Below are 288,358 nucleotides of genomic sequence, written 5' to 3' on the forward strand. Positions count from 1 at the left end.
AAAAAGATGTAATGATCCTAAATGTTTACATACCATAAACAGAACAGGAAAATATGTAAAGCAAAAACTGAAAGAAGAAAAGGAGAAATAGATAAATCCATAACTATCATAGTTGGAGACTTCAACATCCCTCTCACAACAGCTGATAGAGCAATTAGACAGAAAACCAGCAAGATATAGTTTAAAGTGCACCATTAACAAACAGGATCTAATAAAGATTTATCAAACACTTCGTTCAACAACGGCAGAATACTCATTCTTTTCAAGTACTCATGGAACATATACCAAAATGGATCACGGGCCATAAAAATAACCTCAACAAGATTTCTAAAAATGAAATTATGTGGAGTATCTTCAACCACAATTAATCAAGCTAGAATTCATTAATGAAAAGATAATAGGTAAATCTTCTAACACTTGGAAACTAATAAATACACCACTGAATAATTCATAGCTTAAAGAGGAAGTCTCAAGGGATATCAGGAAATACATCAAATTGAATGAAAATCAAAAACTATGATACATCAAAATTTGGGGACATAGTTAAAGCAGTGCTGAGAGAAAAAATTATAATACTAAAAAGATAGTAGAAAAGAGGTAAAGTCAAAATCATCTATGCTCAAGAATCTAGAAAAAGAAGAGCAAAATAAATGCAAAGAAAATAAAAAGAAAGAATTAATAAAAATAAGAGTAGACACTGGAACACCTGACTGGCTCTGTTCATAGAGCACGTGACTCTTGCTCTCTAGGGTCATGGGTTCAAGCTCCATGTTGGGCATAGAGGTTATTTTAAAAAAGTAAGAGTATACATCACTGAAATTAAAAACAAAAAAGATAGAGAAAAATCGGTGAAACAAATTCTTCAAAAACATTAATAAAATTGGTAAATTCCCAGCAAGACTGAGAAATGAGAAAACACACAAATTAACCATATCAGGAATGAAACAGGAGGTATCACTCAGACCCTATAAACATCAATAGGATAATAAGGGCATCCTATGAACAAATCTTGATTATATCTTGACTCTATTAATGTCAATATCCTGATAATGATTTGTGTTGTAGTTTTGTGTTATGTTACGATTGAGGCAAACTGTATACACAGGATCACTCTGTATTATTTCCTACAATGGCTTATATATATATCCAAAATTATCTCAATCTAAGAATTCTATTTTTAAAAACAGGCAGGTATGGGGCGGAGCAAGATGGCGGAGGAGTAGGAGACCTGGATTTCGTCTCCTCTCAGGAATTCAGCTGGATAGGGATCAAACCATTCTGAACACCTACAAACTCAACAGGAGATCGAAGAAAAGAAGAGCAACAACTGTCTGAACAGAAAAGCGACCACTTTCTGGAAGGTAGGACGTGCGGAGAAGGGAATCCGAGGCGATATTCGGGAGGATAGACGGCGGGGGAGGGGGCCTCCTTCGGCCGCTTCTGGCAAGTGATAGAGCCGCAGAGCACAAAATCGGAACTTTTAAAAGTCTGCTCCGCTGAGGGACGTCACTCCGGTGGCTAAGCGGGGGGTGGAACCCTCGCGGGACAGTGTGGTCTCAGGACCCTCGGGGTCACAGAAAGACCGGGGGTGCCTGAGGGCGGCAGAGCTCCCAGGCAACGGAGCAGGGAAGCCGGCTGCAGAGGCGGAGCCCAGGCGCGGGCTCTCAGCTCGGGGTGGCCATAAACCGTGATCCGCGGCCCAGTCGGGCCCCTGCTCCTCCAGCAGGGACCCAACAAGCGGCAGATCCGGGGAGACTCACCTTCCTCCCCCAGGAGGAGCCACGCGGGAGCGCACTGCGGGGATCTGCTGGGTTTGGAGACTCCACCCGGGGTCGGGTGCCAGAGATAGAAGCGCGAGGTCACAGGCCGGGCGAGCACGGAGTGCGGCTGGAGACCGGGGAGACGGGAGTGACTGACGGCTTTTCTCTGGGGGCTCACTGAGGAGCGGGGCCCCGAGTTCTCGGCTCCTCCGAGGCGGAGATTGGGAGGCCGCCATTTTCACTCTCCGCCTCCAAAGCTGTACGGAAAGCTCACAGAGAACAAAAGCTCCGGAGAGCAAACCTGAGCAGATTACTTAGCCGGGAGGGGGCAAGGGCGGGGCAATTCCGCCTCCGGCAGAGACATTTGGAAACCACGGCAACAGGCCCCTCCCCAGAAGATCAGCGAGAACAGCCAGCCAAGACCAAGTTTACCATCAATGAGAACGGCAGAACTCCAGCACTAGGGGAATACTGCACATAGAATTCACAGCTTTTTTACCATGATTCTTTAGTCTTTTAAAGTTATTTTTTTTTAACTGTCTTTTTGTCTTATTATTTCTTTTTGAATTTTTCTTTTTCCCTTTTTCAACCAACATCTTATCAATCCCTTTTTTTAAAAAAAAAAAAACATTTTTATTTTTCATTTTTAGAGTCATATTCTATCCCTTCATAGTAGTTACCCATATTTTTGGCTTATATATATAAGTTGTTCTCTCTTTAAAATTTTGAGATAGTTTCTTCTAACAGATTAAAATATACCCTAAATCTCTAGTATATGGTGCTTTCTATTCCCCTGCCTGATCACATCCTCTCCCCCTTTTTTTTTCTCTTTTTCTTTTTTCTTTTTTTAAATCCTCTTCTTTCTTTTTTCAAACAACTTCTTATCAATTCCTTTTATAACATTTTTTATAATTTCCATTTTTACAGTCATATTCCATCCCTTCATCATATCAACCCTTATTTTTGTACATATATAAGTTTTTCTTTCTTTAAAATTTTGGGAGGCACTTTCTTCTAAAAGACCAAAATACACCCCAAATCTAGTGTGTGGCACTGATCTATATACCATATAGATCATATTTGATCACATTCTGGTTTTCCTTTTGTTTTGTTGTTTTGTTTTGTTTGTTTTTGTTTTTATCTTTATCTTTTTCTTTTTTTTTCTTTTTCTTTTTTCTCTCTTTCCCTTTCTTATCCCACTGCTTCAGGTCTTTTCTGATTTGTTTAGAGTATATTTTCTGGGGACGTGGTTACTCTGCTAGCATTTTGTTCTCTCATTAATCTATTCTCCTCTGCACAAAATGACAAGACGGAAAAAATCACCTCAACAAAAAGAACAAGAGGTAGTACCGACTGCCAGGGACCTACTCAATACGGACATTAGTACGATGTCAGATCTAGAGTTCAGAATCATCACTTTAAAGATACTAGCTGGGCTTGAAAAAAATATGGAAGTTATTAGAGAAACCCTTTCTGGAGAAGTAAAAGAGCTAAAATCCAACCAAGTAGAAATCAAAAAGGCTATTAATGAGGTGCAATCAAAAATGGGGGCGCTAACTGCTAGAATAAATGAGGCAGAAGAGAGAATCAGTAATATAGAAGATGAAATGATGGAAAATAAAGAAGCTGAGAAAAAGAGAGATAAACAACTACTGGATCACGAGGGCAGAATTCGAGAGATAAGTGATACCATAAGACGAAACAACATTAGAAAAATTGGGATCCCAGAAGAAGAAGAAAGAGAGAGAGGGGCAGAAGGTATAATGGAGCAAATTATAGCAGAGAACTTCCCTAATTTGGGGAAAGAAACAGGCATGAAAATCCAGGAAGCACAGAGAACCCCTCTCAAAATCAATAGAAATAGGTCAACTCCCCGACATCTAATAGTAAAACTTACGAGTCTCATAGACAAAGAGAAAATCCTGAAAGCAGCTCGGGAGAAGAGATATGTAACCTACAATGGTAGAAACATTAGATTGGCAACAGACCTATCCACAGAGACCTGGCAGGTCAGAAAGGACTGGCAGGATATATTCAGAGCACTAAATGAGAAAAATATGCAGCCAAGAATACTCTATCCAGCTAGGCTGTCATTGAAAATTGAAGGAGAGATAAAAAGCTTCCTGGACAAACAAAAATTAAAGGAATTTGCAAACACAAAACCAGACCTACAGGAAATCTTGAAAGGGGTCCTTTAAGCAAAGAGAGAACCTAAAAGCAACATAGACCAGAAAGGAACACAGACAATATACGGTAACAGTCACCTTACAGGCAATACAATGGCACTAAATTCCTATCTTTCAATAGTTACCCTGAATGTAAATGGGCTAAATGCCCCAATCAAAAGACACAGGCTAACAGACTGGATTAAAAAACAAGCCCCATCGATATGCTGTCTGCAAGAGACTCATTTTAGAACCAAAGACATCCCCAGATTGAAAGTGAGGGGGTGGAAAACCATTTACCATGCTAATGGACACCAAGAGAAAGCTGGGGTGGCAATCCTTATATCAGACAAAGTAGATTTTAAACCAAAGACTGTAATAAGAGATGAGGAAGGACACTATATCATACTTAAAGGATCTATCCAACAAGAAGATCTAACAATTGTAAATATCTATGCCCCTAACATGGGAGCAGCCAATTATATAAGGCAATTAATAACAAAAGCAAAGAAACACATCGACAACAATACAATAATAGTGGGGGACTTTAACATCCCCCTCACTGAAATGGACAGATCGTCTAAGCAAAAGATCAACAAGGAAATAAAGACTTTAAATGACACACTGGACCAAATGGACTTCACAGACATATTCAGAACATTCCACCCCAAAGCAACGGAATACACATTCTTCTCTAGTGCCCATGGAACATTCTCCAGAATAGATCACATCCTAGGTCATAAATCAGGTCTCAACCAGTACCAAAAGACTGGGATCATTCCCTGCCTATTTTCAGACCACAATGCTTTGAAACTAGAACTCAATCACAAGAGGAAAGTCAGAAAGAACTCAAATACATGGAGGCTAAAGAGCATCCTACTGAAGAATGAATGGGTCAACCAGGAAATTAAAGAAGAATTAAAAAAATACATGGAAACCAATGAAAATGAAAACACAACTGTTCAAAATCTTTGGGATGCAGCAAAGGCAGTCCTAAGAGGAAAGTATATAGCAATACAAGCCTTTCTCAAGAAACAAGAAAGGTCTCAAGTACACAACCTAACCCTACACCTAAAGGAGCTGGAGAAAGAACAGCAAATAAAGCCTAAACCCAGCAGGAGAAGAGAAATCATAAAGATCAGAGCAGAAATCAATGAAATAGAAACTAAAAGAACAATAGAACAGATCAACGAAACTAGGAGCTGGTTCTTTGAAAGAATTAACAAGATTGATAAACCCCTGGCCAGACTTATCAAAAAGAGAAGAGAAAGGACCCAAATCAACAAACTCATGAATGAAAGAGGAGAGATCACAACCAACACCAAAGAAATACAAACAATTATAAGAACATATTATGAGCAACTCTATGCCAGCAAATTAGATAACCTGGAAGAGATGGATGCATTCCTAGAGATGTATCAACCACCAAAACTGAACCAGGATGAAATAGAAAACCTGAACAGACCTATAACCACTAAGGAAATTGAAGCAGTCATCAAAAATCTCCCAAAACACAAAAGCCCAGGGCCAGATGGCTTCCCAGGGGAATTCTACCAAACCTTTCAAGAAGAATTAATACCTATTCTTCTGAAACTGTTCCAAAAAATAGAAACGGAAGGAAAACTTCCAAACTCATTTTATGAGGCCAGCATTACCTTGATCCCAAAACCAGACAAAGACCCCATCAAAAAGGAGAATTACAGACCAATATCCCTGATGAACATGGATGCAAAAATTCTCACCAAAATACTAGCCAATAGGATCCAACAGTATATTAAAAGGATTATTCACTATGACCAAGTGGGATTTATCCCTGGGCTGCAAGGTTGGTTCAACATCCGCAAATCAATCAATGTGATACAATACATTAACAAAAGAAAGAACAAGAATCATATGATCCTCTCAATAGATGCAGAAAAAGCTTTTGACAAAGTACAGCATCCTTTCTTGATCAAAACTCTTCAGAGTATAGGGATAGAGGGTACATACCTCAATATCATAAAAGCCATCTATGAAAAACCTACAGCAAATATTATTCTCAATGGGGAAAAACTGAGAGCTTTCCCCCTAAGGTCAGGAACGTGGCAGGGATGTCCACTATCACCACTGCTATTCAACATAGTATTGGAAGTCCTAGCCACAGCAATCAGACAACAAAAAGAAATCAAAGGCATCCAAATCGGCAAAGAAGAAGTCAAACTCTCACTCTTTGCAGATGATATGATACTTTATGTGGAAAACCCAAAAGACTCCACCCCAAAACTGCTAGAACTCATACAGGAATTCAGTAAAGTGGCAGGATATAAAATCAATGCACAGAAGTCAGTGGCTTTCCTATACACCAACAACAAGACAGAAGAAAGAGAAATTAAGGAGTCCATCCCATTTACAATTGCACCCAAAACCATAAGATACCTAGGAATAAATCTAACCAAAGAGACAAAGGATCTATACTCAGAAAACTATAAAATAATCATGAAAGAAATTGAGGAAGACACAAAGAAATGGAAAAACGTTCCATGCTCATGGATTGGAAGAACAAGTATTGTGAAGATGTCAATGCTACCTAGAGCAATCTACACATTCAATGCAATCCCCATCAAAATACCATCCACTTTTTTCAAAGAAATGGAACAAATAATCCTAAAATTTGTATGGAACCAGAAAAGACCCTGCATAGCCAGAGGAATATTGAAAAAGAAAAGCAAAGCCAGCGGCATCACAATTCCGGACTTCAAGCTCTATTACAAAGCTGTCATCATCAAGACGGCATGGTACTGGCACAAAAACAGACACATAGATCAGTGGAACAGAATAGAGAGCCCAGAAATGGACCCTCAACTCATCTTTGACAAAGCAGGAAAGAATGTCCAATGGAACAAAGACAGTCTCTTCAACAAATGGTGTTGGGAAAATTGGATAGCCACATGCAGAAGAATGAAACTGGACCATTTCCTTACACCACACACAAAAATAGACTCCAAATGGTTGAAAGACCTCAATGTGAGACAGGAGTCCATCAAAATCCTAAAGGAGAACACAGGCAGCAACCTCTTTGACCTCAGTCGAAGCAACTTCTTCCTAGAAACATCGCCAAAGGCAAGGGAAGCAAGGGCAAAAATGAACTATTGGGACTTCATCAAGATAAAAAGCTTTTGCACAGCCAAGGAAACAGTCAACAAAACCAAAAGACAACCGACAGAATGGGAGAAGATATTTGCAAATGACATATCAGATAAAGGGCTAGTATCCAAAATCTATAAAGAACTCATCAAACTCAACACCCAAAGAACAAAGAATCCAATCAAGAAATGGGCAGAAGACATGAACAGACATTTTTCCAAAGAAGACATCCAAATGGCCAACAGACACATGAAAAAGTGCTCAATATCGCTCAGCATCAGGGAAATCCAAATCAAAACCTCAATGAGATACCACCTCACACCAGTCAGAATGGCTAAAATTAACAAGTCAGGAAATGACAGATGTTGGCGGGGATGCGGAGAAAGGGGAACCCTCCTACACTGTTGGTGGGAATGCAAGCTGATGCAGCCACTCTGGAAAACTGTATGGAGGTTCCTCAAAAAGTTGAAAATAGAGCTACCATATGATCCAGCAATTGCACTACTGGGTATTTACCCCAAAGATACAAAAGTAGGGATCCGAAGGGGTACGTGCACCCCGATGTTTATAGCAGCCATGTCCACAATAGCCAAACTATGGAAAGAGCCAAGATGTCCATCGACAGATGAATGGATAAAGAAGAAGTGGTATATATATACAATGGAATATTATGCAGCCATCAAAAGGAATGAGATCTTGCCATTTGCAATGATGTGGATGGAACTGGAGGGTATTATGTTGAGTGAAATAAGTCAAACAGAGAAAGACATGTATCATAGGATCTCACTGATATGAGGAATTCTTAATCGCAGGAATCAAACTGAGGGTTGTTGGAGTGGGGGGTGGGGTGGGAGGGATGGGGTGACTGGGTGATAGACACTGGGGAGGGTATGTGCTCTGGTAAGCGCTGTGAATTGTGCAAGACTGTTGAATCTCAGATCTGTACCTCTGAAACAAATAATGCAATATATGTTAAGAAAAAAAAAAAAAAGAAGAAGAAGAAGAAGGTAGCGGGAGGGGAAGAATGAAGCGGGGGAAATCGGAGGGGTAGACGAACCATGAGAGACGATGGACTCTGAAAAACAAACAGGGTTCTAGAGGGGAGGGGGGTGGGAGGATGGGTTAGCCTGGTGGTGGGTATTGAGGAGGGCACATTCTGCATGGAGCACTGGGTGTTGTGCACAAACAATGAATCATGGAACACTTCATCTAAAACTAATGATGTAATGTATGGGGATTAACATAAGAATAAAAAATTAAAAAAAAAATTACTCATTGAACAAAAAAAATAAAATAAAAAAAAATAAAAGCAGGCAGGTATATGCAATGCCTTTAATAATTTTAAGAAAATTAAATTTGTGAGGATCTAATATTAAAAATATTTATCACAAAATTTAAAAAAATATAAAAAATAAAAACAAGCAGGTGCTGACATGCTACTGCACCCTCATGGAAACTTTGTATCTATGGGTTATCAAGTGACTCTGGGACTGTAATTGCTCATCATCCCTTCTTAAACTAAGGAAGAGAAGATATGTATATATACTTTTAGATATGATTTTATTATGTTATTGATATAGAAATACAATTTTATTGGAATATAATTTATTATTATATATAAATAATATAAAATTCTTCTATTTAAAGTATACAAATGAGTTGTTTTTAATATATTCAGAGTTGTATAACTATCATCACAATCAATTTTAGAGTATTTTCATCACTCCAAAAAGAAACTTTTTACCCATTAGTAGTCACTCCCCTAGCCTCACCCCTCTACCCTCGACCCCAATGTAAGCAACTACTAATATACCTTCCCTTTCTAAAGAATTGCCTATTCTGGATATTTCATAGAAATGGAAACATACAATATGTGGTTCTTTGTCACTGGCTTCTTTCAATCATCATGATGTTTTCAAAGAGCATCCCCTGGGAAGCCATTATTCTGTCCCCAAAGATGTTCACAGCAAACCCTGAAACTGTAAATATGTCAGATTACACAGCAAAGGGGATTAAAGTTGCAGATGGAATTAAGGTTACTAATGAGCTACCTTAAAGTAGAGGAATTATCCTGGATTGTGGAGTGAGCCTAATATAATCACAGAAGTCCTTAAAAATGGAAGATGGAGGCAGAAGAAGAGGTCAGAGTGATGGGATGTGAAAAGGACTAGATCCACCGTTGCTGGTTTGAAAGATGAAGAAACAGGGTCATGCGCCATGGAATGTGGCTCCTTCAGTGGCTGGAAAAGGAAAGAAAAAGAAATTCTCTCCTACAGAGAATTCAAGGTGACACTTGATTTCAGCTGGGTGAGACTTCCAACCTACAGAACTGTATTTGTGTTGATTTAATTCACTCAATTTGCATTAAGTTGTTAACAGTAGCAATAGAAAACTACATATATTTTTAATATAAGGCCTTACTGTTATAGAATTCCCCCTAAGTAATGTGTAGCTCCATTCCATAGATTTAGTATGTTTTCTCTTCATTTTAATTCATCTCAAAGTATTTTCTAATTTCCTCTCTGATATCTCCTTTGCTCTATTGTTTTTTAGGATTGTGTTTTTTAATTTTCACATATTTGTGAATTTTCAAAATTTATTTCTATTATCTCTTTCTAGTTTTATTTCATTGTGATTAGAGAACATACTTTGTATGATTTCAATCCTTTTGAATGTATTTATTGAGGCTGTTTTTGGCTATGGTGTATCGTGGAAAATGCCCTAAGTACACTTGAAAAAGTGTGTATCTGCTGTTGTTAGGTGGATGTAATGCTCTTTAAATCCAGGGAAAAATCAGAGTGAACATCATTAGGCAAAGAAATGAAAAGTTGTGAGGTGTACATAAATATCAGAGACTATTTACGTTTGACTCTACTTTTTAGGATCAGTGTGACTATGAACGTAAGTTGTAGATAGACCATGGGGAATCTTTAACAGGGTACAGAATATGGAAATATTTTTTCTAAGTTTTAAACAAGTAGTGGGTGGGGGCACCTGGGGTAAGCATCTGCCTTCCGCTCGGGTCATGATCTCGGGGTCCTGGGATGAACCCCATGTCGTTGGGCTCCCTGCTCAGTGGGGAGCCTGCTTCTCCTTCTCCCTCTAGCCCCCACCTCCACCCCCAGCTCGTGCTCTCTCTCTCAAATAAATAAATACAATCTTTTAAAAAACATAGTGAGTGATTTTTAAACTGGAGAACAAATGTTCATTTCCTTATTTCTGGATAGAAAACGCTTGACAATAAAGTGGAAAAAATTCCAAACTATGGTAGTGAGATTCACAATTTAAGTGTTCCTAAAAGAAAACATATCCCTTATATATGGGCTTTAAAATTAAATTCAATTTGTCAGTGTTGGAAAAATGTCCACTGCTGGTTTCCATCTCTGGCTCCTACCCGTTGGCAACCCATTCTGTGAGAAACTACATCTCACAGAATACATCTGATTTCTTTAACCCAGCCTCCTAGAAATCAGTTTGGTTGCATGGAAATATAGAGAATTTAGTTTGATATATCTAAGTTATAAATAGTAGCGGAAGTTAAGCTGCTAGAGATTGTGAAGTTTACGTATTTGTTACTAATCTTTAATATTGAATAGTTTTATATTTCTTCTATAAACTGAAAGTATAGTTTTACAGCTAAGTTCTGAGATAACATTGGTGTTCCAAAAAGTTAATCTTCCCAAGAATCTTTATTTATATGCTTTCTCCATATGTTATCATTTCCAAAAAAATTTTCTAGTACAGTATGACATTTTTTTTTTTAAACCAGAAGCATTAACGTGGAAGGATATTTTAAAGATGCATTAAAAAATCTCATTGGATTCATTTCAGACTTAGAAGATCTATTTAATGATGTTTTAAAGTTGAAATACAATTTCTTATGTTATTTCTTGGGCATTAAAACTCATTAGCTGGAAGTTGAGGATTGAGTTATTACAATAACAACAGGCACATTGCTGTTCCACTACAATTGCACTCTGAATACAGATGAACTAAATTCTGTGGAACAGCTTTGCAGCCCTGCTGTTCAATGCTGTTATGACTTGGGTTCTGTTCTTGTCATCTCTCTGAACCTTCAGGAAATCACATTGATCTAGGAATACATTTACATAAGTAACCATCATTTTGACATCTATTTATGAATTTTCTAGGCTGATGACAGCTGTGCCTATATGATGCCACTATTTGCAAGTAAAATATATTTTTATCCCACATTCTGATTTTAGTCCTATAATCAACACTACCAGGACACAAACCAATTGCAAGAAATGGAGATTTATATGGTGTGCACCTCCATGGAATCAGTAATATGCACCTGGAGAATTTGGCTTTACAGAGGTCTGTAGAGAGTAAATGCTACTGTTTCCAAGAGAAGTTAATCTGCCCATTATAATCGATCCACCTACAAAGGTAAATAGATGGTTAAGTCAAAGAAAAAAGATACCTCTGCTAAGTCATAATTAGGTCAATCGGGATTAGATAAAAGAAAAAAGTAGTGGTAAGTCTAAAACACATTGGTGGTCATAAAATCACAAAATAGAAAGAATGTTCAGTGCAGATTATGGGCATCATTCTTACCAGAATCTGAAAATAATTTTGGAATTGATACGCCCCTTTGTGATTTAAAATGGCAATCAAATGTAGGCATTTTTTTTATAACTTAAATAGCATCACAGGGAAAAGAAACAGAGCTAAAAAGATTTTTTGCAGCCCTAAGCACTTTGAAGATTATGGTTTCCTGCTTCGGCTTAAAATCAAAAAAGAAAACAAACCTAAATTATAAAGTAATCGTAAGAAATTGTAAAATGTTCTGATTTTCACCATGAAAGCTACTTCACAATTTTTGAAATATCAAAAATCAAGTTATTTCAAAAACATTGGTGATGCCCCACCTTGTTGCATGCTGTTGGTCTCCCTGTGGGTAAGACGAATGGCTGTGCCAGGAGATGTTCTGCCAACTGGGTCTGATGATCTTTAAAGTCCCAACATCATACTGTTCATTTTGTTGGGAGGATGGGCACATGTGGTTATGAGAGTAGTATGAATGGGGCAGCGAAGAGAAAAATAACAACCTTCTAACCTTCCCTTTGCAGCTGCATTATACTTCTAATGAGAACCACTAGCCTTTGCCAGTCCAGATGAAAATGAGCCATGCCTCACTTTAATCACACATTAAGTTGACACACCTCGTTTTACAGCTCTCTACAACGTAAAATGCTAGAAATCTGTAAAAGATGTCAATTTTCTGTTTTCAATTTTTTTTTCAAACATGTTCATGAGCATGGGTATATAATTTAATAACATATGGCAATCAGATTTTAAAATCCAAATTGATTTGTTCTCTACATATATCAATCAAGTCTAGAACATGCTCTTTTCTTACGAGTTTTTAGTCTTAAATTTCTCTTTTCTGACAAATGAGACACTATTCAAATCTTACTAATGAACCTAATATTTTCCCATTGAATTGGACAGATTAGTTCATTGTATTTTAAAATGAAAATCATTTTGGGCGCCTGGTGGCTCAGTTGGTTAAGCGACTGCCTTCGGCTCAGGTCATGATCCCAGAGTCCTGGGATCGAGTCCCACATTGGGCTCCCGGCTCGGTGGAGAGCCTGCTTCTCCCTCTGACCCTATCCCCTCTCATGCTGTTTCTCTCTCTCTCTCTCTCAAATAAATAAATAAATAAAATCTAAAATAATAATAATAATAATAATAATTTTCCATGGGAAAATGTGTGAGATTTTAAACCTCCATAGTGTATATTCATGTACTTTCAAAACCCAATTCCTTTTGGCTTACAATGTGAAAATTAGCTATTTTTGTTACATAATTTGCCTGGGCAGGAATGCACACTGAGTGATAGCTGTTATGTAGTTGATGGCATCCAGGACCTGGGTCAGAAGATCTGAATTCCTGTCTTTTTCTGGCATGTTCAGCTGTATTTATTTGCATGGTAACAGCCACTTCACTCAATTTCCTTCTCGGTAAAAGATTAGTAAGTGCTAAAGTAACAGTAGCATGATAATGATTTAAAAGGGCATAGTACAATTCACTCTGAAAAACTTGAGCATCCTAAAGTCTGGGGCAGAGGGGGTTAAGGAAAAATAGATCTTGACGGTGGGAATAATGGGCTAAAATTAAGGGAAAATATTGCTGTATGTCGGACTCTGCTTTAGTACAGAATAGTGAGTCTTCAATTACCTGATTATATGAAAAATACCTAGGGTTTTAGTTAACCTGCTTGCCTATAAGTGAACGGTGTGATTTAATTGCTTAAAAAATCATGAAAGCTCTTATTGTATTGATGGCCATATTGAAAACAACGGAGGCCATTATCTCAAGAACTGGGATGTTGCCAGAATCACTGCAGCAAACTTCTAAGTGGTTAAATGTTTCCCTGCCTTTATTAGTGCCTGCCTTCCAATTTATTTTACACAAGCACAAAAGGGTATGTTGAAATTTTAACATGAAACTTTCTAGCTTAAAATCAGTCCGTGGCTATCGCTTTAGGCAAAAGTGTTCAAATTCATCAGCATGACATACACATTACCCAGGGGTAAGACTCCTGTTAATCTCCTGGCCTCATCTGTACCCATCCCCTCTGCCCCCTCATGCTGGACACCAGTCATGACAAACTGTCCTGTCACACCAGGTTGTCTCGGTTCTTCACCTCTTTACCCGTAGTGCACCTTCTGCCAGGATTTCTCCTTATCCCGTTCCAATCCTTACTCTTGATTCAGTATCCTTGGAGTAATCCTTATTATTTTTTAAGATGCAATTTAATCATCATGTGCTTTAAGAACTACTCTGGATTAAGTGATCACTCCTATCTTTTTTTTTAAAGATGAGACTTTATTTATATTTATTTTCTGTGGTAAGAACACTTAACATGAGATTTAACCCTCTTAACAAATTTTGAAGTGCACAATACCACATTGCTAAGGATAAGCACTCTATTGTACAGTAGATCTCTAGAACTTGTTCATCTAGAATGACTGAAAGTTTACACCCACTGAACAGCAACTCCTCGCTTCCCACACCCTTCAAATCCCTGGCAACCACTATTGTATTTCTGCTTCTGTGAGTCTGACTATTTTAGATACCTCATATATGTGGATCATACTGCATTTGTCCTTCTGTTATACCCTGTCCTAGTGTTTATAATACTTATAGATCTTTTTCTGGCTATTATTTTGCAAGCCATTATAGATGTCATGTCTGTCTTGTTTCTCATAACCCTAGAATCGAGCTCATTCCCAAGCACACTCATGGTGCTAAATAAAGGTGTGTGTGTGTATGTGTTTTACGATAAATGATGAATATGTATATATATGAATATATATGGATATGGATATATACGTATATATGTGAATGTGTGTATGTGTGTGTGTATCTCCTATTGAGCAAGAATGGGCAGAACCAAAGAGTGTAAGTTGAACAGAGTAAATTGTGCTGTAAATTTTCAAAAATAAAAAGTAAAAAGATTGGATAATCATCTAGAAGTTAAATTGTAGAAGAGATTGCTTTATTGGATGAAGGATTGGAAAGAATAATATCTAAACAATAATGACAAAAATGCTGTAATGATTTTATTCATATATTGCCTCCCACAACAACTGATGAGTGCTTGTTATGTGCCAGACTCTGCTAAGCGTTTTGCATAGCTTTTCTTATTTACCAGCCAAAATATGAAAGCAAGTTCAGATATATGAATCGATTTGCCCTTGTTGTAACATGATTAAATGAATGAAAAGAAATTCAAACTTAGTTTATCGGAGTTCTAAGCTTTTGCTTTCCTACTTACTTTACTCCATATTCTTCTCTGCTTCCTGCATTCCCGGGGCAGCTGAGAGGCAGGACCCTGAGACCTCGGTATGTTGCCCAATGACTTTGCAATACAAGAAACATGAGGGCCAAGGCCTAGGCCAGTATCAAGGGAACAGGAAAATCAAAAGGGCACCATGAAAGTAAGATAGATTCCTAGAACCCAAAGATTATGGGGAAGGGGGACAGGAGCCGAGGTTCATCTCTTTTCACCCTCTTTAAAAACAACAATGATAATAATAACAACAAAACCTTAAGTTATTTTACTTACAGATTCAGCAACAAAGAGCTTTCCTTGATTCTTTCATCCCTTTGGTACCATACCCAACTCCACTCATTTTACATATACTCTCTTATCTAAAAATTTTTGACTAGCAATAAAGCTTTTCAGTTTATATAACATATAAAAGTTGGAGAGTTATGCCTTGGTCCCAGAGTGACCCCCAAATTTATTACATTGTTAATATCCAAAATGCTTTTTTGTGGAAAGTAAGACGATTGTTAGACTATACCTCATCATTTCCTGGATATGTATATAATATATTTGCTTTCCTACCTCTAGTTTTAGTCTGGAGCATAAACTGGGGTCAAACTTCGGAAATTGTAAGGAGAGTCCATTAAAATCCTCATTCTTAGACCATTAGACTTAATGAAAATGGATATTCCAGATGTCATCATTGCCACTCCGACAGTGGCAAGGAATAATATGCCTTGCAGATTGCAGAGAAAGGCTATATAATTCAGCAATACACACTCAGTCCTAGATCTGATTACACAACCCTCCTCTAGGAGTTCTGTTCTTCCCTTCCCCATCGGACACTCTTTGCCATTCCCATCGCTCCCTTAAATTACACCAATGCTTACCTTCATAATAAATTTTACCAGAGCAGGGCTGTTTCTGTCTTTTTTTTTTTTTTAAGATTTTATTTTTAAGTAATCTCCATTCCCAATATAGGGCTCAAACTCACAACCCTGAGATCAAGAGTTGCGTGCCCTACTGACTGAGCCACTCAGGCATACCCCTACCAGAACAAGGTTATAATATAAATTTGTTCTTAGTATACTCCTCAATGTTTAAAAACCTTCTTCATTTTTTATACTCCAAGTTATATTGACTTCAGTTCAAACTAAATTCTGACCCATTCTGAGGTGAATGAGAAAAGGAAAACGTGTCTTCTACTTCTCAATACTTTATAAATCTTATCATGGGTAATATTTCATTTTCTGTCAAAGAACGTTTTCATTAACAAAGTGTGACTCGCCAAATATCAAAATGCTTTTCTTAAAGCATTTATAACAGATTTACTTACAAAATTCTGTTTAATGTTTTCTCATTATGAGACCCTGGTGTCAGAAATGTTATTTAATTCTTTTGGTGGTGGGGTGCCTGGGTGGCTCAGTTGGTTAAGTGCCCAGCTCTTGATTTCTGCTCAGGTCATGATCTCAAGGTCATGAGATGGAGCCCCATGTTGGGCTCCATGCTGGGCGTTGAGCCTGCTCACAATTCTCTCTCTCCCTCTGCCCCCCTAGCTGTGCACTTGCAAGGGCACTCCCTCTCTCTCTCTCTCAAAAAAAATTCTTTTGGTGGTGTGTGTGTTTATGAATATGTATATTATATAAATATATAATCACATAATATACAACTAAATTATAGTTATGTAAATATATAGTACTATAATACAGACATATCCATTCTATCTCATACTTCTCAAAATGATACTTCACATCCACAGATCAGTCTTCTGATAAGCATCATCTTTCTTATTCATTGACATAATATTTGAAAATATATATATTTTATATACTTATATAACATATATGATATTATAGAGAGAAAAATTTTAAAAACATATAAGAATTACAATCCTGCTTTAGCAGCTATGGATGAAATGCAACAACTAATATAAAGGATTTCAATTTGATCTTACTGATACTGTGATCTTTGTGTCATATAATAATGTTCTGAATTCAGTCCAAAAGTCAACATCTCACATGATTGTTTTTGTTTTCATGGGCCACAGTTCTAGCTAAGAACCTCCAAAGATCATCTATAGATGCAAATGGAGCTAAATAGGGAAACTCTGGTTTATTAGGGGAATCTGTACCTGACAGCAAAAAAGTATTCTTTTTCCTAACAATCTAATATCTGTCTCAGTCAAACCTGCAATCTGATCAATTAACCTACAATAAAGGAGGACAGAGAGCCTCATTTTACCACGAAGTATCTGGGTGTAGCCTTCCAGTGTACACTGTTATGGAAAACAAAATGTATATTTCTGGATTAGAAATGTGATGTGCTCTCTTTTAGGTTCTGACCAAAAAAGCAGACATGAAAATAGGGCCAATTCTGGGGAGCTTCACTTTTGTTGGGATTAAAATCATCAGAGAATAAAAGTCAGATGTAAAAATATTCTTTGACACCTTAGGGTAACACTAGAGATTACTGAAGATAGAAATGTATATGCTCCAGAAGACCCATAATTCTGTCCCCCAAAGAATTTGGAACTTTTTTTTATATGGTAGGTTTTAGTGCAGAATAATAGAAGCAAACAAATCTCTTTTCTAATCTTTTAAAGATAGTTCTTAAAAGTGTATGTTATTGAAACCTGTGATTATTCAATATATTAAATGTAAATATATACCTAAGAATTTATATTATTTGCATTAATTATCAAATTATAGTAATTCAAAGATCTTTTTGAATATTTTATAATACTTTAAAGGTTCTGCGTACCTCAAACATTAAGATTTTTCCTCGAATTATTTCACTTAATAAACTTATGTAAGTATCCATTAGACATAAGGCATTCTAGGCTGCCAGGAAAATAGATATATGATCACCCTCAATGAACATACAGCCTACTCAAATCAGTTATATGAAACTGTCTTAAAATAATTACTCATTTAAACTAGATCTAGAGAGATAACATAGTATTTCATCCTTTGTTCTTAATGGATAAACCTTCATAGAGTTTAGTGGCTGATTGTTGCTCTTTCTTAAAGGCCAAAGGTTCATGTTTCTAATCTTTCCCGTCTCCCAAGTATGTTTATACACGAACAGTTAAAAGATATGGAAATGAATTTCAAAAATGTTGAATCCTTTAATTATACCCTTGAAGACAGTCCAGACTGTTCACCCTTAGATGACTAAACACATGCCTGGAATAGAGGCTGACATAAACCAGCCCTCATTTTTCTCCTCAGCAGCAGCATCATCTGTACCAAGTCTACCTCAAATGGGCAACAGCCCATCTTCTCTTTTTGGTCACCCTCTTTCTTCCATCCTCCAGATCCTCTCTGATTACAATAATTTGCTTTTGAAACTACTGGAAGGATGTAATTTATAGACATACTTTAAAGATATTTAGATATTTTAATTTTATTTTCTCAACATCCTGAAATAATTTGCTAACCTGTTTTTTTTGTTTGTTTATTTGTTTTTCTTAGGTAATCCAAATGTCTCCAAATCCTGTGTCTTTCATCTAATGTAACTGTATGAAGTGCAGAACCCTCTGCCATAATTCAGAAGACGACCAGAACACAGATCTTTTTCTTGGTCACTCTTGTCTCCTGTTCTGAACCTCTGGCTTCTTGAATCACCACTGCCTCATTGCTCACTGTTCACAATGGCTGCTTCCTTGCCCTGCTCATGATGGCTGCTGTCCTTGCCCTGCTCATGCTGGCTGCTTCCTTGCCCTGCTCGTGCTGGCTGCTTCCTTGCCCTGCTCGTGCTGGCTGCTTTCTTGCCCTGCTCGTGATGGCTGCTGTCCTTGCCCTGCTCATGATGGCCACTGTCTTTGCCCTGCTCATGCTGGCCACTGTCCTTGCCCTGCTCATGCTGGCTGCTTCCTTGCCCTGCTCATGATGGCTGCTTTCTTGCCCTGCTCGTGATGGCTGCTTCCTTGCCCTGCTCTGTTGGCTGCTTCCTTGCCCTGCTCATGATGGCTGCTTTCTTGCCCTGCTCATGATGGCTGCTTCCTTGCCCTGTGGACATCAGTCACTGTGTAAGGCCCCATGAACACGGCCAGTGTGTGTGTTAGACTTTGGAGATGATGGAGGAGAATCACAACACAGGACATAAAATAATTTAAAATAATAGAGATGTCATATTTCTTACATTTTTCAGCCATTCTCATAAAAGAACTCTCTTTTGTGCTTGCCCCTCTCCTTAGGCACAGACATCTTCTGTCTCCAGGGCCACAGAATTTGAAAGAGGCTCACTGCTTACCATCTCTCCTTCCCATCCCACTAACCAACAACTTATAAAATAAATCCCCATGCAACAAATCAAACAAAAACAAACCATTTTCTCTCTAAGATTAACGCCAGTTACTTCACTACACAGGGAATGTGTGTATTTTCTTAACCTCTCCCTATAGATTCTTCACTTCCTATAACTGAGAAGCCTGCTTAAGAGCTTTCCCAGAAGTGAATTTTGTCACTACATAAGATGTAAGGAATTATACAGGTGGTGCATGGAGATTTATTAAACAACATTTTTTTTTCCTCCTCCTTTCACATGACGTTGCACTTCTCTATTCGCAAAACCTCTGTCTTACTTTCTACCCAGGAGAGATATACCTCCAAATAATATTTCTAAGAAATAATAATCCTGTGTTCTCTGGGAAGGGAAAGTAGCAAGCAAACCATCTGAAATAAAGGTTGGAAGAGGCATTTGGAAGAGGCAACCTGGCCTGGCTGGGAGAAAGTACTCAAACATGATGCAAGGGAAACTCAAGCTTCATATTGGGTTGAGAGCTTTGAGTTCTTGTATTTTTTTAAACTAAGCTAACAAATATATGAATATATCTACAGGCTTATTAATCTTTTGTCTTTGAGCCAACTGTTGAAAATAAGTCCTTGGCAATGATCTATCTGCTTCAGTCTCTGTGTGCCAACTTCACCTCCCAGCATTTCCAAGCCAAGATCATCACCAGACCGAAGGCAATACCTCCTATCCAGGTCAAAGAGCCAGAATCACTAGAAGTTACTCTAGGCTCCAGAATCCTCTCTTCTATACCCATTTATCTACACATTCTCCCAGTATGTGGGACACTCCTTCTTGTCTCTTTCCATTTCTCCCATGAAAACCATCCCTCCTCTGTTTCCTAATGCATACTCTTATGTTGGGGGAGGAAGCATGTGGGTAAAGGAGGATAAGAGGGAAGGCTGCAATGCTCATTGTCCCTTTTTTCCTAAGATGGAGATTTTTACTGTACTTTACAACATTTTCCTGGCACTAGTAGGTTTATTATTTTCATGACAACTTTGTAAAATTGCATTTCTAAGGCAGTTTATCACTGTTTTTTATTTTATGTTCTTGAAACTTTCCATAACTCTTAACCAAGGAGACTTCAGTAAATGGAGTTAGCATTTGGGCCCTACAAAGAGTCAGAGACAAAAATAGCGGTACTTACTTGGTTTGGTCAACAATATTTATACAATACTTAACCGTCTGGGTCCACAAGATAAAGGACAGACATTTAACTGTTCATAATAGGGTCAGGAAAACTAGGCTTGTAACAGGCTTTTTGGTCCTTGCCACTTGCAGGAACACACAGTTCTCAAAGGAGAACTCCGTATTGAATTAAACTTATTGACACACAAAGTATGCATCATGTAAATATTTAATTTCATAACTACATAGTCCTCATAGTGAACCTTGGTCCCCATTCTTCACAAGGCCACATTAGAAAAGGCAGAATTACAAGCTCTTTTTTTTTTAAGAAAGAAATTAGTAAAGTAATAAAAGTGAACTGAAGAAGCCTGACTTATAGTTTGGAGATCATTGCAGAGATAACTCAATTTTTTTGAACTTTTAGAATGTAGGATTTATGCCTTTTTACTTTTCTGAAATTTATGAACTGATTTTTGTTTTCCCAGGGAGCTACGTGGCATATCTTCATCCACGGATTCACTTTTGCCTTTGGACTCTTTCTCACCCTTCCCTTCCTTAGGGAGAGAAGAAAGAGAAAAAAAAAGTACTGTTTTAGCCAACTGGCTTTATTAAAGCTTTCTCATCTATGAGGCATGAGAATATGTTTGCAAATCTGCTTCTTTTCTGATTGGCAGTGAGAAGTACAATTGCTCTTTAATTAGAACCCTCTGAGTCCCATCATATGGTTTAATCCAGGTGTTTAACCCATCTCAAGTCAAGTGCCAGTTGAGGACATGGGTCAACTGACAAATTTTTTAATTATCAGACAATGCAGGATTTACACCACAGTTATTTTCTTTGTTGATATTAGAGCAGAGGATGGGGAAGTAATGGAGGGGGTATACTGGAAATCACAGCAGACTTGTTCATGAAATTGAATGGTTAACCTTAATTCTGACAAAATTTATCTGTATGCATCTGAATATATCCTTTAAGATTACAGGAACTCGACTGTGTTATCTGTAAAAATTAGGATACTATTTCTCAAATACTTCACTGAGTAACTTCTAAGATTCTCCCAAGGTCTCAAATACTACAATTCTAATCAACACATAGACAGAGATACACACTTATGTTACCAATAGGTTGGTTATTGCAAGATTTTATGGTTTTGAAAAACCCTTATTTACTTAACATTTTATCAGTAACGTTTTGTTTTCATGACATTTTAACAAAATGTTTGCTAACATTGTCAAGGGATTTCCTAGCTAAGATATAGTCAAGAGATAATCTCTGAAGACTATTTCTTTTCTTGTCCTAGTTCCATCTCTTTGATCTTCTACAAGTAACCAAAAATATCAATGCCATTGACAAATAGAAAAAAATAGTTATATAGTTAATCATACCTCATTGAAAATCACACCACTGCCTTCCTTCCCTAATGATTGTCTATAAACAAAATCCAAGAACAGCGTCTCTTTTTTTCTTTGCGTTAGTTCCTGTCCGTGTACAGAGAACATCAGGCTGTGACTCACATACTGACACATCTCCAGCACAGCTGGATAGGCACAGAACGCATTTCACAACAAGGACAAAGAAAGAAAGGGAGAAAAGTCCGTTCATTTAAAGAATCTATATAGCTTACTGCTGCAAAAGCAAGATGCAAACTTTTCCAAGAAAACCAGTTCAAGGAAAAGCAAATTGTTTTGTGCTAATTAAAAATTGCTTGAATAATTTTTAATATGTAATAAATTCCTTCAAGATAGCTATTCACTCTGGAAACCTCACTCTCACTGAGAAGAAGCAACAATTTATGAATATCGGGAGTGAAGCTCTGGTGACAATTTAGAGGGATGAACAATAAAAGAAAAGTACTCCGTGATAATCTTGGAATTCTTTCGAGAGAAAAATAGCTATAGGGATAGGTTTCTATGCAGGCAAAAGAAAGAATGGTGTTGCATAAACTCTCCAGAGATTTGATAAATGAACTCAGAAATATCTGCACTCTAGCTTTGAAAGGGCTGAGTTGGTTGATACAGAACAATGTCAAAGATGGCATATTTTCACAGAACTGTCCATGGGTAACATTTCCCTCCCTGTGCAAGTAAGTATAAATGATATTGTCACTCATTGTGTCTTTTCTCTGTGCTGTGTAGAATGTTGAATTAAATTGTTGGCTGGATATAAAAAAATTTAAAAATAATTAAATAAATAAAATAAAATAAATTGTTGGCTGGATAGTTAAATGAAAAGTAAAGTTGTTAAGCAAGTTTACAACAGGTCTATTATCACTAGTAATGGAAGGTCTCATAACTGTAAGAGGAAATAGCACTTCTTCAGAGTGTGCTAACAGAAAAGGCTTCTCTGGGTTAATTTATGATTAAGAAATAGGTGCCTTGGCAAACCCACCATCTGGACAGATCTTGGGTGAGCTTCTCATTCTGACAATGAGAAACCATGCTAGAGTGCCCAGTCCAGCCATATTTACCTTCTGTTCAGAAAGTCAGTAAATAGTGTTGCATGTGGAATGAGGGGTAAGATATATTATCTTAACAATTACTGCAGAATTTCTATTAATTAGAAATATTGTTGGAAGAAAATATCTAGGAAGGTATTTAGAAATGGAAAGTGAGAGCAAGTTGAGGGCAAGAGAAAGTCTGCCATGATCAGAGATAAAGTGTAAAATGGTCCTTTCTGTCTCCTGACTACATCATTGGACCAAAGGAGTTCAAACAGTCAGTCTGCAATCCATTCTTTTCTTTTGCTGGAAGTGGAATAATGCTTTTGAGAGTAAAAAGAAGACAAGTTACCCAGTGTATTGCCTTGTACACTGGACCTCTGGTAGGGTTGCTGCAGTTGTTCATAGATTATCACACTATTTTAGAAGCTTAACTTCCATCCCTAGCTCCTGTCAAGTGGATAGCCTCAACACTAATATTCTTTCTGTATCCTAGCAGAAGGTTTTGGGCCACCTTGGACACGTATCCTACGTTCAGTCAGAGCTTGGCACAACTTAATTGTCCTAAAACGTATTCTCATTTGAAAGGATAGTTAGATTGGACTTTATCAGAGTAGTTATGAGAATATATGTATAATTTCATGTATCACTAATTTTATACATGTTATATATTCCTATTTTTATTTATTTATTTATTTAATTTTTTTAAAGATTTTTTTTTTTTTTACTTGAGACAGAGAGAATGAGAGAGAGAGAGCACATGAGAGGGGGGAGGGTCAGAGGGAGAAGCAGGTTCCTTGCTGAGCAGGGAGCCCGATGCGGGACTCGATCCAGGGACTCCAGGATCATGACCTGAGCCGAAGGCAGTCGCTTAACCAACTGAGCCACCCAGGCGCCCCATATATATTCCTATTTTTTAAAAAAGATTTTATTTACTTATTTATTTGAAAGAGAGAGAGAGAGAAGTGAGAGGAGCAGAGGGAGAGGGAGAGAGAGAATCTTACTGAGTGTGGAGCCTGATATGGGCTAGAACTCACAACGCTGAGATCATGACCCGAGACAAAATCAGGAGTTGGATGCTTAATCGACTCAGCCACCCAGGCGCCCCTATATTTCTATGTTTTTTAAAGATTTTATTTATTGATTTGAGAGAGAGAAGGAGAGAGCAAGTGAGAGAGCACAAGCAGGGGTAGTGGCAGAGGGAGAAGCAGGCTCCCCCAGAGCAGTGAGCCTGACACAGGGCTTGATCCCAGGACCCTGAGATCATGATCCGAGCCAAAGGCAGACGCTTAACTAACCTAGCCACCCAGGTACCCCCCTATATTTCTATTTTTAAATGCTCTTAGATAATGACTAAAGCCCAGTGGACTAGCAATAGATAGATACATACATAGATACATAGATGATAGAGAGATGGGGCTAGTTCAATGACCACAAGAATAATTATCTTGGCTTTATAAAAAGACTAAAAACTAATCTAATGTGTTCCACGTTCTTCACTGATTATTTATGATTTAATATAATTCAAGAATATTCTATCTTTGCATAATCTTCCTTTCTAGCCCATGTTAAGGAGAAGTGAGAAGGGGAGCCAATAAATAAAGGGGGATATCTAAAAATGGAGATGAGAAAGTTAATTTGCTTCATCTTCCCCAGAGTTCTCTACAATAATTTAATTAATTTTTTAGTGTCTCTGGGGAAGTAAAATTTTCATACACATGTTTAATTATAATTATCTTGAATATGCCATTTGATAAATGCTCATAGTCATGCATCTTCATTTTTGGGGTGTCGCTAACACTTAAGTTTTAATTGTATAAAATGACAAAAAATAAAACAAAATAATCTAGCACATTATTTAAATCCAACTGCCATATTTTAAGACAAAAATTTTGCACTTCCTTACCATGTTCTCCTTAGCTTTAATACTCTGTGCTAGGTGAGAGTTCACTGGTATTCCCAGTTAATTTCTTTCAAAAGATAGGAAGAAATTTAGTGTTAACAGGATCTTAGAAAGTCATCCACTAGCCTACTTCTTGTTTCAATTTCCTCTATATCACTCACAATTTAGGAGGAAACTTTATTACATTTTGGCATTCTAATCTCTCTCCTGCCATCTATGTAATTCTCGTCTGGCCCATTCACATTGTTTACTACTGTACGGTGTTCCTGAACATTTTGAAGAAATGTTTTTCACCAGGTAGTTATTGTGGTTTTTTTTTTTATTTTTATTTTTTTATTTCTTTTTAGTTATTGTGGTTTTAAATTCACCAAATTAATAATAGCAGTTTATACTCTCCCACTAAGAAATTCACATAATTATATTGGTGTTTTAATAAAAGTTTATATAAGATTTTTATTTGTTGATTAAAAATCACCAAGAATCTCATTCCCTCAATTTTATAAGAAACAATCTTGAAATGTCACTTAAACATGATAATTTAAAAAAGAAACTAACTGGAGTAATGAACGGGGGGCTGATAATAACAGTTTTTAATTAATGAGTTCTCTTCTTTAATTCATCCATTCAACAAAAGTTTATTCAATACAAAGTAGGCAATTCATTATATGACTGGGCTGGCTAGAGAGATTCTAGCTCTCTTTCACATAAAATATCGTCCCACATCTACTACCCAAAGGATAACATCATGCTCACACCTCGTTATAAGAACATACTTGATTGGAAATTATTTCCTCATAGAGGAAAACTTATGTTTAGTTCCAACAAATGAATATAATATCTGCAGCATTTCTACCAAAGGAAAGGGTGAGCATAAGCATTAATCTGTCCATATGGTTAATACATATGGACAATTAAACCCAGTGTGTGTGTATTTAAAAAAAAAAAAAAAAGTGCTTCCTAGATGAATGAGAACATGTGCTGTCAGTCAGTGTAACACAAGTTCATGTGGGTCCCTATGAAATTTTTCCTAGCACATTAATTTATATGCCATCACTGAATCACAGCTGAATGCAAAGGGCACTAGAATAGTTAAATGCACGAGACCACAGAGAGATACGGTGCTGTCCATGAAGCCCATTCATTCCTCGGTGTTTCTCTTGGCTCAGGTTCATCGTGTGATCAGGTTGTGAACTGCTTTTTGTGCAGCTCTTTCTGATTATTTGTATTTTACACTTCTTTTTTAAAAATTTTATTTATTTGAGAGAGAGAGTGAGAGAGCGAGCACAAGAGAGGGTAGGGTCGGAGGGAGAAGCAGACTCCTCGCTGAGCCGGGAGCCCGATGTGGGACTCGATCTCGGGACTCCGGGATCATGACCTGAGCCAAAGGCAGTTGCTTAACCAACTAAGCCACCCAGGAGCTCTGTATTTTACACTTTTTTTCACACCTCAGCAGGCTAAGCCCTTCTTATACCATCTTTTATCCATCCACCATCATCTTTTTAAAAAGGTAAAACTTTATATTTACAATAATTTTTCTTTCCTTATTAGTAATTTAAAATCTTTTAAAACTGTGTTAGGATTTTAAATAGAAAAGCTCAATGTTAATGTTGTTAATGATATGGATACAAATTTTAATATGTTTTAAGTGTTTCGTGCAACTCTATTTTTCTCCTAAACCCACTTATATATAATGTTTAATATTGTGCAATGCAAGATTTTTCAGAATTACATATACCGTGTTAGATCTGAAATATCTCTGCTGTATAATATTGTAAAAAGCTATTATTAAATAAAATATAAAAATTTCTAGAATAACTGGATGTCAGTAATGGCAGAAACATTAGCCAAGTTATATTGTCTGTTTGGATGCTATACAACTTCTGGATAAAACACTATTCCCATGAAATAAATGAAAAAATAAAGGTCTTTGAAAAGAGATTTATATCAAAGTGAGGGAAAAAATTAATGGGAAACTTTGTATGATCTGCTTCTAGATAAGTGAAAAATGGCTGGCTACTCATCACATAATTGGGAATAAAACTACAGGTTGTCAAAAATAAGAATAAAATACTACTTTCACTATAGCTAAACATGTGTTTATTGAAACTTGAATGGTCTCAAGCATGATATATGCAAAATTATAAGGATGCCGGGCATATGGTAGGTGCTCAATTAATATTTTTGAATAAACAAAAAGGCCAATATGTATCTCTCCAGTTGATTTCTTTTTTTGGAAAACTCTACCAGATTATAAGTCCAAGAGGACAAGCCTAACATCTGACCACCCCAGCTCTGTGCCCAGCACATAGCTGATGCTAAATAAATGTATGTTGAATAAATGAGTTAAGACATTCCCTACCAGATCGATCCTGAGAAAGATGATTTTTAACTCTTTAAATCATTTCCTGTGCTTCCCTAGGAGATTCCTACACATTGCCTCAGTTCCTTGACTAAAAAGACATACACTATTTCAGTTAATATCCTATTCCTTCCTTGGAGTAAGTTTATCCAACAAACTGATAAAACAGGTTGTGTCCTTGTACATCTAAGAAATACCACTGTCCAATTTCAATAATCTTTCAAATATGCTCTTGAAGATAGTTGTCGTATAATGACTAATGATACTGGTTGTGGAATCACTTTCTGGCTTTGACTCCTGGCTCTATCCTTTGGTAACTGGGCAAAATGCTCAAGTCTTTGGAACTCAGTTCTCTTATCTATAGAACTGGAATAAAGTCACACCTATCCCAGGGGATTTTATGTGATAAATGAGTTTATACACAAGAAGTACTTAGCACTAAGCATAACACATAGGAAGTAATCAATAAATATGAGATATAACTGTTATCTTTCCTAACAACACATCTATCTTTGCTCCTGATGCCATTTCCCCATTTCTTGCCGACCAGGAAAGCTTCCTAGGTATCTCTTCCACATCAACTTCTCACTACAGACACCTGTACACTTAATTCCTGAAAGCTGTTGATGAAAAACAAACATATTACCTAATAATAACTTAATCTGTGATTGGTCTTAGGGTATTTTCAATTTAAAAGTTAACGCCTAAAGATGTAATCCTCTAGTACCACCATGTTCACTCATAATGAAGAATAAATAAAGAAGATATCGGTATGTAATTCCCAAAACATTGCTAATTTTCTTCAACTATTTCAATCTAGAGCACCTACCACTTTTAGTTATATTTAGAAATATTTGCTCTTCTCCCACACATTTTATTTAAATGATGTATCTCTCTGTAATTATAATATCTCTTTATGCATGTGCTGATTTATATCTGGCACTGACAATGAATTATTAATACGCAGTAAGTCAGGATATAAGCAGCTCCTTGGTTAGTTGTTTCATCCATGTGTTTGCAGTGTGCTAGGTCAACATCATTTGCAGGATATTTGTATATTCATTGGGGAGCCATGAATGCTGGAACTGTTGGAAATATCTGGCTTTGTGTTGTACTATAGAAAATGGAAAATTCTGAGGACAGCTGTGTAATATAAACAACAGCTGGAGCAACTATGTCCTGGAAAATGGGAGCCTTGGGCATCTGTTATCAACCAGCTAAAATAAATGCAATGCCCTTTCCCAAATTGTATATTTAAAGTATATTTTCATAAGATTTAGAATAAATTTCACAGTACAGTTGACATAAACACAATATATATTTCTACTTATTTTATAATTTTTCCATACCCAACCTACTTAATGCTAAAATATATACTAAAAGCTAATGTTAAAAAATGCAAAGGGATACTTCCAGATTGTGCTCTCTAAATACTATTTTCTGCTAAAACAATAGGGCTACCATACGATCCAGCAATTGCTCTACTGGGTATTTACCCCAAAGATATAAATGTAGGGATCCGAAGGGGTATGTGCACCCCGATGTTTATAGCAGCAATGTCCACAATAGGCAAACTGTAGAAAGAGCCAAGATGTCCATTGACAGATGAATAGATAAAGAAGATGTGGTATATATATATATGGAATATTATGCAGCTATCAAAAGGAGTGAAATCTTGCCATTTGCAACGACATGGATGGAACTGGAGAGTGTTATGCTGAGCAAAATAAGTCAATCAGAGAAAGACATGTATCATATGACCTCACTGATATGAGGAATTCTTAATCTCAGTAAACAAACTGAGGGTTGCTGGAGTGGTGGGGGGTGGGAGGAATGGGGTGGCTGGGTGATAGACATTGGAGAGGGTATGTGCTATGGTGAGTGCTGTGAATTGTCTAAGACTGTTGAATCACAGATCTGTACCTCTGAAACAAACAATACATTACATGTTAAAAAAAAAAGAAGAAGAAGAAGATAGCAGGAGGGGAAGGATGAAGGGGGGGATATCAGAGGGGGAGATGAACCATGAGAGACTATGGACTCTGAAAAACAAACTGAGGGTTTTAGAGGGGAGGGTGTTGGGGGGAGGGTTAGCCTGGTGATGGGTATTAAAGAGGGCACATCCTGCATGGAGCACTGGGTGCTATACACAATGAATCATGGAACACTACATCAAAAACTAATGATGTAATGTATGGTGATTAACATAACATAATAATTAAAAAATACTATTTTCTACTAAAACAAAGCAGGATTCTTTGAGGAAAATGTTTACAAACCTGGGACAGAAAACATTGACTAAAGTGTCAGGCCAATTTAAGCCTGGAATATCTCTTTATCGAATACAAGAAAACTGTCAAATATTAGTGGAGTCATGTCTGAATTAAATGGGTGCCAACTTGAAGGACTCTTACTGTCCAAATATGGAACAATTTAGTATTAGAAATAATAGTGATTGAAATAATTGAGGCATATCAAATACATAAAAATCTATTAATGTTTAAAATTTTGGACATTTCTAGAGTTTGCTCCAACAATGGCCCCAATTCATTGTTTTGAATAATGATCTATAAAAGAAAAGACTCAAGTGTCTATTCTTTCTTTTTTGGGCTGTTTTTTCGGTGAACCAAATAGTTAATGGGGGAAAGTATTCTAGAGGGTCATAATTATTGAAAGCAGAAAAAAAATATAGAATTAAAAAGTTATCAATTTAAAACACCAAAGGAAAGGGATCTATACACCAATAATCAGTGGCTGCTAAAACTATTAGGGGACAAGTTGATGGAAAACTTTATAAAGAGTTAGGCTGACTACACTTGAAACGACTGATAAATCCTAACATCACTAAAAGCGAATATCTAGATAGTGCTTCCCAATGTAAAACAACATGAAATAAACAGCATTCCATGTGAAGTATTCTTGTTAAAAATTTGTACTTGAATATAATCAGGCCTCTGATAGCAGTTTATAAGAACTTCAGGGGAGAGAGGATCATATTAAATGACTGCATAAAGATACAATCATCCAATTTAGGAATCAGAGGCATTTTTAGAAATCGATATCCCACTTTTGACACATAAAAAGCACAAAAATTTAAGAGAGGGCTGTTATAAAATTAAAAAGACCTAAGACACAAATCATTCAAAGCAAATGTGTCTATTCTAAGGATGGGAAAACCTGAACTATATCTGACAAATATGTTTGCAATATAACTATTATTTTAAACTACATATGTACATATGTAGGTATGTATATACATACATACATATATGTTCATAACAAAGCAAGTAAGTAGATTATGATAAAGTCTTTAGGAACAAAGATTTTCATAGTAAGAATAAAGAGATGGTAATACAAAATCAAAATAATTAAGTACTATTACAGTCTGAATGCCCCCCCCCCCAATTCATATGTTGAAGTCTTAATGATCAATGTGATGGTATTAGTAGGTGAAGCATTCAGGAGGTGATTAGGTCATGAGGGCAGAGTGAGTAAAGGAGGGGGTTAATGTCCTTATTAAAGAGATTCGAGAGAGTTCCTTTGTCCCTTCTACTACATGAAGACATTGTGAGAAGTTGGCAGTTTGTAACCCAAAAGAGGATTTTCACCAGAATCCAACCATGCTGGCACCCTGATTCTTGGAATTCCAGTTTCCAAAACTGTGAGAAATAAATTTCTGTTGTTTATAGGCCACCCATTTTGTTGTCATTTTGTTATAGCATTCCTAACAGATTAAAACAGTGACCACCATTAATAAAATATATTTTTCCTTTTCAAAGAAATGTATTTCCTAGCGCAGTCCACTAAAAAGTCCTAAAACAATGACCAACTCAGAAGCAGTGATACCACAAATACCCAGGTTGTGGACAAATCCTAAAAGAAACCTCAGTGAATCACGCCCTTGTATAACCTCACCTTGAGTGCATGCAGAACCCTTAACTTGCTTCTAGCCAACAGAACAGACAATGATGATGGGATCTCACTCTCATGATTACCCTGCATTTATGAAACTCCATGTCTGGAGACACTAGTGATAGAGATTCTCCTGTGACCTTGAAGAAGCAAGCTGCTGTGATGTGAACTACCTATGGAGAGGGCCATGTGTCAGAGAATGCAGGTGGCATCTAGGACTGGAATAAGAAGCTGGGCCCTTAGTTACACAGTCATGAGAAAATGAATTCTGCCAGCAACCTAAATGAGTTTGAAAGCAAATTCTTCCCTACTTAAGCCTCCAGATAAGAATGCAGCTTTGCTAAGTCCTTGAGTTCATCCTTGTGATACCCCGAACAGAAGAGTCAAGTAAGTCATACCCAAGTTTCTGACCTACTATAGGATTTTGTATATGTGCATTTTAATATATATGTAATAAAATACAATTTATAATTTTATTGATATATTATATATTTTAATATATTATTTGTGTATATACAAACAGCTTGTATATAGATATAATATATATAAGGTGTGTGTATATATATATATATACACACACATACATATATATGTATGCATGTGTGTGTGTGTTTTAAGTCACTAGTTTGAGGTAATTTGTCTAACAAATTACCTCAATTCTCTAATTCCCCACCTGTTCCTCACTTTTCCCATGCTACCAGCTTCTAACCACAATAGTGACTCTGTGCTTGTCTGTTTAGTTCTGTGTATAGGTAGAATGTTGCGGAGATGACTCCACTTTGCATCACCTGGTTCCCCTCCCCTTTTCCTTGGTCGTGGCCACTTATGGTAGTAGGACCAGTAAGGTGCCTTCCATTATAAAAGACCACACAGATGATGATGATAATAATAATAATAAAAGTACATAAGAATCCATTTGAAGGAGCTCCCACTGGCTAGATATGAAAAAATTTTATATAAAGAAAAATAATGGTAGCAATGCAATTAATATAATACATTAAATATATTATATTCTAGGAGTTTAACATGATAACTAAAAAGGCCTTCTTGGCCTTTGCAAGTTATTGTGACAAACATCTCATTTTCCTGAAAACTATTAAAGAGAGAGAAAGAAAGCATTTATGTTCTCTTTACTAAATGTATTGTGAGCTAGCCAAATAGTGGATAAGTGAAAACTCTTTGCAGGAGCATTCTAGCTTAGTAATGCGAAGGAATGATGAAATTAGAATACAAATATTTTGTAATCCTTAATGAAATAATGAATCTAGGCCATCATCATCAACAGCTGCTAAAAAAAACAGGTGAAAAGCTGATGGCGGGCGCCTGGGTGGCTCAGTTGGTTAAGCGACTGCCTTCGGCTCAGGTCATGATCCTGGAGTCCCGGGATCGAGTCCCGCATCGGGCTCCCTGCTCGGCAGGGAGTCTGCTTCTCCCTCTGACCCTCTCCCCTCTCATGTGCTCTCTCTCATTCTCTCTCAAATAAATAAATAAAATCTTAAAAAAAAAAAAGCTGATGGCATCTTTCAAACAATAGGATAAGGCTGATCACCTAAACCCACTTACCAGTCCTAACATCACTTTAATAGACAGACAGCCAGACACAATGTCCTTGCTGACGTGTTGCAGTAGGAAACTCAAAGCACTACCTATGAGATGCTCTTACCAAATTGTTGAACATGAATTTAATCAAGTCCCAAATCTGTCATGTTTTTTCACTTTTATTTTGTTATAGCAGAAGACTTTCAGAAAAGTTGCAAGAATAGTACAAAGAATTTCCATAAACTTTTCATCCAGTTTCCACAAATATGAACATTTTGCCACATTTGTTTCATCTTCCTCTTTCTTTTCCTCCTTTTCCTCTTCCTTGTTTCTCTCTCTGTATGTGTGATTATATGTATAATATATATGTAGATATATTCACACATATATGTATTTTTCTAAACAATTTGAGAAATAAGTTACACACGTGACACTTTACACCTAAACACTTCAGTTTTCTCTAAAAACAAGGACATTCTCTTACTTATAATGATCAAAATCAGGAGATAATGATAACATAATGGTATGAACTATTTATAGACCTTATCAGATTTTGTCAATTGTCCCAAATATTGTCATTTACAGCACAATAAAATCTCTCAGTATGCATAGCTTCTGGTTTTCATGTTCTTTAGCATTCTTTAATCTGTAACAGTTCCTCAGTCTTTTGTGATATTAGCATTTTTGAAAAGCATAGTTGAGATGTATATTGTTTTTGTAGACTATCTCTGAATTCAGGTACCTTCCATTATATGGGAAATACAGGAGACAGAAAAACATGTTTTAAAACACTGCAGGGGGCAATTCAGAATATGAGAAATTCCACAAGACAAAAGATCCAGTTTCTTCCACAAATAAATGACAACAGAATAGAAGGAGTGGTTATTACAGATGAAGAAAAAAAAGCAGAAAATATATCCTATTGCAATATGTACAATTGATTTGGATTCTATTTCAACAAACTAACTTTTAAAATACATGTATATAGCAGAGGGAGAAATCTGAAACTATTAAATGATATAAAGAATTAATGGTAATTTTTAGGTGTGCTAATGGCATCATTATATTTTTTTAAATGTAGTTCTTATCTCTTAGAGATATTATTTATGGTTAAAATGATAACATGTCTGGTATTTGTTTTTAAAAGAATTCTAGTCAGGGGTGAAAATGGTAGGCATAGATAAACAAGAATGCCTGCATGTTGATAATTATTGAATAGCTTGAGATGGGAGGTATTTGGGGATTTGTTATACAATTCTTTTACTTTTATGTGTATTTAAGTCTCCAAAACTAAACGTTAGAAACGAAAAAAAACTGAATGCCTTACTATGAGACTATTAGGTGATCAAACTCCTTGAGCTCATGAAGTATGTGTTATCTGATTCATCTACCCATAAAGTCTGGTATGCCTATTAATGGAAGCTAACAGATGGAACTTAGTCCAAGAGAGTTCTGGAAGCACACATAATTTGCATGAGCTGGTGACTCACATTCCTAGTGGGCCTATTCTTATTTCGATTCCATCACTCTCTCCGTTTAAATCAATGTCACAAATGGCCTCCCAGAGAATTCTTACAACCAACTGACTAAAAAGAAAAATACTTTAGTCCACTTTAGGGTTCCATGCCATAAGTGTTTAGCAGTTGGAAGTGCAATTTTGTGGTAGAAGTGGGATATAAAGGATATAAAGGATAATGGAATCAGAAAACATGCCCTTTGGCAAAATTTTGAGTGTCGTATCTTTTATATTTTGCCTGAGATGAGCTGAAGGTAAGATTTGCATTAATTCCTTGACAATTGTTAATGATACGTGTGAATGGTCAGGAACAAAATTAAAGAATGAATAAGAAATTTATGAAAATGTATGGATCTTTCAAAATAGGCTTAGAATTTGAAAACATTTCATTTGTGGATGAGCTTTTTCATAACCAAATGGAAATGAAGAACTGCTATGTGGATGTTAATCCACACTTTTCCCCTCACTTCAGCCCTAGACCCATGGGCTCATGGTGGCAAGGATGGTTTGTTTTAACTATATGAGCTTAACTAGACATTTGCCGTTCTTTTTTCTTTTTCTTTTTAAAAAATTCTTAATATTCTAACCCCCCGTTATGTGGGAATTCCCCATCTTACAAGTCCTGTTGGCAAGTAGAATGTTCTATTGTAAAACCTGAGAATGCTGCTTGCTTTACAAGTCCCCTTGGAGGTAAGGTGCAAACACAAGACCTAGGTCCGCTAATAAGATATGCTCACCTCAGAGTTTGAATTAAGAGCTAGTGATGCAAAGACTGGAACATATCACCAGGAGGCCATGGATAACAGCAAGGTTTAATCCTTTGATCAGCAATGGTAGAGGGTCTGATGGTCGAATCCAAAGTCCAAAATATTCAGAATGGGTTTGTGTGCAAATTAAATGAACTTTTATGTATGATTGTGTTGCACAATGTCCTGACTGATTGTGATCCTAACAACTCATTTGTGCTACTGAGATATTGATACTGTATTAATAATAATACTTGTGGTTAATTTTTAGGCCACTCAAATCCTGTTCTGTTTCTCTGATTTTCTCTTGTTGCCTCATACTTGATTTCTTTGGTTCTGCCTTTTTCTGATTGGTGATCTGGTTGGAAGGAATGTCTAGACTTGGTCTTGCCCTTGAATCACATTTAATTCCATTTTTCATCATCTGAGGGAGTCTTTCTTGTTCCTTTTCTTTAGCCGTTCTCAAAATATATTAATCCAGCACAGATAAAAATTCTGGGTTCCCAATTGTCTATAAAAGGGAATCTAACATTGAAAGCAAAGTGCTATCAAAACATTCTGGTAGATGTATTTTCTCCATCTTAATTTTCATGTATTTACACCATCTCTTCCCAGGTATTTAAAACTCTCAAAGACATTTAAAGTTTGGTTCAGATAGCTTTCTATCTGTTATAGTTCAACTTCAATAATTTAAAAAGGTATGTTCGGGGCGCCTGGGTGGCTCAGTTGTTGGGCGTCTGCCTTCGGCTCAGGTCATGATCCCAGGGACCTGGGATCGAGCCCCACAACGGGCTCCCTGCTCGGTGGGGAACCTGCTTCTCCCTCTCCCACTCCCCCTACTTGTGTTCCCTCTCTCGCTGTGTCTCTCTCTGGCAAATAAATAAAATCTTTAAAAAAAAAAAAAAGTAAAAAGGTATGTTCTACTTATGGAAGAGTTATAAATTTTGCTACCAAAAGAAGAAAATTATAGCAGAGACAAAGATAAATTCTAGAATATCAAAAGGCAAATTTTATTTATGGTATATTAAAAGACAACAAAATACCAGTTAAACCAATGATTAATGTGATTTTAATCAAACATAATGCACCTTTTCTTTTTTCTTCTATTTTTCCCATTCATATTGAAACATAATCAATGAGACAATTTGTAATTATTCTAAATAACTGGTCTTAGATCCATTGGTATTAGATTGAGGTTGCAGCCCAATCTAAGAAAGAACCAGCACTTAGATGGAAAAAGAGACTATTACTGAGAATGAAAATAGTATAAGAAAAGACAAGTGACAGAGTATTGACACTGAAGACCTTTCTAACTACCCATCTCCTGTCCTATTTACCTTTACCTGGTCACAGACAAAGGGCAGCACATCAAGACCATTGTGTGGCCTTGTACTTTGGTGGGTTAGCAGAGTGTTGTTGAGCTGGGCAAAGCAGCTCAAATTTATTAGTGTTTTATAAACTGGTGATTTCATTAAATGACACACAGCAAAGCAAAAACAAGTAAGCAAAAGCTTTGCCTCCACCCACTTTAACTGAAATGTTACCCTTATTCTTTGCATTCCAAATTACTGAAATACACATATGCTAAATGGGGTAGTAATGGAGTCCTTTTGTCGTGAGCATGGTTTCTGCCACAGATACTTAAGGGATCCCTTTGCAGACCTTACCATGAGTTTGTAGAGAATTTGCCACAAGAGAAAAGCAGTGCTAACCCAAAATAAAGGTGAAATTTTCAGTTTCATCATTTCCTAACAAGCTGCAGTGAAGACCTACTGAATTAGAGGATATTTAGTGACTGATAGCTTCCTGTTGAGGGTCTCTGACTATGGAAAAAGGGGGCCTCTGTTTCCTTTCTTATAAATCAAATGCAATTATTCTAACGTTTTCCTCCTCACTGAGCACAGAAGGAGATCACAGGGATCAAATGGAGGTGAAGTACAATACTATTTATCTCTTTTTGCTCTGCAGTAGAAAACTATATTGATAAACCTTTAACTTGCTGTTTAACAAAGAAACGAGTGGGTGTGTATCTTTTTTTTTTGAGGCATTCTTCCTAGGAGTGTACTGAATTCTTACTAGTGCTATGTTGGCTATCTCTAATACTAGATTATATATCGTTATGAATGGAGTAAGTTATAAAAATCTTCTCATGTTGGGTTTCATGAAAACTATATGGATACAGAAATATAGCTGTTAGTGGACAGTTTTAAACCACATTGATCTGTCATAGGCAGGAAAATATTTTGATGACTAACTGTGGTTGTCTTGACTAAGCATCTCCTTATTCACTTTCTAACTAGTTTCTTTAAGGATATTAAATTAACTTTGAGATCTTCTTACCATGGCAAGTAAGGGGCTAACATGTGTTTTTCCAAAACTCTGTGGGGAGTTGTAATTTTCTGTGGAGGATTTTCCTAAATGTTGAAATGCCTTCCCTGGTTCCCAATGACTAAGTTCCAATTTGGCTTGAATGTTTATAGCAAGATTTTGAAAAACCATTTTTCCCAGAGAAGCATTTCATATTTAACTAATGTTTCTGCAGAACTACGTAAAACAAAGTTTGCCTGAAACTGAATGCTCCCAACATTTAGACCATATGTCTATGTGTGATTCAGGCCGAGGTGACAGATAACTTAGTTCTCACTCTTGGTAGTAAATTTCAGATGGATTGAACAAACTAGACACCTTCAGCTTTTCTAAGTCAGGGAGTCAGGCTAGGAATGCATCGGTGAGACGAGGCTTAGTCCTGACCAGAGTCTGGAAAGAGTCAGGGCAACACTGTGAGCTTCTGGGGTAGATCCAACGCTGACTTAAGACAGGAAATGTGTGCTCTGATGGCGCTCAGTCAGACCTAGTTGGGCCTAAGACGTGCAGAAATCACAAACATACTCGAGGCTTTATAGCTCCAACTGGTAAATTCAGCATTAAGCCTCTCTTTCCTGCTCTCTGACCTAATAGGAATTCTCCCCTTGGTTGTGTTTAAATACTACCTAGTGTATTTTGGCTTTTGGTAATTAGAAAAGCAGAAGTCTACAATGTGTGCCATGTCTCTGAATTTGAGACTGCAATGATATCATAAGTAAAGGGAGCACCATTAATCACATGAAGCAGGCTAGAAAAGTCAGGAAAAGAGACTTTTCTATAATAAAATCCAGACTAAAATTGAAATGGTGAGGGGAAAATGTTGAAAGAAAAAAAAACTAACTAGTACACTTTCAGACTTGAAAATATTTCAACTGAGCTATTTTAAATTGAATTATGTACATACGTATTATGTATTATATATAAGGGGAATATATACATCTACACAGCATACACATAATTAGTAGATATATAAACAACATAATTGCCATATTATTATGCTTTATTGCAAGTTAGTACTTAGCATATATATTTAAAGAAAAATGTAAGTAAATATTAAGTTTAGAGAAATGTAGTTTGCTTTAAGTAATACTTATTTTTAACAATCCATTTACCATCAAGGATACTATCTTTAAAATAGTCAACCCTACCCACTTTGCTGAGTTGCAGGTTGAAACAGAGACCACATCAAAGAAGTTACATAGAGGCAGTGATACTGATAAAAGTTGAAAGTAAAAGTGCTTTGATGGTAAATCCCAGACACCTTTCTCCCAAAGAAAACCTAATGTAAATCATGATGATTTGTTGTCTCTGTAATCTAAGAGAATTACTTACTAAGGATGTAATGAAGTAGGAAAATTTATTTATGAACATATACTTACCAGGAAAAATATGTTTTGTGAATGAGATAAAAAGCTTGAAACAACATGACTTTGTATGAAGTAAGTTATAAGAGTGAAATGAATTGAAAACTTAGATCACAGGCATAACCATCTATTTCTTCTTATATAAAGGGGTAATGCATTCAAACATGAAGTATTTGCTTTGTTTTCCATACAGCTTTGTTTATAAAAAAATAACATTCCAGGTCAGGCTTCCTTCAAAGTTCAGGTTTCCAAACCGATGAAGCAGTATTACTTCTATGAGCATTTAAAATGTTTCACAGAAATCATTATTATGATAATTAGATCTGACAAAGTTGATTCAGTATTTTCAATTGTCTCTGCAAATTCAGTAGTCAAGTCCAAAATATAGTTTAAAAAATCAACCATGCCGGGGTGCGTGGGTGGCTCAGTCGTTAAGCGTCTGCCTTCGGCTCAGGTCAAATAAATAAATAAATAAAATCTAAAAAAAAAAAGATCTTTGAGTTATCATGACAATTATCAAAAAATTAAATCAGTGTTTTATTTCTGTAATAAAACCCATCTAGCTATAAGGTGTTATCCTTCTAATATATCACTGTATTTTGATTGCTTTTATTTGGTTAGATTTTTCATGTTTGACCTTAATTTTCCCCTCTTGGAGTGTCTCTGTAAATTTTGATATCAAGATTATGCCGGTGTTTTAAAAAAGGCTGAGAAACATTTTTTTTTTAAAGATTTTATTTATTTATTTGTGAGAGAGAGAATGAGAGAGAGCACATGAGAGGGGGGAGGGTCAGAGGGAGAAGCGGACTCCCTGCCGAGCAGGGAGCCCGATGTGGGACTCGATCCAGGGACTCCAGGATCATGACCTGAGCCGAAGGCAGTCGCTTAACCAACTGAGCCACCCAGGCACCCGAGAAACATTTTTAATTACATACATTTTGGAAGAGTTTGTGTAAGAATAGTGCTATTTTTTTCTTCAGTTTTAAGGAAGAATTTACCAATGGGGTTTGGAAATTTCTTCTGAGGAAGATTTTTTTTAAATTATGGATTCAATTTCTTTAATAATTATAAAGCTATACAAATTTTCTATTTCTTTTTATACCTGTTTTTTTTTTTTCTTTCTAGAAATTTATACATTTCATCTAAACCTTCATAGTCCAATATAGGAGTAACTAGCTATTTAACTTTAAATTAATTAAATGAATATATTTTAAAAATTTTGCTTCTTTAATTATGCTAGTCACATTTCAAGTACTCATTAGCCACAGGTAGCCAGTGACTACTATACTGAAGAGTGCAGATTATAAAAAACTTATTCATTGCAGATATTTCTATTGGACAGCACTAATCTAAATGTTCAGATTCCAAAGCATACTTTTTTTTTTTTAGATTTATTTATTTATTTGAGAGAGAGAGAGAGAGCACGAGCAGGACGAGGGACAGAGAGAGAGTATCTCCTGAAATCCTGTATTTTGATATCACTTTAAGATTACATCTTGGGCGCCTGGGTGGCTCAGTTGGTTAAGCGACTGCCTTCGGCTCAGGTCATGATCCTGGAGTCCCGCATCGAGTCCCGCATCGGGCTCCCTGCTCGGCAGGGAGCCTGCTTCTCCCTCTGACCCTCCCCCCTCATGTGCTCTCTCTCTCTCTCATTCTCTCTGTCTCAAATAAATAAATAAAATCTTTAAAAAAAAAAAAAAGATTACATCTTGAGGGGCACGTAGGTGGCTCAGTCAGTTAAGTGCCTGACTTCAGCTCAGGATCCTGGGATTGAGCCCCTCTTGGGGTGCCTGGATCAGCAGGAGTCTGCTTGTCCTCTGCCCCTCCCCCTGCTTGTGTGTGCACACACATGCTCTCTCTCTCTCAAGTAAATAAATAAAATTTCTTTTTTAAAAAAAGACTACATTTTAAATCAAAATGTAACCCTACTGATGGAGATTTCAGATATAATTTTGTTAGTAAAGACGTGATTTTAGCGTAATAATAGCTAATAATTGTAGGAGGAGGAAATCTGATTATTTTTTATTGTTAAATACACTCCTCAGACCTATTCAGTGGTTGATATATTTGTTTACATATGCATTGTACAAACATACTTCAAGTAAGTGTTTGATAATAACAAAGTTTTGTAGTCTTTTTTTTTAAGATTTATTTATTTTTTTTCTTTTTTTAGTCTTATGTTAATCCCCATACATTACATCATTAGTTTTAGATGAAGTGTCCCATGATTCATTGTTTGTGCATAACACCCAGTGCTCCATGCAGAATGTGCCCTCCTCAATACCCACCACCAGGCTAACCCATCCTCCCACCCCCCTCCCCTCTAGAACCCTGTTTGTTTTTCAGAGTCCATCGTCTCTCATGGTTCGTCTACCCCTCCGATTTCCCCCGCTTCATTCTTCCCCTCCTGCTACCTTCTTCTTCTTCTTTTTTTTTTTCTTAACATATATTGCCTTATTTGTATCAGAGATACAGATCTGAGATTCAACAGTCTTGCACAATTCACAGCGAGATTTATTTATTTATTTTAGACTGAGGGAGAGAGAGAGAGAGAGACGGTGAGAGAGAATCCCAAGCAGACTCCATGCTGAGTGTGGAGCCTGACTCAGGGCTCGATCCCCATGACCCTGAGATCATGACCCGAACAGAAACCAAGAGTCGGACACTTACCCAACTGGGCCACCCAGGCACCCCAAGTCTTGTTTGTATTCTTATTAAAACCATACTGAATTTAATCAGATTTTATTACATCATAATTATTGATAATTCCAGGAATAAAGAAACACTAGACATTTCATTAAAAATACATGTTTTGTTTTGTTTTCTAAATTAGTTATAGAGTTTGGATTTGTATATTCTAGAGGAGAGTGTTTTTTCAATCCTAAGAGATTCTATAATCTGAGTTATCACAGATATTCCCATACTTGATCCCTGTCATCCCCAGACTTTTGAAATAATTTTCCAGATATTACCATTAAGCATTAGGGTTTTGCATAACTTTAGCTCTTCTAGATCCTCATTTGATGCCCCAAATACTTGTTACTTTATAATATTCAGAGATAAAATCAAGTCACTCTGTATAATTTTTAAGGCTATTTTGAGACTTCCATTGAAAGATTTGTACAGATGGGATTTCCATCACTATCTGACTTTATTGATTTCTCTGGAAAACAAGCCTCGAGGCCGATATGGTCTACTAACACTAGACTTACTGAAAATATGTTCTGTGGTATAAATTCATAAGAAGTTGATTCCATGACCGCTCCGTGGAGAAGGAAAATGGCTTTGGCTTTCATACAAAGCACATAGTGAACACAGCCAATCTCTTTCTTGCCTCCAAATGGATCCTCTCTAGAGGTAGTGACTCAGCTTGGACTGCTGGAGAAAGCTGGAATGCCTTAGGCATAAACATTTGCTGTCATTGTCTTGCTAATATAGATGCAAGGCCTAAAAGCATTTCATTCAAGCAGTCAGAAACTTGTCACATTCTTACTTCCTTTATAGCTTTAACCATAAAACTCATTCTGCCAATTGACCCTTAGAGATAAAATGCCAATTGCAACCAGTTTCATTCTTGTTATGATTTATACTGTGAAAATTCCCAAATGTTCTTAGAGAAGTGGAATATAAGATTTATACTCCAATTGAGAATTCATTACTGTAATAGTCATGCCATGTTCTGTGTACTTTCTCCAGTTGACTTGTGTCTATATGATATCAAATTATATACATGGGAAGAGAAAAATAAATTCAAGCATCCATATAACAGACCAAGATAAACTTATTTTGGTGGAGATTTATTATATAAACAAAGACTGAGTTTTGTCCATTCAATTTGGTCAATTTAATATACGGCCAGTAGTCTTAGATTCGGGGATGGGGAAAATGATATATGTCTACTTCTTTATTACAAACACTTCAATAAATTATTATATACAATACTTTTGGAAAGGGACGCTATATAGAAGAATGTCTTACAGAGAAATTTCACTGTATACTTTTGTACTAATTCTGTGTCTAGATCAATATTCCTTTACCTTTGTGCAAAAGCCTTTTGTTTTTAAGACTCAGAAAATATAGAAATACTATACCTTTCCTCATGTGTGCATCTTATGACCACTTGGACACTCCTAACTTTCACTAACCATTTTGGCACTGAGCTTGCTTTTTTCCTTTTCAAGTTCCTCCAATGTCTTGGGTGACTTTGACATTCACACATCTAGTGTTTTAGCTCTGGAACATTTCTAACTCCAATATGCCTCCCCTTCAGCAACCTGTTCTCATAACAATGTGCTGGATTTTGTCATTCCTTAGAACCAGTTGATTCTGAAATAGTAAAATCAACTAAAATCTTATATATACAGGGACGCCTGGGTGGCTCAGTCAGTTAAGCATCTGCCTTTGGCTCAGGTCATGATCCCAGGGTTCTGGGATGGAGTCTGCATCAAGCTCTTTGCTCAGCAGGGAGCCTGCTTCTCCCTCTGCCTGCCATTCCCCCCTGCTTGTGCTCTCATTCTCTCTCTCTCTCTCTGACAAGTAAATAAATAAAATCTTTTATGCCTGAATAGGATAGAACTATGGATAGCTATGAGATTAATATCATCAAATAATCATGGAATCAAAGTAGTGAGAATATAGGTATTCATTGTACAATTCTTGTAGCCTTTCTGAATATTTGAATGTTTTTATTATAAAACTTTGAAAAAACAAAAGATACATTGCTAAATTGCTCATCACATTATCTTACTCTTGTCCAAGTTTATTCCTTTCCTTTTATGATCTGGATTAGATACCTCCCTTCATTTTGGGGGACCTTATACTAGCAATTACTCTTGATTCACCTATATCTTCAAACTCTGTCTTTTTTATTACTATTTAAACATGCTCAAGCTTCTCCAATTTTAAAGGCAATATTAAAAAGAAATCTCACAGAGTTTGACTACTGTACCTACATCATTTTGTCACTACCAAACTTTTGGAAAGACCCACTGCCTCTATTTTATCCCCTTTCATAAATGATCTGCAATCTGGCCTCCATCTCTAGCACTCCACTGAAGGTAATCTTAAAGTAAAAAGAAATTCTATTGCTAAATCCAGGTGGCCATTCTCCTTCTTTAATTGACCCCTTGGCATCATTTGTCATGGTTAATGCCAGTTTGTAAAATGTATCAGTATCTGAATAATAAAAAGTGCTCACTAGGACCTGAGTCAGTCACTCCATTCAGATCACCCTCCTATCCTACTACTTATACAAACCTACCCATCTGTCAAGATCATTCTTAGATTTTTACCCACTCACAGCATTCTCCTTGAATTTGCCAGGGGAATCATTATCTTCTAAATTCATTCAATAGTACTTTTAAAATAACATTTACCAAGCAGTTCTTGGCTCTGACCTATGTGCATGGAATAGATCAGTGCACAAAAAAGGTGAAGACCTTTATACTTAGAGCTTTCCAAACAGGAGAAGACAGAAATATAGAACATTGTCTTCTTCAACCATTTAAAAATTAGCCATACTACCTTTTGCTTGTCCTTGTTAAAAAAGGATTTTATTATAAGCTGCCTGCCTTTTATATTCTTGTTAAGCATGAGTTTTAAAATATTGAATTTTAATTCTTTCATATAATTTTCTTTTACTATTTTAAACTCATTTCTTTTTATGATGAAATGCTTTGTATATCTTGTGTCTCTAGTAGATTTCATAATTATTTCATGAAAGAATCAAATATCGAAAGTCATATAAATTTTCATACATATAGTAAAGTACTATATAAATGACAGACACTCAAAATATAAATACAAATAATATTTAAGAGAATATATTTTGTATATTTAACTGTTTTGTTATATAACAGTTGGTGTGGGGCAGAATGGGAGGATCAAGGAATATCAAGTACTAAGTGCCTCTATGTATATCACTCTACATTAATCTCATTTAATCCTTATAATTATCCAGTTTGCAAAGGAGAATACTGAAGTTTAGTGGGATTAAGTTACCTGCCCAGGCTCACGCAAACAATAAGTATCAGAGTAAAGCTACAAAGACAACTTGTTTTCACTCTGTCACATTAACTTCCTTGATGGATTCATACATGATTATTATAAATAAATAGGTGAGGGATTCTCCCATTCTTTCTCTAAGCTCTTTTTCATCTTTCAGAAATAGGTATACATAGCTAGTAGGTACTTGTGGTAATAATTTTGATAGCAATGACTTACTATAATGATCTTTAACAAATTATATAAAATATGCCAACATGCTATAAGAGAAAAACACTGCCCTCAGAATAAGAAGTAAGAAACCTTGATATAGATATATTGGTTCTGGTTAATTAATAATTAATAACTAACTAGTGAGCATAGTACCTATACTTTCTTGAGTTTTATGTTTTGAAATTCATTTTCAAATTCATTTCAGTTTGACATGATATTAAATTGTTTCTTAATCAATCCTATTTATCAAAGCTAAAGAACATCAAACACTTCATGTATCTGTCTTCTCCATAATAGTAATGTAGAAAAACTTTTTGTTCATAAATAAGTTCTGAGCAAATATTTCTGTAATAGCACAGCTAGTTAGCAATGTTGGAAATCCCTAAATGACTGCCAAGTTATTTTGTGGCAGATAAATGAAGCTTAAGTCAATATTAAATATTTTAGGCAATGTAAGAAAAAAAACTAAAATAAACTTCCAACATTTGTTTTTAGAGACATGAAATAAAAGTTATTTGGGCTCTTGTTGAGTTAACATTGAACAGCTGTCAAATTATACATGTTTTAATTTTTCCATGTAACATAGTCTGAATGAATGTCAAGCCTTGGAGAAAGGGGCAGAGTTTATATCTTTCCTTATTTAGAAGGAAGTTAAGAATGTGGTTGCACCCATGTCAACACAATGCCATTCAGGTATTGGGAGCAGGGGGTGGTGTTTGTGGAGTTTCATAAGGGCGGAGCTGACTTAGTGATCCAGGATCCAATCCTTCCTTTTTTTCTTTTTTTATAATTTGAATCACCCCACATGTCCTCTATAAGAATACCCACAGCTCATGCTCTCTACATTACTAGAAGACACTAAATTCCACATACCTCAAGTTACCTGGAAGAGTAACATTGTTAATCTTACAGAGGAAAAGCGGTAGATAATGTGTAAAATCTAAAAATATTCTTCCAGAGTAGAAAGATAAGAGATAAATAACAAAATTCCAAAAAACTCCTGCTGCCTACTGCTGCAAGCCTATGAATGCAAAACTAGGGGAAGAAACTTACCGAAACTTACCGAAAAAGAGCCAAAGGGTACAGAGGACTTAGGAGAAGGACATACAAACATTTTCCCAGAATAAAAAAGGTGCCAATGTACTGAGCACAGTTTGGGACTTGAAAGTTTGGGGTAAGGGGCTTAAAAAGGAGTGGGACCACGGCTTGCAGCTTTGGAGAGGTATTACTTCTGGAAGATTCATATATAAGGAGAAGTGGTGATATCCTTTGGCAATGTGGCTATATGGAGAAAGAAAGAGAACAATTAGTTCTCTGGGAAAAAAACAAATGAGAAACAAAACATGCAACCTCTCTGCCCCCAAAATTACATTTTACGGAAATTGTGTAAAAGAGGGAAGAACTGACACATGAAGCTCCTCTCAAGACAGGAAAATTCTCCTCCCCACAAAATAAACATGAAACAGAAGAAAACCATCCCACTACATTCCACTATATTTCACAGCACAAGGGAGGCTTTGGGGATTAGGAGAAAATACCTTGAATCAGAAACACCAGGTAGCATCGTGTTTGAGCTCTGTGTGTTATTTTCCCTCCTTGATGATTATATGATTCCTTTTAGAGGGTATTTGGAGTAATACAAAATTAGGCCCACAAGTCTACTGCTTGTGTTTTGGTCTTTAAGTTTTGTATATTATCTATTATCTTTCTACTCTGGAAGATAATTTTTAAGTTTTAGACATTAGTTACTGGTTTTTCTTCTGTAAGATGAAGCTATAACACTTTATTATAAAAGTTCATCCTTGGGAGGAGATCCCTCAGGAAGGATGTAACTAATGTCAAATGTTAAAAACCATTCTAATACAATGACTCCACTATGTTGTAACTTTTTTATGTTAATACCTCCAAGATTGTCAGGAATTTAGTCTCCTTGGTTCTCAATTCCTCTCACGATAAATGGAGGAAGTTGACTTGCCAGTTGATGTGAATCAGGGGCATACAACAGAAATACTCATGTATATACTGCAGCCAAACACTTAGGATCCCATGTATTAAATGATGGGGTAAGCACAAGATGTGGGAGCACAAGAACGGCCATCTGACATATTCAAGCTGGGGTAGAAGGAAGAGGGGAAAGAATACTGAAAAAAGTCTCAGGGAAGAAGTATGAATGCTCATGGTAGCTCAAACAAAACCTGAATTCTTTGCTCAAGTTTTTAACTTTTTTTGGAATGTTCTTTCTCCTCATCTTAACCTGATCAACCCCATTCATACTTTGAGATTTAGGCTTAATAACATTTTCTCCATAAAGATTTCTTTAATCCTCCCATAAGCTAGAATTAAAAGGTCTAATTGGCAATTTTTAGCACATTGTACATATATATGATATATATACAATTATGCATTATAATATATATTATATATAATTATGCAATATATGTATAATTATGCATTACTTAACATAATCTGTCTGTTGATTCCAAACCATCTAAGATTTAATTCAGGCATCACTTACTTTATTGAGAATATGAAATATATGCTGGTAGCTTAAAGTCCCTAAATCCCATTGACAATAACTTTCTTGAAGATACAACTTCTGGAGATAAGAAAATTAGTATGCTCATAGGAACATGTATTAAACACTCTATAAATTTTCTAAATTTTATTATCATTTCTTCTTTTCTGTGAGTGACAGTGTTTCTTTTCATTTTGAATAGCCAATTTACTTTGCATCTTACTGATTAGAAGAGCTACTTTAAAAAAATGTAAACTCTGTTTTCATTGAAGTAAAATTCACATAATATAAAATTAACCATTTTAAAGTGAATAGTCCAGTGATATTTAGTCATTCACGATGTGCGCAATCACCACCTCTGTCCATTTCCAAAATATTTTAGTCACCTCAAAAGGAAAGCCTGTACCTATGAAACAGTTATTCCTATTTCCCCCACCCTCTACCTCTGGCAACTCCCAATCTGCATTTTGTCCCTATGGATTTACCTATTTTGGATATTTCATATAAATGAAAGCATATAATGTTACCTTTGGCATCTGGTTTCTTTCACTCTGCATAATATTTTTGAGGTATATGTATGTTGGGGCATATACCAATACTTCATTCCTTTTTATGGATGAATAACGTTCCATTGTATGTATATGCAACAATTTGTTTATCCATTTATCCCATTATGGACACAGGACTGTTTTCAGCTTCTGGCTATTGTGAATAGCGGTGCTATAAACATGTGTGTCATGTATTTGTTTGAGTGTCAGTGTTCAATTTTGGGAGGTTTATATAGAAGGACTACTTTTATGGTAAATGACATAAGAATTCTTGAATGAGTTTTCACAGATCTAAAATGAAAAATGACATAGTAAAAGAAATATTAAAGCAAAGATTTATCATACCAGACAAGTGTAAGTGAATAAATACAATGATGTTTCTTGCTTCCTATCTCTGGGTTCCTTTAGCTGTGCATGTTATCATTCCTTTCATTTCACCTCCCTCACCCTTCTACCCATCTCCATCACTATGTCACACCTTATCTCATCTAAGGAAATAAATGGGGGTAAAATAGTAATGATTTATGTCATTTGTCATTGGGGTAAATTTCAAATTTCTTCTAGACATTCAAGACACAGCATCTGTGATTTTATGGGACATGGTCTTGCTTATTTTGGCTAGACTACTCACAAACCCCTAGTAGAGTAACTTGTTAAATAAATGGAAATGTGGACGAATGCTTTTTAAATGTATTAAGGTGTTTGTGTTTTATGGCCACTCTGTAATAAGACTAGCTAACTTTTATCTAAATGAGATACAAAGCCATGGATCTCTCTTCCTTTAATGGGCTTATATGATAGAAATAATTGGAATATGGCATGGTTGATTTTTTTTTTTAAAGATTTTATTTATTTGACAGAGACACAGTGAGAGAGGGAACACAAGCAGGGGGAGTGGGAGAGGGAGAAGCAGGCTTCCCGCGGAGCAGGGATTCCAATGTGGGACTCGATCCCAGGACCCTGGGAATGACATGAGCCAAAGGCAGACACTTAACGACTGAGCCACCCAGGCACCCCTATGACTTAACGATTTAAAGGAAAAACCATATAATCATCTATGGTTATAGAAAATCATTTACAACTATTCAAATACCTAGCAAAAATCCAAAAAAAAAAAAAAAAGATGTGCAAAATTTTTACACAGAAAACCACAAATATTATTGAGACAAATTAAAGAAGACCAAAATAAATGGAGATTAGAACACCCAATAAATGTAAAGATGTGATGTCTTCTTAACTTTACTTATGGCTTCATTTCAATCCCATTTAAAATTCCAAAAGGATTAAAAAGAATCTAGGCCAGGGTTCTACAGACTCCAGTCTGTGGCCAAATTTACATGTTTTGTAAATGAATTGTTATTGGAACACGGTGGCACCCAGCCTTTTACATACTGTCTATGGTTGTTTTTGAGTTGTAACAGCAGAGTTGACTAGTTATGACAGATACTATGTGGCCCACAAAGTGGGAAATACTTACTATCTGTCCCTTTATAGAAAAACTTGGCCGGCTCTTGGTCTAGACAAACTTAAAGGAGAAGAACAAATTTGGAGGACTTATATTACTGAATATCAAGACATTATGAAATAGTTAAGTAGTTAACTACTCTTATAACATGAGGAGTTTAGCATTATGTGATAGACACAGACAAATAAACCAACATAACAGAAAATAGAGTTCAGAAACAGATACACAATTAAAAGGGCACATGATTTAAGATCAGAGTAGTTGGAACAGCACAATAGTTTGCAATGAAGGTGCCAAGTCAACTCTATAGCTTATGGAAGAAATTTAAACTTGACCTTATCTCATGCACAGGGGCATTGTAGACCTATATATGGAAAGTCAAACAATATAACTTAGAGATGAAATCATGCAAGAATATCTTCATAATTTTTAGCAGTATTAGATAAGGCACAAAAATACTGCCAACAAAGATTAATTGTATGACATTAAATCAGAAACTTCTTTTCATCCTGAACACTATTTAAAAAATCAAATGCATAGCCACAGTGAAAAAAAATTTTAATGTACAAAATAAACAAAGAAAACATATTAAAATATATAAAGAATCCCCAGACACACATTGGAGTTTGTCAACTCTGACATGTAAAGATCTTGTAAATGATCACTCATCCTTAAAAGAAAAAGTTGGACAATCTGACAAATCAACAACTTTTCTTTGATCCATCAGACAACCAAGGTTTCAGGAAAAACCATCATTTCACAATCTGGAGAGATAGGTAAACCCAGAAAGTCTAGGTCAAGATTTGATTACCTGAAGTAGAAGCCCAAGAGCCAGAAAGAAAGAGCACTTAAATGGTAAATTTGGTGAATTGCTGGAGGCTGAGTGTGACTAGCATGAGAGCAAGAGAGCCCTGTGTGCCTCCACCCTTTGGTAGAGGTACCTCCAGAAAGTCCACCAGGTTCTCCCTGTGAACATCTGAGAAAAATCCCCTCTTGGTTTGGGAAGAAAGAGGGGAAAAGTAATCATTACGAAATACTTTCAGTGCCTTCTCTACAACAAAAGCCTATTCTAAAGGGAAAAGTACCTTTCTGAGCCTCATCCTAGCTGGGGGAAGGGAATTCCTCTGAGTCCATGACTCCCTCTAGTTCTGCCTCTCCAAGCAGGGGTGAGACAACAAAACATAGTCAGGTATTAGGGCTTCTAGGAAATAGATTGAGAATCCTGCAGCCAGAGAAGGGAGTAAGGAATAGAAAGGAAAAATAAATATCACTGGAGAAAGAATTTGTGAAAGTCACAGCCCTGAGACACAAACACACAAAAAGAATTATTTAATTGGAAGATTATAGAACTTTCCATTCACTCACACCTCACCATTTATAGACTACTCTAACATATTTATAGAATACTCCATCCAGCAATAGCAGAATACACATTCTTCTCAAGCTCCTATAGAGCACTCACTTATATAAAACACACCTTAACACATTTAAAAGACTAGAAATCATACAAATTATGTTGTCTGAACACAATTTAATTAAACTAGAAATCAGTAACAAAAAAATAGTTGAAAAAGTCCTAAATATTTGGAAATTAAACAACATGCTTTTAAATAACCCATGGGTCAAAGGAGTCTCAAGAGAGATTAAAGAATGTTCATAAGGAAATAAAAAGCAGGGTGCCTGGGTGGCTCAGTTGGTTAAGCTAACAACTCTTGGTTTCAGTTCAGGTCATGTCTCAGGGTTCTGGGATCGAGCTCCCTGCTCCGCGGGGAGCCTGCTTCTCCCTCTCCCACTCCCACTCCCCCTGCTTGTGTTTCTTCTCTTGCTGTGTCTCTCTCCATCAAATAAATAAATAAAATCTTAAAAAAAATAAATGTTTTCCATATCATACTTCATTTCAATAAAAACGTTTATTTAAAAAACTTGAAGATAAAATACCAAATTTCATGGTGTAGAATACGGTCCTTATTGTTCGAACACTTAGGGCTCCATACCACCCAAGTACTCTTATTCTGTGCATCTAAGACATTAATATGATCTTAAAATATTTAAAGAGCTGTTTTAGCAGACTCCTACTTTTTAGTAGGAAAAAATAAACTTGTTCGTTTTGAAAGTTCAACTTACATTCCAAGAAGTGATGTCATTTCCTGTGTGATAGAGGAAAGTTTCCCATTTCAATAATAAATGACCGTTCTGTGTCCTCTACAGTATTAGAAAAACATCCTTCTGTAAAATTCTTTTTAGGTTTTCAGTTTCTTTTCACCGTTATTGATGTTCCATTCAGTGTCAGGGGAGGAAGCTGGAATTCCTGTCCGTGGAGTCCATGGTTGATTGTAAGCTCAGGGCCCAAGGCCTCACATTGCTAGCTTAACTGCCCTAATGTTTCTGCTTACAGGTGTTCCTCACTCACCTTGATGCACTAATAGAGCTTGACTATTCTTTATCCTCCTTGAGATGACATTCTTTTTTGTCCATGAAGCAATAAGTCAAATTACAATTTAATAAATGTAGCGGATCTTTGATGGGTTAACTATGGCAGAGGCGAGGGTACTAATTTATTTTAATTAAAGGATTTTTTTTTAGGTAGTCACAAACAATTGCATTCTTGCATTAATATATAATCACGTGAGTTCTAATTCAAATTGTGAATTCTTTTTTTTAAGGTTTATTTATTTATTTTAGAGAAAGAGAGAGTGAAGCGAGAGGGGAGGGGCAGAGGGAGAGAGAATCCTGAAGCAGACTCCCTGCTGAGCACAGAGCCCAAGGCGGGGCTCAGTCCCAGGACCCTGAGATCATGACCTGAGTGGAAATCAAGAATCGGCCGCTTAACCGACCGAGCCACCCAGGCACCCCCAAATTATGAATTTTAAAAAGAATATCTTTCGTTATTTTGGGGACAGAGTAATCCAGGCTTTTAAAAATTATTTTGTCTTATTTTCGGTTAACTAATAACTGCAAAGTCCTCTTTGAAATATTAAAAGGAAATAATATTTATATGCATTGAATGGATTGATTTATCAAGATATTTTATTCCTCTAGGAAAAAAAGAGTTAATAAAAAACAAACGATTGAGGGCGCCTGGGTGGCTCAGTTGGTTAAGCGACTGCTTTCGGCTCAGGTCATGATCCTGGAGTCCCTGGATCGAGTCCCGCATCGGGCTCCCTGCTCTGCAGGGAGTCTGCTTCTCCCTCTGACCCTCCCCCCTCTCATGTGCTCTCTCTCTCTCATTCTCTCTGTCTCAAATAAATAAATAAAATCTTTAAAATAAATAAATAAATAAACTATTGAGAAACATCAGTCTTTTTTTTAATAAAGATTTTATTTATTTATTTGATAGAGATAGAGAGAGGGAGAGCACAAGCAGGGGGAGTGGCAGGCAGAGGGAGAGGAAGAGGCAGGCTCCCCGCTGAGGAAGGAGCCCGATGTGGGGCTCGATCCCAGGACTCTGGGATCATGACCTGAGCCGAAGGCGGCTGCTTAACTGACTGAGCCACCCAGGCGCCCCAAACATCAGTCTTCTATCTTGTATTTGAAACTAAAATGAGAAGAGGGAACTGTGTTTTATGATTAAGGGATGTGGAAGGCTGACTATAAGAAATATCTCATACAATATAGTTTTGGGGCATCAGAATGGAAACGGCAATTTTTAGCAGAAGACGTGTTCTTTCAGGTTGCAAACTGTATACTGAAGTATTAATTGTATAGTCTGTGCCAGGTTTCTTCCATTCAATCAGCCCTAAGCATGAAATAATTTACATATTGGTGAGCCAAGCATGACTTCATTATATAATGGTCCACACCAGCTTTTGCTTTTATTTTTTCTTCTTGTGATGTTAAAGCCATTTCTCAAATATTTGTCTTCCCCTTTTCCTTTCAAATTAAAAATAAGCCTGGATGACTCCGGTAAGATGGAGAAAGAGGCAGTACTGAGTAATGGAAACGTGAATAAACTTGGAATTGGGAAGCTTGGCTTCCAGTCCTGGCATTACCCTTCAGCATTTATTCGGGCACATCAGTCTTTGTGAGTCTGTTTCCTCATTTGTAAAATGTGGGTAATGACTCTTGTTCCACTTACCTCACTGGTGGTTGTGAATGACTGAGGTAAATGTGAAAGTTCTGTGAAAACCTCTTACGTAAATGTAAGGTGTTATTATTACTACCACTGTTTTTACAGATTTATTGGGACTGGATTTCTAAGGTAATGTCCCTGTAGTGGACTCAGTCACTTGACTTACATTGAATTTACTTTTTGTTGGACCTGGAAACTTCTAGAATCTATCCAATATTCTAATCTGTAGAGAATACTTAAAACTTTAGAAACTAAGGAAAGCATCTGCCCTATTTGGGTGAAAGTGGTCTGTGAAAGCTACCCAACCTCCTGTAGAATTAAAGAGAAAAAAAAAAAAGAAAGAAAAGAAAAAGGCAGGGGGAGGCTTCTCCTATGACATCTGAATCACTGGCAATCTCCATGTATTTAAATGTATTAGACTGGATCAGAGGGGCTATCCCTTGCAAATCTGCTACCAGGGGCACCCGAGGCCATTTGCCAGAACTACTGGCTCTAGTTCAGTTACTTCTATGTACCTTTCAGCTCCTTCTCCCCATGACCTTACACTTTGGCTCCCCTTGCTAGTCAGCACCACTCTTCAGGCTCTCCCTTTTCCAGGCTGTAGCAGTGTTCCCCACCCTTCTTTGCTTGCTTCTAAATGCCAAAGCTTTGAGGTTTCCAAAAGGCAAACACAGCCTGATCCTTCCCCCAGTGGCTGCTTTTGAGTGTCTCAAACCATTTGTTCCATTTACTGGACTTGGAGACACCAGAATAAAGAAAACTGATGGGAAGGCTCCTGGAGTTTTAAAGTGGGCTGACTCATGTGCCCTAGGTCACACTGACCTTCTGGAGTCCTCAGCACTCTCTTGATGCACCCTCAGATCTCTCTGACCAGTTGCCAGCTGCATTATCAGAGAGGTAGTAATCCATAGATTCCGGGAGACTGGTGCTGCCCCCACTCAGGTCAGGACTAGAGCCTGAATGATGGCAGAAGCACCTTGAACCACATGTGCCTTTGTGGGGCAACTGTACTTCGGTCCGGTCGCTCTGCTTAAGGATTTCCGAAATTAGTCAAAAAGATTTATATCGTGGAATAAAACGCACTGTACTCTTTTCTCAATTATTTGCACATTATGAATGTATTATTATGCTACATTTCATATTCTTCTAAATTATATTCTCAATGCTATCATCGGGTCATTCCCAACTGTGTTTCAGAGCATAGTGCTGAAAATTGCATGTGGAATATTGGCAATAAGGAGGAAGGAGGGGTGCGGAAGATTGCCCAGAACATCACTAGTAACATGTTGGGCATGATTTTCCTTCTCCTCCTCAAGAGGGTGTGATAATCTACTCAGCCAGTAGAGGAACAGTTTAATAGTCCTGCAGCCAGGGATCTTTGAGAAATGCTCTCAATTCCCCACACAGGTCTTACTTAGCAGCAACATTTCTAAATTAACATCAATTTCCATTAGTTTACACTATTTACTGGTAGGGAAACAAAAATCTGTCAGGTTGCTCATATTAGTAGTTTTATTTGGCTCCTGAACGTTTTATAATATGATTCATATTTTAATTTTATAATCCCTCAAAATATTATATATATATTTATTCCATGTTCAATATTTTCTGATTATAATATCTTTCCTTTGTATATGTCCATGCTACTACAATGGTAAGGATTTCCAAAATGCATTTTTTTGTAAATAGTAGTTTGGCCTCCAAAATTTTTTGTTTAGATATAATAATCTGAGAAAGTAACTTCCCCTACTTCCAGAGTCAGTGCTTGAGCCAAACACTTTCACTTCCCCCCCCCCACCATCCCTTCCTTGTTTGACTGGTTTTTTTTCACCTTTCAGACCTTAAGTGAAATAAATGTCCTTTTTTTTAGGGAGACTTGCCACAAATCCTAGGACTAGTTTAGGTCCTCCAGTAATACATATAGCTTCCAGTACTATAATTTCACGTCAAATTACACTATTCCTAATACATACCAATTTATATAATTGTCTGTTTACATTTACTCTATTTCTGGACTTTAAGCTCCAAGAAGGCAGGTTTCACGCTCATCTTGAACACTGCCGAATTTCCTTTGTCTAATAGTGCTTGGCACTTAGCGGTAGCTAAAAAATATTTTCATATGAGTAAAGAATTGAAGAAAACAACACGTCTCTGGCACCTAATTCCTGGTGAACTTAAAGCATGTAATCCTGCTGAAACCTGGAACAAGTTCAGGAATATTTATGCTCACTAGTTGACCAGGTGTAGAAACAAAGGAGACAGGAATGTCCACTCTCTGAGTTTCGCTTCAGTTCACAAAGTTTTCATGATGTATTAATTCTCTCAGTCTTTTCAAAGTAATTGCAGAGAATCAGAGGCCGTGTAGAGAGAGTCTGTGTTTTGTACTTTTGACACTCAGTGGACCACCTGCCAACTTTAAGTCAATTAGTTTTAAAATCTAGCCCTAAAATATGGTGATATTCGATATTCACAGCATTCATTCAGTTCAACCACCACATAGTCGGATTCACTGTTTCTTATCTACGGGATGCAGAAGCAGAGAACTACTGCTCCTACCTATCACTCTTAGAAGCTGTCATTAAGTGGCTGAAAATAAAAAAGATGGAACATTTTTAAAAGTCGGTATTGGACCATTTCAATTACAGAGATTACCAACAACCATGCTTCTTTTAAGTCCCATTATGCATATAGAGAATTTGTCATTCTTTCTGATTACTCATTTATCCTGGGGCAGGCATCAGTTAAGTTGAGTCTACTTGCTCACCCAACATTAAGATATGACCATAAATTAAATTTAAAAAAAGCAAGCCAAAGACAAGGACAGCAAAGACAGCAAATCCTTTGAGTTATTTTATTAGACACTAAGCCATTTTGATGACAACATTCCTTTGCTTTAGTGGAAACAGACTAAAACCAAATTCTCTTTTGATTTTCCAATGAAGAACCTACTGCTTGCTATATACCCACAAAGATGTATCCCTACACATCCGCTTCCATAAAGACATGATACCAGAGGCTTAAAGGCCCCAAGGATTATCTTGCCATCTTTTAATTCTAGGTAAAATTAAAACTTTGACTTAATTTTTTCTAAACAAATTAAACAACACAAGGTCAGTTTGCTTATTCCAAATGTCATTGTTATTTGTTTTGGGTGTGCTTTGGAAGGTTTGCTTTGAGTACAATATGGACATTCAACAAATGTGAACAGGCAAATAATTGTAATCATCATTGTCTTTATGCTTACTTGATTTAAAAATGCAAGGCTTGGACCTTGATTTGAGATGTTTGGTAATCTTTTGTTTCCCTTCACCATAGTGCTTGTGCTGTCAAAATGAAACTGTGGGAGAACTTTAAGGATTATTGCCAAACATATGGTATCCACAACCAGTCAGCATAACCTTTGGAATGCTCATTGCAAAGAAGAGCCAAATGAAAATGTTTAATAGCACGCATATGGCCAGTTGAGGATTTCCTAATAGACTGAGTTCTCTAAGGCCTGAAATATCTTTGTCATGTAGAACAGATAAATTTTAATGTTGTGAGAAAGATCATGATTAAACAGTCTTTTAACAGTTTTGTGTATTTTTTAAAATGAGGCAAAATATAATTTTCATACCTTTATTAAAGTATAAATTGTCTTTTCCAAAACTATACACTCTCTGGAAGTGCCTGCTAATTTCCCTATTCATTTTTAGCCTGAGGCTAACCAAATTAAGGATGCAATAATTTCCCTTGAACTAAATATATAATAATTCCATGAAAACAACTGCCACAGTGCAAAGATCTAATATCTAGTTAACGTTGCATTTATTGTAAGCACTAATCATGAAATCAAAACTTTCAGCTCAGAAGATACTAGAGATCCCTGGTTTCAATGCTTCATTTGTTTGATACATGAGGAAATTGTGATACATAGAAGTTATATGACTGTGGAGCACCAAGATTTTTTAGTGTGGTGAAAATAATCTCTATGTTATAATGATGGAACCATTATACATTTGTCCAAACCCATAGCATGTACAAGACCAGGAGTGAACCCGAAGGTAAACTATGGGCTATGGGTGGTTGTGATGTGTCAGTTAAGACAAATGTACCACTCTGGTGAGGAACATTAGTAATGGGGGGACTGTACATGTGTAAGACAAGGAGTATATAGGAAATCTCTGTATCTTCCTCTCAATTTTAGTATGAACCTAAAAACTACTGTAAAAAAAAAAGTCCTTAAAAAACAGCAGATATATTTGGTGCAGTAAGGACTAAATTTTGAGCAATTTTGCCTGGGAAGAGAGTTAATACGTTACTCTCAATCCTAACTTCCTTTATCAATCTTCCTCTGTGTCCCTTTCTACTGTTCATAGCCCCCCCCCAAAGTGTAAATATCTTCTCTTGCTGAGGATTTGCTCCTCTGTTGTGTCATGCTTCCTATGTATATGACTCTTTAGTTTATATATCAAGTAAATTTAATATTATAACAAATAAATTCACCGTACCAAATAGAGCCTTAACTACTCAAATTAACTGAAGGATCAAGCATGTCTTCCCTGAAGAAAGAGATAAGCAAGGACACTGCAGGCTGAAGGAACAATGTGAAATATGTGTGAGTCAGGAAAGTGTTAGAATGTTCAGGAAATCGTGAGTGATCCTGTATAACTAAAGCAGGCTTCAACATACAGCTTGAAGATCAGATCTAGTTTATAACATGTTTGCTTACGCAGAGTAGTGTTTTTAAAATGTTTGAATTATTTGTCAATATTTAATAATTGGGAGATTTCACATTACACTTCAGGTTCCTGTTTTATCTGGAAACACTGAGATGGAAACTCTGAGCTTGCTTTTCAGCATGGCAGAATGAATTAATCAGGCTAGGCTGAATTTGCAATAAACAACTGCAAATGTTGAGAAGCTTAGCACGATAAATATTTATTTATTCCCAAAGCAGTGACTCAACAAAGGTGTTTCTGATCTGGTGCTTTTTCTGGATGGCTCTCTACCACGTGATATATCAAAGGCACAAACTCATTTTATTTTATGATTGCACCCTCCTCTAGATTTTTGGAGTTCTCTCTGTTCAGCAGAGGAAGAAGAAAGAGAATAGAGAATTATGCATGGATGGGTTTCATGGTCCATATCTAGGTATGGTGTTTGTCAGTCTTATTCATGTTTCATGAGCCAGAATGCACTCATATTTCTCCCCTAATGGCAATAAAGCCTGGAAAATATATTTTAGCTCTGTGCTCAGAAGGAAAAGAAAGTGGCTTGTGAACAATTCTACTATGTGACAACTGGTTGGAAGTAAGTAGTCTCCATTTCCTTTATCAAGGGCATGTATCCACTTTTTCAACACAGTCTGCACCCAGCCTGCTGACCTCCTTTGGTTGCTTCTCTGACCACTTTGGGCATTTGAGTGTGTAAACCTCAGGATAGAAAATGGAAAATTACATATCTGGAAGTAGTGAAAAAGACTCTTTCTGGAAAGAGAAAGGACTTAGTAGACTTTGCATTGAAAAGAAATTCTGTTCTGCTTTTTAATTTTTTTTTTAAGTGAGGGCATAATTCTCTCCTTAGGTCAATGGACCATACGAAGATGTACCAGAAAAAAACAATTATATGTCTTTCAGTCAGTCACTAAATATTTCATAATTTTCAACATTGCTTTTTGCTGTACTATTGGACTGTGATTTTTGATGACAGAGAAACATTTAATACAGAGCCTAGTTGTTTGCAATTTTTTCTTTAAACCTGTCAATTCCTTGATCGCTCAAATCTAGTTCATACACATCAGTATAAGGCTAGCATTTTTTGAAAACCTTGCTTTCGCAGGCATAATTCTTTTTAAAGTTGGCTCTCTCAAGTCTGGGGACATCTTAGGAGTTTCTATTGTGATCTCTTTTTGTGCACTTGCTAAACAGAAGTGAATGTGTGGCATGTATTCAGATGGAATGTGAGTGATAGAAAAAAACTTGGGCGCCACTGAATCTACTCTCCTTTCACAAGGAAGTCACTGAGGTCACAGGAAGTAACCTGCTTTGTCCGACGACTCAGAGCCTTTAGATTTCGGGGAGCTCCTATGTTATTTTGCAGCATTGTCCTTTCATTTACCTCCAAACTGCCAGGTTCTGCAAACACCTTTGAGTTGATGATTTAGGGGACATCCCGGTGGTATCAGCAAAGAAAGAAGAGACTTGAGGTGGGGCACAGACAAAGATCAGAAAGGGTAGCATAGAAATGAGTTAGAGTGAATATTACGCTAGCCTCTTTCCCAAAATTGACTAGAGAGAGATGACCACTGAAGAGACATTGTCAGATGTCAGAGCCTCCAAATAACATGGAAAACAAATGGCACTGATTCCTGCTATAGTCCCTTCATTCACCAGTAATGAATGATTGTGTCTAGCCATTACTGTCCCCACTGTTGGGTCCAAGGTCACCCATACTCAGCTGTCACCCTGACCCCGGCAGAGAGAATACAGAGACGCACACTTTCAGTGCTGGGTCCGAAACAGCTTCCCTTGTGCTACTTTTGCTATTTTTCTATGAAAAAAAAAAAAAAAAAACCTTTCCTGGATTCTGATTCTGAGTCCAGATTTGTTGGTCTAGTATCTGGACTCTTGATTGCCCACATCATTTTTGTTTCCCCGCTTTCCTTCCCTGGGATAGCATTCTGTCCTACACCTGTTCTTTGTTCCTATTATATAGCCCACCTCCCAGCCTTAAATGTTTTTGTCTCACCTGTTCTGTCTTAATCTCACAGTGATTGACTTATTTGCTCTTAATATGTTCTCCCAACTGTACTAAGCAGCATAGGCTTGCACCAGAGATCTAAGATAAAAATTATGGGCCACTAACTATGTGACTTACCATGGGACTTAGCATGTAAGAATAAAGTTACCTGGGGGCGCCTGGGTGACTCAGTCGTTAAGCATCTGCCTTTGGCTCAGGTCATGATCCCAGGGTCCTGGGATCAAGCCCCGCATCGGGCTCCCTGCTCAGCGGGAAGCCTGCTTCTCCCTCTCCCACTCCCCCTGCTTGTGTTCCCTCTCTCGCTATGTCTCTCTCTGTCAAAAAAAAAAAATCTTTAAAAAAAAAAAAAAAAGAATAAAGTTACCTGGTTCAGCTAATCCTTCCTAACTATGTGTTCAATGGAGTTCCTCTATACACCTATTAAAAGCTTTCTGCCTTAAATCAATTACATTAACAAGAGGGATTGGTGCTGGGCTATGTATGGGGCAGGGCAACATAATATAATGAGAGGTCTGGTATTGATTAAATTGCCTCTGGGTTCCATTTAGCCTCCAAGGATGCTTCAGAGCCTTGTACTCGGAATTGAACTATATCTGTGCTTAAAGTTTATCAACTCATTCTGACAAAAATAAAACACATTTTAGCAGGAATTAGATAATGTAAGGAAGTTTTAGGAATCTAAAATTTCACTTAAATAATATCAGACTAATATAAGCTTTGCACAAACCATTGTGCTTAGAAAAAATATAAAGTTACTTTCCAAAGAATAAAAACAATAAAGTTTTATTAACATTCATTGTGAATCATATTCTGGCTCTTAGTATACCACAAAATCTCTCTTTCAATCTGTAAATGTTGTCTCCCTAATCTTTGCTTGTAAATTCATTGTTATCTTAAAGTCTCTAACCGATAATTTCAGTGTCTGGACATGTACATTCCTCTTAATACAGAGTGTTTGCCAATTTCTTTACTATCAATCAAACCTATTTGGAAAACAAATTTGATTCCATGCTGCAAAGCAAATTTATTCTAAGGCAAATACTGGGTCAAACATATAATCACTAACAGGAACTAAAAACACGAACACAAACAACAACAACAAAACACACCTCCCTTCCAACAGTGAAGTGCATCTTTCTCAAAAATATTTAGCAACATATTCACACAATGATATGACACAATGAACTACTGGTACAACTGGATATAAGGCATTAGTCTAAGAAATTGTAGGGGGTTCATTTCTCCAAAATTTCTACTACTGTCTTATATTTCTATATGGTTTTATAAAACCCAACTCTGAAAGTAGCATGATATTTTAAATCCATATTTCTTTTATATATTCATTATATAAATCAGAGTAATAAAGATTTCTAAAATAATTATATATGTAAATGTATTTTTATATTCTAGAGTTTAAAATAGTTTTCAATTGACATTAAGATATTTAACCAGCAATTAGAGTAGAGGGGTAAAATGAGAACTAATTTATATTTGAGGTACCCTAATAGTAAAACAAAGTTACTTAACTAACAACTGAGAATCCTTTATCATTTTTTTTTTAATTTATTTATTTGACAGAGAGAGAGACAGTGAGAGCAGGAACACAAGCAGGGGGAGTGGGAGAGGGAGAAGCAGGCTTCCCGCCGAGCAGGGAGCCCGATGCGGGGCTCGATCCCAGGACCCTGGACCATGACCTGAGCCGAAGGCAGACGCTTAACGACTGAGCCACCCAGGCACCCCTCCTTTATCATCTTTAGATGACTACTATATTGTGGTTTCCAAGTCTCTAACTCCATCCTCCCTTTTCTAATCAATTTTACACCTGGTTACCAGAACATTTTAAGAAAGTTAATACACAGTAACTTATGTATCATATCAAAATCACTCAAACTTAGGTACTTTCTTACCAACTCCCTTCTCCTATATTTTGCTGCCACCCCCCCCCTTTTTTTTGGTCAACTCATCTCAGTTTTACTTTTTTTCAAATTACATTGAAGTGGCATAGAAATTCTCCCAGCCAGCCCCCATTCGATCTCTCCACGGATTAGTTTGTACTCCTCAGTCCCTCCATAAAAGTGGAGTGTTGATGGGTGACTCATATTGGTACGTATTCATGCTAAATAAACTCATAATCTAAAATATGATTTTCATTTTTTTCATTTAAAAATTGAGTTCACAATAAATCATTTTACTTAAAGTATATCCGATCATAAACTTGGCAAATCTCTCATGAAGCATTCAATTATGTAAAGAAACACCATATAGTGGAAAGTCAGTGGCCTAACCATCCATTCAACTATCATAAATTCATGAAGCATAACTACATGGGGAGTACTCTGCAAGCCAGTTTTTTCACTGACTCTTAATTAAATGAGACTTACTTTCCTCATTTGTTTTTCATGCCATTTAAAACCATACAATAAATAATTATATATAATTCATATTAGTTTTTTTTCCCTGGCATTTAAAGAATTACACTCTCAGTGCATCTGGCCTCAAGATGAGTATCACTACGTACAGACATTTACTTTTCACAGGTACAAAGACGAGAATTCATCTTGGAAAAGGAACTGCCCCTAAATGCAGGCAGCTGTTTTCCAGAATTCTATGTTCTCAGAAATGACTGAGCTGCTCTATGGCATTTGAGCATCGGTAAATGGACATACTTCTACTTGTAAGCCTTTCAACACAAGGGATGATATATTTAAAAACATTAATATTTCTTTCTCTTCTCACTTTTGTGTACCTGATCTTATCCTTTGAAATGTTTAAGATTTTTAGAGCAAGAATATACAGATCGTGTTACTATGTTCTTATATTCAAAGTCGTAATTTTGCAGCAAAACATTGATGACAGAGAAAGGATTTTCTAAATTCCTTCTCCATCTATGCTCCCTCTCCCTTACACCTCACTCTGGAATCTCAAGAGTAAAATTCGGTTGACGAAATCAGATCTGTGCATAAGGAAGGTTCATGCAGGAAAAGAAATTCTTGCTCTAAGGAATTGTGGGGTAAGAATGAGGACAGGAAAAAAGAAAGCAGAGACAAAGGTCATATTTTGTCTCTCCCTTTCTCAAGTTGACCCAAGAATTGGTGGGTGTTTAGAAATACCAAGATAAATTAGAGGAAACTGAGGGAAGAATGCTTTTGCTGTGTTCCATGCAAAGGACTCTGGAGTAAAATTGCTTCCTGCGCAACTGGACGCCAGGTCAAAATGAACATGATGGTGAGGTGTATGTGGCTGGACAGGAAACTCCATGATGTTTAGTCTTCCTGAATGGAGTGGATGGGAGCAAGGGGAAGCTGACTCCCTGGAAGGGCAGATTGCCAGAGGAAGCCTCCAGCAAGGAGGGGGCAGAGGCCATGAAGGGTATCACCTGAACAAAGTCAAATGAATGTCATACACGGGCTTAACAAATTCTGCAGTAGAGCTGAGTCAGGAAGGTCTTTGTGTCTCAGGCTAAGACAAGAGAGACCAAAACATAATTTACTCCAGATACTGCCTTGGTAAGGTAAATGTCACGCAGACCAGTGCCATTCAGAAACCGGAAGATCCAGAGGACACTGCAGATCTGAGGACCCTGCCTCATCATTCCATAAGTCTCTTGCTCCCATGACAAAATTCTATCTTAAAGAAGAGCTATGTTGGGGATAGAAGTATGAAGGAAACTATTTAAAATAACTAAAGGGACTGAGTTTGCCAATGGGACTAAAAATTAGAAAGTCAGTTTTTTTTATTTGCCTCTTGTCTACCAACAAATGTGTAGACACATGAGGAAGACCGTATCTATTATAGGCCAAATAAAGATACTAAAACCTTTTTTGTTTGTTGGAATATTATTGTGTGTTGGTCACCTGGGTGGCTCAGTTGGTTAAGCGACTGCCTTCGGCTCAGGTCATGATCCTGGAGTCCCAGGATCCAGTCCCACATCGGGCTCCCTGCTCAGCAGGGAGTCTGCTTCTCCCTCTGACCCTCCTCCCTCTCATGCTCTCTGTCTCTCATTCTCTCTCTCGCAAACAAATAAAATCTTAAAAAAAAAATTGAATATTATTGTGTGTTAATTATGTTCTCAGTATATTAATTTGGGAATATGAATTATACATTTTTAAATTTTGGTCTAATGTTATATTATATTTGTTAGTTCTTTGTCCTTACATAAAATTTATAATAACAATAACAGCACATAGGTGTGCCTGGGTGGCTCAGTCGGTTAAGTGGTTGACTCTTGATTTTGGCTCAGGCCATGATCTGAGTGAGGGTCATGAGATCGAGCCCCAGTTCGGGGTCTGTGCTCAGCTCGGAGTCTGTTTGTCCCTCTCCCTCTACAGCTCCCCCCCACTCACTCACTCTCTCTCTCTCTCAAATAAGTAAATAAATAAGATCTTAAAAAATTGGTAATAATAATAACAGCAAATAGCTAACATTATTTGATGCTAGGTATGGTACCAAATAATTTACATGAGCTTTCTCGTTTATTCTTCACAACAATCTGATGAGGGTACTCTTATTATTCCCATTTTTTTCAGAATTAAAAAAAAAAGCAAAAAACAGAGAATGTCTAAATCATTTGCCGAAGGTGTCGAGCCAAGATTCCAACTGAGGCATTCTGACTACAAATCTTCTTTTTTAAGTCACTGACAATGAGACTCTGATTTCATTACACTTTCATTCACTTTGATCTGAAACTTTGTCAAATAGGTTGCTTGGCACCAAGTAGGAAAAATGTCTGGATGAATAAAATAATTTTTTACTGATTTGAAATGTCTACATTTTAACATGGCAAATACAGTTTGGTTGTTTCTAATGACCTTAAAGAAATATTGCACTTGGGGGCACCTGTGTGGCTCAGTTGGTTAAGCGACTGCCTTCGGCTCAGGTCATGACCTGGAGTCCCGGGATCGAGTCCCGCATCGGGCTTCCTGCTCAGCAGGGAGTCTGCTTCTCCCTCTGATCCTCCCCCATCTCATGCTCTCTCTCTCTGTCTCATTCTCTCTCTCAAATAAATAAATAAAATCTTAAAAAAAAAAAGAAATATTGCACTTGCTTAAACTATGAGTTAAAAAATACTCTCTTGGGATTTCAGTGCCTCTATTGGCCTGTTTATGGTTCCATGCTTTGACAAAGAAGATGCATTCAAGTCATGAGCTGGAGACTCTCTACTGTAATGAGTAACTTCAGGGAACCCCTTCTCTTTATTATTCCTCTTACTCTGTATAACTGTTTCTGCATTTTCCTCCTCCTTTTCCTCCCTCCTTCAGCTCATTCATTTTGCTCTTCTCTATTTTCCTCATGTTTACCTCATCCTTTCCACTCAATATTCTTTAGTCAGTTCCTTTCGGAGAGAACAATTTTTCTTCATTAATCCTCTGTCCTGGTTTATCCATATGATCATCACAACCATGGCAGAAAAAATATTAAAATAAGAGGTAGAGATTTTAAGTCATCTGATGTTGGGCAAGTCATTAATTTTTCTAGGTCTCAATTTCCTCACCTGTAAAATAAAGGGATTAAACTAGAAAGGTCCTAAAATTTACTCTAGTTGAAGGATTGTTCACTGGGCTCGTTGAGTTTGCTATTTACATTTTACATACAACATGATTCCTTAAGATGTGTCTATAACAATGTCAAACTTTAAATCAATTTAATAAAAATACTTAGCCAGTCAGATGTTTTGTCTTCATGACACCAAACATCTGGGAGCACTGCATTTTGGACTGATGTGACCTGACACTTTAAGTATCATGGCATAAGCCTGGTCAATCAATATATTAGCTGAACTGATTGTTTGTATCTAGTTCCCAGTTAACATTTCTAGATGTGAATCAAGTTGTTCTGTCTAATATCTATGTTTGAACTTCAACTATTTTAGAACTTCTAAAGAGCTGGTTGACATTTGAATAAAACACCAGAAGCTTGGTGAACCTAGGTTACAGAAAGATTTATTTTACTAAGTGATCCTATGAATATCCTCTTTGAACTTGAGGATGAAATGACCAACCTGGTTTCTTACAGAAGTTTTGATTTTGATTTTGAATTGCTTGGAATAATGAATTCCAATACTGCCAATAATTACACCAATAATGTAATGATTCATAAGATGTTCTTCCTCATACATCTTATTCCTGAGAGCCACAACTTGTCCATTCCTCTTGATTATTCCTTAATGAGGATAAAGCACATTTACTCACCATCCCCCCTATAAAAATAACTGAAGTACTTGCAGATGTTCTCCTCCAGGATATCATCTTCTAGATGCATTGTGTAGAGAATCTGTTTTAGTTTTCAACCTAAAACTTATTTTGTCATTATCAAAATGTGAAATATGTTTGGCTGGATGCATAGGACAAAATGAATAATTATGGTTATGTAGTCACTTTGTTTTAGGGTTATTGGAGGAAGCTTGCATGCAAATAATTAAAGATTGGAGACTGGAAATGGGAAGAAAGTTTAGTCTAGTTACAGTAAGTTGTGATAATGAAAACTGCTATTTATTGAGTATGTATTTATATTGCACACATTAAAAAAGACGTCTAAAAAATTAGGACATGGAATTTCAAAAGGGCTAAAAGAACTGTCCAACCAAAAAAAGGAACTATCTGCACCAGAATTCAAATTTGGGTCTGTTTCTCTTAAAAATCCATGCATTTTCCAATACACAATATTGTCACTGTACTAAAAAGTTCAAAGGGGACATTATCTTATATAAAACCCACATTTATTTGAACCATTTTGTAAAGTTTTAAAAAGATTATTTTAAAATTGGGATATTTCACATAAGATCTAGATTTTCTGATTTCTCTAAGAGAACATTCATGCCACTAGCAACATTCACCCCACAATTAGCAAGTTAAAAATAGTTTCTGCCTCCCTTTAAAGTAGTCATATACTATCCAGTTTGCCCCAGTCTCCACCATATGCTATTACCACCCTATCAATGTGTGTGATTGTCTATTGTTGTATGAAAATATTAAATAATATGTCATTAGATTACCAGAATAATGCCCAGTCTAATTAAGACATTGCATGATTTGCACACATAAAAAATGCGACACAGAGGCAGTGTTAGTTTGCCCTAATATCCAGATGGAACACATGATGCTAACATATGAAAATCTTTCCACTCAAAATAATGTGGTCACACAGCCAACATGCTCTTCTTTCCCTATAAGGCTATGACACATATACATCTGTCACCCAGCTGTGTAATCCAGATTTGCTAAAAATAAGAGATGCTATTTTCAAATAAAGAAGTCCTAACAACATTAATTTTTTAGATAAATGTTTTGAGCCAGACAAATTCCATATCAGATGCCAAACCATATCCTTTCAATCCATTATGATTTTGCCATGAATCCAGAGGGTTACATGGCATCATAAATTAAGATATGGTTTACGTAGTCTTTCCCTTAATAGGCCTTATGAAAAGATAACTTAGTCTCATAAATACTTGGCAGGATAGTCTAGTTGTAGGAGGTAGTAGCGCCATACAACTTTGAACTTGCAGAGTTCCAAGAAGCAAAACTATTGGCTGGAGACCTCACACAAAAGCAAAAGGGATAACAAATGGTATTTGATATTTTATTTATTTGTCTGTTTGTTCACAAGTTTTACTGTGTACCTACTATGTCCTAGACACTGGCTCAGGCATGATACATACCATGTTAAAAAAAATAGACATGGCCCTTGTTCTCATGCAGCTTGAACTCTAGTGGAAGGAAAAAGCACTAATCATGGAATTACATGTAAAAATGTTTTCTGGAAAACGCTACTTAAAAGGAAATTTGATCTGGAGAGAGGTAGCCTCCATGAGGAAATGAGGTTTTGCACTGAAATATGAAGGACAAGTAGGAGTTAACTATGTGAGCAAAAGATGGATAAACATGTTAGGCAGAGGAAATTGCATATATAAATGGCCTGTAGTGGGATACAGCATAGTGAATATAAAGAAACTGAAAGAATTTCTTTATTGCTGGGCAGAGAGCGGAGCTGAGTGTGAAATGAGGATGGGGATATGGAGAGGAGCCAGGCTGTGCAATGCTTTGTTTACCATGTTAATGAGTTAGCTGACATAAATGGGAAGCTATTGAAGAGTATAAACTAATTGATTTATGTTATGAAAAGATCACTCTATCACATGAAGAAGTGATTTGAAGGAAGCTACACCAGATGTAGGTAGACAAGCTAGCAGACTACTGTGGTTACTGACTATATTAGTTATTTATGGCTGTGTACCAAATGTTGCTCAAACATGATTTAAAACACCAAACACCTATTATCTCACAGATTCCATGGATCAGAAATGGGGGTAAGCTTAGTCAGGTTCTGTGCCTTTAGCTCTTTTATATGTGACAAACAAGGTGTCCAGAGCTGCAGTCATCTCAAGGCTCCACTGAAGGATGATCCACTTCCAAGCCCACTCATGTAGTTGATGGCAGAATTCAGTTCCTCATAGGCTGTTGGATGAGGGTCTCAGCTGGCTCTTGACCAGCCATCTTCCTCAGCTCCTTGCCACTGTAGGCCAACTCACAATATAGAATCTGGCTTTCAGGGCGCCTGGGTGGCTCAGTCGTTAAGCGTCTGCCTTCGGCTCAGGTCATGATCCCAGGGTCCTGAGATCGAGTCCCACATCGGGCTCCCTGCTCGGCGGGAAGCCTGCTTCTCCCTCTCCCGCTCCCCCTGCTTGTGTTCCTGCTCTCGCTATCTCTCTCTCTGTCAAATAAATAAATAAAATCTTAAAAAAAAAAAAAGAATCTGGCTTTCATCAGCACAAACAAGTGAAAGAGTCAGAGAATAGGAGCAAGATGGAAACCCAAGTCATTTTGTAACTTAATCTCAGAAGAGATATTCCATCCCACTTTTGCCATATTCTATTCATTAGTCAATAGATTCAGCCCAATTCAAGGGTAGGAGAATATATAAGCACATAAATACCTGGAGGCAGAAATCCTTGGGAGCCATCTCAGATGGCTCACATTGAGTAAGAGAAAGTGGTAGCTTGGATTATGAAGGGATGGAGATAAGTGTGTGTATTCAAGAGGTATTTATTTAAAGAAAAAAAATCAAATGAATCTGGTGGTAGATTTATGGGCTGAACTATGACCTTACCAAAATTCATATGTTGGAGCCCTTACCCCCTAGCAGCTCAGATGTGATTATATTCAGAGATAGGGCCTTTAAAGGGGGTGATTAAGTTAAAGTGAAGCTATTATGGTGGGCTCTAGTGCACTCTCTCTGGTATCCTTATAAGAAGAAGAAATTTGGACACACAGACACCAGGAATACACACACACAGAGTAATGGCCATGTGAGGCTATAGTGACTTGGTGGCCATCTGCAAGCCAAGAAGTGTTGTCTCAGGAGAAAGCAGACCTACAGACATCTTGATCTTAATCTTGGACTTCTAGCCTCCAGAACTGTGGGAAAATATGTTGCTTAAGACACCTAGTCTGAATTTTGTTATGGCAACCTTAGCAAACTAATACAATTGTCGACTCTGGAAGATGAGGGAAATGGAAATGTCAACAATTTTTGCTAGGCTATTTAACTGTAGGAATGGTGGTGCTTCACACCAATAGGAAATCCTAAAAGAGGACCAAATTTATACAGCTTTTTGTTTTTTTGTGTGAAACAAATATTTACTTAACTAATATGTGCTGGGTACTATTCTATGCACCCAGAATAGAGCAGAGATAAAGCAAGAGTCACTGCTTTCACTGAGCTTATGTTCCATGTAATGTGTGGGTCTGCAATTCAAGACATCTGAGATAGAAACAAACATTTATGAATCATCTGATTAAGGTAATAATTAAAGCCATAGGTGAGCATGAGATGCATAGGTGGAGAGTGGAAAGTAAACAACAAAACAAAACCCAAGCCTAGAAATAAATCTCGATGCACTCCAACAATGAAGGCTAGGTACAGAGGAATGAACTTATGCAGGAGATAGGGGAAGAGGAGGAGAGTAGGGAAAAAAAAAAAAAAACATGTTTCACATAAGCCAAGGGAGGAGTGTTTCAAAGAGGAAGAAGCGGAACAGAGTGGAATGCTGGTGAAAGCTCCAATAAAATGAGAGATGTGTGTCAGATTTAGTGCCATAGTGGTCATTTGTAAACTTGGTGAAAGCTGGCTGGGTGGAGGGTCAATACTGAAGAGGTGAAAGTAAGAGGTGAGGAAATAAAGATAAGAACAGTCACCTCTTCCAAGAAAGGTATGTGTGGATGGGCAGATAAAAAGGAGCCGAGGGAGGAAGAGGGTGAATCTATACACACACACAAAGGTTAACAAATCAGATGAGGTAGCAAGGAAGAAGAGCATAAGACCCAAAGCATATATGATAGGAAGGATTAGCCCCAGACAGTAAGAGGGGTAGCTTCTTCACTATGAGATGTAGGTGGTTTGTAGGTTTGGTATGAGGAGGAGGCCATATGTATAGTGGTCAGAGACATAGGCTCAAATTGGAATGCTGATCATCTGAATGAGAACCCGACTCTGTCATTTGCTAGTTGTGTGACTATGGGCAAATAACTTAAACTTCCTTTATTTCAGTTTTCTCATCTATAAAATGGTCATGAAAATAATATCTGTTTCCTAAGGTTGCTATAATTATTAAATTAGTCAATATATGTAAAGTTTTAAAGACTAGTTCCTGGCATATAATAAGCATTAGGCAAGCATTTATCACTACTGTTATCTCTCTAAACTGGAACTAAGCCAATCTACTGAGGGTAAGGATGGAAGGAGAGGGTGGGAGTTTTGGGGACAGTAGAAAGGGGTGGAGATAGGCACTGCTGAGAGTGGGGAAGTAGGAGATGTAGTTGGATTGTCAGGCAATGTCGACAGCCCTATAAGGTTGGGATTGTGAATTTGTCATAGATTCAAGCTGTTCTGTTATGTGAACTTTTAGGCAGTTTTTAGCTATTTGGGGACAGCCACAGAGAAAATAAATATTTGAATACAACCACACTGGCTTTGCCCAACAGACTGGTATGACAAAAAGACAATAGGGCAAGGAGTTCCAGTTTATCAGCAGAAAACTCTGTTTCATGGACATCAGGCTGGATAAAGAGAGGCATAAAGGAATGAGATAGATGTTGGATTTGGAGAAAGTAGAAAGGTCTCTTTTGCAAGAGCCAGAGGTAATAACAACAAGGGAACATCTTTCTTGTCAAGATAAATGTCTTTTGGCTCTGATTTAAACTTACTTTGTATCAGTTAAAATAGGATTTAATGTTATCCAAACACTACTGGTGTGAGGTGATGTCACCAAAATGGTGGCATAAAAGACCCCAGCCTCTGCCTCCTCACAAAGATCAACAATTAGACAAGTGCCCACCAACAAAAGCAGCTCTGGGAGAGCTCTGGAGTCCATTTAAGAAGCAACACATTGAAACAAAAAACCTGAGAATAACCACACAAAAAGAGAAGAAAGGCAGATTCATTTTGCCTGCACCATCCCATCTGAATAGCCAGCATTGCTCAGTGCCGTGAGGGAACTCCCCAGCTAGAAAGAGTTCCCTTTACCAGGAAAAAAGAGTGGGGTGAGCAACCAGCTTTCTCAGCCTTTGAGGGCACTGCACAAAGGTCCTGCTTGGTTTCACCCTGCCCAGACCAGCCAAGCTGAGACATATAGAGACAGCTAGGAATGAGGAAGGAAAACAGGGGCTACCAATAGCAGCCACGCAGCAGTTGTGATCACAGTTCCCAGCAACCTGCTTTGCGACAGCCCCAGCAGCTTTTGCCACTAAAGAAAGGAATTGTCAGAACAGCTGCCACAGACCTTCTGCAGATTTTACCAGTTTTTGCCCCATAGATGCTTGCATCACTGATGACAGCTGCCTGGTCCCACCCTGCTCCTTCCCTCTGCCCACCCCCACTGGAGCCTTGGAACTGCCCCAGCAGGCCTCTGTGGCTGTGTGAGTGCAAGCTGCCAGCTTAGACTCCCACAACTGACCCATAACACCATGTGCATGCTGGGGTTAACAGCTTCAGCTGTGCCCCCGCATGCCCTCAGCTGTGAAGAAACCCAACAAAGTTGTATACACCAGCAGCCAGGACCCCCTCTAGCTTCCAGTAAGCCTTTAGTTGGCCCCAGCCCTTGCTGCCTACCCTGGCCCCACCATTACACATGTGTCTACACCTGGCTCCTCCCACTACACAGGCATCTGCAGCTGGCCTCTGCAGCCAACTATAGCAACCAGTGGTTACAGCCACCATCACTGCCTGCCCTGGTCCCTAGCCACTGGATCTGGAGGTGCCAGTGAAGAACCAATAGCCTGTATGGACACTGCAGACTCCCCACAGCACTCACAAGGACCACAGTGGCCTGAGCTAAAGAGACATCACACTCCCTTGGACCTAGTGCCACCACACCTTTCTGCTCTTTGTGCCCTGCATCACTAGACCCAGGATCACAGCACACTTCAGCATGCCACCACCCACTGAAAGTCTTCCCTTACTAAAATCAGTCCATGAATTCTAGAAGTGACTACTTCTTCAAATATGCAGACACCTACACAAGGCTACAGGGATCACAAAGAATCAGAGAAACATGATTCTACCAAGAGAACATAGTAAACCTCTAATAACTGGTTTCAAAGAAATGGAAATCCAGGAATTGCCCAGTAAAGAATTCAAAATAATTGCTTTATAGATGCTCACATACCTCTGAGAGAATACAGATAAACAGTTTGACAGTACCACGAAGCAGTACCAGAAAAAAATTGGAGTTTAACAAATAGAAAAGAACCAAACAAGTTTTGGAGCTGAAGAATACAATGATTGAGCTAAAGAATTCAGTAGAAAACTTCAATGAGAGACTTGGTCAAGCAGAAGAAAGACTCAATGAGCTCAAAAATAGATCAACTGAAATCACCCAATCAGAGGAGAGAAAAAAAAAGAAAAAGAACAAAAAGGCATGAAAAAAATCTTACAGAACTTACAGACACCATAAAAAGACATAGGCATGCATTATTGGAACCCCTAAAGGAAAAGAGGGAGAAGAGGGTAGAGAAATTGTTTTTTTAAATAATGGCTGATAACTTCCCAAATCTGGGGAGAGATTTGGACATTCAAATTCATGAAGCTAATAGGTCATTCCAAAATTTCAATCTAAAACAATCTTCTCTGAGACACATAATAAAACTGTCTAAAATCAAAGACAAAGAGAATTAAAAAAAAAATCTCTTATACAAGGGGACCCTCTATGGCTATTAGTAAATTTCTCAGCTGAGACCCTGAAGGCTGGAAAAGAATGGGATTATGTAGTCAAAGTGCTGAAAGAAAGATGCTGCCAACCAAGAATACTTTACCCAAGAAAGTTTTCCTTCAGAAATGAAGGCAAGATAAAGACTTTTCCTAACAAACAAAAGCTGAGGAATATCATTACCAGTAGATCTACCTTACAAGAAATGCTGAAAGGAGTTCTTCAAGCTAAGATGAAAGTATCTTAACTAGTAACATGAAACATATGAAAATCTACAACACACTGCTAAAAGTATATAGTCAGAATAACACTGTAATATGATGATGTTAGCCACTTAACTCTAGTATAAAGGTTAAAAGAAAACTATGACTATTTAAAATAGCCATAGTTATGATAATTTGTTAATGAATATACAACATCAAGAGGTGTAAATTGTGACATCAAAAACATAAAAGGAGAGGAGTGAAAGGGTAGAATACTCTTAAAAGGTACCCATAAAAAATGCCAGTACAGAAAATGATCAAACCACAAAGAAAGGAAGCAAGAGAGGAAGAAAGGAACAAAACAGCCAAAAAACAAAGAATAAGTCCTTACCTATCAGTAACTACTCTAAATGTAAATGGATTAAATCCTCAAAAGACATATCAAAAGATAGAGTGGTCCAATGAATAAAAAAAAAAAATCGAATATATGCTGCCTCTGAAAGACTCAAAGGACACACATAAGCTCAATGTGAAGGGATTAACAAAGATATTCTGTGCAAATACAAATCAAAAGAGCAGGGGGTAGCTATACATGTATCAAACAGAATAGACTTTTTTTTTTAAAGATTTTATTTATTTGACAGAGAGAGACACAACAAGAGAGGGAATACAAGCAGGGAGAGTGGGAGAGGGAGAAGCAGGCTTCCCACTGAGCAGGGAGCTCAATGCAGGGCTCGATCCCAGGACCCTGGGATCATGATCTGAGCCAAAGGCAGACGCTTAACGACTGAGCCACCCAGGTGCCCCCAAACCGAATAGACTTTATACGAAAAATAGTAACCAGAGACAAAAAGGGTCATTATATAACATTACTTGACACATTCAACTGAGGACATGGAGTGGAAAGAAGTATAATTGTATAGTTCAGCAAATGGATCCCTTGCTGGGTTAAATATTTGGTGATATGTTCAGTAGGAATGTGGTGGTTTATTGGAATGAACTGTAGCTGAAAAACCAAGTCACCAAGTCTCATTTCTGTTCTTATTTAACCATGGGCAAATGCTCAACCTCTCTGAACCTCAGTTCCTCACCAGCAAGTAGTGCTTGATTTTAATTGATCTCTGTGACTATCTTCAGTTCTAAGATCTGTGACTCTCTTTTGGGGCTGCCATTTTCTAGGTCAGATACAATATTCCATGGATTGTACTTAATAACTTAGATGTATTCACAAGCAGAAGATCATCTGCTGTTTGCTGGAGATTGAATCCAAGAAGGGCTTAATTTCATGATTTTAAAGAGGCCCATGGAAGTGTATTTCCTCCATGTGGTTTTGGTTATAGACAAATGTAAAGTATATCTCTGACTCAACTTGTGGGTGGCCAAATAGGGGAAAAATAAACAAAGGCTGGTTCTGTAGTATGTTAGGTCACTGCAGTTCTGTGTTTGTAGAAGCTGCTTGAGAAAAGATAAACAAACAAATGCTCAAATCAAGTGAAAAAAGGAAACTTTTTGTTATATGCAGCTAAAAACACATAGACTATACTGTTTCCTAAAATGGAGAGAACTAAAGATGTCAATCTTTAATCATTTTATTATTCTCTTCCACTTCCACACAAACACCAACACACAAAGTACTCTTCTTAAAAGTATCTTTGCAACATTAGTAATCTGCAAGTTAACTTCACGTAAACCAAAATTCAATTTTACAAGTTTTCTTTGTTCCAATTTTATAATAAAAATGTAAAATATATGGAGTCTTAATATGGCAGTATATAATAGAAACTAGTAGAGTCTCATATAGAACCTATATACTTTCTTCAAAAGGAGTCACAGCATTATGGAGTTGAATTTTGTCTGAAGAAAATGTAATAAAAAAATTTTGGAAATATATTGTGGAAGTTTTCCTATCAGCTAAACATTCTGATGCATTGAATCAATTATTATAGGATATTTACTACACACCAACAAAAGATTCAGATAAGAATTGAGATCCACATAGATGCCATTTAAAATTGTATAAAATTTGTTTATTGAGTCTCTGAATATGAATACTAATTTAATGCTATTTTGCTGACAAAGAAAAATCAATCAGTAAAAAAGTAAATCTCTAAGAAAATGGCCTCCTTTCCATGATCTGTGTTTTTCTCATGGTTGGATATGTGGTAATTCTCCATTTATAATTTTTGAAATTATTTCAAGGAACTTTTGAATGTAAATCATCAGTGCAATTTGGGATCATGCATCAAATCCCACACTTGAAAGTGTTGGAAGTATCTTTTATCATAAGGAGAGTTTCTATATCTTTAATAAACACCTTCTTTCATTATCAGATACTGTCTCTGAAAAAAAAAAAAAAACAGATGTTGAGATCATGAAAGAGGAAGATACACAAGTATGTTAAGCATTTTATTTGAATCATTTTTCTTGGCTATTTGCTCTTGTATATACATAGTATAACCATAATCATATTCTGCATTGATGAAGGCTAAAGCTAAAGCAGGAACTAATATACCAATATTCAAATCACAACTATTAGCCCATAGGTAGCTTTTTTCTGTGCTGAGAAAATGCAACTGAAAATTTTTAATTTTGATTTTAAGGTTGAGAAAATGAACAACCTGAGTTATTTAAAAACATGAATATTTATGAATAAGGGTAATATTCCATCAACTTCCAATCTTTTAGCTAATTGGTTAATAATGTCCTATTTAGTTACCAAGCAAAAAGAGAACGTGATTTCTACCTGATTTCAAAGACATTTCTTTGAAATTAAGATATTTTAACTTTAGGTTTTTTAAGTCATTAGCAAATCAATTCATTCCCTTATCAAAGCACATGAAGTAGTATCTAAGAAGTAGATTCCCAACATACCCACTTCATGTAAAAGAGTTTCTGACACCCGGTTAACAATTACTTTGAAAATATCTTCTATAATTTGCTTATTTTTAGTGTTATATCAATGCTGGGTGTGGTTGTTTTATTTTATTTTGCTCTTTTAAATTGAATATCTAAATAGTTCTGAGCTTTAAGATGCTCTGAAAATGAAAAAAAATAAGAACTTTTAGAATTTGGTTGCTTGTTATTCTTTCTCCTTCAGTAAGATGATAAAATGTGGAAGGAATAGATTCATTTTTCCTGTATGACTCGGAACGATGTGTGGTCAATCTTTGTGTGACTATGGGTCACACAGTTTTACAAATTGAAGGACAATGAGTCAAGTTCAAAATTCTATAAAGAGAAGTTTAACTTTTCATCTAAAACTCCTGTTATCATATGGAAATTCTCTATGTTGTCAAAAAATGTTCTCTATAGCCACTGAATATATGTGTAGGTTTCATTTTGTTTGCATTTAATTTCCATTCAAAGATTCCTTAGCTATGGTGAAACATGCACTTATTTCACTTACAATTATTTACTGACAGCCCATCAATAGCTAGTAACTATATTAACAAAATAGGGATAGGAAATTAAAAGATATCTTTCTTCTCGGGGAACCATGAGTCAACATGTGCTATTTGAAGCCATGGAAGTGGCTGAGATCATCTAGGGAAAGATTAAAGACTGAAAATATAAAGGCGGCTAATGACAAAAAGCAAGTAACACCAACATTAAGGGACTAGAAGTTTACCCCCCAAAAGTTTGAAGAGTGGCCATAGGAGAATAGGAAAAAGTGATGTCAGAAAAGAGGGTCTAGAAGGATATTGGCTAGATTTCACCAAGATGTCTTTTATATTTTTTCTTTGTGTAACAAGAATAGTATTTTTAAAATAATCCCAAACTTAGATTACTTTATTAAAAGCGAGTTTTTGTCTCCCCTACCTCAACTGATATTTCAGTTTCAGGGAAGTAGGTAGAGAAGATGTCAACTCAGGAATCAGAGAAAACCATGGAGATTTGCCAAACATCGAGGAATTGTGGCAAAACAAATGAGAGTAGAGGGATAGCTGGTGAGTGAGATATACGGATCCAACCCTCCCCTCTCTGAAATTAGCCTGGAATTCGATGAATGTGTTAGGTAAATTGAGGAGTATGACAAAGAAATTAGGTTTTTGGAGAAGCAACTGATCTACAAGGTGATTTCACGCCAACAAAGAGTCCTTGCCAGTATATCTATGAGGGATGCATGGTGTAGTCAATCAGGGAAAGAATCTAGTCCTCACTTTATAAAGATTAAGGATGCCGAATTTAGAGCCAGCATATCTGTCATTAGGTCTGGCATGCTGTGGCAAAGTGATAGATTTAGAAAGCCAGAGAACACTGGAGGATGAGGCAAAGACTCAGAAAACGGACAACACTAACAAGAGTCCAAGAGAAGGCAAGCCAGGAAAGAAGGAAACCCCAGGTCTGCACAAACCAAGAATGAATATGCTATAACCTAATAAACAATCACCAACAGCATGACCTTGGACAAGTCAGGTCATTCATATTTCAAGGAAGAGCCCCAGCATGTACCCAATCACTTGCATACAAGCCAGAGGGTTCTTTTTCTCCTGTCCCCAGAAGGTCACAGATGCCTCTCCTGCACATCGCTGGGGAGGAATCTAAAAGTTCCGCGTTATGTCAAACAATTGAATTAAATCTAAAGAGACTCTTCAAATAACCATGTATTCTAAATTTTTAACTAAATTTTCTGTATTTAATTTCCTCTACCCCCCACCTTGCAACTACTTAGTGGGATGAGGTGATAGAGGAGATAAAATCAGTTTTAGAATAAAAGGAAATTGTATATTTTTTTCTGCACAAGTAGCATAAAGTGAAATTTGTCAACCAAATAATTATGCACCATTTGTTTTCGTTTCTCATCCCTCAACAGATTTTTTTTTTTTCCAAAATTGAAAAGAGGCAAGTTGGGTGAAAAAATGGGCTCAAATCTCTTCGTTATCCCAGAACTTTCTGTCCTCAATCACACACGTACTTTTGGATTACTATGCATCTAAAAATCGTTGATTAATGATTGGTGCCTTTTGTCAAAAGACTCTTAACAAGAGAGCTGATGTTGGTAGCTATTGGTAATTTAGTATATAATGATTATTAGGTATATGGTAATTAGTGCTAGATAAACTTGGAAAACATAGTATGTAAAAAAAGAGGAAGGAGGTCTGATGTATGGGATTCCTAGGAAAAGTGAATATAGATGGAGCATTGAACTAAGAGCATACAGTTGAAGCATAGGATATAGCATTAGGCTATTCAGATGGGAAGAAGATTCAAAGCATAGGAGAAGATACTTAAATTAAGGGCAGGGGGAGGGGGAGGGCCTCTGACTGGCCTAGTCAGGAGAGCATGTGACTCGATCTCAGGGTTGTGAGTTTGAGCCCCATGTTGGGTGTAGACATTACTTAAAAATAAAATCTTCAAATAAATAAATAAATAAATAAATAAATAAATAAATAAATAAATAAATAAATAAATAAATAAATGGCAAGGGGAACTGAAGGGTGGTAATACCATTAACATTTATTTTTACTTAAAATATACAAATGTTTTAATCACATCTAATATTCCACTGGCCCCTCACACCAACCTCAGGATGTCTTTTTTTTTTTTGTCAGTGAAAAGCCCAAGATTCCAAGTAGTAAAGTGACTTATCCAAGGTCACATTACAATAAGCGGCAGAACCAGGGCTAGAAATCATGTCTCTTGCTTCCATGTCCATTTCTCTTCTGATTACAATCACAGCAGCAACTTTTCAAACTTCATAATTTTTTATATGTCCAACTCTATGTTTTTAAACAATCAAGAACAAGTATTAATAAAATCTAAAAAAACCAATGTCCCTCCACCTTCTAAGAGTGTAAACATTTTAGCTCGTACAATCCAATCTAACCTCTTCATCTCTGTTTTTCATTAATATTTGGACTTGCTAACATATACCTAAAATCGAGGATTAGTGTCTCTGAAATGCTTTTAGTAAAAATGATTTGTTTGTTGTCTATGTAGGGGAGAAGATGATATGGCATATGAGAGTTTCTTGTATTCTAGACTTGTCACAATCAGAAAGACAAATGAAATATAATAAAGTATATCAATTGACTATGGGTCTTGAGAAGCACTCAAGTGTATTTGAATCTGTCAAGATACACGATATATTGTCGTATTCTAGTAGTAACAGCTATTATACAGTAGAGATTCTTGAGAATGACGATGATACACTTTTCCAATTATAAAACGAGATATTTTTGCCTTCACAGTTCAAGGAAAAGAAGATTTTTATAGCCATGAAATGAGCATTGAATGGTAAGTGCATTTTTTGAAAATCACAGATAATTACTAAACACATGGAGGATTTGCTCCAAGGAAGGAGAAGACAGAATGAAGAAAGAAGGTAGTATATAGGAGATATTTTCACATGGCTGGTTAATGTGCTCATCACAATTTATGACAAGCTATCTTGAGAAGAGAGTTGTCAAGTTACACAGATTTCTTTTACCTAGTGCTTTTATAATACACTTTTTTATCTCCCAAATTTTAACTTTTCTGTATGCTTTGCTATAGATGTATCTCTTAAATTTATAATTAGATTGTTTTTCATCTAGTCTGACAATCTTTGTCTTTTAACTTGAACACTTCTAGTCCACCTCTATTAAAAAATAATTATTATTGTTGCTGATGCTAAAAGTGTTAAAAAGACAACTGTCTCATTGTCACTACTTAGGAGAGCATATGTCTTCTCTCGTTATACTTAAATTTCCTCTTTGTCTTTGATCTTTGTTTATCCATTCATTCATTCATTTTTCTGAGGTTAATTAAACATCCTGAAATAGTAGATGTGTGTCTGTGACGTATTTTATTTTATTCTCACAATTCTTTCTTCCCTGCTTGAATATACTTTGGTTTACAATGGGCAGTGTATATGTCCACGTCTCATTGATAATGAGCATGTCCATATAAAGTGCTTTGATCAAAAAATGTATGAGGGAGTGAGAGTGTGTCAGTACCCAGCCAAAGCTCTACCAATACCTAGTGTTTCCATTTGTCCTTCTTATTCTATTGCCAACCTCCATGAGAAAAGCATGTTCAAATTAGCTGCTAGTCCCCAAATGAGAGTCATATAGACCAATATTAAACTTGATCCTCAACCAATTCAAGGAATTGTGCACAACAAAAGTAAATTTGTTTTACTATAGAACACTGATATGTGGAAATCACTTGTTACGCTATTATTGATGCAGGTTTCCGAGTAATGCAATATCTTTCATCAGGTCTTGAAAAATCCTAAGTTTTATCTCTCTCTCTTTCTATCTTCCAATTATACATATGCTAAACCCTTTTGCAGCTTACTCTCTTTTAGTCACATACAAAAATTTCCATATTTTGATCATTCCATGCTGTTCAGACAACTTTTCCAACCTATATTACAGATCATAAGCTCCCTCTATAACTGTTTAACTTGCTTTTAAAATACCTATGGAGGTTTTTTCCTATAATTTCAATGTGATTTTTTTCAAGCATGGTATGCCACTTTAACAGATTCCTATTTTCTGTAGATATCTTTAATCTTGTATTTTATTATTTTTTTCTTAATAGGATAATGACTTCTTGGTCTGCATCTAATAATTTCATTATCTAAAGTATTTCTTTTTCTCTTGTTTCTTCTGGTTTGCAGTCATTTCCTTTGTGACCAAGTCTCTTTTATGACTAGTATATTATTAGAATTTCAAATTTATGGAAAGTTTCTCCTTTTGTGGCAAGACTTATGTTCTTTTCTGACAGATAACTGTGAATTCCACCTGTCCATGTCCACCTTCAACCATGTCAGTTTCAAATTCCTTGGAGCACTGAAGGGGTAGACACCTGGATTGTAATTCCATGCCAAGAACTAGTTCTCTTCTTGTTTACGTTCATCCAGAGTCCAAGATAATATGAGGGTCTCCTGTTAGGCTCCTATGTACACCTTCAGCTTTAAATTCAGTCCTCTTCATCATAGGAAGCTTTTAATTTTCTAGGTCAACAAATGCCTAAAGTACTATCTGTGTTTGCTTGTGGACTTGATTTCTAACATTCCTTTTATTTTGCCATTGGTAATTGTTGACAATCTCATCATTTTCTTAATGTTTTAAGGAGAATTTTATTTTTTTAAATCTTCTACCTAAGTTTTAAATTGCTTTCAACAGGATGAGTGATCTGAATAAACTATTCCACTGTTATCAGAAACAGGAAGTGTCTCACAGTTTTTCCAGGCCTTTTCATTATACTACTATGTTTTTCTGTTTAATTTCCTTTTCTTCCATCTGTTCTTTCCACTATCTTACATGTCTGCGCTGGAATCAATCCTATCCCAAATTAAAGTACATTTGCAAAACCTAGAATAGCATAAAGTCAGCATTGCTGTTAGTCTGACTCTCATCTTTTGACTTTATGGAGTTGGGAACAAACCCTCAGCTTGGGCCCCAATTTGGTAGAGTCATTTTTTTTTTCCTTTTCTGTGTAAGAAATCATGTCTAGAAAGTCTGGAAATTTTTCCAGCATAGTATCAATGCCTTACTTTTCCAAATCTGTTTTGTTGCTAAAATCCTGTCTCTACCCTTCAAACTTTGTGGCTAATGTCATGTTTGTTTAGGAAAGACCATGATGATGCAGACCTTGATGTCTACATGTTATTTTCTACACAAATCCTTGTTGCAGTGTTTTATCGGCTTTGTGGAAAACTCAATGCCATTTTCTGAACCTCTTTGGTACTGACTGTTTCAACCTACTTTCTGAATGCCAAATTCTTCCCCTTGACTCACTTTACCTCATCTCCTGTAACCAGATACATGGTATACCCACACATTGCACCCCTCTTATGGACGAAATGTCATTCTGCATGTTGACCCCTCTTTGATGATGCTATCAGCTTCATGAACTATTTCATAAACTTCCGTATCTCCAGACATGGCCCTTCACCATTTGCTTTTGAGTAGTGAAGAAAATAGATGAAAAATTAATCCATTGATTCAATTATTTATTTATACATTTTGTCAAAAATGTGGTATTTAAGGATGAATAAACCAACTGAATTACCAGTATCTTTAAAAATAAAAATTCCTACTAACAACAGAAACACCCCTACCTCAGTCTTTGAAAGTTAATTGCATTGACAGATTCTTTCTCAGTGAAATTTATTAAATGTAGTCCTCCCAATATTTTTTGCCTACTTTTATAATCTAACTCATGGAGAAAGGTATCAGACACAAAAATCTGAATTACAGCTGTGTTGTTTCAAAATGAATAATGTCTACTGGGTGAGACACTGAGTCAAGGGTTTAGTTTGCAGCAAAGGAAAATATTTGTGAGTGCTGCTGGAAAAGCTGACAGCCTAGCATATGCAGCCTCCCTCCTAGATAGAGAAACACGGGAATGCGAGCAATTGCTAATTTAGCTAGAAAAGCAAAAGCAACTTTTATAACCATGTCAGTAGTATCTCGAAGAATCTCTGATTACAAGTAATCCTCATCTATTATTCCTTGTTTTAGAAAATAGAGTTATGAACCTTTAAAACACTAAAAGAAACCTCTGGTCTTAAATTCAATGAGATAAGGTTTCGGGGAAAAAGGCAGTGAAAGCATTCTTGTTGCTCAACACAATATTATCTAAAAGAGATAATAGGCCTAAAATTGAGTTCACTAGGCATTGCTTCCACAAGCATAAGCAAGTAATATGATTGTTGTGTTGCCCTAGGCAAAATGCATTAGTTGAGGCTATATTTTCTAACTCTTAATTCATTAATCAGATAATATTTAAAAATTTCTCTATTGAAAATATGGGTTTTTCATTTAGATAAGCTTTCCATTTGATCAGTTTCACCAAACAGTTAATACTAAATGTTGACCTTTCAGGAAGAATGAAGTTTAAAATACTAGGCTGTGTGTACTTTTTACTCAATTTTTAAACACTCGATCTAAATTAAATCTACCCAAATTAAACCACCAGCAACAAATTGGTGGGTTTTAAGTGGAATAAAAAGTTCAGTTCAGTAAGTCTAAGGAGTATTCATTTGCTCTCATTCTTGAACCCAAATTTGTGCTAATAAGTGAACATATATGAATATATAGCTTGGCTATTTATTTGCCTTTGTTAAAGTTCTTTGAAAACACTAAAAATATAATAGCACAATTAATAGGTCATTGAAAGGGCAGTCCAAATTTATCCCTAAATCCAAGTATTTCCCAGAGTTAATTAACAAGTATATATTGCACTGCAGCCTTACATGACATGACCTTGCCTCGGGTAGTCCTTCATCTTCCAGAGACAACACTGATAGACAAGCAGCAGTCTAGGATAGATACTGTGTAAGGTCATTTGCAGTTTATATTTTCTTTGACGGTTCTAGACCAACCTGGGTGCTCTGCCTGCGTGCACAGTAAAACTTCAGAGTCAGGAATGTTAGCAGAGGGGCACAGAGAACACAGAGTTAATTGAAGGAAAAATGAGCTAATGAACTCTAGGGAGGCAACCATATTGCAGTATAAAACATTTTCTTGGCTTCCAAAATAAGAATTGATTTAATATTGCTATAAATGAAGTAATATAAAAACAGAGCCAATATCAGTCAAAGCTTGCTAGCATATTGATGAACATGACCTGTTTTTTAAAAAGCCATTTATGGGGGCGCCTGCGTGGCTCAGTCTGTTAAGCAGCCGACTCTTGGCATGGCTCAGGTCATGATCTCAGGGTCCTGAGATGGGCCCCCACATGGGGCTCTGCACTCAGCAGGGAATCTGCTGGGGATTCTCTTCCTCTCCCTCTGCTCCTCCCCCACTTGCATGCTTTCTCTCTCTTTCTCTCAAATAAATAAATCTTTAAAAAATAAAAAATAAAAAATTTTTTTAAAAAGCCATTTATGTGGGCAAATAAGTACCACCACTACAAAATAAATACAATACAGAGATATTTAAATTTAACAAGTAAATTTTAGGAACAAGTTGCCATCATTATTAAGAATGATTATGATTTTTGGATAACTTGAAAACAGTCAAAAGTCATGGTTGCTCTGTTACATGAAAAGCGTGTGAATACACTAATAGTCAATTTTGACTGTTGCTGTCAACTAGATCCATTATCATACTGTCAGTTGTTAATGAAGCTTAATGATCATGTTCAAAAGCAATTATGTTTTTTAGAGATGACCTGAGGAAGTTTTAAAGCCCATGCATTTGGCACAAGATGAGACCTGAGCAAAGAAAGGGGGGTGAGGGTGTGGGGAACAGAGAAGGGAAAGGAAATAAAGTCTCAGATGATTCAACTGGAATTACTTAAATCCTCAGGGATTACCAACAAAAAGTCCTTTAGTCTTACTTAAAATAGTTGCCTTTTGAATTCAGACATATGTGAATTAAATTAGAACCATGATGAAATCAGATAGCATTGCCAGTAAACTTGCCCACTGCCTTTCCTTCCCCCCAACTCCTCTAAGGAAAAATAATGTTCTAGAGTTGAAATACAACTCTTTATTGTACTGTACAAGTATGGCAAATTGACTAAGAAATTAGAAATACATATAAATACATTCTTCCTCCTTTCCTTTACCTAAAGAAATAAGTAGAGTTTTATGATGTGAAGTATCAACAATATACTTGCTTTGCAACATTGTAAAGTCGAAGTACTAAATTTAATCAGACTCCTTTGCTAATATATATCATTTTGTTAGCCATTATTATCACAAAACATTCTCAATTAATTGTAAGTCATTAACATTACTATTTAAAAGAAAATGTGGCACAAAATAAAATTTCTGAGATACTTGAGAATCCACAAAATTAGTTTTTATATGTGTAAACTAATGCAGATATGCCTGATTTTCTTCTACATTGGTTTCTTTCAGAATTAAGTTGTCCAATAAAGCAAAAACCTCATGTATTTGTAAAAGAGAAGACTAGCGATACTAATACTTAAAACAGACTTAAAACAATTCTTTAATTCATCCACACATAAAATTGACAAATAACTTTTAAGTGAGAAGACAATTATTTTTAATGTTTGCATATTAAGAAAAAGAAAATATGAGTTTTTTACAAAGCAACAAGTCATTTTAGCTAGTAAAAAAAACCAAAACAGAAGATGAAGGTAGCAGGAGGGGAAGAATGAAGCGGGGGAAATCAGAGGGGTAGACGAACCATGAGAGACGATGGACTCTGAAAAACAAACTGAGGGTTCTAGAGGGGAGGGGGGTGGGAGGATGGGTTAGCCTGGTGGTGGGTATTGAGGAGGGCACATTCTGCATGGAGCACTGGGTGTTATGCACAAACAATGAATCATGGAACGCTTCATCTAAAACTAATGATGTAATGTATGGGGATTAACATAAGAATAAAAAAATAAATAAAAAAATATCTAATCAAAAAAAAAAAAAAAACCAAAACAACTAAACAACATCAACAACAAAAAAGGCCCTGCTGTACTAGTAGATCTCCATAGTTTCTTTACCGAATAATACATGGACTATAGAGTTTGTTGCTACAAGAAAATGTTTGAGAATGAATGGATATTTACTAAATGATTGTTGTATATAGTGTATTATATATAATGGTTTGAGTTTCCTTTAACTAAAAAAGCCTGGCTAAAAATATTTTTACTTCTTTTATAAATTAAAAGGAGTTACTTTTAAAAGAGGAAAATAGGAAGACGCAGAGAAGGAAGAAAAAAAGGAATTTCAAATCCTTGTTATTTTTCAACAGAGATGTTATCTTTCACTACCTACTCAATGTGTTTCCACCTTTAAATAATGTTATCTCTAAAAACTACATACATGATACAGAAATTTAATAGAAAATGAAAGTAATTTTCTTAGTCCAGTGATTTCACAGTGTTATTGAACTATGAATTAACTAAATAATTCTCACCTCTCATTACTACTTGCAATCTCCCAACTAACAATAAGGGACCCCATAAAGTGATTTATTTTCCTTCTCATGGGTACAGAATCAAAATTAATGAGATATTAATTCAAATAATAAACTTTTTGTAATTCTTAGTATGTGGGTCTCTACTGAACATTGCCACTCTTGCTGATATCATATCTTGATATGTTCTTGTTCCTTTCTCTGATATTGAGCGTCTATTTCATGACTCAGTAGTAAAGTTCATACATGTAGTAAATTATAGAGTGAGTACCAAGTCCATATTCCTTCTATCTTTGTTGAGCCAGTAATGAATCAGATACTTTTGTTCAAGATTTTGAGCTAAGAGTCAAAGAAAACAGTCTCTGAGTCACCCTGATGGTGGAACATTAGAAGGAATGTCATTCAAATACCACTGTTCATGGCCCCTCGCTGACATTGCTACTGCTCATGTCCCTCGACCCCTCATGCTCCATTGCTTGTATCAAGACATGCCACTCATGTCACCATACTCCCAGCTTTCTTCCTGGTTATTCCACTTTTGCTCAAATTCCATAAAATACCTCAATACACTTTTAATACAACTTTTGCTCAGCTTCTATAAAATGTCTAAGTACATTTCCAAAAATTCCAATAAATTTTGAAGAAAATTGTAGCAAGTAGCTTGTGTGCGTGTGAATACACTAATCTACATACAGTACATAATTCCTAAAAACTACTTTTCTTGATTTGAAAGAAGGAACTTACACAAACATGAAGGAAACTGGAAAATATGTATCTGAAACAGGAGAGACTCTCAGAAACTCTGACATAGAGATCTTCACATTTTCTGGGCTTCATATTATAATCTGGGTTTGGCTATGTATTTAGAACAAAGCTAACCGTCATTTATTGCATACATTGGTGGAGAGAGGAAAAAAACCACTATATTTTTGTGTAAGAATTTTTGTATGTTTAGTCTACATAAATATTGCCCAAATCTTGTAAGACAAGTTAAGTACTAGTTAGCAATTAAAAGCACATTTGCAACATCTTTTACTGTGTGTTCATTATTTTTGAGAGTCAAACATACAGCACTACCAAAAAAAGTTCTTCATGGTTGTTCAAAGCGTATGTATACTCCTTTCTCATCAATATGCTTATTGAATCAAGAAATTAAATATTAAATTTTGTTTTGACTAATAAAAATTGGTAAGATATAAATGTTCAATTCTAATGATATAATGGAATTCTCCAGAAAATAAAACAAGACATGGAAATATATAGAAAACAAAAGAACTTCTATTACTGCATTACAGAGTCATTCTCTGTGGACACTCTACTTTCCACAGCCTCGAACAATCAGGCAGGGTAAATGGTTTTAGAGTAGGATCATGCTTAAATAAATACATTCTCAGCCACCCAAGCATTGGCTGATTTCTGGAAGTCCAGAAACATTGGTGAATGTTTTGCATTTCTGGTTTCTGACCTGGGTTGAACTGGACACACTGACATTATGTGAGAAAGACTGTTTTTTGGCTAGAACTGGAAGTAAATCTGCCAGCTTTCCCATGAGCATGCCTTTTTTTTTTTTTCTGTCAAGATCTGACTGTTTGACAAATCAAATTATGTTAGACCCAGCCCTTAATCTCAACGATAGCTAGACCATGAAACGTTTTTGAGAATGATAGAAATGTCTAACCCAAATTGTGAGGGTGGAGCTTTTGGGAGGGCTGGCATTGCCAACAGCCAGAAACATTTGGTAAGTGAAAGAAATGAATTGTCAAAACGTGTGTCAGTGGATATTTTGTGCCATCCGGGTGCGGTGACCTGAGAGTAGCTTCTCACCTAGACTGTGACTAATACCACGCCAGACAGAATTCCCTAGCAGAGGTTTTTGAGATATGTTAGTGATAGCCCATCATCCACATTCAGTGGTAAGAGGAAGGTATACCAATAGTTAAATCTCCAATTTAATCGTAGCATATTAAGCTCATGTATTAGTAATAGGATATTTGAGATGGCATAAATTTTATAATTTATAAGTACCTGTAAACTTTATTAACCTTCAAACTGATCTCTTCCCACCTGACATTATTTTTTACTTTTAGATTTATAAAATTTTTCAAAGAGGAACAAGCAGTAATGACTAGTCTGAGGCTGTGTTTTATTATTGACATTCTGATAACTTTTTCCCCCCCTCATACTTATTCTTTTATCTTATTTAAACATAACTTGGTTCTCTTTTAGAACCATGAAATAGAGTTGAAAGCTCTCTTCAAAGGTCAAAACATCCTAGAATATCCTTTTGAAAAAAAGAGTGGCACATTATCCCCAAGTTATGCAAACGTTACATTTTGCCCAGGCCTAGGTCCACAAGACAATCACAAAGAAAGCCCGTTTTTGGCTTTTCAGTCACCGGTGAAGGAGAACAGTTGGCTCCTCTCCTTTGTATATTCATCTTTTATAGACTTAGAGATCAGGCTCATCTCTCAGTGTTCAATCAAGACTAAACAATAAAGATCCCTTAGACTCTACTCATCACTTTTATTTCCAGTTCATCAATAATCATGTGGCTAACCCCTGAATTTTTTTTCATTTTTCCCCCTCTTAAGTTGTAGAATTAGAAGCAGGAAGAGTAGTCCTCAAAGAACTTAGCCAACCCTGAAGAACATACGTTTAAAGAATTTCTTTATGGTTCTTAAAGTTTTTGCACATTACCTTACTTTCTGTAATAAGCATGACACATAGCTGACACATCAAATAACAAACTGAGTTTGTTATTTCACCCACTTATAGCAATGTTCTGTGAATGTGCTGGTGGTATATATTTTCCTCTCCATGTGTGCAACATTCGGCCCCAGCTCCAATCAAGAAGCTAAATATTTACATTTGATTTTGACTGATAACAAATCTCTTGTCTATGTGCCTGTTTATATATGAGGAGTGTTAAAATATTGCCACCACCCATGACAAAGATTCTAAAAGCATCTAAATTCACTTAAATGATTAAATAGATAGAAGAAAAAAAAATTCAATAGAAAAAGCATATTCCAGAATCAAATATGCAAGGATGAATTACCCTGTAACTATTGCTCCAAATCAAACTGGAATTAGATTTTCCAATGGGCTCTCCTATGTAGTTATCTATAACAAACACAGGCAACCAGAACCAACACTTCAAGGTTGGTGTCCAAAGTTGACTTTTGTCATTAATGACAAATTCAAAAGCATAGTAGTCCAAAACATAATAAATAGATAGATTTCCATGTTTATTATTTTATATAGTCTGTGTGCCTAATAGCTAAAAACAGGGTGCCTAAAATATACCCATTAATAAGGAAATTGATTTTTTTGTTTAAAATATCTAATATACTCTGCCAATATTCTCATCAAATACTATTCTCTAAATGGTTATGTTGGTTAGGAAATCTTTGACTATAGATAACAGAACACCTGACTGTTTAACCATAAAAATGTTTATTATTTACTTAACAAAAATTCTCTCAATATTGGTCCAGCAGCTCAAGGATGTCATCAAGGATCCAGGCTCTTTCTCACTTTCTTCTCCACCATATTTTTATATTTCCTATTTGTCTTTTGATTGATAGATTCTTACCATAGCTCAAGACATTATAATGTACATCTTCAGAGTAGGAAGAAAAGGAAAGAGGAGGTTCATGTAACACTAGTCTCATATTTGTCTCTTTTATTGGAAAAAATTTTTTTTTTTCTCGAGTAACCTCCTTCAGGAGAATTTCTCTCTAATCACTTGATCACTCCCATCTGCAAGAAGTTTAGAAAAATGAGTTTCTATCAAGTGAGAATAAAGTTACATGATTGGTGTAAACTAATCACAATTCATTTCCTAGTTTTGGCAGATTGCCTTATTTCCTGGAGATCAAGACCTCTCAGTCCACCACTTAAACAGACTTGATTTCAGTTAGCAGAAAAGTAAGGTTTGGGAGTGGCTGAGTAGGCAGCCAAAACTGTCTACCACAATAGCCATCTCCTCTGATCCATTATGTACTTAAACCAGTACCATTCACAACCAAACATGTCTTGGATAAGATATGCTTCAGGAAATAACACCAGATAGTCTTATGTAAAAGTATGCAGGTATTTATAAGAAACAAAACTGTTGTGAGCTAAAGAAAGGCTGGAATGTAGAGCTCAAAAGGGCTCACTCTGTCTTTGGCCCCACATCAATGTTTCACCTGAGCAGACAGCTACTGGTTTCTCTGGGGGGCTGGGCTGATGCTGAGAAAGCCCCTGACATTCTTAACGTTCCTTTCCCCACAGTGATCCTGCTTTCCCCACAGTCAGGCTGGCTTCCCTCCGTTGGGAACTCCCCTCCCCCTTCTTTTCCATGTAACAAGTTTCACATATGAGCAAGATTCAACCCGTTCAGAGCCTCAGGGAGACTCAACCAGCAAGGGAAGGTGTCAATTACACAATGCATTGTGTCGAGAGCTATAAGGAGACATGGATCACTCTATGCTTCACTTACCTCACCTGTAAAATGGAGATAATAATTGCAGCTGCTTCACTGGGTTGTTGTGAGGATTAAATAAGATGGTAAGAGCCAAGTCAAGGGGCACCTGGGTGGATGGCTCAGTTGGTTAAGTGTCTGACTTTGGCTCAGGTCATGATCTCGGGGTCCTGGGATGGAGCGCAGTGTCCTGTCTGGCTTCCTGCTCAGTGGGGAGTCTGCTTGTCCCTCTGCTCCTCCCCCTGCTCATGCTACCTCTCTTGCTCTCTCAAATAAATAAAATCTTAAAAAAAAAAAAGAGCCACATCAATGTAGTACTACTATAAGAGATGTGGATTTACATATGAAGTTAAAGGTAAATGGTGACTGCTTAGATATCACTGGTGAAATATTTGAGGTTCAAAGGTAAGTAGTAACAGAGGTTTCTATAAAAAGATAGAAAAAATAAAAGATAAGAAAAAATGTTATCTCCACACACACACACGCACCATGAGAATCATCTCATTTTTCTCCTCTACCACATTAAAAGCTGGAAGACACTAGCATATCTACTGAGTTTTCAAGTGAAAAGTTTAGGACCCAAGACATTATTACTCATACAATACAAGCAATAGAAAGATAGTTTCAAATCCTCAAGGACTCAGAGTGTAACCCACGTAGTCTTCGTGGAAAAAAAAAGTTATTCAAAATGTACTTTAATCAAGAATAGCAGCCAATGTCATCCTTCTAAAAAGTAGGTCAGATTATGTCATTATTTTGTTCAAAACCATCCAATTGCTCCCTATTCACCTTAGGGTGAGTTGGCAAGAGTAAAAGAGACCAAGAAACTCTGGCCCCAGTTACTTCTTTTACCTCATGTCCAATTACCCTCACTGTTGGTTACTTAGCTCTAGTTGCAATAACTTCCTTGCTGTTCTCAAATAAGCCAGGCATTTTCTTACCTTTGGGTCTTCTCAGAGATAGCCCTCTCTGCCTGGAATGCTTATCCCACAGTTATCTGCAAGATCCTTTCATCTTCTTGCTCAAATATCCCTTCTCCCTGTGGCTTCTGATCAGTTGTTTATTTGATTATCCTTATCCTCATTCCATTTTCTCTATCTGTGCCGTCTGTAGTATGTGTTAGAATATGGGTTCTCTGCATCTTCCATATCTATAAACTCTTTTTCATCTTTTTTTCTTTTTCTGTTGAGGTCTGATCATTTTGCTCCACTTTGTTTCCAATTTCCTAATTCTTTTTTTTTAAATTAAATCGATACTATTTTAATTTTTTCTGCATATTTTGAAATTTTTTAAAGAGTTTTTCTTGGTCTGTGATTACTCCTATTCCCTAGTATCTTGTTTGTGCTTTATGAATGATATAATGCCTCAAATATTTCTAAGGATACATACTCAAATTTTTTAATTCTCTACTATTTCTTGCATTATTTCCATATCTGGGATCTGTTGTTCTGATTGCCATTCTTGGTCTTTCTTTTCCAGGCTGTTAAGTATTCCTCAGAGGTCTAAGAGTCCTTGGTTAATGATTCATATTCATAAACAGAATTTGATCTGACTCAGTATAAATTGCTATCAGGCTTTTCCTTTTCAGTAGTGTATGTCTGTCAACCTAAACAGGAATGGCTATAATCTTCATGTGAGTTAATGGATCCTATTGAAAATCAGGCTTTTCTTTATGGTACATACCTGGGAGTAGAAAGGCTAGCTCAAGAACTCCACAAATGCCAAAGTAAAGTATGTGTTGTTTTGGAAGTAGACTTTTCCACAATATACTTCTTACAGGCACTGTCTCTTCCTATAGTATTGTGGTAACATGGTGTCCTTTCAGGTTCTTCTTTACTTCCTTCACCTTACTACACAGACTATGACTGATCCCTCCCCAAATCTATTACTCATTCTGTCTAGAAGGTAAATCTTGCATTTCCATCTGCGACCAAATGTTCTAGAATGCTGCTACAAAATGGCCCCAGAAGATAAGGAGCCAACTGAGACCATATGGATTTCTGCCATTTGTTGTCTCCCAGCTCCAAACTTGGGATTTCTCTGGAGCTCAGCTAGGAAGAGCTTTTCCCTCATCTGCAGCATCTTACTCCTGCATCTGTTCCAAGCCGTGACTTTTTTCACCCATCTGATTTATCTATTAGTATAACTTCTTCCACTTTCAGAGTTCCAAAAGTTTGTAAAATCTCTAGTTTGCTAGAGGAATCCTCTCTTGTTTACAGTGGTCCCAGGGACTCATTATGTTTTGTATCTTTAGTGCCATTCAACAGGATCTATGGATGGAGGAGAGAAGCAAGTATGTGCCCAGTTTGCCACTATAGACTGAAAAATAGGGTGAAGGGTTAACTGTACAGTGGCAAGAAACATATTTCAGATGAAATTAGAATAATAGGAGTAGGAATGCAAACTAGTGGTTTTCCTAAGAGAAACCACCATGCCTATTACTCATTTTTTAACCACTAGGAAAAGGAACTTCACTGTGTTTTTATATCCTTATGACTTAGCTTTCCTTGCTTCTCAAGGTTTCTTATGACTATAATGTAATGGCCCACTGGAGCCAACACCTATCTTTATAGTCTATGCATAGGGATTTCAGGAAAAGTAAATGCAGAAATCAGCCAGAAGCCCAGGCTCTGGTTTTAAGTCTCATGGCAAAGGTAGTAATAAGTTTCACCAAAGAAAAGAATGGCTCAGCTTCCAAACAAATTATTTGAGTGTGACAATAATTTTATAGAAACAGTCTATAAATTTCCATGGACAAAACTTCCCTCAAACATATTTTAAAATATCCTTATTCTGACTCTTCGGTCTTTGTTGATTTTTTTTTTATTTGGCCCTTTGATTTGTTATTTACTCTTTCATCTCTACCTCCTCTGCAAAATCTTTTAAGAAAATAATTCAAGATGATAGACAAGCAACATCTTAACTTCATTATGGTTTTCCATCCCTTAACAATTATCATGACTAGAGAATGACAGATGCAATTGGCCCAAGAGCCTAATACTAAAATTGAGCTTTTGAGAACAAAAATCAAGACATCAAAGCCAACAGGACAAATGAGGCAGCCACAAACCTCCTACATTCTCTAATTTGAAACAAAGCAATGAAAATCCTTTTCATTTCAAATTGATGACTGAAATAAATTACAGCAGGAGAAAGTAGGATATGATAGGATTGTCTAGTGTGATGCAAATGTTAATTTAAATACCATTGTTTTCATATTTGCCTTAATAACTACTGAAATGTACATATGTTGATGATGGCTGTTGCTTATAATTTGAAGTTTCATTAGATGGTGGAAAGTCTCCCTTGGAGGCTTTATAATTAGCATAGACAATCATCATCTGTTTTGGATGATTTTGGAGACAGAATTTTTAGGTCCCTTCCAGCTCTGATCCTGTGTCTCGGTCTAAACAAAAATGAATCATTTCCAAACAATTTTCCCAAATGCACACATCAGCATTTTCTGATACTGCCATGTCTCAACTACGAGTGTTAATTTGGAAATAAGTGCTCACTAAGCTTTATCTCAATATAACTCACCTCAAAACACACTTCTGGCTGTGGTCTTCCCAGGATGCTCCAATCCCACCTTTTCACACCTGCTCCCCCTTTCTTTCCCTACTCCACACCATACTTAAGTACACACACCTGCTTGCTCTTCCTAGCTCATCAACTAATCCCTCATTTCCCCTCCAAGTCAGGCTGCCCAGCTGCAAAGAGCATCATTAAATCATAGTTTATATGTTCTCCTTCCTGCTCTGATGTGAAGTAAATCACTGTGTCTCTGGAAAATTCCTTTCTGTTTTCAAAGAGCCAAGTTTTTACACAAATAAGACGATTAAAAGTTTTGGCCTTGGTAGGAAAACAGAAGCTCACATCAGCATACAATGATCCATCATTGAGCAAAATTATTTATCAAGCCCTTACATCTTTGATGTATGTTATAACATTAATCCATATCTGATATATACTATATATATGTTATTATAAAAATTTCTAAATAAAATTAGTGTATCCAACAAAATTACTTTAGAGTCAAGTGGGTTTATGAATTCTATCTCTCCACTGACTTTCATTATAAAATAAGAGCAGGAAAAGATGGAAATAATAATAGTTAATGTTCCTTGAGCTCTTACCATTGTCCTCAATACTCCAAATAGAATAATCCATTGAATCCTCACAATATCCCCAAAGAGTGGGTGTATTTCTATCCAGATTGTGTGCATAAGGAAATGAGATACAGAAATTTTATATATCCCACCCAAGATTATTGCTACCAAGTGGCAAAGTCAGGACTCAGACCTATAACCTAAACTCATTAATCAAAATGCTTTAATGCCTCAAGATATAATAGAATAGTGCTAATTGTCCTTGAAAAAATATTTAATGGAAAACAAAATTATAGAGCACCAATGATGACACTGAACATTTAATAATAGTGTAGTTTTGAGCTGGATAATCTTATCAAAACAGGTTAAAATGAAGAAGAAAAACAACCCAAAGCATTTCTATAGTAAAATTATGCTATGCATATGATATATTTACATACTCCCCCAGAGCTACTGTGAAATGACTGATAAGTATACAAAATGAAACATGATTAGAATTGAAGCTATGTCTGTATATGTCACATAATGATGATTATCCTAGTGCCTATTATACCAAGTATCCTTTGCACAATAAATGTTTGTTGAATTGGATGAACTTTTATTGGTAGCCCTATAAGAGGCATAAAATATTCAAGTGCCTTCTTTGAATTAAGTTGAATTTAATTCTTTAGGATTTAAAAACTTTGGAGTAATCTTTTTTCAGAAGCTTTCAGCAACATATAAGCAGGTAAGTGGTTTGTCCACAGGCTGTGAAAATGTTAAAGCAGAGCCATTAGAAACTTTCTAGTCTAATCCTCTCATTTACAATAGAGGTAAATGGGCCAAGAATGGTTCACAGACTTGCTGGTTCACTCATTAGCTGGTTAATGGCAAAGTGACTAAAACCAGAGTCTCTTGATGCCTGGATTGACTTGAGAAGTGCACATGTGAATACAAACATGCACAGATTCCATCTGCTCTACGCTGTCTTCTCACCAGTATGCCACAGTTCTGAAATCCTAGCTTTAAAGGATATGGTTACACATATTTGTCTTCCCTGTATTCAGTGCTTCTGCCAAAACTGCCATCCATGGATTTATAGAATACTTTATCTTCCATCATGGTATTCCACACAGCATTGCTTCTAATCAGGAAGTCACTTCACAGCAAAAGAAGTATTGCAATGGGCCCATGCTCATGGAATTCAGTGGTTTTACCATGTTTTTAATCATCCTGAAGCAGCTGGCTTGGAAGAATTGTAGAATGGATTTTTGAAGACTTGGTCACAGCACCAGCTGAATGGAAATACCTTGCAGAGCTGGTGAAAGGTTCTTCAGAAGGCTGTACATGCTCTGAATCAGTGTCCAATATGTGGTGCTGTTTCTCCAATACCAGGATTCATGGGTCCAAGAATCAAGGGGTGGGAATGAGAGTGACATCCTTCACTGTTACCTTTGGTGACCCATTAGCAAAAATTTGTTTCCTGTTTTCATGACTTTATGCCCTGCTGCTTAATGGTGTTAGTTTCGGAGAGAGGGATGCTTCCACCAGGGAACACAACAATGATCCATTGAACTGGAAGTTAAGACTGATACTCAGACATTCGAATCAATAGGCAAAGGAAGGAGTAACGGTATTTCCTGTTATTAACATGTCCTGCAACTAAAGTCAATAGAAAACTACATCAACCCAATCTAGGGAGAAATATTAATAACCCAGATCCCTTAGGAATGAAGGTTTAGGTCACCCAACCAGGTAAAGAATCATGACCAGCCTTGGTGCTTGCTGAAAGCAAAGGGAATACAGAATGGGTAATGGAATGAATTGGCTCTAAATAACAGCTATGATCATGTGACCAGTTACAGAAATGAGGATACTAATTGTCATGAGTATTTTCTTCTTATTTTGCTATGAACACATGTGTGTATGTGCATGCATATGTTTTCATCCCTCTCTTATTACCCTATTGTGTTAACACAAGGTATATTGATTTTATATCATACTATTTAAGTGTTGTTAATTTTACTCATAGTATTTAAGTTACAGCATATCAAGAAGCGTTAACATTTCTATGTTTCTATGGAAAGAGCCAAAATGTCCATCAACCGATGAATGGATAAAGAAGATGTGGTATATATACAATGGAATATTATGCAGCCATCAAAAGATGAATTTTTGCCATTTGCAATGACGTGGATAGAACTAGAGGGTATTATGCTAAGCGAAATAAGTCAATCAGAGAAAGACATGTATCATATGATCTCACTGATATGAGGAATTCTTAATCTCAGGAAACAAACTGAGGGTTGGTGGTGGGGGGGGTGGGAGGGATGGGGTGGCTGGGTGATAGACATTGGGGAGGGTATTGCTATGGTGAGGGCTGTGAATTGTATAAGACTGTTGAATCACACAGACCTGTACCTCTGAAACAAATAATACATTATTATGTTAAAAAAAAAAAAGAAGATAGCAGGAAGGGAAAAATGAAGGGGGGGAAATCGGAGGGGAAGACAAACCATGAGAGACTATGGACTCTGAGAAACAAACTGAGGGTTCTAGAGGGAGGGGGGTGGGGGGATGGGTTAGCCTGGTGATGGGTATTGGAGCATGGAGCACTGGGTGTTGTATGTAAACAATGAATCATGTAACACTACATCAAAAACTAATGATATAATGTATGGTGATTAACATAACATAATAAAAAAATGTAAAAAAAAAACTTTAAATTTTAAAAATAACCTTTTTATGACCTCACTTTCCCTGCCAGCAACAGATCCATTCATCTACTTTCCTTTACAGCAACCTCTCAAAAAAGTTACTCAACTTTCCCCCCAGTATACTCTCTGAATGTCACACAATCAAACTTTCACTCCTATTACTCCACCAGAGCTGCCTTTATCAAGATTAGTAATGATGTTTACATTGCTATATCCAATTGCTAATTCACAGCCCTCATTTTAAATCACTGATCAGGAGCCTCAAATAAAGCCGATCACCCTCACCTCCTTAATATATTTTCTTCACTTGACTTCTTATCTCACTGCCAATCTCAGGTTATTTTACTGGGTTCTCATTTACTTCAATTCTGAGCCCTGTTCTCAGTTCTTGGTTCTATTCTAAGTATACTTACTACTTCTGTGATTTTTATCCAATCATGGTTATAAATTGATATACTGAGGTCTTTCAAGTTTATGTTTCCAACCCAGATCTCTCTCTTGAATCTGAAACACTTATATGGTATATGCAGCTATCTACTTGATACATTGTCTTAGCAATCTAATAGATATCTCAAATTTAAGTCTAAAATCTACTCTTGACCTCCTCCCACCCAAAACTGATCCATCTGAAGTCTACCCTTTCTAAATTGAAGAAAAGCTATCCTTTTTGTTTTCAGAACAAAAACTTTAAAATCACTTATGATTTCTTTCTTTTCATTACTATCTAGATTCAAACTGTCAAGAAACCCAGTTGGGTCTATCCTCAGAATATATTTAGAATCTTACTGCTTCTCATCAGCTGCAACACTACATTCTATTATATATCTTGCCTGAGTTACTGAAGTAACTTCTCTTTATCATTTCCTCTCTCCCCCACAACTGTAATACATTCTCAATATAGAAGCCAGAGTAATACCTTTATGAAAGCTGTATTACTCCTCTATTCAAACCCTCTTAGTGGTTCTCCTCCTAAACTTTATGAGCCAAAGTTCTGTTTAAAAGACTGAAAAATCCTATATGATGTGGGTTCTTTAACTTTTACTGTATTCCCGCTTTACTCATAGCTCATTGTCCATGCTTCCTCCATGTTCCACAAACATGCCAGGCATGCTTTTATTGTAGGGCCTTTTGCACGGACTCTCCCTTCTGCCTGGAATGCTTTATCTCAAAATATCAATATGGCTCACTCCTCTACTATAGCATACAGATATAGATGATATAAATATGGACATTGAAGAAATATGGCCAAACATTACCAAATATGGTAAAACACAAACACCCACAAATGCACAAATCCAAGAAACTCTAGGAACTACATACCATATAAATACAAAGGAAACCACACCCAGATCCATCATAACCAAACTGATGGTAAAGCAAAAATGAAAATAAAAGTTTTAAAGTAGCTAGAAAAAAATTACACATTATATTCAGGGAAAAATCAATGAATAAAAGTTGGCTTCCTTTTAACAAACAAAATAAAACTTAAGTTTTATCACCATGGAATTGTATCCTTAAATTCTGAAACAAACAACAATAATAACAAAAATATCGATGACCACCAACACCATATCCAGTAAAAATATCCTTTAGATACGAAAGGAAAAATAAAGAAGTTTTCAGATTAAAATGGACAAAATGTATTTCTAGTAGTTCTGTAATAAGAGAAAAGCTAAAAGAATTCTTCTGGCTAAGGGGAATAGAAACCAGATAAATACTTTGTTCTACAGGAAAGAATATAGAAAACTAGAAATGGTAAAGATAAGAGAATACAAAAGGCTATTTTATCATAACTTCCTTGAAAGGCATATAACTGAATGAAAATAACAGCACTGTTGTAAGATTTGTACTATAAGCAAGAAGCTGGAATATATATGACAATATCAGTGACCAGATAAAAGGAACTTTGCTATTACAAAGTTATTACCTTTTATTAAAGTACAATGTTAATTCTAAAATAAAGAATGCATATTGCAATCCTTAGGACAACCACTAAAAATAATGTAAATAGTTATAGCTGAAAAAGTAATAGAGGACTGAATTAGAAATCAGTATCCATGAGATCTCTAGGAACTCCCCAATTATTTTGAAATTTGACACACTACTAGGTAACTCACAGCTCAAAAACAAATTGCAAGAAAATTAGAAAATATTTCAAAGAGAATGATAATGAAAATACACCACAAAAAATTGCTGCATAAATTTAAAGTTGTGTTTAGGGGAAATTTGTAGCTTTAGATGTTTATATTAAAGAAGAATAGTCTAGGGGCGCCTGGGTGGCTCAGTTGGTTAAGCGACTGCCTTCAGCTTGGGTCATGATCCTGGAGTCCCAGGATCGAGTCCCCCATCGGGCTCCCTGCTCAGCAGGGAGTCTGCTTCTCCCTCCGACCCTCCCCCCTCTCATATGCTCTCTCTCTATCATTCTCTCTCTCAATAAATAAATAAAAATCTTTAAAAAAAAAAGAAGAATAGTCTAAAATCTATTCTCAACTTTTTTCCTTAAGAGGCTGGAAAGGAAGTGCAAATTAAATAGAATAAAGAAAATAATGGCAAACATCAGTAATACAGTGTGAGAAAAAAGACAAAATTAACAAAGTCAAAGTTTGGTTCTTTGAAAAGATTAATGAAAGTGATAAGTAATTCCAAGATTGACCAAGGAGAGAGAGAGAGACAGAGAAAGGAAGAAAGGAGACAGATTCAGGCAGAAATAATAAAGCAAATTAGGCAGAAACATAAAACAATTGCTGAGGGGTATGTAGGAGCTCTTCGTACTATTCTTGCAAATTCGAGAGCATATCAAAAATTTTAAAATTAAAAAAAAATCCCTACATATTACTTGAAATCAGCATAATATCTGAATAAGCTAAGATGAACTTTTCTCCCTTTTTAAATTTTGCTGAAGCTGGCTCACATCGGGTTCCACTGGCTGTTGGTGGGAGTATTTAGACTATGGAAATCAACAAATGCTATCCATAAATTGGGGTTTGATTTATTGTTTTGTTGATTGGCTAGACTTAAGAAAATGATCGAAGAAATGTTAATAATACAGATTAAACTTAAAAGTAAGTCAGTTATGTAGCTTTTTAATATTTTGAATAGCACAAAAACAATTAAAGAAATACTCTTCTGGTATTCAAAAGCTAGTATGAGATTCAACAAAAAAGAGTTGCTGGAGGCATTGACCAACGAATGAATTTCTGATATGTGTCTTTATTATCTCACTTGGTCTTACTCATTAATATAAATGAAAATGTAAAACAGCATTGGTGTCAGAATTACGTTTATCCATCATTTCTAATGATAGATTGGCTATGGATACAGAGTTCAACAAAAATCCAAGAGAGTAATCTGTGAGACTTAATTGGCCATGTGGAATTGACAATATTTTAGAGTTTATTGTTATTTGTAAATTGTGTGCCACACGTCTTTTACATAAGTAAAAATTATAATGATGCTATGTAGATATGTGAATTTATCTATAAATATAATTATATATGTGTGAATATATATGCGAACATTTATTTTTCAACAGAGCCGATGGTTAAACACTTAGGAGCACGTCACTGAACTGTGGGCACATCCCTTAACTCTGAAAATTTCCTAGACACAGTTTCACATCTGAAAACTAATATGACTAAGAACTACCTCATAAGTTCAACATGAGAATTACTGACATCACCTCAAAACTGCCCGACCTAGCACCCAATAGAAACTGGCAACTACTACAAGATTATAATCACTGTTATTAGTATCCTTGCTACTGCTAAATGACCATGGCTGATCCCTGCTGCTCCGTTTCCCTCAGGTTATTCCCCACTTTCTTCATGTGTCTTAGAGAAGTTTATCTGAAATATATCTGTCCCATGTATCAACCCCTCAGGTCTTTTTTTCTTTCTGTTCTAGTTTGTTAACCTCAAAATAAGAAGCAAAGTCTAAATTTCTTTCTAGGCTTTAATGTTCCCATCAATGAACGAGGGGTGACATAGAGGCATACACATCCCTTTGTGAATGAATGAATGCATGCATATTTCCTAATATTGAACCAGCTTTCATTCCGGAAAGGGGTCTGTTTAGGCAATGGATATTAGACATCGATACATTCACTTTGTTATACACTAGTTTTCTTTAAGGATTAGAACAGGTATGTGCCTATCTGACCAATGTGCATAATAGGACAAACGTGAAATTTTGACTACCAGTGACCTGGAATAAAATTCTGACCTCCTGATTTAGCAGCTGTGTGACTGATGCAAATTAGAATCGCTGAGTTTCAATTTTCTCATCTTTATGCAGAACTATTACAAGTTGCTGCATAGCAATTTTTAAAGGATAAAATGTGAGAAGATATATAAAACCCTAGCAAGGGCCTCTACTCTAGTAAATGTTGATTTACCTGTTCTGTGAGCTAACAACTAAGAAGAGCTGCATAACACGTACACATGCTTTCAAGTGGATCCGGGTGGCCTTTCTCCTGAGTTACATTGGAGGAGTCCAACTGTGTGTCCATGATAGCAAGGGTGATATAAATATCACACTAAATAAAATATTTTTTGACTATTCCTACTTTAATAAGAGCACTCACTAGTGAGTGAACCTCCTGGCTGGGGTTCCTTTCCAGCAATCTGTCTTTTGCATAACAGTGTTTGATCCAAACAAGTGTTCTTGTCAAACCTTTCCCAGGACTCCTTATTTATAACTACACCATGGCCAGTGTAGTTCCCTTACATATAATCTCTAAAACATATTCGCAATTGAATCGTTATGCCATTTCTTTCTCTGAATTTCTTTCTAGGACACATGGAAAGGAGGAAAGCCACTATTTGCATAGCCAAACATCCTCCGTGTCCAGAAATTTCCTTTGGCAGTCACTGTAGTCGGTTTCTAAGTATGATGAGAGTGCATATTACATTGTGAATTGTGAAAGGGGCTACCAGCACTATGCCTGGCACAAACTAGGTTTTAAATAAACACTAAATAAATGAATGAATAAATGAAAGAATAAGAATTCAATGAAAAAACAAAAGAAGTTATTTATTTGGAAACTATCTTAACACTTTAGAGAATTGGGAAAAGTGCTTTAAATAGAAAATACAACTCATCCATCCATCCACTCATTCATTCAATAAATATTGATTGAGGTTTGTTATTTTCCAGACACTGTGCAAGTCACTGTGAATATTATGCTCACTGTGACATGTTAGCCCATAGCGAGATTGCAGACTGCTGAGGAAATAAATATTAAACACAGTTCCAAAATTACTGCCAGTCATGAATAAGTCCAGTTACACAAGTATAGAATAGGGAATAGAAACAAAAATTTCATGTATTATCTATAAGATTAATCTACATTTGTACTGTTAATATTCAAGAACAACAATCAAATATATATATCATGATCAGGTTCTGAATGTTGGATTGATCTAAATTGTAGTTCAAGGTCCGGTGCTAAATAAGCTTATTATAAATTCATCAACTACAACATCAAGGGATCATATGCACTATTGGAGGATAACATTGAAATTCAGTTTGGAGAATGGCTGGTCTATTTTATGAGATACATATCTCTTTCCTGCAACATAGCAGCAAAAAATAATACTACTACTTGAAAACAGATAGCTTAATCTTTAAATGATAATCTAGTATAATTCATAAGGTCCTAATCCTGACTAGGCAAAATAACACCAAAGAGAAAGCAGAATATCCTCCAAAAATTGAAATATAATCAAAACAACAAAATATCCTATGATTCAGTGTAGAAAAAAAGGTAAAGAAAAATTACAGATGAATTTCACAGAAGATTGAATTGAAGGCTTTAGATAGATAATTAAGAAAAGAATACTTTTATTTTTATTTTTTTTTCAAAGATTTTTATTTATTTATTTGACAGAGAGAGAGCGAGAGCAGGAACACAAGCAGGGGGAGTGGGAGAGGGAGAAGCAGGCTTCCTGCCGAGCAGGGGGCCCAATGTGGGACTCGATCCCAGGACCCTGGGATCATGACCTGAGCCGAAGGCAGACGCTTAACGACTGAGCCACCCAGGCGCCCAAGAAAAGAATACTTTTAGACCAATCTGAATCTACAAGCTGAACATGGGTAACTTTCATTTCTGGTGAGATAAAGCAAACCAGTTAGCATGTAGTATGCTCATCCCTGGCAGTAATTATCAGACTCTTTTGCTGCCTGGTTCCTATAATTTTCTGACAAAAGTCATACGACCCTGAAGATCCATCAGCTTTTATCCACACAAATCCCACTATAACTACATGAGGAGATCTTGATAAGATCCCTAAAAGCAACATGTATCAGCCTCCCATGCTCCTCCTGCTTTGAGTATAGTAGGTAAAGCCCCTCCTATCACCTCCTACCCTTATAATCTTCTCAAGGAGCATGGACTACAGGAAAAACAAGATTCTGGAAGGCTGAATAAACCTCCTGAAGCAAGGGACTGCCAAGGCCCAACCTTCCCCTTAGAAAGGGAGGTGGAAAAGTACAGTGAACACAAAATACGTATGAATATTCCAGTGTAACCATATGAATATTCCAATATATTCAGCACACTCCCCTCTCACATGGATCCCTCAAATCAAAATTTTAAAATCCCAAAGTAACATCAACAAAAAAACAAAAATAAAAACAAAAAATCTCACCACCAGTGACAGCTGCATTGTCAAATTCACCAGTCAGACTTTTTTTCCCCTCAAACTTATTAGTTATTGACCTGATTTTGTATAAGAATAAGCTTCAATAAAAAATTCATTGCCAATTGAATTGCTCAGCTGTTTTCAACAGTTCAGTTGGCTCTTCCTTCTTCAAACATTCCCTTTTCTTTCACTGCAAAGCGACCTCTTGGCTATATTCCTAACTGATCATCTCCTAGCCCCCTCAACACAACTGTTGCAGTTCTTCAAGGCTACACTCTAAGCCTCCTTCTCATTCTACTCATTTAACTCAACAGCTTCCATTATCAATCTAGTCAACTGTGATTGGCAGTCTGTGATTCAGCAATCTTACACAATTCACAGCCCTCACCATAGCACATACCCTCCCCAATGTCCATCACCCAGCCACCCCATCCTTCCCACTCCCCACCACTCCAGCAACTCTCAGTTTGTTTCCTGAGATTAAGAATTCCTCATATCAGTGAGGTCATATGATACATGTGTTTCTCTGATTGACTTATTTGGCTCAGCATAATACCCTCCAGTTCTATCCACATCGTTGCAAATGGCAAGATCTCATTCCTTTTGGTGGCTGCGTAATATTCCATTGTATATACCACATCTTCTTTACCCATTCATCTGTCGATGGACATCTTGGCCCTTTCCATAGTTTGGCTATTGTGAACATTGCTGCTATAAACATCAGGGTGCACATACCCCTTCAGATCCCTACATTTGTATCTTTGGGGTAAATACCCAGGAGTGCAATTGCTGGGTTGTATGGTAGCTCTATTTTCAACTTTCTGAGGAACCTCCATACTGTTTTCCAGAGTCGCTGCACCAGTTTGCATTCCCACCAACAGTGTAGGAGGGTTCCCCTTTCTCCGCAACCCCACCAACATCTGTCGTTTCCTGACTTGTTAATTTTAGCCATTCTGACTGGTGTGAGGTGGTATCTCATTGAGATTTTGATTTGAATTTCCCTGATGCCGAGTGATGTTGAGCACTTTTTCATGTGTCTGTTGGCCATTTGGATGTTTTCTTTGGAAAAATGTCTGTTCATGTCTTCTGCCCATTTCTTGACTGGATCATTTGTTCTTTGGGTGTTGGGTTTGATAAGTTCTTTATAGATTTTGGATACTAGCCCTTTATCTGATATGTCATTTGCAAATATCTTCTCCCATTCTGTCGGTTTTCTTTTGGTTTTGTTGACTTTCTTTTGCTGTGCAAAAGCTTTTTATCTTGATGAAGTCCCAATCGTTCATTTTTGCCCTTGCTTCCCTTGCCTTTGGCAATGTTCCTAGGAAGAAGTTGCTGCGGCTGAGGTCGAAGAGGTTGGGGCCTGTGTTCTCCTTTAGGATTTTGATGGACCGCCATCTTTCAGCTATTTGCAAGCCCTGAAAAAAATTACAGGTCAGTGATAAAGAATCTGTATCCTCAAGGCTATGTAGTCAATATACTACCATAGTCAACTCTTTCGAAAAGAGTTAATGTTAAACAAATGTTTTTTAACATTTTTTTAATTTTACATTTTAACATTTAATGTTAAATTTAACATTAATTATATGTTTTAACATATAACATATTATTTGTTTCAGAGGTACAGGTCTGTGATTCAGCAGTCTTACACAATTCACAGCCCTCACCATAGCACATACCCTCCCCAATGTCTATCACCCAGCTACCCCATCCCTTCCACCCCCCACCACTCCAGCAACTCTCAGTTTGTTTCCTGAGATTAAGAATTCCTCATATCAGTGAGATCATATGATACATGTCTTTCTCTGATTGACTTATTTGGCTCAGCATAATACCCCCCAGTTCCATCCATGTCATTGCAAATGGCAAGATTTCATTCCTTTTGATGGCTGCATAATATTCCATTGTGTATGTATGTATATATATATATAAAGAAGATGTGATATATATATATATATATATATATATATCACATCTTCTTTATCCATTCATCTGTCGATGGACATCTTGGCTCTTTCAATAGTTTGGCTATTGTGGACATTGCTGCTATAAACATCGGGGTAGTATTAGAAGTCCTAGCCACAACAATCAGACAACAAAAAGAAATGAGTCATCCTAATCAGCAAAGAAGTCAAACTCTCACTCTTTGCAGATGATATGATACTATGTGGAAAATCCAAAAGACTCCACTCCAAAACTGCTAGAACTCATACAGGAATTCAGTAAAGTGGCAGGATATAAAATCAATGCACAGAAATCAGTGGTATTCCTATACACCAACAAGACAGAAGAAAAATTAAAGATCGATCCCATTTACAATTGCACCCAAAACCATAAGATACCTAGGAATAAATCTAACCAAAAAGGCAAAGAATCTGTACTCAGAAAACTATAAAATACTCATGAAAGAAATTGAGGAAGACACAAAGAAATGGAAAAACGTTCCATGCTCATGGATTGGAAGAACAAATATTTTGAAGATGTCCATGCTACCTAGAGCAATCTACACGTTCAATGCAATCCCTATCAAAATACCATCCACTTTTTTCAAAGAAACGGAACAAAAAATCCTAAAATTTGTATGGAACCAGAAATGACCCCGAATAGCCAGAAGAATGTTGAAAAAGAAAAGCAAAGCTGGTGGCATCACAATTCCGGACTTTAAGCTCCATTACAAAGCTGTAATCATCAAGACAGTATGGTACTGGCACAAAAACAGACACATAGACCAATGGAACAGAATAGAGAACCAGAAAAGGACCCTCAACTCTGTGTTCAACTAATCTTCAACAAAGCAGGAAAGAATGTCCAGTGGAAAAAAGACAGTCTCTTCAACAAATGGTTTGGGAAAATTGGACAGCCACATGCAGAAGAATGAAACCAGACCATTTCCTTACACCACACACAGAAATAGACTCAAAATGGTTGAAAGACCTAAATGTGAGACAGGAGTCCATCAAAATCCTAAAGGAGAGTGGTCTTTTTTAAATTTAGGAAGTGGTAGTTTTGACAACTTAACACCACTAAGCTCAAAAATAGTAGTACTTTATACTTGACTTAAATGTGACTAAAGATGAGGAATGGGGATTCTCTGGGCAATGCTTGGCTGTGTCTTTGAGAAAGTATCTGATTTTAATGTCAGTTGGTAAAACTTGAACACTGTTGGTGATTTACCAGCCACCATGTTGGAGACACATGCAAAAAAAAAAGGACACACATCATTTTAAGTGATTTATATAATTTATGATAGTTACTGCCATCTTTCAGCTATTTGCAAGCCCTGAAAAAAATTACACGTCACTGATAAAGAATCTGTATCTTCAAGGCTATGTAGTCAGTATACTACCATAGTCAACTCTTTGGAAATCAATGTATAAATTCAATGCACATGTAATATCTATTAAGGTATAAATGTGATTTTTAATTATCACACAAAATATCAAAATTAATTTTATATTTTTATTTTAAAATGTTCAGTGTTCGTTGACTCTAAGATTGTTTACTGGTCATAAAATTCTCAGCTGAATGTGTCCTATAATGTAATAAAGAAATTATTATGTGTCACTTTACTGCTAGTATCATCAAATCAAAATGTGTATAAGACACTATTTTTTAAAACGCTATAAAAAGAATTACATGAGAAGAAACACTAAGACCAGACTCTGAATACTTTCAAATGAGAAAATAGCAAATGCACATTTATCTTACAAACTAAAGACCTCTCTTCATTCATTCAACAAATAAATCTGCCAGATAATGCCCTGGTAGCTAAGATAGTTCCTGTGAATTAGATCTCCAGGACTTATCTATTTACTAGTTCCAAGTATGTGTCTTAAACAACATCTCTCCTACTCCCCCACATCTCAGCTCCTGGTAACCACCATTCCACTCGCTGTTTTTTGGAGTTCATTTCTTTTTAGATTCCACATATAAGAGATAGCATATAGTATTTGTCTTTCTCTGTCTGACTTATCTCACTTAGCATAATGTTCTCAAGGTCCAACCATGCTGTTGCAAATGGTAAGATTTCCCTTTTTTCTCATGGCTGAGCAGTATTCCATTGTATGTATATGTACACACCACATCTTTATACATTCATCCATTGATGGACACTAGGTTGTTTCCATATCTTGGCTTTTGTGAATAATGCTGCATATTAAACTTTCTAAGAGACCAGATCTTAATTGTTCCCACCACTAGGAGAAATAATAAGTGGGGTATCTAGCTGGCTCAGTCGGTTAAGCATCCGACTCTTGGTTTTGGCTAAGGTCATGATCTCAGGATTGTGAGATCGATCCCTGAGTCAGGCTTGAATCTGCTTGAGTTTCTCTCCTTCTCCCTCTGCCCCTTCCCCTGTTCATGCTCTGTCTCTCTAAAATAAACAAATAAATAATATTATTTTAAAAAAAGAAATAATAATTATGGGGCACCAGAGAGGTGTTAGCTAATGCTACAATGGCAGTCATACTGCAGTATAAATGTATCAAAGCAAGATGTTATACCCCTGAAGGTTATATAATGCTATATGTCATTCAATTATATCTCAATTAAAAGAAAAAAACAACACTTGTAAAAAAAGAAGTTTCTAAGAGTGAAAAAAAAATCTAACCTCAGAGAGCTTAATCTAGTTCTCTCTCTGAGATTAATCTCAATTTTGGTAAATCCAATCATATAGGGATGTATTTTTTACCTTCAGTCATTGAGCTGGTATTATGGTAAATAATATTTGAGGTTCACGTTAGTTATTTCATAGTATATACACCAAATAGACAAAATAAATATTTGATTTATTGATAGTTGCTTTGTCATTGTTTTTCAAGTATTTTTAAAAATTTATTTTGTGTGTACCCAAAATAAAACATAAAATAGATATTGTGCTTAGGAGAGCAATTGGTTTTTCAATTCCTTTCAGTAGTAGAGACTTCCTATTTTAAATTACTCTAAGTCATTTAGAAAAGCAAACATCATCTGTTCCTCATAACTATTTATATACCTTCTAGATCCCAGCCCGCAGGTTGGCAGGACTCTGCCCCATTATGTTGTTGGAGAGAACTATTCGTGCTGCTGAAGAGGAGCATGAATGAACAGGGTGTGTTCAGGGATCTGCAGAAGTATTTTTCCTGAGCTGTATTGACTGTTCTTTAATTCCGATTGACTCATGCAAAACCATGCACACTTCCCAGCACAATAAGGAATTAGGATGTCTATTCTTCATCCATGTTATTTGAGTCAGTTTGGAAAACCAGCTGTTCTCTTCCAAGAACTGCTTCCTTTATCTCTCCATCACAAAATATCTTGCATTCAGAGAACTATAACTGGATGTAGTTAGAAATGTTCCATGCACAACTATGTTTATTGATGAATGATATCAGTGGGCAAAATCAGCTATGCATGCCTCATCTTAAGACTCCTCTCATGTTTTATAATTGTCAGTGACACGAGTGCTTCTTAATCTGACCCTACCATCACAGGAATTTCCTTAAGGACAGGGAATATGTGTTACTTGCATTTATATTACCAGTGTTTAGGAAATATTTGGACTTCAAGAGGCACTTTAAAAATGTTTGTAACAGTAGGAACAAAATGTACCAATTCTCCATTTAATGTTCTGATCAATTAATAAAAGAACTCACAAGGTACAGAAGATGCCAGTATTGTATCATCCATAGCTTAGATTCTTGCTGCCAACCCTGCTTAATTGGTGGATCTTGCAGTGGTTCTCAACTCTGGCTGCACAATGGAATCATCCAGGGATTTTCTTTTTAGAAGATCCCACCCAGATCACATCTCAGATTAAACAAACCAAAATCTCAGGAAGTGAGATGCAAGCATCTGTATTTCTTAAAGCTCCCAAGTCGGTTTCATTATGCAATTAAGTTTGGAAAACACTTTTGTAGAGGAATCTGAAGAATGCAGTCATTTCACTGATACATCTTTAAAAGAAAAAGCTAAGCTTATTTCAAAAACTGATAATAATGAAGATAACTAATTTAAATAGACTTAGAATTTGTTAGAGAAGAGTAATATTTCATTTCCTCAATCTTTATGAGTTGGAGAATATTTTTGGATGAAAAGATAAAAATATACTTGCCTGAAAAATTGCACAATGTGATACCAAATACATTGAACCTGGAGAAGCTTCCTGGGTTTTAGAGACCTTCATTCATAAATTAAACTGTGCATCTTAGTTTTCTCACCTGTCAAGAGACCAGGTTGGGCTGGATCATCTCTGATTCTCTCCAGCCCCACAATTCTATAGCTGGTTTGAAGAGCATTCTGAATAATTCTTTTAATCAGTTTCTAAAATGTACTTTTCATTTGAGGGCATATCCTTGACAATTGTGATGAAACAGGCCTTTGATGGCCACCAGAACTTTTTGTTTTATATTTAAGAGCTCTGTTATTCAGGAAAAATAAGTCTAGAGTCCTTATATCTTGATGAAAGGCTTTTCTTGGCTCAAATTCTTTAAGGCTGAGTCCAGATACCAAAATCCCTGCCCACCATCCACATGAATGATTCCAGCAGTGTTGGCTATTACATTCTGTAAATCAGAGTTCGTGGAATAAGGTTGATTTTGACCAAGAAAGGGCTTTGCCAACTAAAGAGAACTGTAAGAATTAATTCTAGCTGCCACAATCTGTAGAGAAATTATATGATATAGAATATTTTATGGTTAAGCATTAACACAATAAGCAGACAGTTAAGTCTCTCGTTGAGAATTTCACCATGAACTTTAACATTATGTTCAGTCTTCCATCTTTCCTTCATACTTTCATCATTGTTTATAGAGTTAGTTGCTTAGCATCAATGATAATACCAATCCAATATTCTACTTTGTTTCTCAGTACCTTCACATATATCTCAAAACAATTCTGTGAGTCAAAGAACATCATTTTAACTTTTTAAAGTGAGGAAACTGAGGTTATAAGAAATTCAGTAACTTGTCTAGAGCCAGTCAGTGACAGAGGCAAGGCTTGTATCCTCTATTCTTAACTCCAAGTCCAGGGTGTTTTTGCTATGGCTTGCTGTCATAACCAGGAACATCATTAATCAGGTTGTTCTTTTTATTTACTTTTAAAAAATAGACTCTTAGTTTTTCATTTGGTTTACAGTGACTACTTCTTCAGTTCTTTTCAGGGCAGAGGAAGGGACTGAACAGATTTACACACTCATGCTTGGAAACCACTTGAGACAATGTCATAACAGACTGATAAATGTCAGTAATGTCAAGTTATAGCAGAAGAAACAAAGTTCTGGGATCAAAGGCTCTCATCTCAGTTCTGCCATCAGCTGACCATATGTTCTTGGATAAGGCACGATCTCTCCGAATCACAGTCTCCTCAGCAGTAAAGGGATGCAGATTGAGAATTCCTTGTACTTTCTTCTTCAATCTCAATGTAATTATCTTAGTGCCATACACTAGATGATATTCAAATGGACCAGGTTGTCATTTTTAATTTCATTCTTTCTATTTAGTACAGATTTCAGTTAATATTCTTTGTCTCTAGTGAATATTGTATAGGTCACGAATTTTTCATTGAGTAAATGTTTAGTGAAATAATTACATGTCTTATTGTGCTTTTCAAAATCATTAGTAAGCAACTGAAATCTTTTTTCTGTGGTCTTGATTAAATTGCTGGAAATGACTACCATGTATTTGATTTCTCTACCTTTGTATTTCATTTCTTTACATATAATATATTGGCTAAATTATATTTCATTTCCCTTGATCTAATAATATTAAATATTGAACTTAAAAAATGGTAGAAATCATTCTAATATTCTAATTATATAGGTGTTAACAAGTCTATCTGTACCTAAAGATCTGTTAAAAAAAAAAACAAAAAACTGTGGTAGACAGAATTCTAAGATGGCTCCCAAAATATCCTGTCCTAATCTTTGGAAATGTGAATAAAATAGATATTACTCCCAGGATTACATTATGTTATACGGCCCGATTAATTCTAAAAAAGACAGATTATTCAGTGACTATTCTAATCACTAGAATCCTTTAAAAGCCAAGAGTTTTCTGGGTCTTGTTACAGAAGAGGAAGTCAGAAATTCAAAACACAAGAAAGACCTCACACACCATTGCTGGCTTGAAGACCAAAGAGGCCACTTGGCACAGAATGTACAGGTGATCTCTAGGAGCTGAGACCAGCTGTCTGCTAATAGCTAGCAAGGAATGAAGACCTCAGCCCTGCAACTTCAAGGAACAAGAAGAATGAACTTGGAAGTAGTATCTCCTCTGAGCTTGCAGAGGAGAACTCAACCAGGTAATGTCTTGATTTCAGCCTTGTGATACTCTGACCAGAGAATACAGGTACATGATACCAGACTTCTGTGCTTCCAGTAAAACTGAACCAATAAATGGACACTGTTCTAAGTCATTACATTTGTGTCATTGTTACACAGAAGTAGAAAACTAGGACGCCTGGGTGGCTCAGTTGGTTAAGCATCTGCCTTCGGCTCAGGTCATGATCCCAGGGTCCTGGGATCGAGTCCCGCATCGGGCTCCCTGCTCTGCGGGGAGCCTGCTTCTCCCTCTGCCTCTGCCTCTCTCTCACTCTGTCTCTCATGAATAAATAAATAAAATCTTAAAAAAAAAAAGAAATAGAAAACAAATACATACCACCTTGGCCTCAATTTTCTTTAGGTAAAGTTAATAGTTATAGATGCAGACTACACAGAAAACAATCATTCAAAAATAAGTCAAATATATTTTTCATGGGAGGGCTTTGGTATAGCATTTATTCAAACTTTGTTCCAGCAAACAGAAATCTAACTTATTCCACCAAATGATAAACTGTTCCATTTCTAAGCCATTCCAAAAAGTCCTTTTCCAATGCATTCCAGTGCTAAATAATTCATCATTAGGAAATTTGTTCTTAGTCCTCATTTCCTCCAGATAATGAAAATTGGCATACTTCATGCATACTATCTACTGCTCCTACCTAGGGATATTGGCCCTTATATAAAAATTCATATATGCTGTTGTGTTAAAAAAATAAAAATACCTAAACAAACTTCTTGAAGTTGTTAGAGGTGATGGGGAAGGACTGCAATGAGAACCAGAATGGTGGTACATACTCAGGAAATCTTAGCATTCATCTTTTTTTCTCATGAGCCACAGGGCTTTTCTCTTAATATATTTCTCACAAGAAATTTCCTTTGATTTCTCAAAATTTTAGCTTGATGTATACAAATGTTATATATTTGCTATATTCACTATGTATCATAATTTTTCAAGTTCTGCCCTTTTTCCTAATTGGTAAATCATTTTCATGCATTTGATTCAGATTTTACAAGGGGGAATCTGATTGGATTAGCTCACTTTATCCTACCATTCCATGTTTAAGGCCAGAAGCCAGCCTAAGGATGCAGCCACTGGATTCGTGAAGCAAGAGAGGGATAAAGTCACAAACTCTATAACATGGCTGCCCACACAGGCAGGAGAGGCAGCAATCCCCCAGAACAGACTTTCCCCAATTATCATCAGCTCTAGTAGAAACCTCATAACCTTCTTTCTCTCTCTTTTTCTGACTCACAAACTAAAAAGGTAAAAATTTGCCTTACCTTTTCCTATCAAGACAAAACCTACTTAATCGGCAGGAGGCCTAAGTACAAAAGAACAATCTCTGCAATTGAGAAATAACATTGCAACTGGTCTTCCCATAGAATATTTTACTCAAAAAAAAAAAAATGTTCTTGAACATTACTATAGCTATACTATGACCAAACATCTATAGAAGTAAATGAGAAAGAAACAAAGGCAAAGCTAACTTGAAACCATCAGATAATTAGAATTGAGTGGAGAATAAAGTTATTAAATTGTATCCCTCAATCCTTCAAAAAATATCTGTCGACAGACATGAATTTTGATCTCAACATAGCTTATATTAAGATGGCCATTCTGGTGCTAAGTAGCCGACAGATGCTTTAGACAGTTCTAAATTTTAAGAATATATTAAATATCATAAAAACTCAAAAGGGGGATATCATCTCTTTCTAAAATAGCTGACAACAACCTGTAAAATTGATCTTGCCTTTGAATGACAAGTAATTCTTGGATACATGCAGAGGAGTTGAGAAATGCACTGCTGATGAGGATAATAGTTTGAGTAAAAGGATGACAATGATGAAAATGAATAATACCAGCTAAGATAATATCAAGACCTGGAGAAAAGCTTTTATAAAGTGTGTTAAAGTTGACCTGTACCAGGGTAAGTGGTCGATATGAAGGAAATATGGATAGAAAGATGTAAAAGAAACTGGTCATCAAAATTTCATGAATACCAGACAATGTACTTGATAATAATGACTAACACTTATCCAACTTTACTTATGTGCCAGGATTTGTTCTTTATATATATTAACTCATGTAATTCTCACAAAAACCCTTTGAGGTAGATTCTATTGTTTTTTTTCCATTTTAGAGATAAAGGATCTAAGGCAAAACTGGTTAAATGACTTGCCCAAGGTCATGCAGCTAAAAGAAGAATTTGAAAACAAAAATGCTAGTATCTATTTTTTATCACTCTACCTAGTTTTTCTAGCCTGTGCTTTCTTTTCGTTTGGGTGTCAAGAAAATTGGCTAGAGTATATAGAGAAACATATGCATATGTATTTGTGAGATGTGGATGAGGTCATTTTGTGTTATTACTTTTAGTTAATGGGAAAGGAAATGGCAACAATTAAATATGAATTGGGCCAAACTCAAACTTGGTGAACTAAAAAGAATATTCATTTTTTTTGAAAATTTATTTGAAAGACTAATAAACAACAATTTCTTTGTGGGTAAATTTGCTTGTGAGCCTTTTTAAACCCTGAAATGTTTAAGGCAACATTCAATATGCCATTTATTTCAAAGAGCATATAGTTTATAACTCTGAGCTTTCATTTATCCCTACTTCCCACAATTTATCACTGAGACCACAAACTTGAATACTCTTTTCAGAATTTGGCTGGGGTTACTTTCATCTATTTTTTTAAAACTGAGATCTATAGAAACTTCTTGTCAGTTTGTCCTTTTCAGGCCAACAATTTGTGATAGTACTGACCATGAAAACAAAATTTTAAAGCTGATTATTGTAAAAAACAACAACAACAAAACCAAAACAGCACTTTATGTGGTGTTTGCCTATGATTCTTGATTGTATTGAAGTGGAAAAAGAAACATCAAATTGATTAGCAATTAGTGACTTTTTCCCCCTGAATTTATGCTTAGATACTAATCATTGAACTTGTACTTCTTTCTTCCTTTCTTCTTTCTTTCTTTCTTTCTTTCTTTCTTTCTTTCTTTCTTTCTTTCTTTCTTTCTTTCTTTCTTTCTTTCTTTTCTTTTCTTTTCTTTTCTTTTAAGTAGGCTCCACACTCATTGTCGAGCTCAGCCCAACATGGGGCTTGAACTCACAACCCTGAGATCAAGACCTGAGCTGAAAACAAAGGTCACATGCTTAACCTACTGAGCCACCCAGGCACCCCAAACTTGTACTTCTTTCATCGGTCAAGTTCATAGAGCTAGGGAAGCATACTTCCTGATCACTCCATTTTTGTGTTTCTTATTCCAATGATAGGTTTACACTTTTGCTGAAAGAGAAAGTTTTAATTAATTAATTAAACTTCTATGCTGAATTTAACTGAAGGGTGGAAAAATCCCAAAGAAGTAAGACCACTAAAGCTTGCATAAAAACTTAGAGGTCTGACCTATTTAAATGATAGTGGGTTGTGATAGTAAGTTATTTTTTTCATGTTAAAATATCTATGGAAGTGAGTAAAAGTTGAATAACTCATTTACATTTCTCAAATGGATGTTCTTTCAACATAAAACCTTCTACAACTCAGTTGAATGTGATGGTTTTCCTTTGACTCAGGAACCCCTCATGTGGCCTTCTCATGTTTACATTGTTTTTAAGTTTCCTTTAGAGATCTAATTGAACAAAAGAATTCAGCAACTTTAGAAGAAACCGTGAGAGTTTACATGGATCTATTAAACATTCCTCTAAAGTTATTTTGTTTCTAACGATCTTGGATGTGTACAGTCACTTCCAAAAGGCATATTTATTTTCTTTTATCTTTGTCTTCTCAAAGATCTCACAATTTTCTAAGATGGATACCTAATGATTAAATTACAATCCAATATCTAAAGTAAAAGCTGAATATTTTAATGCTTTAGACTTTCAATTTCCTGCAAGGATGGGAAGTAACTAGGTTCACATACCATGAAATCTCTAATTTTATATATGCAATGTTATTTTTTTTAATATGCCACAATTTTTATTGCAACGTGGCCATTTTTGTGAGTGTGGGGAGTTTGATCTAAATATGCCATATTTAATAAATACCATCTAAATGGTCTCTCATCTGTCTAGGCATATGTGAGTAACCTGATATGGAATACTTACCAGTGCTCAATAAAATTTCCAGTTTTTTATACCAGAAATTTTCTTCTGAGAACATAGCTTAGGTCTTATTATTTTGTTTAGCCCATGAAAGGTGATCAGAGGTAGCATGCCAATTACTTATGAGAACAGGTAATAGTTGTCCAATTCTCCATAATCTCTTCAGCTGACAAAGGTAACCCTAAAGCCTCCTGTTAATATGACAGCAGAGCTTCTATCAGTTTGATTCCCTGAGTGACCATGATGAGCAAAACCCATACTGATCTGCAACCACATGTACCATCAGCACAAAATAAACCTGTGTTGTTTTGTATATTCTGTATACAAGGCTTTTTCTCAAATATGTGAATTGCAAATATTTTCTCCAGTCTGTGGCTTGTCTGTTCATTCTCTTAGTATCTCTCACAGAGCAAATATTCTTAGCTTTAATGAAGTACCTTTGTTTTCCTTCCATGGACAGTACTTTTGGTGTTGCATCTGAAAAGTCATAACCAACACAAGGTCATTCAGACAGATTTCATCCTAATTTTCTCCTAGACGTTTTATAGCTTTGCAATTTACATTTATCTTTGGTCCATTTTGAATTGATTTTGCGTAAGATGTGAAATCTGTGTGTGAGTTCATGTGTTTGCATAAGGATATCTAATTATTTCCACACCATTTGTTGAAAAGACTATCTTATCTTCATGGAATTACCTTTGCATTTTTGTCAAAAATCAATTAACAGTATCTCTGTGGGTCTACTTTTTGGCTCTCTATTCTGTACCATTAATCGGGGTTCCATTTTTTCTCAGTACCAGACTGTTCTGATTCCAGTAGCTTTATAATAAATCTTGAAATGTGACACTGAGAGTACTCTGACTTTATTCGTGTTTTTCAGAATTGTGTTGGCTCTTCTAGGCCCTTTATCTTTCCATATAAATTTTAAAATAATTTTTTCATAGTCAGCCCAAGGAGCTAACTCCAAAAATGCTTGTGGGGATTTTGATTGGGATTATGTTTACTATATAGATCAGGCTAGGACGAACTGACATCTTACCGATATTCCATTTTCCAACCCATGAAAATATGTTTCCTATTTATTTGGATATTATTTTATTTCTTTCATCAATAATTTACAATATTCCACATACAGATTCAGTACATATTTTGTAGATTTAAAACTAATTACTTCATCTTTCTTTTTTTGTGCTATTGTAAATGCTATCTTTTTTTTAATTTCACATTCTAATCGTTAATTGCTGGTAAATAGGAAAGCAGTTGCCTTGTACCATTCTTACTTTAAACATTTTAAGTTTGGGGGTTATTTGTTACCAATCGACTGTCTTGATGAATATGAATATTGTACCTAAAGCATGCTGATTCCCTAATAAAACCTAAAACATGTGTTACTATCATTGGGATCTAATAGCTGGTGGTAGGGCATCATACTGGAAACTGAAAAGATAGAGATTTGTGCTTTACAGCATGGTGAAACATTTGCTAAGGCCTATAATAACATGAAAGGCAGATCATGTTCCTGGTGCACTTGTAGCTCTAAAGGGACATGTTGGAAAGCAAAATGTTGGTTATGTGTTTTGGTAATCACTGGATAGTTTGGCAAGAAACAAGTGAACTCAGGAAAGAACTAGCCAGTTTCCAAAGCAGAGGGGAAAGGAAATAGAATGAGTCCAGACATTACTTTTTCATCCCAAACAATGAAAATCTTATCTTTCATTGAGAAATATTTTGTGGAACCAAAATCCACTAAAAAACCTTTCAATTGATTAAATTACATTTGGGCAAGGAGCAAATGGGGGGGGGTGCGGAACTCTTAAGGCCTTTCAACTAGAAAAAGAATTCATTATTATTAGATCCTAGGGTATCAAAGTACCTGACACTAAGGAGAGAGAGAGAGAAAGAGAGAGAGAAAATGTGGAAGAGAAAATAGAAATGTAGCAGATCTGGGAACTATACCTCAAAAAATAGGGTTGATCTGGTTACTAGCCCAAGGAGCTGACTAAAAAGCACATAGATCAGAATCTTACTGAGTCTGTTCCTCTCCTCTTCCAGACTTTAAATGATCTTTGGGCTCCCCACCATATATAGGCAGAAAATGAGTTAAAAAAGCAAGTACATATTCCCCAGTGACCACTTAAGATGTGGCCAAGAAATACATTGGAAAAGGAGTACTCTCCAGAGGGTGTAGCTAGTGACTTGAAAAACCAATGAACAAAGGAGTTCCTCCCAGTGAATACAATCAAGGCACAACCAAGGAACATTCCATACCCCCAGGGTAGGGAACCTCATAATATTTTCCCACTGGAATTTTAGAATTGCTATGAACCAGACTTTATAGAAAGTTCCCCATTCTTCCTCTTTCTGAATGGGAGTATTTATTGTTTTCTTTTCCCACCATTGCATATTGTGTGTCTATCTTGTTGGGAAGGTAGCACATTTTCACTGATTTTAGCTCCCTATTCTTCAGATCAAGGGAAGCCACATTAAGACCTGAGAATAAACCAATGCATATTACTCAGAGATCCTGGATTCTAAATTCCATACCATGACTGGAATGGACTTTTGTGTTCTCTCTTTTAGGTGGTGATGGGTGTGTTCTATGTGTGGGAAGGAGAGTGAACAGAATATTTGATAATCAGAAAAGCAAACTGTGATAGATATTAATATTGTTCCCAGAGATTTCTGATTCTCCTCGCCTTCCAGGAACATTCATTCTCTAAGTTATACATAGCCATAGGATTTGTTTTGGCCAATGAAGTGTGAATGATAGTGAGGTGTCACACCTGAGCAGAAGCACTTAAGAAATTCAATTCTCCATCTTCTTTGATCCTACCAAACATAAACTTGAAGCCTCACGTTTAGATAGCAACAGAGCTTCAATCAAGGTGGTCTCCTGAGCAACTCCAATGAGCAGGTTGCCCTTTGCCAGCCTGGATTACACACTTAGCATGAAGAAGAAATAGATCTCTGTTATTTTAAGCCACTAAAATGTGGGGATTCTTTGTTTTGCAGCATAAGGTAATCTATTCTGATGATTGCACAAGAGAAATTACATAACAGCACTTGACACTTGAACGGATTAAAACTCAACAACTTTGTAGATAAATAAAAATGTTCAAATTGTGCATGAAATTCTTAGGAAAAAGATGCTTGATTTTAGTCAAGTTTCTATACCCTTCTAAAATGCAGTAGTCATAATAAGCATATGAAAAGAATAAGATATACAAATCTAGATAAAGGCAACCTTGTGAAGTTTGTTTTTTGAACCTTTCTACTTCCTTTTTCTGTGGCTATTCAGTCTCCAGAGAGCCTTCATCTCCACTCACCAACCTCAACCTCTAAATACATAATTGTACACAACTCGGAGCATGACAGTTTTGGAGAATATGTAAAAGTGGTGCCATTTGGAGTTAGTGCAAATTATCTCCATTATTTGGTTTGGAAAGCTCGAAGAAAATGATATGGGATGTGAAAAATAATGAACAGGTTTCTACATGTCTACACTAGAAGCAGTATTCAATCATGCCTTCCCTCTTCCCCTTGTCTCTTTTTTCTATTCATCTTTTATTTTCTCTTCTTATTATGCCTTTAAAAAGGTAATTTTAAGGTAAAATGCAGCAATTAGATGTGATATCAGGAAGACATATGTGATGATGTGTTCATTTAAGTTTCTTTTAAAATCCATGTTTTAAGATGTCTTATTTACTTATCATACAAGAATCACAATAAATTCCATTTTAGAACTTGAAAATTAAAATTCAGAGAAGTTCATTGGTCTGAAGATTCATGATAATAGGGAAATTCAGGTGCTCTAATTGGTGAAAACAAATATAACTAAATGGTAATAATGGAGGATCTCAAATATTATAAGCAGCAAATGTGGTACTCATTATACTTACAATTTTCACTAAATGTTAAAGGAAATAGCATTTTATTCTGAAATAAAGGCATATTTTTATGAAGTATGTCCTAGTTCTCCTATTTCCCAAGAGACTATTTATTATCCAGTAAACCATTATCTTAGGAGTTGTTTAACACCTAGATAAAGCCTAAAGTTTCCAATGCCCTTTGGGTTTAAGAAATTCAGTGTTTAATACATTAATTTCCAGTGACAAGAAATCAACAAATACCTATTTGTTAACAGTATTTTTTCAATATTATTTCAACTTTAAATGGAGTGCATATAGATTTTGATAAAATATGCCAAAAAACTACGAATTTTTAGAGTTGTAAAGTGCCCTAACACAAAATACACATGACAAAGCAAGTCTGTGAGTGCAGAAGCCATTTTGATTCTCTCAGGAATATGTTCCCAGGATCAGACCATTGACTGAGGGCTTTTTTCCATGACTGTGATGAGACTCAGCTGGGCCTCTAACAATCCCCTCCGGGGAGCTGGCAAGTCCAAAGGGCATTGCTGCAACTGGTTTCCCTGCCCCCACCTTCCCTCTGCTGCCCTCAGTGAGACTGACTGTCTGGGAAGACAAAAGTGTTCAGACAGAGAATTCATTCGACATCAAGTCGAAAGGAGTGCCAAAACCCACTTTATTTAATGTAGGCAGTGACTTTCCACCCACAGCTTCCATCTCTCTTAAGTGTCCCAGTCCTGCCGGCTCATGAACAATCTTTTCCTGTGGACAACTGCCAGTTTCTTGATTATTATATTTTTCTTTCTAACTTTGAACTGAATTATCTTTCATTGGTTGAAAATCTTTCAGAAATATCCCCCAATTAAAGTTAACTCGTTCTTTTAGTCTTTCCCTTTACTTATGGAAAACTTAAAGATATGAGGCTAGCTAGCATTAAAATGAAATTCGAGCTAGAAAAGAAAAAAATTGAATATATTTTATTGACACGGGGAAGAAACTGATTGATGTAGGGAAAGTGGTCAACATTTGATATTATCTATTATTTCTTTTCAACATAGACCTCAACCTCTGATACCATACCTTTTTTTTTTTTTAACTTTTTGGATAATTGCATTTAATTTATTTTCATATTCATTAGTATAGCTACACAGAGTCTGCTTTTCTCCAATCTAATTTTATCTTAGAATTCTTCATTATAGCTTATAGAAGCTACAACATGTAGAAGGTACTAAATGTGACTTTATATATATATAATTCAATATGGCTATGTTGGTCAGAATAGAATGAGAAAGTTTAAGCAAACTCATTAAAATCCTGTTACACTGATATTTCTACCAAGTAAATATGATAATAAAGGATAAGAGAATGGTAATGAGAGGCTTCAAACACTAGATATAATTATCAAATCAAGAGAAAACACATAAATGTTCTTGAATTCTCATCCTCCTTGAAAAAGTGTAATAAAAATTAGGGATACCTGGCTGGCCCAGTCAGCTAAGCGTCTGCCTTCAACTCAGGTCATGATCCCAAGGGTCGTGGGATCGAGCCCCGCATAGGGCTCCGTGCTCAGTAGGGAGTCTGTTTCTCCCTCTGCATGCCGCTTCCCCTGCTTGTTTGCTCTCTCTGACAAATAAATAAAATATTTAAAAAACAAAAAAGAAAAAGTGTAATAAAAATCAATCACTAGGTCTAGTTTGCCTAGACCAACTGGTTTTCTATACAAAGTAAATTCCAAATTTTTAAGCTATATTTCATTAGGAAAGTATTTGAGGCTCAAATCTCATGAGGAATCAGTACACTGTTGGTTTCTTTGGATGTGTGCGTAAACAGTGATCCATATATAAAAATATCCAATGAGTATAAGACAATATAAACATGTCCTACCTTTCACATAGAAGAATTATTGAGTATGTATATTTATATGTAACACTGTGTAAATTTAAGGTGTACAACATGTTAATTTGATACATTTACATAACACTGCCATAGTATGATTGCATTGTAGCAATATTTAGCACCTCTACCATATTATATAATTATCCCTTCTTTTTAGTGGTTGGTAAATTTTTTTAGTGGAAAACGGTCAAGAGACAATTCTACAATAGTGAAGGGCATGCTTTTTTGGAATAAACAATATTTTTCAAAAAAATCCTCCTTGGCTGTCATATCCTAATGACACACACCATTTCTAGTTCCCGTATAAATGCTTCTATTTCATTTGAGGACAGGTGCCATATGAGGTCAAGAATAGGGTGGTCAGAACACGTATTACACATTGGCAGTGTTAGACATGACTTCTGGATAAAAGAATGAGAAGTTAATATATTTCCATTCATAGTGTCAGTTAAAAACTCAGTCTTTGGTGGTGATGATGAGTGGGTGGGGAGGGCCTTGTATAGTTTTCTTTCTCTTGCTGTGTTTTTTTAGAATGTTTCAAAAATATATACACTGTGCCAAAATAAACCACATAGTTTTTAATAAAATAATTGGACAATTTTATAAATTTGAATGGTGCTCTCTATTTTGATATACAAAATCTGCAAAGAAAAAAAAAAGTTATAGCTTTCTATAGGTAACTGAGGCATTAAAATATTAGTGGCAATAGTTGTGGTAATAATAATTATATTATATTATATTATATTATATTATATTATATTATATTATATTATATTATATTATATTATATTATATTTGGCAAGGGAAGCATGTATGGAAGTTCTAAACAAATTGCACTTGCCACAGTAGCAGATCTCTGTCCATTTGGGAGGTGACAGCAAGATATATTTTCATTAAAATCCAAGACTTCTTTCCACCTTCTCTAGAGCATTTGTTGACAAAATCCATCAAAACTTTAAGGAAGAGCACAAGTTATAAATCTCCTGTTTAACAAATTAAAGGATTTTTGAAGTAATATTGTCACTTTTATCCCCTGTTTTTCTTAGCTCATGAATTTTAATTTGAGATAACTAGTTTAATCTCAACAGATACTACACAGAGAATATTTAGCTCATGAGGCAACTTGAGGAAAACTGTCGTTCTATACATTCATTTGTGTAACAGAAATCCCAGGATGGTAATTTCCTGGAAGGCAGAGCCATAGTCTTTTATCCCAATTCAAAATAATAAAGATTGTATTAGTTGTCTATTGCTGTTGTAACAAAATGCTACACACCTAGGGGCTTAAAACAACACACATTTGTTATCTTACAATTCTGGAGATCAGGAGTCCAAAATGAGTCTCACAAGCTAAAATCAAGGAGTTGGCAGGGCTGTATTCTTTTCCGGAGGCTCTAGAGGAGAGTGTTTCTTTGCCCTCTCCAGCTTCTAGAGGCCGCCACATTACTTGATTTGTGGCTTCCTTCCATTTTCAAAGTCAGCGATGGCTGGTTGAATCTTTTTCACATCATATTACTCTAACGCTTCTGCCTTGCTATTCCACAGTTAAGAAACCTTGTGATTACCTTGAGCCCAGGCAGATCATCTGGGATAATCATACTATTTTAAAGCCCCCTGATTAGCCACCTGAATGCCATCTGCTTCTTTAATTTCTTTTGCATTGGAATTTAACTTATTCACAGGTTCTTGGAATTAGACTATCACATCTTTGGTGGGTTGTTTTGCTACCTGGCTATTCTTTACGCATTTGTGAAATTGAGCATCTTAAGGAGGTGATTTTCTATATGAAACATGTGGTTACTAATATATTTCCATGAACTTTCCCAGCAATTAAAACCATCTGCCTCTTTTCCTAAGGCCATATTCTTGTTATATATAGCATTTTCTTTCTTTGGAGAAAAAAATATTTCAAAAAAATTTATTTTCCTTCAATGAGTTACTTGCTAGGAATATACTCAGGCATACAAATTAAAAACTTTGTAGAAAAAGTTACGAAATTTCCATATTTTAAAAATGGTGTGTGTCTCAGCAATAGTTTCAAGAGAGTAATTCTTTAATAATGACTGATTTGTAAAGAATCCTTCAAATCAACACTTCTCTAAAAATTTGTCTTATTGGAGTATTTTCTTTTATGCATTAAGAGGCTACTTTACTTGGTTAATTGTATGCAACCTTGTTTTTTTAATATAGGAAATAGCGAATTTAACATATAAACAATTGTGTGTTTATTATTTTATATCTCTAAAGGTGTTGTACATACTTTACCTACCCTCCATCCCAGAAAATCATTTATTTGTTTTCTGTCATTATAGGTGAATTTGCATTTATAAAGTTTCATAAAAGTAGAGTCATATATTACATACTTTAAGTTTGGTTTCTTTCAATGAGCATAATTATTTTCATATGTATCAAGACTGGTGACTGACTCCTTAGTTCATTGCTTTTTATAACTGAGTAGTATTCCATTGTATACCAGATTCTACAATTTGTTATCCACTGACCTGTTGTTAGAGATAGGGATTGTTTCCAGTTTAGAGTTATTGCAAATAACATTCGTAAACAAGTATGGATATATGCTTTCCTTTGTATTGAGTGAATAGCTAGAAATGAAATGACTGGGTCACATGGTAGAAGTGTATTTAACTTCCTAAGGAACTGAAAACTGTTTTTCAAAGCAGTTGTATCATTTTGTATTTGTGCTAGCCGTGCAGAAGGGTTTCAGTTCTTATATAGCCTCATCAACATTCTAATTTTAGACTTACTAAAGGGTGTGCAGTGTTACCTAATTGTTCTAATTTATATTTCTCCAGTGACTAATGATGTTACCATTTTTTCATGTACTTCTTACCATACACACATACACACACACACATATATTTTTTGATAGTCTATTGAAATCTTTTGTTCAATTTTTTTTTAATATGGAACACTTCACAAATTTGTCATCCTTCTGCAGAAACCATGCTAATCTACTCTGTACTGTTCCAATTTTAGTATATGCCCCGCCAAAGCAAACACTCTTTTTTTTTTTAATTGGGTTGTTTGTTGTTTCATTATTCAGTTTTGAGAGTTCTCTATGTATTCTAAATACAAGTTCTCTGTTAGATGTGTAGTTTGCAAATATTTTCTCCCCATGTTTGGTTTCTCTTTTCTAACGATTTTGTTCAAAGAGACAAAGTGCTTAATTTTGGTGATGTTCCATATATCAACTATTTCTTTGATATACTATATATTGTGATTTTGGTGTTATATCTAAGAAAACTTTACCCAAAATCAAAAAGATTTTCTCTCACATTTTCCTCTAGTGGTTTTATGGTTTTTGGTGCTTCCTTTACGTCTATGAACTACCTTGACTTTATTTTTGTACATAGAGAAAAGTATGGATCAAGATTTTTTTTAAATAAATGGATACTCAATTATTCCAGCACAATGTAAGAATTCTATTTTTTTCTCCATGGAATTGACTTTGTATCTTTTTTGGATATCAATTGACCATATATGTGTATGTCTACTTCTGTAATTTCTATTATGTTCTGTCAGTCTGTTTGTTTATCCTTACACTATGATCGCACTATACTGACTACTGTAATTTATAATAAGTCCTAAAGTCAGATAGTCCTAATCATCCAACTTTATTCTTCTTTTTCAAGTTGTTTTTCTTTATTCTGGGTGATTTGCATTTTTTTTTTTTAAGATTTATTTATTTTAGAGAGAAAGAGAGCGCGCATGCATGTACAAGTGGGAGGAGGAGCAGAGGAAGAAAGAGGATCTCAAGCAGACTCCACGCTGGGCAAGCAGCTTGACTTGGGGCTCAATCTCATGGCTCGGACATCATGACCCTGATATTGTGACCTGAGTGGAAATCGAAAGTCCGTCGCTTAACCAACTGCCGCCTGGGTGATTTGTATTTCTATATGAACCTTAGAATGAGCTTGCCAGGGCGCCTGGGTGGCTCAGTTGGTTAAGCGACTGCCATCGGCTCAGGTCATGATCCTGGAGTCCCTGGATCGAGTCCCGCATCGGGCTCCCTGCTCGGCAGGGAGCCTGCTTCTCCCTCTGACCCTCCCCCCTCTCATGTGCTCTCTCTCTCTCATTCTCTCTGTCTCAAATAAATAAATAAAATCTTTAAAAAAAAAAAAAAAAAGAATGAGCTTGCCAATTTCTACCAAAAAAAAAAAAAAAAAAATCCTGCTAGGATTTTGACTGAGACCGCATAAAATTTATAGTCCAATTTGACATCTTAACATTATTTTGTGTTCCATTTCATAAATGAGGTATATCTCTCCATTTATTTAAATTTCCTTTGAAATCTTTCATCAGAGTTTTAAACTATTCAGTGTATAGGCCTTTTACATATTTTTCAGATTTGTCAAGTATTTTATCTTTTAGTGCTTTTGTAAATGTTATCTCTTTAAATTTAAATTTCCAATTTTATGTTGCTAGTATATACGATAAAATTAATTTTAGCATGTTCATCTCTTATTCTGCAATGTGTTAACCTCACTTAGTAGTTCTACTTTTATATTTTCCATTCTGGATGGCTTTCATTTACTTTTCTTGCCTTACTACCTATCTAGGATCTCTCATACAATGATGAACAGAAGTGGTGAGAGTGAACATTCTTGCCTTCTTGCAGGTCTTAAGGAGAAAGTTATATATATACATAACCATGTAAGAATAAATTACATGGCCCTTTGCCCCCGGATATGAAGAATAAAGTTCTATTATGTGATCACAGTGCAATTATCAGTTTTGTTAATTTACATTGATACAATTCTTATATTTTGCATCAATACTCCAATTTTGCCAGTTGTTCTAATAATGTCTTTTACACCATTTCGCCTCTCCATTAGAGTATGCAGTCTAAGGCCAGATACTGTGCCATCTGCCATCTCTCTCTAGTTTCCTTTGATCTGGAACATCTCCAACAGTGTTTATCTTTTATAACATCGATGTTTTGAAGAGTAAAGATCCCTTTTTTAAGTCACATGTTCTTCTCTTACGTTTATCTGATGTTTCTTCATGAGTAGGTAGTTGTTACTGTATTCTCAGCTAGAACACTGTACAGCTGTGCTGTATCTTTCTAGGTTATCACATCTGGAGATACATCATATCCATCTATCCTTTACTGGTGATGTCAGTTTTGATCACCTCATTAAAATAGTGCCGAAATCCCCACTGTATAATTACGAGTTTTTCTCCCTTGAAATTAATAGTTAGTCTATGGGGAGACACTGTAAGACAATGCAACTATCCTACTCCTAATAAAAGATTCTTTTTAAGTTTGTCGTACATTCATTATTTTGCCTAATTCTATGTAGAACATACTGTTTATCAAATGATTATTTCCCAACTTTAACATTCCCTCCACAACGATCAGTTAGTTATCTGTATTTACTGTATTTACTGTAAGGAAGAGATCTCCTTTCTTTAATTATTCATTTCTCTACTTATTGTCAATATGGACTCATGAATTCCCATTCATTCAGTGGATTATAATTCATTAATGCTAATAAATAGTTCACTGGTGCTAAAATTGTCCCAGATTTGACCAATAAGTGCACCTTCAAACTGGCAGTTGTATCCTTATGACAAGTTCCTGTCACTCTTTTTTTTAGTACTTCCTTATTTTCTGGCATAACAAGAAGCACCAGAACCATCTTGTACTTACTGTGCCCAGCCCTGGTATCAGATTTTTCAAGGTGCCTTTGTTCATTTTAAGGAAGAGTGGTAACGAGAAGAAGTTAGGGGCACTAGGTGCGTTCGTTGCCACTGGGGTGTCATTTCTTCCTTATCTTTCCTTGGACAGAGCTAAGAAAAATATGCATATATATACATGCATATACATATACTTATCTAAACTATAGATACCCACATACATATGTACATGTATACATAAACAGTCACACACATGCACACTAATAAAGTATTTAAGAAAACCTAAGTTCACAGTAGTACATCCAATTCCAATCTAGTCCTATTGGGCTTATATTTGCCTTTCCCCCATTCAATACCTATTGTTTTTCCATAGTGAAACCTCTGGTTCCCAACATCAAAACGTTTACCCATTTGTTCAACTAGTTAATGCATCTAAAATAGTTTTCAGAATGTTTTGTCTACACTAGTACAATCAACAAACCTATTAAAAATACTTCAGGATTTGTCTGTGAGTCTTCACACGCTACTTTGCTCAAGACTAAGGGTATATAAATACTGTGTTCATAAATTACTTTGATTAGTTTGTTATTTCACTTACTTTCCCTATAGCATGTTTATGGTAGTCAATGGAATTACAATTAGGACATTTGTTTCAGTGTTCTTTCAGTTTTTGAGTTACCATTTATCTTAATTTATATCTAAAAATAGGTAGAATGTTACGTGCTTTCAAATGTCAAAATTACGTAAGACAGCATACTCAAGAAAGTGCTACTCTCTCCTCCTTATGCCTTCTGTTTCATTCTCACCTCAAGTTTTCTTACCGTGTTTGTCTTTTCAAACTACTATGAAACCGTGATTTACAAATCAAGCCATGACAGCATTTGAACTTGGAGAAAATTCAACATTTACATATTAATTAATTATTTGACTTCTGCCTTTTCCACTGTTCTCAACTCAATTACAGTAGTTTCATTTGACAACAAAAAGCTGTAAATACAAACATAAATGCAGGCACTATTGTTTGGCACCTCTTGATTATAAAATTGTCATTCTTATTATCCAGAGTATACATATGTGTGCATATGGGTGTGTGCTTCTCATCAAAATGAGAACACAATAATATAAAATCTCATAGGGAATGCATTGACCTCTGAAAATTCGTCTATTCCAAGTACAAGCAGGATGTGTTCTTTTCCAATTCTCTTTCTCAGGAATCATACCATAATTCGGAAAAAAAGAAAAGAAAAGAAAAGAAAAGAATGCCATCCTTAATAAGTTTATGCATAAGCCATTATTTTTTTTGCCCTGCAGTAGCATATGAGGCACATAAATAAGTTTTATTTTGAAAAAATAAGTAAATATATGCATTTTATTAAATGCAATGTGTCCATGTTCTTCCTAATGGTATGACTGTGACTAAATATAAGGAAAAACATGAACTTAACCGACAACTTTGTTTTTTTCACATTCTTCATTTGAGTTTTGGTGGGAAGTGTACTCATTATACAGAATTATTTATTAACTAAAGAATAAATAGAGATTCAATGATCATAATCAAATTACAGGTGTAAATTAAAATTGAATTTATCCAACTACCTGTTTTCTTACATCTCTTCCTCCTGTCTTCAATTCCACTCCTAAGCCAGCGAGCACTGTGGTTCCTACTTCACAGATTTGCTCAAATGCTTTTTCCATCTCGAAATCTCACTCTCATCAGTTCCTTTTCCAAGTTAAGTCATACATTAATTTCACATTCTTTCCTCTCACTTCTCAGATTTCACATAAATCTAGAAATGGCATTGCAGTAAATTGTTTATTTTGTGGTGAATTAATAGCCAACATATTATCAGATCATCTTAATAATTGCAAAAATGACAAAAAAACACTTACAGGATTACAGTCTAACAGCAACAATATAATATTAGATATTTGGCTTTAAATAATAAAATTTGATAAAGTTTTATTTTCTTACATTAATATTTCATAACTTAAGTCCTGTCTCCCACATCTTACTCTTTTATTCAGATAGGAAACGATTGCTATAGTCATAGATATCTTATGTAAGCAGCACTTAAAAAAAAAGCATTACACTAAAATGTGAGTTGGGAATATTTTGACTACAACAAAAAAATTCAAGACACAATAAAAAAAATAAGTAATAAGATATTCCTATGTAAATTCTTTTACATTTTGTAGTTATTGTGGTTTTGTTTTATTTTGCTAGTGTGAATATAATTTTGCCACTTTGGTGTGAAAGCAACAGTTCTATTTTATAATATATGGAAGTTCCTCATCAGCATACTTGTCTGAAGCATAAAGATTGAGTTTAGTTCTCTAATGATACCAGATGCTCTACTCTTCTGCAACATTAGCTCATGGTCTGAGGAGAATTGTAACATGTGGCAGACTCAGCAAAGAGATGGATTCCAAATCCTTAGCAGAGTTCTGAAAAATGGCAATAATATTTTGGCAAGGAAAAATCAATACACATGGTCTTGACAGCAGTCCCAAGCTCAGACTGGTTCCACCCTTTTTCTTCACCTACATTTCCAACTTTGTTTCAGAATGGTTATTGTTGAGGATCTGAGAGGAGGGACAAACAAAAAGCCTCTAAGGGCAAGCAGGTAAAAAGTTTTATCAAGGGCGCCTGGGTGGCTCAGTTGGTTAAGCGACTGCCTTTGGCTCAGGTCATGATCCTGGAGTCCCGGGATCGAGTCCCGCAGCAGGCTCCCTGCTCGGCAGGCAATCTGCTTCTCCCTCTGACCCTCCTCCCTCTTATGTGCTCTCTCTCTCATTCTCTCTGTCTCAAATAAATAAATAAAAATCTTTAAAAAAAAAAGTTTGATCGAAGTTGGGGGAAATAAGAGGGAAGTTGATCATTTGGTGGTTTGGGGTTGTTTAGGGAATCTGGAAATACTAGAAGTATTGTGGATCCCAGAAAGCTTTGGATAGGTAGTTTTACAACAATTGAGAACATGTATTTAACACAATGACTAAAAATCTGTGGAACTTGATTGTCCAAGGGTTGATGCTTCCTGAAGATGTAGCTATTTTAATAGCAATTTTGAAGAAAATATAAATAATAAATACAGCTAGTTTAGAATTACTTTATTAAAAACCCATCATATCAAGATGATCTCTGAGGCTCTCCCATTCATTTCCTTTTTTTTTACTTTTTTTATTAAAAATTTTTTATTAGCATATAATGTATTATTTGTTTCAGGGGTACAGGTCTGTGATTCATCAGTCTTACACAGTTCACATTGCTCACCCTAGTACATACCCTCCCCAGTGTCTAACTCCCATTCATTTCTATCCAAGGAGTCACTCTGAGTCTCATAGTGAACACTAGGCTGGGTGAACCGTGTCCTGGCCTGGAGGGCATCTTGAATGCCCTCTCTAGAGTACAGTAAGTTTATTGAACAAACAATCTGTGTATATTCACAAAGATTACCTCTTATCTGGCTGTAAATGAGAACAATATTGCGAGTTATTTACCAGATATTAATTTGGTATCTGCTATGACCTAGGGAGCCTATTGGGTTATTAAAACAATAGAGTAGTTTAAAGATAATTATTGAAATGTTTTCCACTGGATTTTAGATGTGTTTTTATTATCCAATTAAAAAACCTTTAAGATAAGAAAATTTATCACCATGGGTAATCTAAGCTTGTCTTCTTTTAAATACAGAATAAAGTCTGATTGCCCCGCCACCTCACCCATTCATTCAATCTTACTCTTTCTTCAACTCTTTTATTTTCAACAAATATCAGATGCCTACTATAAGCCAGGCATCATGCTAAGCTCCAGGGACATGGGTGTGAGCATAACAAACAAGAGGACTACCTTCATGGCACTCGGACCCTGGTAGAGGACACAGAAGAATCATCAACTAAAAGAGTGTGTGAAGGCTGCATTGAGAAAGTGCAGGTGCTAAGTAGGTATTATCAGGAAAAACTGGCCTTTCTGTGTCTCAGGGAAATCTCCCCAGGGCAGGACTATCTGACAAGGAAGAACGGATAGGAATTAGTCTGATCACATGGGTTAGGAGTTAATCTGATCATGTGCATTGTGAGACGAGTGTGTGAAGCAGAATGTATGCTGTGAGGGTCTGAGGTAAAAGAGAAGGTGAGTGTGAGGAACTTAGTTTCAGATGGTCAGTGAAGACCAGAGTGTGGAGTGCTAAGACAAAGTGAAGTGAGACAAGAAAAGCTAAGGTGATTCTCCTGAAAAGGAAGGTTTTTCTTCTAAGAGTGGTGAAATGCCATTGGCAAATTATACATCAGGGAATGGCGAGGTTCAACTTGGATTTTAGAATAATTTATCAAGAGATGGTATAGAGAATAAATGTAAAAAGAAGAAAGATGGGAAACAGGACTGGAAACTAAGAGGGTGTTAACCTAAATCCAGGCAAGAGGTGGACTACAGTACTCTCTCTAGGGCAGAGATGTATGGCCCTCAGAAAAGATGTCAGAGGTGAAGTAAATGGGTAGGGTTTATTTATTCATTCACTAATTTTACAAATATTTATTGAGGATCTACCATGTCTAGGACTTGGCACTTGAGTATTACGTGTTGGTACTGCAAGAAACAACAAAACAAACAGAAGTCCTTGTCTTCACAGAACTTAGAATCTAGCTGTAAGGACAATAACAGAAAAATTAATAAAATATCTATCAGAGGATATATTTTTTCACCACTTGATCAGAGGATCATAAGGGGTGAGAAAAAAATAATAAAGGAAAAAGAAGGCAGAGGGCTGGTAAGTTGTGAGATTTTAAGTGAGATCAGCAAAGAAGTACTCACTGGGGTGAGATTGGAGCAAAGGTCTCTAGAAGAGGAGGGAGCAAACCATGCAGCAGATGCTGGGAAGGAGTGATCCAGTTGGAGGGACCAGCAAATGCAAAAGCCTTAAGACACGAGTATGCTCTGGGTACATCAGTATATGTTGGAGGTTAAAGCCATAGGATACACAAGAAGAAGGAAGAGGAGGAAAATGGGTATCTCAGGATAAAGGATATCTAGGTTACTCTAAAAAACAGACATTGAGACAGAACTCTTTAGGTAGAACTCATTTCCCAAATGCACTACAAAATTACCTAACTCCTTTAATAGAATATAATGTATACCATCTTTCTCATACTGGTAAACATTATGGACAGTACTATGGAATAGCCCTTGCTCAGGGGCTAAAGGCTTCATAGAGATTTGTTTGCTCCAACTCTGCTTTGATGATATTGGGATTACGATCTAGAAAATAAGAAAGAAAAACGGATCTGCCTGTTAGATTTCTACCATCTATCCTCTTTTCTACTGTATCTCATAAGCAGGCTATTGGGGTATAAAATCTGAATGCAACTCTGTTTAATATCAATGAGAGGGAAGAAGTATTATGTAAGCTTTTTTTTTTTAAAGATTTTATTTATTCATTTGAGAGACAATGAGATAGAGAGAGAGCATGAGAGGGGGGAAGGTCAGAGTGAGAAGCAGACTCCCTGCCGAGCAGGGAGCCCAATGCGGGACTCGATCCCAGGACTCCAGGATCATGACCTGAGCCGAAGGCAGTCGCTTAACCAACTGAGCCACCCAGGCGCCCATTATGTAAGCTTTTTGATTCTCGGTATCTATCAATGTCTGATTTCATGTTTGTAAGACTATTCTGGCTGGTTGAAGAAGTTAGAAATGGTACTATGTTCAATCTTTTCCAGATAGTGTAAGAGGGGGAGAAGGGTAGCAAGATCATTGTAGAACAGGCTGAGGTTGGGATCTACATATAACTGGGTGAATCCCTTTGTGTGAGATTGGTGGAAAATACGAGGTGTCATTTGCTACCTCACTTCCTCTGGAAAACACATCTTGAGACCTAGAGAAGGAATCATGTGCCCTTCAAATGTTTTGGTACCACCTTTATCGTAGAATTTATCACTCTGAGTTGAAACTGCTTCTTGTCAGCCCTCCAGACCAGATTGCAGACTTCCTAAAGACATGGATCAGGTCTGTTTTATCACCAAGCCCTGTACGTAGCATAATGCTCAGCACATGATAGGCACTCAATAAATACATGTTTAATTCATGAATGAGGGCATGGACCAGTTCAACAGCCATATCTCTGTGGTAGGATCACCTAAAACCTACCAACTTTTTCTTTTTCCACCTCAACTACTACTCTACAGCCATATTTCTCTTCACTATATTTTTGTGCAATCAGTTTTTGATGATTGCCTTTATATTACTCTTACACAACTTTTTTATGTTGATTTCAGCCACCATCACTATACTTTGAGATTTTTATTTTAATCCTAATGCTATCGTGCAACACGGAGCTTTGTATCACCTACAAACTTGATAAGAATTTCTGCTATGACTATTAGTCATTATTTTATAGGCATATTAATTAAACTTCGTTCATACCTCCCATTTCAGTATCATCCCACGAAGATGTCTTCACTTCCCTGACAAAGTACAGTATGAGAGACTTTGCCAAAATGCACTGACATGAACTCTGTAGTGTCAGAAAGAGAACCAGCATCCTAAATTAGCCCCAAACAGGTAGAATTGTTTAATCCCAAGGCATTAAGAGATTTATGTCCTGTCATTTTTAAGCATTTTCACTCTTCTCTACACAAATAAGGGTTACATCACTGTCAGCACTTTCAGCCAGAGTGAAGCATTTGATTAGAAATGCTTGAAGAATGCATGCATGTAAAACCTTGAGCCTTCTATAAGACAATATGAATCAGATTCAATTGCTAGTATTGAAAAATAAATCAGTGTGACAGCCAGATGAAGGCTATCCCTGCCATAGCTCAGCAAAGCAGTCACGAATAGACTAACCACCCCACCTCTGAATCATGCATAATAGCAGTCCCAATATTTATGAAGTAGTTGATACTATTTTTACAAACCCTACATCTTTTGATGTGAATTTCTTTGATCTCTTGGTATAGAAGGCATTATGGGTGGAATGAAAAAGTAAGCTTCTTTCTTCTCTTTTTTAGGCTTAGTGAACTCAAGAATAAAAATATAAATAATAACAGTATTGATTATTCTAGAGTTATGTATAATTCTCTATATTAAAGTACAAAAATTTCTAGCATTACCTTTAAGTGAAAAACATCCACACATCAACCCCAGAGAGGGTTTAAATAGCTTAACAGCTGAGAAAATACTTCATGTGCTGTTTAAAACACACACACCATGTTGGTTCTCTCTCTCTCTCTCTCTCTCTTTTTTAAGTTAATTGTTTTTTATAGTAATCTCTACACCCAGTGTGGAGCTTGAACTCACAACCCCAAGATCAAGAGTCACATGCTCTTCCAACTGAGCCAGCCAGGTGCCCCAAAACCTGTTTTGTTCTATTTACCTGTATTTTACAATAATGTGGTATAGGAAAAAGGATAATGTTCTGTTAAATCCAGGGAAAAGATCTGTTTCTGTGGGAGCTATTTGGAAAACAGAAATTTGTCTATAAATATAAAATATATTACAAGAGAAAGGAGCACATTTGAATAAATAATTGAAATTTCTTTTAAATTGGGGGGGAAAAAGCATACCATATGACTTTTTTTAGGAAACTGTTGAATGTTTAAACCATAATAAACTTCAGTCAAATTATGTTTAACCTTATCATTTCATAAATGAATTTATGCTGAGTGGCTGAATGATTTGTTCAATATTAAATTATAATCTCTTTAAGGCTAAGGGTTGTACATCACTTTTCTGTTTTTACCCTAATAAACAGTGCAGTGCCTTGCACACAATAGGTATTTAAGTAGCGTGATTAATTAAGCAAATGGAAACTGCTGGAACCACCAATTAGATGCCACTATCCACCTAGAGACACTTACATGAGTTGCTGAAAAGTAATTTGGAGGTAAAAATGTAGAAAGTGAATAATGTCCTTGAAAATCCAAATCTATAGACTGAGAGGAAATGACACATCTGTCAAATGATTAAAGTACAAAAATGAAATAAAATTTAAAAATGAAATAAAATAAAAATTGGAATTTGGTTAGCTGCTTTAATTTATTTAACTGTCAATCCACAGTTGTCTCCCAGTTTAACTGTCTTACGTGTTCTTCAGTTGCTTCTTGTCACTAAAAAAAAAAAAAAAAAGTACATCAAAATAAGAATTTATCTGAAGGAAAAATTTTCTTTGAAGAAACTGAAAATTAACCAAACTCTGTTTTGAAAAAATGACAAAGAGAGAAAGTGATAAAGAGAAGGTCAAGTTGAGAAATGTTGGAAAAGTCTAGCGAACACTGTTCTAAAGAAAAAACTATGACCCTTTGGAAATATTTGTCTCAGGCTGTCATTTCGGGACAGCTCGCACCACATATGTAAGTTTTGTTGGAAACTGTGTTCATTTTTGCGCTGTCAAGAAGGGATCATCTTGTACAGTTTACAACATGGACAGGGCCTGAGGGGAGGGAAAGCCTGATTTTTCACTTTCTGGTTTTGCTTGGCTAATCCTAGCTTACTATTGACTACAATAAAACGTGGACTGTCCTAACAGATTCTGAGAAAAACAAAAATAGGATTAAAAATATATAATTTAGTAGAGGACAGGTTCTACTCACAGACTACTCATCGTACAGACCTTTGCATTCCAAAGTATATTCACACCATCTCAATTCAAGGCACTAGATTTAAAGGACTCTTAAATTGGCTTTTAAATTCCACAGAGTACTGAGATTTTTTTTTTATCCTTTTTATTCTCTTCTTTTTTACTAACACAACAGAAAGGATACATCTTTGACTCTACCCTCACATTATTAAAAAAGAAAAACACTTTTGGATCTCTTCTATGGAATTACCTTTGGAATCATTTTGCGAGACATACAAGAATATAAGAAAACCTTATATTCACATTTTGTTTTTTGATGCAATTTCACTCAACTTGTTTACTCCTATTTATTCATCAGAAATTGCAGCAAGTTATTTTCGGTAGTCTAAAAAATCTAAGCATACCCTTAATGGCTCTGTCAATGGAAACATTCAATATATTTCAAACAAGTATGCAGTTCAGAAAAAAAAACTGAACTAAACATAGATATACAAAATATTTTATGGAAGATGAAAATGCTCATTTGAATATAAAGTTTCTGATCTGTTTAAAAGAATTTAATGCTATGAAACTCAACATAATATATGGACATTAAAAGAATGCCTTCTAGAACCAAACTTCCCAGGTTTGAATTTTGGCTCTGCCATTTACTAACCATGTGATTTTTGGCAGGTCGTTGTACTCATTTGTAAAACAAGTATAAAAGGATATGCACATAGGGTGGTGGTGAGGATTAAGTGAAATATATCTATAATTTTTTATATATTATGTATTTTTAAAGATATTATTTATTTATATGAGAGAACAAGTAGGGTGGAGGGACAGAGGAAGAGGGAAAACAGACTCCACTGAGCAGGGAGCGGGATGTGGGGCTCAATCCCAAGACCCTGAGATCATGACCTGAGCCGAAGGCAGATGCTTAACCCGCTGAGCCACCCAGGCACCCCTATATATTAAATTTTAAGTATATTATATTAAATACATATGTAAGAATTGCTATTATTATTATTGTTGTTGCTGTTATTAAGAAAGGCTTTGTTTATTGTTTTAATTATGGACAGTCACCCACCCACAATTGTTTTTCTGTGACAATACCCTTAAATCAAAACCTGTAAACCCACTTCATAATTCATTCATTAAACAGATATTTACTAAGCACCTTACTTGCCAGGAGCTGCATCAGGTATTAGGTATTTAATATTTTTCAGATTTTATTATGAGATGATTGAAGCTCTCTGCCTAACACTTTTTAGGGCTGAGTGCTTAAATGCACAGTCAACAACAATTTCTGAGAATATTTTAATTGAGGGAGACTCTCTTCCTCTTCTTCACTCAACCCCATTCCTTGCCTTTATCTATGCAAATTAGCATTTACAGGCCAACCTTTTTCTTGTAAGACTTTTAAAAAAATTATCTGTTGGATAGTGATCCAAAATAAACAGTTCAAATAAGATAGGCTTTGGGAAAATGTTAATAAACTTGCCTCAGGCAAGTTTCCTTGCATTTTTTTCATTTGGCAGGGATTTTACTTGGGATTAAAAAAAAAGAAATGAAGAAAAATGTCACCAGATGGATACTTTTATTTTAAAGTGATGATTTTCTTATAAAACCCACTTTTCAAGATTGAGAATTGGGAGGTCTTCAATTTAAATTTAAATTCTGTAAATTAGACTGGAAAACAATGAAATCACCAAAAAGCTTAGAACCCTTGGTATTGGACTAGATTCTCAGCATCTCATCAGCTGGCAGGTCTTTAGTGAGAGCCTGCTCTCTGAGGTCAGGTGCTAGGTGGTAGAGAAAAGGTGACCACCAGAATAGGCACAACCTTTTCTGCGTGGAGCTTAGCCTTACGGGAAATTAAAATGATAGGGCGCCTGGGTGGCTCAGTTGGTTAAGCAACTGCCTTCAGCTCAGGTCATGATCCTGGAGTCCTGGGATCAAGTCCCGCATCGGGCTCCCTGCTCCGCAGGGAGTCTGCTTCTCCCTCTGACCCTCCCCCCTCTCATGCTCTCTCTATCTCATTCTCTCTCTCAAATAAATAAATAAAATCTTAAAAAAAAAAATGATAACTATGAGTGATCAACTAAATTACCTAAATAAATAATACCAGACAAGAAATTAAGCAGTTTGGGAATGTGTCCATTCAAGATGGCCCATACTTGGGCATTCTTTCTCAACACCTTAAAATCCCGTGTCTTATGATTTTTTACCCCAAACTTTTGATGCCCATTTCCCCCCAGTTCTCAGCCGTTGAAGAGAGAAAATGCAAAGTGTTGCCTTTATCCTTTTTTAGCCAAGGAGAAGAAAATTTAATGGGCACCAGTGTAGTGCTAGGAACAACAAGCAGGAAAGCTAACACCATGATGGGTACACAGAGGTGCACAAGGTAGCTGTCACGACTGCTGTTGTTTCTTCCCGTTCACTTGTCACCCTTTCTTCTTGTGAACAGCCAGGAAGGATTTTGCTAACTAGTATTGACTGCATCATTAACAATTTGGTGAAGTTCCAAAATCCACAGCCCCTAGAAATTTTCCTGGATCCCCTACTTGGAGAAACACTGCAAGCATCTTACAGCACACTAAATCAGAAAGGTTGGCCTAGAAAACCATTTATGTAATTTCTCTGCTTTTGTTTTGGGGAATCTTCCAAAGGAAGTGTCTAGAGAATCAGATATAATTTTGAGCAGGGTATGCTAACGTGGCTTTAACAATGATTGTACTTGTAATTTAGCACTCGACATCATTTTTTCCAGTGGTGTGTCATGCTATCCCAATTGACTGTCTGGCCATATTTTGCTCTGTTGTTTGCTATAGCAAAAAGAACAGATACAAAATTACCATTTTTCAACATGGTGTTAATTTCAGTGAAATCTCCCAAGATGCATCCTCTCCCATTTTCCCCTCCTGAATCTACATGATTTCAAAGAGTCCATCCGTTCTTGATTATACTTTGAATAGGAAATAATAACTCTTTGGTATTTAAAAATAATCCAAGAGTCTTATTTTAGCTATGGATTTCTTTTTAATTAGCTAGTCATCATAACTAGCAAACATATTTCTTTCTTTTTACTTCCTTTCCCCAGCATAAAAGTATGTTGCTTACACCACTTCAACTTGGGAGATGGGGAGAATCACACAATTTTCACACAATCCTACCCAGTTTGATCACATACTGCCTCCAGCTCCTAACCTTTAGCTGTTGGCTTCCCATTGCCCGTCACACCCTAATTGAAGTTTTAGGACTGCTTGAGCTCACACCAATCAAAAGTGATACAACCCTGATGCTGAATCTAGGTCAAAGCCGCCGCCCACTTTGGAGCTAACCTTGACCCTCACAACCAAAAACTGGATTCCAATTTCAACACACAAAGGACCTCTTGAGAATACCATTACCTGACTTCTATATATTCTTCAGCATGCTCAACTAACCAGACTGGTTTCCACACTGCTCCATGGCATTTAAATCAATAGAGCAAACAATATAAAGCAAAGCACTAAACAGTCGTCTTACATTATGTGTGGAGTGTTTGTGTTTGTGAAGGGAAGGGAAATTTCAGCATTTTGATTTGATTATTTTACACTTTTTTTCCTTTTTAAAATTGCAATTGCAAGGAAACTGAGTCAAGGGAAGGAAAAGAGTTCAAACAAAAAAAGTGTGAGAACTCTTTTTTCACGTATTTTGTTCTCATGATACTCATTTATATGCCATTTTTTTGGTTTGTTTTTAACACCCCCCCAATAAAACACATTAAAATTGTGATGCATTTCTATTTCAATTATTTAAATTCATTGTGAAATGAACTTTTGCCTTTTCTGTCATTCTCTCTTACAATCCTTGGTAAATTACCTCTTTCTTTCCATTGTGCAAGTTACTTTTCTTTTTTTTTTTTTTTTTTTTAGTTCTCTGTCTCTTACTTGTGATACTTGTGATAAATACAGAGTTTGGCTGCTTTTAATTTGTTTGCTAACCATTTCTATTGTTTATTTTTTCTTATTCTAGAAATAAATTCATAACATCTGGAAGTTTTAAAAATCCATTATAAATCCAAAGACTTCCTTTGCTGGAAAGAGTGACCTTTCTTCTTTCAGAGTGATAGAAACACTGGGAGTTATTAACTTACTGAAAATTACATGGATTCTAAAGAATACAAAGGAATTAGATTACTTCATATCTATTTTGTATATTTTAAATCACATGCCACTTGATATTTATTAATCACGTACTATATGCAAGGCCCTATAACAACTACTATGGGGTATAAAAAGATGAATAAACCTGAATCTTACCCTACAGTAGCTTTCTGTTTAGTACAGGATATAAAAAGCTATAAATCAAAAGAAACCAAGAGCCATGGGAAAGGTAAGGAAAGTTAGAGGAGGAGGAAACTATTTTGACAGGGAATATCAGAGGGATTTCCTACATTAGGTGATCTGTGGGTTGAGTCTTAAAAATGCAATAGAGAAAGATTATATAGAGATGCATATTTAGGTAGAGGAAAGATAATTTCCGACAGAAAGGCACCACAGGAAAGGCATGGAAACAAATAAATATAGGTTAGATATTAGAAAAAGGGAGTTATTCGATTTAAGAAGGTAGTGCCTAAAGCAGGATGAATTGCATATCAGAAATTATCTAAGAGCGTTTAGCCTCTTATCAGGGAGGGGATGGAAAATGGAAAGGGTGGATGGACATGAAAGAATAAGAATAAAGTAAGATTAGTCTATTCAGTATCATCATCCAAAGATTAGTACTTTGCATAATCAAGATGGCATAATTTTTATGTGGAAACGTTCTACTTGGAGTGGTTATTTTCATTAGTCAGATGTTTGGACTTAATCACCACATGAAATGTATCTAACATCTGTAAAATGGTGAAGGATAGAAGTGAATTCTTGGTGTGGGTCCTGTAAATTTGAAGAAATATCTATATTATTAAGTGCCTAGTATTTTTTCTACACTTATTTATTTACTTTTCAGTAAGTTTAAATCCTTAAGGGATGCACCATCATACAGATTCTGTGTCCAATGGCCTTAGCAGAAAGATTGCTTCAGAATTTGGCATGAACCATGCCCCTGTTCCCACTGGCACTTCTCTCCAGATCACTTTGGTTTTGTTTGGTTGGCCACCAGGAGTCACAGTGTGTCCTTTGTATGCCTAAGAACAATTCTTGCCCAAACAGAATTCAGGTGCATAAGCCCTTGAATTTTAAGAGGAGCTGTGTGTTCCCACTGGTTATGGAGACCCCACTGAAGCCAGCAAAATTGGACCACACTCTTCCAGACATACCTGCATTTTAGAAACCCCATTCCCAGCAGGCCTCCATCGGCCTCAAGTTGGCAAGAAAGAGAATGCCTAATATTTTAAATATTCCATTCTAATCCTGTAATTTTTTTTTCACATTTACCAATACCTATTGCATTCGAGGGACTGTGCTTGCTGTTGAGCATGATATTAAAAAGAGGGTGAGGTAAAAAATAAGAATGACCTATGAGCAGAAATAAAATAAATACGTAAATAAGTATAAATAGAAAGCAAAGCTATTAAAATGGACATTGCCACATGAAAGCTAAGATGCCAGAGGGTGACACATGGGTCCTTGGAAACAAAAGGAGCCCATTTGCCATAGCCCCCTTCCACCAAGAATTTTTTTTTAAAGATTTTATTTATTTATCTGAAAGAGAGAGAGAGTGCATGCACATGAGTGGGGGTGGGGTATGGGCAGAGGCAGAGAGAGAGGGAGAAACAGACTCCCCACTGAGTGCAAAGCCTGAGGAGCTCAGATGCAGGGCTCTTTCCAGGACCCCAAGATCATGACCTGAGCTGAAGTCAGCTGCTTAAACCAGGTGCTCCCACCAAGAGTTCAATGTTGGTATTGTTTCATAGATCAATAAATACCTAAATGCAGAGCTTTTTAAAACTTGATTTAATGTACAGACAAAAATAAAGTCTTCAAGCAATTAAGACAGAATATTTTTTTGATGAACAATAATACTAACTTGAGACGGGTTAGTTGTATAAAATAGTCACAATAAGTTAAATGTGGAAAGGCTGCATTTTCATTTAATCTGGGAGAGGGAGTCAGATGGCTCTAAATTTTGGTGTCCTAAAGAATTATTTGGATTAAAAGACCCTAAATCTGGATGCCTCCCCCCGCACTGAATATCTGAATATAAAAATATTGGTAGGAATTAAAGTCAGTCTCCATTTGAAACATGCAAATCCAGTGAGTTTGGCTTTGGCCTATCTACTGTTCTATCTGTAGATGGTGATTGAGGCCTTCTTTTTATCTGCAGACAGAATTGGCCACGTTTGAAAAGCTTGCAGCTGAAAATTCCTAAGTATGACTCAGATGACAAATTATATTTGATATAGAGTCTAGTGGGATTTGCAGAGAAGAGCTTCAATCCTAAGAATGATTAAGTTAACTGAAGACCCAACAGGGAACTCCTAAACTCCTACAAGATGTTGCATCCAAGCCTCTGTGTCACCTTTGTGGCAAAATTTATAAAGTAATCGCACTGTTCTGGGATGAGTCAATGTGTTAGGTAATGAGATGAATTTCAGTTTTCTATGAATTTTCAAATCTAATTACAATAATAATTATGATGGCAAATGAATCATCACTGAAACATAAGTATATAAAGATGTCATTCAAAAGGACATACTGAGACTATTTCAGAAACTTCTACAGTTAAAACGTGTACATTAAGGCAGTTTGCAGGAAATTGTCCTTGCTCAAATTTTTGTCAATCTTTAAAGGTGTATGTGTGTGTGTGTGTGTATATATATATATATATATATATATATATATATATTTAAAAGCATACAAATATTTAAAAGTATATATATACATGTATGCACATATGTATATATATAAACATACACACAAACACACATATAAACACACTCAAACACATACGTGAATTCTCCTACATGTCCTGAGTTTGGACTGAATCATTCAGTATAAATTAATGAGTATTTACTAAAAAAAAAAAAAATTTAAATTACAGCAATACTGGAAATTATGTAAAGATTAATGGTAAGTCAAAAATCAGAAGAATTGTATTTTTTTTAATTGACCATTAACTCTAAAACTTTGTTCTTTCTCTTCTCTCCACCATTTCACAATCTCCCCATTAAAAGACATACAAAATTAAGTGCCAAATTTGCATTCACCCAATTCTTAAATTGCATAAAAATATCTTTACCACAATCAGTGACTAATCCAAGTGGAAAACAGCTGAAAAAAAAATTGGAAAGTGTGCTATTTAATTCCCATCCCAATGAGTAATTTGGAGAGTCATGTAACCTCTTTGAACTTGGGGTAATTTTCAGCTGAAAAATACAAGGATAGAAATGCAGAACCTCAGTAGTACCAGCACATGATAAAAAAAGAATCGATGGGAATAAAGATATTTAGTGTTTCCAAAATGAGTACACTGTGGCACACTTCATTTTACTAAATGTCAAGGAAATGTGAGTCTTGTCCGAAAGTAAAATTTTTAGGCTAGAGAGAAGTGGTTAGCAATATAGTTCTATGGAAACAAAAATAAGAAGACAATCAATTTTACCTGGCGGACTAAGAGGAAATTAAAGAAAGGGGTTTTGAAGAATTGGTCATAGTAAATCACTCAAATATTTGCCTATCATGGCCTCTACCAATGTCATTGCCTCAATCTTGGATCTGTCTATGGTTAGATATGCCCAAGTTCTTTAACTACAACATATTTTTAACCATATTTCTAGCTCAACTACACACATAGTGGTATTTGTCCAAATTCTTTTAAAGGGAACACAACTCTTCAAGTGTGCTTTCACACACGTAAACTAAGTGAACTCACCCATTCCTCTATGACTAGCAAAGAAAATCTGCTTTGTGTTTTACAGTTGTAAATTACCCTATTTGAGGCTGCAATTCTGCTATGGATTCAGTATATTTTTAAATGAATCTTATCACAGATACATTTTAAAGGTGCTTACAGTGATTTGAAAGCATATAGAAAATGTCCATAAAAAATACTGCATGCCCATGGCTTAAAAAAGAGAATCATACATGAAGCAGTAGAAAGGAGAGCAAGAGTTCTCCTTCCATGTGTTTCTCATGATGGAGATAATTGATTTTCTTATTGCTGTTGTAGAGAGCATTGCTGACATTCACTGGCCTACTGAGTCCATCACAGCTGTGCTTATGCATCTCTCCCAAGCTGCGCTTTCCACTGAACTGGAAAAGATTGCCATTGTTGGTTGATAATTTGCCACACCCTCGTTTTGCCTCATCCTTCCAGTCACTCTCTTTGTGAAAGGAGAGCCAGATTAATCAGTGCTTTTGCCGGTGCAGGTGTTTAGATTTGTGTTAAAACTCCAAATGCAATCCAGAGAGCAAAATGACATGTCGGTGTGAGCTGTTTAACATCAGGGCAGCCAGGGATGTATAGAAAAGAATAACAAAACACAACAGAAATGGTACGTGCAATGCCTGAAATAAAGCATGAAAAGCATTATTTAAAAAAATAATCTATCTAACTTTTCACACTGCAAAATGATTTTAATGAAGAAATTCAACAAACTTCAACTTTTATCGACCATCTAAGACAATAAGATAATAGAGAGACCTGAATTTTTTAGGCAAGTGTCAAAGACACCGGAAGAAAAACAAATCATATTTCTGGACTAGTTTGAAAGCAAGGTTTTTTTGTTTTGTTTTGTTTTTGGTTTTGATTTTTAAGTATAGGATGAAGATAATTGGAAGGCAGAAAGATGTATGTAACAGTCTTTTTCCCCAACATCTCCACTATGATCCAGTAAAACAGCTTAATTTCATGACTGTTCACTAGTTACTTTTTTTTTTTTCATCAAGTGGTGACTCTCCAATCTAAAATCAGAAGACTCACAAGAGATTGGTCCAACTGATTCTCTTTTCCTGTCATCAGATGATGTCATCTACATTGGGACATCTTTGTGCTTTTTGTAACTGGGCCCCGGGAAGCAAGCTAACCACTATCCATCCCTACAGAACAGATACATATACCTGGGAATAGATGCATAACATGTGAATTAAGTAAAAATTGAGTAACATGAATTGAGAGAAAGAGAGAGAGGAAAGCAAGTTTAAAGAAGGACAGTTTTGAACTGGGTCTTAGAGAAGTGACTTCCATGAATCGGTGTGAGGCGGAGAGAATTTTCTGTGTACATGCACACATGGAAATGGGCACAGTTGAGTTAATGTGGAAAAAATGAAATAAATGCAAGTGACGCTGACTAGACTTGACCAGAATTGAAGAGCCCAGGTAGAATACACGGATGATTGAGGAAATTGTGGATTGATGATTAAGGTGTAAAGAAATACTGTGCTTACTAGAAATATCTTGATCTGTGGACAAGCATGTTTCTCTGGCCAAGATTTATCAAAGACTTACAGATGGTATTTGTCCCTCTTTCAAATATGACCCAGAAATCACTCCTTAGATCCAGAACTACATTGAAAAGCTATGTTAATGTGGCTTGGAAAATATACATATGAACATCTAAATTTATATAAATATTTATACTAATCTTTATACCAATCCAGATAACATGAGAGCTTCTTCTGGGACTCATTTGATATTCCATGTAATAAACCCTTTCCCTTCCTGTTTCTTACAAAGCCAAAACATGAAAAAGCTAATTTCTTCTCTAGAAAACTCTGTCCTGGCTTTCACAAGCAGCATACAAATTTGAAATCTCACAAGAAACCACGCTTTGGCTGGCTAAAGAAATTTGTTGAGAAATAGGAATAGCTATTGATGAGTTTCTAACTTTTAAGATGCCATTCAAACATAGCTTAGATGCTTAGTGTTTTGACGTTTGCCTGAAATTGTACTTCTAGAACCCAGAGTGGGTGGATGAGAAGGAACAAACAGAGGCTTTTCTTTCAGTTAATCTCTTACAGTTCCTTATTTAAATTGAGTTAGGGTGGATTCTGGCAAAATCCCAATATAAAGAACTTCTAGGAAGATAAGATTTGCAAATTAGCCATGCCCAAGAAAAGGGCATCAAGCAATTTCTCAAAATCAAGCAGTTGTTAATGTTGTCAGAGGAATTGAAAAATATATACATTTAATTCTTCTATTAAAATGCAAGGCAGAGCATTTTGACATATATTCTTAAGTTATGCAAACATGTATGTAAGGAAAATATGTTACAAACTTAGATACAAACAGATGCACACAAACTCCAGATGTGTTTTTTCTTACTTTGTGGGTAATAGTGTCTTCTATAAGGGAAAAAGACGTATTAATCATTTCTTTTACTGCTGAGGGGATGGGTGCTGCTCTCATATTTCAGAAAGGGGCTGGAAAGTGAGGGAAGCCAAACTTTTTCCTATTTAAGGCCAAAGCAAAGGAATCTCAGTGGCTGAGTTTTATGACGGGCCCGGTGCTGAAGGGCAGGGGACATCTGATGGTGCTACATTGAACTGCTTTTCTTTTCTCCTTTTTGCACAAAGAGTCTCATGTCTGATATTTAGACATGATGAGCTTTGTGCAAAAGGGGACCTGGTTACTTCTTGCTCTGCTTCATCCCACTGTTATTTTGGCACAACCGCAAGGTGAGTAGGTCTTGCTTTCAAGAAACTTTCTGGGGTTTTTGTCTTTCCTTCTCCTTACAAACAGGGATGAAGGGGAAATTAGCCTCCGCAAAGTTAATTTCCTCTGTAAGCTCCCAACTGGGTAACGTAGAACTGAGCGTGATGGTGTTTTTTTGTTTTTTTGTTTTTTCACATTTGCATAGAAAGAATATTGTCATTTTTGTATTTGAAAGTTTTCTGGTTGTTTAAGATAAAGATGTTCTTGTACTAACTTGTTTTCATGTTAGCGGCCCTGGAAACTTTTTAAATGGCTTTTAAAAAGTTCCCCTCCTGGACTGTTAACATCTTGGAATGCTTTCCTAGGCAGTCTGGAAGTTTTTGGTCTTTTGTAACAATTTTATACTGTCTTTTGTATGCTGGATTCTTTGTAAGGATAGACTATTGAGCATTGTTTTCTCAATAAGGTAATGCATTTTAAAAACAACATGAATTAAGGAAATACACATTATTAGAATTATGGAATATATTTCTATAGAATGGCAACAAGCGGATACCGTCCGTGTACTTTAAATGGATACAAACTGCTAAGAATGTTTCATCGTCCCTATGTTTATTCTGTTTCACATACTTCCATGGTTGATTAATACATATTTCTAATAGTTTATTGTTAAGGGTCTAGTGTTTTTCACATGTTCTACATTTTAACTGCATTTGCATTAATGAAGAGAATATTTAAAAAGTGTTTCCAACAGGAATGTTTGACTTTTCTGCAAACAAGGTAAAAAAGATGCTGGTACTGTTTGACTTTAGAAGGTTGATTTGTTGTGTTTTCAAATAACTGTAAACAATGGTTTTCATGTTCTAGTTTCCCCCAAACCACGCTTGTTTCATTATCTGGTTATGTGAAAACATTTCTTTTAACTCATATGTTTCTCATAGTCATGAAAATGCCAGACACATTGGAGTACAAACTTTCATAGAAATAAATATTTAAATGTTAAATTTAAAGATGTTAGAAGAAATCATTACACATCAGTTTCTATTTGCACAGAATCAAAATGTTTACATTTAAATTCAGTTTTTGCAACATGTGTCTGAAAATAGTTTTTGTTTATTCATATAAAATCTTTGATGTCCTTTAAGGTCATATATAAGTGGGGAGGCAGGGGGGACACCCAATGGCATTGCTTCAGTTACAATCGGCCCATGGCCACGAAAGAAAAGAAACACCCATATTGCTTGTTCTCCATATATCCTCTCCCACTTATTCCTCTTTTCCCTTCCTGTCCCCTCCTTCCCATCTCTTCACCCCTGTTGGCTCTTTTGAGCCTCCTTTCCCTTTTCATTCCTTCCCTCATCAACCCCCTTTCCCAGGCAGGCCCCTGTTTCCTCATCTCTCTTCCTCTTCTTCCTCTATCACTCCCTCCCTCATCCCCAAGTGTCCTCCCTGTACCTCCATCTCTTTTCTTTCTTCTTGCCTCCTCCCACTCTCTTTCCCTAGAACTCTTCCCTCTCCCTTCCCTTTCTGTCCCTCCCAGAACATGCTACAACTCCCAGTCCTTGGCTAGGGTACCAAATGCCTCCACCACACCCGTACCTCAATAAAGACATTTACCATTTTTATAGCTCTTAAGTTCTCCTGCTTTCGGGGCAGTGGGGGGGGGGGTGGTGGTAGGGACAGAGTTGCCATTTATTGGAAAGACTACAAAACTTTGGTGTTTAGTTCAAAAGATTGACAAAATGTTTGTAGTTGCCTGGTGGTTACAATCTTTTATAAGCACTATGGCTATTTTTCTTTTTGATCCAACTTTAGAGGGGAAAAAAGTGTTTAATACCTTCATTATTTGTATATCACAGAAGTTCTTTCTATTTTTCTTTGTCTTTAGCTATAGAAAATAATAGTTCTGAAATTTTGCTGATACATTTGTGTGCTTTTAAGCGCAAAAGAAGCTGAGAGGGATTTTGTTCAGCTTACTATTTTCATTTGTCATGAAAAAAGGTTAAGTATTTTAAGATAGTACTTCTTGTGTTCCCTATAAATTTTATAAGGAAATTCTGTAGGTGGATTGGCTTTGGAGAGGTTACAGAAGGTGGCCGAATATATAGCACACTAAGAACAGTTCAATATAGTTCTGGGGTATGGGTTTCTTACATATTTCTTGAGAATCCCAGAGAGAAATAGCACTCACTTCTAGTCTACTCACACAAGTTTTCTGGAGCTTAAAACATGTCCTCACAAAGTATTTGGTCCTTCTACAGATTTCTGAAAGTTCTATTTAATTCACATATTTTATTCCACCAATGGAGAGATGTGGTCTGTTTTATATTTCCTGTAGTTTATAAACATGCCAAATCTTAAGCACAAAGACTAGCCACCTAGTGGCTGACAGGGTTACCATTTACACGACCAATGCCAACATAAGTGTTACACAGCTGGATTCCATATTTTAGAATGAGATTTAAAAATATTACATGTGTGAATTTTAAATATTAAACACTACTTTCCTAAGGAAATAAGTATATTAGTGATAAAATACTGCCCAACAAACATACACACAAACACGTGGTAACAATATTCAGAAACTTTGGAAATGAGCTTGAATGTTATGGCCATTTTCAAAATTCCACAGGTGACTATTCCACATATAACATGTAACTATTTGTTTAATATTTGTCAAGTATTTTTATGTAGTCCTTATTTGACACAAGTATTCTAGCCACTGCTTATTAGATAGGTGGATAAATAAATAGATCGATATTATTAGTGATATTGCTTCATTAAGGGCAAGGAGATAAACTTTATTTTAATTAAATGTATTGTAATGTTTTTGCTTATATTTTGCTACCCTGGTAATTCCACCATGACAATGAACTGCGAGACTTTAATTGCTTTAGAATTACAAAATAAATGGACTTAAGAGAATCCATTCCCTATTACAGGTCACGAGAGTCTATTTTCCATTATGCTTAAGGAGACAATTTGAAATCCATCAAGTAGCAATCAAGTTTTCTGGTTTGTGTTGCCCCCAGAATTAAACATACTGAATGAAGAAAATATAGCATAAAATCACTGGAAACAATTGTCCCTTCAAGAGGAGAGAATTTATAATTGCTCATGTATTTCAGTGTCAGCATCCCACATGGATTCAGGGCTTTAGTTGAGATTATATAACCCAGAAGTGACAGTGTTAAGACTAGGACCAAAATTCTGTTAAATCCTAAGTAATTAGAGAACACAAAACATACACTAAATCTAGAGTACCTGACTTTTCTTATTTTTGTAATTGTTTCTCACTGAAAGGCAATACTAAAAAATTTTCTATTGTCCTAGAAAATATATCCACGAATGCGTTTTCTCAAGGTGAGAAAAGGTAGATTTTTTCTCTGTTTAACACTCAATTTTGAATTGGTAAATCTATTCTTTAAACAAGAGAATCAAAATGTTCAGTTATGATTTAACCAGAAATTATCTTCAGTTCTGTAAAAATATAAACTTTAAGTAAATAAAGTATTGATACAAAATTTTGTGTTTTTCATTCATGATACCTTGCATTTTTTACCACCCACAGAGTATTCAACATCATATGATCTAAAAACCTATAGGTAAATAGTTATTCTGATTAAATTCTGGAATTAAACATCTCACTATCATAAGCGGAAAGACAAAGCCACTGGAACAATTCTGGGAAAGAAGGAAAGACTGTGGTCATGTGCCTTTTAACTAATTCAGATTCCTGGGTTGATGTCTGAGCTACAGGTTTATTTTAAAAAATCAAGGACCATTGGCTATGAGTTTTCCAAGAGTAGTTGAGACAAACTAAAAGAAAAGTCCCTATTTCACACCTACAGTCACTTGCCAGACCTTGAGGGGTCACTCAGAGAAGGGTGCCATCTACTGAAACCTCATGGTTTTCATTGTGGATGACTCTTTGGTGCAAAGTTCCAAAGATTTTGTAGCCCAGTCCATCAAATGATAGCACTGCCTTGAAGTCATTAAAGAGGATTGCTTAAAAGTTAAAGGTTTAAAGATGAAAGATTTGATTGCCTTTGCTGGACATGAAGAACATTTGTAAAATTTCCAGGTCTGCAATAGCTTTTTGGAAATGTCTCAGTGGACTGTTTCTTGTAAAACGGTTTTCCCTGGAAAAAAGCTCAGTCCCATTGTTTTCCAGACTCAAAAAAAAAAAAAAAAAAAAAAAAGGAGAAGAAGAAGAAGGGGAGGAGGGAGGTGTGGTGTAAAAAAATCTAGAGTTTTCAAAGGGGGAAGCTTTGCCTGTTTCGTATCAAAATGACAACAGAAAAAAATGAGATAGCTATTCTTCCACAAATCATTTGTTAACTGGAGTTTGGGGAGTTACATTAACCACTAGAATGTCTGTCTGTGCCTAATGAAAACACAGCAGAAGTGGATTCCTTTCAGATTAACTAATAAAACCCTTGTATTTTCCATGACTGAGGTCAAGAACTGCCATTTAAAATGTACAATTAATGAACAAAACCAAAAGTTCAAAGAAGAAAGCAAAACTTAGAATGCCCAAAAGATCTAAAAAAATCAAAGAGAAAGGATCCAGAACCTATTAAAAATTAAATTTGTTTTGAAAACTTGCATTGAGAAATTCCTGGTTCAATGAAATGTCATTTACTTTTCTGAAACTGTGCTTTCTATAGTATTTGGTGTGGAAGAAGGCAAACAGGGACTGTGTTTCTCAAGTTAATTAAAGTCAGAGAAACACTCTTTGGAACTGCAAGTATGTCCATAATGTTCAAAGTTAGAAGGGAAGCTTCTAATGAAGTTAGAAGATCATTAACATGAGTCATTTAGTAACTAGAACTACTAAGTCATTACTACACTATATAGCTATGATAGGTGAAAACCGGTGTCTTAGTGAGACACCCTAAATATGCTTTTTTGTGTGTTCGATACCTAAGCCTTATCTGTTTGTTGCGGCTGCACCAGAGTTGCTATGAGAATCAGGCTTCTCTGGATATAGTAAAATGTATGCTGAGTTTCCCAAACACATACTAATTCTGTCGGTGGTCTGGATGTCATTAGGGTGGCCTTGGAGATACGTCTCTTTTTCATAAGGTCAGGAGAAAATAAACAACAGAACTTAACTCCAGATGCTATCTTCTTGTTTTGAGACCAGATAGAAAAAATATTCTGTAGGCGACTGTTATCCCTTAAGACAATAACAACCCAAAAAACCCCACTGTCTTTTTAGACTCTGATTCTGAGCTTGCAGGGCTTAGAAACCCTAATGGGGTAGAGCTTTGAAGTTGGCTTTTTTAACCCTACCTTGACCTTGAAACTGCAGAAAGGAATACAAGGCAGTAAAGTGTCAAATTTAGAGTTAGCTTTCTCAGGTTCCAATCGTAGCTTTACTCCTACCACGTAATCTTGGGAAAATTTTTCAACACCTCTGTATCTCAGATTCCTCATCTATAAAATGAAGATGATGACAGCACTCACCCATAAGGAAGATTAAGTAAAATAGGTGTACGGAGCCTTCAGAAGAGTGCCTACAACATAGGAGACACTCTACCAGTTCTGCCTAGTATTACTTTTACTGCCAGTGCAAAATAAAATTGCTGTAGGGAGTGAAAGTACTTAGTGACCTATGGATAAGGAAAGTAAGATGTACAGTTTGGTGATCAGACAAATCAGATCAAAATGACAACGGAAAAAAATGAGATGTTTGCCAACTGCTACAAAGCAGGTAGAATATATTTTCTTCAGTATTGCTACAATTTGTCACTAATCAGTTTATGTTATAATGCAATTGCTGATTGTGAGATATATGATACTTTTAATTCTAATTCTCTAATTATTTTTATTTTTCCCAGGACAAAATGTTAATCACCTTAAAGGAAATTTCTAACTGGAGGCATAAAATCATAGATCTAGAAAGAATAAAGTAAGGAAACATCTAGATATGATTCATAAAGTTTTTTTGGTTTTTGGTTTTTCTGGTGGGGACAAGACTAATCAGAATCCACCTTGTCCATGTAAAACAACATTTTGAAATTGAAGTTATCCACCTATAGAGGTCTACAGATATTTCCTTGAAGTTCTTTTAGTCAACTCATCCAGTGTATTTTAAAATATTCTGATAAATATAAGCAGCAGAAACGTATTTAACCAAAATGTATGTTTTCCAAACAGTGTCATTTAAAAGCAAAACATACTTCAGTTGGAAGCTATATACACTCTATATACTCACACTTACAAAATATTCAGCTTCCTAAAGAAACAGGAAAATAATATTATGATAATTTGCATTTCACATCTGTTATTTTTAATTTTCAGATTAAAGAGCACCTTTTCCCTGAAAAGGATTCAGTAAGAAGAGAAGAAAAAAAAATGAAATCTATCACTCAGGCCAAATTAACAATTTGATTGGATGCTTTGGGGCATATTATTTTTACTCCAAAAATGGATTGAGACAAACATAATTTATACTATTTGCTAGTCGCAACAATAAAATTCTATCAAATCAGCATAAATTAATATTTAAAGAATGGAAACAAAAACAATAAAAAGGAAAGTGTTAAGCATATCTAAAAATATTAGATTATCTTACTTGGTTTTATTTTTTTCTGAAGTTTCAAAACAGAGAGCTAAGAAATAAAAGCTCAGAGTGGATTATGTCATAGACTAGCTTCATTTTGTTTTATAATTTAGATCCCAGGAAGGAGATGATTTAGTCTAATGCATTTGCTTGTGTGGCCACAAATAAATTTATTTCAGGTCTGTACTTTGTAACAAGGAACGGAAACACCAAGTGACATGAGAGGTGGGGTGTAAAATTAATTACTTATTGGAACAGGGAGACTTCATTTTATTTTATTTTATTTTTTATTTTTTTTATTTTTTTATTTTTAAAGATTTTGTTTATTTATTTGAGAGAGAGAATGAGATAGAGAGACAGAGAGCATGAGAGGGAGGAGGGTCAGAGGGAGAAGCAGACTCCCTGCCGAGCAGGGAGCCCGATGCGGGACTCGATTCCGGGACTCCAGGATCATGACCTGAGCCGAAGGCAGTGGCTTAACCAACTGAGCCACCCAGGTGCCTCAGGAGACTTCATTTTAGCAATAACAATAAAGGAAGTAATTGGAAAAATCTATTTCTTCTCCAGTAGTAAAAATGAGATTATTTGCCTTTTATTTAACATTTTTGAATTTCTGAATCCCATTTTTAAAACCATTTCTAAACGCTGCAAGTGGCAAACTAGAATGTTATTCCTTTTGAGAACAAAACATTCTTTTTCTTGACTTTCCCATGATTTTCTCACAGATCATTAGACTATGGTACTAAAACTGAGGGCCATGAGACATCTGTGTAAGAGGTTTAGCTTCCAGGAGAACATATCGCCAACCATATCTTGTCACGCACAGAACAAGAAATTAGAGGAAACTGCCTTTCAACAAAGGTGACTGAGATAGAGTAACAGAGAACAGTCTGACTCTCAACCACAAGTTTCTACAGAAACTGACTTTTCAGGAGAGCCAAACTTCTTTTAAATGGATGTGAAATAAGTATGGCAATAAACAACCTGCATTAATTCTTATTTTTCAAGCATTCCAACTTTCTTCTTTTCCTTAGAACAACATCACTTAAAAAAAGAGAGAGATGTACAATAAAGTGACTCAACCTCTATATTGAGACCTCTGTGGTTTAAGAGGCATAATACATATGGTTTCTAATAAAATTTGGACACAAGAAGCTAAGTAACAGTTTTCATTTATGTAACATTGGTTTTAACCCAACTCTAATGAACTCATTTACAATTTAAAAAAAAAGTAAATATTGTGCTCACTTAATAGTTTGCAGAGCAAATGGAAAACACTGTATTTCTAGTGATGTGGTGATACTTTCAATGAGACGTAAACAGAGAGGATGAATATACAAGGGAAAAAAATGTTAATTTTAGGTCAGATGAAGAACAAAGAAAAGATATTTAAAATATGAAATACTTGACTCTCCCTTTAACTGTTTTAATCATTTGTCTTTAGTAAATTATCAATATCCAATAGCTAAGTTTTGTAACATAGGTCCTGTGTTAAATGTAGAAAGATATTCCCAATCCAGAGACAAAGAGCTGAAGGAATCATTAGTATAAATTAGTACTATATTTTCTTCCCCCCCCCACAGCTTTACTGAACTATTATTGGCAAATAAAAGTGTGTATATTTAAGGTGTACAACATGATGATTTGATATACATACACATTGTGACATGATTACCACAATCGAGTTAACTAGTAGTCACCCCACAGTCACATTTTTGTGTGTGTGCAGAGGGGTGTAAACACTTAAAATCTACTTTCTTAACAAATCTCTAGTATACGATACATTATTATTACCTGTAATCAACATTCTGTACACTAGTAGTATTTTCAGAAAGGCTGGGGAGCCTGAAGTCCACATTATTAATGGGGAAATCTTGAGCTAAAAATAATCTGTTGGAACATTTCCCATAATGTTAATTTAGAGAAAGCTTTAAAATGTTTCATTTTAAGAATCAGAAGCTAATCCAAAAACTGCAGAATGTATTTCATGCAATTTATTAAACTACCTTCCATCTAATTAAAACATTCAGGCCTCTTCTGAAGAACAGTGAACTTAGTTCCTAAATATAAAATGTCAGTTCTGCTTAGAGAAAAATGAGTTTGATGCCTCTCCCCTCTCATATTATTATTGTTCATAACAATGTGAAAAAGATTGGGCTTCTCTTAAGCATATCTTTCATAATACTGTTTAAATAGACCTACTTCATTTGCATTAGGTAAGCATTCTGGCATTCAGCTTTTATGCTCACTAAATAGAAAGGAATTCTCCTCCGAAAGCTTAGACAGTATTTCTTTCCAGTGTTCTCATATATCTGTTTCAAACATGGAGGAAGAATGAGAATAACTTTTTAAAATAAACAAATTCTTGCCTTCTTAAAATTGCAATAAAACAAACAAGCTTTCTTTTATTAGCTGTAGACCACTTTGGGTAATGGTCCCACACAGTAAGAACAGACTTTGACACTTCCTGAATTGATGGAGGGTATTATAATAGTGCAAGATCATTAAAGTCGTATCTGTACACAATAATGGAAAAGACGAATGGAGGCCATGTCAGTCTGCAGGTTCTGCAATTACCCCTCTTTTGTGAACTTTTGTTAAACCGGCTAAACGTCTAAACCCAAAGTATATAGCATGAACCTAAATCATTATTACTTCAGATATGAGAGGATATAGAACTGGGAACTTATAAACGTGATCTTCATGGTCATATGCAACCTCCAGATGGAAAAACTTTAGGACGCACTCAAAGGCCTCTTGACCACAAGGCAGCAAAAAGTATGGTTATTAAACTACTTGCTTCCTCCCAAGCAGGCCTCTTTCAGCAGACATTTTAAAGATGTTGGCTCTGAGAAAATAAAGTTTCACTGTTTCACAAAAATATAAATACTGAACAGTATATCATTTGTTGTTTGCAAAAATTTTTGCAGATGTTTAGAAACATCTTATTTATTTACTCAATTACTGGCAAACTATCATAATAATCCTTAGGAACTAAAGCTGTATTTAACCACAATCCACAGCTAATGCTTTAAGAATTGAGACCAGGTTTTGTTTTGGCAACCCCTAAGCTGATTCATTGTTAATATCTGCTGAAATCTGAGTACCTTACATATAAGTAGGAAACAAGTTTAAAATTTTGGTTGAAGCAAATTTTTGACCATGTTAAGCCACAAATACACATGCCATGATTCATATTTTTCCCTATTATTTTTACTTATTCCCTGCCCATATTTATTTTTTAAAAACACTATTTATTTTTAGTGATTTGGAACTCTCTTTATATCCATATGGGCTATACAATATATTATGTCATATCATGTTGACCTACTAATGCCCAGTGGAGCTGACAGTGATATTCAATACATACAGCAAGCTTTGCTAAAGCTTTCCCAGGAATCTGGAAGAGTTTTATGCTGCCAAGAACAGCTGTTTTCCTCTGAATTTCCCAATTAGCTTAATAAAATCCAGAAAGTCTTCAGAGTTAGTGATAAAATCGTCATTATAGTTTAATGCTCCGGTCTACTATTAAAGCAGAGGATAATGATTGCTAGAAAGGCTTGTTTTCAATTACACAATTAATAAATAAATGTTTAAGTCTTGTGTGGTTTCCATTGGTGCTAAATTCTTACTATAATTGAAATTAAAATTCTTATTGGCCTTAAGGAAAATTTACTATGGTGTGCCATTTTGAAGCTAATAAACAAGATTTGGTATTTTAAGCAATCTTTTACCAGTTAGCAAATTATGTATAGAGAATATGATATTCTTAGTAATTTAATTTGTGGATTTTTTTTTTTTTTGCATAAGCATGCTTCTAAGAACATACAAATTAGTTTAATAAAAGGAAGAACTTATTGGTTTCAAACTATCTCCACTTTGGTTATTGGGAAGTCATGACAGCATAACAAAAATCATATTTCAGCAAAACCTAAGACAACATCACACCATCTAACTTACTTTCCAGCTGTTGACGGGGGATGCTCCCATCTTGGTCAGTCCTATGCGGATAGAGATGTCTGGAAGCCAGAACCTTGCCAAATATGTGTCTGTGACTCAGGATCTGTTCTCTGTGATGACATAATATGTGACGAACAAGAATTGGACTGTCCCAACCCAGAAATCCCATTTGGAGAATGTTGTGCAGTGTGCCCCCAGCCTCCAACAGCTGTGAGTTTAAAGAAAATCTGTACACCTTCAAGATTTATATTTTAACACATGAATCGTTCCTATACCGTAGGAGCTTGAAAGGAGAAGAAAGCAATGTCTACCAACTATGTTGGAATTACAAGTAAAAGATGAATATTCTGGTTTAAAACTAAGGATTGGATGTAATTGGGGATAAGAAATAAATATGCAAATTGGGACACACTTCATGGGAAAGTTGCTCTTATGTCTTACTTAATCTGTATCTTTTCCATTTATTAGCCTCCTCGCCCTCCTAATGGTCATGGACCTCAAGGCCCTAAGGGAGATCCAGTAAGTAAACATTCTTCAGTAGAATGAAATGAGTTATTTAAGTAGTCTGCTTTTTTTTTTTGCTTCTTCTAATAGCCTTTTCATATTTGAGTCTTCATCATTCAGACATTTCCTTGACTACTACATTATTTAATGACACAAGAGAACTCAAACTGAGAATCCATAATTGTACATGTGAATACTTAAATTTCCCCAACATTATATAATGTCTTCATCCCCATTATCAATTTGAAAAATAAAATATAGGACAATCTACAAAGAAATAAATCATGCTGAAATTATTCACATGATTTAGATAAAAAATATATGTATTCTCAAGAAAATGTATCACTTATATCGGTTCCTCATATTATAAAGCAGAGAAGCTACAATTTGATGATAATTCTGAATCACGAGGCCTTTTCACTGTCTTATGAGTTTTTGTCTTTGATTCTTTTAGGGCCCACCTGGTATTCCTGGGAGAAATGGTGATCCTGGTATTCCAGGACAACCAGGTTCCCCTGGGTCTCCTGGCCCCCCTGGAATCTGTGAATCATGCCCTACTGGTCCTCAGGTAATAAATTCCAGGACGAAAAGATCCCCTCCCTTTAAAACTACCTACTTCATTTTCTTTTCTTTAGCCTATAAAACATTTCACTTTTGTGGATTCCTTATATCTATTCTCTGATTGTATGTATTTAACAAATCCTTATTTAGTGCTTGTAAGTGCTGGACACTATTTTAAGTGATTTATAAATTTTACTTTTCCTCATAATGCTAATGCTATTGTTATTATATCTTTGCAACATTTCCCAACTTCTCAGCAGACATAGAATCTATCACTATGTTTGAGAAATGAGCCATCAACTCCCAAATGAATTAACCTGGAGGATCTAGGAACTGCTGTAACTGTGCCTTATTTTACTTATAATCCCAACGGTAGAGCCTCTGAAAGTCTGGACAAAAAGCAGTTAAAGAGCTGTGAATACTCCTTATTGACTTTAAGTCAACAGGATGATTCAAGCCTAGGCAAATACTCTTGCCAAGCCTTCAGAGCACATCCTGCTTCTCCTAAAAAGCATGACAGCCAAATAACCCTGCATGTAAAACAACCAACCAAACAAATAAATGAGATGTAATTTCTGTTGCATGCGGTTAGGAGAAATTAGAAGCCACATATCTACAAATCACTCTGAGTTTTAAAAAATGCTATTCAAAAATCAATTCAACAGAAAGCAAAGCATACCATCTATTTATTCTTATCCTGGTACCAAACATAACCCACTTGTAGGACTGGGATTCAAAACCAAATAATCTTCAAAGAAATCCAATAAGCACATGAGCTTTTCTATTATTCTTGTGCCTATTTTCTATGGGGATGCTTATTTGGAGGGTGAATTTGTTAGGCATATTAACCAGAAGCCAGGGGATACAAATTTAACTTTCATCATTAAATGTTGGTAAAGTAATTTGACTTTTCCATTTTTTTCCTGCTCAGAATGAGACGATCAGATTATATGATTTCAAGCCTCTTTCAGCTTCAAACAGTCCATGATCCTATGTTTCTAAAGCTGTGGGTATCACGTAAAAATGATATTTTGAGTAAGATCATATAGGAAATAATTATTTGGGAATAACATTGCACAGAGTTAGTTGAAGGGTGTGTGTACTACATAAACAAGTATTTCTGTAGTGTATCTACTACCTGAAGCAACAGAGAGACAGGATAAGCAAGATGATGAAATAATACAGACCACATCTTCTGGCATGCAGAAACTCTCTGTCAGTGAATGGTAGATGTTGCATGCACCTCTTCTAAATGCTTTTGGAAAGAACTATGACATATATATCAAAATGATCGTATCTACTTGGTCTCTTTGCTACAGAACTATTCTCCCCAGTTTGAGTCATATGACGTCAAGGCTGGAGTAGGAGGAGGAGGAATCACAGGCTATCCTGGGCCAGCTGTATGTACAAGAGTTTCTCAGCATTCTAGAGCATGATGTAGTTTCCAATTTGTTAATTCTTGAATGATTGTTTTCCTAGTAATATGGTATTATTACATATGCGTACAAAATAGCTTATTTTCCATTAAGGCTGGTAAAGCAAATGGTAGGATTATCATGATCTTTCTTATCCTAACTCATTTTTTCCTCACTGCCTCTCATCTCACACCTGTTCTGCCTCGCCTTCCTTCTTTATACAACAACGCATCCCAGGAGCCCACCTGCCTTAGTGCTTAGGTCTCACACCTATATATTCCCTAATTTTAACCAAAATTTGCTATTTTTCACTTCCATTTTTCCTCGTTCTAAATTGTTCAGAATCTTCTTTTTTTATGTGCTTTCATCAATTAAGTGCTACTTGCTAGATGACAATCCGAGTGATGAATGTCCAATATTACAAGCTGCCCCACCTCAAACCCTGAAATCAAATACAAATATTTCCAGAATTTATTGAGTCTTTAAGTTTTCCTATTACACATGATAGCTATTCACATTGTACCCAAAAGGTTTCCCTTAACGTAAATGACCTAGAGTTTTGATAGAAGAAAATAGAAAAAAAAAATTACTGAAACCTGGGCACCTGGGCATGACGCATGGTAAATGCGTCCCACGTAAATGACCCTAATTGTAGACCAGGCTCTCGGGAGAAGCAATGTGGGAAAGATCATCACTTCACTGCCAGTAACAGGTACGTAAGTGTAAAGGAAACATGATGCTGGATTCTCAGGGATTATGGAAGGTTTCCAACCAGATCATTAGACACCATATTTGTGACTTCCAAAACTAGAGAGGACAAAATTTAGCTGGTAGATCCAAATGACCAGTTAAAGAATGACCCTTAAAATTGATGTAAATTGTAAAAAGAGAATTTTACAAATCTCTAAAGTTTTGGGGGATGTGATTTTTTTTTTCTTTTAAAGCCGGAAGGAAAATTATATTAACAATGTAAATATCTGGTCTTATGCAACTAGATTCAAATTATGAATCTTATTTTTCAATCCTATACACAGTTTTTACTAAAAAAACCAAAAACTAAAAAAACAAAACAAAACAAAAAACCCACTACTTAATATTCCAGAAAAGAGGTTACGAGAGAACATTTAATTACAAACTGTTGCTTTATAAATTTGTTATCAGTATTTAGAAACCGCATGCTATAAAATGGAAGATTTTCTAGTGTAAGCTGTATTTCTGAGCAATGATAAATCAGTTGGTTCTAATTGTAATTTATCATCGTCCCATGTATGCTGATTTTCAAAAGCACATCTAAATCTTCATGTTAACATAACTCAGTGACATAATTAAGAATTTCTGGGTTGATTTACATCATTGTTTTTAGAAACTGGGATTAACAGTATGTAGATATTTTTCCACAGGAGTCTGGCTGGCAGGCAAAAAAAATGCTTCTTCACCAGGACAAGTATCATTCTAATTGCAGGGACTTCCACAGCATTTTGCATGGATTTTTCCAGATTTTAAACCCCTTTTTATGGAGGGTTCAGGCTAACATTTTATAGCATTTACTAATAATTTGTATTGATTCTGTGGGAATTCCATTTAGAGTGATGTTTTTGTAGTGAGATCTTTATTGTATATCTAATAAAATTAATCATATCCATGAATAGTTACTACATAACGAGGCATGCTGTTCTTATTTTTTTTTTTTTAATGTCAGTATCATTTCTGAACAGAGGCATCTCTTTGATGCCTGAAAAAAGTGTATTTCAGATAAATTTATTTGGTATTTATCCTTTACATTTACATTCCAGGGTCCCCCTGGCCCTCCTGGTCCCCCTGGTACATCTGGTCATCCTGGCTCCCCGGTAAGTGTAGCCATTAGTGGTGCTTTCTTTTTCATGAATTTTATATAAATCGAGTTTACATAGATCTTGCTGTAATTTAGCCATTCCAACATGCATAATCCCAATTAAGGAGAGAAATCACACCCAGGAAACTATCATTCCTTCAAAGATGGAATTTCATGCCTAATTCCTTTCCACAGACAACTATTCATAATGAAAACCTTGGTAAAATTAAACCATAGGCTTAATTTGCATGTGATACGGCTTCAAGTTCAAAACAATTCATTTTCAATGGAATAACGTGGATATAATGGAATAAATTTGCTTTCTTCTGATCTGAAAAATTTTGGCTTCTGTGTTTATAAATTGGAATAAGATTTACTATTGCATTCACAAATCCTGATTTCATACTGTCTTCAAGAGGTAAATGCTTAATGTGAATATTACATTACTTTTAAAATATTTGCACATTATTCTACTCACTAGGGTTCTCCAGGATACCAAGGTCCCCCCGGTGAACCTGGGCAAGCTGGTCCATCAGTAAGTAACAATTACATCTGTATTTAATAAATTGACAATTCTATGTAGAAGTCACTTTTATTTTCTAAAATATCATCATAGGTCCTATAATGTATAGATTGTTTATGCTCAAAATTAAAATAATAAATAATATTTCCTATGATAGTTGAACTGGTTTCAAAGATCTTTTGGACTCTGTAGTGGTTTAGATTTCCTAGAGACACTTGCTATTGAATCTAGGAATTCCTGGCCTAATTAGCCACCATCATAGTTCACCTCCTAGTGTGGATACAAATCTTCTTTCTCTTAAATATAGATTTAATTTTCCTGTAATCACTCAGTTCACCTGCATATCTGCTTTTCTGACATACAATTTTTAAAACTTAATTTAGTAGAAATAAGTATAATCTAACAGAGTCCTCCAAAAAAAAAAAAAAAACCATGCTGTATAAACAAGCAAGTGAGGTGAAGTTAGTTCAATTTAATATTTCAAACTATTTGGAAATCCCTGTATATTAAAAAATTCAATATCTCACAAAATGTGAAAGTGCCTATGGGTTTATAAGTGCATATGATATAAAATATAGATACATGATATTTTTAATTCCTATTAAAAATAAGTTCATTAAACAGTGAAAACTGGATATAATACAGGCATAATATTAACTCCATATGTCATTTTCATCATGAAAAATATTAAGAGTATTTTCTTTTTTTTTTTTTTTTAAGATTTTATTTATTTATTTGAAAGAGAGAGAATGAGAGAGAGAGAGAGAGCACATGAGAGGGGGGAGGGTCAGAGGGAGAAGCAGGCTCCCCGCCGAGCAGGGAGCCCGATGCGGGACTCCATCCCGGGACTCCAGGATCATGACCTGAGCCGAAGGCAGTCGCTCAACCAACTGAGCCACCCAGGCGCCCCAAGAGTATTTTCTAAAAGGAGATTCCTTTCAGGAAAACACGTACTATGTAACAATAAGTTGTTGTGAAAGAAAAACCTATAGATACATTTGTTTTTTATTTTCTTATTTTCAGGGCCCTCCAGGACCCCCTGGTGCTATAGGTCCATCTGGTCCTGCTGGAAAAGATGTAAGTCTTTAAAGATTGAATGGAGATATGGCAAAATCCAAGTTGGAATATACTGTATGCTAGGCTCATGGGAAAACCTTACCAAAAAAATCATTGCTATCCTAATGACATTTTAGCTCATATTAATTTTTGAATGTATAGTGTTTGTATAACTGTAAATACCATAATTTGAATTCCAAACTAATGGAACCCCTAAATGTGCTTCTTCACTGTCAAGAAGGTACACCCACTGAATAGATCATTTAACTGGAGGAGAGAAAAGTAGCTTCTTTCTTCCTCTTGTAATGAAGAAATTGATATCAATACTTTATGAACTTGAAAACTTAAAAACACCTTTAATATTGTGTCCTTCTTCCTTTCCCATTTGATTTCCAATGGCAAATTCTTCTCAATGGATTGAGAGAGCCTTATAATAGTTCAGTGAAGAGTGATGCGTGTGATGTTCATAAGTTCATATTGAGATGGGAGAAGTCCTCTCCATTCCTTCTACTAGGAAAGCTGTTCTAACAACTAAATGTTTAGCCTAACCATTTTCATGAGTCCTTGATGAGAAAATGCAAAGTCATTGGTTTGCTAACTAGGCACAATGTGCTTTCTCTTCCACAATCACCTACGTATTTTTTTATTTCTCCACCTAGGGAGAATCAGGAAGACCCGGACGACCTGGAGAGCGAGGGTTGCCTGGACCTCCAGTAAGTCTTTGGCATCCAGTGAATTACATGGAGTAGTCACGATGATCTTAGCTTGAAAATTATTCTATAATTAGATTGAATTAAACTTAAAAATGGAAGGCATTTTACAACTGGACTGTGATTCTATTTGAAAATTCATTAATATCTGTTCTATTCCTTATTTTTAGGGTATAAAAGGTCCAGCTGGTATGCCTGGATTCCCTGGTATGAAAGGACATAGAGTAAGTAGAGTTTCTAGATTAACAAAAAGCTATTTCATTTAACCATGTTTACTTGCCTAACCAATTTTATTGGGCAATTTGAGTATGTGCCAAAAATGGTTGATTTGATTTTTTAACAGTTAGTTGACTTTGTTGACCAAACCAACTAGTAATTTTACAGGTAGTAATTAGACTGATTTTAAATATGTGAAAAGGCTTGGGAAAAAATTATTTAATTTTCTTATCATCATTGCCAGAAAAAAATGAAAATGTATTATTGAGAGCCATGCATTATTCATTGGCTTAGTCAATGTGATTTACAATTTAATCAAGCAAATTAGTCTATGCAAATCATTAGGTAGATTCCACCAACTGACCCCCAAATTTATCAATTTAATAGAAATAAAATCTGTGAAGCTGATATTTGCTATCACTAAGGCAACTTCCTAATTGAACTAGATTGTACTTGTTAATTCAGATTTTTTACTATAAAATCAATGTCAAATATCTTCAATCCATTTAAAAGAGTTTTAAATTATTCACATCAGTGAATGTGGTAAAAACTAGTTATGAAAAATACAATGTAAAGTTTTCAACCATTCTGGATTGTTAACAGATCTTTAATATTTTTATTACTTTTATACGTTTCCTAGGGCTTTGATGGACGAAATGGAGAAAAGGGTGATACAGGTGCTCCTGGATTAAAGGTAAATCAAAACAAAAATCATATTTTTGTAAGTAAATTCCTTTAAATGTTATAGCTATATTTAAGATTTATACTTTGGGGTTTAACCTTTTCTGAAATTTACCTGAATTTTGCATTCCAGGAGCTAAATAACAGTGACTAATTCAGATGTTCTATTGGGGCTTCCATGAAAGCTGATAGCTTGACTATCTAGATTAGAAATGATTGTGCATCTCTGAGTAACTCACTGATTACTCCTGTTTCATCCTCAAGTTTTTAAAATGCAAAAATTGAGAATTATGGTAAATAAAATGCTACCAAAAATTTGATATTGCCAAAAAATATCTTTTTCTTAGGTTCTATAATATTCTTCATAATGTGCTGCATTTAAAAAACTTCACATTCCTCTCTCTGTTCTACAAAATGGTAACATATTTTACATGTTTCTAGGGTGAAAATGGCCTCCCAGGTGAAAATGGAGCCCCTGGACCCATGGTAATTATATTTCTTATGTAATTTTCAGTTTTAGTTTATTAACCTCCATCTAACCCAAAACTTGCCTTGCTCCTTCCCCAACTGTTCTTACACATGGCAAGGTTAAGGTAAGACCATTCTTTCAACTGTGTTCTGTAGGGTCCCAGAGGAGCTCCTGGTGAGAGAGGACGGCCAGGACTGCCAGGAGCTGCGGTGAGTTTTGCTACCAACACTGCACAGAATCCCAGATAAGGGTCTCATCCAGGTTTGCAGGCTGTGGCAATCGCCAGGAAAATCTTTCCCATGAAATAGCATTTAACGATGCCTCCATAAAACTGTAGCTATAACTGTAGGGAAACAAATAAGGGTTTTATAGTTATTATCTCCGTTGAAAATTTTTTTGAGGGTTAACTTTGCCTATGTTATTAGAACAATTAATTCACATTTAGTTCTGTTAAACACAGAACCCAGTTCTTCTATATCAGATCATTGCTGTATACATCAGAATTTTAACAATTTGACTCTAAAAATATATATTTAGCAGATTTTAATACACTGGAGGAAAAGTCAACTCAATGGAGTCAGAATTTTAGTAAGGGGGCGCCTGGGTGGCTCAGCAGGTTAAGCTTCTGCCTTTGGCTCAGGTCATGATCCCGGAGTCCTGGGATTGAGTCACTCTCTTTCTCTCTCTTGCTCTCAAATAAATAAATAAAATCTTAAAAAAAAATCATTTTAGTCATCACTCGTGACTGGCTTTTCAGAATTAAGAAGATATTTGAGACAAACTTCTCTTTTTAGGGGGCTCGAGGTAATGATGGTGCTCGCGGAAGTGATGGACAACCAGTAAGTAACTTTTTATCTAACCCTGAGTTGCTTCAGTGTAATGAGAGATTATGTGGTATGGAATGTTGGAATAATATGGAATATAGGCCTAAAACTCAACATTGTCCATAAACATTTCACTCAAACTGACACCAGGTCCATAGACTAAATCTAGACACGATCTAGAAACACTAAACCCATAAGTGAAATTCTGATACTCCTCATTATACTTGGCCAATTACTAACATCTGTATAGTGTTCACTGTGTCAGTTAATAACCAGTACTGGACATGGCAATTAAAAGCGCTCTGAAAAATAGATAATAATATTACCTCCATTTTATAAACAAGGGTACAAGAGTTCGGGCTAAGTAAATTGCACAAATCACAGAATTTGTGGTGGAAGGCAGGGGGATCCTACTTTTCTAACTTTAGATTTTACTTTCTTGTATTTTGCCACATTGTTTCTCTACATAATATTCACCCATGGATGATAAGTACTATTTTATCTGCATAATTGTCTTCTGTATTGTTTATGTGCTAACTTATTATTTACTAGTTAGTGTTATGTTAGCTTCTGTTTACTTGATTAAGAGCTCTTGAAATTGTCTTTAATTTTTTTCAGGGTCCTCCTGGTCCCCCTGGAACTGCAGGATTCCCTGGTTCTCCTGGTGCTAAGGTAAACATGCATTTTTATAGAAGAATATAAAATAGATCTTGGAACAACAGAAAATCTTTGGATTGTTTCTTCAAAATAATATATATATTTTACCCATCAAGTAGATATCTTTTTACCTATTCAGATCTTTAAAGCCCTATTTTTAATTCCCTGGCATTCAACTATTCTGATATCTCTTCGTCTTTTCCTAGTCTCTTTCTGAAAATCAGATCACATAATCACACACATAGTTAGTATTTTTCTGTGCCTACGTGATTCATGATTCTTTGCTTATGATAGAGCATATCATCATACTATTCCTGCATTTGGGAGATGGGCTTAAACTGGCTTAGTGATTACAAATGGCGAAAGACACTGACTACTTAGGGTTTTCCACCTTAGGGTGAAGTTGGACCTGCTGGATCTCCTGGTTCAAGCGGCTCCCCCGGACAAAGAGGAGAACCTGGACCTCAGGGCCATGCTGGTGCTCCAGGTCCTCCTGTAAGTAACAAATATGGCCATTGAGGAGTGTTGCTACACTTCTTTCATGAAAGCATATGTTTTACTGTTGCTATCAACTGAAATATTTTTTGAAAAAAAAATTGTTGCTTGATGCTCTGAAATGACTCTACTGTGATAAATACTGATTTGGTTAGTACTAAAATTCATGGGTCTTGAGGTTTACCCTCTTCAAAATTTATGAATTTTATGTTTATTTGACAAAGTGGAGGATGGATAGTTATCTGATACTTCAAAGAATGTGTTCCAACTGATCACTGATCACAAAAATTCAGAGAAGAAACAGGATTAAACACCTTTTCTATTTATTCCTTAATCATTTAGACCAAGTGCATATTATCTTTAATTTATTCAGATAATGATAATTCTTTTGCCTACATTTTATGTGTTATGCTGTAGTTGGAGGAATCACCGAATCTCTACAAAGCCCAACACCCATCAATAAATTTACTTTGCAAATGTATATTCACTAGTTACATTATTTTTACTAGGCTCTTTTCCCCTTCTAGGGCCCTCCTGGGAGCAATGGTAGTCCTGGTGGGAAAGGTGAAATGGTAAGTTGCCCTCACGCCCATGCTCATTTCATCCACACCCATTATTGGATTCCTTTGCATTTTGCATGACAACCCATTTGTGATGTCTAAGTTAGCTCTTCAGAAAAGAGAGTTCAAGTTTAACTAATGTTAGTGTTCTTGGGCTATTTTTAGGGTCCTGCTGGCATTCCTGGAGCTCCTGGACTGATAGGAGCCCGGGGTCCTCCTGGACCAGCTGGTACCAATGGTGCTCCTGGACAGCGAGGTGGTGCAGTAAGTTGCATATTTTTTCCCTAGTTGCCTGAAAGGTGTGGCTCAAGTCCCACAACAGAAATATAAACAGCAAACTTTTTGCACTTGTTTATTTGATTTTATGTTGGTTTCCCTCTGGTTTTATCACTGGATCAGCAGTTGCCACTGCTGATTTTCTTAGTCTGTACTCCCTGTTTTTAAACCAAGATTTTGTTTCATTTAGGGTGAACCTGGTAAAAATGGTGCCAAAGGAGAGCCAGGGCCACGCGGTGAACGTGTAAGTGTTACCCCAACAGAATGGGTTATTCTTTATTTCCGCTAAAATTTTGCAACCAAATGTATCCCTTTATTGGCATCCTTTTTAGGGGGAAGCTGGTTCTCCAGGTATTCCAGGACCTAAAGGTGAAGATGGCAAAGATGGTTCACCTGGAGAACCTGGTGCAAACGGACTTCCAGGAGCTGCAGGAGAAAGGGTACGTTTCCCATAGGCATCTCCAAGGAGAAGAGTTATCACTTTCATCCACATAGAACTTGACCTTCAGGGTGAGGAAACCATGCTTTTTCTTAAGCTGAGTACTCAATCCCAAATGTGTTTTGGGGGCATTGTATAACATGAGAACATCTCTATTGTTACTCAGAAATTATGAAAAAGTTTTCATGCTTTGGGCTGAAACATTTGCCTTTTACTATTTCCAGGGTGTGCCTGGATTCCGAGGGCCTGCTGGAGCCAACGGCCTTCCAGGAGAAAAGGTAAATAACTTTAATTTCTATTTTTATAAATGCTGGTACTACAAATAGTTATGTTCTTCCACACAGTTTCCCATTAACTAAAACCTAAATATCTGAAGGAAATATATTGGAGTTTAAAAATAATTATAATTCCCAGTACACAACAATGATTCTAGCCCCTGCTCAGTCCTTCTAGCTTTGTAACTAAAGCAAGTCATTTAACTTCTATGAGAATTCATTAACTTATGTGTCAATAGAGAATTATTTATTTCAGCATCATTGCAAGAATAAAGTCAATTAAAGTGCCTGAAAGTTCTTTGAAAACTCTAAAATACTATCCAAATATGATTTTATATCATCAGAGATATTTGACTTTATATGCATCGAAGTATATCGTGATACCCACTGAATATTGCTGACATGTGATGTTCATCAAAGTTGCCTCAAACTACTCCCAATATGATAATCCGAGCTAATAGATAACAGTGATTTTATGGCATGTCAGCAGCATACCAACTCTCTTTAAGAGACAAAAGAAAGCTTTCTAACTGTAACCTAAAGGTGGTCAATGTCTAGGTCAATGAAGGTTCTTCTACCTATTTGTTGATTTATTTCACCTTGCAGGGTCCCTCTGGGGAGCGTGGTGGTCCCGGCCCCGCAGGGCCCAGAGGAGCTCCCGGAGAACCTGGCCGAGATGGTGTCCCTGGAGGTCCAGGAATGAGGGTACCGAGAAACGCTTGCCTGACACTGCCCTTTAGTAAGAAGAAGAGCAAATAAAAGAGGATCAAAGACAGCTCAAAGCAGACTATAATTTTACAGCCTCAAAACAAAGCAAAATACTCTTAAGATAACTTAAGATCAGAATTGATTGAAGAAAAACAGAATACTTGACTGAGACATAGACAGGAAAATGTGTGCAAATAAAAGGCTACCTATGAAATCTCAAAATTTTACAGATACATATATATATTTAATTATCATTTTAAATCACCTGACTGACTGACCTTTTCAATTTAGGGTATGCCCGGAAGCCCAGGAGGGCCAGGCAGCGATGGAAAACCAGGGCCTCCCGTATGTACATTTTTAACATCTCATTTTATAGCCCAGTGAATAATGGAATGCATAGTTTGGCCTAACATTGATGCATATTATAGAGCCTTGATATATATATATACACACACACACACTCACACACACATATATACATATATGTGTATATATACATATATATTGCATATTTTGATGAGATCTTTATCAAACCCTTATTAATGTAATTTTTTTTCTCATTAGGGAAGTCAAGGAGAAAGTGGTCGACCAGGTCCTCCAGGCCCATCTGGTCCCCGAGGTCAGCCTGGTGTCATGGGTTTCCCTGGTCCTAAAGGAAATGATGTGAGTTCCTTCCTTTATTTCTTCAATAAATATTTGACAGAAGGCTTTTCTTTTCCATATGGGAGTTCAGAGATGGCCAAAATTTGATCTCTATTTCAAAGCACAGTAGAATATATGAAAATCAAAATACCATGTGAGACAGGGAGTATTTGTTGTTGTTGTTTGGGTTTTTTGGGCTTTTGTTTTTTTGGGGGGGGAGTTCTGGGGAAAGAGTGGCAAACTTTATGAAAAACTAGTTCTAGAAAGTAGTTTTGGGTTGTGGATGCATGTATGTGTGTGTGGAAGAGGCAGATCAAAACTATCAGGGAATAAGACACTGAATGATTTCCTTTTGAGAATTAGTAAATACTGGCTACTTCTTTAGGGTGCACCTGGCAAGAATGGAGAACGAGGTGGCCCTGGAGGTCCTGGCCCTCAGGTACACAGTTTTTATTAACTTATTTCCAGCTTTCTATAGATGCATTCATTTCTGGCCTATGGCTTCTATTATCTCCGTTATCTCTGTTTCCCTAACTGCTTTTGTTTTTTTTAGGGTCCTGCTGGAAAGAATGGTGAAACTGGACCTCAGGGTCCCCCAGGACCTACTGTAAGTTTGCTCACATAACTTGGAGATGGAAGTCAGCGGGAGTGGGGCAGAGGAAAGACTTTGGGAATCGTAGTTATGTCATCATAGTTCACCAAAGCGGTTTTGAAGCTTGGTTACTTAGCTAGCTAAGTGCTGACTAGCTAGAAGTAAAGATTACATTGTCCATGTCTCCACTGCATCAGTTCTGTAGGCCAAACTCTGCCCTCCTTCACACCATTAAGTTTTCAACTAAGCAATGAGCCTGTTGAAATGAAAACTGTGTGGACTAAATATGAAAGGCTATTTTATAACAGAACATCTCATTATATTTTTCTACATTAGGGGCCAGGTGGTGACAAAGGAGATCCAGGACCCCCTGGTCCACAAGGATTGCAAGTAAGAACTTCTTATTTAAATATCACTGGGTTTCTGCTTCTACTAGACAATTCAGTCTTACCCTTGAGAGTTGTATTTGTTGAGCTAATTGAGTTCAATTTTTTTGTGACACTACTAAATTATAATTAATCTTAAGCTTAGAATTTGTGGGTCTGTCTTCCACCTTGAAATAAAATGACAGGCAATGCCAATAGACATTTCTATTCCAGGGGCGCCTGGGTGGCTCAGTTGGTTAAGCGACTGCCTTCAGCTCAGGTCATGATCCCAGGGTCCTGGGATCGAGTCCCACATCGGGCTCCCGGCTCAGCGGGGAGCCTGCTTCTCCCTCTAACCCTCTCCTCTCTCATGCTGTTTCTCTCTCGCTTGCTCTCTAATAAATAAATAAAAATAAAATCTTTAAAAAAAAAAAACACAGACATTTCTATTCCAGAATGAGTGCATTAGTCATTTTTTAAATTAAGCATGCAAAATTTGTTATGCTTATACGTCTTTTTATTATAATATAAATCCACATAGCTAAATCCATTTTACCGTATTCATCGATTTATTTTTATATACAGCAACAGGAAAACTAGAGGAAGAAAAGCATTAAGTTTGGAAGATATGATTGTCACATCTCTGTCACTGGATTTTGAGAGCCACAAATTTTCTAGCCTTAAAAGGACTGCTAGGACCAGTGTGAATACCTTGCAGAAACATACATGTGAGAAGCTTTTCTGTAAGCAGTGTTTGAAGTGATTACACAATACAAATATGACTTTTTGTAGGGTTTGCCTGGAACCAGTGGACCTCCAGGAGAAAATGGAAAACCTGGTGAACCAGTAAGTTGCATGCCCTTTTTTTAAAAAAACTCAGAAACCAAAAGAATCAATCGTAATCATTTATCGGTTATTAACTTTTGCATTTTCTCATGCATAGTTTCTGAGTTTTAGCACTTAGTTTTTAAATATTCAATAACGAAACAGAGAAAAATTATTCAATCATAGGTATTACATAGAAAGTTTCAATTTTACCATAAAATAAAGAGTACATAGCTCGAGATTTAACAAATTGTACAAAATGCAAAGAAGTCAAATGTGTTATTTTGCTTATATTCCCATAACATGCATTATGATAGAGGCCTAATCATATAATGCCAATCTTCTAGGGTCCAAAGGGTGAATCTGGTTCACCTGGAACTCCAGGAGGCAAGGTAAATATTTCCGTTTATTTTCTAATTTCAACATCTTATAGAGCAATTGACTAGTGATTCAGTTTTAGTATATCAAACCAAAATTGTCTTTTAGAAGCACAACATTGCAACTATTTGGTGAATACACTTAAGGTAACCCAAGACATTTTAGTAGATAAGATGTGCTTCATCTGGAAGATCACATCTTCTGACATGCAACAATACTACAGAAACAACTATGGGCCTGAGATTGCAAAAGACAAATCTTTCCAGGGCATTGATTCTGCATAGGAAAACTGTGTTGGTAGAAAAACTAAAAAAAAAAAAAAGCCCTCGTGAATAAAATAATAACAACAGTGTCAGAGGCAGCTCATCAGACCAGGTATCAGAGTTTCCTCCTTTACACTGACTCTTTTTCAGTTTCCATCTCACTCCGTTGATCAAATGTCTTTTATAACTACCATTTCCAAATTGTTCAAAAATATAAGTTCCCCCATTGACCTGCATCAAAATGAATACAATTTAGCGTGGTTTTGTTTTGTTTTTAGCCTTGGGTTGGCTAACAGGGCTATTCCATATTCCTACCCCCAGGGTGATTCGGGAGCCCCAGGCGAACGAGGACCTCCCGGAGCCGTGGGGCCCATGGGACCGAGAGGTGGAGCCGGCCCCCCTGGTCCCGAAGGAGGAAAGGTAACTCCGCACGGTTCAGTTCACCTAGATTTTACAAAATGCACTCCATTTCCTTCTGGAGGTTTACTATTTGTCCTTTAACTTCAGGGCGCTGCTGGACCCCCTGGGCCACCTGGGTCTGCTGGGACTCCTGGTCTGCAAGGGATGCCTGGGGAAAGAGGAGGTCCTGGAGGCCTCGGGCCAAAGGGTGACAAGGTACCAACTGCTGTGCTGTTCATTCTAGCATAAAACCAACTTCATAGGTTAAAGGCAAGAAGCGCTGATGCAGGGGCCTCTGGGTGGCTTAGCGGCTAAACGTCTGTCTTCGGCTCAGGTCATGGTCCCAGGATCCCGGGATCGAGCCCCGCATGGGGCTCCCCACTCCGCGGGAAGCCTGCTTCTTCCTCTCCCACTCCCCCTGCTTGTGCTGCCCTCTCTCGCTGTGTCTCTCTCTGTCAAATAAATAAAAAACAAAAAACGTGCTGCTTAATGTTACCATTTTACAGGAAGTGAAATTTGAGATGTATTGCTAGAGGAACTATTAGTGAGAACATCTACTACCTACCCATCACAGCACATCTTGAGGGTTGCTCTTCTTCTTGGCAGTCTCACTGAGGATGCTTCTAATCTGATGACTCTGGCTTTTGTTTGACAGGGCGAACCAGGCAGCGCAGGGGCGGATGGTGCTCCAGGGAAAGACGGGCCACGGGTGAGTACTCCCACTGGGGAAAAACAGGACTTACCTCTCTGTGAGGTGGAAGAGTTCCTCATCTCAACTTCTATTGTTCTAAAAACTCATCATGATTACTTAGACCATGTTTTGCCATTTTCTGACCATTAAGAAGACACAAATGACTTGTTAAAATTCCTGCTTTATATCTATTGTTACCTGATGGTTCAACAGTGTTGTGAGCATAGAAAAAACCCTCAAAAAAAAAAAAAAGAAAAAGAAAAAACCCTCAAAAGTATGATAAAGGTTACAAACTAAAGTCATAATGAGTCACTAAACTCCAAGATAATCAATGCTATGTTTATATACTCTATTTGATTAATAGGAAAGAGGATGCTTTTTATCTCTAAAATTAAAAATGCATTTCTATTTTCTTTAGGGTCCTACTGGTCCCATTGGTCCCCCTGGCCCAGCTGGTCAGCCTGGAGATAAGGTAACACTTAATACTACTTAGAAACAACAAGAAAATATCCCTAGTTTTTTGGATGCAGGGCAATATTTTTTTCCTCTTTTTTCAGGGTGAAGGTGGTGCCCCTGGACTTCCGGGTATAGCTGGTCCTCGTGGTGGCCCTGTAAGTGTTAAAGTCATCTTCAGTGTGCTTTTTAACCCCACCTGGGCAGCGGCTATCCCTGCTTCCTTGTTTAGCAATTCTGCCCCCCAGGCCCCAAGTCTCAATGGCAGGATGCCATTTTCAGGAATCCTATGACATGCAAAGGAAGGTCAAAGTTCTTAAATCTAAAATTCACAAAAGACCCTTTTAAATCACGCCTTCTCCCCTAAATAATTCTGGAAAATATTTTTAAAAGGCACAAATAATATACATTTATAAATAATATTTCTTAAACCTGCAGGATCTTTGCCTGAGGCACCTTCTAGATCTAAAATTTTCTACCTTCAGGGTTTGCAACTCAGGACAGATACATAATAAATGGTCCTACTTAATTAATTGATTGATTTCTCAATTAACCCTTTTAGTATATTTTTAAATGCTTACATTTTTTAGAAGTCATATGATTGCATGTGTTAAACACTTCAAAATTCTTAGATTATTTTTCTTGTAAATAATATCACAATCAGAGGCAGAAAGAACCAAAGGTTCTGGTGTTGTCCGCTCCTGATTTTGTTGAGAAGTGGAAAAGTCTTCACAAGTTTCACCGTGTTGGTTAGCTTTGCATACTTCCTGCCAAAAGAAAGATAAGATGATGTAGAGGATGATATATCATTGTCCCTGTGGGAAGGTGTCTTCACCGTGACCAACCGTGACCAATGAGAATGTTTTTCACTTCAGGGTGAGAGAGGCGAACACGGGCCTCCAGGACCTGCTGGCTTCCCTGGTGCTCCTGTAAGTATGAATACACAGCCCAGAAGCACTCTCTTGCTGAAAAACAGACGTTTGAATTCGGATTCTAGTCAAGCCTCAGCTGCTCATTCCCTATAGGGTGACTTTACCCACCCCTCCCTTTTTTTTCTGTTTTTTTGTTTTGTTGTGTTTTGTGTTTTGTTTTTTACTTCACTCTTACTCTTTAAAAGATGGAGATAAAAACACTTGACTTGCCTTTATGCTTCATTAATGAGACTCACATGATACCCTAGATTTTAAAACACTCTGGAAATTTAAAAAGTTATTCCATTGTAAGATGATACTAATTAAAAGTTGCTCTAGGCTTTATCTTTCTCCAGTGAATTTACTGGTGCTCATTTTCAAAGAAAAATCCTTGGAGAGGCTTTCTCCCTTAGGACAAATAACATCCATTTTAACATTTTCTTGATAGTTTTCTTTTATCATGAAAGCATTTTGATTCACTTTGGTTTGGCCTGTCTTCAGAGAACCTCCTTTTCCAATTTTATTTCAACATCTTGCCACCTGAAGAATTCTATTTTCTGAAGAAAGAGTCTGATAGGCCAACTGTATTGGGAAGGACGTCAGCTCACAGGTCGTTGTCATTTCTGAATGTAGGGACAGAATGGTGAGCCTGGTGCTAAAGGAGAAAGAGGTGCTCCTGGTGAGAAAGGTGAAGGAGGGCCCCCTGGCATCGCAGGACCCCCTGGGGGTGCTGGGCCTGCTGTGAGTATTCTCTTTCATTCAGTTTTCAAATGGAAAGCACTTTGGTGTATCCATAGTCCAAGACTTCATACTGAGAGAGGCTGTCAAGGTGACAAGAGTATCATCTTCCTAGGAGTACAGTTCTGACTTTGAAGCTTGGCTCTAATAGTCTAGATATGACCCCAATCAAGTTGTTCTAACCACTTCCTACCCAGAGTTACTGTTTTGTTGATTTTTGTTTGTTTGTTCATTTGTAGGTCTGTTGTAGTTTTTCTCCCCCAGTTTTATTAAGATACAATTGACATATAACGTTGTACAAGTTTAAGGTGTACGACCTAACGATTCGAAATATGTATATGTTGCAAAATGATTATCACAATAAGTAGAATTCCTGTTTTTCAAAGGCTGAATGCTTCTTTCAAATTTTGAGTGTGGTGGAATTCTGATGAACCATTTCTACCTCCATTCCATATAGGGTCCCCCTGGTCCCCAGGGCGTCAAAGGTGAACGCGGCAGTCCTGGTGGTCCTGTAAGTATTCACTCTCTTAACTAGTATTCTCTAAACTGTGATTCAAAAGCAGTAATTAATACCAATCTGTATAAAAACTGCCTTGAAATCACTAGATCCTGAAAGAGAGTATAAAAACTATAATCCCTTAATTATATGTTATATGTAAATTCTAAAAGGAAAAAAAAACAAACAAACCATAAATGATCCCAGGGTAGAATGCAGATCACATTTTTTATCCTTTATATTTGTTTTTAGTAGTTTATTATTCATTCTGCTTCACTTTTGAAATTCAAAAATATATTATCATTTCCCAGGGTTCTGCTGGCTTTCCTGGTGCTCGTGGTCTTCCTGGTCCTCCTGGTAATAATGTAAGTATTTTTTCTAAAAATATTTTTTCTTTATTCCATAAAGAACATTCATATATGCATAGGAGGAGAAACTTACCCATTGCTACTTTTCTCTGTGATTAAATCCCATCTAAAATGCAGGTAAAAGAGGGAAGAAATATTCACTTTTCAGTATAAAACACTCCAATTTCAAAAAATGTCTTTGTAGGGTAACCCAGGCCCCCCGGGCCCCAGCGGTGCTCCAGGCAAGGACGGGGCCACTGGTCCACCTGGTAATAATGGTGCTCCCGGCAACCCTGGAGTGTCTGGACCTAAAGGTGATGCTGGCCAACCTGGCGAGAAGGGATCCCCTGGCTCCCAGGGCCCCCCGGTGAGTGGCTATGGTGCCCTATGGGTTGACAATACTCTTTTATTTTGAATTATGAATTCCACAGAGGAAAACCTAATCACAGAGAGAAGAACTAAGGCTTTCTTATTTGTTCAACAGGGACTTCCAGGCCCACTGGGAAGTGCCGGGATTACCGGAGCCAGGGGTCTCGCGGGACCACCGGGCATCCCGGGTCCTAGGGGAAGCCCAGGCCCACAGGGTGTCAAGGTGAGTGTGGCCATCTTGCCCTGGACTCTGGTTTCCTCTGATAGCCTTCGGAGATCACTTAACCATAGCAAGCGTGTCATGAACAAATTTTCCTGTAAAAGATGCAAATTCTTGATATGTTCAGATTTTCAGGAAGCATGCATATTATCAAAAGGCTGCCGAACACAAAAACAATGCACATCATAGGGCAGCCTTGAACATAAACACTAAGAAATTGATAACACAGAAAATATCTTGCCACCTTAAGTACCTCTGTTAGGAGATGTGTGAGCATTCTTTACTTTGTTGACTGTCAGTTTCGAAGAGGGAAATAGTCAGTTTATAGACCTGTGAAAGCCTTTAATTAATACCAGTTTTCCATCAACTCAATTTGTTTCACACTTCTAATTTTCTTTCCCTAATATTACTGTAACATCCTAGCATCTTATACTTATTTGTCTTAAATATCCATTTACCAAAAGGGGTAATAAAATTCTGTATTATTAGGGCTCACATTTTGACACTTTGAGCACCTCTTTAAACAAAATGTCATATAATATTGTAATGAAATGAAGATATAACATTTAAGCATATTCAATTTATATGAACATATCTGGTAAATGTATATTTTTTAGATAGAGCCAGATGTCCAATATAAACTAATTCTGATGGTCGCCACAAACCTATAATTTCATGATGGTTAATCATTATTTTTTTCTCACAATGGCCATGTCTTATTTATATATCTCATATTAGAATGTATTCTAAATAATATAATCATTGTCATTACTTAGCTTTTTGGTATCCAGAGTCACTGGGAAAGTTGGAAAATACAAGAAACTTGCTCTTCCTCAAGGATAGGGATAGTTTTAGGAACAAATTCAATAGAATTTTTAATAAAACAAAGTTTTTCCTTGAAAAATAAGAACATCTCATAACATATTGATTGCTAAGATAAAATAAGTTAAAAAATAGTTTAAAAAAATTTTAAAGTTAAAAAAAGGTAAAATAAGTTAAAATAATATGTCTTTTATTTCTTTATACACAGGGTGAAAGTGGGAAACCAGGAGCTGCTGGTCACAATGGAGAACGTGGTCCTCCTGGACCCCAGGGTCTTCCTGGTCTGGCTGGTACAGCTGGTGAACCTGGAAGAGACGTAAGTACTAGTTCTTAGGAAATATCCAATTGTCCTGGTAGTGTTTGGTAATGTATTTAAGCAAGGGTCAAATTGTGCCTTAATGTCTAAGAGTGTAAATATTGTCACATGCCAAAGTTCTCCTTCTTTTTTTAATAAGATATCCCTTCTATTACAATTTAGAATAATCTTAAATGTTCATGTTCATTAATATTTACCCAATGAATGATCATTAATGGAGAAGAATATGAATGCTAGCTAAATAAAGACACAAGTTGGGGATGGGGAATGCCCCAATTTATAGCATTCCTCCTGCATGAAAATGTACTGCATGTTATTTGTGATTAAGTCTTTTCTTAAATTGTAGATTTCTATTATCAGCTTAAATTACTGTTTCTTAAGCTTTTATTTGTTATCTCTTTCCAAAGGATTTTTTTAGATATTTTTCTTTCCTAATCACTTCTCCCTCTCTCACCTGTGAAATTTTAGTGCCATAGGTATACTGCTTATCTATTTACGTATGACCCTTTGAAGGGCCACAGCTGTTGTAATATCTAAGATTTTTTTAGTCCTAAGAACCAATTTTTATCCTCTTTAGGATGCTATTGCTACCATTGAGAATACATGGCTTAGCTTGTATTTGAATGGTTCGAAAGAGTTTGATTTCTTTTCTCCTTGTTTTTTTAATCAGGGAAACCCAGGATCGGATGGTCTTCCAGGCCGAGATGGAGCTCCCGGTGGCAAGGTATAATGAACATAGATGCAGTGGGTTTGTGTACTTAAAGTAATAACTGCTGATCATATTTATGTTGGATCTGTGAATTTGTTCTCAGGGTGATCGTGGAGAAAATGGTTCCCCTGGTGCCCCCGGTGCTCCTGGTCATCCAGGCCCCCCTGGTCCCGTTGGTCCAGCTGGAAAGAGTGGTGACAGAGGAGAAACTGTGAGTTTTTCTTTGCTTACCTATTTTCCTCAGTAAAGGGATTAGTAGGTGGAAGATACGATGTCAGATCTGAGAACCAAATGATCTACTATCATTTCTTTTCGTTTTTATGCTACTCTTTCCTTAGGCAACTGGGGTAAAAAAGGTATCTGCTAAGTTTCTGGCAGTAGTTAATGAAGAATTCATTACTAAATTCAAAGCAGCATTAATCAGTCTGAGTGTATATTCACTGGGTAAATGCAAGGCTGAATTAGCAAGACTCTCTCAGCTTTCCTGTTTAGACCCCTTGGTAAAGATATAAACAGAGAAAGCACTTTGAAGGAGAAAATGGCACTAACTTTTAATAATCATGTGCATACTATTAGTCCATCACAGTGAAGTTAACTTCTAAATAAAACAAAGCTTTATCAATAAATAAACAATTCCCTGTGTGTCTGTTTTTATTTCAGGGCCCCGCTGGCCCTTCTGGTGCTCCAGGTCCTGCTGGTTCCCGAGGTCCTCCTGTGAGTTGTTTTTTAACTCATTCTAGAGTCTAAGAAATGTTCTACTTTCTGGCATGTTCAGGAAAAGGGGATGACAACATACACAACTATGGAACAGAATTTTAACTTTCTTTTGATGATACAGAAGGCAATTCAGGATCTAAAATTCCTTGGGGCCAAGGACCTTTGTAGCAACTACTGGGGTTTCGTGCAATTATCAGTCCAAAATCAAAACTACAAGAACAATCTTCAGTGTTGCATGTATGCAGTGTCCGTGGGATTTCTAGCTAATAGAATGTCATGGACTGGATTTAATTGCTATCAATTTTATTTTGTTTTACCAATATGTATGTGTGTTTATGACCTTAATTTGAAATGTGTCTGTAAAGGGTCCCCAAGGTCCACGTGGTGACAAAGGTGAAACAGGTGAACGTGGTTCTAGTGGCATCAAAGGACATCGAGGATTCCCTGGTAATCCAGGTGCCCCAGGTTCTCCAGTAAGTGCATCCGCTTTGTTAGAAAACCCCCTTCGGTGCATGTTAAGTGATGAGCTAGGCAACTCTGGGAGACCAAAAGTAGAAAAGTGCTCATCTTTAAAAGTTTATGTTAAAAGAGATGAGACATGGATTCGAGGGCTTGGTTGAAATAGTAGTTGGCATGAGGCAATGGGGAGATTAAAAAAAAGGCAATCATATTCCATCATGACCCCCATGTTTCTTGATTTGATCTTGAATGTACAGTTTCCCAAATCTTTGAGAAGTCTTCCTTCATATTTACCCTTCTTTTCCTCTCAGGGTCCTGCTGGTCACCAAGGTGCCGTTGGTAGCCCAGGACCTGCAGGCCCGCGAGTAAGTGGCATAGAAAGATACTGGAAGATCCATATTTTTCAGATATTCTAGCAGGAAGATATCCTAGCATTGTGATATCATAATCATTTTTTAGGGACCTGTTGGACCCAGTGGGCCCCCAGGCAAAGATGGCACGAGCGGACATCCGGGTCCCATTGGACCGCCAGGGCCTCGAGGGAACAGAGGTGAAAGAGGGTCTGAGGTAAGACTGCACTCACAAATATCCGGGTTTAATTTGCTACAGTCTTCAGGTTTCAGAAACGCTTTGTAAGATTTGGAAGCTAGATAGTGAGTTCAGTACAATAGAAGCACCCAACTTAACTTAGAAAATCAACAATGACTTTTAGAGATTCTCTACCCTTTCACCATCACACTATAACAACAAGAGAGAGAGAAAAAAAAAACCTTTTTTACTGTTTGATCAGAGAGCAGTCATTATCAGAATAAAGACAAAAGCCCAATTAACCAAATGAACTCTGCAGGCATTGATCTCACGCTGGAGATCGCACAATTATGACCATCGTAATGAATGGCAAGCACGTGGCACATCTTCTCAAACAGCTTCCATGATTCCTGTTTTGCTACCAATACCATCATTCCCAATACCTTCCTATCCCACATCTTTGGCATAAACGGAATAAAAACCATTATCCCCATGAGTTACAAATTTGATAATTGAACACAAATAGTAATCAGCCCAAAGACACAAAATTAATGACAAATCTGGGATCAGAGTCTAGGTTTCCTGATCAGATTCCCTCTGGCATGTCAGAGTTAGAAGTGTTTACATAATTTATTCAGAAGGAAACATGATTGAGTAAAATTTGTGCTCTCACTCCACTGATTTGTACCCAGGGGAACACAATAAATTTCATGGCAACAAATTTATTATCATTGGTTATCATTTGATCACAAAACAACTCAAGTAAACCTTTCTTAAAGTAATTATGTTGACATATTGGTTGTTTCTAATGCATTGTATTGACCCAGCAACATATTCTTTCAGCAAAGAGCAAGTACACCTCCATGATGCCTGTTCTTACCCATCCTAGGGCTCCCCAGGCCACCCAGGACAACCGGGCCCTCCTGGACCTCCTGGTGCTCCTGGTCCGTGCTGTGGTGGTGGGGCTGCTGCCATGGGTTCTATCGGAGGGGCTGAAAAAGCTGGTGGTTTTGCCCCATATTATGGAGATGAACCGATGGATTTCAAAATCAACACCGAGGAGATTATGACTTCACTCAAATCGGTCAACGGACAACTGGAAAGCCTCCTTAGTCCTGATGGGTCCCGTAAACACCCTGCTCGGAACTGCCGAGACCTGAAATTTTGCCATCCTGAACTCAAGAGCGGTATGTGGGGAGTCTTTCAGGCTCATGGCAACAAGATTACAGAGAAAGCTGCTTAGATGAGAACTGGGGGAAGAGAAAAGTTTCACTGTGAATAGAAAATATTTTATAGCAGAAATAGTACTTAAAGAATGTTGGTTGGATTGAAACTGCTGGATACTTTCAGAAAGTACACACTGCAGGTATCCTTAAGATGGAACATACATGATCCAAATATTCCAAATGTAGGAAAACTTCAAGATAGTCTTGTAGAAAGTTTGATATAAGTCATAGTTTGGGATGTTTCTGCATATCAGTCTAAAGTTGTTTGGGTGATAAAGCAACATAGATCACTGTGTTTTCAGGACAAAATTTATATAACTTGATACAGACATAATTTGCAACCTAACTTTTGCAATCTTTATTTAATGAGATTAATTTTTGCGATAAATCTAATTATTAGCTTTTTCATATTAAGAAACAGTTAAATGAAACATCCCAGACTTACATAAAATTAAATCAAATACCGTAATACTGTAAGATTTTACATATATTGGGTTAATTCTTTCTGAAAGGCAAAAATTATTTCAGGCTTTCAGATACCTTGACATGGAACATTGCCTTTGTTAGGAGTCATTTCTGAAAATTACTTAAGAAAGAGAACAACATCAGTCACAGGGACTTTGGGTTAAACTTGCTGGCATAAATCTAGATTAGACAGAAAGCTTACATTATTTAGCAAAGCCACATTAAACAGATAATCGTCTTAAAAAGAGGGAGAGATTTCAATCAATACAATACACCAATCAAAATGTCTTGGCTAAGTATATCATCATTGTTCCAAATCAAGAAGCTATATTTTACTTCATGCTTTCTAATTATTATACCTAACACTTTTTAATCTCCACAATTTCAATAAAAAGTTTCTGTATTATATTGTACTATAAAATACAAGTAAATTAACAAACAACATTATGAATGCTTTATGTTTGTAAACAAACAAAATCATTCTGGCCGCAACTTCACTACTGGATTTTGTAACCAATTCCCATTATTCTCTTTTGTGACTATTCAGGAGAATATTGGGTTGATCCTAACCAAGGTTGCAAGTTGGATGCTATTAAAGTATTCTGCAATATGGAAACTGGGGAAACGTGCATAAATGCCAGTCCTTGGACTGTTCCACGTAAGAACTGGTGGACAGATTCTAGTGCTGAGAAGAAACATGTTTGGTTTGGAGAATCTATGGATGGTGGTTTTCAGGTAATAATGGATATACCGTTTTTTAACGAAGTCATTCCTACTTACCTAACTTTTTTGATTCCTCCCAGTTTTTCATCACAATGCTGAATTAGTTAATAAATAGGAGAACCCAAATGGCTTTATATATTCAGGTGACTATCTTTATAACTTTTATACCTTCTCTCCCAAAGCTAAGTTAGATTGAATTATTTGTTGTATGCAACCACCTTTCTTTCAATTCTTAACACCTTTTTTACTCTAGCATTATATGTTACACACGCAATAAGAACATATTCACATATAAAATATTCATACATAAAATATATGGATAACCTGCGTTATAATGACCATACTATACTACATGAATCCTTAGGACATATGGTTGCAACAAAGATGTTTGATCACCTGTGTTTTTCCCCATCACAGTTTAGCTATGGCAATCCTGAACTTCCTGAAGATGTCCTCGATGTCCAGCTGGCCTTCCTCCGACTTCTCTCCAGCCGGGCCTCCCAGAACATCACGTATCACTGCAAGAATAGCATTGCATACATGGATCATGCCAGTGGGCATGTAAAGAAAGCCTTGAGGCTGATGGGCTCAAATGAAGGTGAATTCAAGGCTGAAGGAAATAGCAAATTCACATACACAGTCCTGGAGGATGGTTGCACTGTAAGTAATAACATTTTTAAAGGCATGGACCATAATGATCTTAGCATTTCTAGTTTAATCATGCTATTTTGAAAAGAAAAAAAAATAATGAGAATGAACAAAAGTTAACATTTGGTGTGAGTTATGTAGGATTTACTGGTTCATTGCAGGGAATATTAAATACCACACACAAAAATATATATCTTCCCAACCTCCAGGCGAAACAAGTTGAAATGAAATCAGTAGAAATTTAAATTCATAATATAAACTTCTGGGTGGTTACTATACATTCTCCATAATAGCTATCATATGGACTCAATCTAAAATCTCTGCTTTCTCTTTAAAGGTTAGCTTTAAATCTTTTCTTTGTTATTATCATTTATAAGCAAAGGGAGAATTCACTTCTAATACTAGCAAATTCCATCATGAGAGACTTTCTCACTTTTTAGTAAACCAACCATATACCTGGTAGCAGTGACCAGACAGAAACCAGACCTCCTGAAAATGGGCTGGCTATTGGCAATCTCTACTGAATGTACCTTAAAGCTCCATAATGCTTTTGGTTAACAGTATGGTTTATTAGGGTGCCTGGGTGGCTCAATCGGTTAAGCGTCCAACTTTTGATTTCTGCTTAGGTCATGATCTCAGGGTTGTGAGATCAAGCCCCATGTGGGGCTCCGCACTGGGGTAGAGCCTGCTTGAGATTCTCTCTCCCTCTCACACGACCCCTGCCCCCTCATGTGCACATGCTTTCTCTCTCAATCTCTAAAAAAGCCCAATATGGTTTATTATCTGGGATGATTATAACTTTAAAATGGAGGCGGTCTCATATGCATGGAAGATAGTGTGGCAGGTTGGCAACACCCTTAGGGCACACTATGTTTTTAAACTTGGTCAGTCAGAGGAAGTGTCTAAGTAATTGTAATGTCATGATAGCTCACATTTTTTTCCTCTTTTTTACAGAAACACACTGGGGAATGGGGCAAAACAGTCTTCGAATATCGAACACGCAAGGCCGTGAGACTACCTATTGTAGATATTGCACCCTATGATATTGGTGGTCCTGATCAAGAATTTGGTGTGGACATTGGCCCTGTTTGCTTTTTATAAATCAAACTCTATCTGAAACCCCAGCAAAAAATTTCACACTCCATATGTGTTCCTCTCATTCTAACCTTGTCAACCAGTACAAGTGACCAACTCAATTCCAGTTATTTATTTCCAAAAGTTTTGGAAAAAGTATAATTTGGCAAAAAAGGATTTTTTTTTTTGCTGTTACACCAAATACAGTTCAAATGCTTTTTGTTCTATTTTTTTTACCAATTCCAATTTCAAAATGTCTCAATGGTGCTATAATAAATAAACTTCAACACTCTTACAATAACACTGTGTTATATTCTTTGAATCCTATCCCATTTGCAGAGCAATGACTAGGCTTACCATTAAAAGATAATCTTTCTTTCTGAAATAGTCAACATGAAATTAGAAAAGACCTCCCTGTTTCAACTACCTCAACCTGGTCAGAAATACAGATGAATTCTAGAAGTCCCGGAAGATGAAAAAATTTATATAATTGAACAATAATTTCCTAAAATATTGGTAAAAAGTATAGTACAAGAATTTGAATAAACATTTTAAAATCTACAATTATTTTAATCTTGGATATCAACTGCTTTTAAAGGTGCTTTTCTCTTTTCTTGTCACTGCTGAAATTATCAAGATTACCGATATTTGGGAAGGCTTTAAAGACATATGTTATGGTGCTAATGTATTTTCACTTTAAAAACTCTAGGTCAGAATTGTTGCCTTATATTCAAAACATAAATGCACACCATCTGTACATGTCTCCTATCAAAAAAATTTATTGGTGTGTCACTTCGGGGAACTCTCTCCCTTGATCCTGTAAAAGTCAACAACAACAAAAAACAAATAATGGGGCTTCTTTTGTCACAGTAACACAGAGAATGTGTTGAAATTTAACTTTGTGAGCTTGTATGTGGTTGTTGATCTTTTTTTTTTTTCCTACAGACACCCATAATAAAATATCATAATAAAACATTCCTGGTTTCTGTCACTTTTAATAAATACAAGAAATGTATGTGTACACTCTAGAACTCTGGTGATCTTCTTGAAAAAAACATATTGAATTCTAACTCTCTAGCTTAATAATGCAATGACCTCAAGAATATGAGATAATAAGCTATGTTCATTCAGAAGAGAGATAATGCTCAATGGGGAATCTTGAGGATTTTTAGATCATATTCAGTGAAAACTGAGGGCTTGCTCTTTGAGTCAATCCCTGGAAATAATAACATAGTAAATTCAGGGGCGCCTGGGTGGCTCAGTTGGTTAAGCAACTGCCTTCGGCTCAGGTCATGATCCTGGAGTCCCAGGATCGAGTCCCGCATCGGGCTCCCTGCTCGGCAGGGAGTCTGCTTCTCCTTCTGATCCTCCCCCCTCTCATGCTCTCTGTCTCCCATTCTCTCTCTCAGATAAATAAATAAAAAATCTTAAAAAAAAAAAAAACATAGTAAATTCAGTTGTCCCCAAAAGGGAAGGAATCAGGGAGGAAGATGCCAGTAATTTATTGGAAGTAAGGAGGGTCTGGCAAAACAATTAAGAATAATTCAAGTCGACGCTTTTCTACCGTTGCTACACACTGTCTCATTGCCCTCTTGGCCCTTTTCCACCTTCAAATTCTTATTCTTTTAGTTACTGTAAGTATGGTCTTGCACATCTGACTTTATAGTTTGAAGTTTGCTTACTCTATATGGTTTATAACAATAATACTACTTTCCAAAATAAAAATTCTATCAGCCAAATGTCACGTCAAGACGTCCACTTACCCTCCATGTTAGAGGAAACCAGTGTTAACAGCTTCTTGTGCATCTTTCCAGAAATATTATATATACACATACACACATACAGAGATATGGAGAGACAGAGATAGAGAGACAGAAAGAAAGCAAGCCAATTTGCATTATGCCTTAAAATTAAATTACTTGGAGTTTTAAATTTAGGCACCTTCAAAGCCAGAAGTATTTGGCCAAGTCTTCCTCACATTGCATCACACTGACAGTGGCTCTCCTGTCTCCCTCTTTCATTTTTTTTTTTTTAAGATTTTATTTATTTATTTGAGAGAGAGAGAATGAGAGACAGAGAGCCTGAGAGGGAGGAGGGTCAGAGGGAGAAGCAGACTCCCTGCCGAGCAGGGAGCCCGATGCGGGACTCGATCCCAGGACTCCAGGATCATGACCTGAGCCGAAGGCAGTCGCTTACCCAACTGAGCCACCCAGGCGCCCCTCCCTCTTTCATTTATAAGGACCTTTATAATTACATTGGGTGCAACCGGACAATTTAGGATGATCTCCTCATCTCAAGGTCATTTGATGACCAACCTTAATTCTGTCTGCAACCTTATACCCAAAATAGCATCTAGTGTCCCGTGTTATGATGATTTCACCAGGCTGCTTTTGGGGTATGATTTTGAATATGGCTCTGAAAGTGAGCCTTCTCTTCATATATGTTTATTTTATGAGCCTGGGTTCTATAGCTTTCTCTGAATTTCCCTGAAATTTAGACAAAACCTATAAATTACATTTCTACTTAAAACAGCCAATGTTCATTTAGGTGGTTTGTAACAAAGAACCCCAACTCGGCCAGCAACTGATAATAGCAGTAATGACAGTGAGCAGAAATTCAGGAAAATGGAAAAACTCTGGGATCAAATATTATACTGGTTAGGGGTAAACATAGGAAAATCCAATTTGCATTTAGAGATGAGAACTTGTCAGTCTGTGGAGATAGGGCTCACGTCTGTGGTTGCCTGGAATGATTTGCAATGTGAAGCTAAGGCTGAAGAGGGTGAGTGACCTCTGCTATGCAACAGGATATTTAAATTTCATGAGAAATTGCAGGACAGCATGCAGGTGTGTCTGCTTTATTGCTGATCCACAGGAAGAGAATGACAAGTTCAGATCCGTATCTTCTTGGCTCAACGTGCAGAAGGAAAGCTATGGCCTTTCCCTGACTGTGCTAAAATAAATATATTAACATGGAAAAACATATTTTAGAACTCATCTCTTTGCAAAGGTTTGAGATAACCAAAGAGCAAATATAAATCTTAATTTATTGCAGATCAGCAAACTTCAACATAAACCTAAATGGGTTTTCGAATTCTTTGTTTGATTGGTACATAACTAGGAAGTAATAGGACCCCAGAAATTTGCATGGGGTTTTTGAAAGAATTCTCTTCAAATATTCCTCTTTCACATTAAATTACTCTAGCCATTTAAAATAGGACCCTTTATTTCCTACCTGCTAATATTTCTGCCTTTCTTGAAATGCAAGATGCCTCCAAGAAAAGACTAATTCTCCTCATACTGCACTCCCACCACTGCTTATTGTCTCCAGATTTATAACTAGAGTCAGATCCCAGAATGCATTGTGTAACAATTAAGAAGTCAATCTCAGAAGGAGGCTTACACATAAAAAGAATGAAAAAATTTCATTAAATAGTATTTTCTAAAATCTGGGCAATATGTGTGGAAGAATTGTGCAATTCAGGTTAGACAAAATTCACCAATATGTGAATGTTAATAGAAAATTCTAGAAAGGCTATATTATTAACATGGTTGGTTGACTGAACCAGGCCTCAGAGGCAGCGCAAATTAAATGAACAAATGATTTGAGACATTGCAAACATCCTGCCAGATGGAGAATTAAAGAAGAATTAAGATAGAAAAGTTGGAATGGCTTATCCTATGTGAGACATAACTTACCTTCTAACTATATTCTTAGGATGGAACACCAAGGTCTTAAGAAATACATAGTGAGATGTTGCCAGACCTTTGAAAACTTCCTTGGAAGTGTGTCTTTAGTCTAGAGATGGAAGTAGAAAAAAACCAGCTGAAATAAGCTTCTTGGTTTCACTGGAGATGACAGGAGTGGACAGAAGCCAAAAAGCATCTCTAGATCACTAGAAACAAAGTGAGAATAACTATAAGAGACAACAGGGCTAGAATGGTTTTTTTAAAAAAAGGCCTAACTCAGAAATATCATATCTTTGGTGGTGGCTAATTAAGAAAGGGTCTACTATTTGGGTCCTGCTAGATGGGCTGACTGTGACAGCTGTACTTAGTTTTTCATAAACAATAATGACAAGCAATTCTAGTGCTGGTAGAAAGAGAGCTTGGTTGAACAATCATACAGGATATGACTCTCCCCCCAGTTTCCAGACTATGAGACAGTTCATAGATCCAGTACCCTGAATGAAGTTCAGAGCTTTGGAGGAAGTCTCCTACAATAACAACATAACTGATGAGCCAAGCATTATTATTAATATGACCAAGCATTTTCCTAGTCACCTTAAACTTATTAATGTACAATTCACTTCAATCGTATGAGGTACTATTATCTTCATTTCACCAAACAAACAAATTATGAAAGACTAGGTAAATTGCCAAAGGTCACCTAGCTAGTAAGAAGTTAAAATTTGGGGTTAAGATTTTAACCCAAACAATCTGAATTTAGAGCTGATACTTTAAGCCATGACAGCAAACAGTCTAAAAGTTACCATGTTAAGGATACATCCTCTTGCCAGTCATTAGAGTGTCATTAGTCTCCCTAATATCTCCCCTGGACAATCTCAGCTATATCCAAAACTTCAGTCAGCACTCTCACTGAGGATAACTCACAAATTTACATCTGTATTTTGTAGAACAAATGAACCATGTTTTCAATGGCCTAACTGAGACCCCCACTAAAATGTCTAAATGTCTTTCATGAAGCAAGCAATATGGAGATCTTGAAGAAGATCATACCAGACAGAGGGAAGAGCAATTACAGAGGTATTGAGAGAGGGGTGTTCTTGGTGTGTTCAAGGAAGAACAAAGGGAGACTGATTGGAGCAGTTAGCATGTGGGAGAGTAGTATAAGAAAAGACCACCGAAAGAGACAGGGGGATAGATTGTATGGAGTCTTAGAGGAAGGGTGATCTTTGGTCTAGCTTTGCCTGGGAGAGCACTATTTATGGGTACTTTCTTGATGTCTCATGACATTCAGCATTTTAGAACTCTCTAAATATTCTGATTTTATGATATTAAATGGCCACCCGACTTTTATTTGGTCACTGTGAAGATCTTGGCCTTTGCTCTCAGTGAGATGAGAAGTCATTGAGCAAATGGACAGCATGATCTGGCTTAGAGTTTTAGAGTGTTGCTGTGGTTGCTCTTTTGAGATAATAGTGTAGCTTCCACCAGGATGGTAATAGTGGAAGTGATGAAAAGTAGTTGGGTTCTAGATAGATGTTGAATATAGAGGCAACAGGAATTGCTAATAATGTGGATGTGTGGTCTAAGAGAAAGGGAGATGTCAAGCATGAATCCAAAGCTTTCAGCCTGAGTAATTGGAAGAAAAGAGTTGGCAATATCTGAGATGGAGGAGACTGTCAAAGTTAAAGATTTTGAGGGGTTCAAGATTTCAGGCTGGGAAGGTTACATTGGGGATGCCTCGCAATCACCTAAGTAGACTTGCTAAGATGGTGGTTAGACAAATCTAGAGGTCAGAGGAGAGATCCAGGCTAGAGAAACACACTTACGAGTTTCCGCATAGGCATGGCTTCTACATCCATGGAAGCAGATGCAATCATCAAGTAAGTGAGTGTAGAAAGAAAGGAGAAAGGGAAGAAGGACTGAACTCTGGGGTAGTCCAATATTTATAAGTTGGAGAAATGAAGAGGAAACAGCAAAGAAGATGGAGATGTAATGAAAGGAAACCAGAAAAGTACAATGACCTGGACAGCAAGTAGGAAAAAAGTTTGTTGTCTCAACGTTAAATTCATAGCATATTACAAGGATAGGTAAGCTTAGAGTTGATGTATTCCAAGCCGCTAATCACAGATTTTAAAAAGTGAGATCAAGTGAGGTTATATCAGTTTTCCAATGTCCTATAAACTACAGACAGTGATGTGATGCAATCCCCCAACTTATATTACCACTTTAAAGCCATATTATCACTTAATTATCTCTTACTTGTTAAAAGATTGAATACAACTCTCTTTACCTTCAATCTGGCATTTGACAACAATTATTTCACTTCCTTGTTTTTTTTTTATTATTTATTTATTTATTTTTTAAGACTTTATTTATTTATTTGACAGAGAGAGACACAGCAAGAGAGGGAACACAAGCAGGGGGAGTGGGAGAGGAAGAAGCAGGCTTCCCACTGAACAGGGAGCCCGATGTGGGGCTCGATCCCAGGACCCTGGGATCATGACCTGAGCTGAAGGCAGACGCTTAACGACTGAGCCACCCAGGTGCCCACACTTCCTTGTTTTAAATAAAATTTATTTTATAAGTCTTGAGAATGAAATTTATACAGACATTATAACATATTTGGAAAATGCAGACAAGTAAGAAGGAAAATTGATTAACCTTGTCACATATCAGTGGACACTTCCTTATTCTATGTATATTCTAACATGATTGGGACAATACTACATACGCAATTTTGTATGCCACTTATTTCATTTAATGGGATACCGCTTTATTTAAATTTTTTTTAATTTTGGTAATAATTGGGAAAAACACAGAAGAAGCTATTTTTTAAAAGTAAAGACTATGAAGTTAGAAATCACACGAAAATATCCTTTCTTCTGTCTAGTTTATATTAAAATTTTACTTGTCTGGGTTCTATCTTAGAGAAATGTGCTTACTTTTAAAAGTGAGTCAGAAACTGTGAAAAATATTTTCCTTTCAGACGTAATTCTCCATTGAGTCATAACTCACTAAGTGAGCTTGATAGAATATTAGTGAAACATTCTATATGACAGTGCACAGATGAAAACTCTCACCAAATCTTTGTGTTCCCCAATCTGCCACATTATAGTTTTCACAGATCTTATAAAAGAATCACTTGCTGAGTTCATGCCACAAAGAAAAAAAAATGATATCATCTGTGGCCAATATTTTTTAAACAAATTCTTCTCTGATGATAATTTTTCTTCTCATCTCTTTAAACATTGACCAAAGACATGCTCATTGCAATGTTGAAATGAGACGTTTCATAATTAAATAGGTGGGAGAAAAAAAAAGATTTAAGCTCTGTCTTAGATTGGGTCCTCTGGAAACACACTGCAAGGTAGCAACTTGTGAGCAGAAGATTCATTAAGGAGTCATTTCAGAAAATACAGAAAGGCAGGTTTGGACTGAAGGAGAAGATGACCCACATGCAATTGACACCGAGGTCTCATACAATCCTATAACAAGTTCTGGAACTGAGATGACCTTTCTGAGTTGTTATAATTCACAGTAAGGGGGATGGGTCTGTGCATCCTTGACTCAAGGCAGTCATTGACTAGACCAGAATGTGCAAGGGGTGGGAGGTATGTTCAATAAGGCAGTTTTGGTGACTAAAAGCAATTCTCAATGAGGGGAATGGTGGTGAATCTTCAATAACAGGCATTCTGAGGGGCTGTCAATGCTTTGGCTTTGAAGAGAAAATCTGAGTGGAACAACATACTATCTACTATAACCCCTACTCTCTGCTCAGTGCTCTACTAAACACTATAGGGGGATATAATATATAATTGCTCCTCCTTAGAAATGTGTTGTCTATCAAGAATTGGTCAAGAATTGTGAAGAAGGAAGAATGAATCACCATTTTAGGGAGGAAGCGGATAAGACGAAAAAAACTTGACAAAAAAATCAGGGCACTTTTCTTCCCCCAAAGACTAGACTAAGGAGTCACAGAGTGTAGACGTCCTTGCTGGGAAAATTAGGTTAAGAGGGGAAAATGGGGTCAGCAAAAGGAGGACATCAAGAGTCACGCAGGAGCTGTTTCTGTTTAAAAAAGGAGGACTACGTGGAAAGTTACACAACTCCAGTCTTAACAGCTTTCTACGTGGCGGTTCAACACAACAGTGATTCACTTGGAAGAGCGGTTGAACATGATAAAATGTGTGACTGATTGCAGAATACGAGGTCAGGGGCGGCTAAGCAGATGTGGAAATTACCCTTCTACAGATGGTGGATGAAATCATCTGGCTCCAGATGAAATCATGAGGGAGCAAAACTTCCAAAGGAAAGAGGGAAAAGGCCAGCGTGGTGTTTGTGTGGTGGGAGGGAGGCTGTGGAGGGAGCAACGGCGAGTCTCATTTGGCATCCTGTAGCTTTTAATGGCTGAAGAAAGGAGGGTTTAATTTTGAGGGCTGGATTGTGATGAAGTCAAGGGCTATGAGCACAGAGAGGAAACTGAACAGAAGGAAGGTATCATTAATGCTCTTGACAAAAATGATTCGGGCCTGATTTTCAAATTTTGTCTTGAATTTAAACCACCTGGAGACTGTTCTCTGTGGAGGCAGCAAGAGCACAGATTTGAAGGGATGCAGGCATTCCCTGCCTGGGCGAACCCACAGAGCAGAGAGCACAGCATCCTGCGGGGAAACATGTCAGACGTCCCGGAGGGTGGGGCTGAGCAGGGACTGCAGTGCCTCTTCCTTATCTGAATCTTTAGGGCTTGCGTTTTGACTGCAGATGTGTTCCTTTCCTGTTATGTTGTTCTCATTAAAGTGGCTAATAATTGGGATCATTCTGTATCTCCAGCTGCCTTTCATTGTATAGCTTCTTACCGTTTCAACTGCTGGGAAAACTGTTCACGCTGACATTACAGTTCTACCTTCCTCTGTTGATTACCATCGAAGCCACCTGATTTACTTCACATACGTACAGACCCATCTCTTATAATACTGAGGGCATTTAACCATCCTTGCTTATGTGCATAGGCTTTTGGTATGCACTCCCTAAATTGTGGTAAATCATATTCTTTGATAAAAATAAATGCAATTCCGGTTTTTGGGTTTTTTAACTTGTAAGATAGTCACATGGTAAGGCTTTAATGTGCATTGCATATCATTCGAGATGTTTCTTGATGACAGCAAAATAAAATCCAGCAGAGAATTATAAGCATAAATTATATAGAATTATGCTGAATTAGTGCAATTTCATCTTTAGGGCTTCTTTTTCAAAAAGATTTTATTTATTTATTTATTTATTTATTTATTTATTTATTTATTTATTTATTTATTTGAGAGAGAGAGAGAGAGAGGAGCAGAGGGAGAGGGATAAGCAGACTCTGCTGAGCGAGGAGCCCAGTGTGGGGTTTGATCTTACAACCCTGAGATCAGGACCTGAGCCAAATCAAGAGTCCAATGCTTAACTGACTGAGCCACTCAGGCACCCTTTTAGGGCTTCTTATTATAATAATCTCACTGGTGTCTTTGCCTAGATTGATTTTTCAACCAGAATTTTCATCTTCATGTTTTTTTCTATTTGTCTCCTTGATTTTAGTCATGAAAGTGTAAAGATGAGAACAAGAATGCAGGACAGCATCAGAGGTGGCTTTCAGTTCTCTTTCCAAAGTTTGTGGTTACCTTTAACAACTAAGGTTCAGGATTCTGTAATTGAGAAGTAATACTCCTAGTAATAGGAATATAACTTTTCTTTTTCTTTTTTTTCACCCTTAAACATCAGTGCTCCTGGTGATCTGTCCTAGCTCACTGCTCTCCTTTTAATTCCTTCTTGAGAGATCGCATTCCCACTTGAAGCTCTAACAGCTCCTCCATGGGATGGCTAGAATGTCTTTAAGTATAACCCCAACCTGTGTCCAGCTGGATGCTCCACAGGTACTTTCCATATGTCTTCAGCCTCTCCCCAATTCTGCTCCCCATTTTAGGAAATGCCACCATCTTCCATCCAGCTACCCAAGCCAGAAACGAGAATTATTTGAAATTGTTTGCTGCCTCACCCCCTCTTTTTCGTCATATTCTGTTGATTCTATTTCTTAAGCATCTCCCCAATCCATCCCTCTTTCTCCATCCTCAATAGCCTTGACTTCTTATTCCTTGTTTCTTTTTCTCCAATATTGCTATAACTAATCTATTTTCAGTCACACTCACTTAAAAATTCTGCCAAGGTGATGTTTCTAATATGCAAATCACAATACGTGTCTTACTTGCTTAAAACACTTCACTCAGTATTTTGCAGTAAGAGTTCTATCTATATTTTGGATGGTCCTTATTTTGTTCAAAGGGATTAGCCCTGCATGCAAAATATTCAGCATCTTTGGCCTATCCATGAAACGCCTAGATTATTTCCCAGTTTTTATGCTAACCACAAACACCCTCCTCACACATTTCTGAGGGCCCTCTAGAGGATATGGTTAAACTCTCAGCTGAAAACCGAAAATTTCCTAAAAGAAAGTCCTCCAGAATAATTTTCAATCTCTTTCGCTTGACATACAAGTCCCTTCCTGACGTCTCTTTCTGCTTCTTTTATTTACTTCCCTGTGATGCCCTGCATTTAGTCCTAGTGCCCTGACTTCTCACTTGGGGTTCCCCAAACAAACCACATCTTTTAAGAGCTCCATGCCTTGATCTACGTCATTCTTTATGTCTGGTCCCTTGCTCAAGACACTATTTTCATCGTTCAAGCCTCAGGTATTCTTCTTTGCTTCCCCTCCTTTCCAAATCCCAGTCTAGTTTAGATGGCTCAGTCCTGTGGTTCCACTGTGAATACTTCGTTAAAATCAGTTATCACCACATATTTATTCAATTCAGTTGGTGTGTTTCTCTGTTTTACCCACTAAATGGTAAATATACAAGAGTGGCTTCCTGTTGATTGGATAGTCATTTTACATTCCAAATAAAAAATGCCAATATTCTTACATGAAATACACATGCAAATCAAGCACCCACACCTGATTCCTAGGCTATAGTCTAAATCAATCTGCCACCATTGTGAAATCGGTTTTGTCATGTGTTTTTAAGTTCCACTCTGTTTAATATCTGTTCTTGTAATTTTTACAAATGATATTTTCAGTTACTTGTCATCCTGTAAAATTAATGGTCCTGGAATATACCCCATTGTATCCTGCTCTTTCTCTTTCCCACAGCTCACATCTGGTCACAGCCCCTCCCCATACTAATAGGAATCTGAATAAACCAATTTGAGAAAATGACTTTAACTATACCTTCCACATGCAGTTAAAAAAAAAACAAAAAAAAAACAAAAAAACAGGCAAAAAGTATATGTTTCCTTGCATCTTCTTTTATACCCAATACAATCAGACATTTTAAAATCTGTCAAATTCTGATAGAGTTTAATTTCTTATTGTTTTGGTTGCATTTTTTTTCTAATGATATTAAATATCTTCTACATGTTTATTGGCCTTTATACTATGGCTTCTGTGAATTCTCTATGTAGGATTTTCATATTTTAATTTTTTTCCTTCCTGATTCCTAAGGAATTTTTGCAAGTAAATCTATTAAATATTTTCTGTCATATTAAATACAAAAATTTTCCCAGTTTGAACATGCTTGTAAGAGTTTTATAATCGAGATTTGAAATTCATTTTAGAATCTGATCTTCCAACATTTTAATTTATTATTTATATATTTGTTTCATTCTCATTCCAAGATTATTAAACTGCTCAAAGTATTTTATACTAATACATTTAGAGGTTTTTCTTTTCAAATGGAAATATTCAGTCCATTTGGGAAATGCCTTGGTATGAGGACTAGAGAAGGAAACATGCTTTAAAATGATAAATGTTTATCAAGTTTCTGTAATATAATTTACTGACTACATGAGAATTAATTATATATTAAATTGTAATATACATGCATAGATTCATTTCTAAATACTCTTCTTTCACCATGGCCAGTAGCTTTTTATTATATTTTTTTCATCTAATTTTATCTAGTAGGGCCAGTGACCCAACTTTACTCATTTCTGTTTTTTTTTCGGGGGGGCATGCTTTATCATTTTTCTTGCATATTTTTTACTCCAATGAACTTTAGAATGATTTTGTCATGTTCCGTGTTTTTAAGATCCTGTAGGGATTTTGAGTGGGGTTGTATTTAATTTAGGCATGAATTTAGGAAAAAGAATTACATTTTCCAAATACTGAGCTTCCCTATGTGAGAATAAGGCACATTTATTCCCATTTTTATCTTATTTTACATATCTTAGTGAAATGTTACAGTTTTTTAGTCAGGTTCTATAGACTTCTTGTCAGATCTAGTCTTTGGTGGTGTATGCTGTGACTGCCATTGGGGATAGAATCATTTCTTCTATTGTGTTTCCTATCCAATAATACAAATAATACATAGTAATAGTGATACATGCTTCACACTAATACATAAATCAATTATTAATACTAAGTGTACTTTTCCAGTTACACAGTATATAATTTCTCATCATTCACTCAATGAATATATTTTGAACAAACACAAATATACCAGGCAGTATGTCGGATCCTTATAAATAGCCCCTGCCCTTGTAACAAATACAATAGAGAAGACTGACCCTAATCAAATAATCATAAAACTGTGTAAAGCATTGTAATTGTGCTATAAGGGAAAAGCACAGAGTGCCAAGAAAATTTATAACAGGGACTTTATCTAACCTGTGTGGTGGTGAAGGGTGAGGATGTCCTTGAACAGAACTCTAAAAGATGAGTACAAATAAACTGGACAAAAGGAATACATACGCAAATAGACTTAGGCAGGATGGGGAACCCTGTTTTGGGGAAATGGACAGAAATCCATTGTGTGTGGAGCAGAGAGTAGGGCAGATAATGACAACATGAAGCTTCAGGAGTCAGGTGTCAGGTCATGGCAGAGACTCTGAGTTTAAGGATTTTTATCTTTATCCTGGAAGACACCACCGAAATTTTTTAAGGGGTGTGTGTGTGTGTGTGTGTGTGTGTGTGTGTGTGTGTGTTGGATGGAGCGGAGTAGAGTGAGGTGACATATTCAGACTTGTATTTCAAATTGACCGCTCTAGCTCTTGGGGAAGAAGGGCTCAAAAAAGAGCAAGAACGGATGCCTGAAAACCTGTAAGAAGGCTATTGAAGGAGCCCAGGAGAGAGGAAATGATAATGTGGACAGTGTCATGGCAGAGGAGACAGAGAGAAACATTTATTAGGCTCACGACTTCAAAAAAAGCGAAAGCGCCAGTTATTTCACCAGCAAAATGAGTTTATTTGCGAATAGCGATTCGGGACCCGCACACTATGGCGAATCATACGCAAGTCTGGAGAACAGAGGACGGGGCTTGCTTTTATAGGTGAAGGGAGGAAGCTGGGAGGGACTGTTGCACTGAGTTCAGTGCAACAGCTGGGCTGTTGCTGGGCAAGGAGAAATCCTTCCTCCTTCCTCCTGCTGGGGTATGTAAAGTATGCTTCTTTTCTGTTGGGAAATTCAAGTTACGTTTCTTTACAGCAAGTGGTACTTTGTGCGAGCTCCCCCTTCAGGGCTTTCCAACTCCGTTTTAAATTAGGTTTCTTTCTTTCTCTTTCTTTTTCTTTCTTTCTTTTTCTTTCTTTCTTTCTTTCTTTCTTTCTTTCTTTCTTTCTTTCTTTCTTTCTTTCTTTCTTTCTTTCTTTCTTTCTTTCTTTCTTTCTTTCCTTCTTTCTTTTTCCTTCCTTCCTTCCTTCCTTCCTTCTTTCTTTCTTTCTTTCTTTCTTTCTTTCTTTCTTTCCTTCTTTCTTTTTCCTTCCTTCCTTCCTTCCTTCCTTCTTTCTTTCTTTCTTTCTTTCTTTCTTTCTTTCTTTCTTTCTTTCTTCTTTCTTTCTTTTTTTCTTTCTTTCTTTCTTTCTTTTTTTCTTTCTTCTTTCTTTCTTTTTTTCTTTCTTTCTTTCTTTCTTTCTTTCTATTCTTATGTTAATCCCCATACATTACATTATTAGTTCTAGATGAAGTGTTCCATGATTCATTGTTTGTGCATAACACCCAGTGCTCCATGCAAAATGTGCTCTCCTCAATACCCACCACCAGGCTAACCCATCCTCCCACCCCCCTCCCCTCTAGAACCTGTTTGTTTTTCAGAGTCCATCGTCTCTCATGGTTCATCTACCCCTCCGATTTCCCCCGCTTCATTCTTCCCCTCCCGCTACCTTCTTCTTCTTCTTTTTTTTTTCTTAACATATATTGCATTATTTGTTTCAGAGGTACAGATCTGAGATTCAACAGTCTTGCACAATTCACAGCACTCACCATAGCACATACCTGCCCCAATGTCTATCACCCAGCCACCCCATCCCTCCCACCCCCCACCACTCCAGCAACCCTCAGTTTGTTTCCTGAGATTAAGAATTCCTCATATCAGTGAGGTCATATGATACATGTCTTTCTCTGATTCACTTATTTCGCTCAGCCTAATACCCTCCAGTTCCATCCACGTCGTTGCAAATGGCAAGATCTCATTCCTTTTGATGGCTGCATAATATTCCATTGTATATATATACCACATCTTCTTTATCCATTCATTTTATTTTCACAAGGCAAAATTGAAAATACTTAGCCATGCCAGCATTCTGGCATGGTGAGGGAGAGAAGTGTCAAGAATGACTCGTGGTTTCTGGCCTGATTAAATGGATGGATAATGAGACTATTGCCTTGAGATGGGGAACACAGAACATAAACCAGCGTTGAGATAGGAATAACATACTGAGCTACAAGTACCTTTGAAACTCAAATGAAGATGGTGAGTTAAACATTTATGCATGCATTTCTTGAGCTCTAAGGAGAGATTTGTGCTCTGTTATGCATTTTGGAGCTACTGACACATAGTAATTACAACTGTGGGCATGGATAAGGGCCGGTGATGACAGAGTATTGAGTGCGAAGGTAAATAGGAAAAGACTCATCCCTGGGGAATGCTGACACTTAAATTTGGATAAAATGATGCATTGCTAAAGGAGGTTAGGAAGAAAAGCTGCTCTTGGGTAAGCCACCCATTCTGATAAAAAATCAGCTTCCTGACACGTCTTGTGCTCCACAGACTTGTGGTTGTCATATGGTATCATGGCCTTGGTTTACCATTGTTGGGACTCAGCCCCCAGATCAGCTTTTGTTTTTTTTTTCCAAAGATTTTATTTATTTATTTGAGAGAGAGAATGAGAGACAGAGAGCATGAGAGGGAGGAGGGTCAGAGGGAGAAGCAGGCTCCCCGCCGAGCAGGGAGCCCGATGCGGGACTCGATCCAGGGACTCCAGGATCATGACCTGAGCCGAAGGCAGTCGCTTAACCAACTGAGCCACCCAGGCGCCCCCCCAGATCAGCTTTTAAGAGATTAATAACATACTATACGTTAATTAATTGAATTTAAATTAAAGAAAAAAAGCAAAACCAGAAAAGAAAAAGAGATTATTCTTAGTCCCTCCTGAAATCTTCATAATTTCAAAGAAAAACAGCTTGAGATGCTCTTTATTCATAGTGGGATAAGGACTCTGCAGTATTTCTTTTTTCCCCTCAGAATTGTTTGCACTTGCTCCCAGCCATATAACACGATTCTGTTGAGAAGGGATGTTGTCTACAATTTCCCTGAATCTCTTGTCAATTTGGAATAAATTACCTTCAACTTGGCCATGATTTGCCAAATTTTATGAGTTTGGGATTTTTTTCAGCATTCTTTATGCTTTCTTTGCTATTTTTCTTCATTTTCTTAATTTCTGTTAATTTTGGAAGTTTTCACTTGTACTTTTAATAAATTCATAATCAATGAATGTCACCATCCTCCCCAGATGTAGATTATTTCACTTTTGATCATGTAGAGTTTGAGGTATCAGTTAGGAAGGTAAAGAAGTCCACTAGTCTAGTGGGACCTATGGATCTAGATCTCAGACAAGTAATTTGAGGGCCTTTGGAATTGTCTAGGTCAACCTTTCATTCCTGAGCTCCAAATAAGAGCTGGTATTTCTGTAGCTAGAGATTATTAGTGTTTTTGACTTAACAGAATCACCACATATTTCTGGTCCATCTATCTGAACTTGTACAAAATGTATAGGTTGGACTTGAAGGAAGTTTCAATACAAACCAAATTCATAAATGTCTTCAGGTACATAAACATTCAAATGGAAGATGTAGAGCTCAAATAATAACCAATTTGGGAAAAAACAATGTTGTGAAATAAATATTGAAAATAAAACTCTGAAATCATTTAGGCTAAATTCGTATGTGATATACTTGGAAGCATACGTTTTATTATCACAGTTTATTCAACCATGAAAAATCAGTTGCTTTTCTCTTTTTATCAATAATCCTACCCTGAGATTTTTAAAGGCATAGACAGTGATAATTAGTGTCATGTTGCCTTTGTGGGTGATGTTGAAAATTGATTTTCGTTTCTGAGCCATTATATACACAATGGAATGTACTTGTTGTTTTATCCTTTAAACAAATGACCAAAAATAATACTACAACACTTTAATTTTCACCATTGGAAGTAAAATGGATCTAATATGTTCAAAGGAATTTCACAAAACAAAAACCATTGACATGACAAAAGCGTGCATTTAATTTGATGTTTTGCAGAGATACATGACTAAAGTTGTGTGCATGGCTTGGCCTTTGGGATGGTCCCAGCTGTTTATTTTTAAAGAAAAAATAAAAATGGAGCCAACAAATGCAATTAAGGGGGAAAAAAACCTTGAGACACAAGGGGACCTACATGTTCTGGTCTAAGAAACATGCAAGTATCACAAAACATTCCAGATACAGTATGACAGATGAACAATGAAAAGGCACTGGAACAATGCTCCTTCTTTCAGAAATGGGAAGTCTAACAATTATTTTTTCACAAATGGTATTGATGAAACCATCTTTATTTTTAAAGAATTTTATAGAAGGAATTTTAGCACCATCATTAGAGGAAAAATAATAATACATTTTAGCCCTGCCTATCTCCAGTCTTGGAATAATAACAGAAGCATAGCACCTTTTAGTATCTAAAATATAAACAAGAATAGTAAGTCCATCCCAGCTTCTAGAGATGAGGTAGCTCATGCTAAGAAATGTTGGGTCACTTTTCCTACGAGAGTTCAAAGGCCAAATGTTCTAATTCCAATCATCACATTTGATTAGAGTCAGCTCCACAACTTGAGTTTCTAAATCTTTTTCTTCATTATAGGCTTCAGGATGATGAGATTGTACATGTGGAAGACTCTCGACTTTGGGTCCTGGACATATGTTTATAAAGTTGTACATGTAAATTATTTTGCATTCAATGTCTTCTTAAACAAGAAAGTGCAAATGTATTCAATGGTATACTCATGTAACTTCTATCTACATTGATGGAGTCAAGAGGGAAAGATACCTTTAAATTTGAATGACAAAAAAGTCTGAACTTACCACACTTTACAAAAATTTAAGATCACTTTGTTTTCCAGAAATTCCACTGAATATATATTACTTAAAAATTCCATTTGAGACACTGAGAAACTGATTTTTTTTCCAAAGTTCTCTTTAAAGAGTTTTTATGGTAGTTAAACAATATCAAGACATGCATGTGGGTTTCACTCACAAGGATAAACATTTTGATTTCATTTTTAATTGATAATCTGGGAATGAGAGGTCACAGAAGGGCACTACTTTCTATTTCTCAAACTACAGCCAAGTGAAATAAACATGTATTATGGTTTTCATACCCCACTCTTTAAGCTACCTGCCAGGAAGAAGAATTTTCTCATAAATACTAAGCAACTTTGTCATTACATTGAAATAAATTGAAGAAAACAGAGATTCATTTATTCAATCAGTTTACTTTTTTAAAAGGTGGTCATTGTCATTGGTCATCTTAAACCTAAACTGCTGTATTGAAAAATATTTTAAATCAATTAAAACTTGAGGATTGTAAGTAAAATAAATATTCTGAAGGAAAGGAGGCCAGGCACTTAAGACCATATATACAATGCTGATGCAGGATCAGCCATTATTTCAAGAGTCTCAGGATCAGCTTCAAACAGTCAAAATTCTTGTGAATGGGGTGGTCATTGATGGCGGGGGTGGTGCTCATTGTCAATGTATCTTGGCTTGCTTTACACAAAACAAACTGGCCCAATTTCGATGCCAAATTCTTGGTCTGTGCTGCCAATATCCACAGGGGCAAGATCTATGATGGGTAAGCGTGCCACGTTCTGCGTTCTATATTCAAAGATGGTCTTGCCCACATTTCCATTTCGTTTCTGGAATTAAATGATGCAACGGGTTAATGGTATAGACAAGTTATTCCAAAGATGTTAGATATAAATTTCCAAGCCAAATTTTATAATGTGAAAGCAATGATTTTTAGAGCACTACTTAAAATTAAGAGCACTGCTAACATCAAGTTAGGTCCTGGCATGGCTGGCAGGCATTCCCTTCATGTTTAAATTGAGGAAATGCCTTTTGTTCTTTTACGGCTTCCAAAATGGTCACTAATATAAATTATGAAAGCCTTTTTGCTTTTCAAAAATGAAACTATAATTCATCAATAAATATTTTCCCTTTTATATCTATATATGCAAGTGAGGAGACATACAAATCAGTGAAAAAGGTAAGGGGTATCTCAGAATGAATATATGTTTTAGAATCAAGGAATTTTAGGCCTGGAACTGAGATTAAATAAAGTCACTTGCAGAAGAACCACCGAAGAGTTTACAGAGGAGCTGGGTTAAATCCCAAGGACCCAGTCCTTTGTTAGTTATTTTGTATTAAAACTTCTACTGTGCTTCATGGACTAACACACATTCATGTTTACCCTAAAGAACAAGTATAAACAAAGTGAGAGTAAGATTGCCCCCACTTCTGCCATGACAGTATTTTTATCAAAAATAAATTTCTTCTTCAACCAGATCAATGTAGGTCAAAAGTACTTACAGAGCAAGTATCATGAAGAACGATATATCTGAATCTAACATTTCCCTCTGCTTTGATTTCCAAGTCATTTGACCCTTTGAGAACCACAGCTTTCTTGAGGTTCTTGGCTTGATCATCCATGTATCCTACACTGTTTTTACAGATGTAAGTAATGTTCTGGGAGGCTTCTTTTGATAGAAGGCGCAAGAAGGTCATTTGAGTAATGGCTGCATTAGGTGACTGATGATCTCCATAAACAAACTACAGAAACAAAGAGTCTTTGTTATATGAAACACTGAAGGGTTTCATAGTGCCCTCTGTGTGTGTGTGTGTGTTTTGATTTCAGACATCAGTTTTGAGAAATATTACTTTTATTCTTTCATATAACAACATACTTTATCTATATATAAAAATATTTTGAAACTTCTATGAATATTCACAAGTAAGAACCTCTGTCCTTACTATCCCAAACAAAAGGTAATGAAACCAATGATAATTATAACTCATCAGAGGAAATTTAAGTATTTTTGAAATCTGCTTCTCTATTTGTTTAAAAAGTCTTAGATATTGCTTTTTAGAAGTTATACTTAAGCATTGACTTAATCGTGTATCAAAAATAACTCCCTGTTTTTATTGCTAATTATAATAAGAACTGGGACTCAATTACTGGCTTAAAATCTTTTAAAACCCACTGTTACATACTTAGAGGAAATACGAATTACAAACTTTCCATTAGCTAACAAAAACAGATAATCAAAAATATTTTCCTACAGGTTCTTTTCTACTTATCTTCTATTTCGAATTTTATTTTCAAGGCTCCTACTTAAGCCTCTTACATATTATATTAATTAAGTTATATTTCAACTGGGTATATTTAAATTTTAAAATTTCCTACTCATTAAACAAGGGTAGAGTCTAGTATATCCTACACACATCCATAGTGTCTCATTATGTTTGCTATGAACATGTGTTCTGAGGAAAGATCAGAAGCAGAGGTGAGAGGAAAATTGCAGAGTTAGGCTGCCATAAGGAGATCCAGAATGAAATATTCATATTACAATAGGAAGTGGCAAGGCTGGTTGAGAATCAAAATACAGGACCATGAAAGAAACATAAAGGAGAATGGACTTAAAAATATTAAAAGAATTCATATGCAGTTGACCCTTGAAGAACATGGGTTTGAACTGCCTGGGTCCACTTATACACAGAAATTTTCAGTATATACAGTATACGGTACTACAAATGTATTTTCTCCTCCTCAGGATTTTCTTAATGCATTTTCTTTTCTCTAGCTTACTTTATTGTAAGAATATAGTATGTAATATATACACCATACAAAATATGCATTAATCATCGGTTTATGTTACGGATAACGCCTGTAGTCAACAGTAGACTATTAGTAAACTTTGAGGGCAGTCAAAAGTTGTACGAGGATTTCTGACTGCATAGATATTTGACTGATTTTTCTCCCTAACCCCTGTGTTCAAGGATCGACTGTAATTATACAAATGCCTTAAGTTTAAATAATACAACAAAGTTTACATAGTGATCTAATTATTAAAAATACTATTATGGTAACTATCTAATATTTATTTGTAGCTTACCAGGTACTAAATAATATATTAAGCTTATTATAGTCACACAGAGACTGTGAGATAAATATTATCACTTTCACTTTATTTTTAAAATTTTTTTAATTTATTTATTTGAGAGAGAGCATGCATGAGTGGACGGAGGGGCAGAGGGAGAAGGAGAGAGAGAGAGATCCTCAAGCAGACCCCCCCCTCCCCCGCTGAACACGGAGCCCAACACAGGGCTCGATCCAGGACCCTGAGATCATGATGTGAGCCAAAACCAAGAGTCAGAGGCTCTACCGCCTGAGCCACCCAGGCGCCCCATCACTTTCACTTTAAAATGGCAAAACTGAGGCTCCAAAAGGTTAAGTGACTTCCTGAGGTCACAAAGTCAGCAAGAGATCCAGGTGCTAGTCACCAAGTTCTCCTGATGCTAAATATAATCTATGCCTTTCAACTGTGGCAAGATCCTTTTAAGTATACTCCACAGTCAGTGTCACATGCATTAAAAGTACTAATAGTAAAAACAATTACCTTTCCACATTCCATCAATGGGAAAATTATCATTCAAAATTTATGTTAATATAATTCATAGTAAAATTTATTTATGTAATAATAAACCTGGTCAAAAATAATAGCATAGTCCTAAATAAGTAATAAAACACAATAAATAATGAAAAGCAAAGAATATAATTTTTAGAAAGTATATTAAATTACCTGAGATCCTCTATTCATATCAAGACCATACCAAACAGGCTTATGGTCAGAAGACTTGCTGGCCCACCAGGTCTTACGTGGTACGCTGGGTGGGTTTGCTGAAATACATGTTTCTCCTGTGTCCATGTTGCAGTAAACTTTGATTGCATCTTCAACAGATCCCTGGTTAGGATCAATCCAGTACTCACCTATTTTCCAAAATAAAAGTACGTGCTAAATAGAATTTCAAACATGATTATGAGTCTCTGAAAGAATTAACAGAGGGTTTGAAGATACGAACTCACTGATGAAGGACTCTTTTAAGAGAGAGTATCTCTGGGCGCCTGGGTGGCTCAACTGGTTAAGCGACTGCCTTCAGCTCAGGTCATGATCCTGGAGTCCCTGGATCGAGTCCCGCATCGGGCTCCCTGCTCAGCAGGGAGCCTGCTTCTCCCTCTGACCCTCCCCCCTCTCATGTGCTCTCTCTCTCTCATTCTCTCTGTCTCAAATAAATAAATAAAATCTTTAAAAAAAAAAAAAGAGAGAGTATCTCTGTTCAGGAAATACTCTGCAGCTAGGAAAAAGTAACTGTTACACATCTGAGCACTTTCTACTGCCAGACACTGTTTGTTTTGTTTTGTTTGTTTGTTTTTTAAAGATTTTATTTACTTATTTGACACAGAGAGGGACAGCGAGAGAGGGAACGCAAGCAGGGGGAGTGGGAAAGGGAGAAGCAGGCTTCCCGCCGAGCAGGGAGCCTGATGCGGGGCTCGATCCCAGGACTCTGGGATCATGACCTGCGCCAAAGGCGGCCGCTTAACCAACTGAGCCACCCAGGCGTCCCACCAGGCACTGTTCTAAGGCACTTTGCCACATCATGTGCTGAAGGCTCAAAACAGACATGGGAAGGAAATATCATTATACCCATCTTATAGATTAGAAAACTATACCAAAAAGAGACAATCCACAATAATTACATGGCTTTGCCAAAATGGATGTGTTCTCTTTAAATTTAGAAAGCCGATATTTTAAAGCAAAATATAATTGGAATCTAATAATCTATGAATAAAGTAAGTAAATGAGTTGAACTACAATTAGAATGCTATAAATTATCTCTGGAACTACATGAAATGGGATCATTAATAGAATATGCCCTCTTTTATAATACTTATCTCATCCTATAATTTTTCACGTCATTTTGACTGTCCCCACCACTAAAGCATAAATTCTATGACAGGCTTGCCATTTTACTTCTTGTGTCTGTCACCTAAGTAGAGACTCAGTAAAATATTTAGGGATGCAGTTGAGAACACAATCAGAAACAATGGACCTTGCTCAAATGGGGAGGTGTCTACCCACCGCTCTGCTTTGCAGAATGGCAAAGCTTTAAGTCATCACACGTCCGTGCTGGATGCTTTTTAGAGCCATCAGGACTGCGCATGGTTTCAATCTGACTACTGAGTGACTTCAGGGTAGCATGAACCCCTGGGTCAGTTTTGTTTTTGTCATCCGGAGCCGCCTGATCTTCGGTAAACTCTGGAAGTGGATCCGGCATGCTGTCATCGTAGTGACCCATGATATCTCCAAGAGCAGCTGTAAGGTGGCCCGGAGGACCGGGGGGACCAGGTGGACCAGGCTCACCAGGAGGACCCTAATTTTTAAAAAATCAGAAATGCAGTTAATATATATTTTTTGTTTTTGCTTTTCAACTGGACACAAAGGCATTGATGAGACTTGTATGTGGGGAGTTAGTGCGATATCCCAGTTTGATGGTACCGACAGATCTGTGATCTCATGATTTTTTTTTCTTAAGATTTATTTATTTATTAGAGATAGAGCGTGAACACAGGTGAGTATGAGTGGGGGAGAGGGGCCTCTAGAGGGAGAAGCAGACTCCCCACGAGCGGTAAGCCCTAATGGGGCTTGATCCCAGGACCCTGAGATCATGACCTGAGCCAAAGTCAGAAGCTTAACCCACTGAGCCATCCAGGCGCCCCTGACCTCATGACTTTTTAAAACTAGATGGCTCTGGGCCTGCTCCTGTAACTTTTCAAGCATGAGAAATGATGCATAACTTTTATCAGGCAACAGATCTGCAAGCCAGCATCTGAGACCAATAAAAATCAAAGCATAAAATATTTGCTCCGATGTTTACCTTGCAGATGCAATATATTTTATGTTAAGAATGTGTAGGTATGTACATTCATTTCCAAACTGGGGCAAGGCAAACTAAAATATTTCAAAAAGACTTACAGAGAGAAGCTGGAGGAGGAGATGCAGAGGAGTTGTGGGTGCTAGTTCTTTAAGACCTCACATCTATATCAAGGGAAATACCCGCAAGAAACACCCTGAAAGAATTTTCCCCTACTTCCAAATACAGAGGAAAGTATAGGAAGTCTTTTTATGTGCATTAATTAATGTGTAAATCAAATTTCTCTGTACTAAACAAAATTGAATAAAGTTCTCTTTAGCCTTTTTATTAACAAAAATAAACAGCTCTCTTACTTTTCTTGCCATACAAGAACTATTGGAGTAATAGGGACATAAGCACAGAAAGTGCTTAGCAGTGGATCCTCCCTATCAATCGCTTCCCAGGGAAGAGCTCAGCAACTTGAGGGGATCGGGGGACAGCCTGCAAGGGTGTGTAGTCCACCTTTCATGTGGGGAGCGCAGTGCTGGCTGTCAGAGGGCTGGAGTTCTATACTAGCCGCATCGTGTTAGGTGCCTCTGAGCAAGTCGCTTCACACTGCCAACCTGGCCTCACCCTCAACAGACTGGTAAAGCCGTTGGGTTTTTTCCCTTTAAGGTCATATCGTGATTCTATGCATTCCTTTATGCTAATAGGGGGGAAGAGATTTTTTTTTCTATTAAGGACCACCGGACCACAGAATAAAGTCAATCAAGAGCCACATAAGTCAGAGGTATTCCAATTCTACAGCTGTTTTCCATTCCCAGAGAAATAGATAGGAAATATTCCTCTTGACCATGGGAAAAATAAGGCTGTTCCATCCATATAATAAATAATAAATATTTGGTTTAGTGTTAATATCAGTAAAGGGAAGAGACAGAATAAAAAGGGAAAGGTAAATAAGACCAAAGAGGAAGAAATAGCACAGAGGGATGTGTAAACTCACATACATACACGCACATGGGTGCATGGCAGAAATGGGAGCGTGTTTCCCAAATTCCTGATGTTTCCCAAGTTGATACTATTGGAATGTTTTATAAGAAGTTTTAATTTAAATCCTTTCTGAATGGCATTTTCCATAGAGAAAAACTTTAATTTTGTACTTTTCCCTTTCCAGCCTTTTCCTGAATGACTGTACTCATCAATGTCACGTTTAGTATATTGCCATTTAAAGCGAAGTGACATTTTTGTAACTTTAATTATAAATACAATCATAACCTGCTATTTTCTCTCATTGGTGTCACACGAAGTCCAGGCTTCCGTAGCTTGGACTCTAATTTAATATGCTCTGAATAATCTGTATTAAAATACTTGAAATAGTTACTCATATGGACAAGTTCTTGTATGACTTCTAGGTTTGTTTCCAGAGTCCTTTCGATCTCTTGTCCACCATGCCGCACAGATGTTCCTTGGGTAGAGTCCAAGCTTTGGGAACCAACAGCATTTCTTGCATGCAAACCCCTGTGATTACCTCAGGTCCTGCTTCTCCAACACTGCCCCGCACACCAGGGGGCCCGATAGGCCCAAGTGGTCCAGGGTTTCCTTCTTTACCCGAGGGACCGACTGGACCTGGAGGACCCTGCCAGAAAAAAGGACTGTATTTTAGATTCTATGAAGAGAACTTTTTACAATGACTGTCTAGTCAAAGAACTGTTTTCCTTACAGAGCAATCACAATGGTTTCTCATTCATTGTCCTGCTGACTAATCAATGGAGTTCTGGCTCCTTAATGTTCACTGTTTGATCACACTTGGATTCTCCATCATCCATACATGGTAAAAGACCCCCATCAGTCAAAAACTTTACTGGACTGATCATCCACTTTTATGGGAAGAAGGCTGTTTCATCAAATCTCATGTATTATAAAGTTAATTAGAAATTTAATTAATTAGGACTAAGAAAATGGCAGAGGTATGAGTGATTAATATAAGTTAAACTTCTGTGCTTATTCCCCAGGATCTCATCACATCCCAGTTATATTAATACTACTCTTCTCAATGTTATGTATGATTTGTTTACACTGTATTTAGACATAGCAGAAATTCTTCCCACGATTGTCCTAGGTAATTATGTGTGTCAATTGTCTTAGGACATTAATGGCCTATTGGAGGCAGCACTGATACCAATGTAGAATTTTGAAAAGCTTCAATTATTGGTTTCATTTTATGATTTGCTTCTGAATTAGCCTTATGCAAACTACTTCTGAAAAAGTATCTCAATTACTTAAAGGAAAAAAAACCAACATATCCAGCTTCAAAATCTGTTTCTACCTCATAGTAAGTCCTATTGTATCTTCTTAAAGAGTTCAGTGAAATTTCAATGAACACAAACTAACAAAATGAAGTAACAGATCAGTATATACAGGGTAGGTAAAAGGTTTTAATGTGGGCCCATGAAGCAATGTTTCAGAATATTTCTACTTAAAGGTAATTGCTGAATGGTTTGTCTCATACATTTGCTGTCAGCTTCAGAAAACCTGGGCTGACTCCAGCTTCAATGCCATAAAAATGATACTCAAGCCCTAGCACTGTGTCACCAAAAGCATTGTGGTTATTTACATCTGCAACTTAGTAGGTTTTGTTACTTACTCTTGGGCCAAATGGTCCAGGAATTCCAGCACTGCCTTGTTCACCATTTGGACCCTAAGTAGGAAAAAAGTAAAAAATGTCGCCAAAATATTTACACCTACATTTTGCCATTCTCAGCTTTTAAAAATGATTAAAAATGTGCTGTCATTGACTTTAGCAGGATAAACTAATTTCTTGAAGTCATCAGTCTCTACGATGTCTACATGAGTTGACTAATACTAAACTGTAGAGTAATGGTACATATGTCCTTTTGCTTTATTTCTTCCTACAAAATTACAGCTGATATATGGCAAATTACAATGAGTAACTGGGTAATTAAATATTCAAGATATGCTTTCAAATGAAAATAAGATATAAAAAGTCCAACCATTTTATGGACAAATAAATATTCCTGTCAAGATACCTGTGTATTTTCACATGGAAGGCAAATAATACTTAAAGGAATAACTTACAGGAGGTCCAGGAAGACCTTGAAGACCAGTGAAGCCCCTGTGACCCTTTTGACCTCGGTCACCTCGGTCTCCGTGATCACCTTTGTCACCTCGAGGTCCTTGGGGTCCCTAGAAATAGGGTCATGACATGGTATTGCTCGGTGAGATTATAATTTACTGCAATGTTAATTTTTATAGTTGTATTTACTACACTTTTGAATACTGTACAGCAGCCCCCCCTTATCCACGGGGGACATGTTCCGTGACCCACAGTGGATGACCGAACACTATATACACTATGATTTTTCCTATACATACATACCTATGATAAAGTTAAATTTATAAATTAGGCACAAATTAGACTAACAGTAATGAATAACAAAAAGAACAATTACAACAATATACTATGATAAAAGTTATGTGAATTTGCTCTCTCTCTCAAAATATCTTATTGTATTATATTCACCGTTTTTCTTCTTGTGATGATGTGAGATAATAAAATGCCTACGTGAGGAGATGAAGTGAGGTGAATGACGTAGGCATTGTGATGTAGCATTAGGCTACTATTGACCTTCTGATGATATGTCAGAAGGAGGATCATTAGCTTCCTGACTGCAGTTAACCGCGGGTAATGGAAACCCCGCAGAGTGAAATGGCGGATAAGGGGGGGACTACTGTATGAACTAACATAGTTACTTATCTAAATAGAATTAGACCTAGAAGTTTTTGTCTATTTTCCTCAAGGAATGAAGGTGATCACTAAAAACATAAGATATATAATAATGCTTTCCAAAAGATTCAGTTTGTTAAATGCCTACCCTGCATTCATACTAAAATGATGTATTTTTAAGTTTGATCTAACTGATCTGAAACATTTTCCAAGGATTGTATTTCACATATTATGCTGATATCATTATGTAAAAATATTGCCACCATACATGGATTCTTTTAAACTAAAACATGAGTTCTTACTTACTTTTCCTCTAAGAAAGGAATGTTTATTAAATTTGCACATGTAGATAAGCTAACTGGATATGCCAGCTGGGAGTATATTAAGGAAGTTGGCCATATTTGAAAGTTGCTAAGAGAGTAGACCTTAAAAGTTCTCATCACAAGAAAATAAAATTTGCAAATATGTGAGATGATGGGTGCCAATTAAACTTACTGTGAACTTGTGATAATCATTTCACAATATATACATACATCAAATCATTGTGCTATGCACTGTAATAATGTTATATGCCAATTATATCTCAAACTTGGGGGGGAATAAAAAATTGGCAAAACCTTGTTTAAGCAAATGGAAGAGGAATATCATCATTAAGCCACTCTCCTCTAAAGAAAACACAAAGAAATGCCTGTTATCCTTATATCTACAATATCTGTACCCAAATTCATCAATCCTGATCCTGAGAAACTAAAGAAAAAAGCAATAATTAAGCATCTTCTTGTAGGATAGAAGCTATGCCTAGAGAAGAGGTAGAAATTACCAGATTAATCTGATCAGTCTTGGGCTGCCTTTTTCTTTGTTTTTTGTTTGTTTGTTTGTTTTGTTTTGTTTTGTTTCATTTTTTAAAGTCTTAGAAAATGGGAGCAACTCCAGGAATCCAGTGGTTCACAGTAAACAGACAAGAGGCCTATATAGGGTCACCTACTATAGGGACAGCTTCTGTTGTATTTAGTTTTCCTAAAAGATAATTCAAACTCCATCAATCTGACTTTGGAGAATGGAAAATATCATCAAATAGACTGGCTCTCAGGTTAATTATTTTCTTATTAGTTTCTTGTTATTTTGTTTGGTTCTCTCTCTATCTTTTTTTTAATTTGGACATCCTAATTGTCAAACAGTATGGGAATCTTTTTATCATAAAAATAAGAGTAGATCTTAGTTACTTTTACATATTTTATATAGTAATGCAAATTTAAATACTAAAATCAGCCTGAATGTTTTCACATTAGAGAGGTTCTTTTGTCTTGGGGTGTCCTAAAACTTCATAATTGAAAATAAACTAAACCAGAAAGCACCTATTTAAATTACTAACTAAAGTTCACTTAATCATGAAAAATAAACCACATTGTTTTTGTAACTAGTTAGAAAATCATTCATTTGACATGCCATAGAACTATGAAATCTTCTCCAGTGAGGCTCAAATCAAAGCTGAGAATTACGATTTAATAATAGGCCATGAATTTAAGGCTATAATTTTTCTTCATCAATATAGATATTAATTTATATAATGAGTGTGAAAGGAACATGGCCTATTAGGCTGCCACCAGAGATAATTCATTCACAGTAAAATATCTATATAATAATCATTAACCTGGAAGTAATTGCAAATAGCAAAAAGATCAGAACATGAGCAGAGTAGTCTAGCTGAAAATAAAAAATATTTGACTAGCACTTTTCAAGTTTACAAAGAGATTTCAAACCCATTTTCCTATGTGATTTCTAGAAAATCTCTAAAAAGGGCACTAAGATTCCTATTATTTTGAGAGAAACCTATGACTCTAAAGGTCTTTATTGATTATTGAAAGAATTCACAGTGAAATTCAGAGGACATATGTTAAAATTATAAAAAAATACAAACTTCTGGATATTAAATTAATATTTTTGTCCACAGTTTGAGGAACTTGCTAATTTTCATTTATGAATCTTAAATTGTGCTTCTTTGAGAGTATATATATTTTATGTGAGAAGATTTTTATTTTTAAAGAAAAACAGAGAACTTACAAGTAAGCCACGTTTTCCAGTTCGACCAGGTGGTCCTATAGGACCCCGAGAACCCTAGAAGAAATTTTCACAAAAATTAGTGTGTAAAAAATATGCATATACTATATAGATACAGAATTCAAAAATATATAAGTTGGATACTTATATATGTTTATGTATATCTATGTGCATACTCTTATGTCTAACTGATTAAAATCAAGCTAATGTCCTTAGGCATAAGATGCGTTCACTACAACCCAATGACACTTCTTTAGTCAATTTCATTAATTGACTTCACTGACTGAAGATCCCCTGAGTGGATTACGCTAAGACATTATTTGCTTAAATTTACCATGATGCATACTTACTACATTTCCTATCAATTACAACATCTTTAGATGATGAAATTCAAAGCATCAGGATTTTTGAGTATCTATTAGAAACCAAATGTTTTCCATTAACATTAAAACAGTTTAAGTCATAATTGGCTGTTTATCATTCTTTGTTTAGAGTCCTTAATCAAATGTGCTTGTATGATTCTGTGCGTGCATGCATGTAGCTCACAATATGGCACACTGATGTTTGTAACTGTCAGGATGAAACTGACTCTCCTTACCGGATCTCCTCTTTGTCCTGCATCTCCTGGGGCACCAACTGGGCCAGGAGTTCCAGGGGCACCCTGAGAGCCTGGCAGACCTGCAGGTCCAGGGTCTCCACGATCACCCTGACGAGAATAACCATGGTATTATTTTTTTCATATTTATCCTAAACCAGCGGCATTCTATATGCTCATACTATTCATGGTAAGAAAATATATACCTTTTTAATTTTATTTATTTATTTATTTTTAAAGATTTTATTTATTTATTTGAGAGAGAGAGAACACATAAGAGGGGATAGGGTCAGAGGACGAAGCAGACTCCCTGCCAAGCAGGGAGCCCAACGCGGGACTCGATCCAGGGACTCCAGGATCATGACCTGAGCCGATGGCAGTCGCTTAACCAACTGAGCCACCCAGGCGCCCTATACCTTTTTTAAACCTGATTTTTATTATTCAACTTATATTTTACTTAAATATTTTACTTGTATTTACTTACTAATAAATCAAACTGAAAAGAATAAGAATATTTCCCCCAATTTCAGATGTCCTCCCTCCCCTCACTCTTACCCTATGACTCCCACAGTCAAGATTACTGGAGTGTAACAGTGTTACCTCCAGAATTTAGCATGTTTCTTACACCAAGCAGTCTTTAAGCGTATCCTTTCACTTGGGATAAACACTTTCCAGAGTGTGAAAACTGGGAAAATTTTAAGGAAACCACTTTCTAGATTTTCAACTCCATATGTGTTCTCTCAGAGAACTGATCTGAAATATCCTTCCCTACTTCCTCTTTAATAATCACCCCTCTCCCATTTTATGAAAGGAAAAGCATTCTTATCTATCTGCAATCTTATTATGGCGTAATGCCCCAAGGAGTGAACACCTTCGGCCACCAAACTAAGGACTTTTCCAGAATGCATAGTTCACTTGAGAATAAAGCAATGAGGTATTTGGAAAGAAAGAGGCTGCTCCTTATTTCATCCAGGTGACCCAACTATGACAAGGCTCCAAATCTTATTGTCTCCTTAGGAAGTCCGAGGTGAGATTATTGTCATATGAACATGTATTATCATAATTATTTGACTTGAAAAATGGAGTCAGACCTATTCTGCTGGCAGAAGTTCTTATTTGACTGATCAGTTTGGCAGCCAGGATAAACCTTGGCAATTAGGCTAGAGAATAGGCATGTAATACACTGGATAAGCTAAATGGGCAAATACAGGATTTTTAAATATATATATATTGAAAGCACATTTAGAATTTACCAATGGTTACCCCCTTTCCAACTATTTAAACTTATGATTAAAATAAAATGTGATGGCAACTTAAATTGTGCATAGGGGTTCTTAGATTTTCAAAATTATACCAGGGAAGACATCTGCAAAATCTTTGAAGACTACTGCATTGTACAATGTATACTGACCAAGGGAAAAATCCACATGTCAAGAGAATTTGCATTCCCTGGCTTTATGATAGATGCGGGGAGGGCCTACTCCAAGATTTCTCAAAACTTTCTTTTTCTTTTGAGTGCCTACTAGATACTCTAAACATGCTATTTAATGCACAAATGTCCAGGGGAATAAGTAGTCATCCTATTTAAAGTATTTAAAAACTGAGGTTTAGAATATTTGTTCAAGGCTGCACTGCTGGTTACTTAAGGGAATCAAGATTCCAGTCAAAGTCTGTCTGACTTTAGAGCCCATTCTGCTGCATGATGAGCTTTCAGAGTGAAAAGAGTCATTGCGTCATAATAGACGTTAGACTGGGGGACTGATTTTTTGCCCTCCGTGGACTGATATGAGACAACTGTGTGACTACCCAAAGGGACTGGGACTTCAGAAAAAGTTGGGGATATTTTCAGTTCAGCATAAGTCATGAGATTTAGAACACATCATGGGATATACGATATGTAGAAAGCCACATGGTTTATTTTCTCATGGGGCATTCACTTGAGGAGAGGAGTAGAGAAATTTAGATATCACCCAGCTCTATTTCTGCTTCTGTACTTTTGTGAATGAGTTTGAAATTGAGGCTACTTCATCTATATCCTCATCCAAAGCCTTCATGTTGCACCAGATATGAAAGCAATGTGCTTTCCTACAATTAATAAGAAATGCCATCTCACTTTGCTGTGTACTCAAATCTCATTTCATTGACAAGATCTACCTAAATTATGACATTACAGAAAAGGTAGCTACTATCAAGAAAATCGGGGCTGCCCCAGAGCTATGAAAGAAAGGGTAAATTTTACTCTTTAGTATTACAAAGATTTCAGATTTACATTACTGCTGATTTTCTAATCAGTGAAAGTGCCCTTACACGTTCTCCAACAGCACCGTCCCGTCCTGGAGTACCATCATTACCAGCTGGACCCTATAAAGAATCATGTTTGAAAAATGAGTTAACTGAGTAATGAAAAAAATCTCATTCCAATTGCCAGAAAAATTACAGCATGTTTCCACCTCTCTTCCATAAAGTATAAATTAGCACTTATGGAAATTTTAGTAGAAGAAAGCCTTCTGCCATGTTTTCTATTACTTGGAATTGCTTGTAAGATTATTAACACATTCTTACTTTTTTTGGTGCCAATTTTAATACAGTTTTATAGAAGACACTGCATTTTCCACTTACAATCCAGTGCTTAGAAAGTTCAATGTTATTTCCTTGCCCCGTGCACATAGTCCATATTCAAGCATTAAGAATACCCAGTTATTTACTATGGCAGCTCAACTTTAAAACTATCATGGAATTTGCTATAAATTTGGGTCCTTCAGTGCTTTGTGTGGAACAATACTAAATCTATGCTCAGGTTGGCTTAATCAACCTCTTCAATGATGGGCTCAGACCAGGCAGCACCAGTTGGAGGAGCCCCACCACCAGGGAAGCCCACCCCAGGCACTCCTAGAATGCGTCCTGCATTTAATCTAAATTCTTCATTTCTATTTTTTATTTTAAAACTGGGGGGGGGAGTCCTAAATCCTTTGAAATACATAGGCAATAATTTTATTCTTGGAATTTTAGGTTTTGTTTGTATCACCAGTGAATGGTTTTCCTCCCTTTCATATCTTAAGCTTATCGAAACAATATCCTTGAAGTTTAAAAATAAAACAACTGGGTTTAGATATGAAATAACTTTTTACAATGTACATTCTTCTCTTCCTACATTACTTTGATTTTTTTCAGAACTATGTTTTTATCATTTGATGAAAAATTGCCCTGAAAGGTATTGATTGTTTCAAGAAAATGTGACACTGTCTGGTAATTTACCCATGAAAGCACTGGACAGAGGAGATTCCAACCTATAACTTCTCAAATCACTTTTCAAAAATTGATTTCCTCTCAAATGAGACTCAGGGAACATGACATGCATAATGTTACTTTATAGTGATATTTAAGTAGAATGATCTCTCCTTACTTTTCTCTTTTCACAAGCTGTAATTGTCATATTAATCCTATTACCACAAAACTTGGCAATTTTGAGAAATATGCCATTATAGAGTGAAATAACAAGATAAACGATGGATGAATGTGTCCTTTCACCTTCAAAACAATTTGGCAACAACCTAAATCAACTAAAATCCTTGGTTCCAGACTAGATGAAGTCAGTGCTTATTACCTTCTCTTTCTTTCCTCATGTAGACAACTCACTGGGGAAGTAAAGTACATCAAATAACATCACTAAGAAATTTCCGGTCAAATGAGCCATCGATTTCTAAATTTCTAAATCGATTTCTAAATTTAAAAAAAAAGCTGTTCCCATGACACCCAGATGACAAGAGGAGAGTTATTTTGATGTAGCACTCACTTCGGGTCCAGGCTCCCCTACAGGGCCATTTGAGCCCGGGGGTCCCACAGGGCCAGGCGGACCTTTATCCCCTGGTGCGCCAGTAGGTCCTACTTTTCCTGGTGTGCCCTGAAATAAGCATATAAATATGTCAACCACTTCTGAAGAAATGTAAGAAAGCCAGTTTACATAAAGGCTACATTTATTCAAATGGCACCTCAGTTCCGCCTTCTATAATATTAATTATCCATTATCCCACAATACTCACTTTATTTCTGTATCCCGGCACTTGGGTTTCACTATCTTATTGGGAGATTGTGCTTCTGGGTGCTTGGCTCACTTCTGGTAACAGTAAAATCTTCCCTAACTCCAGGTTTGCTGGTTTCATATCTCTACCCAGATTCCCCCTGTTCCAAGGTCCCAGCAGTACATCTCTGTCCACATTCCGTATAAAAACATCATTTTTTACCCCCACAAGCATGTAAACTTTTAGCGGTAAAAATTAATCTCTTCAAAGCTAAGAGTAAGTCAAACTTTTATCCCCACTCCAGGGAATGTGAGGTTCTTAGCAGCCTCCAGGGAACAGGAGATTACTTTCAGAGTCTATCTTTATCGCTCACCCCACTTTCACCTCCAATATTACTTTGGTTCAACTACTTCTTCCCTTTGATGATTTATGAAAACTTGCCCTCTGAACTGTGAAATATGGGTGTTTTGGTTAGGCATGTTTATTTAAAAAGAGGCTACCTACTCACCAGAGGAGATTATCCCCTTTCTCTAGCTCCACGGGTATTTTTAATCTTTGAAGAAAAATTTAGAATCACCCAAAATTCATATCCTTATTTGTCTACTTCTCTGGTCCCCGGGTTAAATAAATATATTTTCAAAGACTTTGCAAGGTGCTTAAGTAAAGAATTTGACATTCAAATTCAAAGGTTTTTACGATACTCAGAATTTGTGTCTAAAAAAGACTTTAAATCTACTAAGAAATAAAAGATAAATTCTCTCTTCGCAAATTATATTGCACATAATCAGATGAAATATTGACCGACGGCCACTCACCGCTGGGCCCGGCAGGCCGGGCATGCCTCGCTCTCCACGCTGTCCTGGCATGCCCACAATTCCTCTTTGTCCAGTGGTTCCAGCTGGGCCCGGGGGACCGTCAGGACCCTAATTTTGAGGATAAACTATAATTAGAAATCCTCCAGGATAAAACCATATGCAAGGACTAGATCACAGCTTCATAGGTTTTTCAGACCAAAAAACCAATTCTGTTTCATAAAACCCTACTACATAGGAGTAGTCATAATTTATACTCCACACAGAGCCTCTAACATTGTTTAAAGGTGAAAGCAGCTCATTGATTTCCAAGAAACTTGAAGAGTAATGTGAATACTGAAGGAATGAAAGAGGTAACTATTCAGGCAACTATTTTTCCTCTTTTTAAAAAGACAAATTTTTTAAATAAAGAAAAGAAATAGTAACCTAACACATTAGTATTTCGAGACATTTAGATATCAAATAAAATAACGTATTTTTTTAAAATTGTCTTTATACAGCACAGATACTTAACAAAGAATGTTCTCTTTAGTTTTTGAACACCATGCCCATTACTGTTATATTTTATATTTCTACATATCCTTTTTTTTTTTCTAGAGCAGAGAGGTGTAAATTTAAAACATATAGGGCCTAAGGATTTATGAAAGCACCCAGGTTAATGTATACAGTTTCTTTTCAGCAGTGAATATTACGGGTTATCTATCAGTAAATATCTCTAATAGAGGTGGCCGCAAACCAAGATGCCAAACTTACTGGTTGCCCATCTTCTCCTGGGTCTCCTTTGTCTCCTGGGCCACCAGGGGGGCCAGCTGGTCCTCGATCTCCTACTCGCCCATGAGAGCCAGGGTCCCCACGAAGACCTGGCGGTCCCTCCTTCCCAGGTTCCCCTAAGGGCCCTGCAGGTCCTGGAGCTCCCTAGTAAAGATAGGAAGAAACCCGGGACGGCAGAGTGGAAGCCACATTAGAGGACTTGATGCAATGGCCTCTCGGGTCCATTTTTCCTGTTAGATAATCAGTCATTCAGTGGATTTAAACAAAATTAAACAAAACAGAGCTGCAGATTCATTTCCCAGGAGGAAATCTAAATTATTTGCAGACAATTACCTTTGACTCAATATCAAAAGTGTGTTGAAATTAACTTGAATTTTTAAACATCTTAAGCCTCTGCTCCATCAGTGAATATATAACATTTTATTCTGTCTGACCTGATCTTATCATGAAAGAATAACATTTATTAAACGAAGTTTCAGAGATGCTTCCTAACTGGAGGAAATGGTTATTAGCACACAATACCGTTAGAATTTAGTACTCAAATGGAGTAATAGTCAAACATTGGGGCTAAAAAGGACTGGATGATTAAAGGTGAATTTACTTTGATAGGATACCAGTGTGTATGAATTATTAGGATAATGGTTGTTAACATGGGTTAACAAATCATTAAGGGATTAAATAAAAGAATAAACAGTAACTCATATATGTGTATTTATATAATGTGTATATATGTGTGTTTGTGTGTATTTTCATGTGTGTGTATGGGTGATTACTCCACTACCAATGATTTGAGTTACTGAATTGACTTACAGGAGGGCCTGGAGGTCCAACTCTGCCAGCAGAACCAGGAAACCCTGTAGCACCCTAGAAATACAATATCATATAAGCAATTTTAAAATAACTATTAATTACATATACTTTCTGGGATCTATTTTTTTTCACAGGGATGCTTAGGCTTTAGATTCCCTTCCTTGTTATAAACAATAGATTTTTTTTTCTTGTATACTATGTTTTTGGGAATGGATCTGCATTAATCAGTAGGAAGGATGCTATTTTTCTCTTTCTACTTTCCATTTATCTTGAACACATACAAGTATGTTCAAGGCTCGTGCTAGGATCACATTAATCTTTTGCATCACAGAATCCTGTAGAGTAGTTCCCCATTATTCCTCACCTCTTCCATAGGTAATATATTCTTTATGTTATATGGGAGGCAGCTGGGTCTCCAAGATCATAAAACTAATTGCAACCCAGATCTCCATTTAAGTGCCCTTTCCACGACAGTTTACTTATACAAGTAAAAACTTGTTGTTACAGCTTCAGATTAACTTTAAAATGGCCATGAAGTGCTAGGCGTCTGCGACTAGCTGTGTGTAATTCCCAGAGTTTCAAACCAACTTACGGGTGGACCCTGAGTTCCTCGGCCACCTTTGAGTCCAGGAACACCATTAGGACCCTACATAGAAAAACATGAACAAAAGATCACTATAAGGAAAGCAACATGGGCTAAACACAAAGTCTCACCATTGGGCATGTGACTCGGGTTATTGGTGTTTGTTTTGCTTTCCACTTACATGAGGGCCTGGGGATCCTGCTAGACCTTGTGGCCCAGGAGAGCCTGCATCTCCCTTCTGTCCTGGCTCTCCGGGTTCCCCTTTTATTCCAGGCTGCCCATCGGGACCCTATATCAATTGTTTAAATAAACAATCAATTATAACACTTACAGACAAGCTATTCGACAGTAATTATTACCAACATATCATTTAACCATATATTGTTAAATGGTGCTTTGTGTTCAGTATTAGAGCATAGGAGAAGAAAATGCCCTAATGAGGTCTCTGAAGGCAGTCTGAGAAAATAAGTTATCCCACCACATTTTTATTATACCAAATAAGTATAGAATTTGAAATAGTGCGAACCCATCCATTTTAGTGCCAGTCATGGAAGAATGTATGAAAGAATATATTGAAAATGAGAATATTGCCTAGAAAACTGTAAACTTTCCAGCATCTTTAATATATCTTCAACACACAGGACAATGATAATTAATTGAATTTATTGCTATCATAAGAAGAGTGTTCATCGTAAATTAGAGATATTTGAAAATTATACCTGAGGTCCAGCAAAACCAACAGCTCCAGTGGGGCCATTTTCACCGCGAGAACCCTAGGATAAAACAAAATTACTGTAGCTTTCACACTTTATTCTAAATGGGAACAGTATTTAAAAATACAATTATATAAACTTACAGTGTTTTGAAATGTATAGATAGATGATTAGATGTATTTCTTGAGGAAGACTCTTAAGCGTGATATAGAGATAAGGGCCATAGAACAAAATTTCCAAGGTCTGAAGTCTCTAAAAACTGTCTTAATTATTTAGTAAATGAGTTGCTTACCAAGATTTAACAGGTTGCATACAAATAACAAGACTGGTAAGTTTTTGAGTTTAATGAGAGAAGTAAGAGCTGAAAACTAAGAAGTTATAAATAGCCTGAACCAACAGGCATGGTTTTATATAAATATCAGGACAAAATGATGAACTGTTTTCCTGGTCAGTCCCACTCTAAAAAAAACAATCAAAATACTGTCACTTACAGGATTGCCACGGGAGCCAGGAGGGCCAACTAAACCTCGAGGGCCAGGTTCACCCTAGAAAGCAGACGTTAGATGGTTATTGTCCAAAGCAGGAGCAAAACATAATGCAACTGGAAGGCACTGAGTGCTATGTGTAGGGCAGATGGTGGGGAGAACTCTGAGATGATCTTGCCCAATTACCACATGTTATGAAAGAGAAAACAGCATGAGAAAGACTTCCTGACTCTGAGCCCACAAAACATCAATTTACCTTTTCTCCAGTGGGACCTGCAGGACCCGGAGGACCCAAGGGACCCGGAAGACCCTGTCAATGAACAGAACATAGACATATTGAAGAAGAGAATGCATGAAATTCTCCATGATTAAACAAAGGAGGTACCATTTTGTTATAGCTTAGCTGCTTTTGCAAAACATTGTCTAATAAATGATATAATTTGTATATTCTTAAGATTTTTCTCTTTACTCTAAAACAATTTCCTGGATGTTCTCCACAAAATGTTCTAATCTCTTTCATCCATCTCAACTCATCCCTACATAATACTGTCTTCAAACATTAGTTCTAAATTAATGCTACTCTTCTACAATGTTTCTATGTTTCCTGGTCCATTTAATTTTGAAATTTGAGTGTAGATTGAAAAAAGCTTTTCTTCTTTTGTAGAGAATATTATATTCTTAAATTACATGAACAAAGTACCACTCTATTTTTTTTAAGTGAAACTGTGATAAGGCATTGAGTTTTCTACATTCTCTTAAGATTACAAGGAGTGTGACTACCCAACTACACTGAGGTTGGGGTTCTTTATGCTCAGAGCCCAGGGAGCTATCACATGGAGGTTCCAACTGGGTCTTCTTGACATGTGGTCACAATCTTTAAACTGGACTATAGTGGAGTCTTTTCTGGAACAAATTTTCTATTTGATATTTGTGCATTGCCTCTTCATATGCAGCCCAACTATTCTTTTGTTACTTAATTTTTGTATGTATTATGGAAGGAATTTAAGGAACAAAAAGGACTTCTTAAATTTATATTCTTATAAGAACATGAGAAAACTGTGACCATATATTCTCTAGATCTATAATAGAAGAATATTCTTCCAATAATTTACCTAATATATTTCCTTAAAGAATCAGATTAAATATAAAGATCACTTCATTAAATTCACCCCCCTTTTATTTTTTCTTACAGAGAAAACATGTTATTCATTTTTTCCCTTTACTATGAGATTACAGCAAACGGTCTGCTCTGCTTCCTCCTTAAAGCAATGTATTGTCCTTACTGAAAATAAAGTAGTCATTGCTCAAGTCCTGTTTCTATTACACTGCATTTTAAAGTTAGTTCATAGGAACAATAGATACATATTTTAAATTTCACCTTAAAATTAACTGTCAATGCAACACTCCTTCAAACAGCACTGCACTACTTTACTACTCACTATAGACCATCTATGACATAAGATACAAACAACCTGCCACATATACTTAGACCTTTCTTGAAATACAAAATCAAATATTAGAGCTAACTACAAGGCAAGAAACATCTCATGTTCATAATTTGCTAAGTTAAGCATGTGACGTCACTCTTAAGTAGATTTTCAGAAAAAAGGGGTAATTACCACTCGGACTAAAAATTTTCTTTATTTTACTTTATTGTCTTTATCAAAAGTTAATATAATCAGTGCATTAACAGTGGCTCAATGTGCCGAATCAATATGTTAACGATGGTTCAATGTGAGCTCTTTTTTATGGTACAAGTCCTCTTACCAGGGCTCAGAATGACAATTACCAGCAAACCATGTCACACTGAAACAGAAATTATTCCTCAAATATCAGGAATTATTCCAGGAAATGTTGAACGTCTGAGCAGCTGTATCTATCTGCTCTTACATGAGAGAATAATTTCATTAACGTCTAAAAAATTATACCCACTCTGTCCCTAGAATTGCAAATGTATTCTATGTTTGAGAATCAAAAGCTTGTTAAAGGTCAGCTTCTGACATGACATTAAACAATGCCTTGGGGTCAACCACCCTTCTTTACATCTCACTTCTTCATCCTCTTTATTGATGAAAGCATTAATGACGATTCATTGTGCAGTAATTTTGTCACCCCTAACGTCCAGCCAGCTCAAGCCTCAACTTGGCTACTCTGCAAAACTCTACTTGCCTGCTCTGGAATGAGGTCTAGGACAGCTCATTAGACTAACACTTGAACAAAAAATAAACATTGCATATGAAATAAAAAAGAAGATGGAGAAAGATAAAGAGGGCCCTACTGCTTAAAGCACTGTTCTCATATGCACAGTAAAATGTGTTCTATTTCATTCCCTCAAGAATGACCACTTTTTGGCTTGCTCTCATTCAAAGTAAGCAAAATGAGTATCCATGATTGATCAACATCAAAGCTCAAAATTCATCATCTTCCAAATCCTGACCATATGGAAACACAATGAACTTTATTTTGGAAAGTTCAGGCAAATTCATGTAATAATGATAATGTTGATTCCTAGCTTAGCTGGGAAAAGAAATGATTTCACTTACTCTTGCTCCATCATTTCCAGCTGTTCCTTCAGCACCCTTCTCTCCTATGCCACCCTGGGGAAACACACAAAATGCCATTTTTCATTTAATTATCTTTTTCTCTCACTTTGTGGAAGCTTCATGAGGGCAGGGGCTTATCTCTCTTCTTCATAGTTATATCCCCTTGAGCCTAGAGCAGTGCCTGGCATTGTATATTTTTCTCAATAAATATAGATACTGAACAAAAGAAAGAGAAAGGGAGGGAGGGAGGGAAGATTGACTTGTGACTTAGGATGGTAGACATAAAAGCCTGGCCAAGAAATAATTTTCAGGAGGAATTGAGAAAGCCTAAATGAATGAACTAAAACAAAACAAAACAAAACAACAGACTTACTCTGTCACCCTTGGGGCCCGGAGTTCCTGCAATTCCTCTTTCTCCTGGCATACCTTGAAGTCCTGGTGGGCCTGTATCTCCAGGGGTCCCCGATGGTCCTGGACTGCCCTAAAATGAACCAACAATAAGTGACCTCACCGATACAGTATTAAGATTGAGCCACATGAAATTTCTCTGCTGGTAAGTCAAAAAGAGTGGAATATCAGCAATTTCATATGGTTCAGCTTATTGCTTATATTTTTCATTTGTGAAAATTGTCTGAGGTCATTTTTTGAAATAAAAAAGACTTTGCCTTTCTCTTTGTTGATTTATGTTTTCAACTTTTTTCTTTGGGGGAAATTGAGCATTAATTCAAATAAAATTAATGGTTGCCTTCCTTTTTCTTTGACAACATCATGGGGATCCTGATAAAGAAAGAAGACATTACTTTTAGAAAGTATTTCACTCTCACTAATGAACCCATGATATTAAGCTAAGTCAGTGATTAAATTGAAGCAGACACTATGTAATCACTCTGGACCTTAAAAATGATAAGGGACCTAATGTTATATGATCATGAAAAATTCTACTTTAATTGTTTATACTGAAATTGATCACCTTGTCTTCTACAAATCTTAAATTGCACCCAAAGGAAATGGTACTGATCTTTGCCTTATGATGTATTTTACTTTCCGATTTCAAAAATGACATACTTTCTTATGGTTAGTAAGCAGAACCTGAGACCAAAAAAATGGAGCATATAATTAGGAATATCTCTTAATAAATTATACGGTTTTCTATTTATTGCCTCTGCTTATTAATGGAATTATCCAATTGTCTATTTATTGCCTCTGCTTATTAATGGAAGTCACTAGTAAAAGTTCTATAAATAAATATTAGGAATGGGTTTCTATATGAGAATGTATCATTATGTGCACTAAACCCTAAATCCCATCACAGAAAAGAGACTTCTTTTCAGCTGACTCTTGAGTGCCAAGGAGAAAGCCTAGTAGATGCTTACTGAATCCTTGTTGAAGAAGAAAATTATATAATCAAATTACCTTGCAACAAGAGAACTACACTTTAGTTCCATCATGTGTTTATTGGGCTATAACTCTTGGAACATCCTGAAGCGCCCAGCTCACCGCCATACTTACTTTTGGACCGTCAGGGCCGTGGCCCCCAGCCATTCCCTTCTCCCCAGGGAGTCCGGTTATTCCTGGTTCTCCTCTCTCGCCTGGATTTCCGCGTTCTCCCTAGTGCAACATTGGGATGTCAAGCAAGCTTAGCGACTGTTCAGAAAGTGGGTTAAAAATGTTTCTGGAAATCTGCAAAACTGCTTCTACTGGATAAAAACTGAGAAATGAGCCACTAATGAGGCTCAATTTTCTAATTTAGTGATAAGAAATGAACTTGAAATAAGAATATACTAGTTTCGCAGCACAGGATTTTCTCACAAGATTTATTTTCATCAAGGAAAATAATTTTAATTCTTAAAATAAAGCCCAGTTTATGATAAAAGTTTTTTTTTTTTTTTTTTTAAACTGAAGGCAGTGGAAACAAAGTTAATGACGAAGGAGAAAGTACTCACTCTAGGTCCTAATGGGCCAACTGCTCCAGGATCTCCAGGAACTCCCTATAAAATATAATTTTAAAAATTGTAAGAAACGCTTTGAGCTAATTTTTAGGTATTTATTAGAAATCTTTCCATACCACACACCTAATTTCTTTTAATGTACCATTAGAAGTTTGAATAAGCCTATAATATTGAAGAAAGAAAAATATGTATACTTTTATAAATGAGGGGATATCCCATACATGGATGGAAATTATTTTTCCAGAAAAAAAATGTTTATTGAAGCTGAATGCTTGATTTTGGGCAATGAAAACATGCAAAATATTATCTCACAAATAGAGTGCACTGGTTTTTTTAAAGATAACAAAATATATAGTAATTTTATTTCTTCTTTTTTTTTTTTAAAGATGTTATTTATTTATTTGACAGAGAGAGACACAGCAAGAGAGGGAACACAAGCAGGGGGAGTGGGAGAGGGAGAAGCAGGCTTCCCGCCGAGCAGGGAGCCCGATGCGGGGCTCAATCCCAGGACCCTGAGATCATGACCTGAGCCGAAGGCAGACGCTTAACGACTGAGCCACCCAGGTGCCCCAGTAATTTTATTTCTTAATGTGAAAACATTTTAATAAAGGAAACTGGAATAAAAAGCCATAAAGAGCTGATCTCTTAAACAGAGCCAATTCAATTCAATTTAGTAAATATTTCTTGACCATATACTATGGACAGTGTAGTCTACCAGGATTGTGGGTTCAAACTAGTGTAGTCATGACTATGTTACGAGTTTCAGTTTATTCTTAACTAAAAGAAAGTTTGCTAAAAAGTTGAAAATGTCTCTCTTTGATTAAAAATAATAACTAATGACAAAGAAAGCTGTGTGTAGAAAGTCATGGTCATCGAAGACTGGGATGAAAACTAATTTAGACTTTGGGTTGATCCTGAATGTCAAGTTTTAAGAATGATTTAATCAAATTATTTATCTCTCATTTTCCTTTTTATGTATGCTAATGGGTCATATGTGGTTTAAAAGAAAACCTAAGTATAAATATATCCGAGAGTTCTTTCAATAATATTTTATCTCATAAGAAAACATCGTGGTAGCTTAATCAGCATCATGTGGTGTTTTATAGTGATATGTAAGTAATGATACATCTTGCGATTTCTAAATATGATATGGCTTGCAATTTTGTGGCATATAGTGCACTATTCATAGTGTCTTGATTTACACTATAACAGCCTGCAATATTCTGAATAGAGTATATTTTTGACAAAGTAGCCTATGTCTGATAGTTTGGATAACAGATAACAATGACACCTAAAACCACTACCATCTATGTTTACAAAATCACAAATGTTAATCTCAATATACTCAATATGTTTGCTTCCATTGTAATCCCCCATCATGAGACATTTTCACTAGTGTGACAGAAGAGTTCTCTTGGGCACATGGATATATGTCTTCACTTTAGAGGCATCAGTGTCTATCCTCCATCCCCAACCCAGGATGATGCCAGGGGAAGTGAAACATGAAGAAGCATGTGCTGTCCTTGGACAGTAACGTCACGTCCTCCAAAATGGAGGGCTAGCATTCCCTCCGCATGTAGCACCTACACACAAGCTGGTGGCAGTCACACTAGAACATCACTGCTGCTAGTGACTTAGTGACCCACCTTTTATGTCAGTTCCTCAAATAAGCCTTGCCTTTTACTAAAAAAATGAAACAAAACGAAAAGTGTATCAAGTGGGCCTCCAGTTTTCTCCCCTGCAGTGTATTGTCCTCCATGTGGTGTGATCTTCCTAAAACCCAAATCTAATTGTACTACTCCCTACTTAAAAGCCCCTCATCATCTTCCATTAGAAGAATCTGAACAGGGGGCCTGGGTGGCTCAGTTCGTTAAGTGACTGCCTTCAGCTCAGGTCATGATCCCAGGCTCCTGGGATCGAGTCCCTCATCAGGCTCTCTGCTCAGCGGGGAGTCTGCTTCTCCCTCTCCCTTTACCCCTCCCCCCTGCTTGTGCTCGCTCGCTCTCTCTCAGATAAATAAATAAAATATTTTTTAAAAAGAAGAATCCAAACAAACTACGTTCAAATTCAGACTTTCCATAATCGGACTCCTGATTCCCCGTCCAGCCTCACCTCCACATCAACCTATACTATGCATTCCTGACTTACCAACTTTTTCAGTGCCTTCATTTGACCACAAAACCTTTGCACCTGCTGTTCCCATTTTCTGGAGTATTTTACTACCTTCCCTCCTCCCCTCTTACTCATAAAAGATATTACTTTGTCTGGGAAACTTTTCCTAAATCTCCAAGTCCGAATTCGGTGCATCTTCTATGTTTCCACACACAGAGTGCCTCCCCAGAAACTCTCTATCTCCTACTATGATGTAATATAAAGGCTAGGTTCGTGTCCATCTTGTTCAATTGGTTAGGGCCAGGGCTTAATACAACTAAGCACAGAGTGCTCAGCAAATATTTGTTGAATGGTCAAATGAATGAACAAATCACTCATAGAAAAATAAATTAACTGATGTCCTGGTAAAATAATAGAAATAAAATAGTATCTGTTTATAACCATTTATAAAGTCTCCAGTAAAACTCTGTAATTATGAGAAGATATATATTTAGTGATTAAAAACACAGTCTTGGGAAGCAGCCTACCAGGATTCAAATTATACCAGATGTGTGACTTTGGGAAAGTCACCTAACGTGTCTGTGTCTCATTTTCTTCATCTGAAAAATAGGCATCCTACTAGTACCTAGATATATAGGGTTGTTTTGAGGATTAAAAGAGAGAACATTTACAAAGCAAACCAGAACAGAACTTCACATATAATGGCCCAGCAATTTTTATTATTGCTATTACTATTATTATTTTAAATGAACTTACCTGATCACCTGGCTTTCCACCTTCCCCAGGAGGCCCTGGAGGACCAGGAAGCCCCTAAAGGAAAAGGAAGAAAATGAAATTGTAAATTGGTGAAAGTTTAATAGGCCACTAGAGTTCACAGTTTACCTTTATAATTCATGGGCCCTCCATGACTATACTTTCTCAAGCAAAGGATATTGTTTAAAGACAAGCAAAGCAGAATAAGAAAACTCTATCTTCTACCATAATGCAGCAACTGGTCAGTTTATAGGTTTAGATTTTCACTTGGACACCACTTAGCAAAAAAAAAAAAATAAAGATAAGAATCTAACAGGAGATTCTTAACATCTGTCAAGTTTTTATGGGTCTGAAAGCAATATTTTAGGTTGCTAGTATAGTACTGAAAGTCACTCCTGAAAGTGTTTTTTTTTTACCAAATTATCATTATCCATTATTAAATAATTTCCCATACAATATATTTAGATAAATCTTAAAAATTTGTTTAACAAAAATTTTAAGACATTGTGTCTGTAAAACTAGATAAACCTTAAAACAGTTCAATAAAGCTTAACAAAAACATTTTATAATTTTTAATTTGTTAATAATTTTGGATTTTGATCAGTTTTTCAGGGAAGTCTGTTCCTTCTCTCTGAACAAAAATGTTGGGTTTTATCCATTTTATCTACTTACTAGAAGATGGATGACTCTTTTGAAAATTGTGGAATTTCACATGATTTGACCATATCTTTTCATATTTTAAAAAAGCAGTTTAATTAATGGTAGAAGAAATGGAAAAAGGAATTTGTGCATACCTGAAAGCCAGTGGGGCCTGGAGGTCCCTGTTCTCCTCTCTCCCCAGCTAGACCCTAAGTCATGAAGGAAAGAAAATCATGAATAGAACCAATCTTTACACCTGCTTCCTGTTTTGTGACCTACTAGAAGTACTGATATTTGCCTTTTTTCTAATCACATGTTTTCACTTTAACCAGATAATGAACTAGCATTATAATGAAATAGTTTAATGGTATTGGTGAAAGTCCTTGCTGGTGAGAAAATATCTTCCAAAGCCAGCAAAGACACTGATGACATATGTTTATTTTTTGATCCAAACATAAAATGTCTAGAGCCAACCATAAAATTGTGGGGAAATTGGATAAGTTGAACATGGAAAAATTCATTACTTTCATATATCTAATCTAAGCAAGTAATACAAGTATCCCCTGCTTTTCCAAAGTTCGTGTTCTAGCACTTCACTTTTATGGAAGGTCTATATTAGCTTTCTGCTAACTTCAAGAAATCTGAAGAGAAGTTTTGCTTTTAGGAAAAAAGGCAAAAAGCAAAAAAAGCACTCAGCGTTTTTTTGCAGGGAGCTGTCACAGAGGCAGTGCACCCCTAGGAGCAAGAGTGGCAGGTACAGTCTCCTCCTTCCTGGGGAACCACACTCGGCATCTCAGCATCAAGCCACCAGAGCGCTGAGCTGTGTCTGTGAGCATCTGCGTTTTATCTACATTTATTTTGTGCATGTGTTACAACAAGATATGTGCTAAGGTATTAGAAAAGCCTAGGAGAGGTTCTTTTTGGAGTCTGGGAATGTTAAGAAAATTTTCCATATAAATTAATGATAATTGCTTCTTTGCTTTATACCATTTCAGCTTATAAAAGTTTCCCCAGGAACACTCTACTTTCAGATAATGGGGGAAACCTGTATTTCTATTCCAATTTATTTTTCAGTGTCATAAAAAGTATTAGTCAAGGTTTCAAACACTAGAACAACTGAAGAAAGCAAAGCTAACATTTTAGAAAGATACTTAAATTGCCCCATTGCAAACAAATAAATATGCCAAAATATTTCTGATAAATATTTAATTTTAGAATCCTTGGATACAAATGTACCTCAAAGGATAAAATTTTTCATTTTTTAGTCCTCCAAAAAAAATAAGTCAGCTTAAATAAACTGCTATAAGACATCATTAGAAGAATATAGGTATAATTCAGTATTTATATATTATTAATAAAAGACAGTACAAAATATTTGTCAAAACATTCGTCAAACTGATTTTCCTCAGTTGACATATTCTTCAACACAAAAAGATGATGAGGTAGCTTTTACCATCAATATTTTAAAGAAGTTTAAAATGAAAAGTCCAATCAATTGATTTAAAAAGGCAGAAGGTGCCAGAACAGAAATCAAAAGAAAAGATTATAACTGAAATTCTTCAATCCTGTACTTTCTTATTTACTTCCCCTGAAACTTACTCAAAGTCAAGTTGTAAACAAACATCAATGAAAAATGCAATGTGAATACGTTCTCGTTGAAAGATCACCTACCGGGGGGCCCACGGGACCAGAAGGACCAACTTCACCATCTTTTCCAGGAGCTCCCTAGTATCACACAGAGATGATATGTGAAGTGAGGCCACAAGACATTTGGATAATTTCATATATACATATATGTATATTTCTCCCCCTTGACAGAAAATGTATAGTTACCCTCTGCCCAGGAACACCAGCATTTCCTGCCTCTCCAGGTTTTCCAGGGTCACCCTAGAGAAAAATTAGAAACTATTCTAAAATCCAATCGATTTGCTCAAAACATGCCTGCTTCAAGTGAGGATTATGATGAGATAGCAAACTTATTATACACCGTACTCACACTGCTACCTTTGGGGCCTGGAAGACCCATACTCCCAGGTTGCCCTCTGATTCCTATGGAGCCTGGAGGACCCGGCCGGCCATCCTCCCCTGGAGCACCCTACAAAATTCACAGGAGCAGAGTAAGTTTTATGTAAATTCTCTCTAAATATCGTATGACCCAAAACATCGCTTGCCTTTCCTTACTTATACAAGTTACATAAGTTTTAAATTATCCTTCACCTTTTACTTAGTGCATCAGAAAAGTTGAGTGTTTAAAAAAATTGCTGAAGTATTCTGAGTATTTAGAACAGAGATTTCACTCTTTCTCTATACACAAACCTCATCTCCACAACTCCTTACATTCTCATATTCATAGGGAAAATTTTTCTTTCTTCTTTAATTTACTCAAGCTTGTGGTAATGAAAATTTGGTACTTCTGTTTCACATTTTTGGCATAAAGGAAGGGCCCAGAATATATGAGCTGTCAAAAGTCATACCTACCTGTCTCTTAAACCAGTACAATTGGGAGGACATCAAGAAAAGAGAATGTTTCTAATAGACATATTTGACCAATACTGGAAGAATACATAATTTCAACTTTTTCCACTGATGTCAGAGAAGCAATTTCAATCTCAAATATTTGTATCAATTAAATTTGATCAATTTTTGGTGAATTTTAAAATATGAAGATCCTATGAATTTGCTTCGGCATTTTAAACATGTATATATCATCCACCCTATTAAAAATATTAACCTCAAATAAACATCTTACCGTTTAAGTTGTAGGTCTATTGAGCAATATTAATGGTTGTGGAGTTGCGTTTATTTATTTATTTTAAGTAGGCTCCACATGGGGCTTGAACTCATGACCCTGAGATCAAGACTTGAGCTGAGATCAAGAGTTGGATGCATAACTGACTGAGCCACCCAGGCACCCTAAGGAGTTTTATGTAAAATACTTACCAAAGGCCCAAGTTTTCCTTCAGGACCTTGAACACCAGGATTTCCCGTCAGACCCTGAAAATTAAAAGCAATTGTCATTTTGTTGCTGACTTGCAACTGAAGTAAAGATTCTAGAGAGTAAAAATAATACTGTGTTAAAAGGATCCAGTTCCACTTTGCAATGCCCATTCTCGGTGGTCTTAGGCTCCTCTAGACAAACTCACAGGCCAATCATGGACCTCAGCCAGCCTGGCTTTGGAAGGATGCAGGGCAGAAAACAGAGCGTGCCAACAGGCAGCACCACGTGGGACTCTTCACTTGGGGGGGAGCCCTCACAGCACAGCCTCCCACACTGGAGAGGTCACATGGGAGGCAATGAGTCTACATGGTGGGCACAGGAGCCACTCTGGTTTAGAAATCTCATGTAACCAGTACTTGTAAGAGCACTTTGAACGTAGTATACCGATCCTGGCAAGGTGAATGTGCAGGTCCTAGTTCCTCCGAACTCCTAACACCCAAAGCTATGCCTCCCACCAGGTGTTTATAATTCATAGTCCTCCCAGTCCAAATGTGGTCTACAGTCAGGGGTCATTTTTTACTATTAGCAATGTTGACTGCTCTTTCAGCTGGTATACCAACTTTATCAAGTATCTAGGGAGGAATTTCTAAGAAAATGTCGGTTTCCCACGTAGAAGGAGGAAGGGCTATAATAGACTTTTACTCGTATATTTAACACTGGGTTCAAGATTATGTGACGCCAAATGTACATCTCTATCCAACAACTTTTTGTATAATTCCTTTCTCTTTGAGGAGCACTGTTGACAACTGAATATGAGAGGAATTCCACAATCCAAATGAATTTTCAAGTGACATTTGGTCAAAAGGAAATTTATCAGGAATTCTCTCTGCCAAAAGCCAATAAATTATTTGTCAGCAAGTAAAGAAAAAATAAAATAAATAAATAAATAAATAAATAAATAAATAAATAAATAAATAAATAATAAATGGATTTTCTTCCATGTCAAGTGGCAAAATGATTAATGCATACTCCTTTGAGAAACGGAGACTAGAAATGGCTGTATTTTATATACATGATAAAAATAACAAAACAGGGCGCCTGGGTGGCTCAGTTGGTTAAGCAACTGCCTTCGGCTCAGGTCAGGATCCTGGAGTCCCGGGATCGAGTCCCGCATCGGGCTCCCTGCTCGGCAGGGAGTCTGCTTCTCCCTCTGACCCTCCCCCCTCTCATGTGCTCTCTCCCATTCTCTCTCTCTCAGATAAATAAATAAAATCTTTAAAAAAAAAATAACAAAACAGTATTTTAAAAATAGTGAGTTGGGTCAAAATTGTAAAAACAAAGACATGCTCCCACTTGTCAAGACTAACTCAATTAGAAAGTCCTTTCGATGAGTTCTCAGGAGCAGTTCTCTTGGGTTGATGTAGCAAATGGCTGTGTTCTTACCCGAGCACCTGGCAGCCCAGGTTCACCTGGCCGTCCTGGGTCCCCCTGACCTCCTTTAGGTCCCGAAGAACCCACAGGACCCCTTTCTCCTTGAGCCCCCTGTTCCAATGCAAAGCAGAATGTGTCAGAAAAAAGAAACAGTGCAGGAAAATAAAAGCAAGGAAATATAAAATTTATATTTTACAAATCAAAGCACTAGTATACCATACAAATACTTTTATCAAGTAGTTATAAAGTTACAGAAAGTATCACTACATATTCTATTCTCATTTGTCTTTCTCCAAGAATAGTGGTTTTTCATCATTAACTAATGAAAATTATGTTCAGATTACCACTCCGATAATCTAAATTTGGGAAAAAAACACCAATATTTTAGAGTCTAAATTTCTACATAAAGAAAAAATTCTATATATCAGCTAAAGGAAAGGTGTATGACCTTTTCTTCTCAGCAGTGTCCCGAGAAAGTCTGAAAATAAACTTCTACATGCTTCCAAACATTATCCTTCTTCCCTAGCCCTCTGTAATATAGAAACTGCACAAGAGGGATTTGACATTAGGCTTGATGTCTGTGTCTGACTCTTTTCTTGATCTGCCCCCATGTGGACCAAAGCTAGATCGCTATTCTGGACAATGGCATCTTTTGGACCACCAGCCACACAAGTGTCAACATTGATGGGATAACCTCACCTTTGGTCCAGGTAAACCATCAGAGCCCGGAAAACCACGATTGCCAGGAGCACCCTATAATGACCAAAATGTGATTCTTTATTGTTGTTGATGTTCTTGAAATGTATAATGAGTGGGTAATTTTTAATTTTATTATTATAAGGTTTTAGGAGCCATGATCAAGCCAACATGGCAATAGATACGTATAAGGGGGAGAAAAAAAAACCTAACTACATGGAAATAAATTTTAAATTTTGGAGAATACTTAAGTACTGAGCCAAAAATTATTCAAATTAAGAACTATACTAACAATTCATTATAAAATTAAACATAGAGGAAAACTGATAGCTAGATATGAGCAGCAAAGAATGGCACCATCTACTATGATCAAAATGTCAATGATAATGTGCATTTGTACTGTCTTCTATGTGAAGCACTTTGCATTCTCTGAAAGTCTCTACAAATGTAAGGTGATAATGCTGTTGTCCCGTTCAGACCTGTTTCATTACATTCCAGCCACAGCAACATCTTCTAATCTCTGAAATCACCAACCCTCCTGGCCTCCAAGCTTTGCATTTCCTATTTCTTCTGCTGACAATGTTCTTTCTCCCAAGTTCTCTTTCTGGCTCATCCTCATCTTCAGATGTCAGCTAAAATGCCATCTTCCCAAAGAATCCTGTTTCCTAATCACCTAATCTAATATTACACTATCGTCATATACTCAAAGTTACTCTCTACCACATCACCTGTTATTTCCTAAGTGTATACCACACTTACTAAAATGTACAATCATATTTTTGTTTGCCTGTTGACTTATTGTTCATCTCCCTACTCGAACAAGCTATTGTTTACTAGCCCCCACATGAAGGCTGGGACCACAGCCTTCTTTTTCACTGAGCACCAATATATCAACTATATATCAATATATTAATATATCAAACTGGCAGAATGTAGTTGTTCAATCAGTATTAGTTGAATGAATGAAGAGCAATAATTAAACAGTTGGCTCCTTGAATTCACAGACAACCATACTGAACCATGCAATGCACTTGCAAGCATTTCTTTTAACTGCTCTAGCTTCCCTTACTATCCCAAAACTTACCCATGTAATTCCCCCACAACTCTAAGAATTTATTTTATTATTCAAATTTTACCCTTTCTCCCACTGGGCCTGGAGGACCGACTGTTCCTGGATCACCTCGGGGACCTCTTTTGCCTTCTTCACCAGCTGGGCCTATTGGACCCTGAATACCATGTGGCCCCTATTAAAAACAGAAGGAGGTTACCAGAAAGAGCCAGAGTACAAGGGAGTTATAGTCAAAAGCTTCATTCAATGAAATCAGTTACAAATTTGAAACTATATTAAACTATTTCCATCCAAAGGTATATTCGTCATTGTTATTATTTGAAACACTTGAGCATTTTGACCTGTGCACTCCTGGACAATATTTATGCTCTTCTTATCATTTAAACAAAAATAATGAAGCCTTACTGGTTCCCCTTTTGGGCCAGCTTCTCCTTTGAAACCTGGAACTCCTGGATCACCCTAAAATAAAAGTATGAATAGTTATGAGAACCAGGACATTTAGCCAGTCCAACCTGCTTTAATTAATTACAGTAAATGGGCCTTGAAAACTTTCTGCAGCTGAGTCTGTATTATCATTTTTTTTTAATTTTGCAAGTCTTGTAGAATGTATGTGAAATTTTATAAAATCTAGTATAATTAGGTAGCAGTTTGTCTATTTTACAGTGGTCTTCAAGAGACTTATTTTTCAAATCTTGTTTGTTTTATCATGCATACTAGAAAAATTAGAATTATTCAGTTATTCCAATTTGCTAATTAAAATTAGAACTAACAATGACAACTTCTACAGATAAATCTATTTCAGGTTTATTTTAGGAAACAGACTTATTTACCCAGAATCAAAATAATTTTATATTTATGTTCTCTTTATTGACAGTTTGATAGCTTCAAATATGGCATTTCATCTTTGGAGTGTTCTGAGGTTTTATGTATCTGTGTCTTTAAATACCAGTTAAACTTGTGGGAAACAGATTGCTAAATTGAGAACATGATAACATCGAATGTGAAATATCAGCAACACTCATGTTTTAATAAATCTGTCACCAGCATTTAAAAGGATTTATTAGCATAACTAAGTTACTTGGAACAGAATTCAAAGTATTTATTTTAGGTAGTGCTAAGAAAGTTTTAATTTTTACATATCAAGCTAAAAATATATAAGCACAACTTCTCAATGTGTTTATTTCTTATGGGCTCATCATAATTTTTTCTAATAAATAATTTCACAAAATATGGAAATTCACTCAATTTGAACAATATGGTGGGGTCACTCTTCACGATAACTCTCAAGAAATGGCTGTTGAATCCATTTTTCACCAAACTGTCATTCTAACCTACACATTTCTTCACACTGGCTTGCAAAAATATTTCCACAATGGTTATTATTCAACTACTGATAAAATTCTATGAGGAAGACCATAAAGTCACGACCTTACTATTTTAAATAAAAAACCCACTAAAATCCAAAACAACACAGTAATGTTCCCCTTTGAATTTAAACCCCTAAACTGTTCATTAACACTTAGCTTCCACTTTACAAAGATTTCTATCTTCCATTGCCTCATTCAGATAAGTCACATTATCTATGTTTAATTGCATCTCACTGAATACTATGTTTCTTGGTGATCTTAGTTGGATTATACTAATAGATGATAATTATTGTAAAGGACATTACCGGTTGGCCTCGAATTCCTGGAGGTCCCGTGCTACCTTGAGGTCCTGGAGATCCAGGCGGACCTGCTAAACCAGGAGGACCAGAGGTACCAGGAGAGCCCTAGCAGAGTGAAAGAGTGACATGATGAGCACAGACCTATGTAGAAGTCTATGGTCAACGTCCAAATGATTATGTCCATTTGAGTTTCTCGTGGCATGAATGCAGTTAGTTACTTACCGTTGGGCCTTTGGCACCAGGTGTCCCTTCAGTTCCTACCGCACCCTAAAAGATATATGAAAAGTTTATAAGACATTAAGCCATGTTTAGGGTGGTCTTTGGATGTCCACCCATATTCTAAAAGGAGGCAGAAAATTATTATAAAAACATCAACCACCATTATATCATAAAACTCACTTTTATAACTAATTCCCTTTCCATAAAAATAGATAAAATTTTGCAGAGTTGTCAAGAGAAATATGTTTTCTAAAATCAGTTGCAAACACTCATTCAGAATTCAAAGAAGATATATTAAAATAGATTGCCTTCATTCTGATGTTATAAAACGTGTCAAGCTTTCTGTTAAGAACATCATTCTTAAATGTGCTAGGAACTTACAGGAAGACCCTGAGAGCCAACTGGACCTGGTGGCCCAGTTTCACCTCTTTGCCCTTGGGGACCTTCAGGGCCTCTTGCTCCAGTGGGACCTGCTTCTCCCTAACAGGGCACAAAAGAAATATTAATTTAAGAAAAATATAAACGTGGTGTGGTTCAAAGTTTATTGCTTATTTGGAGCTTCACATTTTATCCTCCAGTATTTTAAGTGGTCATGAGCACAAATTGGTCTACAAGGGATGTGTGCCTAGCCTAGCTTAAGGAGTAGACTCACTTTCCTACCCCTTCAAGTGTGAGGATGTCTGCAGCATTAACAGCAGAGCCAAGTGGTCAAGGTTACCTGATAGTTACTCTTATTTCAACCCAAGAGAGTGGTCCAGATAGTAAATACAAGTACAGCTGCTGAGTTAAATTTTAATTGACATGAATAACAAATAATTTAAGTTTGTTCCAGGCAATATTTGAGCCCTATCTATATGAAAATTTTTTCTTTATTTATCTGAAATTTAAAGCTAAGTGGGTTTCTGTATTTTATATAATATATTAGGTCCTTATGTAGATCTAATCCTAGAGGGACCTGGATCTGGAATTTTAGAACTAAAATTCTAAGCCTTAGGGTGTTCATTAGTGCCAATAAGACATATAAAATCTCTATTGAATCCTTGAAATACAAAGAACTGGATGTGGAAGTTTATTCTTCATTTGGAAAAACAGAGACCATGGAAGAATTTAACAGGTATAGCAGAATCCTGGCCAAAAACAAAGGTCTGTGAATTTTATGCCTGGGGAGGTGGGAATAGGATAGGCAAATAATTTCTGAGAAAAACAGTTTTGCAAAGTGTTTGACTTTTTAAGCAGTTTTCAGTAGCCAACAGCCAGTGCTAGAAAACCCCAGGAGGAAAAGGAAGTATGCAGAGTGAGCTGCTATATAAATTGTGATTCTAAGAGTCTTATCTAGATGCCACAGTAGGAGTAGAAACCACTTTCTGCTAAATCTTAGTCTGGGCCATTGTGAGTATTCTATCCTTAATTCTCTGGCCAGCGCTCAGTTTGAGGGTAGAGGGTCTCACGTGAAAGGGGAAGGGATTTTGCATATTTTGATCAGGGAACATAGGGAAGATGGGCCCTCCATGGCCAGAGCCAGGAGCAGCAGGATTAGGACTTAGGGGAGCAGATCAGAAACAGAGGGGACCTCAAGAAGGTCCTAGGAGCCCAAGTGCACAGAAAGAAGGGACTGGTTAGTGAAATGACTTAGGGCATCATTTTAAAGCAGCCACATCTCTGCAGCACAGAGTTTAAAGACAGCATTAGAGAGAGCCTGAAGAATAATTTGACTTGATGACGCTCACATTTCACAGTATTTGAAATTTTGTTGTTGTTGTTGGTAGTGGTGGTGGTGGTTTTAAACAACAAGTTCAAAGCCCATTTGAGTAGCACTCCTCACAAGAAGCCTGGATCTATATTGAGGGCATCACTTAACCTTCAATGAAATTCCATGAGAAGATAAGATTGAGAGAAGTGAGGTGATTGCCATAGCTACAGTCATTTTTGTACAGCAGAATCTTGTGAGTAAATCCCTTCTGTGAGATGAAGAAAATTATTGCCAAGGGGAAACTGGGTGTGAGGGGTAGTCAAATGTATTGTGTTGTTTAACATTTGAAAGAAGTGTTCTGAATGTATTCACTAATTTAGCTAATATAATCTTAATAACCTCCTACTATAATCCTTGAATTTATCATCCAAAACACTGAAAGAACAAACTGTGACTCCCTACAAATGTAAACCATCCCAACAGAATACTTTAATCATTCCCATGTGGAAAGGCAAATAGCCTCCCTGACTATTCCTTTAATGGGTTGTGTAAATGGTAGGGGCAGGGGGAGGAGCGAAAGCCAGCATTGTGTGAGAGAACAGCCTTTTGACAACCTCTGATTTATTTTAACCTCCTATTGTTTAGAACATTCTGCGATTTATTACTGCCAGCACTGTATCCAAGAACAGAGTTCCAATTCAGTTCAAGTTCTTATTCCTTGCAGCTGTTACAACTGTCTAGCTTAGAGTTCTAACACAACAGATTCTTTGATATTACAGTTGTATGATTATCAGTAATTCTCTTTTAATTACATATTGTTTAGTAATCTCATTTTTAAATTTTTACAGTTATTTTTTTCCCTACCATAATAGACACTGAGAATGCTCTAGGCTTTTTCCTTAGTTAAGCAACCTCCATACAATTAAGGAAATGCCATTCTTCACTTCAGGATTCATATAATCAAGTAATTCTTGTAATCAAGAGCTAAATATATTAACATTTTACCTTCATCCCAGGATTTCCTGGAAAACCGGACGATCCAGGTATCCCAAGAGGACCCTGTTAAAAGAAACCAGAAAAGTGATCAGACATGTTTTTTAATCAATATCTGATTGAGTCATCTTTCATTCTTTGACAACATTCTGTATTTTGACACATAGGATTAATCCACTTAGTACTTTCAAATCACAAAGATAATGTCATTTTATTATAAGTGCTTTCCAACATTGGTATGGAATAGTGCTAAAAGCCATGTCCAGTGGTGTTAAACACTTGTTGTTGTAGTGTATTAGAGAATAAGTCAGTCACAAATACAAATTATTTGAAACAGTTGCTTCTTGAGAGATGAACTTTCTTTGTGCTAACCAAGTGATACAGTTTTTAGAAAGTTAGGTTTTGTACCAAAATCCAGGACTGCACTTTATAAAAATGATGCTTAAGAATCATCTGGGTATTTTAGAGTGATTTTTTTCAGGCTAATATGTGGATATTTGTCACTATCCCATATTTGGGAAGGTGTGCATAGAGTTTAAACCATTGATTAAAAGGCCAGATTTAAAGGAAATGAGTGAGTGCAAGAGGAATTCCATTCTAGGTTATCCTGATTCTTCTTTGAGGACTATATTGTAATTCCATCTGTTTTACAGTAATAAAATCCCTTTTAAACTATTTTTATTTTTTCCTCCTATCTTTTTGTTTCCTTTTTATGAAGAAAAGGCACGAAAGAGCCTAAGGGCAAATAATTTCAAGTCTGATTTACCCTCCTTGTATTTTCCTGAGCTCCTCATGTTGTTTTTTTTTCATCTATCCATCCTATAGACCACGCTATATTACAGCTCATTTTATATACTCATCTTTCAAGACTTAGCTTGAAAGTTGTTCTTCTTTAAGTCTTCCTTAATATCTGTATCTCACTATAGGTCTAGGTACCAGTAGGTTCCCATACTTGAACTTCACGTTACACTATACAGCGTAGCACCTAGCAACAGCATTATGCTACAATATTAATCGATGTATCTCTCCTTGATAGACAAGGCAGTTACCAAAGATAAGTACTATGTGTTTTTCACCTTTTTATTCCAAGTGTCTGGGACACAGTGAGTGCTCTGTAAATGTTAACAAATGTACAAATGGAAGAATAAATGAATGAAGTGAATATGAAAGTAGTACAACTCACCATTGGCCCAGGTTTTCCAGGCATACCATGTGTACCTCGTTGTCCCTAATTAGGAGAAAAAGAGACAAGGTAAAATTACATTTTCTACAGTATTTGCTCATAATTCACTTGTTTTATAAAAATTTCCATGTTAAAAACTGAAGAATAAATATTAACTGACAACAACCTCAACTGGGTCAATAGCAATAAAAATACATTTTTGTACAACATTGATAGGGTAGTAATAAACACACCCATCCTTACAACAATAACAAAGAAAAATCAAGATTGAAAAAAAATGGAACTGATTAAAATGATCCTTTTTATTTGAATGTATGATTTGCAATCAAATGAACTCAAAGACAATGAAATTTTATACACCTCAGTCTTTCTAATAGGCAGATTAACTCAGAGGAGGAATGTGCTCCTCGTAAAAAGAACAGCAAAATAAAGTACATACACACACACATACACACACACACAGGAAATTAAGTAGTAGTGAATGCTATGGTGATCATCTAGATCTTCCTTCAGCACTGAAGTAATCATTCTACCACTGCTGGAAGTGTTGTAAGCTGATGGCTCATAGTTAAGACCCTCCCACCAACTGCCCTCAGCAAAGGAGTTAGCACTCCCGAGGTTATGCCTCTTCCAAGGTCAATGCAGTAGTACAAAGGATTGGCCGCCGCCCCCCCCCCCCCCCCCCACATTAAGACAAGTCTGATGAGCCATCCCAACCCCATAGTTCTCATGGAACTGACAACTCATGGAGACTGGGCTCTTTGTTGTAATTGTATACAGCTTAAATTCTCCTTGTGACAAACCCTGCTTTTTATTCATTTCTTCACAAATGTAGCTTCTGAGATCACTCCCCAATAAATTCCCTGCACACAAGTCTTTGCTTTGATGCTGTTTCCTAGGAAACCTGACCTGACATCCTAATACCATTGGTGCCAGAAGAAGTATAAGAAAGCAGACTCTAAAATGGAAATTTAAAGCTGGGTTCCTCACTGACTATCTAGATGAAGTATGACTCACTCTTGACATCCTGGGGCGATGCAGCAATAGATATTGTCTCCAGTGGCAAATTGAGATAGGGCACAAGCATAAGAGAAAGGGCTATGGGTACATAGCTCAGACACTTGTGAAGGATTTGAAGAAGTAGCAATTATCAAGTTGATGGAATTGCATGGATCTTGTTGAATGAATACATTGGAGAAAGACATTGAAAGGCTAATGGTGATTTATCATCAATATAAGATTCCTTGGAAGCACTTTAAGATATTGTAATCTTCTACAATCAGAGGGAAGAAAAAGCTGAAGATTGGACCCAGGACTTGATAAAGCTTCAAGAGCTCTTGAGACGGTTGAATTCTAAACCACAGAAAGTCTGTTATGCCCTATGGTCAGGACCCTTGATTAGAAGGAATGAAATTTGGCATTGGGAACTTTGAAATCTCAACTCCGAAGTCTGTGGGCCTGTAGAAATTCCCACCATTAACAGCTTATTCTTCCTGACTTAAAGATAATGCGGAAGCCTCTACTTTACCAGACAATATATGCTACCACCACCACCACCTGCCCCTGCTGCTCAGCCACCAGATCAATAACTAGCATCAAGTCACGAAATAACTGAGTTGAGGAAAAGTTGCTTCTGATAAAAGAGGAAAGATACACACCAAAGGAGCTATGAGTCCCTTACATCATGTAGAGGCAGAATCCAAAAGAGAATGTGTGGAAGTAGGTCCTGAGGGTACTGGATCGTGAGGGAAAAGACATAAAGTGGAGAACTTTAATAATATGGAAATACTCTCCCATGATACGTATTTAACACTCTGATGAAGACTCTGAAAAAATGGTGTTAACATGAGAGATGGTTTAGAAAGAGCAATGGCCCACACTGAGTGATGTAGCAATGCCAAAACTGCCTTGGCAGAGAGTAGAATAAAGCACAGAGAAGTGAACATACGAGATCGGATATACCATGGAAGGATGGATAAGCAACAGCCGACTACATTCTATAGTAGTTTCTACGTTTCCAGAGGACACTTTATCTTCAAAGGGATACAAGGGCCTAGTGAAAGGGTCTCACTTCTCCCCAACCAGGGCTCTGACTTTGGTACTATTGAGAAATTCTAAAGTGGCTGTCTTCTGTAGCTAGGTGTAACAGCAGGGGATGCTGTAAACCTGGGACTCCTAATACTAATAGGGATGATAAGATCCCATAATAATAGAGGCTAGGTGCAGTCCTTAATTGTCCAAATTAAAGTGGGTGCAATATAATGAACTGCAAGGTTGAAATATTAGCAAGTAGAGCCTAACCTTCAGAGAGCTGTGAAGAGAATCAATAGAATATGCCCCCTACCTAGCTAGGTTCGAGGTACATAGGCAGACAGCAAGGGCATTTCTCAATCTATACATGTAAAATAAAGCACAGGGGTGCTTGGGTGGTTCAGTCAGTTAAGTGTCTGCCTTCAGTTCAGGTCATGATCTCAGGGTCCTGGGTTCGAGCCCTTTCCTTGCTCAGTGGGAAGTTTGCTTCTCCCACCCTCTGCCCCTCCCCCCTGCTCGTGCTCTTGCTCACACGTGCTCTCTCTCTCATGAATAAATAAAAAATATTTTAAAAATAATAAAATAAATCAAAGACAGATGACCAGGAAACTCAGCTCTTTAAAAAGGGTACACTCATAGTACTTACCTTTCAGGATTGTGATGAATATGAAGTAAAGCGTGGAAGAATGTTTGGCATATAATAACTGCTTGATAAATGGTACCTGTTATCATAATTTTACTACTATTCCAAATTTTATATTTTTTCCACGGACTATATTCCATGCTGCTATAGGTTTTTTATAATTTTCTTAACTTTGGTATTAATATAAGCAGGCAACAAATGTACTGTGGTTATATAAGATGTTAACATTAACAGAAGCTACGTAAAGCGTGCACAGGAACTCTCTATACTACCTTTGCAAATTTTCTGTAAACATAAAATTATTTCAAAATAAAAAGCAAGGAAGAAAATTGAAAAATTAAAAAGTAGGCAACCAGTACTATATTCTCATTTAAAAGACATATTCAGTTCATTTGAGAGAGTTGAAATATGCATACTTACAGGAGCCCCCTGTGGCCCAAGCCTCCCTCTTTCTCCTGGCATTCCCCTTGGACCCTACAGATGAGAGAGAAAAAACACCTTTGAAGCATCTTATTTGAATTCTAAGGTAGTTTGACTACATCACTCAATTCAATTGAGACTCAATATAATTGGCTACCAAACAGTAGTATTTCTAGGGGCAACTTTGGGTTTGAAAAAATCTCCACCAGGGCACCTGGGTGGCTCAGTTGGTTAAGTGAGCACCTTCAGTTCGGGTCATGATCCCGGGGTCCTGGGATCAAGCCCAGCATCAGGCTCCCTGCTCCTCAGGGAGTCTGCTTCTCCCTCTCCCTCTGCCTGCCACTCCCCCTGCTTGTGCTCTCTCTGTCAAATAAATAAATAAAATCTTAAAAAAAAAAAAAATCTCCACCTGTGGGGATACATAACCTACCACCTCTTACCTAAATAGATTTCAATTAATGTAGCCAAAATGGGCTAAATCTACAATAATCCTGATGTGAACACTAACTATAGAAAAAGAATAAGAGCGTTAAATGATTAAGGAAAACAATGAAATGCAAGAAGTCTTTTCTATTCAAAGGGTGCAATTCTCTGGATGTGCTTGTCTGTCAGCTGGTAATCAAGATTACTTCATCAGCTAACATATTTTCTCCATGTCGTTTTGTTTTCCATTTAAACATTCTCTTTATATAGACTAAAAAGAAAAAAAAAAACACCAAAGAATTAAATTGATACATACCATTGGACCCATGGCACCCATTGGACCAGTAGGGCCAGCTTCACCCTAAAGCAAAAATGAGATTACATTATAGTACGAAAAACCTACAACTGATATTCATATCACTGTTTCCATGTGTGTGTCATTTTAAAAGTGTATTTTCAAACTGAGCATTTGAAAGGCATACTTGAAATGAAGGAACTCAAAATTCTGTTGTATTACTTTTTCTTAAAATGCAATGGCAATTTAGTTTCTATAGAAGAAAGTATAAAATAAAAGTGAGGATGTAAACAAGATTGATGAAACTATCACATCTGTTCACATTAATTAGTATCAAAAAGGTAATTATATGTTTATGTCTGATAATACTTTAGTCCAAGTAAAACTTCAGAAAGCTAAAATTGACTAATATTCCTTTAAGATTATAAGAAGTTTAAAAATAAAATAATTAAAGCCAATGCATATATATATACACACACATATATATACACATACATATATCATACATACATCACACATATATATATGTATATATGTTCATATATCTCACATGATGCTTCCCAATAAAAAGTCTTTTGTACTTCTTTTATGGTCTCTTTCTTCCTCTAGAAACATAAACACATCTTGGGAAGAAACAATGGCTAGAAGGCCCTGGAATCAAAAGGGTACTAAATAATGGAGCTAATAAACTATTTAAACCTCTCAGATATTTTTGAAGAAATAAAACAGTGACTGTGTTTTAGAAGGTGAATTCATAGTACCATCTTCATGTGAGGAAAGCACCCATCCTACATTGGCAGAAACCCAGTGCCATGATGTCTAATCTTGGTGGCAAAGTTAAGTCATGTCATGTATCCTGCCAAATCTATTGCCACTCATCTATGAAAAATTGTATTTATCTACTCAACTATCTCTTTTTTTTATACTCCTCTTTCCTCCAAAATTTAAGGGCGTTCTGAAAAGTTGGTAGGCACTTGAAACAAACCAGAAATGCAATGGTGATGTTAGATTTAGGTTTTATACAGTTACCTTGGAACCAATTGCTCCAACTTCACCTTTAGGGCCTTCAAGACCTTTGTGTCCCTAAGAAGAAAAATATAAATTTGTATTTTACTGCTTTTTTTATTCTCAGATATATAAAAGAAGAACCAAAAATAAGCTCACAGAAAGTGTCTTATAAAAACAGACATTTAAAGTTGTTACCCAGAATGTTTCCAAATTCTCAACATTTTTTGAAAGCCTATTCAAAGAAAATTAAAGTACCATTCTTAACTTGCAATGTCCTCACCTTTCAGATTTTTGTGACTTCACAGAAATTTAATCTATAGCTACAAATGAAAAATCTATGGTGGTTTTAGAGAAGACAAGTAATTGTGGAGGTTATACAGTTATAGAATATGGGTTATAGCTAGGGAAGACATTCAAAATAATTAATAACTAGTATAGCAGCAAGCATTCTAATCAGAAGTTCAACTACTCAAAACAGAGGACAGCCAGTATATACTTATCAAATATCAGCCATGCTTTCTGATAGATAGATGATAGACTGATAGATATGTAATTTTTTTTCTGGAATTTTGCGATCTTCTTTCATTTCAGAGTAAATCTTAATGCTATTAAATTCACAAATATGCTAATCCAAATACCCAATTCTATTTATCTAAAACATATTGCAAACATACAAATACCTATTCTCACCCATTCATTTCATGGTTTGGAAATGCGGAGAATAGATTTCCCTTAAACTGCAAGTCAGCAAGTATTTCTTTACAGTTAATTTTAGCAAAATTCATACAAAATAGTAATTAACAATACTCTTCTTTCCTTGTTAACTCACAAGGAAACACCTTCAAAACTGCATTTTGTTAAAGTTTCTGTACTATAATGTAGAAAAACTGAACTACACAAAGTAGAAAAACTGAACTACACAAATATTGAAAAGTTACAAATCTTTCAACTTTTTATTCCTGGCTGCACTACCACAATTTACCAGGCACTACACCTGATGTAATGAAACGAAAAAGCAAAAGCTATAACAGATAAAAGACCTCATATAATTGACACTACATTGCATTAATCCATAGCTACACTGTTTGCAAACTGGGGTGATGACAGTCCTGAGCAAGAAGGGGTTCCTGTTTAAGCTGCAGTAACTTCTCTGACTATGGATCATCATTCCTTCTGTGGCAGAGTTCTACAGTTCTTCTAATGCATTTGGGACGACTGTCTCAAAGTAACCTGCAGCTTTTCTGACAACTCCTCACTCTCTCTCCTGCTAAGAACTGTAGCCTTTTCTTCTGAGTTTTTTTAGAACCTTCTGCTACCATATCCATCACTTCTACCACCAGACCCATAACCACCACCACAGGGACTGCCTGAGCTTCTTCCACCAAAACTGTCCCCCTTCATCGGTCCATAATTTGATTGCTGCTGTCCACTGTAATTTCCAAAATCATTATGGCACCCACCACCACCATAGTTTTCTCCAAAATGTCTTCCTTCATTGTAACCATCATATCCTCCACCACTACCACCATATCTGCCTCCTTGGTGTCCATATCCTGGTCCACCACCACCACAGCCTCCTCTACCGCTATAACCAGGACCACCACCATCGTTGCCACAATCACTTCCTCCTTAGCTACCTCTGCTGCCACCACTTCCACCACCAGAGCCTCACCTTCCACCAAAGTTTCCTCCACCACCCACAAAGTTGTCAGATCTACCTCCATGACTTCCTTGTAATCCAGCAGACTGCATTTCTGTAGAAAGGGCCTTTTCCACTTCACAATTATGCCCATTAATAGTGTGCTTTTTCTGAACAACAATTTTACCAACTGCATCATTATCATTAAAAGTTACAAAAGCAAATCCTCTCTTTTTTCCAGTCTGCCTTTTTCCCATAATTTCTATGGTTTCAATCTTGCCATACTTTTTGAAGTAGTCTCTCAGATTCTATTCTTCTGTATCTTCTTTAATACCGCTGATGGAAACTTTCTTCACTGCTAGATGGGCATCAGGCTTTACAGAATCCTTTCTAGAAATGGCTCTCTTTGGTTCCATTACATGCCCATCAACCTTGTGTGGTCAAGCACACGTTGTTGCTGCAATGGAGGTCTTACCTCCATTTTGAGTGATATGTAATTTCTATATATGTACATAACATATAATAATTACATATTAATTATCTTGAGTTATAAAGAGAGAAGCATTCTATGGCCTCCCCAGTTTGGGCTGACTGGACCCCTCCCATGATCTAGCACTCTCTAGTATCATGTCACTTATTCCACTATGTAGTCATTATGTAGTCTTTTTGTAACCGTAACCCTCATTAGCCTGAGGCTGAGGCTATGGATTTTCCTCGTTCATCACTGTGTCCTCTTTTGGAGTACAGTATCCAGCATATAGTAAGAACACAAAATATATTTGTTTATACAATCAAATGAAATTCAAAGGAAATATAAAAAAGTATTGTGAATTTGGCAACCACAGATGAATACTGAGACCAGAGCCAGCTAAGGACAACTGACAAACAGAATTGTATAGATTTTGAAGGTAATGCTCCCCAGACCCTACTCAATAAGCCATAGTATCTGAAAGGATTATGAAGGATTGAACTTACTCGGTGACCCTTCAGGCCTGGAAGACCAGGAGCCCCAGGAAATCCTCGAGCTCCCTGTGTAAAAAAATAGGTAAGGCATTTGAGAGTTATTAATAAGAATAGGAAATTGTTTAACATAATTTTGTTCTCCAAAAATCTAATACTATAGTTTTGTTTAGCAAAATATCAAAGAAGAGAAAGGAGCAGTATACTTTCATGTGTCAAAATACACCTACGTGATCAAAATTAGCAAAGAAAACTCACTGTTAGGAATGGAAACATGACTTACACAAAGACCTGGATTAGTGCCAGGTATTGATTTGATGACATTTCCAAATTTTTAAACTATATCACTGTATTATAATTAGTAGCAAAAAACAAAACAACATAAAAACAAACAAAACCCAAACAGACAAAATACAGGAAAATAAGCCAGAGTCAACGTGTTCAATGTCTGGATCAACTATATCAATTGTATGTGGAAAAAAATCAGGGAAGGAACTTAAGGAAAACTATGCTTTCTCTATATTGTGCTTTACTTGTGGTAGAAGAATAAATACGTCTGTACACATCAAGGTGTTTTATTTTCTCTGAACTACTAAATATTGGCAGCAGAATAGGATTAGAAAGATCACATTAAAATGTGATCAAAATTATTTTAAGTAAAATGTTCAGGAGAAGTTTTATGGATCTATGATTGTTTTAAAGATTAACTGAAGAAAGGAAATATCCAACAGAAGGGTTGGTCAAGAATTATGGAGAGAACAAATTGGATCCTAGACTCAATAATTCCCTAATTTGTGTTAATTTTATGCATCCTCCACCTAAGCATAGTAGATTAAAAAACAATAGGAATCAAACAGAAAATTAAATGCAAATGGTATAACTATTTTGAAATGATGCTTGCAACTTTTTCCTCATACCCTCTTAAAATAGGTAAGGACCCAGTGACTTAATTATTCACTTATCCTCATTGTCCACATTAATTTGGTTTTGAATTGAATGCCATTAACACTGGCACCAGTAGACTGAGTACATTGCTAGCGTAGATTCATGTATCAATTATTATCAACCATTACTATTAATCTGCATGTCCCTGGTACTTAGCCTTATGCCTGGTGAGTGGGCATTCAGTGAATAATCACTGAAGAAACAACTGAAGAAATGATTTAACATTTGTCTTAACACTCATAGCACTTCTCCTAAACCTTTCCTAAGGAACTTCTCTTGTGCTAACACAATCTCAGACAGATGGCAAAATCTTCTGTTCTGTACATCACTGCCTTCATTCACTGTGTACTAACTACTCAATAAATGAAATTCATATGATAAAAGCAAAGCAATCATTCCTCTGTGACCTCTTGCAGGGAGAATGTTTCTGTAATGTTTTAAGGAGAGGTTTTAACAGTCAGGACACATCAAACCATGTCTCTCTGAACAAATAAAATTCCACTAATTCCTCTGTTTATGCAGCCCTGCTTGGGAATTCTTCACTTCAAGCATTTCCTGTAGGTCTGTCCACTGGAATGCTCCCCTTTACTGATATTTGTTCCCCCTCCTTCCGGAGCAGGGAACTCCATACACTCAGCCTATAGGAGAATTACTGAGCTATGCTATTTCAAATAATTACTTAACTTTGAGTTTTTGTGGTCTGTAAGGGAATTCTCATGCAATTACATATCTCTAGTGCAGCAAGAAAATGAACCAGATGTACTAGTACTCATAGAATTTTCTCTTTCTGCTGACCCGAGACTGTCATCACACCCCAATCACATGTGTCTTTGCACAGAACTTGCCGGGTGCATCTGCGACATGCTGGCAGGGCCTGCTTCCTCCCCACAGAGGGCCCACACCGAGAGGATGTGCGAAAGCACAGTAGGATGGGATGTTCGAGCCTGCGTTGGCTGACGTGGACATCTGTGCTAATTAAACCTCATGCCTCGGTCTGCACTGACTCCCCAGGCTGCTGGGGGAGGAAAGGGAAGAGAGAGAGCAGGGAGCTGGAGAACTGGTTTTATATTTGAAACTAAATAATCCTTGGAGTCCTATAAGTTCCCTTAAAAGATAAGCACTCATTTGTTTTTTAAAAAAATCCCAGCATTGAACTTCATCAATTTTCAGGAAGTAAGTGGAGAATAATTCAGTACTCTTGGTTGTATTGAGGGGAAGGAACATCAGAAGAGTATAGGAAATGTAGGAAGTAGAAGGTTGAATCCGTTTAGGGGTTGTCAGACAAGGAGAAACTTCAAGAGCAAGAATGTTAAGAAGATTTTTGCTTGCTTATCTCTAATTTTCCCCATTGCCTGTGTAACATATCCTAGGAGAGGGCCTATCAAAGTAACCTGAGTGAGGACAGAGAGGTGGGTTTAGAGTATGGTCAAGTGGCCCAGGTCCTGAATTCTGGTGGAGTGTGTTACCAGGGACAGGTCCCTGCAGTAAGCCAAGGGGAGAAGTAGCTATGTTAGGAGTGCTGGCCATCAGTGTATTTTGTCATAAGATTTTAGGGTCCAGAACAACAAATTTCAGCCAACATGAGGGTTTGAGGAGCAGCCAAAGAGGCATCCTGTCCATAATTTATTGTCCCTAGCATATAAAAAAACAAATCAATAAACTCTCAAGCTGTTCTTTTTGACAAGTGAACAATATAAAATAAAAATATTAAAAAGATAATGGGATTAGGAAGTTGTGAAATAGAAATAGGTCCGATTGGTGACTTTGTAAATTTGACACTCAGTTTGGAGAGTATCCGTGTTAGGTTATGAAATAATTATCTAGCTCTAGGAGGATTATTCATATGGTGCCAATGCAAAATAGGAAATTGGAATTAGCTATCACTCTAGCAAAATGTACTGTTTCACAATGACAGAAGGGAACATATCTTGGTGATAGTGTCTAGTGCACATGTATATAATGAATTACAAGGTAATTTTAATGTTCTTTCCTTTTCAAAGTTTGCCTCTATGGCATTGTGTTGATAAGTATAAACTTACCGGAGATCCTGCAAATCCCACTTCACCGGGATTTCCATTTCTACCTGGTTCACCCTTTAAGGTTAAAAAAACAAAACGCACAAGGTGAGGGGGAGGCAAACAGGATTAAAATGCTCCCTTCTGAGACTAGATGACAAGTCAATTGCAGATAAAAGTCTTTTTTAGAAAGCTCATGACCCGCCCCCCCCCCCCCAAAAAAAGAAAGCACATGCCCAATGCTCTAAACAGTGTAAAAGTGAGATTGGGCTCTATTTCTGATGGCAATCTATTATAGCAAGTCAGGTGTGAAGGTTTCATTAATTTATCCGAAGGAGAAATTAATATAAATTATACTCATTTGACCTAGCTCACCTTTTTACAAACATCAAAATTTACACACAGATACAACACACAGGTACATGCTATGAAATTCTATATCAACATGTGGCACTGAATTAAAAGTTTCTTAGAACATGACTTGTCATTTCTTTTCTTGTGATAAAATAATTAAGAACTACTAGACATATTTTCTTTATGACCAAATTCAATGTAATCTGCTGAAATAAATCTCTTTGAGACACAAAGAGAAAATATTTACTTGTTTTAGTATCACGTAGAAATTAATGGTTTACCCATGATTTATCCTCAACTTTGGTACAACTAAGAAAAAAAATCCAGAAAATCAAATCTGTTTTTGTATCCTGTTCTTAGATCACATGTTATCATTGTTAAAACCTGAAGTTGAGTCTTTTTTTTTTTTTTTAAGATTTTATTTATTTATTTGAGAGAGAGAATGAAAGAGAGCACATGAGAGGGGGGAGGGTCAGAGGGAGAAGCAGGCTCCCTGCCGAGCAGGGAGCCCGATGAGGGACTCGATCCCGGGACTCCAGGATCATGACCTGAGCCGAAGGCAGTCGCTTAACCAACTGAGCCACCCAGGCGCCCTGAAGTTGAGTCTTAACTTTAAAAATCCAATTGAAGGGGCGCCTGGGTGGCTCAGTCGTTAAGCGTCTGCCTTCGGCTCAGGTCATGATCCCGGGGTCCTGGGATCGAGCCCCGCATCGGGCGCCCTGCTCCGCGGGAAGCCTGCTTCTCCCTCTCCCACTCCCCCCTGCTTGTGTTCCCTCTCTCACTCCCTCTGTCAAATAAATAAATAAAATCTTAAAAAAAAATCCAATTGAAGAAATGGCTTTTTCAGCATTGGAGAGCAATATCGGAACTATATTATTAATACATTAAAAAATTCCACTTAATGAAGCTCTCATAATGATGTTTTGCCATCAGAGCAATGTATTTTTCTTTAAGTTCACTTCAGAGTTTCCACCAGCAAAAGTTGCGGTGACAGCAATTCTAATATCTTATGGAGAAATCAGAATGGAAAACTTGGGGTGGGGGGAGATGCAAGAAAAAACCAGAACCTAATAATATAAAACCATCGAAATTAAGAATACTTTTAGATTTTTGTAGAACTACACTCTGAGTTCTCCAGTTTTGCGTGCATTTAATGAAAGCTAAGAGCGAGGAAAATACACTGGGAGTTAATGAATACTATCCATGTTAACACTGTAGCTCCTTCTTAACCTCTTCAAAATTGCAAAGCATAATGAAGGCAGGCAGCTTACATCTTCACCAGGTTTTCCAGGAGGGCCCTCTGGTCCACGTGTACCTATTGGACCCTAATAACAAAGCAAAATGAAAGGGAAAAAAGAAGATTTACTTATATTTGCCTCTACCTACCAATGATATAATCTAAAATATTCTTGAGACAAATGAAAAACTTCAGAGAAAACAGCTTTATTTATATTCTGAATTTTATGTTGCATGCCTCAGATTACATACTCAAAGGAAAAAATTTTAATTTCACAAATGCAAGTATCTTGGCATGGTCTGCTAACCATATTCAAAGCCTCTGAATTTAAATACTCTGCCACAAGAAACATAATACTGGCCTCCTGAACTGGACCCTAATTTCTCGCTACGTTAGGAAAGGGCTGACAAAAGAAAGAGCTCACAATGTCATTATGATGGTGGACCCATCTTTGATTGGGTCTACACGCTTACTTGACATTTACCATTGGTCCAGGTTCGCCAGGTTCACCAGGAGGTCCTGTAGGGCCAATGCCACCCTAAAATTGGAATAAAATATGCAAATAAATATAATTATATGTAAATTACATATACAAACCAAAGAAAACAGAATGCTAAATCATATATTCCTGCAGGATAGTGCAATTGCTTAAACTGCTGGCTCTCCCACATTCCAGCTCTGTGCCTTTGGGGGAGTTACTTAATCTCTCTAAACCTCAATTTCCTAACTGTGAAATAAGAATAATAATGCTACCTACTTCATTAAGCTGTTACAGCTCTCTTGATAACAACTGCATGCTAAGAACCTAGAATAGTGCTGCACAGAGGGAGTGTTCCATCGGTGGTACTTATCATCATGATCCTGACCATCGTCTTCCTCATCACCATCAACAACTACAGTTTTCTATTCATCCAGGGCAGTAATATAAAATGGCTTGAAGTAAGACTCCACACACATGATAATGACAATACGAAATCTTTGACAGAGCTAAGAATTCTTTTTTTTCCCTTTCTTTTGAAAAATTATTTCCTACTGCCCGTCAAATCACTACAAAAATTAAAAATGTCTCTACACTATTTGATTGGTATTTGACATGCTACAGAAAGATAGTATTATACTCTTTGTAAAGATCCCATGGAGTGATTACCTTGGCTGTGATTTCTAATACCACATGGTGGTGGCCTTCAATGATCTGGTTTCACAGCCTCAGAGTTAGCACATAACCAATTAGGAGAATTTTCATTATGACATGAGATAATGATCTGTTATTTCAGAACCAAAGGCATATAAAAATCTTTTGTATTGAGGCCAGTCACATAAAGAAACCAGATGATAAAACTTTAACCCCATGAAGAAACTTTGAAAAACATGCGGCATATATTTCTGAATAGAAGTTAATTGAATACAGCCTGTTCAAAGTGAGCATTACAATATGAAATTTAAAGGCCAGCCGAAAGCACGCATGTCACAGAGACCTTATTTGTATTTGTTTTTATCTTGCTATAGTATGTAGTTTAATTATAAAAAGACTTACTTGCTGCCCTTGTAAGCCTTGAGGTCCCCTTGGGCCAACAGGACCCTTAAAAACAAATGAGAATAAAAGTTGCATAGTGTTCATGACAATTAGGCCAAAGAGTTCAAAAATGTTGAATCAGGCTTAGAATCTGGAAAAGTGAAGCTTTGACAGTGAAAGATGATGACATTCTCCATTTGTACTCATCTGGAATGCAGCAAAATTCAAGAAGATTAAGGTTCGGGCAACATTTGGGATGATTTTATACATACTTTCACTCTCATAAAGAGAAAAAAGAATATGCCGGTATACACCCAGTGCCTCTGGGACAAGAACATTTGCATGCTTAAGGGGTGGCTCTGTTAAACCAGAATATCCAACAAAAGAAAAATCTTGGCAGGCAGTTAAGTAATTCTCAAACTGTCTATTGCATTCTTCAGCATCACGGCAGATAACTCTTATAGCTTTAATGAGTACATTGAATTAAAGATTTAGGAAGCTATCAACAATATTGACTAGATTATATTAAATGTAAGTTTAAAATTATCTATGGCACTGAGATTTCTGGATTATTTCTTTCTTTCATAACAAACATTTAAAGTATCCACATAGGCTTTTTCCATTTAAACATGAAATGATTACACCGAGGCATGACAAAGGGAAGGAAAGGAAAATGCCATTTTAAAAATTGTATTAATCATATATCCATATAATTTTTGAGGTGTCAGAAAACGCAAAACCAATTAAATCAAAATCAAGTTTGTTCTTATAGGAAAAATTTAAATTTTTATTTTGAATTGATCAGGGTTTTAGCTAGTAAGAAAACAAAAGCTCCATTTAAAAAATAAACATATATGCAATTTGAACTTCAAATGGATGGAAACACATATATTTCAGAAACATATCCCAAGGTAATCATTGAATGAGTCCATACTGCTAGTGATTTAAAAAGTAGACAGACAGGCAGTGTTTAAGGATGGGTAAAAGAGGTGGTTATGTATGTAGTCTAACTTTACACTTGCTATTGCCCAGAATTCCATTAATCTGGGATGACTTTGAATTATGTTATGAGCAAAAAAGCATGGGAGAGTTGGATGGATAAGTGTTAATTTGTTCAGTGAGATTGTATTCTCCAAATACCCACGTTAAAGTACTTGCCCAGAGAAAATGGGACTCTTTGGCAGTTGAAGAAATTCAAAAGACGATGGGAATGGTTACTAGGCCCAGTCAGGAAACTGTAGAGTTGTTGGCATAAGCAGCCAGAGGATATTAAATAGGAAATAATGAAAATTAAAATGGCAAAACTTCCCATGTCAAAGTGATTTGCCAAATCACTGTTTCTAACAACACCATAAAAAGTATGGGTTTTGTTGTGGTGGTTATATGTTTTAAAATCCTTTATTTTCTTCAAATATTAAATGAAATATACAGGCAGCCCTTTATTAAAGTCAACAAATTCTTTGCACAGTTATGAATGGAACACCACTGGGCTTTTAATTGGTACATGGCAGGGTTTGACAAATAAACTGAATGAGTTAATGGAGGGATGGATTTGTTTAAGAAGACACATATTACTTTTTAACTAGCTAATTCAAACCTTGCTTTATATAATGTTATTTTCCACAAGAAACTTTGATTATCAGTAAAATCTGCACTTACCACAGAGCCAGGCATGAGGCCTACTTGACTCCCAAGTCCAGATTTTTCATCTAACCCAGCCATCTGAGCTGAAAATGGCTGTAAAAGCAAATTGGTCATGTTATTTCCACAGTAAAAGACATAGATCAACAAACTTTTAAATTGAGAAATGCACGTTCTCTGGGATTCTCATAGAATGACTCTTCTGAGAATCATTTTATACTTTTGACTTTAAAGCGCAGAAAGAGATTCGAGTTCTTTTTCATTGTATGTGTTTTTGATTGAACAGTCTTCCTCAGAGTATTTTATAACTAAGTTCCTTCAGAACAACTACTGCAATGGGCCAAATGTCTCCTCCTTGGTAAAAGCATATACTGTTCTGCTGGTCTAATCGTTTTCAGCTTTAAATCTCTTTATCTGATTTCCTCCCACAATTGGAGCATTCCAAATGTCTGAACAAAGCCTAAAAGATGCTTTTAAAACATTTGTCCTGAAGATTCCAGTTTCCATTTCAGACTATTTTACTTAGATTATATTCTTGTTTCTTTGTTCATGACCAGTAAACTTTAACTGTATTTATGTAAGTTGATAAAGATTTTATAATCCTTTTAATGACTCTGACTGTTCCAAGAATTGGCAATGGTTTTATCTATTCTCTTTCACATCACAAAGACTCTGGTAACCCAACTGACCAAAACTGTCCATATATATTCCAGGAGTTCGATTAATTTCCAGATCTTAGTGGGGGAAATGTGCATACTGTTGAAAAAAATAAATTGCCAATTCCTTCTGCAATCAGTTGAGAAGCAACTGTATAAATTATAATAAAACAAAAATCCGATTTCAGTCCATATGTTCCCTAGTTTTGCTATGCATCTACTCATAAATCCCCGTCTGCCACTAAGAATTCAAGGAAGCATATATAGAAAGATATTTTGTTTTATTTTATTTCTGGCAGGGAACTAAAATTGGGAAATTGTCAGATAGCATTTTTCAGTCAACTCAACATGACACAGATTTTGTGAGCATTCTGAGCCTAGAGAACAGCCAAGGAAGAAAGATGTCGCTCTTTTCAATTTATATTGGGGAGAGTATTAGTAGTCCTTTAGAATCAATGGAAAGAACAAAATTGCAAAGTCCAGAACTGACATTGAAAAACACAAGTAATTTGAAGTGGTACTTTGAAAAATGCTATTTTGAATTTTCCAACAATTCTCTGTGGATTTCCTAGTTTTATTGTCGCTCCATTGTAGCACTGCATTCACTTAGCTGCTCTTCCAGTCAAGGGCCAACATGTGAACTAAGACAACTTAAAATCATAATAATAAATCAAAAACTTAGGTGGGGGGAATGGGCAAAATAGGTGAAGGGGATGAAGAGGCACAAACTTCTGGTTATGAAATAATAAGTCACAGGGATGAAAAGTACAGCATAGGGGATACAAACAATAATACTGTAATAATATTGTATGGTGACAGACGGTGACTACACTTACCATGGTGAGCATTGAGGAATGTATAGAGTTGTTGAATCACTACATTGTACACCCAAAACTACTAGAACATTGTATGTCAACTATCCTTCAATAATAAAAATTTTAAAATTAACATATTATCTAAATATAACATTGAATAATGCATAGAACTCACCCTGCTCATGCCATCAGGTCCTGGGTGGGATGGATGTCCAGGAGGCCCTGGGGCACCGGGTTGACCAGGAACACCTGGTTCTCCATCAATTCCCTGAGGACCACGAGGACCCTGGGAAAACAAGCCAGCACAAATTAGAACACATTACCAAATATGTACTTAGTAGAAAACTAAAAGCACAGACTTCTTGATGGAGATGAAGTGTTCATTATTTTAAAAAGGAATAGACATACTGTACACTTCCAATTCTATGACATTCTGGAAAAGGCGAAATTATGGAGACAGTAAAAAGATTAGTGGTGGCCAGGGACTGGGGTGGGAATGGGGAGATGAAAAGGCGGAGCACAGAAGAATTTTAGAACAGTGAAAACACTCTGTGTGATACTTTGATGATGAATATGTGCCAGTATACGCTCGTCCAAACCCATAAAATGTACACCATCAAGAGCAATTCTAATGTAAACTATGGATTCTGATGGGGGATCTTGATAATGGGGAAGGCTATGGATATATGGGGACAGAGCGTATATGAGAACTCTCTGTGCCCACCTTTAAATTTTGATGTGAACCTCAAACTTCTCTAAAAAGAAAATAATAAAGTCCTATAAAAAAATCAATAGCAATCCAGCCACCTACAGTAATTTCATCAGCTCTGCTGACACTGCTGATTTCAGCACTGGTCACAGCCTCTCCATCAGGGCATGGTTGCACATTCTGGGTAAAAGCTTCACTCTTGATGTATGAAATCCCCAGTAATGAGCCTTCTTGGAATAATTATAAAATTGCATTCAGTTCACCAGTATTCTAGAACAAGCTTCCCTATTTGGTTGGTTTTGTGGTGTTTAACAAAAATTTCTAAGTTCACTTGTCTGTCTTAGATTACAGTTAACTATATATGTGCCTACTTAACCTCCTCCCACCAAAAAAATATCTGAAAGCCCCTTGACTGGGGTTTGTGGTTTTTTCATTTCTAATTTTTTTAATGTTTTGTATAGTTCTTGGAACATAGTAGACACAATATATGCTTATTAGGTTTTCACATTTCAATCCTCTTTATTCTAGTCCTTCAAGTCTGGCACACTTTATTTCCTTTACCACCCCCAAAGGTAGACCAGACCAATGAGAAACAGAGGGAAAGGCACAGTGACCCAGCCTGGGTCAAGTAGAACTAGCCAAGTCTAGTTCTCAGAGAAGTGAGCAATGATTTCTAGCTGCCAAATTCCACCCTCCTCCCAACCCACATTCTGAAGGCAGCTTGGTGAACAGCCACGTCCTCAGTGCTGGAAATGCTCCATCCCCCAACCTCATCATTCCCATAAGCCTTGTGAAGCATTTTCTGACTTTTTAACCCTGAAGAGTCTTAACAGACTTTCAAAAGAAAGAAGGGACCAAAGAACTCAAAAGTCAATATGATTTTCATAATTAGAAGCAGGGATCAAGAAAAATATAGTAAGGGAATTGGAGTTTAATAAAAGAAGCTTCTCATGCCTAAACATGAGAACACCTCCTGGCTTACAAAAAGTAATTAAAATATGAGTTGATACAGCAGAAAGAATAAATATAAAACAAGCTGAGATGGGAAAGGGGGCAGTTTGCATATAATGGCTTTGGGGAGGGTGGCATAATAGCTATTCAGTAATTTAATTAATATATTCAAACATTTATATAGATTCATATAGATATGTTTACTTCTTGGAAGAGTAGAATATAAGCAAACTTATCTATTCAAACAGAAGTAGATAGTCTGAAAAACTTCCACTTTAAAAACTAATTTCTCAGAAAATTATTCTCCTCCTTTATCAACTCAAACATTTTCTGACTCCTAAACCACTGTCAATTCACTGAACTCTTTTAATTATACTTAAGAGGCTGATTTTAATTGCTATCTAGGACTCCTGGATCATAGGAATGTGAGCACCATCAGCTGGAAGTTCATATTGTCAACAGTGGCACAGAAAATGTAGTAGTCTGATCTACTCAAAGAGCCTTGTGTGGAAAGTTTCTAATGTCTTTTTGAAATGTGAAATTGCTAATTGATAACCAGGTATTGTTATACAAGAAGTGAGCTGAAACATCTCTGCTCCCAAGGGGATTTCTAAAGACAACACCAAAAACTACATTTAGTGTCAATGAGAATAGAGAGAAGTTTGGGTAATATTAATCCTCAAAAATTGTGTCCTTTCTCCATCCTCTGTGATTAATAATCATGTTTTAAAGTCCACTCTGAAGACAGCCCACTTTTCTATTGACTTCATGATGCACTCTGTGTCTCCAAAGCATCTACTCTAAATAACCTACTCTTAAGTAAGATTTACTCTTATGCAAATTGAGATTAAAATTAATAAAAATTTGTAAAAATTATCCAAAATTAAGTGAACATAATTGTAAGTGAAAGTAAGAAAAATATAGTACATGAGCAGTTTTACTAAGAAACATTGAAAACAAAAACTATAATTTGGGAACACATTAAAATATATACCTTCATATTTCTAAGTGAGCTGAATTATATACATTTTATATTAAGGTAAATATTCCATTTATCCTCATTCCCACCCATCCCCCAGGATACTCTAGTACTAATCTTAGTCAGCCATCTACAATGAAAAGTACTTATTGTGTAAGACTGATGAATACAGACCTGTACCTCTGAAACAAATAATACATTACATGTTGAAAAAAAGAAGAAGAAGAAGAAGAAGATAGTAGGAAGGGAAAAATGAAGGGGGAGGAATCGGAGGGGGAGACGAACCATGAAAGACTATGGACTCTGAGAAACAAACTGAGGGTTCTAGAGGGGAGGGGGTAGGAGGATGGGTTAGCCTGGTGATGGGTATTAAAGAGGACACGTTCTGCATGGAGCACTGGGTGTTATGCACAAACAATGAATCATGGAACACTTCATGTAAAACTAATGATGTAATGTATGGTGATTAACATAACATAAAAAAGTACTCATATATTGCCACTAGGTGGCGACCTTTAAACATCCACAAATAGAAAAGACTAATAAATTACCTCAATGGTCAAGAACTTTATTCACCACAAACACACACAGACACACACACAGACACACAGACACACACACAGACACACACACATCATGAAATGTTAGAGTTGGTGAGATTGTCCCATTTTACAGATGAGGAAACAGATCTACAGAGGTTGTCATGTGCAATTAGAACTCAGTACACCATTGTCCATCTTCTGACAAATTGCTAGTTTGTCACTATAAAGTTATCAGGCTAACTTAGTTAAAACCAAGGACATATGATGAGAGACAGTCCCGATGGTCATCGGCTAGGAACGAAGGTTTCGTGAGAGTCTCTCTGTAGCAGTAGTTCTTGATCCTGAGCACTGTTGCTCTCCTTCCCCAGGGGGACATTCGGTAACATCAAGAGACATTTTTAGCTATCACAACTGTATGAAGGAGGAGGACAGGTATTGCCACTGGCATCTAGTGGGTAGAAATCAGAAATGCTGCCAATCATCCTACAATGCATAGGAATTACGTGGCCCCAAATACCAATAGTGTTGAGCTTGAGAAACCATGCTTTCCATCGTGAGATTTCTGTGTGTTCTGGATGGTAATGGAAGCAGAGGGAGAAACTGGTATTTAAGATTGCAGTAGCAGCCTACACTGTGCCAGCCACGGCTTTTGTCTGGTAAGCGGCTTCTCCATGTCTTGGGACCTGAGGCAAAGTACTCTACCTACAGGTATTTTGTGACATCATGCCAGGATCTTGCAATTGGCCATGTTGGAAGCATTTACACCAGGGAAATCAGCAAAAGTACAGGCACGTCTTTTTTTAACAAGTCAATTGTTAAACACTTACCATCACACCACTGCTTGCTAGGATTAAGAGAACAGATTTCCTATTTGGGCATCTGCCAAGATTGTTTTGCTTAATTCCAAATAAATAGCTACTCCTCTTACACACACACACACACACACACACACACACACCCCTAATTCTCATTGATTTTCTCATTGTTAACCAAGATAGGAAGTGGAGCATATCACACACTAAGTCAAGTAGAGAAGATGGGGCAAGAGTAGACTCACTGAATCCTAATAAGGAATTCTGAAAGTCTAACCACTATTTCCGTAGTAACTTCCACCTAGACTTAGGACTCAGTGTTATCAATTATTTAAGGGCATGAGTACAGTGATGCACATTATTTTCTGCATGGTCCCCTGCGCTTCACCTAACTGAAGTTATCTTCTATCTGTTTCTGTCCTTCTAGACCCTGGGCAGACATCTGGAGAGCCACTAACAGTGTTCAGGCTCCCAACACTGCTGAGGCAGCTCAGTAAGCACAGCATGAAGAATGAAGAACAGCCTAGGGTCATCAGAACACAGCCTTCCTACACACCTATAGGACTATGCCCCATTTCCTTGGGAAAACTGTCATTTACCTGCACGCCTGCCAATACCATCCATAACTCCAGCTCCAGTTTGGAAAAAGTATTGTCATCATGCTATACTTGGTCAAATGTGTGGAAGCATAAAATAATATCAAAGATGAAACCAGTGGCAAGAGTTTCCAGTGACAGGATCTAAAATACATTTTTCCTTATTTATATATTCAAGGTGGTTTGTTGCTTCCTTGCTCATCTATTTCTCCCATCCACATATGGATAAACACATATTTGGAAGGCTAAAAATCTAGAGAGTTAAATTTAGTAGATGTCATTAGACAGAAAATTAAACAGCACAATTTTTTCTGATTAAAACATAAGATACTGACAGCAATACAAAAATTAATCCAGTTATTTAATACATGAAAGACATTAGTTTCTGAGGGTGAGATCTAAAAAGAAAAAGAATTGCTATCCTAGGACTTGGTAATAAGAAAAAAAATCTGGCATATATAATATCTTCATGTTTTATCTCAAGGGTATAAAGTTGATCATTTAAATTTAGAGGTGTTCCCTTTGTTCTGGTAATGGATTTTTTGATTTTTTAAAATGACTCCTTTGATAACTCTGTATCAGCTGTGCAGTGAAAAAAGATAGAGTGTTACTTGGGAAATAAATTCACTGTACAACCACTTGAAAGAAAATTTAGTCCTCTAATAATTTTTTCCTTTATGCAGTTTGGTTATTCCTGTAGCAACCACAGATCACAGAACTAGGGTGTTTTATCTCAACAGTGCATTCCTGGCATTGTTCACTCATGATTTACAACTTCTGAAAACAACATGAGGTATTCATTATGTTTCCTTAGGTTCTACTTTATTTTAGTTTGGCTTCCTGAGGGATGAAGAAATGTTGTTTGTGTTACCTACGAAGATAATAGGTAATTATTACCATGTGATCATTTCCTCTGAATCAGAAGAGACACACAATCACTTCATGACCTGAATTCTGTCCCATTTGATAGAGGTGAGAGAGAAACAGTGCTACCAACTCTTCGCTGCATCCACGGAATGCAGTCTCGATGCGCTGACTCGGTACAGGGCACAATTCACAAAAAAGGCGACTCTGCTGTCAACTTACAGGTTTTCCCTTTGGGCCCCTCTCTCCTCTTGGTCCTTGTGATCCGGGAGGTCCCTAAAACAGAAAATGATGAGTATGCCTGCAAAACACACATACTTCAGATGTTTTTGTTTTAAATGTTTGCTTGATCTAAGAAAACCGGAAAACAGAAATATCACTCTTCTTTTCTAATTCGATTCAATCGAAGACTATAGAAAATAAAGCCATGTGCATATAAAAGCCCTGTGTACACAGAAAGGCTGTTTATGTTAGCAATGAAGCTTAAAGGCCTGTAAAGAATTAAAGAATTAAGTGCTACATCATAGTGTCATGGAGCCCAGTGAGCTGAACATATTACTTGAACAATAATTGCAAAATTTATAAGGATCATTTTTGCTGTCTCGTCCCAAGCAAGCCTTTGCTACTAAATGATGGCCACTAAAAAACAGTTCGGATTTTTAGAACTACATAGATGTGCGAACCCCAAATTATCAGTGATCTGAGGGAACATACGTGTGTGTTTTCCATCTAGTTACCTAGGAATGCTACTACTAATCCAAACCTGAAATCAGTAGTCTTCTATGCTAAAGCAGTAATATGCTATTCTGATGTGTAATTTCTCAAATTCTATGGAAATATGATTTAATATAATTAACAGATGAAATTAACAGTTTTAAACAGATAAAAGTAGCCTAACCTTAATCATTGTCAAACAATAGACAGGTGTCTATTGTCCTAATTTCAAGGAGTAAAGCTAATCTAAAATTAACAATGTAACAACAGATCACTTTGCCTTTCACATAACCAACAGGGACACTAACCCAGAGAAATAACAGGGTTCATCAATTTCAGAACGAAATGATCTTTTATGCATCATTCATTGCTGCAAAGGAACACTTGAACTTGAAGCTGTTTCAAAAACAAATGTTTCAAGAAGCCAAGCATCATGGTTTTGCATTCTATTGTCTTTTGATGGGTATAATAGTCATAAAGATTTTCAGTATCTCTAAGAACTTAAGAGTACCATGAATGTTGGAGGAAACTACTTACTGCTGGTCCTGGACGCCCACGTATGCCTGTTACCTAAACGACAAACAAGATAATCTGTAAAGATGAAGTTTTGACAGTTTTAGAAAAATCAATAGTCAAACAAGTAAGAATAACCACAGAAATCCCAGTGAAATTTTTTAGAGCAAATGGATGTTGTCAATTGATGCCCGTGTCCTCCTTGCTTATGTGTTAGGACATTATCTAATTTGAACTCTAATACAGGGAGACTGTACTGTTACAGTGATTGAGCACCAAAGCTGGAGCCACGAGGCCTGGGTTCAAATCCTCACTAACTCTATCCCTCCCAGTGGTGTGACATTGGACTTATCCTCTCCGTGCTTAATATCCCTCCTTCTGCAAAATGATGATGATGACTATAAAATTACCTCCCTGGCAGAGTTGTGAAGACAAATAAATATTTGTAAAGCACTTAAAATAGCACCTAAGGCATAGTAAGTACACGTAAGGGTTTTTAAATGAAAGATAACAACTGAATGATTTACTTTCTAGGTAATCTTTGTTAAAAACAAGCCAATTTCAAGGCAAAGCAAAAATGCAAACACTGCCAAATAAATCAACATGCATATACTTTTTGTCTTGACAGAGTGATGACAACTCCTTTGAGATCGATGAGACTGCTGGTTGAAGAATTTTCATCCTACTTAATAATATACTTTTTGATCATGTACAGGTCTAAATAACTTAAGAATTCTTATAAAATAGGGAATTTCAATCAGGATAATGGCAAGACATATTTCCAGAAGTGTGGAACATTAAATCATGCCTTTCTATTTGGATTACATGACTATTTATACTGTAAAAAATATACATCTTAACTATCACTTTACATCCATATATAATGTGCTTAACTTTGTAAGATCCTGATGTTCACTTTCAGTCGTGGGACAATAAAAGTCAGGAATATTGTAATAAATAAACATTAAATATTATATTAAAGAATCAATCTCTTGGTTTGCTTGTCTTATACTAAAACTTGGTTATAAAATAACTAATTTCCCTTTCTATGAGAGTATGTATGTAAACAATAATATACAACTATAAGTTTATTAAAGACACAAAAAACAATGTGTATATATATACTTACAACAGGCACTAATCCTGGTTCTCCTTTTTGTCCCTATGAAGCAAAAAAATGTTCAATTATCAAAATATAATAGCTTGTTGAGCATAATCATGTCATACTAGAATATTTCATATAAACACTGGGAATCTCAATGTAAGAAATGTAAAAAATGGGTGCCAGGGTGGCTCAGTCGGTGACGTATCTGCCTTTGGCTCAGGTCATGATCCCGAAGTCCTAGGTTTGAGCCCCATGTCAGGCTCCCTGTTCAGTGGGGGTCTGCTTCTCCCCCTCTCTCTGCCCCTCCCCCCTGCTCATGCTCTCCCTCTTGCTCACACTCTCTCTCAAATAAATAAAATCTTAAAAAAAAAGAAATGTAAAAAACAAAAAGGAGATGAGAAAAGAAACAATATTTACAGTAGTCAGACATTATTGATGAAAAAAATTACTACTCATACAAAAGACACAAAATATCAATCCAATATTTGAAAAGCATAAAGTTATTTCACCTTAGTTTTTATAGTGAATAAGCCTAACAAATTGACTAGACCAGGAGATACTTGTCATGAAAAGCTGTAAAGTCAAAGCACCATAGGAAAACTACCCAAAGTCTGAAAACTCAAAAGAAAATCCAACATTTGGATATGTCTGAATTTTCATACTCAACACCCAGGAGACAACTGCTTTTAACATTCTTGTATTCTTAGTTTTCCATCATGTACCTGAACTTGATTTACCTCATCAATGCCTCAGTATTTTACTCTTAGAATACAGTTTCATTTTTACAATTAAAAATAGCTACAATGAATATCCTTGTTTATAAATATTTGTGTAGCATCTCTAGTTAGTGCCTTATGATATATTTCTGGAATTTAAAGTTGTGGGTTAAAGATCATACATATTTTTCAGGTTTTTGATCTAGATCACTTAAGCATACTCCTGAAAGGTACAATGAAATTATATCCTTCCAGTAGTATCTCACATCTGACAAAATTTTATAAAGTGAAATTTAAAAACTATTTTACAATCCTCATAGTCTTAGTAATGGATTCGATGGCAGAAACAAACCCTGATCACACCTGCTGATTCTAATGCTAAGGTTAGAATTCAGCAGTGGGAAATGGTTCTACAGAAGCAGGATGGAGCTCTATCTGAGTATGTTCAAGGTAGGACACAAGAGACTAAAAGACAACCTACAAAAAGACTAGAAGAAAGGGATCATCACATATGGGCAGCAAAACAGAGCAGGCTTATTTCTGCATTTCTAAGTCTAACTTCTAGCCCAGGTCTTCCTATTTTTAACATAACCTAAAAATTAACCTCTTAAGAGTTGTAAGAGCTTTCTTTGAGATACTGAAAGAATTTGAATTATTTAGAAAGGGTAGATAAATCCATGCCCAATACCTAAAGGATTTTATGAGAATAATGCTGAAAAAAAAAAAAGTTCCTTTCTAGAACAAATCTAGAAAGACAAGTCAAAAGTGAAGAGGAATTATTTCAGCCAAAAAGAGAAAAATGGGATAGTCCGCTAAGAACGGTTGAGAAATCTCCATTTTAAGAGACCAGAAATTAAAATGCAGCCTTGGCTCTTACTTGGTGTTTAGGAGAATGGAACTCGCTGATATCTTTCTCAGCTAAATTGTAAGGCTTTTTATATCCTATTATGAACTTTCTGTTGTTCCACAATACTTGATATGGGATTAAGTGCTCCATTATCAGTCTGATAATACATTTTTCTAATGATTCAATAATGACTCTTATTTTGGAAATAAGCCACAAGTAAGTATTTGTTGCTTTTTTTTTTAATATGGGCTTTGAGTAAGTTAATGTCTAAGCTTTTGCTAAATTTGATTTTCAAACCCACTGGGAAACCTAAAATTCAAATACTCAGATTCGGATGAGAATTATAGCTTAATTTTGCTTCTTGTCTATTATTCATCACTTAATGCCACATGGACATGCCTCACCACTTTTACAGGATGGCGTTACCATGGAGACCATCACAGTGTTTTTCCCATCATTGCATCATCTGTATCCTTTGCCTCATACAGGGATATGACAAAGGCTCAGTACTTATTTGGGGGTTAACGTGAATGAACGAATATGTTATAAATAAAATCAATATTCATATAAACCAAGCACAAAATACACTTTTATTACATTACATTTCTGCTCTGATAGTTCTGATGGCATTTGATAATAAATGACAGAGTCATGAAGATAGTGGCACATAACTAGAATGTGGTAAATTGGCAGCTGCTTTGAGAGTGCCCTCCTCCAGCACTGCCTTTGGGAAATTTCAGATTTAATTTCAAAAGTAAATTAAATGTGAGCTGGTATTTGTAGACCTACTCCTTTGACATCTACTCAAATCTAAATGGCTTCACTGATATTTGTTCCAAATAAGACAATTTATGGTATTGCCCCTTTAACTAAAAAGTGTAAAAGTAGCCAGGACCTCTCCTTCATTTACCATGAAGGTATAGCATTGCTTTATCTGATTATCTGATTTTCACCTTACTGAAGTTCTACTGTATGCAAAAGTAAAGACAATTTAAAGTTGGTGGTAATCTGCCTAATATCTGCCATGAAATTCAGGATGACTGCCTATTTCCATTCCTGATCCTTGAGTCCATCCCATCTGGATAAGACTGAAGAAAATGCCACCGTTTTCAAATTAACTAGAAAACTGAGAACAATTCCAAGGGAATGGAACTCTCTTCACTCAGGGGGATTACCCATATCCAGAAGACAAGTGGCTAAACTGGCCAGCTATATCTAGGGTCATGGCTAAATTGTACCACACTGTCCTCTTGAGTGTAAGGATTGTTTCTGGGATTATTAGATTATAGGCTCCTTGAACCGGGGGAAGGGGAGAGAAGAGAAGGTGATGTGTGTTTGGTAAAGTGTCCAATTACTTCTTTTAAGTGAATATTTACTTTCCAACCAATAGAAGAGGGGCCACAACCCCACTGAGGGCACAACCATCACCCCCCCCACCCACTCTTTCTTTCTTCCTTCCTTCCTTCCATCCATCCTTCCTTCAATTAAGCAGTTACTGAACTTCTAATATGTGTAAGGTATATACTAAGCACAGTGGTAAATGCAAATAATTTGTTCTTTTTTTTTTTTTAGAGAGGGAGGGGGAGGAGAGTCAGAGGAAGAGGGAGAATCTTAAGCAGGCTCCACACCCAGCATGGAGCCTGACAGGGGGCTCCATCTCATGACCCTGAGACCCTGACCTGAGCCAAAATCAAGAATCAGTCACTTAACAGACTGAGCCACCCAGGCACCCCAATAAATGCAAGTAATTCGAAGGTTAATGTGGAATAGTCTCAATCCCTAGGGGATTTAGAACCTTCTAAAAGAAACATCTATAAACAAAAATTAACAAAGTGAATAAAATAGAGGCAGTTGTAATCTATAAGCAAAGTATCTCATATATTTATATTTGGCAATTTGTACTTTACAAAAGGCTTTCAAATACTATAAAGCACAGTCCTGAGTGGACAGCGTTAGAATGAAAAAGATATTTTATGAAAATGAAACTATGCAAAGTAAAACTTACCTTTCTTCCTCTACCTATGAAAAGAGAAGAATAAATACATTAAATATGTTATTTTAAGGAGAAACAGTTATTGAGAATCTCCTAAATATTTATTTTCAGTAATAGGTTTTTGGGGTGTAGAATTTAACTTAAACAAGTTTCCTTATTACCAGTAGACAGAACTCAAAAGTTGTTTTAGATGAGTATTTCCATAATGGACAAAGTAATACATCCCTTTAGGAAATTCTGACATTATGTAAATATTCTTCACACCATTCATATAGCATTTAAAGTTCATTAAATTGTAAAATTAACTATTAAAATTGTAATGAATTATCTTCAATCAATATTTTATATTTTTGTTTTGAGTAGGCTCTTCATTCATACAGCTAAAAAACCAAAATACATTAAATGTATACAATTATAGAGTGAAAAAAGCTTCTTCTATCCTGTTCCTTTCCCCTATTTCCCATATTTCAAACCCCCGGAGGGGGCCACTATTAGTGATTTTTCTATTACTAGTCTTCCTAACCAAAAATATAATGGGACATTCCATTTTTTAAAGTTGTCATTTGAGTTAGTAGTGTTTTACAGTTTTTTGCAGGTAGATCTTATACATTTCATGTTGTTTATTCTTAGCCATTTTATCCTATCTGTTGCTATTATAAATGAGGTATTTTTTATTTCCATTATTTATTCTACGGGGTAATTGTTGGTATATAGTAAATCTACTAATTTGTTGATTTTACAATGCATTGTCTTACTAAATTAATTTTTAGTAGTTTTTTACTCCATTCCCTTTAAGTTTTATAAGAACACAATTATATTTTCTGCAACTAATCATTTTACCTCCTCTCTTCTAATTTCTAAAACTTTCTTTTCTTTTTCTTATCTAATTGTTTGTTCAGGTATATTCAATAATATTAAATTGTAGTTGTGATGATGGATATCCATGTTCTATCTCTGAGTTTAAAGAAAATAAGTCTAGTACTAAACATAATGAAGCTTTTAAGCTGAGAAGGAAATATTTTATCATGTTAATGAAATGCCATTTGGTATTAAGTTACTAAGCATCTTTATCAAGAATATTCATTCATTTTTGCCAAATATCTTTATTTCAATTATGAGGAAAAGCAAATGCTCTTTTTTCATAGATCTGTTAAAATAATTATTTTTTTAATGGCAGTGTTGATTCTTCCCGTGCTTCTTCCTCTGTCATCTTCATTTCCCTATGATGGTTTTTGGTTTTCTTTCTACTTTTTTCTTCATCATTAATTATTTTGTATTTCTAATGTAGGCCTTTCTTAATAAATTACTCCACTAAGTTTTATTTAGTTTATGGTGAAATGGTCATAATTTTTATCAGTTCTGTAGTAATATATTTACCAGCATGTTCTTTGTTTTGTAAATGTAGCTAAACTCTCCCACCTTTTTTCTTAAAGTATCTTTGCATCAATGCTGTTGCTAGCTCTGTTTTTATTATTCATTTTGGAACAAACTGGACTTTCCAAACCCCGCTATTTGCAGAAGGTCACATATTTTGCTATTTTTTTTATTTGCCACTGTTGTCCCAACTTACTTATCCCCACAGGTTTGATTTTACTTTGTTCCCGGAGCTTCTTTGCAGACTGCATCAGCTTTGGATAGCCCTTAGGTGTCATATTTTTAATTCTTCCCATTATATCTTTCTGATTACATTGCAAAAAATTGAGTTTAGGTATTTATTCAAGGCATACTGTTACTGTTGAATGATATCCAAGAGGAGAACTGGTAAATTACTGTCTAATATTTCACGAAAGTATGGCTGAATACCTCATTTTATTTGTTGTTATTTGCAATGGAATTTTGAGCAGAGGAGAATAAAGCCTTAACACTATCTTGACAATGATGCACGCACCGCTAAAATATTCATGACTACTAAAACAAATAACCTAGTAGTTTAATATTAATCTTACCTGGTTCATCAAAACATATAAATATGAACTTGTTTCTCTAATGTGTCTTTAACACATGTATTCAAATACAGTCTATATTAAACACAGATATTTGCCTCCAAAAAAAGTTTTAAAAACCAGGAATTTATATCATTCTTTTCTTCAGGAAATCCATCTCATTCTTTTGTCTTTCTGAGCCATCATTAAAAGCATTCTGCATTTATGAGTCGATGTACAGAGGGTGGTCTGGCATTAAATTAGATTAGAAATAATTATTCAATTCCCAAGAGCAACCTTGGCACCAGAGAAGACAAATGTGTTTTCTAGATCTCTTCTTGGACATTAATGGACCTCACAGAATACCAACAAATATTTTGGAGGCACCCAGCATGGACAAGGTAACAAACGACCATCTGAAATGACTATAAGAAATTCTCAAATTAGACATAACCACATAAAACTCAGCCCCAAATTCCCCTGGTTTTTAAGAAGACAGGAAATTATCCTCTCCCTCTCACTAATGTTAGATAAGATGGGTGAGCAAACCCATTAACCCCAAACGTCAATGACGAGTGGCTTCATTATTCTCTTTGGTTGCTGAATTCTGAGAGCAAAAACCACTGCAACTATAAAGATGAGTCATTGGATCAATTCTGCGTTGGCCTTAAGCATTCTTACCAAAATTCGTATTGCCACCTCCAGTTGTGTGTGGGCAGACAGGACAGCATTCTCCAGGAGGAGTTACAGGGTCAGCACATTCAAGTACATCCTGGCACTGTATCTTGTCACAAAGAATGGCTCCATTGTCACAGACACAGATCTGGCAAGGGGCAGGTTTCCAAATGTCTCTGTTTAAGTACATCTGACCATTCTGAGTACAGGCTATTTCTTCACCATATCCTTCTAGAATAAGAAGAAAAAGATGGGGTGGGGGGAGGAGGTTAGTAATCTTTGGAAATTTTGAAATCTGGGAAATAGTTAAGGTGAGTCATCCTGTGGGTTCAAAAAATTCTGGGCTAAGCAGTAACCTATCGAGGAGGCAAAACACAGATGAACTTACTTCGGTGGTATTTACATACTAAGTAATATGTAATTCACATTGAAATGATTATGATATTTATATCCTACCATGACAGGGGGAGGGAAAAAAAGTGATCCAAAGTTGAAAGCAGGTAATGTTTCCCAAAAGATTTCATTTGTGAAGGTTTAAATAACCAAAAATAGGAAGATCAGTAAGAAGAGATTTAAAAAAAAAATCTGAAAGGGGAAGAAAAAGAATAATTCAAAAGGAAATATATAATTTCCATGTTTGGTGAACCCATATGTGATTTTCAATCACTAGAAACTTTAGATTAATAAATCCCGAAACAACAGAAGACAATATGTATTCTTGTTCCATGAAGAAAAACTTTAAAAAAGAAGTGTATGGGTTTTTAAAAATTAGTTTTAAACATAAGGTAGAAAAGAATACCAGTATCTCATTTCATGGGATGTATTTACTAAACTAAAGATGCTTACTAAACCACAAAGGACAAGCAAAGCTTAAACAGGCAATGCATAATCTTCGCATCAAAATTAATTAAGGAAAGACATAACCACAACAATATGGTAAGCTATTATATAATATCTGCCAAATACTTTTCTACATTTAGATAAAAATGTAATGCAGATTTGGAAAATATATACACACATTTATACATATAACAATTCTATTATACAATTATTATAAGATAAATATATTACTTCTTCAACTTTGTGACTTTTAAGAAATAAAACTATAGTATTTAATTTTTAATTTTTTACTGTTATGTTAATCACCATACATTACATCATTAGTTTTTGATGTAGTGTTCCATGATTCATTGTTTGTGCATAACACCCAGTGCTCCATGCAGGACGTGCCCTCTTTAATACCCATCACCAGGCTAACCCATCCTCCTACCCCCCTCCCCTCTAGAACCCTCAGTTTGTTTTTCAGAGTCCATCGTCTCTCATGGTTCGTCTCCCCCTCCGATTTCCCCCCCTTCATTCTTCCCTTCCTGTTATCTTCTTCTTCTTTTTTTTCTTAACATATATTGCATTATTTGTTTCAGAGGTACAGATCTGTGATTCAATTCAATGGTCTTGCACGATTCACAGTGCTCACCATAGCACATACCCTCCCCAGTGTCTATCACCCAGCCACCCCATCCCTCCTATCCCACCCCCCACCTCCAGCAACCCTCAGTTTGATTCTTGAGATTAAGAATTCCTCATATCAGTGAGACCAATATCCTTTATGAACATGGATGCAAAAATTCTCACCAAAATACTAGCCAATAGGATCCAAAAGTACATTAAAAGGATTATTCACTATGACCAAGTGGGATTTATCCCTGGGCTGCAAGGTTGGTTCAACATTCACAAATCAATCAACGTGATACAATACATTAACAAAAGAAAGAACAAGAGTCATATGATCCTCTCAAAAGATGCAGAAAAAGCATTTGACAAAGTACAGCATCCTTTCTTGATCAAAACTCTTCGGAGTATAGGGATCGAGGGTACATACCTCAATATCATAAAAGCCATCTATGAAAAACCTACAGCGAATATCATTCTCAATGGGGAAAAACTGAGAGCTTTCCCCCTAAGGTCAGGAACGCGACAGGGATGTCCACTATCACCACTGCTATTCAACATAGTATTAGAAGTCCTAGCCATGGCAATCAGACAACAAAAAGAAATAAAAGGCATTCAAATTGGCAAAGAAGAAGTCAAACTCTCACTCTTTGCAGATGATATGATACTTAATGGGAAAAACCCAAAAGACTCCACCCCAAAACTGCTAGAACTCATACAGGAATTCAGTAAAGTGGCAGGATATAAAATCAATGCACAGAAGTCAGTGGCATTCCTATACACCAACAACAAGACAGAAGAAAGAGAAATTAAGGAGTCGATTCCATTTACAATTGCACCCAAAACCATAAGATACCTAGGAATAAATCTAACCAAAGAGGCAAAGGATCTGTACTCAGAAAACTATAAAATACTCATGAAAGAAACTATAGTATTTTAAAATGCAATGTGGATCATAGCAACCTTGCTTAGTTCCTTTAGAATCCTCCAAACTACTTAAATTCTGAAGCCCAAAGATCCTCCTTCTCAGTCCTTGCACAACCTCCCCTTCCCTCATGCCAGGCACACAGCGCTTACTATTACGGTTTGCTTGTCACCTGCCCCCACAATTCTGGCCCCTCTGCAAAAGCAGACCTCCTTTATCCAACTTATTCACTCATCCACCCATTCATTCATTTTGTATTACATGCCAGCTAATTAATCAGTTTCTAAAATGTGAACAGACAGGCAAAAATCACTGCCCTCATAAAACTTATCACAAGTAGTATCAATTTACTATTTTTATTTATTTCCTATCTCCTTCACTAGCCAGTAAATTCCATGAAGATAAGGACTAGTTTTTCTCGTTCATCATGGTATTTCTAAAGCTTGACTCCAAACCTTTCAGGGAGCCAACATTCAACAAATAGTTGTTCAATGGATAGATGGGAATGCGTGAATGAGCCTAAATTATGGTTCGCTAACTTAATTGCACTGGTGTTAACTTTGTATTTTACAAAAATAAAACTAAAAATAAAAAATGCATTTGTGATTAGTATATAAAAGAATTTATATTTTTTTCTTTATTTTTAATTGAAATGTAGTTGACATACAATATTATATTTTCAGGTGTACAACATAGTGATTCCACAATTACATACATTACAAAATGCTCACCACAATAAATGTAGTAACTATCTGTCAGTATACAAAGTATTACAATAGAAAGAACTTATCATTTGCCAATATACTCAGTGCAGAGCTACAGATAAAAATTTCAGTTCAGGGGAGACATTGACCCAAATATCTATCCTCCTAACTCTTGAAAGCTTTTCTTGGGTAACATTCTTCTCACTGCTCCACGGAATGCTTTTGCTTCACGTATCTAGTCCTTCATCCCAGCTATGTGGCAAATGGAGAGTTGCTTTCAAAGCACAACGCCACATTCTGGTTTCTGTGCCGATCACAAGAATATAACTAAGGTGCTAAGTTTCTAATCTGTTTCATCTTCAACAAAAGAAGTTTATCACAAAACACACTGCTGACCAAAACAGTATTGACTCAGTGTATTTTAGGAATTTTAAACGGGGGAGAAAATAGAACTCATGCCTTAACAAGCTGTAATGCAGGACTGTTTTGAAGTAAATTAAAAAATCTGTACATCAAATAGCCGTGTTACTTTTAGATGAAAAATCACTGTGAAACAATGTAACTCCATGACGAACATTTCCACAAAACACAACCTATACAGAAATGGACTTACATCTATAGTCTATTGAACAATCCAATTAAGTAAATAATTTAAGAGTAACTTTGTTCATTAAGTTTTGACTGAGAAAGAAATAATCTAATCACAAACACTAAATGCCATTGGCTGAAAAAGAGATTCCCCGTAAGTTCAAGAAGCTTGCTTCTCCCTTTCCACACCCTGAGGGGCAAAAGTGTTTGACATATTTACTGAGAGTTAAGGGGGTATGTGCCTAGTACTGTGAGTGCAAAATATTGAAAGTTCTGTTTGTTTTCAAAAAGTATATATTATCATTATCAGTTGCACCAATGAAACAATTAGATATATGGAAATTAGAGAATATGAAAAACAAACAAAAATCAAGATGCCGTGCAATAATGTCAATTAAATATCATTAAAATGTGTGAGAGACTCTTTGGGGTGACTTATCCCGTTCTCTGTGGCTCCTTTGGGGTTAGAATAAAAAGACACATCCTCTCTTTTGTGTTAACTCATAGAAGGTCACTTTCTTCCTGGAAGTTTAAGACAGCATGACCTCAACCCAAGGGGCAAAGAAGTAAGCCACTGTATGACTTTCTTTAAATGACAATGTTAAAAACTAGTTATATACTCTGAGTCATCACTGGTCCTCTTCCCCTGAGAATTTATAATTAAATTTAAGATGATGTGGGAAGTTAGTTGGAATACTTTTAAATGGCAAGGAGATGAAAAACCACATTTGCTGCTAAACCCTGTCTTCTCTTCCCCCGCACAAGAATCAACACACATTACAGAGGGCACAAAAACTCAGTGAACTCTCATTGTTCATGTCTGAATGAAAGACATGTACAAAGAAACACCGAGTAGAAAATACAGGGTGACTTGCCGTTCTCGGGTTTGTACATGGTAGTTGTGGGCCTGATGATTAGGTTGGCCCTGCTGTTTTCTCCATAGATGTTTACTTCAATGAGAAGAAAAGTAAAATAGAAAGCAAAATTGTAGACAATTTGCAGTGAAGTTGTCATGACACAATTATTTTATAAATGACAATATTATAAAAAAACAAATAGAAATGTTCATATGACATTCTGAGAGGTTCAGTACTGTCCTGATTCCTCTACAGAAATCATAAAAATTAACCCAAGTTAACATGAACCTTGATTTAAGGCCTAGAACTTAAACAGTTACTGGTCTTAAAGTACATGGGTAAACAATTTTTTTAAAATAAAATCTGAAAGAAACATTCCCAAACTGCAATGTTGTGATACTTGTAGTTTGCTATTTATGTTTCTTTATCGTTCTTAAAGTTGAGGAGGATTGGTAGATGTCTGATAATATCGCCATTATTTTGTGATCTTCTGTGGTGTCTCAACTTCCAAAAATTTTGTCTTCCAAGCTGCAGGGTTCTTTTACCCTTATCATATTCCAACAAATTGAACCAGTCCATTGTGAAGCCATTACCACAAACGTCCTGGCACGGATATCTTAGAGAGACAAGATGTATTTTATCTGACCACATTTTATTCCAGAGTAACTCAAATGTCCTGTGTAGATGTGTCTTCTCATAAAGCTTTTATGTGCTTTTAAATGTAGTTCTAAGAATTCAGTTTTAATCACTAGATGGCAGACCAAATCCACTATCTTATTATAACAGATAATTAGAAATTCAGTCATCAGAACTGCTGCTCACCTACTGGCCATGCCCTAGGTCCACATTCCTTTATAGAATTATATTTGTACAAAAAAGCCTGCATAGAAATGGCCATATTGAAACCTTTGACTGCCCAGGAAAGATGTGATTCTCTTTGTGTAGTAAATTATTGGGGTCTACTTAAAAACTTCGGGAAATACAGGAAATAAAAGTCCCTAAGCCTATGCTGGACATTCCCTAGACACTAACTGAAGTTCTTCCTTGCAGAAATAATGTAGAGTTGTCACGTGTCACACAAATTTTAAATCTCTTATTCAGACAAGTGTTTGCTCAGATAATTTTCCCCCCTGGACTGTGAGCTCCTTGGGAGCCAGAACTATGTTCATCTCAGTAACCTTCACACCCAATGTCATATAATCAGCCTTTGATGAACATATTTGCAGGGTGGATGAATGCATGAGTGAAGGAAGGAAGGAATTGTTCATTGATGTACTTTTTTTTTTAAAGATTTTATTTATTTATTTGAGAGAGAGCGAATGAGAGAGAGCACATGAGAGAGGGGAGGGTCAAAGGGAGAAGCAGACTCCCTGCCGAGCAGGAAGCTCGATGCGGGACTCGATCCAGGGACTCCAGGATCATGACCTGAGCCGAAGGCAGTCGCTTAACCAACTGAGCCACCCAGCCGCCCTCATTGATGTACTTATTAAAAAGACAGCACATGAAGCTGTCCTTCTTCCTTCCCTAAACTTCTTAGAGAGGATATACCCTTGGGACTCCTATTTTGAATGAAAAGGAAATGGGTCACTTGATGGTTTCTGCCAAGTGTGTCCCTCATATCTAGACCTCTGTGGGGCCAGAAAGGAAGAAGACCGTGTCAGTCACAACAGCTCATATTTTGGAACAATTTTCAGAAAGCTATAGCCGCCCTCCCGCCTTCCTAACCCAGCTGGCCTCGGTGCCTGCTGGGGTTATGAAGGTCTGGGCTAACATTATTTGAAGTTTCTCTAACTGTACAAGTCTTTAAAGGACTGCAATCAAGGCAGCATCAGCTGCCGCCCTCATGAAATGGGCAGAGACCGCCTTAGGGCATTCACATTCACAGGAAGTAGCAGCAGGGCAGTCCCACGTGGCCCCCTGGACCGAACCACAGATGCTGCCTTTTCCAGCAGCACACAGCATCGTCCCAGCTGCTGGCTTTCATTCCAGAGCATCTTCCAAGGAATTCCCTCCATTCCCTCTGCTCTTGGGCATTGTTTATCACCAAGGAGAGACAAAGAGGTTAGAGTATTCAAGTGCTTCCTTTGGACTCTTCTGAGTATAGGCCAACAATTTCACATTCATCATTTCTCTTTCCTCCTCTTCCCTCACTTAAAACATTAGATACATAGGAAGCCATCAGGGATAGTGGAGGGGGATCTGTCACGTACTTGGATGATATTTTTCCCCCTCAGCCTCAAGGTCCCGGAGAGGGTAAGGGGGTAGGTGAATAAGGAGCAAGCTTATGGAGTTTGCATCCTTTGTTCTTCCATCCACTATAAACTTTAACTTTTCAAATTCAAATCTCCTTTTAGGATGGTTATCCAAATTGTTACTTTTGCTGTACCCCCCTCCTCTCTTTATTGCACCAACTGAACAAGAATAGGCATTCAATGATTATTTGAGCTGAGTTAAATTTCTATATTGTGAAGGACAATCATATTTTATATTCTAAAGCAATGTAATAAATAATTTTGAAAAATGACCTTAAAATCTGAGAAAGTAAACAGAAGACAACTCATATACAGCATTTCAGTGAACTATAGAACTAAAATGAAATTAGATGAACTGTCTACAATGGTGAGTATTTTCTTCAGTGCAACCAGTCAACATTTCTTAATCTCCTATGTAAAGGCTTTTCAGTTAAATAAAACTGCTGTTTTCACTTTAGTTAAAATGGAAAAAATAAAAAGGAAAATCTCTCATGTTAGGTACTACTTAAGTTTCTTTCCATGTATCATTGGGAAATCTAAATGATTGTGGCCAAAATGTGAAACTAAAATTACACATAATGCACACGCAATGCTCATCTACAATTTTGTCTGGAAAACCAACTTACAGTCTGCTAATGCATTTGACACAGATTTTTTTTTTTTCTCTGAAAACATGGCTCAAGCTATTGAATAGCTGTAAAAACACCACAAAGAAAATTAAGCCTGCCTTATATTGAATACACTAGAAATTTCAGTAGTAATTTCTAAGCAAACCCTAGTCCTTTTCTCAGATGTTAATCCTCAGTGAATGAGTTCAATACAATCTGTGCTATGCCAAATGTGCTTGCCTACCTAAATGCATGAACAGTTTTGAATTGTTTTGAATGAAGTCAGTCTACTTAATCTCTCCGCAGCATGATACTGCTTGAAATAAAGAGGAGAACCAAAAATCTGCCTAGCTATTTTTCTGTCAAATGGGTGGTATCGTGGCTTTTATGTAGTCTGGAGATAAAGTAAGTAAGCAGCAAATTCTGAGCAACACATAGTACTTGCATTCCAGATTTCCATCATTTCCTTCAAGTCTTAGCTCAAATGTTACCTTCTCCATAAAGCCTCCTCTAACCACCTTACAAAAAATTTGAAAATTAGCACACACACATACACACACCCACATCACTCTCAGTCCACGAGTTCCTGCTCTTTTTTTCCTTTTAATTTAGTACTTATCACTTTCAAGCCTCCTATATTATTGTACTTATGTTTATTGTTTGTCTCCCCATGATAGAATAATAGCTTTATAAGGATGGAATTTATTCTGGCTTGTCCATTGATACATCCCAATATCTCATAATAGTATCAGGATCATAGTAGATGCTCAGTAAGTATTTGATGAATTAATTTGTTGAATATTCAATTATAAGAATACCAGGAAAAGATCTAGACCATATTGGATATAAAACTATTTGCTTTGATCTTGGACTTACATAATTTTTAGAAATGCCTAATTTTTCACTACTATTTAAGTGTGGGCCATATCTACAGGGATTTAAAATACCTGGCATTGTAAAATAAATAAATAAAATAAAATAAAATAAAATAAAATACCTGGCATTGTGGGAATATCGTGTATTCATGTTATTTATTCCAGGTATTTTGTCCTGAAAAGGATATATTCATTTTTATAATGAAAAAGTTATTTTTATATATTAAGAGAATATTCAGTATGGGGTACTCAGATCTGAGTGACAGATGTAGCTGTACTTGCAGTGAGCATAGCATAAGGTATAGAGTCCTTGAATCACTAAGCTATACACCTGAAACAAATGTAACATTATGTGTCCACTATACTCAAAAACAAAAGATGGGTATAAAATTAAATACTTTATATGATGAAACATTTTTAGGATGATTTCAACTCTGTATCTTATGATTTCTTTGCGCTAAATTTTGCTTTCTTTTCTTGCGTTCCCTGACACAGAAGAAGATTTAGGCCGCTAGAGTAAATCCAGACATTGTCGTCAGTTTATTTCTTCTAATTTATTCTTTATTGGTTTATTCTTTACGCACTGCCCTTGCCCTGACCAAACTGAAATTTCTTTTACAATCAATGAAACATTCCACAGTTCTCAATGGCTCTTTGAGTCCATCCATTTTACTATCAAGAATTCTAAAATACCTTTAAGTGTGGAAAGGGGACCTGAAGTGGCTGTCTCTTTCTGCACTCCTCCCTTGGGAGTTCAGTTCTGGAGGAAGGGGGCCCTCCTGCTTTCATCCTGAAGGCACAATTTCTAATTTTCTCCATATGGGTCTATTTAGGGACTTGAACTAGTACCCATAATACCCACTTTTGTCCTGATCTACCTAGATTGAATTTATGTCTATTCTGTGGCTATTTCAAAATTAGAGGGTGATTTCACTGAAGAACAGAAATGAAAATGGATTTTACCCTTCTTTCTGGCATTCCTTACTCAAATCACTTCTAGAGCAGGTAACAGATTATTTAAAATAAGACTAAAACCATTATTTCAGAATCTAAATCCATCTCTTCATCTTCATGTTCAGCTTACCTTCTCTAATGCACATTCATGACTGTAGACTAGCCACCTTATTTGTTGCAGTTTTAAGATCAAGCCCCAGTATGCACCAAATCTCAATGCCAGACAAATGCCACAGTAATATTCAGGAGGAGAAAGAGAAGCTGTGCCCTTACTGAAAAGTTATATTAATAACTTTCTATATGCACAGCAAAACTTTCATTGGGAAATTTCTATGTTTGTAAGGGGAACAATAGAGAAGGAAAGCAAAAAGCAAAGAGAGAAAAGGAAGAGGAGGAGGAAGAAGGGGAGGAGGAGAAGGGAGAGGGGGAGGGGAAGGAGGCTGAGACCAACCAAGACAATTTTTTTTTCCTATATACTTTTACTACACTGAGAAGGAAGATTTGCAAGTTTCTTTAGCAAAACACAGAACTCACCTAGGGATATTTCCTTATCCTATGTTTGGATAAGAAAAATACAAAAATGGAATCCAAGATTTTGACCTGTAAATCTATGTGCTTTTGAGAAGTTACTTCTTTTAATAAGTAAATGAATGGAGACCAAATTAAAACACCCTTTTGTAGAAGTAATATGAACATGACAAGCTTTATTAAGTTTCAAAAGCTTTAAATTATTTACAATTATTCAGAATTATTCCTTTTGGTTTTGTTTAAACTGAATTTTATCACTGCTGTTTAATTCATATGCTAATTTCTAAAAACATGGTGGCTATGAATGTATGTAAAAGAAAACAACACTCATTATTTTCTTAAAATATCTATAGGAAGATTTAGAGTTTTCAAAAACTTTTCATTATTTATTCAATCCCAAATAGTGATGGAACACTTATTTTGTACTAATGGTGGCTAGCAGTAGGGTTGAAATCAGAAGGATGTAGGATATTTGCTAACCTGTGGTATGTAAAATTTAGGTTGGACAAAAAGACAGAGTAACTAGGTTGTTTACTTTAGTACATGAAAAACAAGTCTCAGTGTCTCTGTTTATTACTGTATAGGAAAAAATAAAATATGAGCCTTTACTTTCAGGTGAAATGAAATATTCTAGGATATCACAAATAAGTTTGCCTCTAAACTGTTGCTAAAAGTTAATCTAAATAAATTAGTCAATCTGGCAAATGGAATGGAGGCATTATTTAATCCATTTAGTCAATATTTATTTATATAGCAAATTTTACCAAATACTTGTCTAATACAAGAGTAACTGTGGATCATGAAATGAGACATTTGGAGTCCAACTTCCTTGCCAAAAACAATCAAAATATACAAAAACTTCAAAAGGTAATGAAACTTTCTTGTAGGAAAAAATAAGTTTGCATATACATGTATTCCAGTTGTACATTCTGGAAAATTTGCATACACATTGAAATTTTATAAACTCAATTCTGGAAATCTCCCTCTGTGTTTTGAAAGGTCTTTGCCTAATGCTATTTACTTTAATCAACTAGAACCAATTCTCTGCAATGTCAACCTGAGGATTTTCTAGATTCTAAAACAAAAACAATCTTCAATCATTTGGGGGAGAAAGTTATGTTTATAAAAGCAGACTTCAAGTAAGCTAGGAGTAAAGAGAATACAGAATTCCAAATGACACTGAATTATCTTAAGAGCAGACTGATCACCTATTTGACTGTCCTTCTGTGTCCAAATGGTAATAAAGTGTATTTCAAACTCTAGAACAGTCTGAATTCATTATCAGTAGGAGAGTAGAAACCCACAAATGCACATTATCCAACGAGTTCTCATCATACAGCTATCTTACGCTAAGGCCATAGTTACAAGATCCCCTGCATGGGTTTCAGCCTTCTTTCTATGTTTTAGTCTTCCAACATCTTTGGCATTGAGAATCTTTCATATGAGGGCACTTGGGTGGCTCAGTCAGTTAAGCCTATGCCTTCAGCTCAGGTCATGATCCCAGGGTCCTGCCACATATCAGGCTCCTTGCTCAGTGGGGAGCCACTTCTCCCTCTGCCCCTCCCCCTGCTCTGCTCATGCTTTCTCTCTCTCAAATAAATAAATAAAAATCTTTAAAAAATAATGCTTTCAGATGATAAAGTAAATGTACTTACTCTTGAAGCAAATATCAAAACAACAGAATGAATGCATTTTGGTAATATAGTTTATTCAAAAAATATTTATTATCTGTTACTTTGCCAAACATTGGGAATACAGAGGTAATGTAATGAATTCCTTCCCCCCTCTTAAGGAGCTCACTCCCTCTATGAGGGAACCAGTCCAGGAATAGACTATTAGAACACCATTCTTTAAGTATAAAACTAGAGGCAAACCCAGGTTGGATAGAAATACTTAGGAGGGACACTTCATGTAGGCTGGAGGTAAGGAAAATCAAAAGAGTTCTGTGATTCAAGTTCTGTTATTTCTTTATTTCCCTCCTTTAATTTAATACATTTTTAGTTTTTCTTTTTCTTTTCCATTTTCTTTTTTCTTTTTCTTTGAGTGAGAAAACTAAGATTCAAAGTGGTTTCTTCCAAAAACTCACTTCCAAGTTGTATAATATTGTCACTCCTGGCTCATTGCTGGTAATTGGCAATGGACTCCTTCTCTCTGCCAACTGGCCAGGATGGATCTGAAGGAGTACAGGCACTTCCTCTCACTCATTACTTCCTTATTTATGTATGTATGTATGTATGTATTTATTTATTTATGTATTTATTTATTTTTTGCCATCTCTTCTCTTGCCTGAGGGTAAAACAACAGCACTCTTGTTTCTAAACCTCCTAGTGCCTCCATAGGTAGGTGCCTCAGAGAGGAGTGACAGTGCAGCTCATTGGTCATGGCGCCAACCAGCTGTGCAGAGGCCAGCAACATGGGAGGAACCAGTTGCCCCAGTGACTAAGTCTGGCAATGCTGGGATGAAGTATAAATGTATTTTTCCAGGTCTAATTCTACAACCACTTGGAAATTCAGCAAAACCCAATTTATTACCACTTTTCAAATTTAGTACAGAATTCTGGATTATATGGCCTTGGCATTTTAGGAAGTCAAACATAGTTGCATTATATAACATCTACTTTGAAAGACCCTGAATTTCGTCCATAGATGCAAGTTTATAATTTAGAACATAGTACAAAATAAGGTATCAAATATCTGTGCTAGAAGCTCATTTATTTTATTCCTAGCAAATCCATTTATATCCATTTTCACAGATTCCCTAAGTTGGCAAGTCCTTTGTGTAAGATACTAGGTGTGAAGAATTCTATATAAGAGGTTTGAAAAAATGGGATCACTGTGAGCTGATATTATCTGAGGAGGGATGAACAGAAGTGGGCTCTAAAGTAGGTCTTGAAAAACACAAGATGTTTGAGATGGTGAAGGTAAGGAAGATTGCCTGAGAATGGAGCAGAAACCACCATCAAAAACAAAACAAAACAAAAAAAAGGCATAGAGAGGAGGGCAAACATGTCATATCAGAAGGGGATGGTTCCATTTATAGGGAAAAAGAGTGTTGTGAATTCTGGGAAGAATAATACCTCTGCCTCGAGAAAGGATTTCCATGACTTGCCCCTTTCCCACATGTAATTTGGCTGCTCTCTTCTCTGTACTCTGACTTCACCTCCTCCGTACACCTAACGAAGTACCTGCAACAGTCTTCAAATGTACTTGTTTGTTTACATGTAAGCATTACCAGGTTATACTTTTATTGAGGGTAAACAACATTTAATTTATCTCTGTATCATTAGTGCAGAATAGTGTCTGATAAATGCTTGTTGAGTAAATAAGTGAATAAATAAAAGGAAGTATAAGTAACCCTCAGGAACATTAATCTAACAACAGAATTGAAAATGAACTGGAAGCAGATAAGACTAAAGGCTACTAGTTAAAAATGTTATACTGGGGCGCCTGGGTGGTTCAGTTGGTTAAGCGACTGCCTTCGGCTCAGGTCATGATCCTGGAGTCCCAGGATCGAGTCCCACATCGGGCTCCCCGCTCAGCAGGGAGTCTGCTTCTCCCTCTGACCCTCCTCTCTCTCATGCTCTCTGTCTCTTATTCTCTCTCTCTCAAAAAAAAAAAACAAAAACCTTTAAAAAAAATGTTATACTGTAGGAAGGAGAAATAGTTATTCTGGGAATGAAGAAAGAGGGGTAAATCCATGAGACACCAGATATAAAATATGCAAGGTTTGATTAACTACAGGTGGGACAAGGTATTAGAAAAATTTTAAAAATGACTTCCAAGGCTCAGGAATGAATACAGGAAGTAACATCTACCAGATATGGTTACGAGTTGAGTTATGTGCCCTAAAGTGATATGTTGACCTTATTTGGAAATAAGTCCTTTGAAGATGTAATTATTTTAGATGAGGTCATACCAGAGTACACTGGGCCCTTAATCCAATGTGACTGGTGTCCTAAAGAAGAAAAGAGAAGACACAAAGAGACAAAGACTCATGTGCTGGAGGCAGAGACTGAACCATAGCTGCAAACCCAGGACAGTGGAGAACTGCAAGCAAGCACAGGGGGCTAAGAAGAGGCAGGGAAGGATTCTCCCTCTACAGGGTTCAGAGGGAATATGGCCCTGCCAATATCTTGATTTGAAACTTCTAGCCTTCAGAATTGAGACAATACATTTCTGTTGTTTTAAGCCACCCAGTTTGTCATACTTTGTTACACAGCAGCCTAAAAATGAATACAGATATCTAGAGGATAGCAGAATGGTACAGACATTGAATAGAATACAAGTTTGGGAAAGATAAATAAACTTGATTGGAAAAATTCTAAACCCTATTTAAGGCACATTAGGATGTACATTAAAGAGGAACAATCCAGTAGAAATACTAATAGCTACTATTTATTGTGTTACAAGAGCTATGCTAAGTGTCTTACGTAAATTCTGTACTTAATCCTTCCAACCACTCTGAGAGAGACTTGGAGTCAATCCTCACAAAGTGAGTGAGTGGCAGAGAAAATACCCGAACAACCACACACTCCTAATTATTACATTCTAAGTTAGACAGTTGGACTGCTACTTTAGAGAGAGAATAAAGGGAAGACAGGTTTATACATACACAATTTAAAATTTACACTCTAAGTGCATATTTTGAGTAAGTGACAGCAATAAACGGACAACCCATACGAAGAACGAAGAGCAAGAGGTCTGGATTAACTTGAAAGGAAAAAAGAGTAAAGCATGGTTTACCTTAGAGATAAGAAAAGAGAGATTACCATGGGTTTTTTAAAAACTGAATTTGTTATCAAGGGGAAGCGAGTGAAACATACTAAGAATGTGAACTCCATTCTTTCTTTCTATTCAGCTCCCAATTCAAAACAGTCAATATTTCATTTCCTGACGTTATGCTGGTTTAGCCACCAAATGTTACCATCCTAATATCCTGTGAAATTTCCCCTAACTTTCCTGAGGCTTCACAGGATATTGATGTGGAAAAACTGTCTCCATGACAAAAATAAGCCTTCAGGCATCTTGATGAGTATGCATAGTAAATGACTGCATACCAATTATTATTTCGTCCTTTGTAGATTAGTTTATAGGACACAGGAAATGAAATTTTCCTCTAGAAAATTCAGCTTACACTATATGACTCCCCTAATAACAAACAATATACTTTATTCTACCTACTTTATTTAAACTAAAGTGGTGATCCTGAAAAACCCACTGGGGAAAATCTAATAAAATTCAACATTGAAAAATACAATTTAAAGCAAACCAATAACCAACTGCTTTTTAAATTGTACCTTATTCAGTTTCCATTTTCTTTCATTTTTCCAAAGTCTAAACTAGTCTTCACAAAAGTTCTTGTTTTTTTTTTTTTTTTTTTTTTTTTTTATTTAATCTTGTGTTAAGAGCTTTGAAAATAGAAACCTCCCTCCAAGGATCAAGGTACAATTTCCAT

The 288,358-nt window shown here is 36.4% G+C and overlaps 2 protein-coding genes, 1 long non-coding RNA gene and 2 pseudogenes across 3 annotated transcripts in view; 2 read left to right on the forward strand and 3 right to left on the reverse strand.

The window, feature by feature from the left end:
• The first annotated feature begins 21,585 nt into the window (after positions 1-21,585).
• Positions 21,586-113,265, forward strand: LOC129045620 (uncharacterized). The gene is made up of 4 exons (XR_008505590.2): positions 21,586-22,356; positions 79,563-79,608; positions 105,429-105,537; positions 112,150-113,265. It is a non-coding gene; the product is annotated as an uncharacterized LOC129045620 (long non-coding RNA).
• An 11,920-nt stretch (positions 113,266-125,185) lies between these two features.
• LOC123840034 (U6 spliceosomal RNA) lies at positions 125,186-125,286 on the reverse strand (annotated as a pseudogene).
• A 21,584-nt stretch (positions 125,287-146,870) lies between these two features.
• COL3A1 (collagen type III alpha 1 chain) lies at positions 146,871-186,140 on the forward strand. The gene is made up of 51 exons (XM_045868371.3): positions 146,871-147,081; positions 157,597-157,799; positions 158,058-158,108; positions 158,548-158,661; positions 159,974-160,054; positions 161,863-161,916; positions 162,382-162,435; positions 163,447-163,500; positions 164,139-164,192; positions 164,360-164,413; positions 165,046-165,099; positions 165,528-165,572; positions 165,711-165,764; positions 166,350-166,394; positions 166,998-167,051; positions 167,433-167,531; positions 168,059-168,103; positions 168,257-168,355; positions 168,558-168,611; positions 168,700-168,807; positions 169,031-169,084; positions 169,688-169,786; positions 170,081-170,134; positions 170,354-170,452; positions 170,817-170,870; positions 170,985-171,038; positions 171,360-171,413; positions 172,181-172,234; positions 172,561-172,605; positions 173,176-173,274; positions 173,362-173,469; positions 173,909-173,962; positions 174,363-174,416; positions 174,502-174,555; positions 175,273-175,326; positions 175,942-176,049; positions 176,504-176,557; positions 176,854-176,907; positions 177,095-177,256; positions 177,374-177,481; positions 178,509-178,616; positions 179,287-179,340; positions 179,429-179,536; positions 179,986-180,039; positions 180,408-180,515; positions 180,813-180,866; positions 180,961-181,068; positions 181,919-182,216; positions 183,268-183,455; positions 183,861-184,103; positions 185,046-186,140. The coding sequence occupies exons 1-51, from the start codon at positions 147,003-147,005 to the stop codon at positions 185,190-185,192; spliced, it is 4,401 nt and encodes a 1,466-aa protein (XP_045724327.1). The 5' UTR covers positions 146,871-147,002; the 3' UTR covers positions 185,193-186,140.
• A 15,275-nt stretch (positions 186,141-201,415) lies between these two features.
• COL5A2 (collagen type V alpha 2 chain) overlaps positions 201,416-288,358 on the reverse strand; it is a 142,918-nt gene continuing 55,975 nt past the window's right edge. The window contains exons 2-54 of the mRNA XM_045868367.3: positions 273,170-273,394; positions 270,579-270,592; positions 267,035-267,067; positions 265,930-265,962; positions 264,901-264,954; positions 259,401-259,511; positions 257,773-257,850; positions 256,135-256,179; positions 255,085-255,138; positions 254,635-254,688; positions 253,034-253,087; positions 250,065-250,118; positions 247,472-247,525; positions 246,464-246,508; positions 245,725-245,778; positions 242,631-242,675; positions 241,460-241,513; positions 239,146-239,244; positions 238,768-238,812; positions 238,552-238,650; positions 237,285-237,338; positions 236,947-237,054; positions 235,814-235,867; positions 235,127-235,225; positions 233,686-233,739; positions 232,742-232,840; positions 232,579-232,632; positions 232,417-232,470; positions 230,901-230,954; positions 230,110-230,163; positions 227,236-227,280; positions 226,802-226,900; positions 225,666-225,773; positions 225,293-225,346; positions 223,006-223,059; positions 222,756-222,809; positions 222,271-222,324; positions 221,733-221,840; positions 221,561-221,614; positions 220,969-221,022; positions 220,141-220,302; positions 219,391-219,498; positions 218,350-218,457; positions 216,864-216,917; positions 214,560-214,667; positions 213,965-214,018; positions 211,255-211,362; positions 210,803-210,856; positions 209,687-209,794; positions 207,387-207,678; positions 206,049-206,236; positions 203,779-204,018; positions 201,416-203,105 (exon numbers count right to left, since the gene is read on the reverse strand). Of these exons, the coding sequence (XP_045724323.1) occupies positions 202,959-203,105; positions 203,779-204,018; positions 206,049-206,236; positions 207,387-207,678; positions 209,687-209,794; positions 210,803-210,856; positions 211,255-211,362; positions 213,965-214,018; positions 214,560-214,667; positions 216,864-216,917; positions 218,350-218,457; positions 219,391-219,498; positions 220,141-220,302; positions 220,969-221,022; positions 221,561-221,614; positions 221,733-221,840; positions 222,271-222,324; positions 222,756-222,809; positions 223,006-223,059; positions 225,293-225,346; positions 225,666-225,773; positions 226,802-226,900; positions 227,236-227,280; positions 230,110-230,163; positions 230,901-230,954; positions 232,417-232,470; positions 232,579-232,632; positions 232,742-232,840; positions 233,686-233,739; positions 235,127-235,225; positions 235,814-235,867; positions 236,947-237,054; positions 237,285-237,338; positions 238,552-238,650; positions 238,768-238,812; positions 239,146-239,244; positions 241,460-241,513; positions 242,631-242,675; positions 245,725-245,778; positions 246,464-246,508; positions 247,472-247,525; positions 250,065-250,118; positions 253,034-253,087; positions 254,635-254,688; positions 255,085-255,138; positions 256,135-256,179; positions 257,773-257,850; positions 259,401-259,511; positions 264,901-264,954; positions 265,930-265,962; positions 267,035-267,067; positions 270,579-270,592; positions 273,170-273,394 (4,403 nt within the window). The 3' untranslated portion in view covers positions 201,416-202,958. The remainder of the gene's footprint in view (positions 203,106-203,778; positions 204,019-206,048; positions 206,237-207,386; positions 207,679-209,686; positions 209,795-210,802; positions 210,857-211,254; positions 211,363-213,964; positions 214,019-214,559; positions 214,668-216,863; positions 216,918-218,349; positions 218,458-219,390; positions 219,499-220,140; positions 220,303-220,968; positions 221,023-221,560; positions 221,615-221,732; positions 221,841-222,270; positions 222,325-222,755; positions 222,810-223,005; positions 223,060-225,292; positions 225,347-225,665; positions 225,774-226,801; positions 226,901-227,235; positions 227,281-230,109; positions 230,164-230,900; positions 230,955-232,416; positions 232,471-232,578; positions 232,633-232,741; positions 232,841-233,685; positions 233,740-235,126; positions 235,226-235,813; positions 235,868-236,946; positions 237,055-237,284; positions 237,339-238,551; positions 238,651-238,767; positions 238,813-239,145; positions 239,245-241,459; positions 241,514-242,630; positions 242,676-245,724; positions 245,779-246,463; positions 246,509-247,471; positions 247,526-250,064; positions 250,119-253,033; positions 253,088-254,634; positions 254,689-255,084; positions 255,139-256,134; positions 256,180-257,772; positions 257,851-259,400; positions 259,512-264,900; positions 264,955-265,929; positions 265,963-267,034; positions 267,068-270,578; positions 270,593-273,169; positions 273,395-288,358) is intronic.
• On the reverse strand, positions 247,683-250,056 carry LOC135363903 (heterogeneous nuclear ribonucleoprotein A3-like; annotated as a pseudogene).

This window comes from Mirounga angustirostris, unplaced genomic scaffold, assembly GCF_029215605.1.
Source record: "Mirounga angustirostris isolate CCGP_5_RB_7025 unplaced genomic scaffold, mMirAng1.0.hap1 SCAF_3, whole genome shotgun sequence".
In the NCBI taxonomy this organism is placed as follows: Eukaryota; Metazoa; Chordata; class Mammalia; order Carnivora; family Phocidae; genus Mirounga; species Mirounga angustirostris.

What these genes read in the sequence shown, in the direction of transcription:
- COL3A1 (XM_045868371.3), top strand. Translation starts at nt 147,003, where the DNA reads ATGATGAGCTTTGTGCAAAAGGGGACCTGGTTACTTCTTGCTCTGCTT. An exon ending in GAGGGTTGCCTGGACCTCCA is followed by an intron (nt 164,193 to 164,359) that starts GTAAGTCTTTGG and finishes CCTTATTTTTAG; the next exon opens with GGTATAAAAGGTCCAGCTGG. An exon ending in ATGGAAAACCAGGGCCTCCC is followed by an intron (nt 170,135 to 170,353) that starts GTATGTACATTT and finishes TTTTCTCATTAG; the next exon opens with GGAAGTCAAGGAGAAAGTGG.